General features: G+C 40.1%; 2 protein-coding genes, 2 long non-coding RNA genes and 1 pseudogene across 4 annotated transcripts; 4 read left to right on the top strand and 1 right to left on the bottom strand.

Annotated features, from left to right (window-relative positions):
• On the top strand, positions 20,518-46,364 carry LOC110259445. The gene is made up of 3 exons (XR_002341856.1): positions 20,518-21,274; positions 38,953-39,062; positions 43,473-46,364. It is a non-coding gene; the product is annotated as an uncharacterized LOC110259445 (long non-coding RNA).
• LOC100520778 lies at positions 89,213-91,698 on the bottom strand (annotated as a pseudogene).
• On the top strand, positions 105,463-192,927 carry LOC110259444. Its single transcript, XR_002341855.1, has 3 exons — positions 105,463-105,900; positions 182,184-182,238; positions 192,893-192,927. It is a non-coding gene; the product is annotated as an uncharacterized LOC110259444 (long non-coding RNA).
• On the top strand, positions 192,930-230,331 carry CCDC112 (coiled-coil domain containing 112). The gene is given in 12 exon segments (XM_021084645.1): positions 192,930-192,960; positions 198,928-199,164; positions 210,832-210,953; positions 214,183-214,304; positions 217,247-217,336; positions 219,754-219,829; positions 220,227-220,617; positions 226,371-226,620; positions 226,623-226,783; positions 228,151-228,246; positions 229,287-229,405; positions 229,602-230,331. Coding segments are annotated over 11 exon segments (1,575 nt in total). The 5' UTR covers positions 192,930-192,960; positions 198,928-199,047; the 3' UTR covers positions 229,633-230,331.
• On the top strand, positions 232,901-287,043 carry PGGT1B (protein geranylgeranyltransferase type I subunit beta). Its single transcript, XM_003123848.6, has 9 exons — positions 232,901-233,560; positions 239,834-239,952; positions 251,631-251,698; positions 252,403-252,554; positions 254,089-254,221; positions 265,455-265,500; positions 273,505-273,689; positions 277,935-278,043; positions 282,412-287,043. The coding sequence occupies exons 1-9, from the start codon at positions 233,421-233,423 to the stop codon at positions 282,591-282,593; spliced, it is 1,134 nt and encodes a 377-aa protein (XP_003123896.3). The 5' UTR covers positions 232,901-233,420; the 3' UTR covers positions 282,594-287,043.

Raw genomic sequence — 288,358 nt, 5'->3', positions numbered from 1 at the left:
AATGTGACTATTTATTAAAAAAATTCTTTTTCCTTATATTGAACAAAAATCTCCCTCATGAAGCCTGAATAGCTCTCAGCTTCCCTAACATGTAGTAAGAATGCAAAACTGCCACACTGGCTCTGCCAAGGGCGATGTCAGTTCTGGAGTTCCGAAGAGTCTGGAGAGCTTTATCGGTCCTGGAACGTAAGGCTTTTTTTTTCCCTAGGGCACAGACATGCCACGCAGATAGTTGGGTCAGGATGGATTCAAGTATCGTTTATCTGAAACCACTTACCAGCCACTCAAGCCTTACTGCTGAATCTGCCAGGCTGCTTCAAAACGGTGAACTTGATCCCAGAGGCCTCTCTGACCCCACGGGCTGGCTTCTGTCAGAGCCTAAGGCTGTCAGCTCTATCTGTAAAGGTCTGAACCCAACGGTGGACATGCTTTTTTTTTTTTTTTTTTCTCCTCCTCCGTTTAGGTTGCCTGATGTAAATAGATGTGAAGAAGGAGGGGTGTGGTCCAACTCCAGATACCTATGCAAATGTTCCTCCATTCTGGCTGGAGATCCTTTAGTTCAGAGGACCACGCACTGGTTCTGGTTTTGTTCCCTGGTGACACGTTCCTTCCCTTATGGCCAGCAAACGCAGCTTTGCCCTAATATGACTTCGTTTTTATGAAAATGTGAGTAAATTGCAACCTAGACATGTAAATCACATTCCAGAGGCTGCCCAGACCCAGTGATTTCCAGTCTTGATGGAGAAACAGGCCTCAGAACTGTGTAGACACTACTCTGTTGAGGATCTTTGATTGGAAAATTGCCCACCAGCCTAGGAGGAAATAGTCTTGTAATCCAAAGAAAGAGGATTAGTACAGGGTTTGGACCACGCTCTTTAAAGTCCTGCTTGCTCGTTGAATAAATGAAAATATTTGGTTTTTAAAAAGCAGTTGCTGGAGGGGACTTTCTGACATTCAGAGCAGGGCTAGGCAACCTCCTGTCTTTTGAGCCTACTCTTTGCAAGCACTGGGACTTAATGCTAAGGCTGTTTTTGTCCCCCTACATTTATTTGTCGAAATCTAATCCCCAGTGTGAAAGCACTAGGGACTAAGGCCTTTGGGTGGCAGTTAGGTAGTAAGGCAGAGGGAGACCTCAAGAATGGGATTGGCGTCCTTATGAAAGAGACCTCAGAAAGCCCCCTCACCCTCCCACCACGTGAGGGTGCAGTGAGAAGATGGCTGTCAGTCCAGGAGCCAGGACGCAGGTCTTCACTAGACCCTGAATCTGCCAGCGCCTTGACCTTGGATTTTTAGCCAGCAGAACTGTGAGAAATACTTTTCTGTTGTTTATAAGCACTCAGTCCTTGGTACTTTTGTTGAGGCAGCCTAAACAGACTGAGACATACAACATCTTTTGTCCTTGGTCATGCCCCCCCCCTTTTTTTTTTGACATGTGTTTAATCCTAAAGAGGACTTGTTACACAGATATGCATAAATGATTTTTTTGTGTGTGTGTGTTTTTAGGGCTGCACCCGTGGCATATGGAGGTTCCCAGGCTAGGGGTTGAGTCAGAGCTATAGCTGCCGGCCTACACCCCAGCCACAACAATGTGGGATCCAAACCACATCTGCAACCTACACCACAGCTCATGGCAATGCTGGATCCCTAACCCACTGAGCAAGGCCAGAGATTGAACCCGCATCCTCATGGATCCTAGTCAGGTTCGTTAACCCCTGAGCCATGACAGGAACTCCATGAAATATTAGCTATCTGGTCCTGTAACAAAACATTGCCAACTCTGAGTGACCTGAGAGACTCTTTCCATCTGGAAGATTGTGAGAACCTTGTGTACTATCTTTAGGGACAGATCCATTGTTTGTATTCCCAGTAGTCATCAGGGAATTCATTCCTTCAGCACCATTTATTGGGTCTCTGTTAGGTGCCAGGCTTACTTCTAGGTGCTGGGGACCCAGGGATGAATTACAAAGTCAGGTCCTCTAAGCTCATGGAAAGCATGTTCTAAGAAGGGACAGATCTTAAACACGTACGTGAATAAATAAGATTACTTCGTTTAGTGATGAATGTTTTCATGAAAACAGAATAGGTTCTGTAATGATGAAGACTGATCCAAGGGGAGGTGCCTGGGTACTCACTGAGGGTGGGTGCTCAGGAGTAATTACCAGCTTTCCACATCGCTTTCTGCTGAATGGGTTTGACCATAAATGCCCTAGTGGGAAACATGTTAAGCACTTCTGCCTGGGCCAGTGCATAACTGAGCGGGGCAGGAAAAAAGACACAGAACCGTAAACCCAGGGAATGTAGTCACAGGTTACCAGTAATATGCAGTCCTCAATCTGGGAAAAATAGATTAGGTAACAGGAAGCTACAAAACGAGATCCTGTTCTAGGTTGTTTTGTTTTTTGTTAACTGAAGTATAGTTCATTTACAGTGTGGTGTGAGTTTCAGTTGTACAGCAAAACAATTCAATTATACATACATTTACATCTTTTTTTTTCAGATTCTTTTATAGGTTATTACAAAATATTGTGTATAGTTCCCTGTGCTATACGATAGATCCTTGTTGGTTATCAGTTTTATATATAGTAGTATGCGTATGTCAATCCCAAGTTTTTTTGTGTGTTTTTTTGTTTTGGCTTTTTAGGGCCACACCAGTGGCATATGGAAGTTCCCAGGCTGGGGGTCAAATCGGAACTACAGCTGCTGGCCTACACCACAGCCACAGGAACACAGGATCGGAGCTGCATCTGCAACCTACACCACAGCTCATAGCAATGCTGGATCCCTGACCCACCGAGCAAGGCCAGGGATTGAACCTGCAACCTCATGTAGACTAGTCAGATTCTGACTTCTGCTGAGCCATGATGGAACTCCCCAAATTTCTAATTTATTCCTCTCCTCCTTTCCCATAAGATAACAATAAATTTGTTTTCTATTTTTGTGGGTCTGCTTCTGTCCGTATATAAGTTCATTTGTATTTTTTTTTTTTTTAGATTCCACGTATAATGACACGATATGATATTTTTCTGTGTCTGGCTTAACTTCACTTAGTATGATAATTTCTAGGTTTATCCATGTTGCTGCAAATGGCATTACTTCATACTTCTTTATGCTAGCTCTAGGTTTGAGACTTTTATTCTATTTTAGAACACAAAACAAGTTCAAATCAAAATGTTTTACCTTGCAAGGAACATTATGATAGAGTTTTTGGATTGGGAGGGACACATACTTTGGGGGTATTTTTCTATGCTTTGTATATTTTTGTAAAGCCATTGTGCAAAGGTGAGGACCTAGTATGACCACGTTGGAAAACTCTAAAGCAGGAAATTAAAGGTGGTATTAAATTGGCAGACCGTTTTATAGAAACCTTGCTCTTGGGAGAACAATGGTGACGGTACTATAAACTGTTTTATTTCTTTTTCTTTTCTTTCTCGTTATTGAAATAACAAGGCATGCTCTTCTCTCCCTAAATCAATGACACAAAATCAACCAGCTTCATTAGACGCATCTACCCCAGCCTGACCTTCTGGTCAGTCAGGTTTCAAAGCAAAAGACAACAACACAATCATCTCAGCCTGCTCTTCTGAACTTTAACCCTGGGAAAGTATCTTTTCAGGAAGGGGAACATCATTGTCTTCTTTAGAGTTGCCTTCGAGCACATTCCTCCAGTCTCTCCCAGTGCGAAGAAAACACAGCCAATCTGGACTGGAACCCGGCAGCGCTTGGGACTGATGGTGGAAAGTGACTCGAAGTGTCTGATTTTTCGCTTGTTTTGAAACAATAAGCCCCACGTTGTAAAAATGGCAGAGTTCTTACGGTCCCTGGTTGAGCATAGCTAATTCCCGATCCGTGGGAGCATGTTTGTATTACAGCGATCCTAATTTACCCATAAATAAATTATTCTCCTCTGAAGCCCATAATAAATATAGTTTTAATTGCATGCCAACTGTTAGCCCCTAAAATTAGACAGCTTCGGTCCTCCTTTGCCAACAGGAGGAGGTGTTCTGGAACATTTGAGTGGAGATTTTCTGTGGCTCCAGAGGCACTTGGGAAGAGAGAAGAGGCAGGGATATTTTTGATGAATGTCTCAACAGATTTCAGTTGTAGAGGCCTTATTTCTGGGTCAGACAGAGGCCGTGTTCAAATGTTTTTCAGACCCTTTGAAGGGTGGTACCCCAGCCATGCCTTTTATCATCTCGCCTCTTTTGAATCCCCAGGATCCATTTTCATAGAGGAAGCCAAAGAGGGTGAGTCAGAGACAGCCCCCCTCCCCCTCGGCCTGTTCCAGCCTTGAGTCTGCCTTAATTAGCGAAATAGTACCCACTTAGGAAAGATGTTTGTGCCCTTGTGACGAAGGGCTTTCAAACAGAGTCACTCTCTGAAGGAAAATATAGGACAGTCTTACCAATTAATTTGAGCACAAGGGAATACAGGCCACGTGTGAAATTAGGTTGGCCCCACAGAAGGGAGGTTAATTTTGAGCCACCCCACTCCTGGTCAGCACAGCACACACCCTTTCCAGCCCCCACCCAGCAGAGCGGCTGAATGGCTTTGGGCAAGTACTTAACCCACTGATGCCTGTTTCCTCCCTTGAAAGCAAAAATAACATCTGCCTCACTGAGAGGCTATAAGGGTTAAATCATACAGTATTTACCAGGGGGACCCACCCTCCATCTCCGAGTCAGAAAAGGTACTCCTGGCTTCTCCCCATTCTTTTATAGTGAGTTATCTCCTATCCCTGCCTTATCTTTGTTTCCCACTTTTCTCTACACCCACGTTTGCCTTCTGAGCAATGATGAAGGGCAGATGCCTGGTTAAGTTTCTTTTCTTGAGAAGGGGGGCTGTGTACTACTACTAAACCTAAACCTATAGTTCTTGTTTAAAGTGGATAGAAATAGTAGTTGATAGAAATCACAATTAGCCACTCCAGGATCCTGGGGGAGCCTCAGGATCAAATTGCAATGATGCAATCAGGGCATTCTTGTCTACAAGCATTCTTTGTCCCCTCGACTTATTTTGGCACAAAACACTGTGTCCTTTTATTACTCAGTTTTTAACAGTAAGAGCAAATCTTTTGAAACAATCATTCAAGCAGTGTTGGAGGATTCTTGTGTTCTTTCAAATAGCTATCATCTTTTTTGTCTTTTTACTAATTAAAAATTTATTTCCTTGGGGGAGTTCCTGTCATAGCTCCGTGGTAACAAATCTGACTAGTATTTATGAGGACACGGGTTTGATCCCTGGCCTCAGTCAGTGGGTTAAGGATCCGGTGTTGCCGTGAGCCGTGGGATAGTCACAGACATGGCTTGGATCCCACGTTGCTGTGGCTATGGTGTAGGTCACCAGCTACAGCTCTGATTTGATCCTTAGCCTGGGAACCTCCATATGCTGTGGGTGCAGCCCTAAAAAGACAAAAAAAAAAAAAAAAAAAAAAAAAGAAAGAAAGAAAATTGTGTTGCTTGTTCCCATGCTTCCACAATAAAAAGAATAAATAGGGAGGAAGAGAAACAAAAGACATAAATTCTGGTAGCAAATTCCAGGCCTCAAGCATACAGCAAACAGGTAATTCAGGATTTCCCAATGATTTCTTTAGAATGATCCTATTTGCTCCAGACTTTGCTCCTAACAGGGTGTGTTCTCTGAAGGGAGTTGGGTATCCTTGCTAACCCCAACAGTGCAGCTTACTTTCCTGCTATAATTTTGTTTGTTTGTTTCTTAGGACCGCACTTGCAGCATATGGAAGTTCCCAGGCTGGGGTCGAATAGGAGCTATAGCTGCTGGCCTACATCACAGCCAGAGCAATGCGGGACTGAAGCTATGTCTGCGACCTGCACCACAGCTCATGGCAACACCGGATCCTTAATCCCCTGAGGGAGGCCCATTCATGGATCCTAGTTGGGCTCATTAACCGCTAAGCCGAGGAAGGGAGCTCCCTCCTGCTATAATTTTGAATAGATAAACACATACATGTTCTGGATCTATGAGATGATGTTATGTGCAAGGGCATCTCAACTTCTGTTTCCTTTGCTTTGACCTCACTTCCCCTCCATTTCCAGCTCCCCAACCATCAATCCCCACTATCAGTTTCATTAATTTACTTCTATACCTTTCCAAGATATCTAAACATTCAAGTATGATATACATGTAATTCCTCCTTGTTTTTACATAATTGTCACCATACTCATCACGAAGTTCAGCAACTTGCCTTTTTCACGTAATTATATGTGTAACAAATCAGTACATGTAGATTTTTCTGCTTCTAAAGGCGGATTTTTTCCCCTCCGCATGTACATGCACATACATGTGAAGCTTTCATTAAATAATTTATTTTGCACACTAAATGACTAGATATCTCTTTTATAATAGGGGACTACCCATAGAAACTTAAAATGTCTGTCTCTTTTTAAAAAATTTCATTTTATTGAAGTATAGTTGATTTACAATGTTAATTTCCGCTGTACAGCCAAGTGATTCAGTTATACATATATATACATTCTTTTTATATTATTTTCCGTTATGGTTTATCACAGGACATTGATTTAGTTCCCTGTGCTATTTAGTAAGACCTTGTCATTTATCCATTCTCTATATAATAGTTTGCACCTGCAAGTACCGAACTCCCAATCCATCCCTCCCCCCACCCACCCTTGGAAACCACAGGTATGTTCTCTATGTCTGTGAATGTGTTTCTGTTTTTGTAGATATGTTCATTTGTGTCATGTTTTAGATTCCACATATAAGTGATCTTGTATGGTATTTGTCTTTCTCTTTCTGAGTGACTTCAGTTAGTATGATAGTGTCTAGGTCTAGCCATGTTGCTGTGAATGGCTTTATGTCATTCTTTTTTATGGCTGAATTGTATTCCATTGTGTATATATATACATACCACCTCTTCTTTATCCATTCATCTGTCGATGGATGTTTAGGTTGTTTTCATGTCTTGGCTGTTCTAGGTATTGCTTCAGTGAACATTGGACTGCATGTATCTTTTTGAATTATAGTTTTGTCCAAATATATGCCTAGGAGTGAGATTGCTGGATCACATGGCAACTATTTTTTGTTTTTGAGGAAGCTCCATACTGTTCTCCATAGTGGCTATACCAGCTTAATTCCCACCAACGGTATAGAAGGGCTCTTTAAGGTTTCTGACTCTTTAGTGAGGATTCTGTGGTGCTCTAAACTACTTCCCTGATATTTTCCTCCCTGCCTTGAGTCTTGGGCATAAGTCCAGGGTGGTATTTTGTCAGGAGGGAGCCACAGTGAATGTTTCTGTTTCAGGTCCCTTTCTAGCCCAGCCCTGTCCTAGAACTGGGTTTCTCCTTGTTGCTGTATTTGAACGATTCTTGCGTCCATCTGAGGGATTTTTAAATGATAATCTCTGATGCCTTTCTTAGTTCTTTTACTTATTTACATAAATTCCAAGAGAGTGGAGATTTTGGGGATGGGGATTGGGTTGGGGATATGTGGAAAGAGACAGGAAAGTAGATTGCTATGATGCCAGCAATGATTAAATAAAACAAAAAACACCCTTTTGTCCTCTGATCGTTTAGATGGGTGTACTAAAAAAAATTTAGTATTGAATAGAGATTTGTTTTCTTTTTTGGGTGTGATTGGTAATGGGCATGCTTCCAGATCTAGCATGGAGGGAACAGCTGTTATGAGTTGAAAAGTCATACATCTTAAGCGATAGCCATAAGTATTTGTTGCTTTAGGACTATCTGGGCAATTACCTTTGCCCACAGTGCCCTGTTTTTTTTTTTTTTTTTTTTTTAAGATTCCCTCTTCACTTCTGTGCATGGTCTTGGTTGGAAACCCAAGAACTCATGTGGGACCTTTTGCTTGGACTAGCCCTGGGGAGGACAGCTGACACGTTTGACCATTGGATGGTGTCTTCCTAAACCCGGGCCAAAGAACTCCACTTTTATTCCTCTGGCTTCACCTCTCCCCACCCAGAGCCCATATCCTCCTTTCTAGACCATATTTTGGGCATCCTGCCCCCCTGTGCCCCAAGCTTGTGAAGACAGACAGAGCCTTGAGGTTTGTGCTCCTGGTTCAAGGGGCAGCCGAGAGCACGTATTGGAGGGAGAGTGGTATATAGAAAGAGCTAGGTTTAGAGGGCTGTGTGTTCTCACCAGTGTGTAGAGGCCCCTTGTGGTGTGAAATAGGGCTGCTGCTGGAATGAGAAAGTGGGTGAGATGTGGGCACAGCCCTGGGTTCCATTTGTAGGTTTGCCCTGGGCTCTGTGAATGTAGAGTGAGCTTGGCTGTGATTTTCATGCCTCAAACTCTCTGGAGCAGTCTTGATTTCAGCCTGTTTTCAGAGCCTGAACTTCAGCCTCCTGTGGATTCTGTGAGTTCCTAATAACCTTCTAAGTGATTTTGCTTGAGACAGAGTTGGTTTCTGCTGTATCAAGGAAGACAAAGAACACAGACTGAAACAGAAATCTTAAAGGGGGAGCTTCCTTTGTGGCTCAGTGGTTAACAAACCCAACTAGGATCCACAAGGATTTGGGTTCAATCCCTGGTCTTGTTCAGTGGATTAAGGATCCAGCATTGCCATGACCTATGGTGTAGGTCACAGACATGGCTCATATCCCATGTTGCTGGGGCTGTGGCATAGGCCAGCAGCTGTAGCTCCTATTCGACCCCTAGCCCGGCAACTTCTGAATGCCGCAGGTGCCACCATAAAAAGCAAAAAAAAAAAAAAAAAAAAATCCTAAAGGGAATTTTATCCCACTTTCCATCCAGCAAATTCTTTCTCTCCCCAATACCCTGGTCAGCATCACATTTTCTTAGGATTAAACACCCAGGTTAGAGACCACAGTCACCCATCCCATGACTCACATACAACCTCTGCTTCACCCTCAGGCTGGATCAGAAAAGGATAAACAAATGCAGCTGATAAGTACTTCCACTTTTAGTGAGTCATCATCTGGGTTTCATCTCTTCTGGGAAACAATGACATAATCTCAAATATTTACAATATTAAAGGTTGTTAAAGAAAATTCACCTTCTGATGCTTTTTTAGTGACTTCCATTGCAAAGCCTGTGAAATTCATTATTCTTTCTAAAAGGCCTTTATTATTTTAAATATTTATTTGAGAAGTGTTCATATGTGTGATGTTTCTTTATACTATTTTATTTTAGTTGTTTTTTTTTAGGGCTGCACCTGCGGCATAAGGAAGTTCCTAGGCTAGGGGTCTAATTGGGGCTACAGCTGCCAGCCTACACCACAGCCGAACACTAGATCTGGGCTGCATCTGTGACCTACACCACAGCTCATGGCAATGCTGGATCCATGGCCCACTGAATGAGGCCAGGAATGGAACCTGCATCCTCATGGATACTAGTCAGATTCGTTTCCGCTGCACCACAATGGGAACTCCCTGTGTAATGTTTTCTTAGTCACAAGTTTTTCACTCCCAAACTGGAGCAAATCAGCTCTTTGAGGGCAGGAAATGTGTCCGAGTCATCTCAGTAATCTAGTGGACTGCACATAGTAGGACCTCAGCAAATATCTATTGACATCCCATATTTTATTTAGCATTTATAATAAGCACTGCTGTGTCCTTAGTTAGCATTTTGCATATGCTGATTCAGCTCCAGTCCCTGTGGTCTGTGGAAAATAGATTTGGTTGAAAATAAATACAAAGAATACATATATTTGTATTTACCACCACCCTGGAGTAACAAGTTTGAGACACATTTAAAATGTTATTAATATGATTAAGGGATCCATCCAAGGAGAGGATGTTACTATCGTCAACATATATGCCCCAAATATAGGAGCACCCAGATACATACAACAAATATTAACAGACATAAAGGGAGATATTGATGGGAATACAATCATAGTAGGAGACCTTAATACCCCCCTCACATCAATGGACAGATCCTCTAGACAGAAAACCAATAAAGCAACAGAGATCCTAAAGGAAACAATAGAAAAGTTAGACTTAATTGATATCTTCAGGACACTACATCCAAAAAAATCAGAATACACATTCTTCTCAAATGCTCATGGGACATTCTCAAGAATCGACCACATATTGGGACACAAAGCTAACCTCAATAAATTTAGGAGCATAGAAATTATCTCAAGTATCTTCTCTGACCACAATGCCATGAAATTAGAAATCAACCATGGGGTGTTCCCGTCGTGGCGCAGTGGTTGACGAATCCGACTAGGAACCATGAGGTTGTGGGTTCAGTCCCTGCCCTTGCTCAGTGGGTTAACGATCCGGCGTTGCTGTGAGCTGTGGTATAGGTTGCAGACGTGGCTCGGATCCTGCATTGCTGTGGCTCTGGTGTAGGCTGGTGGCTACAGCTCTGATTCGACCCCTAGCCTGGGAACCTCCATATGCCATGGGAGCGGCCCAAGAAATAGCAAAAAAGACAAAAAAGACAAAAAAAAAAAAAAAAAAAAAAAAAAAAAGAAATCAACCATGGGAAAAGAAATGAGAAAAAACCTACTACATGGAGACTAAACAACATGCTACTAAAAAACCAATGGGTCAATGAGGAAATCAGGAAGGAAATTAAAAAATACCTTGAAACAAATGATAATGAAGACACAACCTCTCAAAATCTATGGGATGCTGTGAAAGCAGTGCTCAGAGGGAAATTTATAACAATACAGGCCTTTCTCAAAAAAGAAGAAAGATCCCAAATTGACAACTTAACCCTCCACCTAAACGAATTAGAAAAAGAAGAACAAAGAAGTCCTAAAGTCAGCAGAAGGAAGGAAATTATAAAGATCAAAGAAGAAATCAGTAAAATAGAGACTCAAAAAACAATAGAGAAAATTAATAAAACCAAGAGCTGGTTCTTTGAAAAGGTGAACAAAATTGACAAACCCCTGGCCAGACTCACTAAAAAGAGGAGAGAAAGAACCCAAATAACCAAAATTAGAAATGAAAAAGGAGAAATCACAATGGATACAGCAGAAATACCAAAAACCATAAGAGAATACTATGAACAACTATATGGCAACAAGTTTGACAATCTGGAAGAAATGGACAATTTTCTAGAATCTTACAGCCTGCCAAAACTGAATCAAGAAGAAACAGACCAACTGAACAGACCGAACGTTAGAAATGAAATTGAAGATGTCATAAAAACACTCCCTACAAATAAAAGTCCAGGACCAGATGTCTTCACAGGCGAATTCTATCAAATATTAAGAGGAATTGGTGCCCATTCTCCTTAAACACTTTCAAAAACTTGAAGAAGAAGGAATACTCCCAAAGAAATTCTATGATGCCACCATCACCCTAATTCCAAAAGCAAACAGACATACCACCAAAAAAGAAAACTATCGCCCAATATCATTGATGAATATAGATGCAAAAATTCTCAACAAAATATTAGCCAACCGAATCCAACAACATATCAAAAAGATCATACACCATGACCAGGTGGGGTTCATCCCAGGTTCACAAGGATGGTTCAACATACACAAATCAATCAACATCATACACCACATTAACAAAAAAAAAGTCAAAAACCATATGATCATCTCAATAGATGCAGAAAAAGCATTTGACAAAGTCCAACATCCATTCATGATCAAGACCCTCGCCAAAGTGGGTATAGAGGGAACATTCCTGAATATAATCAAAGCCATTTATGATAAACCCACAGCAAATATAATACTCAATGGGGAAAAACTGAAAGCCTTCTCACTCAAATCTGGAACAAGACAGGGATGCCCACTCTCACCACTGCTCTTCAACGCAGTTTTGGAAGTCCTGGCCACAGCAATTAGACAAACAAAAGAAATAAAAGGCATCCAAATAGGAAGAGAAGAGATAAAACTGTCACTGTATGCAGATGACATGATACTATACATAGAAAACCCTAAGGACTCAACCCAAAAACCACTTGAGCTGATTAATAAATTCAGCAAAGTACCAGGATATAAGATTAACATTCAGAAGTCAGTTGCATTTCTATATACTAGCAATGAAATATTAGAAAAGGAGTATGAAAATATGATACCTTTTAAAATTGCACCTCACAAAATCAAATACCTTGGAATACACCTGACCAAAGAGGTAAAGGACCTATATGCTGAGAACTATAAAACTTTAATCAAAGAAGATGCAAAGAAATGGAAAGATATTCCATGTTCCTGAATTGGGAAAATCAATATTGTAAAAATGGCCATACTACCCAAAGCAATCTATAGATTCAATGCAATCCCTATCAAATTGCCCATGACATTTTTCACAGAACTAGAACAAACAATCCAAACATTTATATGGAACAACAAAAGACCCAGAATCGCCAAAGCAATCCTGAGAAACAAAAACCAAGCAGGAGGCATAACTCTCCCAGACTTCAACAAATACTACAAAGCCACAGTCATCAAAACAGTGTGGTACTGGTATCAAAACAGACAGACAGACCAATGGAACAGAATAGAGAATCCGGAAATAAACCCTGACACCTATGGTCAATTAATCTTTGACAAGGGGAGGCAAGAACATAAAATGGGAAAAGGAAAGTCTATTCAGCAAGCATTGCTGGGAAACCTGGACAGCTGCATGCAAAGCAGTGAAACTAGAACACACCCTCACACCATGCACAAAAATAAACTCAAAATGGCTGAAAGACTTAAATATATGACAGGACACCATCAAACTCCTAGAAGAAAACATAGGCAAAACACTCTCTGACATCAACATCATGAATATCTTCTCAGGTCAAAGCAATAGAAATTAGAGCAAAAATAAACCCATGGGACCTTATCAAACTGAAAAGCTTTTGCACAGCAAAGGAAACCCAAAAGAAAACAAAGACAACTTACAGAATGGGAGAAAACAGTTTCAAATGATGCAACTGACAAGGGCTTAATCTCTAGAATATATAAACAACTTATACAACCCAACAGCAAAAAAGCCAATCAATCAATGGAAAAATGGGCAAAAGACCTGAATAGATATTTCTCCAAAGAAGGTATACAGATGGCCAGCAAACACATGAAAAAATGCTCAACATCACTGATTATAAGAGAAATGCAAATCAAAACTACCATGAGATACCACCTCACACCAGGCAGAATGGCCATCATTAATAAATCCACAAATAACAAGCGCTGGAGGGGTTGTGGAGAAAAGGGAACCCTCCTGCACTGTTGGTGGGAATGTAAACTGGTACAGCCACTATGGAGAACAGTTTGGAGATGCCTTAGAAATCTATCCATAGAACTTCCATATGACCCCACAATCCCACTCTTGGGCATCTATCCGGACAAAACTCTACTTAAAAGAGACACATGCACCTGCAGCACTATTCACAATAGCCAGGACATGGAAACAACCCAAATGTCTATCAAGAGATGATTGGATTTGGAAGAGGTGGTATATATACACAATGGGATACTACTCAGCCATAAAAAAGAATGACATAATGCCATTTGCAGCAACATGGATGGAACTCATGAGAGACTCTCATACTGAGTGAAATGAGCCAGAAAGACTAAAGACAAATACCATATGATATCACTCATAACTGGAATCTAATATCCAGCACAAAAGAACATCTCCTCAGAAAAGAAAATCATGGACTTGGAGAAGAAGACTTGTGGCTGCCTGATGGGAGGGGGAGGGAGTGGGAGGGATCGGGAGTTTGGGCTTATCAGACACAACTTAGAATAGATTTACAAGGAGATCCTGCTGAGTAGCGTTGAGAACTTTGTCTGGATACTCATGTTGCAACAGAAGAAAGGGTGGGGGAAAAATGTAATTGTAATGTATACATGTATGATAACTTGACCCCTTGCTGTACAGTGGGAAAATAAAAAAAATGTTATTAATAACTATGCAGAAAAATTTGGGTAGAAGGGAAGTAGAGATATTGGAGATGGTGCTAAGTAGTGACATAGTAGAGGAAAAAGTTCAAGGCAAGAAGCCAAAGAAGAGTGTGGGTGATAAGAAAGAATAAGACAAAAATTGGAACTGTCAGAAGTATAAATAATATGACATTATATGTTGAGTTTTGGTCTTCAAAGCTTTGTATTTGTCTCCTTTCTAGCAAGATGGATGAGCTGATGACGTTTGTGAAGAAGCACCTGATGTTCAGAGGCCCCGTGGCTGTTAAGGAGCAAGAAATGAAAGCCAAGTTTTTCTCTGGAAAAAAAAAATGACAAGTGAGTTAGAACAGAATAATGACATCTTTATGATGAAAGGAGAAAACCCTCTGAAAAAAGAATATGTATTTATATATGGTATATGGTATATTACATATATAATTGATTTCCTTTGCTGTATACCTCAAACTAACATATTATACATTAACTATACTTCAATTGAAAAAAATGGTTAATTGAAAAAAAAGGAGAAAATCCGATGACAATAGCTGACCCATATTGTCAGTTTACATGGCAGACGTTTATATCAACTTGTTTAATTCCACCATTTAATGGCTATTACTCCATTTTACAGATGAGAAAATTCAGGCACAAGGTGGTTTGGTAATTGTCCCAAGATTACACAGCTCCTAAATGGTGGTGATGGAAGCAGATTGAATCCTGTTTGGTTCCACACGTGCACTCCTGATCTCTTCCCCTCATTCTGAACATACTTCTGCAGCCCCAGAGAAGAAAGAGTCTACTGTGGTAGTGGGTATAGATGAGTGTTTGTATTTGATAGCTTCTGTGATTGTTGGCATTGCAACTGGTTGTCTTCTGTGCTTGTTGCTAAGTCAGAACTAATGATCATTTCCCTTATTTATTAAGCATTTACTCTATGTGGCTTAATTTTACTCTCCAACATCCTTTAGATGTTGACCTTCTAAGCCCTGGAAACAAAGGCATAGAAGGTAAATGATTGCACAGAGTCACACAATTGGATAGTGGCTGAGCCAAGATTTGGGGTAGAACTTTGTGAACCCAAAGATTCTTTCCTTAAGAGCTACACAAAATAGCTAAAGGGTCCTTTTCCCTCTCCCACTTACAGCTCTCTCTCTGTATGTGCCTAGAGTTTTCATCATCATTATTAAGGTGATTGATGTTGACTGCATTCTCAACAGCCATGCCCACCTTCTTCCTTTCTAAGAGAACCATGATGTTCATCTCTTGAGGGCCAGTGATGGGTTTAGGTGTTAGTGTGCATTTGCAATTATGGCTAATGAGCTATGGGGAAAGTCAGCTGGTACAGGATGGTTTCCAAAAAAAGGTTCCTTTCTCTTAAAAAGGAAAGACATGATCTCTTCCACTTTTGGAAATTGTTAGGAGATGGGACGTCTGACATGGTGTCAGACATCTTACAGTCATGAGGTTTAACTAAGTTAGGGAACAACTTTGTTGGGAAACTCATAGAGTGAAACTAGGAAAGATCTTAGATGCTTGGTGACATTTTTGAGCCAGTGAATTACTCATTCTGGAACCTCATGACCTTGGGACCTCTTGACCCTCATGTGTGAGTAATAGCATTTTCTTACAAGTTAAGTCACTTCCGTTTGAGTTTTCTGTCACATACAGTTGCAGGCATCCTGACCTGTACAATTAGTGTTACCAGCATCACCATCATTATCATTAACACCTGTTGAGTGCTTACTGTTGCCAGATGCTATTGAATTTGTGTGTTATCTAATCCCCACTTCAAGCCTGCAAGCTATACGCTTTTATCATTTTATTTTACAAATAAGGAAATTGTAGCTTAAAGAGAGTAAGCACCCATGGTGAGGGAGTGGCAGAACAATAATATGCAGAGCTGGGACTTTACTTCCTTCCTCTTTATTAACGCTTGCAATAAAATACAGGTTTATGATGCTGGTTTTATTGATGAGGAACCTATGGTATAAAGAGATTAAGTTCTTCCCAGCTATTAGGTGAAGATTCAAACTGAGGTCCTTTTTTTTTTTGGGGTTTTCTTCTTGTTTTTTGTTGTTGTTGTTTAGGTTGTACCCCATGATTTTTTAAATGGTGTATGAGGTGATGACTTAACTAGATATACATGTAAAATACATATATCTTGTGAAATGAGTACCACCACTGGGTTAATGAATCCATCACCTCCTATACTTACTACTTTTCATGGGTGATGAGAACACTTTAGATCTTTCTGAGCAAATTTCAAGTATATAGTCCAGTATTATTAGCTCTAGCCACCATGCTATATATTGCGTTCCTAGAGTTTATTCACCGTATAACTGAAAGTTCATACCCCGTGACCAAACTGAGGTCTTTCGGACTCCAAACCTCTGTTTTTATTGCCCTTCCCAGACTGTGAAGGACATTGTGTTCTGGGTCCTTTTTTTAGCTCTTCATCCCCACCTCTTACCTATCCTGTGTGCCAGCCCTCCCGGCCCTTGCTTTCTCCCGAGCGGCAGTGGATCCTAATCCCTGCTTACAAGTCATCTCACTAATTTACTGCATCTCCTAGTAACAGGAAGCCTTAGGTCGGCTAACATGCCCCTGCCTCTTCTCAGTCCTGAAATCTTGATGAAAGGCTGGAACCCAGAGAGTCCCAACAGGTTCATCTATCCAACCAGTGGGGTTTCCTAATGTTGTTGTTGAACCTGGGCTCTATATCTACACTGGCTAGAAGGAAAAAAAAAAGTGTTTCATCCCCAGACAACAACAAAGTCTATAGTTCTTCCTTGTCTTCCGCCCTTTTTCCCTTATTGTGTAGGAAAGCAAGCAGAAGCCCAACATGGAGTCTTGAAAACCTTGGAGTTCCCGTCGTGGCTCAGTGGTTAACGAATCTGACTAGGAACCATGAGGTTGCAGGTTTGATCCCTGCCCTTGCTCAGTGGGTTAAGGACCTGGCATTGCCATGAGCTGTGGGGTGGGTCACAGACACAGCTCGGATCCCATGTTGCTGTGGCTCTGGCATAGGCCAGTGGCTATAGCTCCGATTCAACCCCTAGCCTGGGAACCTCCATATGTCACGGGAGCGGCCCTAGAAAATGGCAAAAAGACAAAAAAAAAGAAAAGAAAAAAGAAAAAGAAAACCTTGACTTTGGACTTGGCCCCAGAACAGTGACTCTGTGCTTAGATGGGACTAAGCCTGGGTCTCCAGGACTTTATACAGCAATACCCTGGGCCCAGTGTGATGCTTATGCTGAAAGGCCTTTTTTTTTTTTTTTTTTAATATGATTTTTTTATTTTCCCACTGTACAGCAAGGGGGTCAGGTTATCCTTACATGTATACATTACAATTACATTTTTCCCCCACCCTTTCTTCTGTTGCAACATGAGTATCCAGACAAAGTTCTCAACGCTACTCAGCAGGATCTCCTTGTAAATCTATTCTAAGTTGTGTCTGATAAGCCCAAACTCCCGATCCCTCCCACTCCCTCCCCCTCCCATCAGGCAGCCACAAGTCTCTTCTCCAAGTCCATGATTTTCTTTTCTGAGGAGATGTTCTTTTGTGCTGGATATTAGATTCCAGTTATGAGTGATATCATATGGTATTTGTCTTTAGTCTTTCTGGCTCATTTCACTCAGTATGAGAGTCTCTCATGAGTTCCATCCATGTTGCTGCAAATGGCATTATGTCATTCTTTTTTATGGCTGAGTAGTATTCCATTGTGTATATATACCACATCTTCCAAATCCAATCATCTGTCGATGGACATTTGGGTTGTTTCCATGTCCTGGCTATTGTGAATAGTGCTGCAATGAAAGGCCTTTGTTTTTGGGAAAACCTGGTGCTAGATCTTTCCTGGAATTTCAGACCCTCTGGATAGACAGGGAATTTGGACATGTTCTGAACTTGGATGTTGTTGAATATACAACAAGGAGGTAGTGTCAGAAAAGGACAGAGAACTTTCAATAGTTTCACTAGTGGTAGGAATTTTTGAAAAAGTTTATGTACTCTAGCAGCATGGCAAGTTTCAGGACTCTCAGTAAAGCAAAAAAGCTGGAGAGGCAAAGCAGAGGCAACATTGTAGATAATGAAGCAATTTTCAACAGGAAAATGTAGCAACTGCAAACAAACCAAAAAACAGAAAAACCAGAACTTACACTTCCTTGGCTGCTCTTACTGTGTGAGTACTTTTTTTTTTTTTTTTTTTTTTTTTTTTTTTTTTTTTTTTTTTGGCGGAACAGAGTCATCAGATTGTTCTCAGGGCTTCCCAAAGCAGCAGGAGAAAACTCTCTGCCTTGATTCCCAGCAGCCCCACTGCTTGGGGCCGGGGCCTTATTCCAGGTATGGCCAGTTGAGCTGTAATCTCCAGGCTTTCCTTCTCCTCTTGGACAAAGGAAGGAGGGCCAGTGGTCTCTGGCTGTGGCTTGAATGAGTGACCCACTGCATGAATGTTTCCTCACTTTGCTTCATGCAGATGCCCAGATTTCAAATGGCAGAGGAGAAGAAGTGACGGTGGCATGGGTTTCTAAGTGAGGCTGGCTGGAGATCACTGTGTCCAGGCTGGGGAAGCTGCAGGTAGAGGCCACTGACATTTTCTTCAACCAGATGACTTGCTGGACAAAAACTCGTCAACTAACCCACTGGTTTGTCATCTTGCAGGCTCCACCTCACCCTGGGGGTCATGTCACTGGTATTTTAATGTAGGGCTTTGTTCTCTGGGACTTTATTTTAATTTTTTAATTTTTTAAGATTTTTATTTTTTCTATTATAGTCTATTTACAATGTTCTGTCTATTTCTGCTGTACAGCAAAGTGACCCAGTCATATATATATATGTGTGTGTGTGTGTGTGTGTGTGTGTGTATACACACACACATTCTTTTTCTCACATTATCCTCCATCATGTTCCATCACAAGCAATTAGATATAGTCCTGTTACACAGCAGGATCTCATTGCTTACCCACTCCAAATGCAGCAGTTTGTATCTGCTAACTGCAAACTCCCAGTCCATCCCACTCCCCCTACCCCTTGGCCTGTCCATGAGTTTGTTTCTTTTCTGTAAATAAGTTCATTTGGGTCTTTTTAATGTGCTTCCCAAGCCTCCCAAATTACTTAAATGTCTTTGAGACTGTAGTTTCTTGCTTTTTCTCTTGTTAACTGTCTTCTTAAAATTATACACAGAATTCATGCTTATTATAAAAACAGATGAAAATTCAAGAAAACGAATTGAAGAAGTACGAATAAGCCCAGAGATCGTCTTCGTTAACATTTGTTACATGTGTTCTTTTCTTTTTGTTTTTGTTTCTTGGCACCCTTTTTTCCCCCCTTTTAACTGAGTCTAATCTAGATATCTTTCTTTGTTAATATATGCACTTTGACACATTTTGAAGGCTGGCTGCACTGTGTTGGTAGAAACTTACCCCCAACTTCTCTTGAGTTTTTTTGGGGTGGTCTAATAATTCAATTTACAGAAGACTAGAGTCCTGTCCTGGCTCAGCAGTTAGCGAACCTGACTAGCATCCATGAGGACTCAGGTTCAATCCCTGGCCTCGCTCAATGGGTTAAGGATCTGGCATTGCTGTGAGCCGTGGTGTAGGTTGTATTCATGGCTTGGATCCCGCGTTGCTGTGGCTCTGGCATAGGCTGGTGGCTATAGTTCCAATTGGACCCCTAGCCTGGGAACCTCCATATGCCATGGGTGCGGCCCAAAAAGACCAAAAAAAAAAAAAAAAGGAAAAAATTTACACAAGACTGATAAAATGGAGATAAAAACAATCTAATTCATATGCATGGAGGTCTTATGGAAATGGAACCCCTAAAATGACAAAAGCAGGCTCTTGATAGATCTTTTTTATTTAGAGCCACACCCACGGCATATGAAAGTTCCAAGGCTAGGGTTCAAATCAGAGCTGTAGCTGCTGGCCTACACCACAGCCACATCCACAGCAACTTGGGATCTGAGCTGTGGCTGCGACCTACACCACAGCTGACAGTAATACTGGATCCTTAACCCACTGAGTGAAGGCAGAAATTGAACCCGAGTCCCCATGGATACCAGTTGGGTTTGTTACTGCTGAGCCACAATGGGAACTCCCATTTTAAGGTTTTTTATGCCCTTTTCCAAATTGCAGGAAGATCATGCCCATTTATGAGTGCCTTACTTGAATGCCAGTTTTCAGGCACTAATGATAATTCCACCCAGGCTGGACGTGGAGGGCAACCAACTGCGCAGACACACTTTCTGTTTCCATCTACCTCCCATGTTCTTTGTGGTTTTATTTCTCAGTATATCCTGGATACAGTAAGAACTTTTGGAAAAGAGGAGCCATCTTGCCCCTCCATACATTGAATGAATATCTGCTTGGTGCCAACCACGTGCTCAGGCTGGGGGCTCAGCAAAGCAGTGAACAGGCCCTAGCCCCTGCCCTAATGCAGCTTGCAGCCAGAATTTCACATGAGGGATAACCAATCTGTGCGCTTTTTTTTTTTTTTTGGTCTTTTTAGGGCTACCCCCGAGGCATATGGAGGTTCCCAGACTAGGGGTCGAATCAGAGCTGTTGCTGCTGGCCTATACCACAGCCATAGCAACAGGGGATCCGAGCAGTATCTGTGACCTACACCACAGCTCGTGGCAAGGCCAGATCCTTAACCCACTGAGCAAGACCAAGGGTCGAAGTTGCAATCTCATGGATGCTAGTCACATTTGTTTCTGCTGAGCCACAACGGGAACTCCCACTTTCATTAGTGCAATTTTAAGGTCCCTCTAGATATATTCTACCTCATTTAAATTGCACTACAATGCTGATATCAGAATTACTATCCCCACGTTACAGATGAAACCATCACTGCAAAAAGATACCAGCTGAAAACTTTTGTGACTAACACACTGCAGCATACTTACCTGCATGTCATGCCACTTTCATTCGATGCCTAAGAAACTTAAGAGAGCAGAGGAGCAGGGATGTACTGAGGACAGTGGAGAGGCCTGTTTGCTTAGGGTTCTCTGTCTCATCATCTTTCTTCTCTGAAAACCCTTCACTGTAAGCCTTACCTCTTGAGACGTAGCTCTTATTAAGAGGTAAAGAGACATAAAGGCCCACGAAAAGTTCATCATGTCGGTAGATTTTCTCTTTCTAGAAGTGGCTAAGAGTGGGGATTGGGTTGCAGAAATGGGAAAGAAGGTGAATGGACTTGATGTTGCCGAACTGCAGACTTTAAAATAGAAGATCAATATATGGCAGGAGATATGAAAAACAACCACTTGGCTGGCAGGTGGAAATCAAAGCACAGAGTAAATTTCTTTATCAGTCACCCATCCAAGTTTAGACACCTGCCCGGCTTCATGTTACCAGAAGCAGCTGCTTTCCTGCCACTCATTTGCAGTATGTGTTCCTTCATCTATGACTCCCTTGGGCCTGACCCACCGAAAGAAGCCAGCAGGTCATGATTTTGGTTTCTGAAGTGAGTATTCTTATGCTTGGGGAGCCTCTGTTGGGAGAAGTGCTGTGTAGACACACTGGCTCCTTACACAGAGTCAGAAGAAAAGTGGCTGGGGCTGAGTCACCAAAGTACTGCTCTGGGAGAGCTGAGACTCCAGGGCTTCAAGATGGACCAGGGACAGGGAGGAGGGCGGCCACAGAGCTGGCCCTGGAGGTTGAGCTGAGAGGGGTGGTCTTCCTCTGCGATGCCATCTCCTGGGGCAGGGGGTGTGTCTGCAGATCCCTCTGTGCCCGAATGTAACATACAGTGTCTGCTGGTGTCCTAGTCCCGAGGGGCTGCCTTGTCTTGCAGGTTGGTTGTTAAGAAGGGTTTACTGTGTGAGATTTTGGAGTGTGATGCCTCAGGGCTGTACTAAAGGTCCTCTGGCCTTGTTTAAAGGAAGCAAAATGAGCCACTTGGGCTGGGGCTTGAGTGAGGGGAGGGCCTGTGGGGCGAGGTCACTTCCTATTCTCCCTGCTTCTTGCCTACCCCTCTACCTCCCACGTCACCCTCAGGCCCAAATGATCTCAGCTAGATCTGAAAGCTCACCAGGGAGCCTCCTGTGAGCACATATTTTATGGGGGCAAAGTCTCTAGAGAACCCTACACAATTTATAATGGGATTAAAGAAGTGAAGAAATCACATTAAAATGACTTATTTTTCTCCCTTCTCTCATTTAATGGTCACTCTGGAACATCATCGTTCATTTCAAATAGGAAGAAAGTTGACAATATGTTTCTAGGATTATTTTTAATAATATCCTTAAAACAAGCTGATTTTCTTTCCTTCCCCCAAAGCAGACAGCTTCGCTTCTCAGGCGTTTCCTTTGCAAATGGGTTTTCTCTCTCTTTTTCAGGGACCGCACAAAGATGGCACAAATGTTGGGAGCAGGGATTCATTTTTAGCAACTAGAAAAAAGTGTCAGGATTTAGAAAGCTGGAAACTCAGCAAAGAGCAATGATGTCAACTATTATACTACAAGTTAAGGAGACTTCTTTGCCCAGTATTATTGTTTTGGAGGATCTATGGCCATATATTCTGATTTCTTGTTACGCACAGTACAGTATGGAAACCAGCAGACTTGGGAATTTTTCACAATAGTTTTGGCTGGTCTAAATTTTACATTAATATGGAAGAGACTGCGTCAACTACTAACATTAAGAGAACCCAAATGTCCTTTTCTTCATCGGTTTATTGGTCCCAGTGAGCTCTCATACCACCAGTAATTCAACTTCACTAGCTCACATTTCCCTGGCAGTGCCTGAGACAGGATTTCAGTTCCTCTTTAAAGTGCCCTTAAGCTTTTCCTGGAATCCTCAGAAGGTCACCACTGGCTTCCTGAGAAGCCAATTCCCTTTCTCCACTGCTGCCTATTGTTTACTGCCTGCTGGGGTGTTCTGAGGGAACCCCAAGTCCTTTGCCAGAGACAGACACACGCAAGGGCTGAGTTTTCTTCAGAATTCACTGCATCTGGATTCCTCTGGGTCATGACCAAAAATGCAGAGTGCCGCCTCCCCTAGTCTCTGACACTGTCTTTGTGTGTGTGTGTGTGTGTTTAAGGGCGTACCCACAGCATATGGATGTTCCCAGACTAGGGGTCTAATCGGAGCTGCAGCTGCCAGCCTACACCACAGCCTCAGCAACATGGGATCTGAGCCGTGTCTGCAACCTACACTGTAGCTCACAACAATGCTGGATCCTTAACCCACTGAGCGAGCCCAGGGATTAAACCTGAGTCCTCATGGATACTACTGTGTCACAATGGAACTTCTCTGACTCTGTCTTATATATACCCTAACATCATTTCCAGCCTGACTCTGCATAGACCTAAGACATCTTGAAGGCCACGATCTTGAGAGACACCTGTATCCGCACTTCCCATTTTCATCCAGGCACTCTGGCACCAAGCCCTCCCACAAGCCATTTCCTCCATGGAAATCACCCCACGCAGAATGAGCGATGCCTGTAGGTCACCATCGGATAATCTAAGTGTATGAATCCCAGTTCAGTCTCAGCTGGAACCACCCCTATGAAAAGCAATAGTATAATATAGATAGTTTAGACAACAAAAACAGCAACTGTATCAGTAGCCAATGTTTGCTTTGGTTTTGTTGCTGTTCAGACCAAAGTAGTTGGAGAAGTGTTCTTCCTAGATCACTGAAGATCCTCTTTGAGCTAACTTCTGAGACCACAGCTATATATATCCTTCTTAGCATTTATAAACTCCCCTTCCACTCGGGTCCCAGATGGCCTGGCGGGAACATGGACAAAGCTCCTAAATGTCTCATCTGAAATTATTTAGGGTCAGGAGACTCAATTTAAGTCCTGGTGCCACCATCATTTACTAATGATGATCAGGACAAGCTGTATGATCTCCTGTAAGTGCCTCCCCTGCCTACCTCATGGCTTATTATGGTAATGGAATGAGATAAAGATCTTATCCACGTGAACGTATCAAAAGGTTAGTGTGGAGCAGAGGAGGAGAGCACTAATGACTTGTGGTGTCTACTTGTGCCAGGTACAATGCCAGATACTCCACATATACAGCGTGTTTCATCTTGATGTCTAACCAACACATGTATCACCTAGTATACTTCCTGGTTAGAGAGGTTGCTCAATATGTTTTAATTTTCTGTCGTTAACTATGCTACCCATTTAGGGATCTAGGATAAATAACATCTCCGTTTCTCCAATGTCTTCAACTGTAATATAGGGGCTTGAACTAAATGGTATTTAACGTTCTATCTAGGCTGAATTGTTTAAGACAGAATTTTGGAGCTTGGTATTTGGAGAAATAAGTTGTGTGATCAGAAAAGTTTGGGACATGCTGGGATCAAAGGTAACAGGGTCTTGTCCAAGGTCATATAACAAATCTGGGGCCAGCTTTGGAGTGATTGGATGTTCTCTGTCTTGATAATGATTTGGGTCACCTAGGTGCACGCCTTTGTCAAACACAGCACCTTTTATCTCACTATTTGTGAATTTCATAGTATGTTAAGTTTACATCAGAAGGAAAGATGTATTAAAAATATTGGGCTATAGTTGATAATGTACTGAAATATTTAGGGGGAAGGGTGTTGAGGTCTGTATGTCATTTTGCAATGCACCAAAATTAACACAGAGAGGGGCGGGATAGAGGGATAGATGGATGGATAGATATGATCAGGAAAGTAGAGTAAGGAGTTCCTGGTGTGACTCAGTGGTAACAAACCTGACTAGTATCCATGAGGTGCAGGTTCAATCCCTGGCTTCGCTCAGTGGGTTAAGGATCTGGCATTGCCGTGAGCTGTGGTGTAGGTCACAGATCTGACGCGGCTGTGGCTGTGGCTGTGGCTGACAGCTGTAGTTCCGATTCAACCCCTAGCCTCAGAATCTCCATATGCCGAGGGTCCAGCCCTAAAAAAAAAAAAAAAAAAAAAGATAGTGAAAGGATCATGACAGAATCCAGGTGGGGTTAGACCAGTGTTCCCTGGAAAGTGCTTTCCACTGTGCTGTATGTTTAAGAATTTTCCTAGTAAAATGTTAGGAAAAAATACCCATGGCTTAGCCCAGCTTCCTGCCCAGAGCTCTATCTCTCCGACCAGCCCAGGGCTCCCAGGAGGAGACCCAGTGCCTATGGGCCTCAGGGCCTTCTCTTGGACCTCTCAGCTGAAAGAGGCACACTGTTTTCTGTGGTGATTCTTTTGAAGGACTCACCCTTTTTCATAACAAGGGAAGCAAAATTCCTTCTAGCTCCGTCCCCGGTCCCCTCCTGTTAAAAGAGCCAAAGTGCCAGTGTCCTGTAAGCCCCAGCGAGCAGTCCTGCCGTCACCCCTCTGCTTCAGCCTCATCATCTCACTTCGCAGCTGCTCCCTTTGCCTCAGCACCTCCACTCCTCCCACAGTCACTCCGTCACCATCCCCAGAGCCCCCACCTCAGTCTCCCTCCTGGCCTGGTCTTCAGGGCCCAGCAAGCCCTGGAACCTTCTGAGCTTCCTCCTTTGCTCTCTGTCTTTCAGTCTCATCTGAGATAAATCCAGGGGTTTAAGCAGATGGTTTTAAGTTTCCAGATCTTAATGGTTTTAGTTTAAGAAATTAATCAGGCACATCAAATCTGCTCCTGCTTGCTCTGAAACTCTGTTATCAGTCCATTTTTGCATAATAATAATTCCTGCTTTTTGCAAATTTTCTTTTTTGGCGTATGCTTTTCTTAATTCTAAGTACCATCTCTCCCTTTAGCTCACTTAAATTTTCACAAGATAGATGGGAAAGTATCATTCAGCTTTCATGGATGGAGACGCTGAGAAAATGCAGACTAGCATTTATTGAGCTCCTACTGCATGCACTCCTTTGCTGCATGTCGCCCTGTGCACTGTCTCCCTGAAAACCCACATCCTCCTTGTGAGATGCTTATTGTATTTGCAGCCCTTTAACAAATGAGGAAACTGAGGCCCTGAGAATAATTTTGAGGTTCAGTAGCCAGACGGCAACTGACACCAGAAGTGCAGTCCCACAGAATGTCAGAGTAGGAAGGGATGCTGGTGGTTTCCTAGGCCAACCACTGTATTTTCCAGTTGAAGATCCTGAGGTCTAGGGAGTAGATCTGAGCTATTTAGAAGAGATGCTGGAATTAGAATTCGGGTCTAAATTTTCTGGCTTAATTTAGAAAATGAGAAAACTCCATATAGATTTAGACATATGGGGAAAGTCGGAGTGTTTCACACCCACGGGGTAGCTGTATGCCACTCTAAGCTGGTGTTACAGTTTTTAAATCTGGCTTGAGCCAAGTGCCAGGTTGTCTTGAAAGCTTAGCCACTCACAGCCTGTGAGACACTTGAGCAGCCCAGACATAATCGATGTTCCTCGTATGACAATCATCTTTTGCGCTAGGAGGCTTTGAAGGCAGGAGCAGGATCAACACTTGCCAAGTAGACATTGAAATGAGTAGTGAATAGACAAAACATGGCCAGTGACCGCAGACCAGCCGGGTCCCTGGGCCTGCTCTTTCATAGCTTCCTCCTATCATGTCCTCATTCCATTTGATTGGGTCTAAGGGCGAATGGCTTGCAAAGGGCCAGTTTCCTCCCCGATCTGATTTGCATCACCTTCATGCAAATAGCATAAGCTCACTGATCCAAGGGAGAGCCTTTGAATTTTTTTTTTTGTCTTTTTAGGGCCATGCTCTTGGCATAAGGGAAGTCCCCAAGCTAGGGGTCGAATCAGAGCTGCAGCTGCCAGCCGATGCCACAGCCTCACCAACGCCAGATCTGAGCCACATTTGTGACCTACACCACAGCTCATGGCAACGCCAGATCCCTGACCCACTGAGCGAAGGCAGGGATCAAACCTGCATCCTCATTGATATTAGTCAGATTTGTTTCTGATGTGCCACAGTGTGAACTCCTTAACCTTTGAATTTTGCCGTTCACACCACGTGATGCTAACTGAAAGAGTCCTACTTTTGAGCTGAAATTTGTCTCCTTCTCTTCAGTCATTAGGTAGATCTGAGGTTCATTTGTATACTTAGTTGCTCATATATCTGCTCAAATTTCCTAGTCCTCTAACACTGGAGGTCCTGGCATTGAAGGTGAACTGCACTGCACCAGGTGAATGATCCTGTAAACGAATGGCTAGTGGGTCTGAGTGGCATGTAACAAGGCTGGACTTGAAACTTCATTTGGACTCCTAATGAGCAGAGCCATCACTTTTCACTGGAAGGGTGACTGGAAAGGGACGGTAGTGATGTTGTCCTAATGCAACCAGGATTGGATGGCTGATGTCCCACACGTGATGTGGAAGACTGAATGAGCCAGATTTTGGTAAACGTATGACTTTCAGATGATTGCAGTCTGTCTGTTGCTGGGTCCTACAGGGCCTGATCATTCCCTCCATGCCAGGGCTGGGATTTCTCAGAAAGGAATGGGTATTCTCACTGCCCATCTTAGAGCAGGTTATTTCTAGGCAAGGTGATGGTGTAACAATGTCCAAACTGGGGCTGTTTGGGGAGCAAGACAGGAGCTGCAAATGATTACACTGAAACAGCAGGTGTGGACCAGGGCTGATGGTTCTCTCTTTCTTTGGGCACTTGGAGGTGAAATGAGGGAATATCTGATCTTCCTGGCTGAGCTGTGGGAGAGGCCTGGAGCACTTTCCTGCCACGGTGGCAGAGGCCGGGCCCTGAGAGGGAGAAGGATGTAAGGGACCCTGGGCTGGGTGGGAGGTCTGAGTCTTGCCACTTATTGGAAGCTATTCCCTCACTTGAACCTGTCCATCATCTCCGATTGTCCTGTGCAGATTCCTTAGATGTTGCTGCCTGGACATTTGTTGTGTGTGGAGAATGGAGGGCAGGGCTGGGCTAGGCATAGGAAACACCAGCAAGAAAGAAGGGACCCCTCCCTTGAGGGCTAAATAGAGGGGGCAACAGAGGGAGTGTGTGCAGGGCATGTGTGTGTGTGTGGGGGGGTGTCTCCAGCAGAGCACAGCTGTGGAGGATCACAGCAGCACCAGGAAGGACAGGGACCAGGGACAGGTGAGGGGGTTGGCCTGAAAATGCTGGTCCTGGTTTTCCGCTAAGGACCTCCGACCCTCTGTGGTCACAGCCTGGCTCTGGCTGTTTACCTTTGTGTCCACCTTCACTCTCTCCTGAGTGACCTTAACAGGGCATTTACTTGGCAGTCACAAGTGAAAATGCTTTTAGAGTGTGTTTCTCTTCTGTCCCTTGGTGTGGCTTCTCTTTGCAGAGACAGTGGATGTTTCTGGGAAGCAGTCTGAGCTCCGGACTCCCTCGCGCTCTGCACACACCTCCAGGCTGGCATTTGAAATCTGAATTGTAATTGCCTGTTGGCTTATCCGTCTCTCCCACTCCCTCTGCTAACAGCAGTTTGAGGTTGTCACATCCCTAGTGTCCAGTGCCTGGCGAAGAGCAGGCACCCAGTTAGTCTTTGAGTAAATGACAGCAAGAGATGGAAGGGACTCCAAGCTGGACTATAGAGGTCACGATACAGACTTCATGCTCCTCAAGATCGCAAATCTCTATCTGGGTTTTCCGAGATAATGTAAAAACTCTGTTCTCGATGTTTTCCCTCTCTTGCTTTCTATTTGATTTTGTTGACCTGCTTTCTACCCTACAGAGAGAGAGAAAAAAGGATCTTACTAATGTGGTTTAAAAAATGATTGAGACAGGGAGTTTCCATTGTGTCTCAGCAGTAAAGAACTCGACTAGTATCCATGAGGACGTGGGTTCGATCCCTGCCCCCGCTCAGTGGGTTAAGGATCCCGCATTACCTGTAAGCCATGGTGCAGGTTGCAGATGAGGTTCGGATCAGGCATTGCTGTGACTGTGGTATATGGGAGTCTGATTTGACCCCTAACTTGGGAACTTCCATATGCTATGGGTGCTTCCCTAAAGAGACAAACAAACAAACAAAAAAACCTGGGGCAAGTAGGATTTATTTTTCATTAGATGCTTCCAGAAAAATTTCTTCCAATGTATCTTTTCCTTTGCAGTTCTTACCACTGATAATATATAGGGATGTTATTATTTTTTTAATCTTCATTTTTTTTTTCAGATCCTTTATAGTACAGGAGTCAATTTAAAAATTGCCGTTATTGGAGTTCCCTTTTGTGGCACAGTGGAAACAAATCTGACTAGTAGCCATGAGGTTGTGGGTTTGATCTCTGGCCCCCTCGGTGGGATAAGAATCCGGCATCGCCATGAACTGTAGTGTAGGTTGCAAATGCAGGTTGGATCCCACATTGTTGTAGCTGTGTTGTAGGCTGGCAGCTGCAGCTCTGATTTGGCCGCTAGCCTGGCAACCTCTATTTGCTGCAGGTGTGGCCCTAGGAAGCAAAATACAAATAAAAAATTAAAAAAATAAAAAGATTAAAAAAAGGAAAAAATTGACATTATTGCCTTGGAATTCTGAAGTTATTTCATATCATAATCTAGATATGAAAATTAAATTGGCTTTTAATTTTCCTTAGAAAACCTGCCATATTTAATCCAGGGTGTTAGGAGAAATTATGTAGTAATAGCTAGTTATATGAACTGCCCATTATAAGCATCCAATAAATGTTACTTAAAGATAATATTTCCTACTTAGAAAGGCTCAATAAAGTTTTTTTCTAAAAGAATTAAAGATCAAAGAAGCTCTAACAGATAATAAATACATACACAGTTTTTATAAATTCTCTGGTATTAGATGAATAGATTTAAAGGTTATGATGAAAACTTTAAAATATTTATACGTTTTTCCTTTTGACATTTTTTTATTTGAAAAGTGAAAAAAGGAGAAAATGAAAGTAATAATCATGTATTATTTTGCCACATTTCTTTCTTTTTAATTTTTTTTTGTCCTTTGTCTTTTTAGGGCCATACCCATGGCATATCGAGGTTCCCAGGCTAGAGGCCGAATCGGAGCTATAACTGCCCGCCTACAACACAGCCACAGCAATGCAGGATCCAAGGCGTCTGTGACCTACACCACAGCTCAGGGCAATGCTGAATCCTTAACCCACTGAGCAAGGCCAGGGATAGAACCAGCATCCTCATGGATACTAGTCGGGTTCATTAACCACCAAACCACGACAAGAACTCCAAATTTTGCCACACTTTTGAGAATATAACCTCGCCCATTATTACTACCATGAAAAACTAGTTAACTGATATTAACAATTTGGTGCATGTTCCAGGCCCTTTTCATTACATACACATGCACACAAACTCACATATATTTTTGCTTAAAAAATAGAACCATACTAATTATACTGTACTACCATTTTCTTTTTTCACCTAAAAATATTTTACAGGCTTATTTCACAGTCACTACATATAATTTTCATTTTCTTTAAAAAAAATTTTTTTTGCATTTAACTTTTTAATCTGTTTGAAATTTATGTCTGTGTAAGGTGTGAGATGGGGATCTAACAGTGATTTTCTAAATGAATTGGCAGGTGTCTTGCCAGGTTATCATATAAACTCCTTCCCTATTGATTTGAAGTGTGCTTTTGTCATGAACTGAATTCCTGTATGATTGTGAATCTGTCTGGACTTTATTCTGTTTCATTAATCTCTTTGTCTATTTATGTGCCAATTACTGTTTAACACATAATTTATCATGTATTTTGATACCTATTTGTCTCTTTCTGCATAATGTAATTACAGATTTTAACTCTCATTTTAATTTTTACCTGGTAAGAAAAAATCCTCTTAATTGCTTCTGTTTTTTGTTTAAAAGTTTTAATCTATTAATTTAATTTAATTTTTTTAATTTTTAATTTTTAATTTTTTTTTGTCTTTTTGCCATTTTTTGGGCCACTCCCACAGCATATGGATTTCCCAGGCTAGGGGTTGAATTGGAGCTGTAGCCGCTGGCCTACACCAGAGCCACAGCAACGTCGGATCCTCAACCCACTGAGCAAGGCCAGGGATCGAACCCACAACCTCATGGTTCCCAGTCGGATTCGTTAACCACTGAGCCACGACAGGAACTCCAATTTTAAATTTTAACAAAATAATGTATGTACATAATTTAAAATCTGAATGAAATGAGAAGGCTTATGATTATGAAATTTGTTATCCTACTCTTGCAACTCTTCATTCCTTGTCCCCAGGGGTAATCCCTTTTACTTCTTTTAGTTGGTATTTCTAACATTAATCTAAATAATATAATTAAACTGCTAATTTTTCTTCTTTCTTTCTTTTTTCTTTTTAGGGCCGCCCCTGCAGCATATGGAAGTTCCCAGGCTAGGAATCAAAACAGAGCTATAGCTTCTGGCCCATGCCATAGCCACAGCAACACCAGATCTGAGCCTTGTCTGCAACCTACATCACAGCTCATGGGCAACACCGGATCCTTAACCCACTGAGTAATGCCAGGGATTGAACCTTCATCCTCATAGATACAAGTCAGTCTCATTACTGCTGAGCCACAACAGGAGCTCCTTGACATCATTTTTAAATATCATTTATTGGCTTTTATTAATAAGTATTCCACTGTTTTACAGCCCACCTTATTTCCTCTTCTGTCCAACAAGATATTTTGGTTAAATCAGTAATTAAGGTTAACATTAAGAATTGGCAAACAGTTTTTTTGTTTTTTGTTTTTGTCTTTCCAGGGCTGCACCTGTGGCATATGGATGTTCCCAGGCCAGGGGTTGAATTGGAGCTGCAGCTGCCAGCCTATGCCATAGACATGGCACCACTGGATCTGAGCTGTGTCTGTGACCTACACCTGCAGCTCAGAGCAATGCTGGATCCTTAACCCACTGAGTGGGGCCATGGAATCGAACCTGTGTCCTCATGGATCCTAGTCAGGTTCATTACCACTAAGCCACAATGGGAACTCCAAGAATGGGTGAACACTTTTTAATTGCAAGATCAACTAGTATACTATGATTGCATTTCCTTCCTTGTATAAATGAAATACTTCCTTTTTTTGAGTTATTCATTGCTTCTGTTTTCACTTGTGTAATTTTCTATAAATCTAAATTAAATTTTTCCAAATATTCATTCAGAGGCACCATGTACTTATTAGCATATTTCCCCCCATGCTCAGAAACATTAGTTTATCAGTTCCTTCCTTTAACCTGGAAACTTTCTTCTCAGAACCTTCTGTCTTCATATTCCAATCTTCTATTTCCTTAATCCCATGTCTTTTTTTATATTTATTTCCTCACTTTGTTGGAGCATGTTTTCCAGTTTCTGTCAACATTAATATATTACATTACATTAATATATTACATTAATATAATATAATCTGTTACATTATATTTTAGCTATGTTACTTTTAAATAGCATATATTTGGGATTGTTTATTAGCTTGTTTTTTGATCTAGATAGGCAATCTTAGTTTTCTTTTTTCCTTAAACTGGAGCAATTAGTTTCTCTGCATTCAATATATTTACTCTACCTTGTGTTTAACTACCTTTTTACTTTGTACTTTCTATCATACCAACTGTTGTTTGTGGTCCCTATCTCTTTCTAAGCCCTCTTTTTTGATTGATTGATTGTCCTAGTTTGAAGTTTCCCCTTCTGCTAGTTTGAAAGTTACATACTTTCTTTTCTCTCCATGGTTGTCCTAGAAGTTAGGATTTGCATCTTTGACTTATTAAATATTAATACCTTTACCTTCCTATGATTACACAAACACTTTATTATTAAATACCAACTTCCCAAGTTCCATGTTATTATTACTGTTTGTTTCAATTCCTTCTGTATTTACACTATCTTAAGGCATAATAGTTATTGTTCTACATAGTCAATATTGATTTAAATTTACTCACATATTTAACATTTTCTTTGCTCTCCTCCCCCTCCCCTGAACTTTACCTTCTCTCTGTGATTGTTTTCCTTATGTCTGAAGTGCATGTTCATTAATATCATCAAGTTCACGTCTACAGAAGGCAAACACTCTACATTTTTACCTTTCCAGTAATGTCTTCATGTTGCCTTCATTTTTGAAGTATATTTTTGCTGAGTACAGAAGTGTAGGTAGGTACTTTTTTTTTTCTTTCAGTGTATTGAAGATAACATTCCCCTGTGTTTTGGCTTTTTATTTTATATATATTTTTTGACACTGAGAAGCCAGCTATCAATCTGTCACTCCTTTGAAAGTAATCTTTTTCTCAAGCTTTTTTTTTTTAAAGATTTTTATCTTTCTTTTTGCTTTTCTTAAAAACCAAAGTGTGGATTTTTTTTATATTTATCCTAAGGATTTATTGGACTCTTGGATTTGTGAATTGCTGCCTTTCATGAATTCTTGAAAATTCTTAGCAATTTTTTCCTTCAGTTACTGCCTTTATTCCTCTCTATTTTCCTCCAAAGTCTAACTGGAGACATAGCATATTTTCAATCTTTTAATTCTGTGTTGTGTTGACAAGCTGTGGCCTCTGAGTCAGTCCCCTATTTTTGTAAATAAAGTTTTGAATATAGTCATGCTTATTTATATACGTTTTTTTTTTTTTAGCTGCAATGGTAGATGTGAATCCTTGCAATAGACACAGTAAGGCCTGCTAGTCTAAAGTATTTACTATCTGACATTTCAAGCAAATGTTTGTCAGTGCCTATTTAATATTTTTAAATCTTCTCTTCTGTTTTCTCTCTCATCCATTTGGTCTTTCTGTGATGCATTCTGGATACTTTATTTTGATTTATATTCCAGTTTAGTCTTTTGTCTGTACCTGATCTGTTTAATTTGTCTATTAAATTCGTAACTATGGATATTGTGTGTTTTATTTCTGGAATTTATACCTGGTTCTTTTTCAAATCAAAGTCATTTCTTAGTTTCTTCTGCCCAGTTGAAATTTTTGTTCTATTTTGTTTTGTTTTTGTCTTTTTAGGTACACACCTATGTCACATGGAGGTTCCCAGGCTAGGGGTCCAGTTGGAGCTGTAACCACTGGCCTACACCACAGCCACGGCAATGCAGGATCTGAGCCACGTCTGCAACCTACACCACAGCTCATGGCAATGCCGGATCCTTAACCCAGTGAGCGAGGCCGGGGATCAAATCGGTGTCCTCCTAGATGCTAGTTGGGTTCATTAGCTGCTGAGCCATGATGGGAATTCCCCCAGCTGAGATTTTCAGTTTTTCTTTTTATATTTTAAGACAAGAATTATGGTTTTGGAGTTTGTGCCCAATACTTTCCCTATTTGAAGTCTCCCTATTTGTGGCTTTGTGTTTGGTGTCTTTTGTCCCCCTCTGGTTCCCAGCTTAGAGAACTTAAGCTTGATATTGCGTTCAAAGTTGTATTTTTACAACTAATTTGAGGCCCAACACACACCTCCCCAGTGAATTCTCATTTGTTCCTGACAATCTGGGACCACCTGAAGTTCCAGACTTGAGCTCCTGAGTCACCCATGTAGAGGCAGAGTTGTTTCCAGTTCACTCTTTCTACCATAGTGGTGGTTCCCAAAATCATCTGCACACTCACATCCCCTGAGAAGCTTCAAATAACACACATGCCAGTGCCCCACCCCTTGATGCAGTGATTTAATTGGTCTTTGATGTGGCCTGTAATTTGGAATTTTTAAAAGCTCTCCAGTGATTCTAATGTGCAGACAAATTTGGGAAGCTCTGCCCTAAGAGTAAAGCCCTTCAGGACCTCAACTTAATGTGTAGGTGTTTATCAGACTCTCCACCTGGCAGGCCCTTTTATCTGTTTTGCCCAGGGAGGCTGCCAAATAACCCAGCTCCATACTGCAGCTGTTTCTTCCTGATCAGGGCAAAACAGCTTTCAGTGCTTGGTATGGCACTCAAATTTTGGTATGATAATTCTTTGTTATCTTATAAGGTCTTTGATACTTTTAAGAAAACTTAAAATATAAATATTGATTATTTATATTTATAAAATATACTTATATATTTAAAATTTTAAAATATATAACATTACACAACACACATATATATTCTATACATTTCTTCCCATACAGTGTTTTTAGTTGACCTGAAATGGGAGGGTTGGTTTAGCTTGTCATTAAGAGAATTGAAAGTCTTCCAGTTGCTTTTTTCTTTTGTAATGATTTTTATTTTTTTCCATTGTAGTTAGTTTACAGTGTTCTGTCAGTTTTATACTGTACAGCAAAGTGATCCAGTCACACACACACACACACACACGTATATACATATATATATTCTTTTTCTCATGTTATCCTCCATCATGCACCATCACAAGTGACTAGATATAGTTCCCAGTGCTATATAGCAGAATCTAATTGCTTATCCATTCCAAATGCAATAGTTTTCATCTATTAACCCCAGATTCTGAGTCCATCCCACTTTCCCCCCAGTTGCTTTTTTAAAAAATGAGCAGGGGGAGTATTTGAGTTTTTAGCCTTCTGAAAATATCTTATTTTATCCAGTCCCTGCCATCATGATGTGACTACCCTTTGAAGTCTAGGCGGATACTTAATTTTCCTTCACTTGTTTGAAGGCACTGTCTTATTGATTTCTAACATTCGCTCATCTCTAACATTCACTGTTTCTGTTGAATAATCCTCATCCTACCTCTTTCCTGTTTCCTTGTTTATGCCTTTTTTCTTCTTCTTCTTCTTTGGGAACCATTAGGACCTTCTCTTTTCCCACAAAAACTTTGATGTCTCAGTTTATGTACTTTGGCATGGGTTTCATTCTATTCATTTTCTTGAGCATGAAAAAGACTCTTTTTGTTTTATTTTACTGTTTTATTTTATTTGTTTTATTTTACTGCTAGGAAATGTTTTTGCCGTATTGCTTTCATGTTTCCCACCTTTTGGTTTTCTCTCTTCTCTTTTTAAAAAAATCATTTTTCTTTGATGATGAGCCCCTTGGATTCATCCTCTACCTTATTTATCTTTTCTTTATTAATTTTCAGTGCTCTGTATTTGGGGGCTAGGTCTTGAAAGGTTTCCTCATCTTTACTCTCCAACCTTTCTATTGAATGTTTTATTTTGATTAAATTTTTATTTCTGGAAGGAAATTTTATTTCTGGTTCTTTGATTTATCCTTTTACACAGCCTCTATTTCTGGGTATAAGGGTATAATATCTTCACTTATTTTCCTGTAGTTGTAGATTTTAAACTGTTATTATCTTCTTCTGATTATTTCCTCTAGACTCCCCCACCCCCTGCCCCTTATTCTTGCATTGGTCTTTCTCTTTCTTTCTTTCTTTCTTTCTTTCTTTCTTTCTTTCTTTCTTTCTTTCTTTCTTTCTTTCTTTCTTTCTTCCTGGCTGCACGCATGGCATGTGGAATTCCTGGGCCAGGGATCAAACTTGCACCACAGCAGTGACCCAGGCTGCAGCAGTGACAACTCCAGGTCCTTAACCCACTGAGCCACCAGGGAACTCCCTGGTCTTTGGTTTTCTTGCTAGAGGTTTTCCTAAACTGTCTGTGGGCCTTGGCACTCAATTCTTATTTAAGAATGAGCATCTAGTGTTTAGGGGCCTTGAGTGAGTGGGCAGGACTTGTGAACCCATGGGCTCCATTTAGGGGTGATTGAAACAGGAAGTTCATGAGAGAGAGAGAGAAAGGAGGAAAGAGAGGGAGGAAGGAAGGAAGGATGGAAGGAAGGAAGGAAGGAAAGGAGAAAGAAAAGAGGGAGGAAAGCTTTTTCTTTAGAGCCATTGAGCTTGTTAAAAAAAAGAATCTTTTGCTGTTCTTTATGTGCCTGTCAGTTTGTGGAGGGCAATTTGGGGAAAGGTGATTCGGTGTAGTTCAGCCATTTCTTCAGCAAACTTCCGTGCCCTCCTCTTTGGTGCCTGCATCTGGGCAATGTGGAGTCTCAGCCTTTCCTATTAAATTATGCAGAAAATAACTCTTTAATTGCCAATTTGAGAAATTAGTACCCTGACTGTGTGAGGTGAGAGAAAGGTATGATTACTCCATAAATAAACTTTTAACAACAGCTGTTTTTAGATCCCCACCTCAACCAAGCCCCTCAGCGTACCTGCTGTCTCCAAAGCTGACATCTCAGGTTTTCCACTGGGATGATTGGCCATTTACCTGTGGTCATTGTGCTCCAGGTGACAGATCATTGCTTCCTCTGCTGGGATAGATCACTCACCTTTCCCCTATCTGGTTCTGTCTTCCAACATTGCATTGAATTCTCTTGTCTCTTTCTGTCTTCTTTATTCTCCTTGTCTTTTATAGGTTTCTACTTTGTTTTTGTTGTTATAGTTCCTTTACTATCAATCTAGCGGAGTCCCAAGCAGGAAGAGAGTTAAAAAAATCTTTATTCTTAAAACATATTCCAATTAACTTTAGATGGCTTATCTATTAAAAACAGTTCTCCTGGGGTTTTGCTAAAATTGTTTAGGATTTATAGGTTAATTTGAGAATTGTCAGTTCTGTACTACTGTGCCTTCCTGTTTAAGGACGTGGTAAATCTCTCCATTTATTTTGATCACTATTACCTTTTGCCAGGTTTCACAGTTTTCTTCATGTTAGCTTTATTACTAAAATATTCCTCTGACGAAGAGCACAAGTGACACAAATAAAAAGCACATTTGTGAGCTTGAAGATTCACCTGAAAAACTGACCCATAGCATAGTGCATGAAAAAAGACAAAGAGAAGAAATATGAGGAAAGGGTTAAAAAGTTGGAAAACAGGAGTTCCCGTCGTGGCGCAGTGGTTAACGAATCCGACTAGGAACCATGAGGTTGCGGGTTCGGTCCCTGCCCTTGCTCAGTGGGTTAAGGATCCGGCGTTGCCGTGAGCTGTGGTGTAGGTTGCAGACGCGGCTCGGATCACGTGTTGCTGTGGCTCTGGCGTAGGCCGGTGGCTACAGCTCCGATTCAACCCCTAGCCTGGGAACCTCCATATGCCGCGGGAGCGGCCCAAGAAATAGCAACAACAACAACAAAAGACAAAAGACAAAAAAAAAAAAAAAAAAAAAAAAAAGTTGGAAAACAGATCAAGCAATTCCAATAGTCTTCTCATAAGAGTTTCCCAAGGAAAGAACAGAGAGTATGGAGGCTAGAAGCCATCAAAGACGTGAAAGCATAAAATTTTCAAAGTGGCAGAGTGAGGCAAACACAGACACACACCCTCCTACATGTGGTGTGCAACATTTCAGAAAGATAGGAAATTCTAAAGGATTCAAGGGAGTGAAGGTAAGTTCCATTAATTTATACCCTGAGGAATTTCTCTGCTTATCACAGACAGATTAGAATCACCGATGATAGAGCTAGCCAATAAAAGCTGCCAATATTTGTCTCTTGGGAACAAGCATCATCTGTCACCAGCACCAGGAGGCCCTGCAGAAGTCACGTGAGCATCCAGTCCTATGTCTGTCACTGTACTTGCCCACTATCGAGGGACCACCCATTAACATCAAAGAGCACAGGGCCCATCTGTCTTCCAGGCTGTTGTGATGCCTCCAGTCTCCCCAGCCCTTCATCAGACAGGCTCCACTTGGAGAAACACCTTCTTCTCTCATTCTTCCAGTGTCTCAGAACTCCGAAAAACCCTTTGGAACAGAGCAGGACTTGAACACGTATAACTGAAATCTCCATTGCATTGCCATGGAAAAGGAACATCCTTGACATGAAGGGAAAGCCCAGTGCAAGGCCCGAGGCTGCTCAGTTCCCAACCTCCTATTTCCCTGCCTTCCTTTCGAAGGTCCAAGAAGAAAAGATGTTCAACGACCCTCTTGAGATGTGTTAGTGCTCTTTTAGATATGTCATTAATGAAGTGTGTGATAGGTGTATGTATGTATGTGTCTGTGTATATGTATGTATGTATTCGCACACACATATGCATATGCCAGTATGTTTTAATGGCAACTTGAGAGGTATAGGTGGATGGCCTCACTTTCATTAGGGTTATGGAGAAGGGAAATTTTTATGCTGATTATGCCTATGAGATACCTAATCTATTCAAATACAAACTTTTTAAAAATACTGAAGTGTAGCTGATTTGCAGTGTGTTAATTTCAGCTGTACAGCAAGGTGATTCAGATGTACATTCACATACATTCTCTTTCATATTCTTTTTCATTATGGTTTATCACCAAGTATTGAATATAGTTCCCTGTGCTCTACAGTAGGACCTTGTGGTTTATCCATTCTTTATTTAATAGCTTGCCTCAAACCCCAAACTCCTACTCTATCCCTCTCTCACTCTCTGCCCCCTTGACAACCACAAATCTGTTCTTGTGTTTATAACACAAACTTTTGAAACCTTTTCCTCTTGCTTCCTTTAGATGCCTCTAATTACTGCCCAGCTGCATGTTTGGAACTCCATCAAACATAAGCATCAGAGCCATTAGCCTGAGAACGTGGACTAGCCTGGGGACATGAGCCTATGTTTGAGGTATAGTCTGTTTTGTCATTCAGTTGCTCAATAAACATGAACTTTAGTGCCTTCAGAAGGTAAAGATAAACATGGCCTTGTCTTTAAGGGCCTCAGATTTCAAGCATGTCACCTATTGGCCAGGTGGGCTCAAGTGAGTCATTTAAGCTCCTTGATCCTTCAGCTCCTCCTCTTTAAATAGGATGCTGGCTTTGCCTACCTGACTCAGGATTTTTGTGTAGATGTGGTCAGGTAACATACATAAAAGTGGTTATGGGAAAGCCTGTAGGACATTGTTATCATTTTCCCTATGATGTCCTGTCCTCATTAATCTCAGTTTCTAAGTAAACTTTAAATTTAAGTGATGTTTCCATTTCCCACCAAAACAAGCGATGTCTCCTTCTTGGCGTGTGGTGGTTGTATCTCCTCCCTTTTCATCTCCTGTCATCTCTTTTCTGCTAGAATCTGCAGGTCATGAGTGAGTTACTTCTGCTCTTGTGAAGTACCTGGCAGAAAGGATGCAAAGCCACTGGTTCCCTGAGCTCCCCCGCGTGGTGGCATCCACTGTCCTTGAGCTTCCCAAAGGGTGTCCTGGCTGTCATGCTGGTGCTGCTCAAGAAGCAGTGTTCCAAGGGAGTTCCCGCTGTGGTGCCGTGGGTTAAGGATCTGGCATTGCTGTGGCATAGGTCACAGCTCAGATTCAGTCCCTGGCTCAGAACTTCCACATACTGCGGGGGTGCTTAAAAAAAAAAAAAAAAAAAGCAAGGTTCCAATGTCAAGGTTCTGATTTCTGTCCATAGGTCTCATATCAGGCCACACCACCTATCTTAAATCAAGTTAATGGTAGTTAACACTGTAGTGTTCTAAGAACTTATTTAGTTCTCACAGCAACTCTGCATTATCCCATGTCATAGAAGAGATAACTGAGACTATCTAAGAAACTTGCTCATGGTCACAAAGCTGGTGAATAGAAGCACAAGAGTTTGATCCCAGGAAATCTCTTCCCTGAGTCTAGGCTCCTAACCACATTGTTACCCTAGCTCTTCAATTAGATTTGCTTAACTAATTGAGAGTCAGGAAAAGCTCCCAGCATTGAAAACATCTAGGAGGGTGCTGGCATGTCTTGGTTCTTTGATGATACAAGTAAAATCCACTTCTTAGGTGCCACCTCTTCAAGAGGTACTCGGTACTCCGCTCAATTGGACACTGATCTCCTGGCTACCTGAGTAGCAAGCTAATGCAGAGTTGAACCCTCCTATGAAATTGTCAATAATTGGCCATTGTGACCTATAACAGTAGCAATTGCCTATGATTCCGCCTAATGTTGGCTGAGTTGCTACCTGGATGCAGGACTAATTCCAGGCACTCTTCTTATGTTTCTCACTCAGCAATACTTCAGTGTTTTCAACCTTCATTTTTCATGTAAGGAAACAGGTTCAGACTAACCAGCTGGAGATCCTGCTCCAGGTTGGGTTCTCTTTCATTGCACACTGTCTGCAGGCTGAGCCCTGGGAGCTGAGTGCAGCTGGTGCTCCTGGAGGCAAAAAGGAAGGGTCATGGTCAAGTGGCAGCCTGGAGTTATACTAGTTTTGGAGTGAACCATGAGTCAAAAAGGAAAATGATATGACCCCTGCAAAGCCGGCAAATATGACTCAACCAGCAGTAAAAGTCAGCTTTGGAAAACTGAACCAGACCTGTTTGATTTGATTCAGTATTATTATCACAGCCACTGGCATTCATAAGCTCGTGGGTGTGCTTGCTGCACCTTTAAAGAGAATTTGGGGATTGAGAGGTGGTTTGCCTCATTGGAGAATACTGCTGGGGGTGGGTGGGCAGGGAGAGCCAGGTGGAGGGCACCTGCAAGGACTGGAGGCTCTTGGGATTCTGAGTTGAGATAAATACAACTAGAGACCTGAGGGGTAGTAGAGCGAGGTGTGGGAACGAGAGGTGGGATGGGGAGATCTTCCCTGTACAGCGAGGAGCTTGGGCATCCAGTTTTGCCCCTTGGAAACCTTTTGGAAAGACTCTAGGCTGTAAGGTAGGAGACCTGGGCTGGGAAGGGCGGAGGGAATGTTAAATGGGCACGAACACATGGAGGTGTGTTCTATGTAAGTGGAACATTAGTCAGGGATGGATGCAGAAATAGTTGAAGCAGTTCATAGGTGTTCGTTTTAATTCTTTGGTTTTCCTCTGTGGGAAACTGCTTCCCTCTGGTTCTTTTCAATATGAATTGAGTCATATTCTCGATTTGACACAAGCATATATTTGCCAGAAGTATTTTAAAGCATTGAACAATTGCTGCCTCATTCTTAGGGCTTTGATTGAACCACTCTAGCTGAGCCTCTGTCTCGCCGAACATAGGAATTTGAGATGAATTCCCAGCCATTAGAACAAAAACTACCAAAAGAAAGTAGGAGTGAGTGTTCTTGATCAATATGGATCTTTGTTTTAACTTTTTTTTTCTGGGCAATTGGCCAGGTATTGGGAGTATAAAGGCTTGCAGGCTGCTTTCTAAGAGTTTCTTATAAACTATTTGAGAGAAATAGGACATATACACAGAACGGAAGACCATGTTTTATCAATTTGAGCTAGTCCTTCAAGAATGAGTATTTAAGGGTAAAGGGGAGTGAGAGGAGGTCATTACAGGCAGAGGGAATTGTACATACACACACGTGTGCATACACATACACACAACACACAAGTCCAGGGGTGGGAGAACCCATATTTGCTAGAACCTAAGTACTAACCAGTTTGGGCAGACAGAAACATTTGTTGGGGAAATTATTCGAATGCCCCCCTCCTTTTCTCTATACACATGTTCCCTTTAGTGAATCCATTTAGTCTTTCACAGTTAAATAATGTTCAAAGGCTGACTCCTGGATTTCTAACTCCAGAACAGACGTTTCTTCTATATTCCAGACTTGTTCCTCCACCCACCTACTCAACATCTCCAATGGATAATCCCACAGGAATCTCAACTTGAGAACAACCACAGTGGAACTCTTGGTTTTACCCTCCTGATTTGTCCCTGTCTTCCCACGTCCCATGTCTTTGCCCTCTTGGTGAATGGCACATGATTCACCCAGGTGATCCAGCCAAACGTTGGGAATCACGCTTGACTTCTTTCACTTCTCCCCCACCTGTGTCCCATCAACAACAGATGCCAGCTCTTCTATAGGAGGATCTCAGATCTGTCCACATTTTTCTCACCCTGATTGCTATCACCCAAGTACCCAAGTTTAAGGCACTAAACTCCCCTGCCTGTCATTGTGTAATGCCCCCGATTTCAGTCCTTCCAAGCTTATCAACTGGCAATCCTTTCTCTGCCAACATAAATTTTTTGTTATCAGATCAAATGCCAGCAAATCCCTCCCTTGCTGAAAATCTTCCAATGGCTTCCTAAGGCTCTTAGCATAAAATCTCAGTTCCTTACCATGGTTGGTTGATATAGCCCTGCTTTGTGGGTCTCTCCCCCGCCCCCCATGCCTACTTAGCATCCATGCATCTTCTCCTTACAGCTGTTTCTCCATTTCTCTTTGAAGAATACTGATTTTTCCAAAGAGTATTTGACCTTTTTCCCTGATTTTGTGTGTTTGTGTGTGTGTGTGTGTGTGTCTTTACATCTGTGTAGTGTGTAGTCGTTTGATGTGGGACGGATCTCAGTCCCCAACCAGGAATTGAACCCAAGGCCACAGCAATGAAAGCATCATGTCTTGACCATTAGGCCACCAGGGAACTCCCACTCCTTCCCTGATTTTTACCCTGAGTGGTCTGGGCCGGCTGATCCCACTTTACACCCTGTGTCCAGGGTCAGTCTATAACCCTAGCATGGACAGTCAGCATATTCTTGCCTTATGTCACAGTGATGAGTGCATATTCTTGCCTTATGTCACAGTGATGAGCACATCTGAGTTGACCCATTAAGACTGAAGTCCAGGTCTTTTGCTAGAACAGTGGGGACTGCTGGCTGTAAAGAAGATGTGTACCTGGAAATACAGAACCCCAACCCTTGGAAGAGGCTTCCTGAGCTAAAGCCAACTCAGAACAAAGGGGACTGAGAGATGGAGAAAGACCAAATCCTGTTGACTCTGAGGCCAGCTCAGAATCCCATGTAATGTCTCTACTTTTCAGTTGAGCCATTACATTCCCTTTTCAGTTCAGATTTGAGTTGGCTTTCCAGGCTGTTTGTCCTGTAGGATCTGAACACTGCCTAGACTTGAACCTCACTGCGACCCTTTCTCCTCTCTATCTCAGTGACTGGTATACAGTAGGTGCTTAATAAGCATTTGTTAAATGTGTGGATGAGTGCATACAGGCATGCATACTCAATTTCGTAGATTCAACTTGATGGGAATGAAGAAAGAATAGGAGATATTTGCTATAAAAGACAATAGACACAGTTGGAAAACACCGTTTTCCTTTTTCTTGAAGGCTTTGCTTGGAAGCCATGAGAGAGTGTCCTGCAGAGGGGGTGTCCCCAGCCAGATGAGCTCCACACAAGCCTGGGGTGAGTCAGGCCAGCAGGTGGGTGAATCAGCTAGTGTTCTGTGCTGGCCCCAGGCCAGGAGGACACACTCTCCCTTATGTACAAGTCACGTTTGAGAGCCGCATCCGGTCATGTGCAGAAGGAGTGTCAGGTCAAGGTTATGTCTTCCTCTTTCTGACATGAACTGGCCATTTCTTTGAAGGGTTGTGGAGGTAGGTAGGCAGTCACCTTAAAAGGTTCTGCTTCCGCCGTCTTTCCATCGCTGCTTTTGAATGTACTGCTACTAATAAAGTGATAGTGTGGACAGCAATGTATATAAAACAAGGCTCACTTCATGCTGGGACTATTTTAAGTGTTTTACGTGTATCAACACATTTATTTCCCATAGCCATTGAGGTAGATGAATCATGGCCATAAATTCTTTGATAGCTTTTCCCAGTTAGAATCGGGGTCTATGCCCCTCCCCTTGAATCTGGATGGGCCCCCTGACTGCTTTGACCCCTAGAACATGGCATAAGTGCGGATGTGCCAGTTCTGAGATGTCCTGTAGGACGCTTGCTCTTGGACACTCACTCTAGGAGAAGCCAGATGCCACATATTAGGTTTGCCCACTCTGCTGGAGAAACCATGGGGGGGCCCCTGGGACCACGAGGAGAGGGAAAGGGGCCAGCTGAGCTGAGCCTGGAGCAGCTCCTGACAAGAACCCTGACCTGAGAGTGAAAAAGCCGTCTCAGATTCCCGCCACCCCTCCTGACACCACGTTGATCCCAGAACCACCCAGCTGAGCCTGCTTGAGTTCCTGACCCATCTTTTTTTTTTTTTTTAATTAAAAATAATTGAAGTATAGTTGATTTACCAACCCACAATCTTGTGAGCAAACAGAAGTGACTTTTAAGTCACTACATCTGGGTAGTTTGTATTCAGCAATAAATAACTAGAACCACCTCCCTGCCTCCTAAGTGCAGTCATTATCCTTATTTTACTGGTGAGAGAACTAAAACTCAGAGTGGTTCGGTGACTGGCTCAAAGTTGCATAGAAGGAGGCAGCCATGGAATTCAAGCCCAAGCATTCTGGCTCCAGGGCCTGAACTACTCATCCTGAGGCCAACAGCGAGGCCCTCCTGCCTTGGGCTTCTTAGATTCAAAATCTCTTAGCATCTTGGTCTTCTTGTCTGGACAATGACGAGTTGGCCTCGGTTGCAAATGTAAAGCAGAGTTTCTCAACCTGCTTTGTAGCTGGAAGATTAGGCCACTTAATTCTTCACTGTGGGCTCTGCTGTGCACTGTGGGATGCTTAGCAGGATCCCTAGTCTTTGGGGTCTACTTCCTCTCACTCTGATGAGCAAAAATATCCCCAGACAGTCCCCAAATTGCCTCCAGCCAAGAGCTAACCCAGTTGTCTTCCAGCCCCACCTTTGCTGTTTGGTCCCCTTTGCAGTGCTGCGCCTTCCTTCCCCCTTAGCTACAATTGAGTGGGTATCATTGCCCACAGGACTCCTCCTGTGGCCTCTCTGCCCCTGGGACACATGAGGTGACCCTGTTATGCTCTGTCATGCCTGGGCGTCTTTCTTTGGTACTGTACGGGGTGGTGATGTGGCTGTGTCCTTGCTGACCTGTGGGTTCCCTAAGGGCAGAGACTACGTCTTTCTTGCCTTTGTACCTTCCGCATTTAGCATAAGTCCTGGCTGGTTCAGTGCTGATGCTCAGCACATTCTTAGTAAAACAAGGAATGAATGAGGCAGTACCTTGTAGAGTGTGGGCTTTGAGTCAGGCTGAAGGCAGTTTGAATCCTGGCTCTGCTGTTTACCGGCAGCTTAGAGTTGGGCAAGTTACATAATCTCCTCCACATTCCTCTCTGGAAGAGAGACAGTGAACTCTCTACCTCACAGGGCAAGAAGAAAGGAGAAAGAGTAAGGAGAAAAGGAGATGATGCCTATTCCTTGCTTAGTCCAGTTTGACAGGGCGTAAATGCTCAGTAAATGGTATCTTTTATAAAACAAAAGAATGTTATCATTTCCTGTCTCCTCCCCCTCCACATGCCTTATTCCAGCCCTGCAAAACTGCAAGCTGAGTTTGTGGGCACAGGCACTATTAGAAATTCTCTTATTTCTCTTTTCCTGGAGACCACCTCACTGTTAGTGGGCACTTTCCTCCTTTCAGTCCTGGATTCAAATTCATATGGTTTTCTTAACATTGTCACCAGGTTCTACCCCACCTCTATGTCCTCTGAAGGGCAGGTCATCTGAAGTCCTAGTGAGGTCTCGTGACTTGAGCCTGGAGAGAAGTCAGACTCAGATGATTTGATGAGCTCCTATCCCCAGGGGCTGAGGACTGGACTGGGAACCAGGGAAAGGGAGCTGGCAGGCAGTGCACCACAGGGGACAGAGACTCTGGCTGACTGTGGATGGCACGTGTACTTAATTCCCCCACCTCCTCTTCTGGGGGACATTGCCATGGATGGCCATCTCTGCAGTGAGCATAGGGGCATTTCATGCACAAACACTGGCAGTGAGATGAAATAAGGCTGGGACAGTAAGGGGATTTATGATCTTGCTTAGTTAAAAATCTGGCAGAAAGGCAGCTCCAGGATTGGTTAATTTAGTTATTAAACTGCATCATCAAAGACCCTGGTTCTTTTTGACTTCAATGTGTTTGCTTATCTGCCTCCCCTGGTCTCAAGAGGCCTGCCAGAGCTCCAGGCTTCACATGTAGTCAGTGTTTACAGATGTACAGAGGCAGAAAAAAGGGGGAACTCTTGCAAATTCATGCTCTCACTCTCTCTCATCTCTCACTCTCTCTCTCTCTCTCTCTCTTTTTTTTTTTCTTTTTCTTTTTAGAGCGGCACCCTTGGTGTATGGAAGTTCCCAGGCTAGAGGTCGAATTGGAGCTACCAGCTGCCAGCCTATGCCACAGCCACAGCCACGCCAGATCTGAGCTGCATCTGAGACCTGTATCACTGCTCACGGCGGTGCTAGATCCTTAACCCACTGAGTGAGGCCAGGGCTCAAACCTACATCCTCATGGATGCTAGTCAGTTTCGTTACTGCTGAGCCCCAACGGGAACCCCTCAATATATGTTTGTTGAATGAAGATGAGTATAGGAATGAATGAACAGGGATCATGAAACTCTTTGCTAAAGCGGGCAAACAGTGCAGGGGAGCATGACAAGATGGCAAGGTGTACCATTCATTTTTCATGGGAGGTACCCACCAGCAGTTCAATGACTGCAGAATGAAGCATCCCTGTGCAGGGAGAGCACTGTTGGGAAGTCTTCCCAGAAGGCAGGAGGGTCTGAGATGATCTGTCTAGGGTAGGTGGGGGCTGAGGAAGGAGACAGGGAAGGGGGGCATTTTCAGGTAGAGGTCCATCGTCCTCAGACTTGATGTCTCAAAAAAATAGGAGCATTGAGGATGTTTCCTGGGGGAGCTGGCACTGAGTTTGGTTTTGAGACCTGTGGCTTAGTTCTTAAGGGCCCAGTCCAATCCCAGACCCTGCTTTCTTCCTCCTGGAAAGTGGGAGGCTGCTGCAATGCCAAGCCCACACATCTGCAGAAACATTTACTCTGCAAACCCGCTCTCTATGACAACCATTGCATGTGTTCTGGGGTAGAGGCCAGCTGACTCAGGGATTAATCAAACCCTTTTATGCCAGTTCTCATCAGCTTTCAAAGGGTCTTTACACAGAACACTCCGAGATGAGTGGTGGATGAATATTCATAGATCTGTTTTCCCTGCCACCGATCTGGAAGGATGCTGCTCTCAGGTCTGCTTGCTGTCTCTGGGTGGAGTGACTGCTTGGCCTTTGTGCTTATTGCAGAGGAGCAGGAGATGAGTCAGCCTCTGACCCTGAAGTAACAGAATGTCCTCCTGTCCCTGATAAAGTTGTCAGAGGCCAAGCAGTGCTGAGGCAGGAGTCAGACAGTTTCTAGCCAGAGCCTTTGCCTGTAGAGCGGGCTGGCTCGTGTATCCTCCGCAGCTGCCCTAGGTTACACCCTAGGGACCCATGAGAACCTACTTCTCATTCACTTGTGGGCCCCCCCCCATCCACAATCCTCATGTTCTGATTGGACACTACCTTTCAGCTAGAGTAATCCCCACATAGAAGAGCACTTTACAGTTTGTGAGGAGCTTCCGTGAACCTTATCCAGTTCCCCAGACCACTCTCCTACGATGGCTTGTGAGGGACTCACATGCCACCTGCATGGAAGGCAATAGTATTGTATCCATAAAAATTGCAAATGCACTGACTCTTGGATCCAGACATCTCACTTCTGAGAGTTTCCGTACACACAGATTTGCATATATAGAATGAGATATTTGTACAAGACTTTCCATTACAGCCCTGTTTTGTGATAGCAAAGATTGAACACCATCTAATGGACCATCTAAAGAGCACCAGTCAAATGAACTGTGGTGGGACTACATAAACACTCCACAGCTACAAATGAGTGAGGAAGTTCTCAGTAAACTGAGAGAGAATGATTGCCAATAAAATGCAAAACTTGTGTATGTAGTTGGCTGCATTTTGTGTAAGGGCTGGGGAATGAGTGTTTTTTCCTCTTTGTTTGTATTCGTATAAAGGAACACTGGAAGGATACTGAGGAACTAGTAATCAGTTATTTTAGGGGTTGGAGAATGGGATGGATGGGGTGGTGATGGGGAAGAGGAAGTTAGATTTTTCACTGGACATGTTTAATATCATTTTGAGTTTCGAAGCACATTAATGGATTGTCTAATCACATAATTAAATTCAACAAACTTGGCTAGCCACAGCAATCAGACAAACAAAAGAAATAAAGGCTGTCCAAATTGGAAGAGAAGAGGTAAAATTGTCACTATATGCAGATGACATGATACTATATATAGAAAACCCTAAGGACTCAACCCAAAAACTATTTGAACTGATCAGCAAATTCAGCAAAGTAGCAGGATATACGATTAACATTCAGAAATCAGTTGCATTTCTGTATACTAATAATGAAATATTAGAAAAGGAATACAAAAATACAATACCTTTTAAAATTACACCCCCAAAAATCCAATGCCTGGGAATAAACCTGACCAAGGAGGTGAAAGACTTACATGCTGAGAACTATAAAACATTAATCAAGGAAACTAAAAAGGATTCAAAGAAATGGAAAGACATTCCATGCTCCTGGGTTGGAAAAATTAATATTGTAAAAATGGCCATACTACCAAAAGCAATCTACAGATTCAATGCAATCCCTATCAAATTACCGTTGAGACATTTTTCACAGAACTAGCACAAACAATCAAGAAATTTATATGGAACCACAAAAGACCTAGAATTGCCAAAGCAATCCTGAGGAACAAAAGCCAAGCAGGAGGCATAACTCTCCCAGACTTCAGATGATGCTACAAAGCCACAGTCATCAAGACAATGTGGTACTGGTCGAAACAGACATACAGACCAATGGAACAAAATAGAGAACCCAGAAATAAACCCTGACACCTACGGTCAATTAATCTTTGACAAAGGAGGCGAGAATAAAAGACAGTCTTTCCAGCAAGTGGTGCTGGGAAAACTGGACAGCCACATGTAAGTCAGCGAAACTGGAACACACCCTTACACCATGCACAAAAATAAATTCAAAATGGCTTAAAGACTTAAATGTAAGACAAGACACCATCAAACTCCTGGAAGAGAACATAGGCAAAACATTCTCTGACATCAACCTTACAAATGTTTTTCTCAGGTCAGTCTCCCAAAGCAACAGAAATAAAAGCAAAAATAAACCAACGGGACCTAATCAAACTGACAAAGGAAACCATTAAAAAAAAAAGAAAGAAAGAAAGAAAAGACAACTTACAGAATGAGAGAAAATAGTTTCAAACCATATAACTGACAAGGGCTTAATCTCTAAAATATACAAACAACTTATACAACTCAACAGCAAAAAAGCCAACAACCCAATTGAAAAATGGGCAAAAGACCTGAATAGACATTTCTCCAAAGAAGATATACAGATGGCCAACAAGCACATGAAAAAAATGTTCACCATCACTGATTATTAGAGAAATGCAAATCAAAACTACTGTGAGGTACCACCTGACACTAGTCAGAACGCTATCATTAGTAAGTCCACAAATAATAAATGCTGGAGAGGGTGTGGAGAAAAGAGAACCCTCCTGCCCTGTTGGTGGAAATGTAAATTGGTACAACCACTGTGGAAAGCAGTGTGGAGATACCTTAGAAAACTATACATAGAACTACCATGTGATGCAGAAATCCCACCCTTGGGCGTGTATCCAGACAAAACTTGCCTTGAAAAAGATACATGCACCTGTATGTTCATTGCAGCTCTATTCACAATAGCCAAGACATGGAAACAACCTAAATGTCCATTGACTGATGAGTGGATTAAGAAGATGTGGAAATCCTGTGAAATTGGATTGTGATGATCGGTACACAACTACAGATGTGATAAATTCATTTGAGTAATAAAAAAAAAAAAGATGTGGTACATATACACAGTGGAGTACCACTCAGCCGTAAAAAAGAACAAAATAACGCCATTTGTAGCAACATGGATGGAACTAGAAACTCTCATACTGAGTGAAGTAAGTCAAAAAGAGACAAATACCATATGATATCACTTCTATCTGAAATTTAATATACAGCACAAATGAAATTTTCCACAAAAAAGAAAATCATGGACTTGGAGAACAGACTTGTGGTTGCCAAGGGGGAGGGGGAGGGAGTGGTATGGACTGGGAATTTGGGGTTAATAGATATAAACTATTGCCTTTAAAATGGATAAGCAATGAGATCCTGCTGTATAGCACTGGAAGCTATATCTAATCATTTGCGATGGAGCATCATAATGTGAGAAAAAGAAGGTATATATGTATGTGTGACTGGGTCACCTTGCCATGTAGTAGAAAATTGACAGAACACTATAAGCCAGCTATAATGGGGAAAAAATCATTAAAATGAAACAAACAAACTTGGGAGTTCCTGTTGTGGCTCCGCAGGTTAAGAACCCAAATATAGGAGTTCCCATCATGGTGCAGTGGAAATGAATCGGACTAGGAACCATGAGGTTGCAGGTTCGATCCCTGGCCTTGCTCAGTGGGTTAAGGATCCGGCGTTGCTGTGAGCTGTGGTGTAGGTTGCATACGTGGCTCAGATCTGGCTTTTCTGTGGCTCTGGTGTAGGCTGGCAGCAACAGCTCCAATTAGACCCCTAGCCTGGGAACCTCCATGTGCTGTGGGTGTGGCCCTAATAAGACAAACATAAAAATAAATAAAAATTAAAAAAAAAAGAACCCAACATAGTATGATGAAAATGCAGGGATGATCCCTGGCCTCCCTCAGTGCATTAAGGAACTGGTATTGCTCCAAACTGTGGCATAGGTTGAGGAGCAGCTTGGATCCACTGTTGCCATGGCTGTGGTGTAGGCCTGCAGCTGCAGGTCCAATTTGACCCCTGGCCTGGGAACTTCCACATGACGTAGGTGCAGCCATTAAAAGAAAAGAAAAAAGAAATTCAACAAATTTTCCCCCTACCAGCCAGTCAGAGTCTTCCTAGAAATATGTGCACGTGAACAGAATCCAAATCCTTAATCCCCAAGCTGTCACCCAGAAATCTCATCAAGTCATTGGAACAATCTGTATCCCACAGGAGCCCACTGGGAGAGAATGTGTCACCCCAAATGCCTATGTGATAAAAAGGAAGGTGTGTCCTAAGCTGGGCAGTAATAGACTGATTGCGTGGAGGATTGAGAAGCTGCCTAAGGTTGTTGTAAAGGCTATGGGATTTTGTGGAATTCAGAGCTTCACTGTTTGGAATCCCCAGGTCATCTTCCTGCTATGCTCTGGCTTGACTGAGTCCTGTGGCACTGAGATAATGCCACTCAAAGAATTCGTGGACATTCTGATGACAGCTCTGCTGCTGGTCCTGGCCTTGCCTGGAATGAAGCCTGGCTTGACCTGGCTTCTGAGAGTGAGGTCTTGGCACCAGTCACTCAGTTCTACTATCCAGATGATGTTGGAGACATCAAAGCACCCCAGGGCATGGAGTTTTCCCACTCTGCAGCCAATAAGTTGCCTGACTGCTCTGGCCCTTCCCAGGGGAGATTAACTAATTCAACTGCACCTTAACTCCCCACGTTCCTCACACAGAATCTGCCCTCCCCTCTTGCCATTGGTACAGATTCAGATCAAGAAACCTCCTGTGTCTTCATTTTACTTGACAAAATTAAAATGAGTCCACCCTTGACCACCCAAGCTGGCAGGAAGCCCTGAAGATTATCACTGGTTCTCTTGCCCCACCACCACTTCACTGAAGGGAGGGGACAGGTGTGGGAGTAACGTAGTCATTCTTACAATTTTTCTAGAGCAGTGAAAATAAGGTGGAAATAGCAGATTTCTCCTACAAGGCAAAATAGGCTTACAGTTCCCCGTTGAAAAGTCTCCAAATTGGCTTACTTTTTGAACTATGAGCTTAGCACACACTAAACACCTGTGACACCTGGTAAGTGCTGGGGGCGGAGTGAGTCCCACAGGAACCTCTGGACTCTTCCCACAGGTGTGACAGATGCACACAAGGAGAGTGGGGGTTGCTGAGCAAAGTGGCTTAATTTGGACAGTCTGTTCCACTCTTCATTTACCTCTACCATGAATGACACAAAGGGAAGTTTTCATCAGTTTTTCTTTTCTCCCTTTACCCAGATAGAAGGAATACTTCTTTCGTCTTTTGCTTCTTCCAGCCTTAATAGAGCTCTTAGATCCAGGCCCCACCCACACATGATCTGTGGGTGATTTCATCATAGTCTGTGGGCCTCAGTATCTCATCTGAGGAATGGGTGAGTGAATCTCCTTTGTATGTTGCAAAGGACATTATGAAAGAAGATGAGCTCGTTCTTTTTAAAATTTTATTTTTTGTTTATCCATTCTATATTTAATAGCCTGCATCTGCTAACCCCAAACTCCTAATCCATCCCTCCCCCATTCCTCCTTGCCCTTGGCAATGACAGGTCTGTTCTTTTTGTCTGTGAGTCTGTTTCTGATTTATAGACGGGTTCATTTGTGCCGTATTTTATATTCTACATGTAAGTGATATCATATGGTGTTTGTCTTTCTCTTTCTAACTGACAATTTAGTATGATAATCTCTAGTTGCATCCATGATGCTGCAAATGACTTAGTCTTTATTATTGCTGAGTAGTATCCCATTGTGTATATGTACCACATATTTATCCATTCCTCTGTTGATGGACTTTTTTTCTTTTTCTTTTGTCTTTTTGCCATTTCTTGGGCTGCTTCCGTGGCATATGGAGGTTCCCAGGCTAGGCGTCTAATCGGAGCTATAGCTGCCAGCCTACGCCAGAGCCACAGCAACATGGGATCTGAGCCGCGTCTGCAACCTACACCACAGCTCACGGCAACGCCGGATCCTTAACCCACTGAGCAAGGCCAGGGACCGAACCTGCAACCTCTTGGTTCCTAGTCGGATTCGTTAACCACTACGCCACGATGGGAACTCCTGTTGATGGACATTTAAGTTGCTTCCACATCTTGGCTATTGTGAATAGTGCTGCAATGAACATAGGAGTGCATGTATATTTTCGAATTAGAGTTTTCTCCAGATATATGCTTAGGAGTGAGATTGATGGATCACATGGCAACTCTATTGTTAGTTTTTTTGAGAAACCCTCTTACTTTTTTTTTTTTCACAGTGGCTGCCTCAATTTATAACCCCATCAACAATGTAGGAGGGTTCTGTTTCCTCCACACCCTCTCTAGCATTGCTATTTCTAGACTTTTTAATGACGGCCATTCTACCCGGTATGAGATGGTATCTTATTGTGGTTTTGATGGGTAAGAAATGAACTGGTTCTTCATTTCTGTTTCCCTGTCTCTAACTGTCATCCTGCCCACGCATCTTCTCCCTGGTACTACCATAACCCTTAAAAAATACCCTGTGTGAAAATTCCTGAAGTCCATGTCTTCATGGAGCTCACTGTTCCCAACAGGAAGGAGGCACAGCACATACAAAAAAAGACTATGAGGAAACAGACACTGTACAAGAATAAGGTCACGTGGTAGGACAGTGGTAGAGGAGCCCTTGGGAAAGAGCCCAGAGTGATGGCTAGAAGGTGTAGAGTCCGGACCTCAGGGCCAGGTATTGAAGGGGTGGGGATGGGGTCCTGTGCTCGCCTTCCAAGAAGACAGGAACGAGTGAAGAGGGGAGCCAAGAGTTGAGGGTTGGGGGGGGAACACTCCCCCCAGGGGCATGACGAGTGGCTGAGCACATAACAGTGAACCAACACAGCACTTCTGGGATGAACGTACCATTCCCACAGGCGAGGTCCAGCCCCTTGGCTGCCAGCTGTGGGTGAAAAAGATTACAGTAAAATTTGAGGAATTTAATTTGATGACACATTACTTCACCACACACTTGCAGTGGGAGACTTGCTGTGTTTCAGTTTTCATCTTCACTGGTGCCCCACCCAGAAATTACTTTCCATATTCTGGTGCCCCACCTAGAATTTACTTTCCAAATCACTAGGATTTCTGCTACAATAAAGGGTCAAAGGAGTTCAATCTGTTCACAGACTGTACCGTCTTATGCAGTTATGGAGGCTGAGTCTGCCGTCACTGAGGTAACTGGATGGAGAGAGGTGAATTTAATTAAACATCTGGAGGATTCCTGGGAGTCCCTACACATCTGCTTTCTAAATGAAATATCCGGAGGGCTTCTAGAACTTTGACGTTTATATCGAAAAACATTTTTGGAAGCCCTAGAGTTGAATCTTTGCTCAACTTCGGAAATTCCCTTCATTTCTCCATGAAGCCTGGGGCCTCTGGGCCATGTAAAACTGCTACTAGTGTTTGTTCTGGGGAGGTACTTGCACTTGAGATGGGTTGGCAGTCATTTCTCTACTTTGTTCTTTAAGGAGAGTGAGGATGAAAGCTTGTTTTTGTTTAGGGTCTTGGCTTGCTTTCATTTGAGACACAGGAGAAGAAAGGCCGAAGGAAGTGGAATGAGGTCAGAGCAGTAATTGGTGTAAGGAATGGCTCCTCCAGCCCTCTGAAATGGGCCTTCGCAGGTCAGCCTGGAGATGGAGGGCAGCACGAAATCTGGAAGACTCCTTGGCATGTTTGCATGCAGGAAGAGCCTGACTGGTGAATGGGCTGCAAAATGAAGCGATGGTCCAGAATGACTAAGGTCAGGTGTTCCAAAATCCTGTGTATATTGGGATCAGGCCTGAACTCTTTTTTAAAAAATTATTGAGGTATCATTTATTTATTTGTTTGTTTGTTTATTCATTCTTTTATGGCTACACTTGAGACATAGGGAAGTTCCCAGGTTCAGGGTCAAATCAGAGCTGCAGCTGAGGCTTGTACCACAACTGTTGCAATGCTGCATCCTTAACCCATTGAGCGATGCCAGGGATTGAACCTGCATCCTCATGGAAACAATGTCGGGTCCTTAACCCATCGAGCCACAATGGGAACTCCCGAAGTACAGCTGATTTACAATGTTGTATTTAATTTCTGCTGTACAGCACAGTGATTCAGTAATACGTATTCTTTTTCATATTCTTTTTCATAATGGTTTATCACCGAATATGGAGTCTCATTCCCTGAGCTATACTGTAGGACTTTGTTTTTTATCTGTCAGGCTGGTACTTTAAATAGGGTAAGAAGGAAGTGTGGCAAATTGGAAAGTCTAGGCTTTGTCCTAAGGTGGGGCCTTGAATCAGCCCCAGCCAAGTGCCGTCCAGTGAGAACAGAGGTCCAATATTGCTAAATGTCACTGTTTTTTAAGAGAAACTGGAAATCCTGCTTTTGAACGCAAACTTCTGATTTATTGAATGTTAAGCAACTTATTTAAAAAATGAAACCTTACAAGGGTCATCAAAGTATGTGCCGGGCCACAGTTTGCTATCTCTAGTTGAGATAGTTTCCTGGCTCAAAGGCAGGGTGGTTTTCTCCAGGTCTTTATAATCCACGAGTCCCTCAAGTAACAGAGTTTTTTTTAAGATGTATGTGACGAACACTATCCAGGGCTTGGGATGGACGTGGGAATAGATGAATATAAGGCAAAGTCCTCATCTTTAGGTTAAATTCCTGAGAGGGAAACAAAATGAACACACGTTTCTTTTTCCTACAAGTATCTTTGAAGCACCTTCTATGAACAACACCTGACATACTGGTGCATGTAGCTTATTTGCCCTTTCAGATTATAAACCCTTTTCCTCTACAGGGGCTTACAAGATAAATTAAGGTCATAATGAAAAATCAGAGGTGCAGAAATTGTGGCAAGACAATATGGTAAAAATGCCAAAATGGCAAAGCAAAGTCTATGGGTTTGTGGGTAACTTGCTGAAAGGGGCTTGCAGAGGAAATGACCTGAGCGAAAGTGTGGTGAGTGAGCAAGTAGGTGTGTTTAGGAATGTTAAGGAGACTCCTTTGCTGGTGGAGTGAGGTGGCTCCTGGAGGAGGAGATGAGTGATGAGGAGGCCTTCCAGGCTGATGGCAAGGAGAACATGTAGGGAAGGAACAGTGTGAAAGACTCAAGACAGATTGTGGTAGAGTAAATAGTGCTAGGAAACGAGGTGGATGTGCGGGCCAGAGAAAGACAATGGTTAGGAAATACTCCTAGAGTTGAAACCTGAGTACTTGGTAAATAGGGTACATTCATACAGAGTCTGTACCAGGAGTACACACATACACAGACACGCAGACACACAGACACACATACACACACACACAGTTTTTTGGCAAAGAAATAAACAGTGACTTAAAAAATTTTTACTTTATTGAAGTATAGTTAATTTACAGTATTGTGTTAGCTTTGGGTGTACAGCAAAGTCATTCTGTTTTATATATAAATATATATTTATATTTCAGATTATTTTCTTTTATAGGTTGTTACAAGACATTGAATTTTGTTCCCTGTGTTATACAGTAAATCCTTGTTGCTTATCTATTTTTTGTATAGCAGTTTATATCTGATCATCCCATTTTCCTAATTTACCCCTCTTCTACCCCTGTTCCACCTTGGTAATTTGGTTTTCTATGTCAGTGAGTCTCTTTCTGTTTTGAATATAAATTCATTTGTATTATTTTTAGATTCCACATATAAATGATATTATATAATATTTGTCTTTTTCTTTCTGACTTCTTTACTTAGTATGAGAATCTCTAGGTCTATCCATGTAGCTACAAATGGCAACATTTCATTCTTTTTTATGGCTGAGTAGTTTTCCATAGTGTGTGTGTGTGTGTCTTCTTAAACCAGTCATCTGTTAATGAGCATTTAGGCTGCTTCCCTGTCTTGGGTATTGTAAATAGTACTGCTTAAACATTGAGATACATGTTTCTTTTTGAATTAGGCTTTTCATCTTTTCTGGGTATGTGCCAGGAGTGTGATTGATGGATCATATGGTAGCTCTATTTTTAGTTTTTTAAGGAACCTCCATACTGTTTTCTATAGTGGCTGCACCAATTTACATTCCCACCAACAATGCTGGCGGGTTCCCTTTTCTCCACACCCTCTCCATCATTTATTACTTTCAGACTTTTTGATGCTATTCATTATGACCTGTGATATGATATTCATTCTGAGGTGATATGTCATTATAGTTTTGATTTGCATTTCTCTAATAATTAGCAATGATGAACATCTTTTCATGTGCCTGTTGGCCAGCTGTATGTCCCCTTTGGAGAAATGTCTACTTAGGTCTTCTGCCTTTTTTCTTTTCTTTCTTTCTTTTTTTTTTTTTTTTTTTTTGTTAGCACCCATGGCATACGGAAGTTCCCAGGCCAGGGATCAGATCCATGCCACAGCAGTGACAATGCTGGATCCTTAACCCACTGAGCCACCAGGGAGTTCCTTTCTGCCCATTTTTTAACTAGGTTGTTTGTTGTTGTTGTTATTGAGCTATACGAGCTATTTGTATGTTTTGGAAATTAATCCTTTGTCAATTGAATCATTTGCACCTATTTTCTCCAATTCTGTGAGTAGTCTTTTTGCTTTGTTCATGGTTTGCTTTGCTGTGCAAAAGTTTATAAGTTTGATTATTTCCTGTTTTTCTATTTTTTGCTTTTATTTCTTTTGCCTTGGGAGACTGATTTAAGAAAACATTGCTGTGATTTATGTCCAAAAATGTTTTGCCTGTGTCCTCTTCTAGGAGTTTTATGGTGTCATGTCTTATATTTAAATCTTTAAGCCATTTTTAAGTTTATTTTGTATATGGTGTGAGAGAGTGTTCTCATTTCGTTGATTTACATGAAGCCATCCAGGTTTCTCAGCATCACTTGCTGAGGAGACTGTCATTTCTCTGTTGTATATTCTTGCCTCCTTTGTAGGAGATTAATTGACTATAGATGTGTGGGTTTATTTCTGGGCTCTCTCTTCTGTTGTGTTGATCTGTATGTGTCTGTTTTTATGCCAATTCCATGCTGTTTTGATTAGTATAGCTATGTAGGATTGTCTGAAGTCTAGGAGGCAATGCCTCTAACTTTGTTCTTTTTATCAGGATAGCTTTAACAATGCTGGGTCTTTTGTTGTTCCATATACATTTTTGGATTCTTTGTTCTAGTTCTGTTAAAAATACCATGGGTAATTTGATAGGGATTGCATTAAAACTGTTGATTACTTTGAGTAGTATAACCATTTTAATAATTCTTACAATTGAAGAACATGCGCTATCTTGTTTGTTGCATCACCTTCAGTTTCCTTTATCAGTGTTTTATAGTTTTCAATAAGTCTTTCACCTCCTTGGTTAGGTTTATTCCTAGTTATTTTATTTTTCAGATGCAATTTTCAATGGGATTGGTTTTTGTACTTTCTGATGTTTCATTGTTATTATAAAGAAAAGCAACAGATTTCTGTATAATAATCTTATATTCTGCTGCCTTGCTAAATTCATTTATTAGTTTTAATAGTTTTTGTGTGGAATCTTAGGGTTTTCTACATAGTGTATCACATTGTCTGCAGGTAATGACAGTTTTACCTCTTCCCTTCCAATCTGGATAACTTTCATTTCTTTTTCTTTCCCGATTGCTGTGGCTAGGATTTCCGATACTATGTTGAATGTAAGTGGTGATAGTGGGCATTCTTGTCTTGTTCCAGAACTTTTTTTTTCTCTTTAGGGTCACACCTGTGGCATATGGAAGTTCCTAGGCTAGGTAGCGGTTGAATCAGGGCTTCAGCTGCTGGCCTATGCCACAGCAACGAAGGATGTGAACCGCAACTGCAACCTACACCACAGCTCATGGACTGCCAGATCCTTAACCCACTAAATGAGGCCAGAGATCAAACCCACGTCTTCATGGATACTGGTTGGGTTCACAACCTGCTGAGCCACAACAGGAGCTCCTTGCTCCAGATTTTAAAGGGAGGGCTTTCACCTTTCCATTGTTGAGTATCATGTTGGCTGTAGGTTTGTCATAAATGGCTTTTATCATGTTGAGATATGTACCTTCTATACACACTTTGGTGAGAATTTTTATCATGAATGGATGTTGAATTTTATCAAATGCTTTTTCTGCATCTGAGGAGATGATAATGTGGTTTTTGTCTTCCCTCGTTAATGTGGTGTATCACATTGTTTGATTTGTATATGTTGAACCATCCTTGCAACCCTAGAATGAGCCCAGTTGATCGTGGTATATGATTCTTTTTATGTATTTTTGGTTTAGATTTTCTAGTGTTTTGTTGAGGAATTTTGCGTCTATATTAATCAAAGATATTGGCCTATAATTACCTTTTTGGCAGTGTCTTTGTCTGGTTTTAGTTTTGGGGTGATGGTGGCTTCATAGAATAGCTTTGGGAGCATTCTCTCCCTTTCAGTCTTTCGGAATAGTTTGAGAAGGATAGGAATAAGTTTTCCTTTGTATTTTTAGTAGAATTCCCCAAGAAGGTTGTCTGGTCCTAGGCTTTTGTTTGTAGGGTCTTTTTAAAATTACAAATTCTATTTCATTTCCAGTATAATCTTGGTCTGTTCAAATTAGTTATTTCTTCTTGACTCAGTTTTGACAGGCTATGTGTTTCTGGAGACTTGTACATTTCTTCTAGAAGGTCCAATTTGTTGACACATAACTGTTACATAGCATTTTCTTAAGATTTTTGTTTGTTTGTTTTTTGGGGGTATCAGTTACATCCATTTATGTCCTCTTTCTTATCTTCTTGGTAAGACTGCCTAAAGATTTGTTGATTTTTTTTTTTTTTTTGTCTTTTTATGGCCATACCTGCAGCATATGGAGGTTTCCAAGCTAGGTGTCTAATTGGAGCTATAGCTGACAGCCTATGCCACAGCTACAGCAATGCCAGATCTGAGCTGTGTCTGCAACCTACACCACAGCTCATGGCAACACCAGATCCTTAGCCCACTGAGCAAGGCCAGAGATCGAACCCACAACCTAATGGTTCCTAGTCGAATTTGTTTCTGTTGAGCCATGACAGGAACTCCTGTTGTTTTTTTTTTTAAAAATAAAAAAATCAGTTCTTTGTTTTATTGATCCTTTGTATTGGTTTTTTAATCTCTATTTTATTTATTTTCTCTCTGATCTTTATTAAGTTCTTCCTCTGCTGACTTTGAATTTTCTTTGTTCTTCTTTTTCTAATTTTTTAATGTGGTAGGTTAGGTTATTTATTTGAGATTTTCCTTATTTCTTGAGGAAGGCCTACATTGCTAGGAACTTCCCTCTTAGAACTGTTTTTGCTGCATCCCATAGATTTTGTAAGGTTGCATTTTCATTGTTGTTTGTCTTGAGGTATTTTCTGAATTCCTCTTTAATTGTTGACCCGTTGGTGTTTTTTTTAGTAGTATGTTTTTTAGTTACTATGCGATCATTTTTTTCCTGCATTTTTTCTTTCTGTGGTTATTTCTAGCTTCATACCATTGTGGTCAATGAAGATGCTTGAAATAATTTCTAGCCTCTTAACTTCATTAAGGGTTGTTTTGCATCCCAGTATATGATCTATCCTAGAGAATGTCCCGTGTGCACTTTAAAAAAATATATATATTCTGCTTTTTTTAGACGTGGCACCCTGTGGGTATCGGTTAAGTCTAATTGTTCTATTTTGAATTTAGGATCTCTGTTGCCTTATTGATTTTCTGTTTGGGAGATCTATTCATTGCTGTCAGTGAGGTGTTAAAGTCTCCTACTCTGATTGTATTCCTGTCACTTTCTCTCTTTGTCTCTTAGTATTTGTTTTGTTTTTTATATTTAGGGTCTCCTATTTTGTGTGCATATGTCTTAATGAGTGTGATGGTGTCTTCTTGTATTGATCCCTTTATTATTATATAATGTCCCTTCTTTGTCTTTATGGACTTTGTTTTAAAGTCTATGTTGTCTGATATGAGTATTGCTACCCCTGCTTTCTCATCGTTTCCATTTGCATAAAATATCTTTTTCCATTCCCTCACTTTCAATCTATGTGTATCTTTCTCATGTAGACAGCATTTTATAGGATCTTCTTTTTTCCCCAAACAATGACTTTTTGATATCTTGAGATTTATAAGTACCAGAGGGACAGCTGAGTAGAGGGGTCCTGAATAAACTGAGAGCTTATGAGAAAAGTTGGAACTAGAGAGACATATTTTGGAGTCTTTTTTATCACAATAATGAAGTTTGGGGTAGGTAGGATTGTTAAAGAGTCGGTGGAGAGAAGAGAGCCCAGCTGATGGAAAACTTTGGAGAGTACTGCACTTAGGATGTCAGATAAGGCATATAGAGGATAAGAAAAAAAGCCAAAAAAGGAAGGTATAGTAACAGCCCCAAATGCAATTGAGGGCTAAAGCAGGGTGGACCCAAGAAAATCTAGCAACTAATGAGTCTTCAAGAACTCTCCAATGAGTGGTTTCAGTTAGGTTGGGGTGAACAGCAGAAGTCAGGGTGCAAAAACATTTAAGAATGAGTGAGTGATGAAGAATTAGCAATAAGCCATAAAGGAAACTTTCTTTAATTTGGACAGGAAAGGAAAAAAGAGGGCACTTTTGAAACAGCACTGATGAACACTCATGGACTGTAATGGGAACAGGTGATAGTCTGGAATATTACTTGAGGATGTGGCTTTCCCTTATATGCTTGTACCCTAGACCTTTCCCTGACTCAGGTAGCTCAGCCCTGTAGTATGCATAGCTTCAGTGAGGGGTTGCTGCAGCAGACAAAAAAATTCTTAATATATCATCAATAACTTTGGGTGAACTTGAGGATCTCTGGTTTTAGGACTAGATAAAGGCCCCTCTGGTTAAGGAAGGAGGAGGGTTGAGGTGAAGTGAGAAGTGCATTAATACTGTATCTCTGAGAAAGGGACCCTGCTCTCTGCAGCTCTGTGATGGTTAATTTTACATTTTCAATTTGGCTAGGCTATGGTGCCCAAGAATTTGTCAAGCACCTGTCTGGATGTTGATGTGAAGGCATTTTTTTAAAGATGTGGTTAATATTTATAATCAGTAGAGTTTAAGTGGAGCAGATTACCCTTTGTAGTGTGGATGGGCTTCATCCAATCAGTTGAAGGCCTTAAAGAGTGTGGACTGAGGTTTTCCAAAGAAGGAAATATACTTCCAGACTCAGCATAAAAACCTTGCCTGAGTTTCCATGTTTTGTACTCAAGACTGCAAGATCAACTCTTATCTTAATTTCTAGCCTGCCAGCCTGCCTACAAATTTTGGGCTTTACAGTCCCCACAATCACATGCACCAATTCCTTAAAACTGGTCATTATATCTCTCTATCTCTGGCGGGGGTGTGTGTGTGTGTGTGTGTGTGTGTGTGTGTGTGTGTGTGTGTGTGTGTAGAGACATAGGGGTATCTATCTGTATCTTAATCTGTCTCAAGGGCTTACTAATACAAGCTTTTTAAAACTTTCGAATGGATTCAGAGATCCTGAGCTAATTGGAGACTTTCCTAAGTGTAAGACCCCAAAGGAAAAAATGGTAACTGAAAGGGGTGAAGTAGGAGTGACAAAGACAATGGTGAATTAGGAACCCAAGCTCCTTCTAAAAGGAGTGACGTCCCCTCAACTCCAGGCAAGGGTTGCCATGTAGGAGTGCAGTCTGGTGTTATCACATGATATGATTAATTCAGGGAAGCCAAAATTCAAATTATTATGAGAAATCACTCTAGAAAGGGTTTCATAGAAGTAGATTTTGAGCACTCCTATAGAAGTGCAAGCTACGCAGAAGTGTAGGAATTACTGGATTTGAAGCCATTTAAAAGAAACATGAGCCCCGTTTTTCCACAGGGACCTCCCTCCCCAAAGAGGAAAATGGGTCCCGTGAGTTTGAGTCTCTCTGAGGAAAATAAACAAAGCTAGCTTTGGTCAACTGAGGCATTTGTTTTTATTTAATCACTAAAACGTTTCCTTTTTTAAAAGGAAGGAGTGAAGAGAGCTCACCTTCTCACTGATTTATGTCATAATCCTGTCAGATATATTTTTAGAAGTCTTTAAAGAAATATAGAGTTTCTTGAAGACAAGGTAACTTCCTGGAACTTCAACCAAAGTTATTTCTGACTTGCTACTTTCAAAGGATATCAGAGCTCACAAAGCAGAGAGGAGCAGGAACAAACAACAAAGGTGAAAATCAAGCCCTTGCACGTAGGAGGCAGGCTTGCTTGGAACATGCGATTATGTGGCAGGAGGTATGGATGTGAATCACAAAATTGTATAGCAGTTTTTTCCTTAGGAAAAAAGGTTCAGTGAAACAGACCAACCTGTCATTGAAAGTGACATGAATGCTGGTTAGTATTATTGAACCAAAGAAAGCTCAACTGATTATGATTTTTTTTTTCTTTTAAAAAGCAGCTAATTGCCAAGGATGTATTTCCCTTGCTTCTCAATGCATTTTGATGTTGGAGTGAATTTGATGATTCATGTAATTGAACAAAAACATGTGTTATTACATAAGAGGAGGAAAATGATTAAACTATCACTTGGGTGTCTCTTATTTCCTAGTTCCTTATGCAACATGTGAAGTACCTTGAAATGCTCTATTCTTTTAAGAGTGAAAAATATCCTTTGACCGAAATGGTTTTAGGTAGACTCTTTGTACTCAGAATTCAGCACCTCAAATAACAATTCCTTAATTCTGAAAACTTGCCCTGGAAAATGCTGAGTGCCAGATGACACGAGGCTTGTCAATAAAGACAATAATTACTAATGCAGTGAGTGAAATGCTTATGGTAGATGTCACTAGTTTCAGGGCCACATGACTATAGATGGGGTCTCTGGGAACTGTGGATCTCATTTTTCTCCCTATTCATCCTGTTCTTCTAGAAGATTGCAGAATGAAATAGGATAGTGGTTCTCAACCTTGGCTGCACATCACCTGGAATCACCTGGTGGAAATTTAGAGTATATGTTAACACCTGATTCTATCATCAGAAATTTATATTTAAATTTATATTTAATTGGTCTGAGTTGTGGCCTAGGAATCAGGGTTGTTTCTTAAAGATGTTAAACTATTTCTAACGTGCAGCCAAGGTTGGGAGCTACTGCCCTGTTACAGAGTTCAGTAAATTGTGAATTATAGAGTGTCAGAGCTTCCTTGTTATAAAGATGCAGCTGATGCTCAGAGAGACCCAGTGCTTTGGTCAAAATCACACATCTTTATTAAAAGCTGTGTGGTGTCTAGAACCCACCCCAGCGTTTTTTCTGTCACACTCTACTGCGCAGGCTTTGGTTGATTGGCTGGTGAGAAAGTCAGGACTTAAAAGTGCTTGTGAGTAGTCGAAATACTGTGTAAGGAGCTAGTTAGTCCTCCTATATATAGGACCCGCCACAAGTTCACCACTCAAAAGTGTTGTTCTGGGGTGTTGATTATCTAGTCTAGATGGAATCAGGTCTCCTAGCCTGTTTGGACTTCGTATTTGAGGTTAAAATGCTCTCCAAGGGAGGCAGGTGTCTACAGATACTCATTAATAACCGCTGTGACTAAGTTCAGCCCTTTGGTAAGGTCCTTTGTTCTTGCAGACTGCCATGCCTGGCCTTTGCTCAAAGCAACCCCTAAGGTATTTTTGTTGTTGTGGTTGTTATTCTGCTGGCGTCAATCACTTCGTCTTCAACAAATGGAGTTGAACTCCTGCCTGAGCTGAGGGTCTTTGCCAGCTGCTTTGAGCAGGAAGAAGATGCAGGACATAGTGGCTGCTTTCAATCAGCATACAGTATAAATGAGAGATAAGTATCATAGTAAACATATTTTCTTTCTTGGCCAGCATTCTCTGGCAGAATCACCCCTTCTCATTCTCAGTTCATATGTTAAGTGAGCAGCCCCACCTCCAGATTTATGGCTGGGAGTAACCCCAGCCTTGGCCAAAATAGCCTGAGACTAAGGGGTGGGCAAATGACTCGAGTTCAACCACTCAGGGACAGCCCCACAATTACAGAGGCCCTGGAGAGGTTCCGGTCTTTGGAATGACTCCAGTGTTCCAGGAAAGGCAGAGCTGAGGTTGGAGAGACAGGAGCTCTGGTCCAATACACCCTTCGAGCCCTTGAATTCAGCCTTGCCCAAAGTTCCCTGACTTTCCACTTCCTTTTTCTTTTTTTTTTCTTCTTGAGCTACTTTGAATTGGGTTTTTCTCTTTGTCAACTAAAAGAGTCCTAAGACATGGATTGAATTGTTTGCACAGTTAGCTCTCATTCATCTCTTGGACGTCAAACCCAGCTGAGGTTTTTGGCCAGAATGAGTGCTGATAAATTGGCTGGGCAGCCAGACCTGTCTAGTGACTATTTTAAGGTCAGTTTCTTTTTAGCAGCTGGTAGGAAAACCTGAGGGCATTCGTTTAGTGATATGAAGATGAATTTGATTTTTACTGTTAACACCCTCCTCTGATGGGACTTTGGCATCGAGGTAGCCATCCTTGGTGAGCTCCTATAAGATAAATTTACCACCTTTCTGAATATCAACAGGAGGGCCAAATTTGAAGCATCTTTTGATTCTTTAGCTATTATGTATATGGGGTGCAGTTGAATATGTGACTTGAAACTTTTTAGTTCATAATTCTCTGCTGCAAAATGCTCCACAGTCTTGGTTGTGTCACTAATGGGGTTACTGATAGGCAAACTCAGCCTCTGATTAGGGTATTGGAAAAAAATATTTTTGAAATATATTTGCTATTTCAAAAAAGCATCAAAATATTCACAATAGGAAATGTCAGAACTGTGTTGTTTTTCTGCTACCCATTGTGTGATTTAGAATTGTGTTGCCTTTCAGTTATGTATGGGAATGGGGCATGTATTATAGTTTAGCCTCTAGAGATTTTTATCTGTCTCTATAGACTAAGTAGCAGAAAAGCAAGAACTGAAGAAGAAAACGGTTTACCTTTTTCCTGAAGAGGAAAAGGGAAGGGTATAGATTCTTTAATCATTGGGTTACAAAACACCTCTTAGTAGAGATTTTTCTGGAAATATGCAAAAGGTTTGCATTATTTTATATAGAAAGAGGGTCTTACTTCTTTTGTAAACAGTTTGAGGTTTCAAAGAGTCTTGCTTTCTAACTTACTTAAAATGTTCATTGCTTTGTGAACTGGCCTCAAGCACTCCTAAGTAAATTATTTATGTGGTACTTGACTGCTGCTTCAGGTTTAGATCAAGCCACAGCTGCATAAACAAAGACTCTTAACCTATCGGTTGGATTTAGCAGGCACTTTGGTCTGCTTAAATCCACTGAAATTTCAGATTACTGTTTCTCTGGGTATCTTTGCAGAACAACCACTAAAGTCACAGTGGCTATTTCTAAATAGTCCTAAAGAGAAACAATATGTGTGTTCTAAAGAATGGCCACTAAGAAGTGGGGACTAGTGTTTTGGTGACACTAAAATCATGGAGACAAATTTCAAAGGGCTGGAAGGCACTCAAGATGGCTCAGAAATGAAGGAGATTTGAGACAGTCCTTTTGTTAGTGATGCAAATGCTTGCATTTTCCACATGGAGTGAATGACTAATAGCAGTAGTTTATTGTTCCATTGTGAAATATTGGGATTTGCCCTTCTATATCCTTTTTAGGTAAGCTTTTCGATGACTGCTTTTGTTGGGCTCCCCTCAAGCAGACCTGGAGACAAGGCTGAGGTTAGCTAGTTACTTGAGAGTGAATTTTAGAAAGCATCTCTGAAAGGGGAGGAGGTAGTAAAACAGAGGTGGAAAGCCTGTATTAAGTGTGTTACCACTGCTGGCAACTGCAGCTCAATCCTTCCAAGAACTGTTAATTGAGTAGAATGAGCTTCAGAACTTTCCCAGGGAGGGTTAAGAAAGTGGGGGTGGGGTGGGGGCAGTGGTGATTATCCATCAACTCTGCCCTCCTTAGTTGAGAATTGCCTGGTTTGCACCCTGAAGAAAACCTCCAGGCAGAGAAGGGGAGAGGCTTAGCACTTTAGATGAGAAGCTGGCAGAGGTCAGGGAGGGCGTCTAACATCCTGTAGGTGAACAAGTCAAGGGAACTGTGGGGTGGGGCATCAACAGGGTTGGCCATACTGGCCATCTTTGTAGGGCTAGAAGATATAGGTTTGTTATGAGGAATTGTAGTTACTGTCTCTAACAGGCGGAAGGTCTATTTATCTATCTCCTAAAAAGGCATTCAATGGAATGATTCAGGACAGGTTTCCAGGTCCCACCCTCCAGCAACAGTAACATGACATGTAAGCAGAACAGTAATAGAAGCATGGCTAAATTAGCAGGGTAACTCTGTGATAGGAAGTATTATGAAGGCATTAACAGCATGCTTTTTTTTTTTTTTTGCGTTTTAGGGCCACACCTGCAGCATATGGAAGTTCCCTGACTAGGGGTTGAATCAGAGTTGCAGCTGCCAGCCTGCACCACAGCCACAGCAATGCAGGATCTGAGCTGCATCTGCAACCTGCACCACTGCTCATGGCAATGCCAGATCCTTAGCCCACTAAGCAAGGCCAGGAAATGAGCCTGCATCCTCATGGATACTAGTCAGGTTTATTACCACTGAGCGGTATTCCTGGGATTTTTTTTTTTTTTTTTTTTTTTTTTTTTTTGTCTTTTAAGAGCCACACCTGAGGCATATGGAGGTCCCCAGGCTAGGGGTCAAATCACAGCTACAGCTGCCAGCCATAGCCACACCAGATCTGAGCTGCGTCTGCTACCTATACCATAGTTAACAGCAACACTGGATCCTTAACCCACTGAGAGAGGCCAGGGATCAAATCTGCATTCTGTGGATGCTAGTCAGTTTTTTTCCTCTGAGCCATGACAGGTACTCCAATTCCTGGAATTTTTAGTGCATGAAAAGTGCTAAGTGAAATGCTATGTGAAAAAAAAAAGGTAACAAACCTACCATTTCAGTTACATGAGAAAAATACTTTTGTACAGAAGAAAAAAGACTAGAAAGAAATATACCAACATATTGGAGTTCCCCTTGTGGCTCAGTGGTTAACAAATCTGACTAGGAACCATCAAGTTGCAGGTTCGATCCCTGGCCTTGCTCAGCGGATTGAGGATCTGGAGTTGCCCTGAGCTGTGGTGTAGGTTGCAGACGCAGCTCAGATCCTGTGCTGCTGTGGCTGTGGCATAGGCTGGTGGCTACAGCTCCAATTAGATCCCTAGCCTGGGAAACTCCATATGCCATGGGTGCAGCCCTAGAAAAGACAAAAAAAAAGGAAAAGAAATGTACCAACATATTAATGGTGTTTATCGCTGGGTGATGAGATAATGGATAATTTTATCAGTTCGTATTCTTTTCTTCATTTCCCAAATATTCTTTGGTGAACTTTTTAACTTTTTTTTTTAATGTCAGTATGTTTTTGGTTTTCTCTATGATCAGGTTAAATGGAAAGCTTGTTGGCTAGACAGGTGGGTTTACTCTTAGGCTTGTTGGTTTGAACATGGGAGGCAGGCTGCTACAGCTCTGTCTTTGTTTACCTAGCTCCCCAGGGCATACTGACAGTCTCATTTCAGCCTCCATTTCATGGTTTGTTGTGAGACTTCTGCATGAGCTTAAGAGATGAAGAGGGCAGTTCACAGATGGTATTGGCAAAGGCTGTAGGGAGGCAATAGCTGTTATCACTTGGGTCAGAGAGACCATCAGGGAGGTGGTACCTGGAAGGGGTCATCTGTGTGTCCTTTTTGGGTTAAGCTGAGAAACACATCCTGGTTCACTTTTATATCAATTCATTGTTCTCAGCAGCCATCCAGGCTACTGATGGTCACAGACTGTGCCTTCTCAGCCCCATCTTGGAATCAGCATGCTGATGGGAGTGGCAGAGGAGTAGAAACAAGAGTAGCCTTAAGGTGGTGATATTCCACAGGTAGGTACTGTGATCCGTTGAAAATGATTGATGATGTAAAGAGAATATGATTAAAGGCCAGCAAAACACACAAATGAGATGTATGTTAGGAGTTTGGGAAGTGGTTGGGGAGGAGTGCTTTAGGAGTCACAGTGAACTGGGGTGGTTGAGAAAGGTTTTCTAGAGAAAGAATTATTTGAATAATGGTTAAGTCCTAAAATGATGCAAATTCACCTACTACTGTCTCAGGGCACATATAGCCCTGAGTATCTAGAGGTCTGATTATGGTTCTGCCTCAGATTCCCTGTGTAACACCGGGAGTACGTTTCCTGGCCCATGAAATGCAGGTGCTCACAACCCCTGCCCCACAGGAGTGTTATGATAAGTAACTGATGGTAAACATCCAGAGAGATTTGGTGGTGCTGTTGCTAAAGTTTAAAAATGTCAGATGAGATGGAAACAACCTAAATGTCCATCGAAAGATGAATGGATTAAGAAGATGTGGTATATACACACAATGGAATTCTACTCAGCCATATAAAAGAGGATGAAATAATGCCATTCATAGCAATGTGGATGGAACTGAAGGCTCTCATACTGAGTGAATTAAGTCAGAAAGAGAAAGACAAATACCATATGACATCACTTATATCCAGAATCTAATATATACAGCACAAATGAACCTTGCCACAGAAAAGAAACTCATGGACTTGGAGAACAGGCTCTTGGTTCCCAAGGAGGAGGGGGAGGGAGTGGGTTGGACTGGGAGTTAGGGGTCAATAGATGTAAACTATTGCATTTGGAGTGGATAAGCAGTGAGGTCCTACTGTATAGTGCAGGGAACTATATCCAGTCACTTGTGTTGGAACATGATGGAGGATAATGTGAGAAAAAGAATACATATATATGTATGACAGGGTCACTTTGCTGTACAGTAGAAATGGACAGAACATTTTAAACCAACTATAATGGAAAAAATAAAAATCATAAAAGATTAGAATAGGAAAAAAAATAAAAATAAAAATGTCAGATGAGGAGTTCCCTTTGTGGCTCAGTGGTAATGATCCCTACTATTATCCATGAGGATGTGGGTTCGATCCCTGGCCCCACACAGTGGGTTAAGGATCCAGCATTGCCATGAGCTGTGATACAGGTTGCAGACGTGGCTTGGATTTAATGTTGCTGTGGCTACTGTGTAGGCCAGCAGCTACAGCTCTGATTTCAACCCCTAGCCTGGGAACTTCCATATGCAGCCCTAAAAAGACAAAAAAAAAAAAAAAAAAGGTGATTATAGAGAGGGATATCAGTGGATTCTAGAGACAAAATACAACAGTAGTGATAGAAAGCTCAAGAAGCTTCAAGTTGTGTCCAGAATTAGCAAATTGTTTCGGATGGCATTTCTCTTCTTGGGTTTTCTAGTTACAAGCGGAATACAGAGAGGTGAAATCAGTTGAAGATTCTTCATTTCCTCATGTGTGCTTAGCACTAGGCTGGGTACATTAGGGGAATTTAAAACGTCCTGAGCAAGAGTGTTGTTTCAGGGACTTTAGGGCACAACAGACCCTAAAGTCTGAAAGCTATAATCCTCAGGAGCACAGACACTCAGCTAGGTTTTTATTTATTTATTTGTTTGTTTTTTGTTTTGTTTTGTTTTTTGTCTTTTGTCTTTTGTTGTTGTTGTTGTTTCTATTTCTTGGGCCGCTCCCGCGGCATATGGAGGTTCCCAGGCTAGGGGTCGAATCGGAGCTGTAGCCACCGGCCTATGCAAGAGCCACAGCAACGCGGGATCCGAGCCGCGTCTGCAACCTACACCACAGCTCACGGCAACGCCGGATCGTTAACCCACTGAGCAAGGGCAGGGACCGAACCCGCAACCTCATGGTTCCTAGTCGGATTCGTTAACCACTGCGCCACGACGGGAACTCCTGTTTGTTTGTTTTTAGGGCACCTGCGTTATATGGAATTTCCTAGGCTAGGGGTCAAATTGGAGCTGCAGCTGCCAGCCTACGTTACAGGTCACAGCAACACTGGATCCTTAACCCACTGAATGGGGCCAGGGATTGAACCTGCATCCTCATGGATACTAGTTGGATTCACTACCGCCGAGCCACCATGGGAACTCCTCAGCTAGATTTGTATCACGGGGTATACAAAGCCCCCTTGGGAAGAACCCTAACAGAGGCTCACTCTTCCCCAAAGATCTGATCCATCACTGAAGCTTATTCATCACATCTTTGAACATAAGAAACCCTTATGCCCTTGCTTGTTCCATTCATGTAAAATGGAGCTGAGTGATCAGGAAGCTGTGTGCCAAGAACAAACAAACAGAAATGATAGAGAACTGACCCTAGTTCACACGGAGGGTATACTTTTTTTTTTTATATTGGACTGTTTACAGTATGGCTGGATCGTCCCTGCACAAAAGCTGCATGAATACCCGCAGCCAGCTCTTCTGCCCTTTGGGATTGGGGCAGTCCTGCTGACTAAGGGATTGAGGAGAGGTCATGGTTTACTTGGTCGGGTCTGGCTTTCACGAGGGGCTGTGTGGCTGTTTTTACCCAGCAGTGTACCATTCTACCCCAAGCTGCAAACCACCTGCTAAGAGACCTTGTAGTGGATCTGGACTAGAAAAACAATAAGCAGACAATCAAAGCAAGGCCCCAGGAACACATTAACAACATTTCCTAGAGGTGATATTTGCAGCACTTTTGCGAATATTGAGTCACAAAGTGTGAGGGTGAAACACGAACCTGGCTTAGAGCTGGGCCAGCCGTGTAAGGTCCTAGGTACTCCCTTGGGGAGTTTTTCCCTGGCTTGAGGATCAGGTCCAAAAATGAGCACTGCTTTTACATGCAACCTGTAGTATCTTCTGTGTCCCATCTAAATTCAAAGAGAGCTTTCTCTTCTGGCTTTTTCCAGCTTTTCTCCCACTAATTAGAGACAGGAGGAGGCAAGACCAGCTGCATGTGATGACATGTGGGCTTATAGAAACAATCATTTTGCTTTAACATGGAAATGTACCGTTTTCTTTCTCCTCTCTTCCCGCCCCTTTATTTTTGATGGATGCAGCTGAGGCATATGGAAGTCCCTGGGCCAGGGATTGAATCCAAGCTGCAGCTGCTACCTACACCATAGCTGTGACAATGCAGGACCCTTTAACCCACTGTACGTGGCTGGGGATCAAACCTGCACCTCCACAGCAACCCAAGCTGCTGCAGTCAGATTCTTGACCCACTGCGCCACAGTGGAAACTCCTGCACTGAAGGAGTTTTTTGTCTGCACTGAAAGGACCTAAGGAAAGTCCCCTCTCTTGTTGGGAGTGTTTGCTGACCAGGGCCTTCTATACCATGGAAAGACACACTAGCATTTGGCCTGTGTATCATCGAACTCTGGGTAGAGCAGGCAAAAACAGTTATTGTAAAAGAATAAGAAGAAGAAGAGGCTTGTCCCCTAGAGGAAGCTCTTTGGTGAAGAGGAGGTTCTCTTGTGGCAGAAGAGGAAAGAGCTCAGTGAGTTTCTGGAGTTGGGAAAGTGCCTGTCGTTTTGTTCAGAAGCCCAGGGAAGTGGCTCGTCCTCAAGGGAGATGGTTGAATCATGTGCTTAAAGGGATGGGGACACATGCTCTGGGTTCTCCTTCTTGGCAGCAGTTCCTGTGCCTCAGGTCTGGACAGATGGGGCAGCCATCCTCGCAGGTGTGTGTGTGTGTGTGTGTGTGTGTTTGTGTGTGTGTGTGTGTGTTCATGCATGCGTGTGAATATGTGTGCAGCAGCCCAGTAGAGTGGGACTTCCAGGCAGAAATCAGGGTGAGTCACGGAAAATAGAGAGGTGTGGTCCTTCTTGCACACCCAAGTGGAAGAGGCAACGCTGAGCATTTCCATCCAGGACTCAAGTCAGATGCCTGCACATGTAACTCTGTTAAGGAGTCTCTACCTGGCACATGCATGGACTCACCCAGATTTTGTGGAGCTGAATACTTAATCTGGAGAAGGTGGCTGCTTTAAGAAAAAGTAAACAAATTTATAAGCATCAAATTTGCTAACAAGCCTTAGAAGGAGCCTGTGCAGTTGAGAGCATCTGAGCTTATGCATTATTGGTTGTATGATAAAGCCTCCTCTTCATTTTTGTCTTGGTTGAGGTTGTAGGAAAAGAGCCCCTGAAGGGCTTCCCCCCTCACCATCAATGGACATTTCTATTTCTCTTCTCCTTCTATTTCACACTCTCTGTTTTCTCCAGCTTTCCATACCTTCCCAACCAAGGGAAGATCTGAAAATCATGTAAAAAATTTGTATATGTGAAGGCTTACTTCCTCCCTTAACTAGGTGACTCAACCTTGAATTAAAAAAATCTTTTATTGCAAAATGAAAGGCTTCACTCTTTGGATAATCTCTCTCCCTGGCAGGTCTCAGCCTTATCCTTCTACATGCCAACCATTTTTAAAAGAAAACTGGCATCAGCAAGCAGTCTAGAAGATTGGTAGGAGGGAGCAGAGGGGACTTGGTACCAAACTTTACTAAAACTATTTATCTGGTCTTGAAGGGAGACTGATTTTCTCCCTGGATCCTGAAAGCAAGCAGAGCTGAGACCCCACCTGAATCACAACAGATTTTCTAAGCTGGTTCACAGTCTCACAGCTGGCACATACTCAGGTTCACATAAATGGTCAACATTCTCTGAATCACCAGTGGAGAGACGAAGACACACAACGGAGTCTCTTTTTGTTGGCCTTTGCTAGAAAAGGTGCTGAGTCCAATGTCACTGAGACAGAGAATCATTTTCCTGAAGACAGGCCAAGACTGTGCCATCCATTCTAGAGAAAATTCCAGAAGAAGAATTCCAAGACATTCAGAGCATGTGTTTATGCCACTCATTCAGACATTCAGTCTCATTTGAACAAGGAAATCTCATTGTTTCAGAATTAGATTTTACATCTATTTAAAGAAATATACCACTGAATGTTGAAAGCAGTAGTGCCTTATGTATAAAATGTTGTTTACCTTAGGTGACATTTTCTAGTCTTCCTTGCAGTGACATAATGAGGGAAGGAACAGCAGCGTCTTGTATCTGTTTTCCACATTTGGGTTTATGACCTTGCCTCCTTTTTTTTTTTTCCTCCCCCAATGCCTTCTTTAAAAACAACTGAAAATCCCAAGTCTTCAGAAGAGGTTTAGAAGGACAAGAAACAGCAGCATCAAGGGAGTCAGGAGACCTGGGGTCTAAGTCCCCTTTAGCCACTGACCAACCATTGCAGTGACTTGATCCCTGTCCCTTGAGCTCTCGGCCTTGATTTGCTCATCAGTGCCACGAGAGGCTGGGCCAGCTCATCCCTCACGTCCTTCCCAGCTCTAGTGTTTGTGTTAATGATTTTCCTCTGAGAATTCCAGAGCCTTTACGTAACTCACAAGGCTAAGAGTCCACTTAGAGAAGCACAGGGGCCTCAGCTGTGCTCTTGTCACATAGAATGAGTCCAGCTGAGGAAGGTAGTGTGGGAACAGTGTGTTCACACAGTGTGGGGAGAGCTCAGAGAATGCATCATCCTAACGGCACAGGCTTTGGGATGGGGCTGCCGTCCACCTTGGGTCTGGATAGAGAAACCTGGCTTTTGGTCAGAATCCTAGTGAAATAAATAAGTGTGGAGATAGAGCTAAAAACAAGGGTGGGCCAGCTCCGCCACACTGTCTACCCTTTGGCCAAGTTACTTGCTTCCCTGGGACACTATTTCTTTATTGGTGCAAAATGAGGGTAGTAAAATTAGTCCTGCAAAAAATTGATCAGCAGCTTTTGATAAGGTCGAAGTACATATGGAAGTAAAGGAGTTTGAAAACTGTAAGTGACACATATAAAGAAGGAATGTGAGCAGCTTTGAAAGGTGTTTCTAGGAGTTTCCGTTGTGGCTCAGCAGAAGTGAATCTGACTAGCATCCATGAGGATGTGGGTTCAATCCCTGGCCCTGCTCAGTGGGTAAGGATCCAGTGTTGCCGTGAGCTGTGGTGTAGTCACAGACATGGCTCAACTCCCACATTACTGTGGCTGTGGCTGGCAGCTGCAGCTCTGATTTGACCTCCAGCCTGGAAACTTCCATATACCCCTGTGCCTGGCCTAGGCAGGAATGGGGGATGGTGAATTTCAACACAGCAATGAAGGGATGAAGGGGGAAGGGCCTGGGCCAAGGGAGGATAGGCAAGATCAGGGAAAGAGCAGGACTGGAGGACACCTGAATCCAGGGAAAGGCTGCTACCCAGCAGCCAACTTCAGCCTGGGGTGGATGGCAGCTCCAAGCCTACTGTGTCCACTTCCATAGGCCCTCTGTTTAGTGACAGTGTGGTCTAACTTCTGGAAATGTGGGTGGTACTTTTTCTTCTAAACAGCAAATGCCTGGCTCAGAGATGCCTGCAGAGGCTGATACCCTGATGCCCCATCCTAGGGCTCTCTTGCCTTGTGAGACTCTCAAGAGCTCTGTTGGATGACTCCCGGCATAGTGCACAAGAGGCCAGTACCCTGATCACCTCTCAGGAGAGGTCTCCCTGGTCTAGTGAGGCAGTGACAGGACTGAGAGAGAAACCAGGCCAAGTAATAGCAATAATGATAATCATAGTTACTATTTATGGAACACCATGTGCCCGATGCTGAGCTAAATGTTCTACATACATTTGCCTTTTTAACCTTCACAGCTCCCTAATAAGCCAGTTGCGGTATTATTTTTCTCTAGTTAGAGAGGTTAGGAAAGGTCATAGGATCTTAAATCTCCTAGCTCATTTTCATGATAGAATTGACTTGAGCCCACTTTGTTGGGACTCTGAATCCTAATTATTATTCTATTCTTTTTGAGTTCACAGATTCTTATCAAGTCAGCCCAATGCTGTCTGTGCTTCAGCGGAACCCCAAAGATTAAGTTAGTTCTGAACAGTGAAGAGACCGAGATACAACAGTGATCCAAAGAAGGCCCAGTTTGCTCCTTTTGCAGGGAGCAAAGATAAAGTAGACAAAAACAGTAGTTCTGCACTGGTCTAGGAAAAGTAAGATGCCCCGGAAAGGACAGAATTGATTTGTTGATGGCCATGCCAGTTAGTGCCCTCCTGATGCCGCCTTGCACTGGCTCATATCTGGCTTCACTAGACAATTGTGCACATCTCTTCCCAACTCCACACTCAGTCAAGTTAGATGAGTAGCTTGCGCTTGTCCAAGGTGGGAGTTTTAACACCATGCAAACACTGCAAATCAGTTTATTTCCCTGTAGAGCCAGTTGTTAAACATATACCTGCCCTGATTCTAGCCTTGTCATTTTTTTTTCAATGAATTGTTGACTCCCATAAAGAATTGTTTCTGAAATGTGGTGTCTAAAAGGAAGTCTTAATTCTACATATACAGATATTACACATAGATTAAAGGAGCCCTTCTAACATGTGCAGATAAAGACATGCTTTGAAAGTATGCTCAGTAACTAAACATGCTCAAGACAACTGAGTAAGAGTGACAGGCCCTTACTGCCAGTTCCAGAAGAATATGCTGCTCTCAGAACTGCCATCTGTACCTGCAGGGGAAGGGATCTGTGGTCAGGGTTTCCTTTGGCAAAGTCTGGTGGCTCAGATTGTGGCAGCGAGACTGCATGTCTGTGTGAATGACCTTTTCCTTTTGTGCATTTAAAAATAACCTACCAAAGATAGCATGGATAAGTGAAGCATGGAGCTAAGCGGTTTCATTAGAGATAAATATTTTGTCAGATTGCCTAACTTTCAATTACATCTGGTTTCACCAGATATGGCACTTATAATGTTATCTGTAGAATCACCTCTTCTGATTTTCTGTGCAAATGGGAACTAGGAATAGAATGGAGAAGTAGAACTCCAGGTAATCCCCACATCTCAGTTTTTCTATTACTTCCAGAGTCTCTCATATTAAGCCTTTTGTCTGAATTGGAGTGGTGACATGCATTTTGGACCATTTCCCAGCTCCTTCCTCCCTCCCTCCATATAAGGATTCCTGGCGAGATAGAAATATCTATTGGACACTTACCCTGAACCTCTTTAACTACAGTTGTGAGAGAGTAGCACCAGGTAGTCTCTCTCACTAAGGGTCCCTCTGGTTCACAGTTTCTATGTCTACATAACCATCATCCATGAGGTCCAAAGCACAACCAATCCCCTGAAATGTACAGTTCCAACAACTCGAGGTTGGGGTTCGGGGCAGGGGTTCAGTCCTAGTTCTCTGGCTAGTTCAAGACCTCTGTTCTTTTGAAGAGTACTGCTTTCTTGATCTGGACTTAGCAGGTAGAAGGATACCTTCCCTCAGATTCCCTAGTAAAGTAGCAGCCAGAGCTGGTGTAAAAATACCAGGAGATAAAATTAGTTACCCTGAGCTGCCAGCAGCTGGCATGGCGGGGTCGGGCCAGCTGGGAGGCCCTGCCTGGCATGGTTCTGCTTCTGCTGGGCTCTGCGCCTCACAGGAGGGTCTTACATAAGACTTGTCACAGCAGCCTGCCCCTCCCTGCTGGGACAGTTCACAGGACACAGGATTAGCTAGCTAGAGCCAAGCTCTATTTCTGGAAGGCAGAAAGTTCAGCCCAAGTGTATTCACTGAGAAGATACTCATTTACTCCATTGAAGGGAGCAGAGACAGAGACTTCCAAGGGGAGAATTATTTTAGGAGATCATTTGTACAGAAAAGTGAAGAACATTAGGGATCAGAGTAGGGGACAAAAGCAGAGCAAGAACAAGCTTGAAAAGTAACTCTGTTCCTCCTGTTGTCATCTCTCCTTTGGCTACTGTACTTACTGACTCACCCCCAGAAGTTTAGAAAAAAAGTTAACTTTTCCAGTAAGCCTGCTGAAACAGGACTGTATGATTTCATCTTTGACACCAAGCTAATCTTACATGTTATGCTCATTATGCATAATACATTATATAGTAAATTCTGATTATTCAACATCCTGAAAATCTCTGCTAGCCAAATAAATATCAGATCCCCACATTAGGCTGGAATTTTGTTATTATATTAGGTTATGGGGAGGGACATTGCTGTCATGCACACATTTATGTTTCACTGCCTCACCAGACAAATAATTCCTTCAAGACAGAAGGATAGGGAGTTCCCATTGTGGTGCAGTGGTTAATGAATCCAACTAAGAACCATGAGGTTGTGGGTTCGATCCCTGCTCCTTGCTCAGTGGATTAAGGATCTGGTGTTGCCGTAAGCTGTGGTGTAGGTTGCAGACATGGCTGAGATCCCACGTTGCTGTGGCTCTGGCGTAGACTGGCGGCCACAGCTCCAATTCGACCCCTAGCCTGGGAAACTCCATGTGCCGCGGGAGCAGCCCTAGAAAAGACAAAAAGACAACAACAACAACAAAAAAGACAGAAGGATATAGCAGGTATGATGATATGATGATAATGTGGCTAATTAAGGAGAAATTATTTGAACTTATGTCCTTGGTGCTGATGGTTGTGTGTGTGTTGATGGAATGGGTGTATGGAGTCTATTGGAAATGACAATTTTGTTTTTTTTTTAAAAAAACAATTATTATAGGTGATTTACAATGTTCTGTTAATTTCTGCTGTACAGAAAAGTGACCCAGTTATACATGTACACATTCTTTTTCTCACATTATCCTCCATCATGTTCCATCACAAGTTATTGGATATAGTACCTTGTGCTCTAGCAGGATCTCATTGTTTATCCATTCTAAATGCAATAGTTTGCATCAACTAACACTCAAATGCCAGTGCTTCCCACTCCCTCCCCCGCCTCCATATCCATGAGTTTGTTTCTTTTTTTTTTTTTTTTTTTTTTGTTGTTGTTGTTGTTTTGTTGCTATTTTTGGCGCTCCGGCATATGGAGGTTCCAGCTAGGGTTGATCGAGCTGGAGCACTGCCTACGCCGGAGCCACAACGCGGATCGACCGCCCTCACCTACACCAGCTCACGCAACCGGATCGTTAACCCTGAGCAAGGCAGGACGAACCGCAACTCATGGTTTATCGATTCGTTACCACTGCGCCACGGGAATCTGTTTCTTTTTTTGATAATTCATATGTTATATTAGATTCAGATACAAAGATATCATATGTTATTTGTCTTTCTTTTTTTTTTTTTTTTTTTTTTTTTTTGGCTTTTTGCCTTTTCTATGGCTGCTCCTGCAGCACGTGGAGGTTCCCAGGCTAGGGGTCAAATTGGAGCTGAAGCCGCCAGCCTATGCCAGAGCCATAGCAACACGGGATCTGAGCCGAGTCTGCAACCTACACCACAGCTTATGGCAACACCAGATCCTTAACCCACTGAGCAGGCCAGGGATTGAACCCACAACCTCGTAGTTCTTAGTCGGATTCGTTAACCACTGATCCACAATGGGAACTCCTGTTTTTCGCTTTCTGACTTACTTCACTTAGCATAGGAATCTCTAATTCCATCCATGTTGCTGCAAATGGTATTATTTTGTTCTTTTTTAGGGCTGAGTAGTATTCCATTATGTATATGTACTATATCTTCATAATCCACTTATCTTTTGATGGACGTGTAGGTTGTTTCCATGTCTTGGCTACTGTGGATAGTGCTGCAGTGAACATAGGAGTGAATATATCTTTTTCAATGAAAGTGTTGTGCAGATATGTGTCCAGGAGTGTGATTTCTGGGTCATATGGTAGTTCTATATTTAGTTTTCTGAGGCACCTTTATACTCTTTTCCAGAGTGGTTGTACAAATTTACATCACCACCAACAGCATTTGTTATTTGTAGACTTAGTAGTGATGGTAATTCTGACTGGTGAGAGGTGGTACTTCATTGTAGTTTTAATTTGCATTTCTCTAATAATTAGTGATGTTGAGCATTTTTTCATGTGCCTGTTGGCCATCTGTATGTCTTCTTTGGAGAAATGTCTTTTCAGCTCTTCTGCACATTTTTTAATTGGATTGATTGGTTTTGCTGTTGAGTTGTATGAATTGTTTGTGCATTTTGCAGATTAAGCCTTTGACAGTTGCATCATTTGAAACTATTTTGTTCCATTCCATAGTTTGTCTTTTTGTTTTATTTATGGTTTCCTTTGCTGTGCGAAAGCTTGTAAGTTTGACTAGGTCCCATTGGTTTACTTTTGCTTTTCTATTGCCTTGGGAGACTGACCTAAGAAAACATGTGTACAGTTGCTATCAGAGAATGTTTTGCCTATGTTCTCTTCTAGGAGTTTGATGGTGTCTTATCTTACATTTAAGTCTTTAAGATGTCTTGTGTTTTTTTTTGTACATGGTGTGAGGGTGTGTTTTAATTTCATTGATTTATATTGATTTGTCCAATTTTGCTAGGACCACTTGCTGAAGAGACTATCTCTTTCCCATTTCATATTCTTGCCTCTTTTGTCAAAGAGTAATTGATCATAAGTGTCTGGGTTTTTTTCTGGGTTCTCTATTCTGTTCCATTGGTCTGTATGTCTGTTTTTGTACCAGTACTACACTGTCTTGATTACTGTGGCTTTGTCATATTGTCTGAGGTCTGGGAGAGTTATGCCTCCTGCTTGATTTTTTGTTTTTCCCCTTGGGATTGCTTGGCAATTCTGGGTCTTTTGTGGTTCCATGTAAATTTTTGGATTTTTTGTTCTAGTTCTGTGTAAAACGTTGATGGTAATTTGATAGGGATTGCATTGAATCTGTAGATTCCTTTCAGTAGTATGGCCATTTTAGCAATATTAATTCTTCCAATCCAGGAGCATGGAATATCTTTCCATTTCTTTGAATCCTTTTTAATTTCCTTGATTAATGTTTTATGGTTCTCAGCATGTAAATCTTTCACCTCCTTGGTCAGGTTTATTCATAGGTATTTAATTTTGGGGGGTATGATTTTAAAAGGTATTATATTTTTGTATTCCTTTTCTAATATTTCATTTTCAGTATACAGAAATGTAACCCAATTTTGAGTGTTAATCGTACATCCTTCTACTTTGTTGAATTCGTTGGTCAGTTCAAGTGGTTTCTGTGTGGAGTCCTTAGGGTTTTATATATCTTCATAGAGTGACAGTTTTACTCTTCTCTTCCAATTTGGATACATTTTATTCCTTTTGTTAGTCTGATTTCTTTGGCTAGGACTTCCAAAACTATGCTGAATAAAAGTGATGAGAATGGGCATCTTTGTTTTGTTCCAGATTTTAGTGGGGAAGCTTTCAGCTTTTCTCCATTGAATATTATATTTGCTGTGGATTTGTCATAAATGTCTTTTATTATGTTAAGGAATGTTCCCTCTATAGCCACTTTGGTAAGAGTTTTTTTTAATTATGATTGGATATAGGATTTTGTCAAATGCTTTTTCTGCATCTATTGAGATGATCATGTGGTTTTTGACTTTTCTTTTGTTAACATGTTGTAGGATGATGATTGATTTGCATATGTTGAACCATCTTTGTGAACTTGAGATGAATCACACTTGGTTGTGGAGTACAATATATTTATATGTTGTTGGATTCAGTTGGCTCATGTTTTGTTGAGAATTGTATCTGTATTCATTGAAGCTATTGGTCTATGATTTTCTTTTTCTTTTTTTATTATCTTCATATGGTTTTGGTATTAGGGTGATGGTGGCTTCATAGAATATCTTTGGGAGTATTATTTCTTCTTCAACTTTTTGGAAAAATTTAAGAAGGATAGATATAAGTTCTTTTTTGTATGTTTGGTATACAATTATATGTTTGGTATAATTCGCCTGTGATGCGCTCTGGTCATGGACTTTTGTTTGTAAAGAGTGTTTTTATTACATATTCAATTTCATCTCTAGTGATTGATCTGTTCAGTTCATCTATTTCTTCTTGATTCAGTTTTGGTGGGTATATGCCTCTAGAAAGTTGTCCATTTCTTCTACGTTGTCAAATTTTTTGGCATGTAATTGTTCATAGTAGTCTCTTAGGTTTTTTCGTATTTATGCAGTATCTGTTGTGATTTCTCCTTTTTAATTTCTTGTTTTGTTTGAGTTCTTTCTCTGCTCTTCTTGATGAGTATGGTTAGAGGTTTGTCAATTTTGTTTACCCTTCCCGAAGAACCAGCTCTTAGCTTTATTGATTTTTCTATTGTTTTTTGAATTTCTATTTTAATGATTTCTTCTCTGATCTTTATGATTTCCTTCCTTCTGATGACTTTAGGTTTTGTTTGTTCTTGTTTTTCTAATTCTTTTAGGTGGTAGGTTAAGTTGTAGATTTGAGATATTTCTTTTTTGAGGAAGTCCTGTATCACTATGTTCTTCTCTCTAAGAACTGCTTTTGTGGCTTCCCATAGATTTTGAATAGTTCTGTTTTCATTATCATTTGTCTGGAGGTATTTTTAAATTTTTCTTTTGATTTCCTTGTTGACCCACTGTTTTTTTTTTAGTAGCATGCTGTTTAGTCTCCATATTGTCAGTTTTTTCTCATTTCTTTTCCTGTGGTTGATTTCTAGTTTCATGCCCCTGAGGTCAGAGAAGATACTTGAAATAATTTCTATACTCTTAAATTTGTTGAGGTTAGTTTTCTGCCCCAGTATGTGGTCAGTACTTGAGAATGTTCCATATGCACTTGAAAGAATGTATATTCTGATTTTTTTGGATGCAATGTCCTGAAATTTTCCATTAGGTCTGAGTTTTCTATTGTGTCATTTAGGATCTCTGTTGCCTTTATTGATTTTTTTATCTAGAGGATCTGTGCACTGATGTAAGTGAGGTGTTAAAGCCTCCTATTTTTATTGTATTCCCACCAGTTTCTCCTTTCATGTCTGTTAGTATTTCTTGTATGTATTTGTGTACTCCTATATTAGGGCCATATATATTGACCAGCATAATACATTCTTCTTGAATTGATCCTTTTATCATTAAATAGTGTCCTTCTTTGTCTTTCTTTATGGCTTTGTTTTAAAGTCTATTTTGCCTGATATGACTATTGCAACTCCTGCTTTCTTGTCTTTTCCATTCTCATGAAATATCTTTTTCTTCACCTCACTTTCAATTTATATGTGTTGTTTGCCCTAAGGTGAGCCTCTTGTAGGCAGCAGATTGTAGGCTCTTTTTTTTTTTTTTTTTTTTATCCAGTCTGCCACTCAATTACGTCTTTTGATTGAACATTCAGTCCATTGACATTTGAGGTAATTATCGTTAAATATGTATTTATAGCCATTTAAAAACTTGTTTTCTAATTGAGTCTATGTTTCTCCTTTGTTCATTTTTTTTTTTTTTTTGTCTTTTCTTAGGGCCACACCTGTGGCATATGGCAGTTGCCAGGCTAGCGGTTGAATCAGAGCTGTAGCCATTGGCCTACACCACAACCACAATAATGTCAGATCCAAGCTGTGTCTGCAACCTACACCACAGCCCATGGCAATGCCAGGTCCTTAACCTACTGAGCAAGGCCAGGAGTTAAACCTGTGTTCTCATGGATGCTAGTCAGATTCATTCTGCCAGGACAGGAACGCCCTTTGTTCCTTTCTTTTTGTGGTTGGAAGTTTCCCTTTTATTTTATGCTTGTGTCCTCTTCTTTTTAGTTTTTGTGGATGTAGTTTGATTTTGATTTGTGGTTGCCCTGTTTTTCAAGTATATTAAGCTTCCTGTATTTGCTTGCTTTAGCCTGATAATCTTATAGGCTCAAACACATTCTTTATAAAAGAGTCTAGATTTTCTTACTTTTCTTCCCCACATTTTAAGATTTTCAGGTCCTTTTTTAAACATCTTCATGTTTATCCTTTTTCTGTTCCTTGTGTTTGTTATTGCTTTTACAATAGGTTTCTTTCTTTCTTTTTTTTTTTTTCTTTTAAATCTGTATACTGGCGTATTTAAGTTATTACTTTTCAGTTGTGGTTTCCTCCATCCTATTTCTTCTTACCTCTTTTTTATTTAGAGGCGACCTTTCAGTATTTCTTTTAGAATGGGTTTAGTATTGCTGTACTCTTTTAGTTTTTATTTGTTGGAGACATTTTATTGCTCCTTCTCTTTTAAATGATATTCTTGCTGGGTAGAGTACTCTAGGCTGCAAGTTTTTCCCTGTTAGAACTTTGAATATGTCTTGCCACTCTCTTCTGGCCTGTACTGTTTCTGTAGAGAAATAAGCTGATAGCCTTGTAGGGGTTTCCTTATAATTAATTTTTTGTTTTTCTCTTGTTGCCTTTAGAATCCTTTCTTTATCTTAAACTCTTGCCATTTTTATTATAATATTTCTTGGTGTGGACCTATTTGGGTTCAACCTGTCTGGGGCCTTCTGTGCTTCCTGTATCTTGATATTTGTTTCCTTTAGATTTGGAATTTTTCAGCCATAATTTCTACAAATATATTTTGAATGCCCTTTTCTTTTTCGTTTCCTTCTGGAATCCCTACTATGCCTAGATTGGCCCATTTTATATTACCCCATGTATCTCTTATATTGCTTTCATGTTTTTTCATTTGGATTTCTTTCTGCTGTCGTGACTGGGTGATTTCCATTATTCTCCCTTCTAAGTCACTAATTCCTTCCTCTGCATTATCCATTCTGCTGTTCAGTGCCTTGAACTTAGCTTGCATCTCTGCAAATGAATTTTCTATTTTTTCTTGGCTCCTCCTTATATTTGCTAGGTCGTTTCTAAAGTAATCTGCATTACTATTCATATCCACTCTTAATGCCTTCATATTCACTCTTAATTCCTTCAGTATTTTCACTACCTCCTTTTTGAATCTGATGTCTGTTAGACTGCAGAGGTCTATTTCATTGTTTGCTCCTTCAGGAGAATTCTCCTGTTCTTTTAACTTGGAATGGTTCCTGAACTTCTTCATTTTGCTTATATTTTTCTTACTCTGTGAGTTTAGGGAAAACAATTACTGTAGCCTTGAAGGGCTATTTATTTGTGTCAGTACTCCTGCGTATTTAGTGAGGGCTTATTATTATTGTTTGTTATGAGGATTGCTTTTGGTTTGGATGCTTGCTGTATCCTTCCTCACTGTGTGCAGGCTGTTATCCCTATGCTGGTGTATGGCCTGTGGTTGCTTCCAGAGAGATAAAGGCAGTGGGCAGGGCTAGTAGCCAGTGCCTGGTTGCTGGGCACTTGGCAGTGGCAAAGACATGCGGGGAGATGGTGCAGGCTGCTCCTGTTTGCTGGACCCTGGAAAGTGGCAGTGACCTTCAGTCAGGTGTAGGTGGTGGCCAGAGCATTTGGCAGTGGTAGCAGCAAGCATGTGTGTTCCCAGGGAAATGAGAGCAACAACAGATGGTACTCAGTTATAGTGCCCTCATCTGTGCTATCCTCTGAGGTGACGGGGGCTGTAGGTGGTGCCTGTTTGGGGACCCCTAGTGTTGATGGGCCACACCTACCTCTGGAGTCTGAGATGGCTGTAGTGGTTTGCCCCCACTGAACTTAGCCTGTGTAGAAGGCACCCAGCTGCCTGTAGCCTGCCCAAGAGGAGCCCAGCCACCCATAGCCTGTGTAAGAGGTGCCCGGCTGCCTGAGAGCCTGCACATGCACAGAGAAAGATATTCCTATGGCTCTCTGCCCCTCCTCCCCTGGCCCTCCCAGCAATGGTGCCTTGCTTCTCCTGCAGGCCGTAGCCTCCTCCCACACTCCCTTGGCTGTGGCTTACTATTCCCTAGCCCCTCAGGCTGTCTCCACACAGCCAACCCTAGTCCTTTCCCTGGAACTGACTTCCAGAGCCCAAGTCTCAGTGCCCAGCCACCTTCTAAACATGTCAGGCTGTGGTGTCCAGGGATGGTGGTACCGATGGTTTGTGTGGCTCTCTGCTTTGCCCTCACCAGTCCAGTTTCTGTGCTTTTCTCCAACGCTCTGAGGTCACACCATCTGGGCTGATCTCCCCATAAGTTAGGTGGCTTCCCATGGTATGGAGTCCTTTCCTTTTTCACTGCTTCCTCTCAGGATTGCTGGTCCCATCCTGATTCCTTTTTTTTTTTTTTTCCTTCTATTTATTTTTTCCCTCTTTTTGCTCTACCCAATTATGTGGAGGGTTTCTTGCCCTTTTTGGAGGTTTAAAGTCTTCTACCAGCATTAAGTAGATGTTTGTTCTACATGTAGATGGGTTTTTTTTTTTTTAAATGTGTTCATGGGAGAAGGTTAGCGCCTTATCTTACTCCTCTGCCATCTTGATCCTGCCTCTCAAGTTCTCAGAAATGTCAATTTTGAAACAGGGTAGTTTCCAAGCTGGGAAGGAGAGAGCCAAGCTGGGAATCTAGGAATGGAGGTAAAACTAGTTGAAGGTTTTCCTTAAGGCAGGTTGAAAGCAGGGACACTGAGGTAGATAGGCAGGGAAATATCCAGAAGGCAGAAACCAAATCAGGAAAGGCTGTCCTATAGCAGGAAAGGATGGAGAATGTGAAGCAGGAAACTGGGCTTCAGTAAGACCCAGAACATTCCTGAAGTCCCAAGGCAGGAAAGAGAGTACGTGTACCAGGACCCAGACCCATTCCATCTGAGATCTAGGTAGGGGATTCTGTCACCCAGGTATTTCAATGCACCACTTAATATCTGATATTATATGTATTCAGGTAAGCACCCAACATTTTTGGAGGACACATTCTGGAAATTTCTTTCAGATAGAAGTTTTTGAACAATGCAAGAAAATAAATCTGAAGTTCCCACTGTGGTGCAATGGGACTGGTGGCATCTTGGGAGCCCTGGGATGCAGGTTTGATCCCTAGTTCAGCACAGTGGGTTAAGGATCTGGTGTTGCCACAGGTGCAGCTTAGGTCACAACTGCAGCTCAGATTTGATCCCTGGCCTGGGAACTCCATATGTCGTGGGGTAGCCAAAATAAATGAATAAGTAAAAGAAAATAAATCTCATAAATTCCTTGTCAATGATTTTATTATTGAACTCTTTAAGCAAAGGGGTGCTGCAAAGCAAATTTGTGCTGGGGGAAGATGGATGGGTGCCTGAGAATGCTCTTGGGAAGCCATTGCAGTGGTCCATGAAGAAGTGATGGTGACCCAGACCAGGGTGGGTGGCTGGGGTGGGATATAGAGGTTGCAGGTGCAGAAAAGGGGACAGATTTGAATACTCCTTAGACCACTGGCTGCTAATTGAAATGCATACAGGCTTTTATATTTAAAATTTCCATAATAAAGTTATTTTAATTGTAAGAAAACAAGAGATGGAGAACTCCAGTAATTATGTTGGAAACCTCCAAGTTAAAAGAGATTTAAACATAACTACTGATTGCAGTGCAGGGACCTTATTTGGATTCTTTGTTCAAGCCAATCGTTAAGAAGTTTATGGGACTTGGAAAGTTGAACACTGACTTTATGTATTTAGGAGTTGTTATTTTTACATGTGATAATGGCATTGTGGTAATTTTTTTATAAAGAGTCTATCTTTTAGAGATATATACTAAGATATTTGTAGATGAAATCATATGACTGGAGTTTTCTCCAAAAAATATGGAGGAGTGGGCAGGAGTTAGATGAAACAAGATTGTCTCTGAGTTTGTTAGAGCTATATGCTGGATGCATGGGTGCTCATTCTACAAGGAGCCAAGGCATCCCTTGTTATGACAGCTGCTAAAGTCACGTGCCAGAAACTTTTCAGAGCTCCATATCTGCTCTCATCTATGCACGTTCCTATTGCTCCAGGATGAAGACATCCAAATGCCCACTTTAATAGAGATGCAACAGAGCCACAAGGAGGTGGGAGTTGTAGTGGAGCTTTTCTGTTTGTTTTAAATGTATGCATCTAGCTCTTCCTGCTAAAATTGAAGAGAAGAAGCATTTTGGAATTCATCAAGATGAGTAATGCTGTGTGGGATGAGCTAGTTGCCCCTCTTCTCTTTTCCTTCCTTAGAAGTGGAACTCTAATTGTTTGGCAGGCTTCAGTACTGCCCGAACATTTCTCAACCTCCTTATTATGAGGTGTGGCGATGTGATTTAGTTCTGGCCAACAAGATGTAAGCTAAAATGTTATATGGGACTTTTTGGAAGGCTCCTTAAAGGAAGGTGACTCATCTAGGAGGTGCGTCCCTCTTTTCTTCCCTCTCTGATTCCTGCTACCTGGAATGCAGGTGTGAACTCTAGAGCTCAGTCACCAGACTGGACCACTGAGGATGGAAGTCACATGCCTTGTGAGCTAGAGCAGGAAGAAAAAAGGAGTCTAGGTCTCTGATGACTCTGAACTGCCTGTCTCTGGACTTATTTCAAAAGTGAAAATAAACCTTTATGTGGTTAAGCCAGAATTACGCTAGGTTTTTAATTAGATGCAAAGAGCCTAAATGCTAATTAATACAGGTGTCTGATTGTTTATTGTTAATAAATAAAGCACTAATAAAAAATAAAAGTGTATAGAGTCATAGACTCAGCAGTTCCAGTCAGGATTTCACCCTGTAGATGTTCACCAAGAAATAGTATTATTTGCAAGACCTAACACTACAAGAAGCCTAGGCATTCATGCATGGGGACTTGCGGCATATATAAGCCCTCATCGGAATATCAGAAAGCCTGTTGAACAATGAGACCTCTTTGTGTTGTCATGAAAGAGCCTCGTGTGAAGGCTTATCATTCAGTGGAGATGAGTAAGTTATGAAAAAAGCGCATCTGGGAGTTCCCATCATGGCGCAGCAGAAATGCATCCAACTAGTGAACCATGAGGTTGCGGGTTCAATCCCTGGCCTCTCTCAGTGGGTTAAGGATCTGGCATTGCCATGAGCTGTGGTGTAGGGCACAGACGTGGCTTGGATCTGGCATTGCTGTGGCTGTGGTGTAGGCCAGCAGCTGTAGCTCTGATTAAACCCCTAGCCTGGGAACCTCCATATGCCACGGGTGCAACCCTAGAAAGACCCCCCCAAAAAAAGCACGTCTAGTTTGATCTCTTTTGTAGAAATTATGCCATGTAAGTATAAATTGTATATAATATACTGTGTATTATGTTTATATTTTTATACCATGTATGTACCATTTATTATATATAATTATATATACATGTTATTATGTATGTTTATTCTATTCTATTCTACAATCTATATGGATTATATATGTAAATTTAATTGAAAAATGAATTATATACTATTTATAATTTTTATGTATGATATATACATAAAAATACACAGACACATACATATATATGTCCGTCCCCCCCCAGGGGGGAATAGAAATGTGCTAACCGAAGAGAAAGCCAGGGAGTTGGTGTGAAGACCGGTTCTGATTTTTCACTCTCTATAGTTTTGTACAGATTGGATTTTCTCTCTGCAATTTTTTTTGTGTGTGTATCTATTTAGGGCCACACCCATGGCATATGTAAGTTCCCTGGCTAGGGTCAAATCGGAGTTGTAGCTGCCAGCCTACACCACAGCCACAGCAATGCAGGATCTGAGCTGCACCTGTGACCTACATCGCAGCTCATGGCAACGCTTGATCCTTAACCCACTGAGGCAGGCCAGGGATTGACCCCACATCCTCACGGATGCTGATCAGGTTTGTTACCACTGGGCCACAATGGGAACTCCTCTCCACAATTTTATATTAAGAAAAGAATTACTTCCAATAGCATAATTCTCTCCAAGCCTAATTTTATAAATTAATAGCACAAAGAGTTTACACTCGTTAAATTTTCTTCAGTATCATTATCTTAATATTTAAGGTACATACTGATTTCGGTCTAATTTAAGTGGTTACAGTAAAGGTATTGTCCCCCTCCCATCTTCCTGTCACTGTCCTCCTCTCCCTCTTTCTCCCCCTCTCTTTCACTCTCCCTCCTTGTCCTTTTCTCCTTCCCCTACCCTCTTCCTTCCATAAATACGTAATGTTACTGACTCTCTAAGGACCTAGTCTTCCCGGGGCCCCTGTAGGGGGTCAGGGGAGACCAGCATAAAGGAAAGCATCTCCCCAGGAATGGACCAGCTGACTAGGGATGCGATCTCCCAGTGCTGGGGTAGAAACTGATCCTCTGTGCCAACACAGAGTCCTGGGAGCACTCAGTGGCCTCCAGGTGGTTTTCACCGCATTGTTTTTTGCAGGTCAGTGAGGACACATGTACACCAACAGGAGTTGGCATATGTCCAGGAGTGTATTTCCTTAGGCTTCAGATGAACACAAAGGTTTATTTTGACTCTTTCCCGCACATTAGATCTCCACTTATGAGAGCATGATGGGAACACAGCAGGAAGATAGATAGCAGCCAGATAGCTGTGCGCCATGAGGCAGATGGCAGGAGAGGTGACATTGGTCTCCAGAGGATCTCAAGGCCCTGTGAAGCCCACAAGAGCAGCTCAATTGGTGTTTCAATTTTAGGACAGTTATTTATATGGGAAATAACCTTAGTTCTTGACCATATCCTTTAGTGATAACATCTGAACCTTGGCAACCCTGTGAACCAGAAAGGCTTACTGTAGGATGATCTAGAAAACTCATGACTGGCAGGTTGCAGGGTTGCTTCCGGGATGGATTCTCACATAGATTAATACCAGTTGATAAAAATCTGAGAGACGAAGGGAAGAACATGTAGGAAATAAGGAATATAGGAATCTGTCTCTGGACTGATGTGTGGGTCCCCACCATTTTGGTTTTGAAATATATGCCCAACTTAAACTGACTTAAGGAAAAATCGAGGTTCACTGGTCCATGTAACTGGAAAGTTTGGTCAGTGATTTCAGGCACAGTCAGACCCAGGGCTTTAGACGGTGTATGAAGGACCTTGTCACTGCCTCTCTCCTTTCAGCCCTGCATTCCTCTGTGTTAGTTTCATTCATAGTCAGGCGTTCCCTACAAGGTGGTACAAAAGGTGACCAAGGGGTCCAGCTACAAATTTAGCAATCCCACGGCAGACACTTTTTTTCTCTCTAATTCCAGTGATGTCAGGGCTGATTTTCACTGGCCTAGTGTGGGGCACATGTCCATCTTTGAACCATTGTCGTCCCTTGTGATCTTCCAGACCCAGACCTGGTACCCAGGCCTGGAGCCAGAGTCACATCAGACTGGGGAGTGGAAGGGGTGAGGTACAAGGGGAATTTCAAAGGAAAATTAGTGTGTTGATATCACAGGCAGGGAGACACAGTCAGACGACAATGAAATATCCACTACGCCTTTGTAGCCTTCCATGCTTGAAGTTTTTTTGTTTATTTTTCGAATTTTAGATTATTTATTAATCAGTGTAACACCCAACACAATATACCAACATGATTTTGTGCATTTAGAGGGGAAATATTTCCTGGTTAAGTGGAAAATTGTGCAGATGGCTTCTGGAAGACCTTCATTCCAAGCAGCTCTATAGGGAAACATTTCATTTAGAAGTCCAGATCTTCTTTCTTCAGTTTGCTGTAATCTCCATGCACTGCTAAGAACTTGTATTGATCACTGGGACCCAGTTTATTCTAGGGTTCTGGGTTATTCTTCCTGTCCCAACTGATATCTGGATTGAACAGTGCTAGGCCCATGACATACAGTGCTGCTGCAGTACCTCCTGCACCAATAAATATGAAGAGGGGGATCAAGCTAGGATGCTTCTTAGCCTGACTGATGATCTGGTGGAGTATGGTAGCAACAGAGGCCTTGAGCCCAGACTGAAAAGAAGATTAATGTACAAGGCCTTGGACTAAGCAGTGTCTGCCCAAACTGTTTTTAGTGGTAAATGAAAGGGGGAAGGGGGACTACCAATATACCCCAATGTATGATCCTTCTTTGAAATATTAGTCACTAGAGGCTCCAAACTACAGCTCTGGACTTGAGACTTACTCTAAAGTTTTTGGGTTTCTTGTGGTTATCCCAAGTATTGAGGCTGAAAACAGATTGGGACTAGAAAATATATACATGCTCTTAGAAGTATCTCCAGGCCTAGATGGATTCCTGGTTTAGGATTTCCCTCAGACAGGTAAAATAATTCACGACTTTTCCTAGGGGTTTTATAATTCCTCCTCCAAACCTAAGGACCCAGCTTATTTTATTTTTTCGTTCATTATTACCTTTATTTTCAGAGCAATGAGTACATGGAGAGCTAGACTCAGAACACTTGGGAGTTTTGCCCCCAAATCAGGGGGCCCTTCTTCGCTCTGCTGTGGGTGCATAGAAATAGCAGTAAAGACCAATGGGGCCACCTTCCAGAAATGGGGTGTTTGAAAATAATTTTTTTAATTTTAATTGTTAAGTTTTTGAAGTTTTATTGACGTATAGTTGATTTACAAAGTTGTGACAAATTCAAAGTGATTTAGTTATACATGTATACACATCCATTCTCATTTAGATTTTTTTCCCATGTAGATTATTGGAGATGAAAATAAGTCTTTGTTAAGACTGAGAAATACATAGATAATACTTCATAATACATAGATTGAATGGATTCTGTGGAAAGTTGGAAGACGCTGGATCAGAATGCAAATGATGTGGTCAGACAAGCAGAGGAAAATCAGCACTGCCAGCCCTTAACACCATTTCTGAACATGAAGACCATAAACTCATCTCTGAAACCGACAACTTCTAATTTTTTTTCTTACTGAGAAGAGAATATTCTGGAATTCTTCCTACAGGTGGGCCATCAAGCATAGACCTATTTCCAAACAAACATCATTAGTAAAGAGAAGTGGTATAATTTGGTGAAGTAAAAAAAAAAAAAAAAAAAGTCAATCTTGGCCATAGAAAAAGCTCAGGTGATGGCTCATATTCATCTCTCTTCTCAAAAATGGACTGAAAATTAACCTCTGGAGAAGCACCAGCCGCTGTCCTGTCAGAGTTAGAATCCACCCCTAAGTGTGCTGAAGGTTTTCACTGTTCACCACTCATTCCTTTTACTGAGGAAAATTCAGAAAGTTCAGTTTAGACGAATCCTCTGCTTCCCTCTCAGTTCAATAGCATCATCCAAAGAGGAAACAAAATCTGGAAGTGTCAACAAAGGTTACTCAGTTTACCTACTTCCTTACCTACAACTTCTGGAAAGGGCCATCCTACCTACCATGTGACTAGATCAGGAATGGCCCCTTACCAAGCCGGGAACCAACTAAATTACTCTTTCTGAACTTGAAGACATAGACTTGCCAACATGATTGAGGACAGGAGGAAATAGATATGTGGAAAGTAAGCTCAGGTGTCAGGACAACCATCTGCTGCACTCTGGACCCTGAGCCTGAGTGACAAGCACCTTTTTGTTTTTGACCCACTGTTTCAGGTTTGTAAACCCCCATAGGCCTTGAAGTCTATGACCTCTGCACTGATGGAGCTCAGCTCTGAAGGGCTTCTGAGGGATCCCAGTTCTTGCCCCTACTGAAGTCTAATTTGCTAGTCATTCTGAATTCCCAAGACTTTTTCTTTTCTTTTCTTTTTCTTTCTAGGGCTGCCCCTACAGCACATGGAGGTTCCCAGGCTAGTGGTTGAATCAGAGCTGCAGCCGTAAGCCTACACCACAGCCGCAGCAACTTGGGATCTGAGCCTTGCTTGCAACCTACGCCACAGCTCACGGCAGTGCTGAATCCTTAACTCACAGAGAGAGGCCACTTTAGACATTGTGAGTTCTTAACCCTCTTAGCCACAATGGGTACCCCACCAAGATCTTTTCATACCTAGAATCAATGCTCTTCCTTCTCTGTGCTACCTTCTGCTCCTCTTCCCCCCTCCCCCGCCACCACAACACACAACTCTTGAGCACATCTGAGTGGTTTAAGACCTGGATGCCAAAACAAGCTTTCAGTAAAACAACTTCTGAGGGTTAACCTAGCAAAGGAACAATGCCACAGAAAAGAGAACTTGACTGCATACTATTTCATTCCCATGCCATTACCTGGAGCCACTGGCCCCTCTACAAAGGACTTCCATGCACCTCCTTGGCAGCCTCAGAACCCCGTTAACTTGGATTCTTTCAAGCTTCATCCCACCCACAGCATCTGGGCATAACTAACTATATCATAGAAGACGTCAAGCTGTAGATGACTTTTTTTTTTTTTGCCCCCACATTCTTGCTCCAGTTGTCAACATGCATGTTTGGGAGGTATTTTTAAATGTTTGCTTGCATTTTGCTGAATTTTGGTGACCTCACTCATTGGGTCTGTTCACAGATGCCAGGAGAGGAGAGGGTCCACACTTTTGGCACCCAGAGACCTGGGTGTTTTCGGGCTCTTGTCCAAGGGAGTGGGTGTGTAACAAGTTTGAGAGCCTTCATGCAGTGCTTTGCTCTTTTCCCATGAGTCAGAGTCATGTGCTGTCTAAAATAGGTGGCGAGTGTGGGCAGGGCAGTCCAAACACAACTCACTGAGTTTATCCCCAGGGAGCATGTGACCCCTCATGCAAAGCCTCAGTGAGGCTCCTTTTGCCTGTCATTAGGGTCAGATTGAGCATGCAAACCTGCTGAGTTGACTGGTTTGGGTTGGCCCTGGTAATCCGTACATACAGCTGAGTGCTCTGTCTTTAGGGAGGTGGGTACAAGTGGGTATTACTAGATGCCTGGCCATGAGGCAGACACATACAGGTGGCTAGGCTTTGCTTCTTTCCTTTTTCTTTCTTTCTTTCTTTCTTTCTTTCTTTCTTTCTTTCTTTCTTTCTTTCTTTCTTTCTTTCTTTCTTTCTTCTTCCTTCCTTCCTTCCTTCCTTCCTTCCTTCCTTCCTTCCCTTCCTTTCCTCCCTTCCTCCCTTCCTCCCTCCCTTCCTTCCTTCCTTTGTGTTTTTTGTTTGTTTTTAGGGCTGCAACCGAGGCATATGGAGATTCCCAGGCTAGGCGTCAAATCAGAGCTGCCGCTGCCAGCCTATGCCACAGCCACAACAATACAAGATTGAGGCCGTGTCTGTGACCTACACCACAGCTCATGGCAACGCCAGATCCTTTAACCCAATGAGCAAGACCAGGGATCGAACCTGCATCCTCATGGATACTAGGGGGTTTGTTACCGCTGAGCCACAATGGGAACTCCCTGACTGGTCTTTTCTCGTGAACTGTACCGAGTGTGTGCTTCTCTCAGAAGGCACAAGCTCACTGAGGTAGCTCAAGGCTGAGGCACTTGAGGGATTTTCACCCTTCTAGAAAATGTGTTTGGAGGTGAGCGACCCCCTGCTGCCCCCCCACACTTGTATGAACATGTTCTTGTGATGGTCACATGGACGTTTACTTAGCAGCTCATGCTGATCTAGGACAAATGGCTAAGTACTAACTCTACCCTTGATGCTCCGCTGGTTGTTCAGTTTTAGGTCATTGGAATGAACGGCATGTGACAATCAGCCTTTGAAACCTGAGGGAGGGCGCCTTCTGACTTGAAAATGCCCTGTGGTGATGAGCAGACTGCAGGCAATCAGCAGGTATAATGCATCAGAGCACAAAATGGACGGCTTTACTGCAGCACAAGGAAGCAAAGTAGTTATTTAGAAAAGTTGCACCATACTGGTACAAGAAAAGCTAGGCCTTTTCCAGGGATTACCTAGGGGAAGTGCCTGCTGTATCAGAGAAAACTTTTAGAGATCTCTGTAGGGGGCAGGGAGGAAGGTTTGCTGACTAACAAATACTTAACACCCAGCCTTGCCTTAGGCAGATATGCAGCAGGTCATCCCTCTGTACCTTCCCTTTCTGACCATTTTCTTGACTTCCTTTCTGGCTTTCATATCCCACCTCACCACCATCCGTGCTACAGGTAAGCATCACTCTCTCTGCCCTCTCATATCCCTGACTTTTATTCTAGGAGTGTTGGTTGCTGTGTTGTCTGCTGAAGCGATTCTAAGCATTACTGTTAACTGTGAAATAGAAAAATGTGTCCCCTTTTTAGTGACCATCATCAGAAGAGGAAGGGCCTATGGGAAAAGGGAGAGCTTTTGGACTTTCTTAAAACCACAACTCATGGTTTAAAGCAAGCTCTGCTTAAGGCAAAGGAAATAGCATATCCAACAGCAGACCATGAAGCCTAAAGTCATCTGAAGGGAAGGACAGTGTCTCTGAAGGAGACTCAAATTGTTCTTTTGTGTTGCTCCTTTTTTGGTTGTTAGTTTGGGGTTTGTTTTGTTTTGGTTGTTGTTTTATTTTTATTATCATTATTTTTAAGAACTTGACATCTCCCCTCTTCTGGTGTCTACAACAGAAGCAGCATTGGGTGGCACATGGGATCTCTTTGAGACTCAGGAGTCACTTCAGCTTCCAGGTAAGATTTCAGCCCCTGACAGTCCCTGCCTCCTGCATTTTGGGAAGAGATTTTAAGTGACAAGAGAGTTACTAAGAAACTACAATTTAGTTGAAAACTTCACTGTCAGACTGTAGTTGTTATAGCCTGAATCTTACCTTGTCATCACTTGTAGAGCCCAAGCTCCAAATACATAGAGAAATGTCATCTGGTTGCCTTATTGCTTCAATTTATTAACTTTTGAGAGCAATGCGGGAACCAAGAAAAGGAAGATTCTATGATTGTTAAACTTGCTAAAGATCACATTCGCACTGTTTCTACCTCTTAGAGCCCCTTGAAATGGTCATTCTCCATGATGATGACCCCAGGAAGTGAGGCATATTCTTCCTAGATGAAAATCCCATTAAGACTTCATTTGCTTCAAAGTTAATTATCTAGACCTTACCTGTACCTTTTGACTTACTTGAATTAATCATTTGCATCAATGTCCCAGTGCTCAGGGTCTATAGTAGGCATTCTTTTTTCTTTTTCTTTTTTTTTTTAATATGGAGAAATAAAAATATTGAAAAGGCAGAATTAGAGCTCATTTCCTGTGAGTGTGGGTCTGTTCCTTTCTGTCTTATCACAATTCTATCAATCTCTTGCCAATATTTTCTAATTTCTTGCTTAGTTCTAAAGACTTTCTTCTAATGTATTCCACCCTCAAATCCAATGTCCTGCCAAGTAGCCAATTCCCCGTTCTCCTCCCACAATCTTTCCAGTCAGCATCTAACCCTTACTTCCTCCTCGTTTCTTTAGTCTCATGACTTCTTCCTTTACCCATAATCATAACTGAGTGGGCGATGGCCATCCATGCAACAGTGGATCAGTGGGCTATCTGATAATTTCCCAGAGACTTGCGGTTTGACTGTAGCCAAATTCCGTATGGATGTGGCTGGACCTCCTCTTCACTAAACACACATTCTGAGTCCCTAGAAATAATCCTATCACTTTGGAGTCCTCCTCCACCGCCCACCAGTTTTGAGTATTTTTTCCAATCTCCTGACATTATGCAAAATTTCTCAGCTTCCTGAGAGTAGTGCTCCTGTGTCATGATATTCAAAGCTCTCTTACACGCATCCCCAATCTTTTTCCTTCTTCCCAACACCTCCTCCCTGAGACAGAATATTAACTCAGGTGGTCAGTGTAGGTACATGGGCTCCTTACACATTCTTTTGATATGGATATTGATTAACAGTTGTGGCTTAAGGGCTCCAGGGGGTAACACCTCCACAGGCCTTCTTTTATTATAGGAAATGCTCATTCCCCACAGACTTTGTTTGCTATAGGAAATGCGAATCTCTAGCCCACTCCTCAACTGATAGAAAAGGAATGTGAGGAGTGGTAACTTAATCTAAGGAAAAAAAAAGGGCAAAGAAACCATAAAACCCCTATTGGACAAGGACTGATAAAGGTAATTGAGCAAGGCCAATGGGAGAAAACCACATCTTTCTGGATCCCACACTGGTACCCTCCCCACCTTTAAGAGATAAAAAAATCCCTATAGGACAATAAAGAAGGGGGCTCTTCTCCCCTTTCCCAGCAGCCATGGGAGCTATCTGCTTTCCTTTAGTAAAGACTTTGCTTGCTTTCTGCCTGTGTGTTCACGGAGTTCATTCTTCGACTGCTGTGAACAAGAACCTGGATTCCGGCATCATCTTTCCGGTATCATCCCCACCTACAGTCTCTTCAAACTCATTTTCTTTCCACATACTTGGTGTTTTCCTACCCCTTGCTGGAAAGGCACCATGGTAAAGCTGTCGAGATGGTCACCCACCAAAAGTCTGTAAGGACCTCACAAAACCATTATCACGTGCCTAATTGGAGAATAAGGATATCCCACAATTGCATGCAGACATGTTCCCATTTCAGTTTGTATAAGTTTATGTCAGTGACTAATAGAAAATTCAGCTGCTTGTCTGGAGAAATGCATTGTGTTTTGGGTTACTTTATCTTCAGAATCCATTTATTTGGCTCCCCACCCCCCCAGATTTTTAGTTAGAACTAAAGCTATTGTGGACTGGAAAACATCAAACAAATATATCATGGTTTCTTTGCAAGTTCATTTCACAACCTGCATACTTGAAAATGTGCATCGTTAGCTGAATTTAAATACAATAGCGACAACAGAGAGCTTGACCAACTGGCCACACAGGAAAAGGTATTTATTTAAGCAAGCTTTCAAAAATCAGTAACTAGGGTAACAGTTGATGTGACATTTGATAAGCAACACACATAAAATGAAAAGTGTTAATTATCCATGGCAATGACTAATGATAAAATAATGATAAATTATCCGTTGCTTAAATATCTCTATGTGTGGGAGAAAATAGTATGACTCCAAGGGCAGAACTTTTCGCGATGAACGTTCTGGCTTATAAGTCTGCCAGGGGGTTCTGAGGCTCTGATGAAAACTGTTTGCAAAGCTGGCCCTCTCAGAGGAAGGAAGTCAGCTCTGCTGCTTTAAGGTAGTGGTTTACAAAAGCAAGGAGGTTTTAAAATACAACAAATATAGCAGTGACCATGGCCCCTACCTGTGATAACTAAAACAAAATACCCAGGGGGGTCAGGGTTCTCTCTTCAAGCTTCCAGCTGATTCTAACATGTGGCCAGAGTTGAAAGCCGTAGCTCTAGACTTGATGACTTATGTTTTGTAAGAGTGGACAAGGAAATCAGGTTCCATTTTGGGGTGGTGGCTTAAGTATATCCTCTAGCTTCTTCATGCCTGCAGCAAGGGCCTTCACTGATGATCCTAAATAAGAAGTGAAACTTGCAGTGAACCAGAAACCGGGATAAATCCTCAAGTCTGGATTGATACAAAAACAGAAAGCCCAGCCTAAAATCGCACAGACGACTTGTGCCAAAGAGGCAGAGGAGCACCAGACAGACTGCTCTGTCTCCAAAGATGGCAGACCCCAGAAGCAGGAAGCTATCAAGGACCATCCACCTGTCAGTCCTTGGGGTCCCGCTGCTGCAGGAGGCAACAGTGATTCATCCTGCACTGATGCCCTTCCATCTGTGCTTGAGCCAAACAACAGTAACACAGTGTCAGCCTCCACGTAGGAATCAAGGCCAGAGAGCCCAAGTTAGACAGGTATGTCATGAGGAGGGGAACAGGTGCTAGACATGAACACCCCAGAGAAATCTCCCCTAGTGGCTTTTCCTTCTTCACTCTCCCTGAGAATAGATCAGAGGAAAATGAAGACCAGCAATCTCCCCCTGAAGATGACACTCATTGACAGAGACTACAATCTAATGGAGACCGTCAACCCTATAGAAGATTCCAGAGTCAAGATTAGTACACAGATGAGGAAGACCAACACTCCAAAAGATAGCGAACTCAATCAAGTCAAGCAAAGCAGGAATTAAGAATATGCATAAGTAGATTTTTCCAATAGATGGGTGGGGATAGAGCAGTCACAAACCAACCAACTAGATGTCATGGAGATTTAAACTTGGTCCTTGTAATAAAAAACTGAATAAGCAGATGAAACAGATTTTTTTCTGAAATTTAATTTTACTGTAACAAAGACTAATGTATGCCTTATAACCTAGGGACTAGTGATTGTTCATAAGTTTAGTAGTTCACTTTTTTTGGAAAGCACATAACAATATTCACATAAGACATTATAGAAAGTATTTTGAAGAATGAAAAGTTTTCCATAATCCTTTTCAAAAGGCTTGGTCTATTTTGAAAAATTGATAATGGAAAGCAAAATTGAAAGAAAGAAAAATGTTTTTACCCCTGAATACATAAGAAACACTTGCCGCTATTTGTATTTTAAGTATCTAGAGCAAAATGGGCCGAATTGTTTAAAGGCAGCCAGTAATAGTTTGTATAAGGACTTGCTTTATTTAATTTAGCACCATCTCAAATTAGAGTAATAGATTTAGTCTGGTTTCTCCCAGCCTCTCATATCGCCCCACTCCTACCAAGCCACAGCATATAAGCACACATCTTCCTAATCCTACCTAAGGAATCTAAAATGATTATTTAAAAATGGCTGCTCGCATTATTCACACTGGCAAGATTTTTTTCCCCTTAAGCTAGAATGTGGATGATGGCTGATAGGTAGGAGCTTCTTTGATCAGGAATAAAGAACATCATCTTTAGCAAACTCAATTTCCTGGTCCTTGCTAACCTGTTATACAGGTTTATTGCTACATCCGTTTAGTAATTATGACTACTATTTTTGTCAAGGAGATTTCCCACTAGGCCTGACTGATCTATTTCTAAATCCTAATGGCAAAGAATATGTATTTTATGTAGTGTCATAAGTTTTCTGTTTTACTTATTCTTCTTATTGTGATACTTTGTTACTCATCAAAACATAGTGATCAACAAGAGAACTGGCAGGTAGATCCTAAAGCATACATTTCTTAACCTGAATAACATCTGCAAACATAAGACATCAACTATGTTTTCCATGAAAGAAAATGCATTCAGGTTTGGTGCTTATACAAGAATTTATATTCCAATGTGATTTCTAACAAATCATAACTCTTGTGAACATGTCTTTTCAGAAGAAAATACGTCCTATGAAAGTAATATTTTCCTAAACGTTGATACATTTTTTTATAGTGAATGGAAAATTTTGAGTAAACTGAAGTTATGTTTAACAACAAAATTAACATAGCCTGACTGGTTTCTTCATTTAAAGGCAGAGGTACATTTGCATTCTTCAGTGGATCTGTAAATTCAGTTATTTTTTTCTGGAATTTTATACAGATAGATAGCATCTCACACAACCATGTCCCCTGTGTTAAAAATGTCTTTTTTGTCATTGGGTTATGCAGAAGTTTCTGATGTGACACTTTCTCCAAATTGTTATAATGTAATTTTTTACTTTTCCAGAAAACTGTGAAACCTTAGCAGTCACTTATTCTTACTAAACAAAAGTTAGATTACTACTAATTGCTCTTTTTACTTTTGGTCTCAAAGAATTTTTTAAAGTTTAGACATCTCTGATGTTTTTGAATTGCACACCCATAGAAGACAACTAGAGAAAACACACTAGACAATTTCAAAAGAGAATTCTTTTTTTTTTTTTTTTTTATTTTCCCACTGTACAGCAAGGGGGTCAGGTTATCCTTACATGTATGCATTACAATTGTATTTTTTCCCCCACCCTTTCTTCTGTTGCATCGTGAGTATCTAGACAAAGTTCTCAATGCTACTCAGCAGGATCTCCTTGTAAATCTATTCTAAGTTGTGTCTGATAAGCCCAAGCTCCCGATCCCTCCCACTCCCTCCCCCTCCCATCAGGCAACCACAAGTCTCTTCTCCAAGTCCATGATTTTCTTTTCTGAGGAGATGTTCATTTGTGCTGGATATTAGATTCCAGTTATAAGTGATATCATATGGTATTTGTCTTTGTCTTTCTGGCTCATTTCACTCAGGATGAGATTCCCTAGTTCCATCCATGTTGCTGCAAATGGCATTATGTCATTCTTTTTTATGGCTGAGTAGTATTCCATTGTGTATATATACCACCTCTTCCGAATCCAATCATCTGTCGATGGACATTTGGGTTGTTTCCATGTCCTGGCTATTGTGAATAGTGTTGCAATGAACATGTGGGTGCATGTGTCTCTTTTAAGTAGAGTTTTGTCCGGATAGATGCCCAAGAGTGGGATTGTGGGGTCATATGGAAGTTCTATGGATAGATTTCTAAGGCATCTCCAAACTGTTCTCCATAGTGGCTGTACCAGTTTACATTCCCACCAACAGTGCAGGAGGGTTCCCTTTTCTCCACAACCCCTCCAGCGCTTGTTATTTGTGGATTTATTAATGATGGCCATTCTGACTGGTGTGAAGTGGTACCTCATGGTAGTTTTGATTTGCATTTCTCTTATAATCAGCGATGTTGAGCATTTTTCATGTGTTTGCTGGCCATCTGTATACCTTCTTTGGAGAAATATCTATTCAGGTCTTTTGCCCATTTTTCCATTGATTGATTGGCTTTTTTGCTGTTGGGTTGTATAAGTTGTTTATATATTCTAGAGATTAAGCCCTTGTCTGCTGCATCATTTGAAACTGTTTTCTCCCATTCTGTAAGTTGTCTTTGTTTTCTTTTGGGTTTCCTTTGCTGTGCAAAAGCTTTTCAGTTTGATGAGGTCCCATGGGTTTATTTTTGCTCTAATTTCTATTGCTTTGGGAGACTGACCTGAGAAGATATTCATGATGTTGATGTCAGAGAGTGTTTTGCCTATGTTTTCTTCTAGGAGTTTGATGGTGTCCTGTCGTATATTTAAGTCTTTCAGCCATTTGGAGTTTATTTTTGTGCATGTATGAGGGTATGTTCTAGTTTCATTGCTTTGCATGCAGCTGTACAGGTTTCCCAGCAATGCTTGCTGAATAGACTTTCTTTTTCCCATTTGATGTTCCTGCCTCCCTTGTCAAAGATTAATTGACCATAGGTGTCAGGGTTTATTTCTGGATTCTCTATTCTGTTCCATTGGTCTGTCTGTCTGTTTTGGTACCAGTACCACACTGTTTTGATGACTGTGGCTTTGTAGTATTTCTTGAAGTCTGGGAGAGTTATGCCTCCTGCTTGGTTTTTGTTTCTCAGGATTGCTTTGGCGATTCTGGGTCTTTTGTGGTTCCATATAAATGTTTGGATTGTTTGTTCTAGTTCTGTGAAAAATGTCATGGGTAATTTGATAGGGATTGCATTGAACCTGTAGATTGCTTTGGGTAGTATGGCCATTTTTACAATATTGATTTTCCCAATCCAGGAACATGGAATATCTTTCCATTTCTTTACATCTTCCTTGATTTCTTTGATTAAAGTTTTATAGTTCTTGGCATATAGGTCCTTTACCTCCTTGGTCAGGTGTATTCCGAGGTATTTGATTTTGTGAGGTGCAATTTTAAAAGGTATCGTGTTTTTGTATTCCTTTTCTGATCAGATCAGAGTAGTGGTATTTCACCAGCGGCCCACAACGCGGTGGACCCCCGCCCCGCGCCGCCCCTCGCGGGGAGACCACTGGACGGGATACAGGGGGCCTCCCACTTATTCTATACCTCTCATGTCTCTTCACCGTGCCAGACTAGAGTCAAGCTCAACAGGGTCTTATTTCCCGCTGATTCCGCCAAGCCCGTTCCCTTGGCTGTGGTTTTGCTGGATAGTAGATAGGGACAGTGGGAATCTCGTTCATCCATTCATGCGCATCACTAATTAGATGATGAGGCACTTGGCTACCTTAAGAGAGTCATAGTTACTCCTGCCGTTTACCCGCGCTTCATTGAATTTCTTCACTTTGACACTCAGAGCACTGGGCAGAAATCACATCGCGTCAACACCTGCCGCGGGCCTTCGCGATCAAAAGAGAATTCTTAGTATCAGACATCCTTAATGTCCAGAATAAAATCCATAAAAATGTAACTAATATAATTTTCAAAAAATTGATGATACATGGTGGATTCTTAGAACAAGGACTTCCTAAATGAACGAAGGAAGAGTTTTGCTCATCTTGCTCATCACATGCATTTTTCCTAATGGTGTGCTTGACTTTTGTGGTGTATCTGTGGCAATTTTGTTTCCAGGAGAGCACATATATAGGGCCAGATCTTTTTGGTGTCTGTTCCAGAAAATGTTTCTAATGCTCCCTTTTTCTGGTAATAATCCAGGACCGGTTTTGTTTGGTCTTCGTAGGCCTTCAATCTTTTGATAAGTGTCTCTGGTTTATCATCCACATGCTTAATGAAAGGCTCTCCTGTCACATTGTTCACACCAGTCGTTTTGGGAGGGTTAAATTCCAGGTTGTAGAAGCGGCCACTGGCTTGATGAATCCAGCGAGCAGTGAGGCATTGCTAGATGACCTCAGAGGGCACGTTCGGGTTCATCACCAGGTGTATCTGATAAACTCTATCCAGAGCTTCAGCCTGTGGAAGCATCCTGGGGAAACCACACAACAGCCAGCTGTACTAGGTGAAAATTTTCAGCTCTTGGAGGAGCAACTGAATTATGAGGTCAGCGGGGATGATCTTCCCCTGGTCCATGAAAACTTTGGTCAGCACACCAATTTCTGTATCCCTCAGCATGTTGTCTCGGAGCAGTTCCCTGCTGGAGAACTTCTTCAGCTGGAAATTTTTGATGATGCGCAATGCCAGGGTGCACTTGCCTGAACCAGGGGCGCCTAAGATCACAGAGCGCAGGAGCCCTGACGCCAGAGCCCTGACGCCGCCCTGACTGCTCAGCGGGGCAAAGGCTGCGGGTCCGGTGGGCTCGATTGGCCCCCCTCTGCGCTTGCGCGCTTGCTCTTGGTGCTCGCAGGGAGCAGGCGCCAAGGGGGCGGAACGAGGGAAGAAAAGGATGGACGCTGTGGAGGCGCACACGAGTGAGCTGAAATAATGAGCCAAGGAATATGCGGTATAAAGGGTGGAAGAGATGGTAAGTGTGAAGGGGAACTTAAGAAATAAGGTGTAGATTTACAAGTTACACCATCACAGGAGGAAAAAGGAGAGAATGTAGGAATGCAATATTCAGAGAAACGTTTTCCAGTGTTAAAGAGTGATACCAGTCTCAGGAATCAACGTGGAACTGTCTAGAACACCTAGAAGCAAATATTGGCAAAAGTGTAAGTAAGGTCTCTCACGATCTGCTGGTGGGGTGGCCCCTAGTTTGGAAGTCAACGTGGCAGTGGTTGTTGTTGCCAAAATTTGGCCTCTTTCTACCTGTGCTGAATTGAAACGCAGAGACAGAGTTTGGGGTAAAAGAGAAACAGGTAGCTTTTGTTGCTTTGCCAGGCAAGGGGGGTTAGGCTAAAGCCTTAAAGACTGTGCCCTCCATTGGAAAGAATTTCGAAAAATTTTATAGTTAAAAGGAGAAAGACAGATTTTCAGATAGGAATCAGGATTGGGACAAACATGCATTCTTCTTTCTTTGGGGGAATCTTAGTCATCAAACCTGGAGTCACTTGATCTCCACATCATGATGATGGTCTTCTGGGTTATTTCCTAGAATAACAATACTTGGGAAAGGGCATATTGATCAGAGATTAGAACAAACTAGGAAATTTTCTGAAAAACATCGCTGTGCTCAGGGTGCCTGGCTTTAGCTTACAGGTGATTGTATTTAGGGTACGATTAAGCCAGGGAGGAGGACAAGGAAGAACTCTAAGCTGTTTAGTTTTAAAGTATTCATTTCTAAAAGAAGCTTAGGGAATATAACTTTTCTCTGAGGTGCATAAGATGCCTGTGTTGTTATGTGTATCCCTTGAGAAGGAACCAGGATCCTGCGAAGACTGTACTATTGTTTCATGACTGTTCCTCCCTTATCTTTGCATCCCCTTCCTTCCCTGATCAGCCACTGTTTGAACCTAGTTCCTGTCGGTAGGAACTCAGGGAAGATCATGGAGGTTGAATGATGCCCATTTCCTCAAAACAAGAAATGGACACACAAAGGCTTTTGTGCCCAGGAGTCCTACAGGGCCCTGCTCGGTTTCACTATTATTATTATTTTATGTCTTTTGTCTTTTTAGGGCTGCACCCAAAGCATATAGAGGTTCCCAGGCTCGGGGTCGAATCAGAGCCACAGCTGCCAGCTATGCCACAGCCACAGCAATGCAGATCCGAGCGGTGTCTGCGACGTACGCCATAGCTCATGGCAACGCCGGATCCTTAACCTACTGAGCAAGGCCAGAGATCGAACCCGAGTCCTCATGGATACTGGTCGGGTTCGTTAACCACTGAGCCACAATGGGAACTCCTTATTTTTTTAAAAATAACTTCTCAATATTTTCCTTAGACAAACACTCTCACATGACAAGAAGTCACGTATAGGATGTTCATTTCAGCCTTATTTATAAGAGCAAAACATTATTAATCTAACTGTTCATTAATGAGAGAATAGCTAAGTGAACCTTAGGGATATCATGTAGAAACTAAAAGGGCAGATCTCTATGGCTAGCATGAAAAGATTTCTAAGACAGTGTAAATGCAAAAGGTTGCTGCGTGATATAATTAAGGTTAAAGTATGATATAGTTTACATTTACACATATGTAATATTGGTTATGTGAACTGAGAATCTGGGTTTCAAGCAGTGGATGAATGTGGCTTTATTTTGTTTTTAGATGATGGCTCTGTCTGCAAGAATGGAAGCAAGGAGAGCCGTTAGAAGACTATTCCATTAAATAAAGAGGTGAGAAAGTAGTAGTTTAATTTTTTCAATATAATTGATATTGAGCATCTTTTTTCCCCCACTATATGTTATTATAAGATATTGAATACTGTTCCCTGTACCACTACAGTAGTAGGTCCTTGTTGATTATCTATTTTATATATAGTAGTACGTATGTGTTAATCCCATACTCCTAATTTATTCCCTCCCCACTCTTTCCCCTTTGGTAACCATAGTTTGTTATGGTTACCAGAGAAACCAAAGTCTTTCTCTGACTTTACTTAGTGTAATGTTATTTAGGTCCATCCATGTCACTGCAAATGGAATTATTTCATTCTTTTTTATGGCTGAGTAATAAACCATTTTTTTGTGTGTGTGTCTAATATTCTTTATCCATTCATCTGTCGATGAACATTTATGTTGCTTCCATGTCTCTTGGCTGTTGTAGATAGTGCTACTATGAACAATGAGGTGCATGTATCTTTTCAAATTAGAGTTTTTGTCTTTTCTAGATATATGCCCAGGAGTGGGGTTGCTGGATCATATAATAACTCTATTTTAAAAAAAAATTTTTGTTTGCTTTTTTTAGGGCTGCACCCACAGCATATGAAAGTTCCCAGGCTAGGTATTGAATCAGAGTTACAGCTTCTGGCCTATGCCACTGCCACAGCAATGCAGGATCCAAGCCACATCTATGACCTACAGCACAGCTCGTGGCAGTGCCAGATCCCTGACCCACTGAGTGAGGCCCGGGATTGAACTTGTATCCTCATGGATACTAGTCGGATTCATTTCTGCTGCACCACAATGGGAACTCCCTATTTTAAAAACTTTAAGGAATCTTCATGGTGTTCTCCATAGCAGCCATCTCAGTTTACATTCCCACCAATAGTTTAGGAGGGTTCTCTTCACACTCTTTCCAGCATTTATTATTTGTAGACTTTTTGATGATGGCCATTCTGACTGGTTTGAGATGATACATCATTGTAGTTTTTTAAAATTAAAGTGTGGATGATTTACAGTGTTACACCTACCTGATTGTAGTTCTGATTTGCATTTCTCTAACAATTACTAATATTGAGCATATTTTCATGTTCCTGTTGAGCATTCTGTATGTCTTATTTGGAGACATATCTATTTAGTTCTTCTGCCCATTTTTTGATTGGATTGGGGTTTTTTTTGTTGTTGTTGTTATTGAGCTATATGAGCTGTTTGTATGTTTTGAAAATTAATCCCTTATCAGTGACATTGTTGGCAAATATTTTCTCCTATTCTTTATGTTGTATTTTTGTTTTGTTTATGGTTTCCTTTGCTGTGCAAAGCTTATAAGTTTAATTAGGTCCCATTTGTTTACTTTTGCTTTTATTTGTTTTGCCTTGGGAGACTGATCCACGAAAACATTGCTGTAATTTGTGACAGAGAATGTTTTTGCCTACATTCTCTTCTAAGAGTGTTATGGTGTCATGTCTTATGTTTAAGTCTTTAAGCCATTTAAAGTTTATTTTTGTATATGGTGTGAAGGAATGTTCTAACTTCATTGATTTACATGCAGCTGTCCAACTTTCCAAACACCACTTGTTGAAGAGACTCTCTTTTCTCTATTGTATGTTCTTGTCTCCTTTGTGGAAAATTAACTGACTGTAGGTGTGTGGGTTTATTTCTGGACTGTCTATTCTTTTGCACTGGTCTGTATGTCTTTTGTGTGTGTGTGTGTGTGTGTGTGTGTGTGTATGTGCCAATTCCATGCTGTTTTGATTAGTGTAGCTATGTGGGGTTGTCTGAAGTCTAGGAGGGTTATGCCTCCAGCTTCATTCTTTTTCCTTAGGGTAGCTTTGGCAATTCTGGGTCTTTTGTCATTCCATATAAATTTTTGGATTCTTTGTTCTAGTTCTGTGCAAACTATCATGGGTAACTTTGCATTTACCTGTGGGATTGCATTAACTCTGTAGATTACTTTGGGTAGTGTGGCCATTTTAACGATTCTTTCAATCCAAGAGCATGGGATAAGATTGAGATCTTTTCATTTGTTTATGGTCTCCTTGCACTTTACTTCCATGTAGAATTTTTAAACTGACAATTACCTACTGATCACTTCCTTGGAAAAATACTTTAGGTTTAGTTTACACTATGAGCCATGAAACAGATCCTCAGCTTTGTCTCAGATGGTCCAAATGCACTGGCTTCATTGTATCAGCCTGTGCATTGGATGGAACCACTGTTGATTGGAAGCTGCTGAGTCACCCGCCCTGCATCCGCTTCAATTTTTAACCATTCTTGAGCCACTTCATTTCTGAAAAAGATCCATAAAAATGATGTGATGACTTGTTCTCATTCTATAAGCAAGAGAGAAAGCTATTTCCAGAAAAAAAGATTTTCAGAGTAGAAACCTGATTTCTGTATCTTTTATCACAGCAGAGTAGAACTGCTGCTCTAATTTCTCAGACTTTTAAAAAATTGTTTCTGCTATTTTGAGTCCCTAGGTTAGTCATATAAGCTCTTTTATTGTTGCTATATTCAAAAGAATTATCCATAAGATGATTCAAAAGGTATATGAATGTTTAATAGAAATTTAGTCCATATTCCTTAGCAAAGGAAAAAAATCATGTTATAAGTTGAAACTGTATTTTGCATAATACTAATTGCTTTGCATAATAAAGCAGCATACTGTGACTGTCTTTTAGGGTAACTAATTATATACACAAAAAGGGATCCTGCCAAGGTCTTTCTATCCTACTGGATAGATTTAGACTTACAGTATATTCACCCTTTAATTGAGATAGCTAATTTGGTCTCTGATTCTGATCCCAGAATATCCCAGAGAGAGTATCTGCCAAGAGTGGGTAGGGCTCACCTGGCTGTAGGCATGAGTGGGAGGATCTAATTGAAGCTACAGCTGCCAGCCTATGCCAGAGCCACAGCAATGCAGGATCCAAGCTGCATCTGCTACCTGCATCACAGCTCGCAGCAATGCCATATCCTTAACCCACTGAATGAGGCCAGGGATTGAACCTGCAACCTCGTTGTTCCTAGTTGGATTCGTTTCCACTGCACCATGACAAGAATTCGTAATAATGCCTTTTAATTTTAATGAAGAGTATGTTTCCTTTACCGTGTATAAGAAAAAAAATATAGCTAACACATCAAACCTAATACCTCACAGTATTCTTGTTTAGGATTAAACTAAACTATAAATTTATTTGAAAACTGCTCCACAGATATGGAAAAGTTCAGTAAGGGAGAACACATGAGTGACTCAAAGTTTATGAACTGTTGTTAGAGGCAACAAGAGATCAAGAAGAGATAGTTGGCACGGCTCTTCATCTACCCACCCTCTGGGAGGGTAGGATGTTTAGAAGTGATACCTTCTTCTATAGGAAATGCTTAGCACCATGCATGGCATTTAATAAACCCCACAAAGTAGAAGCTGATAATGTGTTTGGGAAGCATCTTTGAGTCCAGGGAACTAATACTGTCTAACATTGATTAAGTACTTCCTCTGTACAGATACTATGGTGGGGGATTTACCTCTGTTGTTTCAGTTCCTCTTCACAGCCATCATGAGTAGATGTTATGACCCCCAGTTTTGGAATTAAAAATTGAGACTCAGGAAAATGAAGGAACTTAAGGTCACAAAGGTATCAAGTGGAGGAGCTAGGACTTGAATCGAAAAACCTGTCTTCCTCCAAAGTCCATCATGGTTTTTCACCCAGCTCCCAGGACAGCCAGGGCCCATGTCCCTGACCACTGGGAAGCAGCTCGGGAAAGGACTAGACGTGTGGAATTTGGAGGCCTAATGTAAACCTGACTCTTCCATTTGCTAACATTGTGACCTTGAACATTTCACTTGACTTTTTTCTGACCCTCTGTTTCTTATGTGTATGATGGGGACAATAAAATTTGACACAGCAGGCACTAAATACTGGTTTCACAGGCCATTAACAGGTGTGTGATCTTGAGCAAACCCTTCCCTCTCTGGGTCTTGACATCCTCAGCTGTAAGATGATGGGGTGGGCCCTTCAAGTCCTGCTAGGAATAATTGTTCCACGATTGTATTCTGATTGAACTACAAGAAACATTACTGACTAAAGTCGGTGGAAGTAACTAGGTCACCTTCCATTTGGTGTGATTTTATTTATAAGTATTTATAATTTATAAGTCTGGATTCCTTAGAAAGCAGAGCCAGACAATGATATGTTGCTGCTTATTTGTGAGGGAGTGTAATACCAAGGAGCAGGAGAGAAGGGCACAAGAGTCTTGCATGTGAAGCAGGGGAGGAGGGAGAGAAATTGGAGCAGACATAACTGAGCTGATGCCACCAAGTGCTCCTGGTTGCTCTGTCTTATAGAACCAGCCTCTGAAAAGCTGTATCTTAGGACGGTCTGTCTGGAGTTTAAAAAAAGAGAGAGAGGATGAATTTACCTACCAGTTTCTATCTTCCATTTAGCAATGAGATATTAATTCCTCTGCAGCTATAGCTTGTGCAGTTCTGGGCTCTGGAGCCAGATCTCTTGTGTCCCACATCTTAGTATGACAGGGAGGCCCAGGATGGGAGATGTGAGTATGTAGCCTGGAGGTGAGGCTGGGCTCTGGCAGGTGCACCTGCAAGTAGTCCGAGCTGGTTGCCATGGCAGCAGTTGGAACAGGAGCCAAGGGAGGCTGAGAGCATTTGACAGTGGTGTAGGTATGTGATACAATACCTTATGCCCCATTGACTCTTAAATAGAATCTCAGGGACTTACTCATAAAGGATGATCATGAAAAGAAAATAATTCATAGAAATAAAAAAAGAAAGAAGTGACCTCAGTTAGTTTCCTGAAAAGGGAGGATAATAATAGCACTTATCCATAGGGTTGTTGCAGCATTAGAATGAATTCAAGAATCCAATATTTGTAAAGCATTTCAAATATGTGCATCATAGAAAACCACTACATAGACGTTTGTTTAAAGAAAGAAGACATTACCCACCCGGGCTGTGATGGTTTCTGCAACTGAGCATTTCATTTACCCTTAAGCTTTCTAGCAGTTAAGAAAAAAGGCAAATATGGTAGGTTTCATAATTGATATTATCTGGTCAAAAGGAGCTTGCTAATTCTGATAGAGAGCCAAGAATCTACCTGACATGAAAACCTAAAGGTAATTGATCTCAAGGGACATTAAAAAGCAGAATAAATAATGTTTTCATAATAGTTTAAGAAAGATGTGCTGAAGAGTTTCTCAATGGCTAATTCTTTCACTGATATTTTACCCGATACCGCTATTTCTTCTGAAAGCTAAGAAAACGAGGTTCAGGTTTGTAGCCTGCTGATGAGTTACCCTGAATCTGTGGTTCTCGATCAGGGCATTTCTGTCCCCCCAGGGGACATTTGACGATGTCTGCTCTGGGGTGGGGGTGGAGGGTGATAATGCTACTGTAACTGGTGGATAGAGGCCAGGGATGCTTTTAATATTGCATGGGATGTATGTATAATAAAAAAATTGGCTGTTCTTCTGAAACTCAAATTTAACTGGGAACACTGTATTTAAATTTACTAATGCCAGCAGCTGCATTTCCTACAATGCATAGGACCGCCGTCCACAGCAAAGGATTCTCAGGCCCCGAATGTGAATAGTACTGAAGTGGAGGAACTTTGCCTTAGATGAGTATAAATCTTTGCATACCTTCCTAGAAGAGACAGAGTTTGGATGTTAAAATACCTTTTCCTTAGTCATACTTTTGTTTAAAGTTAGTTAGCTCACAGCTTCAAGTCAGCCCTGGCCTCAGCCTAGCTTATTGAGACCCATGATGCTCACAGAAGCTCAAGGCCTGTCTCCAGCAAACAAGTCTCAAAGTGGACATTGCATAGGAATCTTCTTGAACACACCACTGCTCTTTAAATATCTCCCCTTCCTACCAATAATTTAGCACTTACCTCCTACTGCTTCATCTGGTTATTTGGAGAGAGTTGATTGCATAAGCACTCAGCTAATCCACAAATGTTTTTCCAGACTGATGGTGAGCACAGTGATTTGGACAATGAAAACGAGGCAGGACCTGGAGTCTGCAGTATTCTAGGGCTTACATTCTAGCTACAGAGATCACTTAAGGGAAAGATACTCTAGGAAGGCAATGGCAATCCTGTCTTCCTATATGAATGAGCAAAGGTCCGGGGGATGACTGAATGATGAGTGGGAACAGAGGGCTGGGACAGGCCATTTTCTAGAGCAGGGGCCCATCTCGTGACTGGGCTGTGACAGTGAGTCACAGGTGGGCTCTAGGGAGACATGGTCTCTCCATAGAGAAAGCGCAGGCAGGCATAGGGCCTTGGAAACAGATAGTAGAAAAGACTTGGTGGGAAGACAGAATGTTAAGCCCCCTCCTCTACTTCTCTGGTGACCTCTCACCAAGGCTCACATCATACTGCTTTCTTTGGTTTTATTAGAAACTTCTTTATGTAATAGAAGCCCGATAATGTCCCCATGGTATACATCGCAAAGAAAACATTCACTAAGTAGAGCTATAAAAGGTCACAACTGAAATTCCCTCATGAAAATATCACTAGGTTTACCCCTCACCTCCGCCTGCTTCCCCAACCTGGAATGAGATAGGTAGGGATTATTGGTGTCTTCCCTTGTCCAGAGGATACACTTTGCATTCAAGCAAACTATAGAGGTTACATTACCAAGCGTGAAATGGGACAGAAAAATGGGAAAAAATCAGCTGCCAGATGCTCTCCAGCTAAACTGCTTAAGAGGTGGATGATGCTCTCTGCTCAGTGCCAGCTCACCTATAGCTACACACACACCTGTCGTGTTCTTCATCCACGCCCATCATTTTTGACCTCTCCTTAGTCATTTCTTAGCTGTAGACAGATGGCTTCTGCATTTCCAACTCCATGACTCAGCAAAGAAAACACAAGGCAGGACCGTGCTTGGTATGACGTAATGTAATAACATATTCACACTGGTAACCCTGTTTAACCCAGAAAGGATTCAGTTACAGCAAGTGTTCTCTGCTCAGAAGGCAGGGAACTTTATTGTTTACTTTCGAAGGCTTGCCATCAAAAAATGGCTGATCATAACCCTTTGTGACTGAAGGGTTAGTTTCAGTTTTTGGAAAAATTGACTTCCATGATATACTTACTTCTCCACTTGGGCTGGGAAATAAGGTCCTGCTGTACTTTCATAATGTACCGTGATTCCCAAAGGCACAGGTGATTTCTCACGGGCTTCATTTTGAGTTGGAGGGTTCTCAATGACATACAGTCTTTTAAAAAGAATCTTTTTCAGATGGAAAAATGTTATATTTACAGAAAAGCTGCCTAAGTAGTACAGAGTTTTCACATGCCTCATCATCCAGTTTCCCCTGTTGTTAACGACTTGCTTAAGCAGGATATGTTTGTCTCAACTAAGAAACTAATATTGGTACATTGTATAAACTCCAAGACTTTTGCGTTTCACCCCATTTTGCATCAGTGTCCTCTTTCTGTTCCAGATGCCAATCCAGGCAACCACATTACATTTGGTTGTCATATCGCCTAAGTCTTTTCTGGTTTATGACAGTTAAACAGTCTTTTTTTTTTTTTTTTTTTTTTTGTGACTTTGACAGTCATGAGGAATACTGGCCAGATATCCTGTAGAAGGGTCTGTCTGTTGTTTTTCACATGATGAACTGGGGTTTTACATTTTTGGCAAGGATGCCCAAGAGGTAAAATGCCCTTCTTGTCACATCGTATCAAGGGTACATGATACTACTGACATCTTTGGTGACTTTAACCCTTATCTCTTGATGAAGATGGTGTTGGCCAGGTTTCTCTAGAGTACAGTTACCGTTTATTTCTTTCCTTCCTCCTTCTAATCTTTGGAATTGGGTCACTAGATCTGGCCCACTAGATCTGAAGGAGGAGTGTCTGCTTATATTACTTGGAATTCCTATGTAGGAAAAAATTCATACAGCCATTTTAATGAGAGATTTTAATAAATATATATGCCAAACTCCCAGACTTAGCAAATGTTAATATTTTGCAAAACATGCTGCTGATTTTTATTTTATTTATTTATTATTTATTTTTTGTATTTTTGCCATTTCTAGGGCTGCTTCCCACGGCATATGGAGGTTCCCAGGCTAGGGGTCTAATTGGAGCTGTAGCCACTGGCCTATGCCAGAGCCACAGCAACACGGGATCTGAGCTGCGTCTGCAACCTACACCAGAGCTCACAGCAACACCAGATTCCCTAACCCACTGAGCAAGGCCAGGGATCAAACCCATAACCTCATCGTTCCTAGTTGGATTCGTTAACCACTGCACCACAATGGGAACTCCCTGCTGATTTTTATTTTAAATAGATTTTTAAAAATTGTTATAGGTCTGGTTGAAGTCTCCTTTATACTTCTTTGTTATCCCATGCCTCTCCCTCTTACCTTTTAGGTAACATTAACCATGTTTTTACATATATTTGTATATTCATAAAAGGATTTTCCATATTTATATTTCATTGTGCAACTTGCTTTTTGCTTTCACCTTTGTTTCTGAAGTCATCCAGGTTGAAACATGTATATGGAAAGGCATCTTAATCTTAGCCAGTAAATTGCCTCCAAATCACTTTGTAATTGGGGTATTAGTGGGAAAGTTTCCTGTAGACTATTAATCCTCCCCATGGTGTGTGAATTTGTGGAAAGTGAAAGATGCCTCCTGACCTTGTTCTTAGAAGTTGGACTGGGGGCATTCCAGAAAGACCAGAGAGAAAAGAGGAGCTAAATGTCCTTTCTGATGCTTCCTACTAGCCATCCCTCTCCTTATTCTTTCTGTCCTGGCTGCCCCTTCTCCACCACCTGTCTTCTGACTGCCCACCTTCCCTGGTGTCGGTGAGTCTTCAGAGCAAGTATCTGACATCAGCGAGGGTGGCTGGAGAGGCAGCGCAAGGCGCTATAGTGATGCCAGAAAGATGTTACTGGAACCCGGGTTCTTATTCATGGAGCGAGAATGAACTTCAAGAACACACAGGCAACAAGTAAGCAAAGTCTTTATTACAGGAAAGTAAACAGCTCCTAGGACAGCTGGGAGGGGGAAGAAGAGCCCCCCCCCTCTATTGTCCTACATGGGTTTTTACCCCTTAAAGATGGAGGGTACCAAGATGTGGTTTTCTCCCATTGGCTTTGTCTGATTACCTATATCAGTCCTTGTCCAATAGGGGTTTCAGAGGTGGAAATGTTCCATAAGTCTCATGGTTTCTTTGCCTTCCTCTTCCTGTACTGAGTCACAGTGGGTTGGAGATTAATGTCCATCTGGGCATAGGTACACTCCCTCTAGTAAACCAGGCCTGTGGGAATGTTACTCCCTGGAGCCCTTAAGTCGCAAATGTTATTCAATAGCCATATCAAAGAATGCATCGAAGCCCATGTCCTACACTGACTACCCGAGTTATTATTCTCCCTCAATCGAACTGAGGATAATAACTCCTGAGCTCCAAACTCAGGTCTCTTACAACTCAAACTCAATATGTTTCAAAACTACCCTTCCCCCACAAGCTGTTCCTAACTTCAATATCCATCCACTTGCCAAAGTCCAAAACCTGAGAGTTGTTCTGACTCCTGCTTTTCTCTCTCCAGGCACTGAATCATGCCCCAGAGTCCTACTAGTCCTGTTTCCTCTGTATCTTAATTCTTTTCTTTCTTGCTGCATGCCATCACCCTCATCCAAGTTACATGAACTTACATCCAAATTACTGCAGCACATGCCCAGCTGGACCCCCTGCCTCCAGTCTGCCCCCCCCTTCCACTCTGCAGCCTGGAGAAATCAAATCTTATGACTCTTCCAGCTAAACCTTCTCCATTGGCCTTAGAACAAAATCCCAGCTAAACCTTCCCCACTGGCCTACCCAGATTTACAAAACCCCTAGATCTCACTTCCTGCCCTCTCTGCATCGACTTTATGGACCAGTCATAGCCAGTTTCTTTTACTTTCCCAAATGCATGGTACTGCTTCCCCACCTGTGAGGTCTTCACACATGTTCTTCTCTCTCCTTAGAATACACCCTAATTCAACTTGGGTCAGCTTTCAATTTGCAGCTGAAATATTCCTGTCTGTATAAGAACTCTGACAAAGACTTTTTTCTCAACCAAACTTTAGGCAGTTTCCTCGGGGCCTTCTTTTTGGTTAGCCTTGTCCTTGGGCCTGTTTTAGCAAGAATCCTGCTAAATGGGTCTAGCGAGAATGCCCCCCCGGCCCCCCGATGTCTGACCGCTTTGACATCCCATCAGATTCCTCATCCCCTGCCTCTTGATGTCTCAGTCCCTTGCCTACCTGTAGCAACCATTTTATTAGGCCATTTTAGCAAGAATCCCTAACCCTTGACGTGTCCTCTTAGTAATTTTCCATCCACTGATACCCTCACCCCTTGCTTGTTGGCTGTGAATCCCTAGCCCTCTCTGCTGTATTTGGAGTTGAGCTCAGTTGTATATTGAAGTCTCTTTTCCCTACTGAAGTATTCACAGAATAAAATCTGCCTTTGCTATCTTTAACTGGTATCTGACTTTGTTTCTCTTTAACCAGCCCCTGACCCCTAGACTAGGTTAGAATCCTACCATATGCCTCTTCTACTTCCCCTGTCTCATTATCAACTCTTTCTATAATTGTGTGTTTTTTCTTAGTAAGCTCTAAGAGTCTTGGAGCAAGGATCAGGTCTTGTTTGCCATCGTATCCCCAGCACAGCCCAAAGCTGCTATGTGTAGGACACAGTCATTGTGTGTGTGGAATAATGGAATAGATTTTCAGGGTTTCTCACTTGCTTATATGGAACGGTCCACACCACAGGCAGTTTTAAATAACATAGATATGTTCCAGGGCTAGTGTGGTGGGCTTTCCCCAGGTATAGAAGGAATCTGTATCTCCTTTTATACAATTTAGAAGCTCTTAAAGTCCTCCCTAGAGCAGAAACATGGAGCTCTCTTTGTTTTTCTTTTTTTTTTTTTTTTTTTTGTGTGTGTCTTTTTAGAGCCACATCCATGGCATATGGAGATTCCCAGGCTAGGGGTTGAATCGGAGCTGCAGCTGCCAGCTTACAGCATAGCCATAGCAACGCAGGATCTGAACTGCATCTGCAACCTACACCACAGCTGACTACAACACCGGATCTTTAAACCACTGAACAAGGCCAGGGATAAACCCAAACCCTCATGGATACGAGTCAGGTTCATTACCACTGAGCCATGATGGGAACTCCCGGATCTGACTTTCTCTAGCAATGGCTCCAGATGGAACTGGCAGCTGCCTAACTCCTTTGTTCACTCAGGCAGACTCTCAGCTCAAGCGCCCCAAACCCATGATTGCGCTTTCTATGTTTACTTACCTTACTTTGTATTTTCTGCCAACCACAAAAGATAGACAAGACCTAAATTAATCATGTTTAATGCTCAGGTGCAAAAGATGATTAAGTTCTTCATTTAATGTAACCATTCCTCATTTTACCCGTCTCTCTGCTTATTTATTTCAGAGATGCTTGTAAGTCATTGGCTGGTTTTGATACATTTTGAACACTGATAAAGAGTATCAGATATATTTTATGTTTGACTGGGGCTTTCTGCTATCTTGAACAGAGATTTGGTTGATAATTTTCAAATGGAAATATCTTCATTTTGTAATGTATGTAAAGTTTGGAGTGTGAGCAGAGCAAACAAGACAGTGATGACATAAAGTAAAAATGATCTCTTATTAAGCAAATAGGGTAAAAGCAGAAGACTGTCATCAATATTGTTATGAAAAGGAGTTCCCTTCATGTCTCAGCATTTAATGAACCTGACTAGGATCCTTGAGGAATCACATTTGATCCCTGGCCTTGCTCAGTAGGATAAGGATCCTGCATTGCCGTGAGCTGTGGTGGAGATCACAGACGTGGCTCGGATCCCCCATTGTGTGTAGGTGGTGGCTGTAGCACCGATTCGACCTCTAGCCTGGGAACTTCCATGTGCTGCAGGGGCAGCCCTAAAAAGCAAAAAAAAAAGAAAAAAAATTGTTATTAAGAAACCAAAGGGACCACCTGTGAGTTCTTCACAAACCAATGGTATTACCCTCTGAAGGAGGATATGGCTTCATTGAAACTCCTCCTACTCATGAGCCTGTGTCATGGTTTCAGAAGGTTCGTGGAGGAGAGAATTTTATAACCTCTCTGGCAAACCCTTCTGGTGTAGAAATGATGACTCTTGCAAACCTGAGCCTGAGCCAAAATTTCCCTTAAATTCTTCTCACTGCAAGTAAAACGTAATTCCATTTATCTTTTTGCAATGTAGGAGGTGATAGAAGCAGAAAGACGTTAAATGACTTGCCCATCATCTCACCTGATTAGTGGTAGACTTAGATTTGAACCTAGGCCTGTCGGACTCTAAAGTACCCCTCTTTTGTTCTTAGCCAGTGGACCGCCTTGCCTACTTATTGAGATGGCTCAATAAATAAGACCATTCTTTTTTTTTTATGCTTTTTGTTTTGTTTTGTTTTAGGGCCATACCTGTGGTATATGGAGGTTTCCAGGCTAGGGGTTGAATCAGAGCTGCAGCTGCTGGCCTACAACACAGCCACAGCAACGCAGGATCTTAGCCACATCATTGACCTACACAACAGCTCACAGCAACACTGATCCTTAGCGCACTGAGCGAGGCCAGGGATTGAACCCACGACCTCATGGTTACTAGTCGGATTTGTCTCCGCTGTGCCACGATGGGAACTCCAAGATCATTCAGTTCTTTAGCAAGCTTGGATTAAAGATAATGCCCACTACTGGCCATAAACCCGTATGACTCTAGCTCTGTGTCCAGGGCTCCAGGTCACTGTGAGGCAGCTCACAGGCTGCCTTTGGAAATAGTGGAGATGGAAATAGAAGACTGTCATGCCTCATGGCCCAGTGGGTTTGGGGAATAAGCCAGAAAGCTCTGACATTGAGGATCCCAGGCCTTTGGTGCAGTTTTACACTTTATATTATCCCATGAAGCTCTGACTTTGAAAAGTGGTTAAAGCTAATCTAAGTTTGAGACTGATAACTGTTTGGATCCTTTGTCTGTAAAATCAGGATAATAATAATTCTAGTAGGATCAATGACATAATTACATGTAAAGAGGTTGGAATAGGGTCTAGCCAATAGTAAGCTTTCAATTAAGCTTAGGTATGAAAAATTTAAGTTGTTACTATTGTTTTTGTTATTATTATTGTAATAACATGAGAACAAAATATTTAAACACAACCACAGTGAATTAAATAGTGACTAGGCCCTCTGCACTGGGCTTCCTGAGTGGCCAGTGACTAAGCCAGTTGAAGGTGGTAACTCCAGCAGCTCCTACAATGCATATGCTTAAACAGGGGCTTAGACAGCTAACATTCAGTTTAGCTTTCCTCAGAATTACATCCACTGTTTTAGAAAATGTTAGTGTTTACTAATAAAATATTTTTGTATTTAACTCTTGTCTCCAAAGCCTTAACTTGCATTATTTCTATTTATACCATATAGTTCTTGGGTTTTTTTCTTTTTCATTTCATCGAGGTATTTTTTTATTAGTCTTGTATATATTTATTTATTTATCTTTTTTTTGTCTTTTTAGGGCCACACATATGGCACGTTGAGGTTCCCAGGCTAGGGGTCTAATCAGAGCTACAGCTGCTGACCTACGCCACAGCCACAGCAACACCAGATCCAAACCACATCTGTGACCTACACCACAGCTCATGGCATGCCAAATCCTTAACCCATGAGGAAGGCCAAGGATTGAACCCGCAACCTCATGTTTCCTAGTTGAATTCATTTCCACTGCGCCACGATGGGAACTCCCTTACATTTATTCCTCGCAATTTTTAACCATTCATTTTTACTTAATTTTACTTCTACATTCTCCTTGCTGAATTCTTCTTACTTTCCTCTTTTGATTTGTATAGTTTTGCTTCATACTCTCTTTGACTTTTTCTCTAATTTTGCAGTAATAGTTTTTGCATATAGCTCAGCTGTTTTTCATACTTGTTAAAACTTAGAACCTTTGTTTAATACCTAAATGCTCAATCTGCACAGGATTTTTTTTTTTTTTACTATAAAACACTCCAAAATGCAGAGAGTTTTTATAAGCAAGGTCCATACTTTGGTGGCTTCAAAATAGTGAACAGCTGTTTGAAAGTTATAATTGTAGAAGCTCTGTCCTAAAATATGTAACAAACAAAGCTCAGAAATGCATATTATTATTATGAAGTATCCCCTGACATTGTCAGCAGTCATTAATTAACAGGCATGGTCTTATGAACTTACTAGATGCTTGCACATTCATGAACAGGAGGGGCCTCAGGAAGAACTCTATCAGATGAGTCAGGAAGACTCATGTCTGCGTTTTCTGTTTGTTGTTGATGTTGTTAATGGCTGCATTTGCAGTAGATGGAAGTTCCCAGGCCAGGGATTGAATCTGAGCCATAGCTACATCTTAGGCTGCAGCTGTGGCAATGCCAGATCCTTAACCCACTGCGCCAGGCCAGGGATTGAACCCATGCCTCCATAGTGACCTGAACCACTGCAATCAGATTCTTAACCCATTGTGCCACAGCGGGAACTCCCTGCATTCTCTGTTGTCACCTTAGCCCACAGGTAAAGCCTATGAGGTTCCCCTTCTGTCTTGTACACAAACACAAACATACCCACATACCTTGGACTACCCCGAAGCTTCTCCTTGAGGACTACCCTTGATGTTCATCTTGATCAAATTTTATCTTTGCATAGAGAAGGAAGAATGTGTCACGGGAGTGCCTAAATGCACCCACGCGTGTCCCTAGGCCACCCTCACCCCAACCTTGGCATCCCTGTATTTGTGAGTGAGTGTGCTTGCTTGGACTGAGTGGGGTAGGAAATACCTTTATGGAGTTTAAGAAGAAAAATGATGTTTCAGTCTTCTTCGCCTTCTACATGCTGGCAAATGTACAACTACTGTCATCCATGTCTTTATCTTTCTCTAAGCAAAATCCCTATTGTAAAAATGACATTGTGACTGTGCAGATGAACTTACGCAAACATAAAGAGGTTATGGAGAGGTCAGGGCCCTAATTTAGGAAGAGTTAATGGGACCTGCTCACAGGTCCTTCTGGGTACCTTGCTAGTGCCTACACGGTAATTATGTACAGCTGCCCACGTGAAAGGTTCTGAGTGTCCCCATGATGAGTCAACAGGTGGCTGCCACCTCCCAGGCATTTAAATACTCTACCCCTTTCAGCTTCTTCTGGCTGCTGGTAGCAGGAAGTAGCCACATTAAGACAGATGCGTCCTAAGTGTCTGGGTGGGAAGAATAAGAAGTATCAGAAAGAAAGTCAAAGTTTAAAGTTCTTGTATGAACTGATGTGGAATTTGTAGGAGATTTTGCTTTGGGGATTGAGGTGAAGAGAGTCTGATTTCTGAAGTCTAACTGAGATTCAGCAAACCACTGCAGGCACTAGAGAGCAGTGCAGTGCACCCTTCACTCTGTGTCACAGCAACCACTGGAAACAGCTGCTCTGTGCAAATTTATCTGGATGATCATAGCAGCAGAAGGGGTACCAGATTTATGTGAGGACCTGGGCCAGAGACCAGTGAGATCTTTTTTCTAGGCATTGGCTGCAGTGCCAGCCAACTTTGTTCTAGATAGAGAAACAGTATAATATCAAGCTCTGAAATATTTTTTTAAAGCTATAAAACTGTTATTCTGTTATGGAAAAATATAGCTATTCTTTCTTTCTTTCTTTACTTGCTGTAATCCATAGCAGGCAAAGGAGGCTGCTGGGTTCCTAGAGTTTCCCTATGGGAGTCTAATTCCCCAAGTTTGTGTCTGTAAGACAGAGAAACATTACATAGCAGGCCGCACAAGGGCTTTCAGAATCACGGTTCTGAAACTTCCAACCTAACTACAAACCTCTTTCTCTACAGTTGTTTGGACGTTCATTTCTTAGACTCTGCAGTCTTTTCTTGAGCCATTTTTAAAGTGAAGCTTTAACTGCACATAGAGTTTTTCTGTATTTCTTTTCATCTGCTCAATATGATAGACTCAGATCCTTGCCTTGGAAGAAGGTTAAAGGGAGATGGGAGTGGAAAACAGTGATATCGATTGTTAGGTTTTTTAAGAAGTGGACCAATATGCCTAAAAGTTCCCTTTTCCAGAAGTAATCTTGGAGATAACCATTAGTTACTCTATCAGATAGCTTTTGCTGCAAAACAAACTGACCCCCACCCCCACCCCCAGAGTTGTGGGTTAAAACAGTAGCTGTTTATATGCCTAACAATTTTGTGAATCAGCAATTTGGGCTGAGCGTTGCTGGGCAGTTCTTGTGGTCTTGGGAGGTGCTGGATTGGCTGGGAACAGTAGGGTAGTCTTAGCTTGGTCAGCGTGATGCTGTTTTCCAAAGTCACCTCCTTCTAGCAGGCTAACCCAGGCTTTTTCACACAGTATCTGGGGAAGGATCTGAGAGAGCAGAATTCTCAAGGCCACTTCAAGGCCTCCCTTGGAACGGCACACCATCACCTCCACCCATTCTTTTAGCCAAAGCGGGTCACAAGGGCACCAGGGATGCAAGGGTTAGTCTGCCTTTTGATGGGGGAAGGGTTGCGAAATCGCATTCTTTTTTTTTTTTTTTTTTGGTCATTTTTGTCTTTTTAGGGCCATACTTGCAGCATATGGAGGTACCCAGGCTAGGGGTCTAATCGGAGCTACAGCTGCTGGCCTACACTACAGCCACAGCAAGGCCAGATCCAAGCCATGTCTGTGATCTACACTATAGCTCACGGCAATGCTTGATCCTTAACCCACTGAGCGAGGCCAGGGATTGAACCCACAACCTCATGGTTCCTAGTTGGATTCTTTTCCGCTGCACCATAACAGGAACTCCTGAAATCTCATTCTTAAAGACACATGTACAGGGAGGGGAAGAATTGTCAGTTTTGGAATCTATTATATCTACTAAGTAAAAGGAAAGTGGATCCAAATAATTTTATCATAGATAAGTTTCACATAGAAGAAAAATGGGCTGATAAATAAATTGTTTTGGTTTGTACCTTATTCGAAATAGTGAGTGATCATTCTTGCTAATATTGACACCATCAAAAATGGAAACACAAATTCTTAGTTAACTTTAGTCCGGCTTCCTCGATTTTATACCCAGTAAATGTGAGGCCCTTCCACTTAGTACAGTAACTTTTGTTTCACAAGTTTGCATAGATGTTGTGTTGCAAGCTGGGTTCTTTGGGAGGTAGACTTGGAGTGTAGTGTGAAGGATGTTTATGAGGTCCCATCCCCAGGATCAGCACCTGTGGGAGAGGGTAGGTGGCACAAAGGGAGAGGTTGAGTGGCCGTGCAGGTGCACAGCCTCAATCAGCCCTTGGAGTGACTGTGGATCGAAGCATCCTGTCAGAGTTGTGCCAGATTGGGCTGGTGTGGCTGGGCCTTTGTGCTCAACCCGTCTCTATTAGGGACTGGATATTGGTCTCCTCTGGGAAGGTCGTGACCTTGGGCAAAGTGGCTTTCTGCAGCGGAGGCATCTCTGATGGTGCCAGTGGGTGAAGAGGATCTGCTGACAGTGGTTCTGGGGCTAAAGGCCCTTCCTTCCAGATCCAGCACGATACTGATGGGATCATGGTGAGATTCGAGCGCCACACCACTGCTTTAATCTGCAGGAGAAGCAGCATGGGCACATAACATGATAGTATTTATTGACTTCTTGTTTTCTCCAGAGGATTTCAGATAGCTTCCTGAGGGGTGTCTGACTCACAGCACTGCTGAATTCATTTTGCTGCTGGAGCTCTGCAATAAGTAGTGGGCTAACAGGAATTAATCAGCCATTGTGCAAGTCTGCTTTCACGCATGTTTCAGGCTTCCTCCTTCTCGTCCACCCCTACCACCCCACAAAGGAGCACTGACCTCTGCCACACTACCTTCGGCCCGCTGATGTGGTTTTCTCTCTCTTCTGTCTGGATCATGAGTTACCCGCATTGTCAGCAGGGAGTGAACTGGATTACAGGGAAGTCAGGGGCCAGCAGTTGAACCCAACTCCAAGGTAGTCATATATATATAAATGAAAGCTTACCAAACAGATGTTGGAACTGACTATGTTATAATCACATTTTTATTCTCTTTGTGAAGGAATGAAGCAAGCTTCCCTGGTGAATCTAGAATTGATTTTCAAAAATTTGATTTGTATATAACCTTTCAATCATCGGTTACACTTATGGCTGGATCAGGAAAGCCTACGTGTGCTTCCTGTCTGAAGGTGGGTTTACTGTAGTAAGGGGCTTACAGTAGTCTTTGTAAGAGTTTGACCAGCTGCATCGGTGGCAGGATTGCCTGGTGGTGAAGAGTCCAGGTTCTGGAGCCCACCGGTTCTAACTCTGACGCTTTCTAGATGTGTGTTCTTGGACAGGTCAGTTTCTCAAAGCCTCAGTTTCCTCTTCTCCACAATGCAGAATCTAACAGCTGTTCCCTCCAGGAACAACTATAAGGATTCAGTGAGGTGATGGCCCCAAAGAGCCTGGCATTGGCCCTGGTACCAGAAGTGTTGGTATCTCAAGCAAAGTCAGTCAGACAGTGAGACACCAACATCATATGCTGTCACTTACATGTGGAATCTTAAAAAAAAAAAGACACAATAAACTTTGCAGAACAGATACTAACTCACAGACTGAATAACTTATGGTTTCCAAATGAGACAGGTTTGAGGATGGGGATATGGGTTGGGGGTTTGGGATGGAAATGCTATAAAATTGGGTTGTGATGACTGTTGTACAACCATAAATGTAATAAAATTCATTGAGCAATAAAAAAAGAAATGAAGTGTTAGCATCTCTTCTTCAGGAGGAGGATGATGGTAGTGGTGGTGATGACAATGATAAGGCATTTGCTCTTTGTCCTCGGCCACATCCCCCAAAATACTCCTCTTCATGACCTACTTAGTCTGCTAATTCTTAATTTTTCTGCTGCAGGGCATCTAAAGCAATAGGTCGTGGGTAGATGGAAAAGAACACAGAGGAAAGAAATGTATTTTTAAAAATCATCTAAAGTACAGATGCACATTCAAAATAATAAGGTAGCATAACATGAATTAAATCTAGAATTACACAAAAATGAAAAGCTATGGCCCCTCCAGTGATCCCCGAGAGCAGATACCCAGGAGAATAGAGGGAGACATGTATTCATAGGGTGGTCACCTCTGGGGGCTTGGGTTTCAGCAACAGTGGGAATCAGAAAGCAGAGCCCAGGGCCCATGGTTAGCAGGCATGTGGGAAGGACATGAAGCCACAGGCTTCTCACTGTCGGGCCTACCAGTGTCTAGCCAGTGATGGATGAGGGGGTGACAATGTACCAGGCAAACTGAGAAAGGTTTCTAAATATAAAGACTTTAGTCTTTGAAATCTCAGCTGTTCTATAATAAGCTTTAACCTTTGTCCACTGGAGCAAGAGTTCACAAGAGGGTGGTTTCCTCTTGCTTGGCCTCGTTCACAACACTTTGTTACAGAGAGGGGGCACTGCTGAAGTTATACACCAGAAATGTAAAGATCATTATTTTTAAAGTGTGGGTTAGCTATGAGCTTAATATCCTGCAGGGGAAAAGAAGATCTCTGTCCTTGGCGGTGGTGATTTATTAGTGTATATCTAGATTTGGTAAACTCTTATGTCGTTGGCCTGGTAGGGACCTGGTGTGTTCTGGCGAATCACCCTGCCTGAGTTGTCATAGTTGTACTCAAGTTACAAACTTTCAAAGAACTGGAATTCAACAAAATGCATTTACACTGAAGCAGTTAAAATTGGTGTACCCTTTGGTTGGCAGTTTAGAAAGCTGTAGGAACCTTGAGGACCTCATTGCTCTTGTTGTCGCTCTATCGTCCTACAGATTAGGAGATGGGCCGAGCCTGTGCCCTGAAATTGTCTTGTGACTCTGTCCCTAGTATCTGATTCTGGACCACAGCTACTTTTTTTGTCAAAGGGCATGTTTAAGGACCTACGTCTGGTTACTCGAGTCCTCTACTCTTCTGGGTTCTGAGTCAATGGGATTATTCTGTTGCAGTAGCCCTCAAATTTATACCATACCTGGGACATGCTAAAACGGAGCCTCAGGTAGAACACCTCTGGAGGAAAAAGGTTGGTGGGAAGTACTTTGCCTGGGAATCCCAGACCCTCTGCTCTTTCCAGGCTTGGTGACAGGTTTGAATATGGCCTGCCTGATGGCTCAATCTCATGCTGATAGCCCAGTAATGAAAGTAGCCTGAAGGACTTCTTAAGTCATCACAGACAATGTAAATCACTGTTCAGCTAGCTAGTTCAGGGCCACAATCAGACATGACCTATAACTTCTGAGGGCCTTGTATCAAAGTGTTTTTGTTTCTGTTCCAGTTGTTTTAATCGTCTTTAAAAGGAGGGAAAAGCTCTGACTGAATTCTTGATCCTACAGTATGTATAGTTCAATTCTACACAAGGAGACCAGTTTTCTTGGATAATTGTTAAATAGACCAGTTTCAAGTGGAAGTCCTAGGAGGGTTTTGAACAACACACCGAGTGTTCAGCTCTCCTTTTCACTTATTGTTTTTATCACTCACTAATTTTATTACATTTATAGTTGTATAGCCATCATCACAACCAAATTTTATAGCATTTCCATCCCAAACCCTCAGTGCATTGCCCCACCCTCCAACCTGTCTCATTTGGAAACATAAGTTTTTCAAAGTCTGTGAATCAGTATCTGTTCTGCAAAGAAATTCATTGTGTCCTTTTTCTTAGATTCCACATGTCAGTGATAGCATTTGATGTTGGTATCTCACCATCTGACTGATTTCACTTAGCATGATAATTTCTAGGTCCATACATGTTGCTGCAGATAGCGTTTTTTCTTTCCTTTTAATGGCTGAGTAGTATTCCATTGTATGTATGTACCACATCTTCTTTATTCTCTCCTCTGTCAGTGGACATTTAGGTTGTTTCCATGTCTTGATTGTTGTAAATAGTGCTTCAATTAACATTGGAGTACATGTATCTTTTCAAGTTATGGCTTTCTCTGAATAGATGCCCAGGAGTGGGATTACTGGATCAAATGGTAATGCTATTTTTGGTTTTCTGAGGAATCTCCACACTGTTTCCCACAGTGGTTACACCAATTTACATCCCCACCAAAAGTGTAATAGGGTTCCCTTTTCTCCATACCCTCTCCAGAACTTATGGTTTGTAGGCTTTTTGATGATGGCCACTCTGGCCAGTGTAAGGTAGTACCTCATAGTGGTTTGGATTTGTATTTCTCTAATAATGAGTGATGTTGAACATCTTTTCATATGTTTTTTGGCCATCTGTATGTCTTCTTTGGAGAATTGTTTAGATTTTCTGCCCATTTTTTGATGGGGTTGGTTTTTTTTGGTATCGAGATACAGAAGATGTTTATAAATGTTGGAGATTAATCCCTTGTCAGTCACTTCATTTGCAGACATTTTATCCAATTCAGTGGGTTGTCTTTTCATTTTGTTTAGGGTTTCCTTTGCTGTGCAGAAACTTTTGAGTTTAATTGTCTCATTTGTTTATTTTTATATTTATTGTCATTACTCTAGGAGGTGGATCTGAGAAGAGTTGCCATGGTTTACGTCAGAGAGTGTTTGGCCTGTGTTTTCCTCTAAGAGTTTTATAGTATCTGGTCTTATATTTAGGTCTTTGATCCATTTTGAGTTTATTTTATGTAGGGTGTTAGGGAGTGTTCTAATTTCATTCTTTTCCATGTGGCTGTCCAGTTTTCCCAGCACCACTTATTGAACAGGCTGTCTTTTCTCCATTGTATATTCTTGCCTCCTTTGTCATAGATTAGTTGACTGTAGGTGCTTGGGTTTAATTCTGGGCTTTCTATCCTATTCCACTGATCTATATTTCTGTCTCAGGGCAAGTACCATATGGTTTTGATGACTGTAGCTTTGTAGTATAGTCTGAAGTCAGGGAGTCTGAGTCCTCCAGCTCCATCTTTCTTTCTCAGGGTGCCTTTGGCTATTCTGGGTCTTTTGTGCTTCCAAACTTTAAAATACTTTGTTTGAGTTCTGTGAAAAATGTCCTTTATAGCAATACAAGCCTACCTCAGGAAACACACACTGATGAATATTCCTGAGAGCTTTGCCTCCAGTGTCCCTCACCCATGACGAGCCACAGTTACCCCCTGTTTTCCCAAGAGATCCTTCAAGAACTGCAGTCAGATCTGACCCAGATTCCTGTGGAGTCTTTGCTTTGCCTTGGGACCCAGTGTACTTGAAATCCTGTGTGAGCCTTTCAAGAATGGGGTCTCTGTTTCCCCCAGTCCTGTGGAGCTCCTGCACAGAAGCCCCACTGGCCTTCAATGCCAGATCCCCAGTTGTGGGGACCCAACATGGGCCTTAGAATTCTCACTCCTGTAGGTGAGTCTCTGATACAGTTACTTTCCAGTCTGTGGGCTTCCCACATGGGAGGTATGGGGTTACTTATATTGCATAATCGCCCCTCCTACCATCTTGATGTGGTCTCCTCTGTCTTCTGGAGTAGGTTATCTTTTTGAAAGTTTTCAATCCATTTGATCAAAGGTTGTTCAGCATTTGGTTATAATTTTGTTTTTATGAGAGAAGGTGAGCTCCAGTCCTATTCTGCCATCTTAATCCCATCTCCTCAGCTCTTCCTTTTAAAATGTGGGGTTTGCTGGGACACTGGCGTTACAGTGCTTCACCACCAAACGCTTGGCCTGGCACTCTTGGGTGAGCTGGCCAAACTCTTCCCCAGTCAGACAGCCACAAGAATGCAGTCCTCAGTGCCCTTGCTGATTCTCATCCTGTCTCCTGAGCACTTATCTTACCTCATCTGACCTTCTTGGCATCTTAGCTTTTGCCTTGCCTCTCTTTGGCCACACACTTGCTCTTTAGTCCCAGTGCCTGGTGACCAGCCCTCGCTGTCTCCCCTGTGCTCTGGTTTGCACTCACACCTCGAATTCCCTCTGCTCCCTGCTGCTCTTGGCAGTGGGTCCCCCCAGTCCCTCCAGACCCTCAGCCCTTGCCCCAGGCTAGTGCACATGTGTCTGTGGGCCTACTCTTGCCTCAAGAAAAAGTACTAACAAACTTGTTTTATTTTTTTTTATTTTTTTATTTTTTTGTCTTTCTGCCGTTTCTTGGGCCGCTCCCGCGGCACATGGAGGTTCCGGGGCTAGAGGTCGAATCGGAGCTGTAGCTGCCAGCCTACGCCAGAGCCACATCAACGCAGGATCCGAGCTGCGTCTGTGACCTACACCACAGCTCACAGCAACGCCGGAACCTTGACCCACTGAGCAAGGGCAGGGATCGAACCCGCAACCTCATGGTTCCTAGTCGGATTCGTTAACCACTGCGCCACGACGGGAACTCCACAAACTTGTTTTAAAACAGACAGTTTTTAATTGGTTCTAAACAGCTTTTACCCATTCTATGACATGTTGATTCTGTAATTCTCTAGGTTCAATATTTGTAGTTATTGATCAATTGGTAAACATATCTTGAGACTAGACTCGATATTCCGTGCTAGGTTTGGCTTGGAGAAGTTACCTAGCTACCTTCACCTGAAGAGAGCACACGGGTGATCTGGCTGTGAGGTCTGTCTTCCCATACTTAGAGGAGTTGACTATGCTTATCTCCAGTTGGAAGAGACCACTTTCCCTCCTAGTCCGTCCACATGGGCATCTCCATGCTTAGAGGAGTTGACTGTCCTTATCTTCAGGTTCAGACCACTTTCCCTCCTAGTCCTTCCACATGGGCATCTCCTGAAACTGTCAGAAGAGAGACATCGTTCCCAGATGGACCATTCTTCACAAAGTGCATGCCCATTGTCAAGTGCAGAAACAAGAAGTGGAATTTGTTGTCCAGGGTACTTATGTCAGTTGAAGTAGCTAGGGAGAAACTCAATATATACTAGCTCTGGAATAACATGCCAGACAATGCTAACATAGGATGCCTCTGAGATGGGGACCAGGCAGCTGGGGAGTCAGGGAAAGAAAGGACAGTTTTTACTGTATATGCTTTTATAACTTTTGAATTTTAAACCATTTGAATATTACAGCTACTAAAAACAAAACAAACAAACAAACAAAAAAACAGGTAAAATGTTTTAAAATGTTAAGTCCTCCAAAAGGAAGTGGGGGAGTTTTAGAATGAGAGGAGCCTGCAGCCCTTGCTACAACCTGGAATCTTGAGTGAACTGATGAGAAAGGTACATGAGTGTAGGTACAGAATGGAAATCATGGAAGAAGAAGCTTTACAGGATTAAGTATGGTTGTTATTTTTTCCTGAAAAATATATCAAGATACTTCTCATGGATGTGCATGTGCTGGCCTCCTTTGGCCCATGGCTGGGAAGGAGACAGGCAGCCAGGTTGTCAGGCTAGAGGGAAGCAGTAAATCTGAGTGGATTATCCAGCAGAGATTGCAGCTGCATTAATTCTGCCAATATGCAAGTGTGGATTTCCAGTTATGACTTTGAAAACTCACAAAGTCTTTAATTTTATGAGGCTCATTTGAGTTTTAGGCGGCAAGGCATTGGGTTTTGATGATGCCTTGCCACAGGATCTTCCTTAATGAACGTCTCTTCTCTTCAGAACAGAATAAATTTGTGTTCCCTGGCGTAAACAATAAATAATATACGCAGAAAGTGCTTTGCAATATTGGTTAAGGCTGTGTCTACAATCTGCTGTTTACGTCCCCATCGCTTTTTCTTGGTGACAGATGAGCTTAATACAGTAAAGAGGCTGCAACAGAACCTTGTGCAGCCCACAGAGGGGCAGTCACAATTCACCAGGCACCAAGCTGGGTTATCAAATTTGCAAATCAACCACACCAGGCCACCAGCACTAAAACTCTTCAAAGCGATTCACAAGTATTAAAAATCAGAATTTACTTATTAAGCATACTGAATGAGGTATTGTTATAGCTTATTCAAACAATCTTTAAATCATGGGGTCTTGGGGAGTTTTTTGTTTTTTGTTTTTTGTTTTTTTTTTTTTTAGAAAAGCAAAACATGCACAAGATTTATTCTTTGAGTCAGAGTTGATGGACATTTAAAAGTTCGTACCCAAATAGTCTTATCGCAACTCTAAACCATGGGTTGAGGATCCGGCATTGCCGTGAGCTGTGGTGTAGGTCGCAGACGCGGCTCGGATCCTGCGTTGCTGTGGCGCTAGTGTAGGCCGGTGACTGCAGCTCCGATTAGACCCCTAGCCTGGGAACCTCCATATGCCATGGGAACGGCCCTAGAAAAGGCAAAAAGACCAAAAAAAAAAAAAAAAAAAGAAATAAAAGTTCATACCCAAATAGTCTTATCACAATTCTAAACCATGGGAATTTGGAACAAAGGCAAACCCCTGAGGTGGGCAGAACTCTCTGCTGAACTAGAATCAAATGAGCCACCCACTCTGAGATCACAAAGCAGGACCAGAGTCCTTAATTTTGTTTCCATCCTTATAGTCAGGTTGAAAATGTTCGGCTGCCAACTCCTTAGTTTCACAGATTAAGCAACAAATGTGGGTTACTTCATGAAATCTTCACAAGTACCAGTTGGGCTATAATTACTCTCTTTTATGGATGAAGAAGCTGGGACACAGAAATGCCAAGTCATTTGCCTAAAATCACATATCGAGTCAGTGGTCAAACCTCTGTAGCGTGACTCCAAAACCTGCATTCTAAGCACCAGATTGAAGAAAAATACTTTTAGTCAGTGGGGTCATTTTATATATACTGAGTTTAATGGAAAAGTATTAACCTTAACTAAACTTGAATATTAGAAGAAAACTGTGGTAAACTTGGGTGTCCATGGGAGTTCCCGTCATGGCACAGTGGTTAACGAATGCGACTAGGAACCATGAGGTTGTGGGTTCAATCCCTGGGTTAAGCATCCGGCCTTGCTGTGGCTCTGGTGTAGGCTGGTGGCTAAAGCTCCGATTCGACCCCTAGCCTGGGAACCTCCATGTGCCATGAGAGCTGCCCAAGAAATGGCAAAAAGACAAAAAAATAAAAATAAAAAATAAGCTTGGGTGTCCATGTACAGTTGTGCAGGTGAGTACTGTACAACTGTAGGGGGCCATCTATGTTACACCTCCTGTAAAGGGCACCTTTTAGCATTGTGCAGTGCACAGCATATACAGGCATGTGCCATGACCCCGACGACCTGAAGGATTGATGAACTTTGGGTAACTTTCTTTCCCAGGAGCAATACTGGTTCCTAAATGATCCCTGTAAAGTGAGGAAAGTTGATTATAGAAAAAGAAAAGCAGGGGAGGGGAAGAATTATGTAAACCATTAAGAGACTGGCAAATTTATTTTTTAACTACATGCTTCAAATCTGACAGACTGAATGAGCTCACTTTGCTGTGAGAAACTTGGTTATTCAAATTATCATTATCCTCCCACATCTCTTCCCACTATCTTGTGAATTTTGTTTTTTGCATCATTACTTTTAACATGTCAAGAGTTACAATATTTACAATATGCTAGGGATCATAATTCCCACAGTTGCTTAATCTCACATCTAAATGGACCACCAGACCTTATTTCATGGCCTTGCCCTTATTCATATTGATTAATTTCTTAATTGGCCCCCAAATTATCACTGGGTACCCATAATTTTGTGGTTTCGTTGAAGTATTCCTGTGGAATGGATTCTAAGAAGTTGGAATTCTTGGGTAACAGGACAAGCATTTAAAATTTTCATTGGCATTGTCAAATTGGCCTCTCAAAAGGCTGGATCATGTTACACAATCACCAGCAGTCTCTGAGAAGATTTTTTTTCCCCCCACTCTCTAGGGCCGCACCTGTGGTATATGGAAGTTCCCAGGCTAGGGGTTGAATGGAAGCTGCAACTGCCAGCCTGTGCGACAGCCACAGCAACGAGGGATCCGAGCCACATCTGCAGCCTACACCACAGCTCATGGCCACACTGGTCCTTAACCCACTGAGTGAGGCCAGGGATCAAACCTGCATCCTCATTGTTCCTAGTCGGGTTCGTGAACCACTGAGCTATGAAGGGAAATCCTCTGGAAGATCTTTATACTTGTGTCCTCACTAACCCTGAATATTAACACTTAAAAATTCTTTTGATTATTTGAAGGATTGAGAGGAGTATCCTACCTGAGAACCTAAGTTAGAGATGATGACTATTAATAATTTCTTGTGTATTTCCCACAACATTTTGCTGATATACAACTATAAAATGTACACAGTGTCCTTTTTAACATAAGAGGGCACATACTATACAAACTGTTCTCTATCTTGCTTTTTTTCTCCTTTAATGATCTTATAGAAAATTTCACATCACAAATCTAGCTGATTGATTTTTTTTTTTTTTTTTTTTTTTTTTTTTTTGTCTTTTTGCTATTTCTTGGGCTGCTCCCGCAGCATATGGAGGTTCCCAGGCTAGGGGTCAGATCGGAGCTGTAGCCTCCGGCCTACGCTAGAGCCACAGCAACGTGAGATCCGAGCCGCGTCTGCAACCTACACCACAGCCCACGGCAACGCCGGATCATTAACCCACTGAGCAAGGGCAGGGACCGAACCCGCAACCTCATGGTTCCTAGTCGGATTTGTCAACCACTGCGCCACGACGGGAACTCCTGATTTTTTTTCATGTGTATCTTCTTAGGGCCACACCCATGGCATATGTTAGTTTCCAGACTAGGGATCTAATCGGAGCTGTACCTGCCAGCCTACATCAGTCAGAGCAACACCAGATCCGAGCCACATCTGTGACCTACACCATAGCTAGATCCTCAACCCAATAAGTAAGGCCAGGGATTGAACCTGCATCCTCATGGATCCTAGTTAGGTTCATTATAGCTGAGCCACAATGGGAACTCCAAATCTAGCTGATTTTTAGGAGCTGTTGCAATATGTAGGTATCCCAATATATAGATTACCATTATGTAGATTTTCCAGTATTAATTTAATGTTCTATTAATGATCTCTTAGATTGTTCCAGACTTTGACTTCAAAAAAAAAAAAAAAGCTACAGTTAATACCTTTTATCTACATCTTTGAGCACATGTATGAATATGTCTGTTGACTAGATTCCCAGAAGTGAAATTTCTGTATGGAAAAGTCTCTGCGTTTAATATTTTTATCAATATTGCTGGAATGGCGTCTAAAGGGAGTGCACCATTTGCAACCCCACCAGCAGTGCCTGTTGAGCAGTGAAATTGCCTGTTACAACCACAGACTTTGCAGAACAGTGTTAGCCTTTTGGAACATTGCCAGTGTAGGAAGTGAAAAATTATATCTGTTTAATTTAAATGTCTACTTAACTCATGAGTGACAATTGAAAAACTTTTCAGTATGTCTAACAGGCATTTATCTGTCTTTTGGTGTGTCTTTTTCTATGACCTCCCTTTTTTTGTCCTTTGCCCATTTTTCTATTGGTTTATGCTAACTGCTATTGCTTTTTGATAAGTTTTTGATCAACTTATTTATATATTGAGTGAACTAGCCTTAGCCCTATTTTGTTAGTATTAGTTCCCATTTATAGTTTGTCTTTTGTCTTTCCTTGAAGTATTCTTAACCATGAAGAATTTTTTTTTTACTTTTATGTCAACAAATTTATAAACAATTTATATTTTTAGGTTTTGAGTCTTCCTTAGAAAGACCTCATTTATTCCAATATTGAATTTAATTATTTAAATAGGTATTAAATATTCCAATTTTCAATTTGTCTTATTTCTTCCAGTGTTTTCATGGTTTCACTTTTTAAAATTTTTTTTACATGTAGGTTTCACTTTTTAATATTTAAATATTTGACTTATCTGCTCCTTATTTTGGAGTAAGGTAAACATTCATTTTCCTTTTTCTCTCATTCTTGGCCTATTGAATATTGAATCATCCTTCTTCCCACCACTTAAGAAATGCTGTTCTCAAGAAAATTATTGAGTTTCCAGTGGAAAGGTTCTTGAAGAGGCATCTAGCTTTGTGGTTCACTCATATTGGTTGGCAGATAGGCGCTCTCTGGACACTTCAGGATCTCATGAGGGGCTCACCAAAAATCCATTTCCCTGTCCCAGGGGGTGCATGTTCTAAAGGTCTCAGGTGGGGTTCACATTACTGTATTTCTTTCTCTGTTTATTTATTTAAAAAATTATTATAGTTGATTTACAATGTTCTGTCAATTTCTACTGTATAGCAAAGTGACCCAGTTACCCAGTTATACATACATATATACATATATATATATATGTATATATATTCTTTCCTCATATTGTCTTCTATCATGTTCTACCACAGGTGATTGGATATAGTTCCCTGTGTTGTACAGCAGAACCTGATTGCTTATCCATTCAAAATTTAATAGTTTGCATCTACTAACCCCCAACTCCCCATCCATCTCACTCTCCCCCCCGCCCTTGGCAACCACGAATCTGTTCTTCATGTCTGTGCATCTGTTTCTTTTCTGTAGATAGGTTCATCTGTGCCATACTGTTTGTTTTAAAATTTTTAACCTGATATAAACTCTTCATGAACAGGTCAGTAAACAGCTATATACACTTTATCCACAGTCACCGTTCCCACATTTATATCTCTTCCTTTCTATATATATTTATATAGCCATGCACAGTTTATTATTTGAACACGTTGAGAATAGGTTTCAAATGTAATTTTTCTTCACCTTTATATGTTTACACATTTTTTTAAGAATAAAGACACTCACCTGCATAGCTACAATATAATGATCATACTCTAGAGATTTAACATTGTTACAGTAGTATTATGTAAGAGTCCACAAACTTTCCCAATTGTTCTAATATTGTCCTTTATAGTTATTTTTTATTAAAGTATAGTTGATTTATAGTATTGTGCCAATTTCTGCTGTACACCATAGTGATCCAGTCACACGTACTAAATGTATTCTTTTTCTCATGTTATCTTCTATCAGTTTCTATACCAAGAGATTGGATATAGTTCCCTGTTGTACAGTAGGACCTCATTGCTTATCCGTTCTAAATGTAATAGTTGACATCTACCAACCCCAAACTATAGTTATTTTTTAAACACAAGATCCGTTCAAGAATTCTCAATATATTTGGTTTTCATGTGCCTTCATTCTTCTCTAACTTAGGACAGTGTCTGTTTCTTCTCTTTCTTTTTCTTTAGTGACCTCTTCATTTTTGTTTTGCAGAGTGTCTCAGAATTCTTCATGATTAGATTCAGTTTGAGCATTTTTGGCAGAAATGCTACATGGACGATATGCATCTGTCTCATCATTCATTATGTTAGGTTTAATCACTTGGTTAGTATGGTATCTACCAGATTTCTGGGCATCTTTAATTTGTAGATGCTATCCATGCGATTCTGATGTAGAGTCAGGTTTGGGAATCACTAATTAGTCAAATATACTACTCAGAGATGGGAATCTCTTTTAGGGGTCCTTGGAGATTGGGTATTTACAAGAGTTTTATTAGATCCAGTAAAGGGGGGACTTACAGTCTTCAAGAGCAGGCAGGTCCTTTACCTAGCTTAGTTCATTAAAAATGTATATATATTTTTAATACCTAAAAGAACGGAATTAAAAGCAGGGTCTCTAAGCAGATACTTGAACATTCAGGTTCACAGGAGTGTATCCACATTTGCCAGAAGGTGGAAACCATCTGTATGTCCCTGGACAAAGGAATGGATAAACAAGATATGATGTGTACATAGGATGGAATATTATTCAGCCTTTAAAAAGAAGGAAATGCTGGCACATGCTACAACATTATTGAACCTTGAAAACGTCATGCTATTTAATGTTCCCAGGTGAAAAAAGCCAGGCACAAAAAGGTATATACCATAAGATTCCACTCATATAAGGTACCTAGAAAAGTCAAATTCAGAGAGACAAAAAGTAGAATGGTGGTTGCCAGGGGCTGAAAGGAAGGGGAATGGGGAGTTAGTGTTTAGTGAGTGTTGAGTTTCAGTTTGTAAAGATGAAAGATTTCTGAAGTTAGGTAGTGGTGATGGCCGTACAACAATGTGAATGTACTTAATGCCACTGAATTGTGCACTTGAAAATGGGTAAAATGGCAAGTTTTATGTTATGTATATTTTACCACATTAAAAAAACCTTTAAAAATTTTTGTTTATACTGGAGTTCCCTTTGTGGCGCTGCGGAAACAAATCCGACTAGGCACCATGAGGCTGCGGGTTCAATTCCTAGCTTCACTTAGTGGGTTAAGGATCTGGTGTTGCCGTGAGCTATAGTGTAGGTTACAGATGCAGCTCGGATCCCGCGTTGCTGTGGCTCTGGCGTAGGCTGGCGGCTACAGCTCCGATTAGACCCCTAGCCTGGGAACCTCCATATGCCACAGGTGCGGCCCTGAAAAGGCAAAAAGACAAACAAAAAAAAAATTTTTTTTTGTTTATGTAAGATAAAATGTTCCCCTCTGTAACTTTCTCTCCTTGGTTTTGGCTTTTGGAATGACACTAAAGGCACCTTTCTCTGTGCATATAATACCCTTTTAGCTGGTTTCCTGCCATACATACACTGCCCTTCCCTGTCTTCCATCTTCCCAGCCGTGGTGGGAGCTGTATGAGTCAAGTTGATGTTTTTACTCCTTATTAATTGGGTATTTTTAACAGTCTAGGACAGGCTTTTTTTTTTTTTTTTTTTTTCTTTGAGAAAATTAAAGTTGAACATCCCTCCAGTAGAAGAGTCCACCCATTTCAGACCTGGGGCAACATCTGTGGCTCTTGCTCAGAGCTCTCCTCCTCCTCTTGTTTTTTTGTTTGTTTGTTTGTTTTTAAGGGCCGCGCCCACGGCATATGGAGGTTCCCAGGCTAGGGGTCTAATCAGAGCTGTGGCTGCCGGCCTACACCAGAGCCATATCAACACCAGATCCGAGCTGCATCTGCGACGTACACTGCAGTTCACAGCAACGCCAGATCCTGAACCCACTGAGCGAGGCCAGGGATCAAACCCGCAACCTCATGGTTCCTAGTCAGATTCATTTCTGCTGCGCCATGATGGGAACTCCTCTCCTCCTCTTCTTCTTCTTCTTCTTCTTCTTCTTCTTTTTTTTTTTTTTTTTTAGGGCCACACACATGGCATGTGGAAGTTCCCAGGCTAGGAGTTGAATCAGAGATTCAGCTGCGATCCTACACCACAGCCATAGCCACAGCCACAGCAACATTGGATCCAAGGTGAGTCTGCAATCTACACCATGGCTCACAGCACCACCGGATCCCCCACCCACTGACCCCGTCCCACAGGAATTAAACCTGCATCCTCTCTCCTCCTCTTCTTTTTGGAGCCTGCATTCCAGTCCTATGCCTCCAGAGCCTCTCACAGCTGCAGCAGTTGCTTGAAAGCAGATTGTGTGTGAAGTTTTATATTACGCAAGCTGCAGAGAACACTGGGGTCTTTTTATTTTATCTTCTGGAAATTTGGGGACAATGGATAACTTGATCAACTGGAAATAGCTTGATGTTTCTTGATAGACTCACATAACAATCCATAGGTAAATAAAAAAACTGTTCATCTTTGCCATAGCAACAAATCCATCTCCTCCAGTGAGGTGGGCCCTGGCAAGGTTATTAGCTTGCTCTCACAGCTCAGCGTGTACTTGGCCTCCAAGTTGCAGGCTCTGTGTGAGCTACCCATGCAACTCCAAATTCAGGCACAATGAGCTCCTCAGTGTCAGTTGGATTCCAGGCTGGTCAGATGGTCCCAGGACCTAGTCCTATCCTAAAGAAGTCACTGAGTAGGCAGTTCTCCCCCCTGCTCCTCAAGGGGGGATGTAGGAGAAGGTTGCAACAGTCTTGATGCATCAGTGCTCCTTGGAGATTTGTGTCTTTCCATGGAACAGACAAGGACAGAAATAATCAAAAGCAGGAAAGAGAGGCATCCAGAGCAAGTAGAAGAGAAGGAGAAGATTTTTTTTCTTTCTTTCCTTTTTCTTTTCTTTTTTTTTTTTTTTTTTTTTTTTTTTAGGGACTTGCATCTAGGGCCTCCATGGGACCCAGTCTCTCTGCTTCTCTAGAGCATGACCCCCTCTCTGCCCAGTACCCTGCAGAATGAGTTGAGGCCAGGGAAATAAGCCTCACCATCTGCAGTCTGACCCCAGACTCCCAGTCCCTTCTCTAGGGCCTTGAGCTCATGCTCTCCATCCTCCCCCAGCAGTAATGCAGCCCCTTGGATTTTGAATAAAAAGATGGCTGCCATTGCTGAGGAGAAAGAGCAACCAGAAAGGTCCAAGGATGCAGGAAAGAAGAAGGGGTGGGCCTACCGTGTTCTTTGGGCCCAGCCTAATCCTACCAAGGCCTGGGGTCACAGTCCAGTTCCAATTGGAGGTCAGACCGTCAAGAAGAGCCTGGGGCAGGAGGTTACAGAGAAGGGGGCAAGATCCTGAAAAGAAGGCCTCCTCTTCCACCGTACCCCACCATCTTCTCCCACCATCATACTCAGCTGAGACTATGCCTGACTGAGTCAGAAAGTTAAGATTCTTAGCAGAGCTCCTGCTGCGGCACAACAGGATTGGCAGCATCGTGGGAGCCTTGGGATGTGGGTTCGATCCCAGGCCTGGCACAGTGGCTTAAGGATCCGGCGTTGCTGCAGCTGTGGCTTAGTTTGAGGCTGTGGCTCAGATCTGATCTGAAGCCTGGGAGCTCTATATGCTATGGAGTGGCCAAAAAAAAAAAAAAAAGGATTCTTTGCAAGGCGGGGGCGGGCGGGGGCAGGGAGAAACACTGAGCAGCGAAGGAATTGAGATAACTACCACCCTGGGCCCTGGAAACATTCTCCTTCAGTCCATCTACAGTGACAGAAGCTTTCCTTCTTCATTCTCTGCTCGTGGATTGACTTCTGCCCCAGCAGATAGTATTTTCCTTCTTGTGACAAGCCTCCTACGTATCACTCATTCCCTTCCAGGCAACCAACCCACTCATTTGGGGGAGGCTATTTTTGTGCCTCGTTTGCTTGTTGGAAACTACTGTGCTTCAGTGTGTGCAGTGCAGATGGAAAGAAAAACAAGAAAAAACATCTAGTTCTCCACGTTGGTGAGGCCAGTGAGACTTAAAGAAGCAGTGCATGCAGCTAACTAGCATTGAGAAGTGAGGGGGGAGGTGGGGGAGGAAGGGTAGAGGGCCAAAGGTCATGGCCAAGATATGTTTCTTCTACTCAGTACATAGTCTAGGCCTGGCCGTCTTTCTATATACCCATTCTGTCCTCCAGGAACAGGCATCCTACATCCTGGAGAGAACTCAAGAAAGGACAGTTTATAGGAAGTAACCAGGTAGAGGAACAAAGTTAAATGATCCTATCAGGAACCAAACGGTCAAAGGCAGATCATAGAATGTTCTATAAGACAGTTGGCCTTGTTTTTTTTCCACACATCATTGGGATTAAAAAGTAAGAGAGACGGAAATGGAGAAAAAGATGGAAAAGAAGAATCTACTCTATCGTAAATGATACTTAGGGAACCTAATATCCGAATGTAACGTCTGTATCTTATTTGGATCCTGTTTGTAACACACCACGGGGAGAAAATGTGAGGAAATCAGGGAAACATGAATTAGACTGCCATTGAATAGCAAGAATTATCATTAATTCTGTTGTTTATATTATTACAGTACCAATATAAGAAATATATATTGGAGGAGTTCCCGTCGTGGTGCAGTGGTTAACGAATCCGACTAGGAACCATGAGGTTGCGGGTTCAGTCCCTGCCCTTGCTCAGTGGGTTAACGATCCGGCGTTGCCGTGAGCTATGGTGTGGGTTGCAGACGCAGCTCGAATCCCGCGTTGCTGTGGCTGTGGCGTAGGCGGGGCTGCAGCTCCGATTAGACCCCTAGCCTGATAACCTCCATATGCCGCAGAAGCGGCCCAAAGAAATAGCAAAAAGACAACAAAAAAAAAGAAATATATATTAGTATTGCAGTACCAATATAAGAAATATATATTGGTATTGCAGTACCAATATAAGAAAATATCCGTAGTTTTAAAAGCTATTTGCTCCCAAGTTTGTAAGGATGAAATGGTAAGGTGGATGATACCTGCTTTAAAATACTTTAGGAAAAAAAGGATAGATGAGACAAGAGTATGGTTTAGAATTCTTACAGTATGCTTTTATTAATGATTATATGTGTGTGAATATAGAATTGCACTAGTAAAGTAAAATTGCTGTTAGAAACACACACACACACACACACACACACACACGCAATGGAAAACAGTAGCTAGCACTCAGTCAAGCAGGAAAAGTGTTTTTCTGAGTCAGGGGAAATAGGTCTGTTTTTTTCTCTGTGCTTCAAAATAATCGAAACCATTCACTTCTTCAGGACAGAATGGAAAGAAATATGGATGACTTCTTAAAAATATGATTTCTTTGGAAATCTACTGATTTCTAAGAAACTTAAGGAATGTTAACCTCAGGTTTGTCCCTTGGAACCCAAATGGGGCTGGACTGTCTGGTGCCAGGCTGGACTGTCTGGCGCCAGCCTTTCTCTAGGACAGAAGTCTTCAAAGTATCACCCTGGATTTACCCAGACCAACAGAATCTGAAGCTTTTGGAGATGAAGTGGAAATCTTGTTTGAACAAGCCCCACAGGTGATTCTCTGCACCCTGATGATAAGAACCAGTGTTCAAAGGACACTGAGTTAAGTGTTAAGAAGGTCCATCAATTCGGGGAATCTGTGAGAGGATGTTTACTACAATGCAGAAGCGATGCCCTAAATGATTCATGGCTCTTATTTGCTAGGTGGTGGGGTTTATCTAGTCATAGGAGCCCACATCCCCTCTTATGAATGTAACTCAGCTCTATAGCTGTTGTCCAGAAGTGTGGGTTAACAGTTCAAAGTCCAGGCCTGACCAGGAGGTTAACGTTCTCAAGGGATTTTGAATCTGGTTGCCAGTTCTGTTCATTGAATATCTCAGTCTTCATGCACAACTCAGCCCCTGATTTGATGTATCTCATCCTTGAAGTGGTATATGCTTCAGAATATTCGGGAGAGTCCTTCAGCCTCTCTCATTTCTTGGCAGGTCCCCCCTCAGGCATTTTCATATTTATTCAGCTAGAAACGGAGATAGATACATGTGCTTACACTGGAAACATGTTCTCTGCCTTCTCTGTGAAAAGTGAGAAATCTTTCTACAAGAAAAATATCTTATTGTTCAAAGAAATGAGAAACTCTCCTTGGAAAATTTAGTTGTACTTCTGAAATGATTGTCTGAATGCTAACTCTCAAGTGAAAGCAGGAAAATGGAAAGTCACTGGAACAGGCTGAGGCCCTATTGCTGGAGGGGCCAAAGAACTAAGTCTCCACCTTGGAGAAAAATCACCTGGAACCAATCCTTAGTTGGAAAGTCAGTGCTGACTGTGCCAGTCCAATCTCACCAAGGTCATGATTGCTTACCATCTTAGAGATGAGGTCTAAATTTCTCAAAATAGAAGCTGATTTCCTAGTAAATGAAAAGACAGAGTGAAAAATGAGAGTTGATCTTAAAATCTGAAAGTGCAAGCTTCAAATCTCGGCTTAACATCATTTGAACTAAGTCAGATTTTTATTTATTTATTTATTTTTATGTATTTATTTATTTTGTCTTTTTGCTATTTCTTGGGCCGCTCCTGCGGCATATGGAGGTTCCCAGGCTAGGGGTCGAATCGGAGCTGTAGCCACCGGCCCACACCAGAGCCACAGCAACGTGGGATCCGAGCCGCGTCTGCAACCTACACCGCAGCTCACGGCAACGCCGGATCGTTAACCCACTGAGCAAGGGCAGGGACCGAACCCGCAACCTCATGGTTCCTAGTTGGATTCGTTAACTGCTGCGCCACGACGGGAACTCCTAAGTCAGATGTTTAATTCTGAGCCTCCACTTTCTCATTTATGACTTGAGAATAATACCTAGCTTGCAAAGATTATATGAACACACTCTTTCTCTCTCTCACACGCACACGTGCATGCATGTGCACACGCGCACACACTCAGACACACACACACCCATTCTGTTCTGCTACCACCAGGCTCTTGAATGCATAAATGAATTCATGCATTGGTACATAGTGGAGTGATGGTGGTCTAACATGGAAGTACTGATGAACTTTACCAGCGTGCTAATGTTTTCCTCCATGGATACCAGCAGCTGATCACAGCGTAGAGCTCTACAGCTGAACATGGCAAGTGTGAGGACTGCAGTATTGTTCATGATGTCTAGTTAATACTCACTGTTTTGGCTCAGTTCAATCTACCTGTTTGTCCAGAAAGAGTTTATTGCATGTCTTTCATAGTCTTTGGGCACGTTGCTCTTGATGCTCTTAACTCAGCAGCCTCATACTCCCTTATACCCCTTCCATCAAGGTGCATTCCCGTTTTGATTTTTTTAAGTGAAAATTAGATCTTTTTGTAGTGTTTGCTTAACAGGAATTTAACTTTGGTGTACTAATATTTTTATTGGGATTGTTATTATTTATATTTTTGTCGATACCCTGGTTACAAGTTTATATAAAGATACATGCTCCTAATATTACCTCTTAGTTTTGGTATGAATGCTAATTTTAGTATTAATTTTGTAGAATGGCAGGTTTATCAGGAAGACAAATATTGTGATAATCAGAAATTGCATTATGCAAACATACACAGATAAATATATACACACCTGTTTTGATCCCTGGTAGCAGTGATGAACCGTTGTCACTCTTTTTTTTTTTAAAGTATAGTTCATTTACAATGTTCCGTTAGTTTTAGATGTATAGAACAGTGATTCGTATATATATGTGTGTGTGTGTGTGTGTGTATGTCTACACACACACATACACACATATATGTATGTATATATATATTCTTTTCAGATTCTTTTTGCTTATAAGTTATTAAAAATACCGAGTATATTTCCCTGTGCTATATGGTAGGTCCTTGTTGTTTGTTTGTTTTATGTAATGTGTATATGTTAGTCCCAGACTCTTAATTTATTCCTCCCTTCTTCCTCCTTTGGCAACCATAAGTTTGTTTTCTGTGTCTGTGTGTGTATTTCTCTTTTGTAAATAAGCTCATGTGTATGATTTTTTGGATTCCACATACACATGATACCATATGATATTTGTCTTTCTCTGTCTGACCTACTTCACTTAGTATGGTAATCTCTCGGTCCATCCATGTTGCTGCAAATGGCATTATTTTATTCTTTTTTATGGCTGAGTAGTATTCCATTGTGTATATGTACCACATGGTTTTTATCCATTCATCTTTCGATGGACATTTAGGTTGCTCCGTGTCTTAGTTATTGTAAATAGTGCTGCTATGAACATAGAGGTGCATGTATCTTTTTTTGAGTTGGAGTTTTCTCCAGATATATGCCCAGCAATGGGATTGAAGGATTATGTGATAGCTGTATTTTTAGTTTTTTAAGGAACCTCCATACTCTTCTCCATAGTGGCTGCACCAATTTACATTACCACCAACAGTGTAGGAAGGTTCCCTTTTCTCCACACTATCTTCACCATTTATTATTTGTAGACTTTTTAGTGATGGCCATTCTGACCAGTGTGAGGTGATATCTCATTATAGTTTTGATTTGTTTTCTCTAATGATTATTGATGCAAAACATCTTTTCATGTGCTTGTTGGCCATTTGTATGTCTTCCTTGGGGATATATCTTTTAGTTTCTGCCCATTTTTTGATTGAGTAGGTTTTTTTTTTTTAGGGCCACACCAGAGGCATATGGAAGTTCCCAGGCTAGGGTCGAATCAGAGCTACATCTGCCAGGCTGTGCCACAGCCACAGCAATGTGGGATCCAAGCCACATCTGTGATCTACACTACAGCTCACCGCAACACTGGATCCTTAGCCCACTGAGCAAGGCCAGGGATCAAACGTGCATCCTCATGGATCCTAGTCAGGTTCGTTAACCACTGAGCCACAGAGGGAACTCTGGGTAGTATGTTTTTTTATATTGAGCTTTATGAGCTGTTTGTTATTGGCACAGTGGTTTTTAAAAAACAAAGTGACCATTCTTAAAGATTAAGATTGACTGTCCATGGAACAATACACAAAATATACAATAGTGGGATTTTTAGAGAAAAATATTAACTTCTCAGTGGAGAGACCCCCCCGCCACCAACCCACTTCACACAAGGTCCTAATTTCTATTTTGTGGCAAATAATGCAATGCAATTTGGAGACCTTTTAGAGTTTTAGAATTCAGGAGAAAAATCCTCCTTCAGTTATGATTTTTTTTCATTACTTGGGAAACTATACCAAGTGAAGAAATTGAAAAACAGTCTCTTAGCTAGCAAAGCTTTGGAATTGAGTGTTTAAAGATAATGAGTGAGTAAAAAAAATAATAAATCAACTGCTGAGCTCCTGGCCTTTCCCCGAGGTACATGATACACGAGTGTGCTGTTAAGGAAGAGAGCCAGCACTTCTGAATTTCATTTTAGTGTCTAGAAACTGAGGATGTGTCTGAACACAACTTGATTTAACATAGTGGCTGCCCAAATGATAGTCTATTTACCTTCACCCTGTGCAATCTTTCCTTGTGGCTCTACTTCAGGGATGCAAGAAAGTGTGCTTTGTCTCAGACCTCTAATACCTCTGACTCTTAAAGATCTTCTTATTTATCATTTTGACATTATTGCTTAGGGCAATATGCACTTAGTAGCAAGAACCTGACAGAAATACCTCTGTTGGTTGCTTAAAGCTTCTGAATCTAGCTTTCAAAAGAAAAGTCTCTTCATCTGGGGCTCCTCCAAGCTTGGTGGGGAAAGTGGCCAGCTCTTCTGGAATGTGAGGGGTTTGGTGTCTGGCATATGGTTTTTGTTTCATGTACCTCATTGGGGCCAGGGTTCATTTTATTTGATTAACAGAATGAGCCAAAAGTTCTAGATGATATTTCCCTGGATCTTCGTTCACTAGTTGCTGCTTTGCTTGTGTCAAGACAAGGTTCTATAAAATCTACAGAGTCTTACTGTCTAGTATTCTTTTCACCTTCACATAAATTTTCATGGGCTTCTCCCTGCTCTCTTTGCATTATCATTATTATCAATATTATCATTTGTATGAGTTAGTTCTTTCTTGATTTCAAGTAACATAAAACCAAACTCAAGTTGGCTTATAAAAAAAAGTACATTTATTGGGATAGGAAGCTGAAAGCCCGGTGGCAGGGCTGGCTTCAGACAAGGTTGGATTTAGCGCTTAGACCATGTCATCAGGACTCAAGTTCCCTCTGTCTCTTTGCTTTGCTGCCTAGTGTTCTGACTTCATTCTGAGTCTCCACTCAGCTCCAGCTCGAGGCTGCCCCTTCATAGTGACAAGACTGCTGGGGTAGCTCTAGCCTTATATTTTCTCAGGTGAAAGTTCAGCTCGAAAGAGAAGGTCTTTTCTGGTAGCCACATAGCAAATCTTGTGATTTATTCTGATTGGACCAGTACAAGTCACATGCACATTTCTGAGCCAGTCATTGTGGACAGAAGAATATGCATTACATTCAGCAGCTTCCTGGTGAGTCATGTATTCTGTCCTTAGAACCAGGGGAAGGGATCTCACTGGACAAGGGGCCACTCGGCAGTGGGCGTCAGGAGCTATTGTCGGAGGAGGGAAAATGAATTCTTGGGAGGCAAACAACTACTATTAGCATTCTTTTACTATCATAATTATTTTAAAGCTACCATTATTTATACAGTTCCACTTAGTCTGTAGTACCTGGCACAGTAGCTGCATAATACATGTTGAAGGAATAAGCTTTGTTCTAGTCATAAACATCAGTGCAGTCCCCTAAACCACCAGTCAGCCAGGACTGCTGAGAGTCAGATACATAAAATGAAGAAAACATGATTCCCTTGAAGCATAAATAATGTATCACACTTTAAAGCAGTTCTTGAAATCTTTGTTATTAGCTTGTTTTGATTACATAGGCACATTTGCACATGTTATAAAGCGAAGTACATCTTATGTTGCTTTGTAAATGGGTGGTTTTGAATCTCCCCAAGTAAGTGAATCTGACACACTTCGCTTTCAACCGAATTGGGATCCTTCCAAAACGCACTTTCAGATGTTGCAGATGCACCTCATTCTGGTGCCTCAACTGTCTGAGCAAATGCCTTCCCACCCCCTGGGCGGGGGAGGGAGGGGAACTGCCAAGTCAGCTTCAGCAGTGCAGAGGGGTGTGTTTTTTCTTTTGCCTCTTTCCACTCCTACTGTGTACTTTTTCTACCCTCTAGGAAGGGAAAGACAGGATCAAAACTTCTGGTAGAGAATAAGACACAGAAAATTATGTAACTATTTCTAGAGTCTCCCAAGGATAGTACTAAGAATGAAATATAACTAGTATCATCCTGTATTCATAGAGATAGGCTAATTCATAATTAGCATCGTATATGTGGAACAGAGTTAGTTCCTTAGTATAATGCATGTCTTAGAGTCGTAGGGAATAATTCTGTCAAATAACTCTATGTGAGAAAGCTGAATTAGTTCTTAGTGCATTATCATCTTGTTTTATTTGACTACCCTACTGTCTGTTGAAGAAAAGAAGAAGAATTATTTCTCTGACCATGAATAGGAATGCAAATCAAGGTTTGCCACGTACACACATATACACTCATGCATACACACATGTGCGTATATGTGCATATATAACATGTTTGTACAATACATATTTTGTTTGATATGTATTTAAAGTCCAATACATATTATATCTTTTAACATATATTTGTATATATATGTGTGTGTGTGGGAGTGCATACACATACAAACTCAATTCTTTTTAACTTTAGGTAGATGGGGGCCGTGTAGCCTCCTGAATGTGAAGGAGAGAAAATCCTTCCTCAGTACCCATTGCCTCCCTAAGGAGATGGGAAATTGGTGCTGAGGAGCTTCCCTCCAGCCCAGTATGAGCAGAAAAGGGTAGTATCATCATTGTTAGCCCTGGCCCTGCCCCTATCATTGGACTCTGTAGGTCTTCTCTGAGAAGGGCAGGTATCTTCCTCCTTGACAGCATCGTGTGAGCGCCTGTGCTTTGGTGGCTCTGGTAGGTTCTCTGCACCTAGGGAGGAGAGCCAGATAATCCCTTACCTCCCGCCTCCTTCTTGTCCATGATGGCAGCCTTTCCAGCAGAAAGAGGCTCCCTCCATTCTGTATGAGGCTAAGATGCATCACTATCTTGCCCTTTGGCCAACGGAAAAGATTCCTTCTCTTTATCTATCTTCAATTTCAATGCCTGGAACGAGAGCTCTGGAGAAGTGTATATGGAACCATGAGTCTTCTGACAAAGTTACAGGAGGTGTCAGAACTATGGGGCCGAGACAGATGGTGCCTTCTGTGCAATTGGCTCTGGCTCCAAGCAGCAGAGAGCCCAGAGACCGTGTAAAAGAGTGTCCATAACCCAAGTGGGATATGAAGAAGGATCTTTTTCTTTTTTCTGTGAAGCTCAGAGAATAACCCTCCTTCATCCCTCTGCACAGAACAGAGATGAGTTAGACATCTTGAGTTTGCATAATGCGTTTCATCTACGTACTGCAAACAATTCCTTGGAGAGAATTTCTGAAGAGTCAGAGATGGGAAGAAAATCAAAGCTTGATCGTTACAGCCCTATTCTGATTTTATAACACACCAAGCAGAAGTCGTCTGTCATGTCAGTTAATATTTGTGTGCATTTTTTCCTCGTCTCTCCACTGACTGCTTCCCAAGGGTAACTTAGTGAAATCCAGCCAAGGACTTCATCAATCAGGGCTATATTACGAAATTTTGACTCACCGAAGGCAATTTGGTGAGCAATTTTTCAAAGCTGATTTTTCATTAGAAGGAAAATGGGAAGTTAGGAATTAAGTGGGAACAAAACAAACTGGCAAGGATATGTATTACAACTGCTAAATCAAACAATGAGTCATCTGGTTGTAGCACAGCCCTTCTCTGCAGAAACTGCCCTGCCTGGGGACTTTGCTGCCTTTTTTTATTTGTCAACTGCAAATAGGTTTTAAAACATTATTTTGATAAAAGCTGCCTTCACTTTATTCTTGTTCCCTAAGGTCTGACCTAAGGATTGAACTTAGAAGTGGATTTTATTAATAAAAACTGTTCAAACATTTCATGATTTAAATATTTATTTAATCCTTCATTTTAAATTAAAACTAAACTGTCCTATTTCACATAGCACTAGCCTAGTAAAAGGTAAAGTTTACCTTTTATTCTGGTGGTATTAGCGTGAAATGTTTTCTTCATCACCAAATAAACTGAGAGGGCAATTTGAAATCAGGTCAAATAGAATTAACCGTCAGATTTTTTGTCTGCCTTCTTGCCTTTTCTAGGGCCGCACCCACGGCATGTGGAGGTTCCCAGGCTAGGGGTCCAGTTGGAGCAATAGCTGCCGGCCTGTGCCAAAGCCACAGCAACGCTGGATCCTCAACCCACCGAGTGAAGCCAGGAATCGAACCCGCAACCTCATGGTTCCTAGTCAGATTCGCTAACCACTGAGCCACGATGGGAACTCCAACAGTCAGTTTTGATCTCAGTCTTTTCTTCTGCTTCTATTCCTGCGGCCTTCAATTTTCCATAAGGGAAAAAAGGGAACAACAGAGAAAAAGAACAAAAAAGGAAAATAGCAAGAAAACAAAATACCGTGAAAATATGGAAAACTTTACACAACTAAACTGCTGCTGGTGACAAGTGTATCTGTATGGAAAATACTGCATTTATGCCTTCTTTAATTTGTTAAATATTTATAAAGTACCCAGTATGTAACTGCCATAGAAAAAACTCAAATGGCTCTAGGTCCTAAGTAGGAAACACAAAATGAGTGAGTGTGACTGAAGCAGCGGGGGTGATCGAGGAAACAGCAGAGTGCCTGTTCTGTCTAAAACATTCACGCTGAATTTAAAGATTACTTGGGATCTGCTGTGGAGCTTCCAGTTTTCCATCCCTGGTACATGGAGGAGAAAGTCAACTCTTATAGAAAAGCTTTCATTTATATTGAACCTTGCAGAATGAATAAAATTACAAAAGAGAAAGGGAGAAAAAGCAGGAAAGGACATTCTACCCTGAAATTTTTCACGAACAAATCCTAGGTGGCAGTGGAAGAAGATCCTGTGAGAGTAGGATGAATGAGGTCTTGAATGCCAGTGTGAGGAGGTTAAATTTTATGTAGTATGTCCATCCAGAATAGAATTCTAGATCCCCTGCAAACTGTTCTTTTCCCAGGCTCAGAAATGTTGCTGCCATTCGATCTGTCACTCTGTCCAAAACAGAAGAACCATCATTTTTTACTTTTTTTCCTCTCAGATCCCAAAGACAGAGTCAGGTTTTGTGGAAATGAATCTCATAAATTGGTGGGGAGGGAGAGTCTCTTTAAGAAAGAGGCTGTAGGAGTTCCCGTTGTGGTGCAGTGGTTAACAAATCCGACTAGGAACCATGAGGTTGCGGGTTCGGTCCCTGGCCTTGCTCAGTGGGTTAACGATCCGGCGTTGCGGTGAGCTGTGGTGTAGATTGCAGACGCGGCTCGGATCCCGCGTTGCTGTGGCTCTGGTGTAGGCTGGCAGCTACAGCTCCGATTCGACCCCTAGCCTGGGAACCTCCATATGCCGCAGGAGCGGCCCAAAAAAATAGCAAAAACACAAAAAAAAAAAAAAAAAAAAAAAAAGAAAGAGGCTGTAAAGCTAGGTGCAAAAATGAGTATTTACTTTGGATGGGCTGTGCAAGTGGCAAGAAACCCACCTCTGCAGAACGTATATCGAAGCCATCATTGGAATCTGCTGCCTTTACCTTTTAAAACATGCTCCTAATCCACCTGCTTCTCCTGACATTCACCGCTGGGTCTCCAGGCCAAGTCACTGTTGGCAATGGTCTAGATCCCTACAGTCCTGCCCCCCTAACTGGTCTCCCTACTGACACACTTGCCCTGCTACAGTCTATTCCAGATGCATCAGACAGAAGTATCCTTTTAAAATCTAAATCAGATAACATCCGCTTTTTCTTCAAACTCCTTTAGCAGCTATCACACACAGAATAAAATTCAAAAGTCCTTCCTCTGGGTTCCTGGATCTGAGTATATAGCATCTGCTTACTCTTCAGGCAACATTTTCTGACCTTCTCCCCACTGATCACTCCACTCTAGCCACACTGGCTTCCTTGCTATTCTTTTAATCAGTCAAGCACTCCACTGCTTTAGGCCCCTTGTATTTGTTTTCCTCTCTGCCTGGAACACCCTTTCCATAAATATTTTCTTGTCTCTCCCCATCTCTTTATTCAACCTTAACTAAAATATCACTTTCTGATCACCCTGTCTAAATGTACCACCCTTTAACTCTATCTCTTGATTTACTTTATATCTTTATCACTGCTTACTCTGTTATTATTTTTTCATTTCTTATCTGTTGTCCCCAGTGCATCTAAGCTTAATGAAGGCAGAGATTTTATCTATTATATTCAATTCTGTTTCCCCAAAGCTTAGCAAAGTACTGCCACAGAGATTAGTGCAAATCCTTTTGAGGTATATAGCATTCTCCAAAGCTTTGCTAATTTTTCAGACCCAATCTCCAGCATTTACTTAAAAAAAATTCCAGGCATACCAAGGAGCAGGATCAAGAGAAAAGAAGTAGACAATAGAAAGAGACCCACAGATGACTTAATTATTGAGATTATTGGGCACAAACTGTATATTAATTATATTAAACCTGAGACATTATGATGATACAGATGCAATATGATAAGATCTAACCTGGGTGCATTTGAGATCCTAAGGAAAAAGAGAGGAAATAGGCTATATGCAGTATTTGGAGAGATAATGGCTAAGAATTTTTCAGAAGTGATTTAAAAAAAAAAAAGATACAACCACACATTCAATCACCTCTCCAAACCCCAAAAGAGATAGATACAAAGAAAACCACAGCTAGGCACATCACTGTAACACTGATGAAAGTGACAAAGAGAACACCCTGAAGAAGGACAAGGGAAAGAAGAGGAAAAAGAGGAGAAGGAGGTAAGGAGGGAGAAGAAAAGGGAGGTAGAAAAATAAGGTACTACCTTCACAAGACTAACAAGACTAACAACAAGACTAACAAATTAGTTCACATTGGAAGATGTGTTGGAAGAGATGTGTTGGAAGAGATTTTTTGGAAGCCAGTAGGCAGTGTAATGGCATCTACAACAAGACTAACAAATTAGTTCACATTGGAAGATGTATTGGAAGAGATTTGTTGGAAACCAGAAGGCAGTGTAATGGCATCTACAAAGTGCTGAAAAAAGAAACAATTGCCAATCTAGAAAGATAAACCAAGAAACGTATTCTTCAAAGATGAAGCAATAAACCAAGATGAAATAGAAAAGATGAATGGACCCATCACAAGAACTGAAATTGAAACTGTGATTAGAAAACTTCCAACAAACAAAAGTCCAGGACCAGATGGCTTCACAGGCGAATTCTATCAGACATTTAGAGAAGAGCTAACACCTCTCCTTCTGAAACTATTTCAAAAAATTGCAGAGGAAGGGACACTCCCAAACTCATTCTCTGAGGCCACCATCACCCTGGTACCAAAACCAAAGATACCACAAAAAAAGAAAACTACAGGCCAATTTCACTGATGAACCTCAATGCAAAAATCCTCAACAAAATACTAGCAAACTGCATCCAACAATGCATTAAAAGGATTGCACATCATGATCAAGTGGGATTTATCCCAGGGATGCAAGGGTTCTTCAGTATCTGCAAATCCATCAGTGTGATACAGCACATTAACAAACTGAAGAATAAAAACCACATAATCCTCTCAATAGATGCAGAAAAAGCCTTTGACAAAATCCAACTCCTATTTCTGATAAAAAAACCTTCAGAAAGGGGGCATAGCGGAACCTCCCTCAACATGACAAAGGCCATATATGACAAACCCACAGCAAACATCATTCTCAGTGGTGAAAAGCTGAAAGAATTCCCACTGAGATCAGGAACAAGACAAGGATATCTGCTCTTGCCACTACTCTTCAATATAGTTTTGTAAGTCCTAGCCACAGCAATCAGAGAAGTAAAAGAAATAAAAGGAATCCAAATTGGAAAGGAAGAAGTAAAACTATCCCTATTTGGAGATGACATGATACTATACCTAGAGAATCCTAAAGACTCTGCCAGAAAACTGTTAGAGCTCATCCACAAATTTGGCAAAGTCGCAGGATACAAAATCAATACACAGAAATCAACGGCATTTCTATACATTAACAATGAAAGAGCAGAAAAAGAAATTAGGGAAGTAATCCCATTTACCATCACATCCAAAAGAATAAAATACCTAGGAGTAAACCTACCTAAAAAGACAAAAGACCTGTACTCTGAAAACTATAAGACACTGATGAAAGAAATCAAAGATGAGACAAATAGATGAAAAGATATACCATGCTCAGGAAGTGGAAGAGTTAATATTATCAAAATGACTATACTACCCAAGGCATTCTACAGATTCAATGCAATTCCTATCAGATTACCAAGGACATTTTTCACAGAACTCAAACAAAATCTTTTAAAGTTTGTTTGGAAGCACAACACACCCAGAATAGCCAAAGACATCCTGAAAAAGAAAAATGGAGCTGGAGGAATCAGGCTCCCAGACTTCAGACTATACTACAAAGCAACAGTCGTCAAAACCGTATGGTACTGGCACAAAGTCAGAAATATAGATCAATGGAACAGGATAGAAAGCCCAGAATTAAACCCACGCACTTACAGCCAACTAGTCTATGTCAAAAGAGGCAAGAATATACAATGGAGAAAGGACAGCTTGTTCAATAAGTGGTGCTGGGAAAACTGGACAGCCACATGGAAAAGAATGAAATTAGAACACTCCCTAACACCATACACAAAAATAAACTCCAAATGGATTAAAGACCTAGATATAAGCCCAGACGCTATAAAACTCCTAAAGGAAAACATAGGCCAAACACTCTCTGACATAAACGACAGCAACATCTTCTCAGATCCACCTATCAGGGTATTGACAATAAAAACAAAAATAAAAAAATGGACCTAATCAAACTTAAAAGTTTCTGCACAGCAAAGGAAACCCTAAACAAAACGAAAAGACAACCCACTGAATGGGAGAAGATCTTTGCAAGTGAATCGACTGACAAGGATTAATCTCCAGAATTTATAAACACCTTCTGCAGCTCCATACCAAAAAAAACAAACAACCCCATCAAAAAATGGGCAGAAGATCTAAATAGACAGTTCTCCAAAGAATAGAGACAGATGGCCAAAAAGCACATGAAAAAGATGTTCAACATCACTCATCATTGAGAAATGCAAATCAAAACCTCTCTGAGGTACCACCTTACACCAGCCAGAATGGCCATCATCAAAAAGTCTACAAACAATAAGTTTGTAGAGGGTGTGGAGAAAAAGGAACCCTATTACACTGTTGGTGGGATTGTAAATTGGTGTGACCACTGTGGAAAGCAGTATGGAGATTCCTCAGAAAACTAAACATAGAACTACCATTTGATCCAGCAATCCCACCCCTGCGCATCTATCCAGAGAAAACCATGACTTGCAAAGACACATGTACTCCAGTGTTCATTGCAGCACTATTTACAATAGCCAAAACATGGAAACAACCTAAATGTCCATTGACAGAGGAGTGGATGAAGAAGAAGTGGTACATATACACAATGCAATATTACTCAGCCATTCAAAAGAACAAAATATGGCATTTTTAGCAACATGGATGGACCTAGAAATTATCATGCTAAGTGAAGTCAGCCATACAATGAGACACCAACATCAAATGCTTTCACTGACATGTGGAATCTGAAAAAAGGACAGACTGAACTTCTTTGCAGAACAGATGCTGACTCACAGACATTGAAAAACTTATGGTCTCTGGAGGAGACACTTTGGGGGGTAGGGGGATGTGCTTGGGCTGTGGGATGGAAATCCTGTGAAATCAGATTGTTATGATCATTATACAAAAAAAAGTGTCTGCTTTTAAGATTAAAAAAAAAAAAAAAAGATGAAGGCAAAGCAGTAATTTCCAGGCAAATAAACTGAGCGAATCTGTTGTCAACAGAGACTGCACTGAAAAAAATACTAAAAGTTTTTCAGGCAAAGGAAAAAATTTCAGACAGATGTTTAGAAATGGAAATGATAACCTCCCTGTGATGCTCTCCACATGGAAACCAGCACCTCCAAAGCCTCCCACCCACACCGAAACCCTGACTTCCTCTGCAGGCCCCCACCATCTCACCTTGGGACTTCTGCTCCCTCCACGCACCCTTGCTTCCAGTCACTGATTCCCTAACCCTCCCTGCACTCCAAAGGGTTGTTTCTTGCTTGCCCATTGACTTCACACTAGCTCCAGTCTGAGCCAACCAGTGAATCTCTCTACTCTCCAGTGGTCCAAATGACATCCTCTCCAGCCAGGTCTGAACTCCTTCCATGTTTGTCTTGTTTTGAGTACTCTCTCAGAAGTCAGATACCATATAGCATTTCCTTATACTTTGTAGTCACTCTTATCAGGGGGGAATAATTCTTCATTAAGTCTTTAAACTTTCTAAAACTTCTGCTTTTTAACCAATCAATTGGACTCAGATTAATACAGAGGACTATATCGGAATCATAAAGGGTCATTCCACCAAAGAAATAGAACAAATTCTAAATTTTAATTCAGATAATAATACAAATTTAAATTATACAAAGCCAAAATGGACATAATTTTAAAAAGAAGTGAATTAATCTATTAATCTATTAATCATAGTGGAAAATTGAATCTTCCTCTTAATAGTTGATAGAAGAAGCAAAGGTAGTTTCATTAGCTTCAGAAAATCCAAACAACATAAAGAACACACTTGATCTAATTGACATACGTAGTATATTCCACTTAAAGACAACAGAATGTATATTCTTTTCAAGGGTACATGGAACATTTACCAAAACTGACTGTATGTTAGGCCCTAAATGAACAATTCATTCAACAAATTTTAAGGTATTGAAGTCATTTAGAGTATGTTCCCTGACAGAGGTGGAATTGAACAAGAACTAAATGATGAAAAGTTAGAAAATCTCCAAATATTTTGAAAATCAGCAGTATATATCAATTAAGTGTAACCTTGTGAGGTTTTGGACTTACTCTAAATAATGTTGTCTTTGTTTAGTTTAACAGCACTTCCTTAACTGAGCTTTGGATTACCATCCAAACTCATAGACTCATTACTCTTATTTTATAACATCACATGTTACAACTTGATCTATGTCCCACTCCCTGTCTCTTATTCATGATATTTCACACTGAGTGATGTTTGCATATTTCAAAAGAAATCAAAGACCCATTGGAAGGAGGATGGCTCGCTAAGATCAAGGATATTATTTAAGTGGCATGCCTTCACCACTTAGCTTCTCTATGCCACAGTGTTCTTACGTATAAAAGAAGAACATTTTTTTTTTATTTTCCCACTGTACAGCAAGAGGGTCAGGTTATCCTTACATGTATACATTGCAGTTACAGTTTTTTCCCCCACCCTTTGTTCTGTTGCAACATGAGTATCTAGACATAGTTCTCAATGCTATTCAGCAGGATCTCCTTGTAAATCTATTCTAAGTTGTGTCTGATAAGCCCAAGCTCCCGATCCCTCCCACTCCCTCCACCTCCCATCAGGCAGCCACAAGTCTCTTCTCCAAGTCCATGATTTTCTTTTCTGAGGAGATGTTCATTTGTGCTGGATATTAGATTCCAGTTATAAGTGATATCATATGGTATTTGTCTTTGTCTTTTAAATTGGAAGCTCTCTGACTATTCCCATTTTATGAAAAAGTGAGCTCTGAATAATTATAAATACTCTACTTTAAGAAATATACGTATTAGATTACCATAAAACACTGTCAAAGACCATTAATTAAACTAGGCGCAAATGTATAGTCTTCACTTACATTGATTCTTGATTGAGCAAAGAAACATGAATAGTCCAAGTCATTTTTTTCCCCTAGAGCAGTGGTTAATTCTTGGACTTCAGGGTGGCTGTGAACATAAAAAAATAAATTCTCCCTATATAGGCATAATGCGAACATACTAATGACTGTTTAAAATATCCAGGGATGAATCTAGAACTTGTTCATGTATGTTCTCAAGGTGATGTTAATGTGAGAGGCCTCTCCTGGAACAGGTTTTTGGTCATGTAGTCTGACTTCAGCTGTCAGACCTACCACCAGTAAATAATCTGAACGATAGATACCTGTTACTGTATTTTTCTTTCTTTATATTAATACTATTATTAGGCTGTATTGGTATGTTTCCTAGTAGGAGTGTGGAGAGCTCTCAGTGATATATAGAAAGGTAGCACTGATATTTCCTTTGCACTTTTCATGGAATTCTTTGTAACTAAAATTTAAATTCAGCCTTTGCGGTGTGCATGTAATTTTTTTCTGTTTATCTGCTACTTGGGAGCATCATAGTATGCCAGAAAAAGCGGGGACATTCAAGCCAGACAGACATGATTTTCAGTTTTAATGTGGCTATTTACTTGCTCTGAGATCTCCAACTATTTACTTAATGCTTCAGTGGATGGTTTTGGGGTTTTTTTTGTTTTTGTTTTTGTTTTTTGCTTTTTAGGGTGGCACCTGTACCATATGGAAGTTGCTGGGCTAGGGGTCGAATCAGAGCTACAGCTGTAAGCCACAGCCACAGCAACGCGAGATCCAAGCCACATCTGTGACCTACACTGCAGTTTGAGACAGTGCCAGATCTTTAAGCCACTGAGCGAGGGCAGAGATCAAACCCCCATCCTTGTAGATACTAGTCGGGTTCATAACCTGCTGAGCCACAATGGGAACTCTTCAGTGGATGCTTTTGACTGCAGGTACCTGAAATCCAGACTGAAACTAGCTTAAGTGCAAAAGAATTTGTAGTCTATTAATTGAAAAAGCCTAGAGAAGGCAGCTGTCAGGGCCATCTCAATCCAGGGGCTTTCTTGCCATCTCTTGTGATTGTTTTGGCTGAGCCCTCTCTGTGTGTGAGCTTCTTCCTCTCACTAGTAGGGGATGGATATAGCAGTTCCAGGCATCATACCTGCACATCTTAGAATAACTTTACCAGTTATTAATGTATTAAAGTACTTTGGTACCTCTTGATAAGTAACCATTTTTCTGAACCTAAGTGCCTCTAACATTCAGCTATTACAGCACCCTGCCCTAGGAATTCCCCACAGTCCAGCACCTAATGGGGTAATATATGGAAAGTAGGGAACTCCTGCTTCAGTATTATGTCCAGCATTCATTTTTTTTCCTTTTTAGGGCCACCGCTGTGGTGTACGGAAATTCCTGGGCTGGGGGTTGAATCTGAGCTGCATCCACGACCTACACCACAGCTGTGGCAACACCAGATCCTTAACCCACTGAGCAAGGCCAAAGTTTGAACCCACATTCTCAGAGAGACAACATTGGACTCTTAACCTGCTGAGCCACAATGGGAACTCCTCAGCATTCATTCGGATTAATGCGTGTCAATTAAATATCTCTCTCACTCTGCCAGCACATATGAAAGTTTGGAGGAGGAGAGTCTATGGTTTTGTGTAAAAGCAAGAAAACTTCTTTCCCAGAAGTCTCCAGTTCACTATTCCCCAATTCCTTTTGCCCAAACTGGATAATGTGTTCATCTCCTGACCAGTTTCTATGGCTAGAGGAATGTCATGCCCTTATTAGCTTAAAATAAAGTTCAAAAACTGAGCATCTGCAAAGGGGATATGCCTACCCCAAAGTTAGAGGAAGGGATGATTTTCCTTGCTGGGTGCAAAAGGGGTGGATATCAGAACAAAAGTCAGAATATAATTAAGAAGCAGGAAATGGCTAGTATAAAGGCAACCATCAGAGTCCTCTTGTGTGCAGCAAGTTCAGAGTCTGGTGTTGTCACTACAGTGGCTCGGGTTCAGGCCTTAGCCCAGGAACTTCCACATGCCACAGATATGGGAAAGGAAGCAAGGAAAGAAGGAAGGGAGGGGGAGGGAGGGAGGAAGGAAGAAAGAAAGGGAGAAATGCAACCATCAGTGCCTTCTCTTTTAGTCTCAGTATCACCAGCTATCAATGGCCTCAGTGTTATCTACTTCACAATAGCATGGTAGGGATTAAGTGAGGTCATGTGGTACATTACTTAGAACCAAGTTTGGCTCCTTGATTCACATTACGTGCCCAATAAGGAGTTTCCATAACAATAAGAAGAAAAAGAATTTGCTTTTGTCAAGAACTCTCCAGGATCTGAGATTTCACACCATTTTCAAGCTTAACAAGTTTGCCTGCCATAGATTAATGGATCTTAGACGAAGATACCATACCTCTAGGTCAGAGATAAAGAAGTTTATCACTCTTAGCCTTAGCAGCAGCTAGAGTATCAGTATTTTCTAGCACCAGTTCCTTGAGTCCCATTTCCCTCAAGGTGATTCTAAAGCCAGGTGATAACCTCTAAATTCAGTGAGTTACATCATAAGGGAGAAACTCTGGGCTTAGGGGAGCCCAATATTTTATAAAGGGCAGTAAACTTGTTCTTTGCTCCAGAGGGAGATATAATCTCTGTCTTCCAAAGCTGCTCTCTGTATAGACATCTTTGAAAAGATATATCAGAAAAAAAGGCGTCTGTGCCTCTACTCATAAGACATGCAGAAATTCGAGAGATCCCATGCAAAATTATCTCCCAATGTTTGTTTGGTGGTGAATGGGTAAAAAAGTTTATTAGCAGTCAAGTTTAATTTTTCTTCTTTGAAGCATTTTTTCAAATATTCATTTTCATTATGTTTATCCCAGGATAGTGACTATAGTTCCCTGTGCCATATAGTAGGACCTTGTTGTTTATTCTATATATAATAATTTGCATCTACTAACCCCAAACTCCTATTCAGTCCCTCTGCCACCTCCCTCCCCCCCTTGGCAACCACAGGTCTGTTCTCTATGTCTGTAAATCTGGTTTTGTTTCATAGATAGGTTTATTTGTGTCATATTTTAGATTCCAGATATAAGTGATATCATATGGTATTTGCCTTTTTCTTCACTTAGTATGATAATCTCTAGTTGCATTCATGTTATGGCATCATTTCATTCTTTTTATGGCTGAGTAGTATTCCATCATAAGTGTGTATTTGTGTACACTTAATTTATACACACACACGTATGTGTATGTATAATGCACATCTCTTCTTCATCCATTCGTCTGTTGATGGACATTTAGATTGTTTCCATGTCTTGGCTATTGTGAATAGTGTTGCTATGAACATGGGGGTGAATGTAGGTTTTTGAATCATACTTTTTTCTGGATATATGCCTAGGAGTGGGATTGCTAGATCATATGGTAATTCTGTTTTTAGTTTTCTAAGGAACCTACTTACTATTTTCCATAGGGCCTGCACCAATTTATACTCCCACCAACAGTGTAGGAGGGTTCCCTTTTCTCCATATTCTCTCCAGCATTTGCTATTTGTAGGTGTCTTAATGATGGCCATTCTGACTGGTATGAGGTGATACTTCATTATAGTTTTGATCTGCATTTCTCTAATAATTAGTGATTACTTGAAGCATTTGACTAATCCTCTTTGTGTAAGATTTGCAATCTGTATAATATGTTGGTGGGGAACCAAATGTCCCTGGCCCTTATATGAGAAGTCTTAATAGATGAAATGAAGCTTATTTTGTATATCATTACTCATGTCCACTCACAGTTCAGTGTTCACTGATAACTGAGGCATCTCTAACTGGAGTGCCCTGAAAATAACACAGGGTAGTAGAAATTCTATCATATCCATGTAAAACTCAGCACGACTCTCATCTGCAACAATACAATGTCTCCTCACCTTAAATTAAGAGGACATTAAAGGTCTTAGAAGAATTTGGCAAAAGGGGATTGGGGATGTCTGGGAAAAGAGAGACAGGCAAAGAATGTACTACAGGAAGAGCTCCATGGCTATTCAGTTCTATTCTCTAACTATACACAAAGAGATATAAACCTTTCTCTCAATGTACAGCAGCCCTGAATCCCTAAGCTGATTTGTTTCATCAATTCCAATGTGTGGGCCTCCAGTGGACTTCAGAGTCAAACAGATGTTGCAGCCTCTACTGCTGACTAGCTTTGTGAGTTTGTGCAAGTTTCAGGTTTTTGTTTCTTAACTAGAAAGAAGAGATAATAATAGCACCTACCTCACAGGCCATTACAAAGGGTAAATTCTGAAGAGTACTTAGTTTAGAGTCCAGTATATGTTGTCAGTAAATGGTACCTGATACCTTGAAGAAACTTCAGTGGTGATAGTCCTAGTGATGTGTGGGAAAAACTGTGTCCTGTCCTCCATCCATATTTACCATACACGTGGGACCAAAGTCGTTCTATACACTACCTTCACGTGGCGAGTTTAGACTGGTCATCAAAATGATGAGGTGTCCCAGAGGCTCATTACTACTGCCAGGTCACTATAAGGTCTCTCTGGGTGATGTTCATCTGTCCTTTTTCTGGACTCTCTGCAGCCATAGAGCCAACTTCCAGCTCCAGGAGATGGGTTTAAGGCGTAGTAATTAAACTATAGAATTTCAATATGCATCCTAGTTCTACTTCTTTTTTGACTTAGCATTGATATACCATATTGCGTAAGTTTCAGGTGTACAACATAGTGACTCACAATTTTTAAAGTTTATACTCCACTTATAATTATTATTATAAAATATTGGCTGTATTCCCAGGCTGTACCATATATTCTTGTAGCTTATTTATGTTATACCTAGTTGTATATACCTTTTAATCCTTACTTCTTTCTTTCCCCCTGCCCCCTTCCCTCTCCCCACTGGTAGTCACTAGTTTGTTCTCTTATCTGTTTCTTTTTTTAAATATTTATTGGTTTGTTTTATTTTTTAGACTCTCCATATAAGTGATATCATACAGTGTTTGTGTTTCTCTGATTTATTTCACTAAGCATAATACCCTCCAAGTCTGCCCATGTTGCTGCAAATGGCATTACTTCCTTGTTTTTATGGCTGAATAGTATTCCTTTGTATATATGTACCATATCTTCTTTAGCCATTCACCTGTTGATGGACACTTAGGATTCCTCTAGATCTTGACAACTGTAAATAATTCTGCTATGAACATTGGGGTGTAGGTATCTCAAATTAATGTTTTGGGAATTTTTTTATATATACCCAGGAGTGGAATGGTTACACATTTTTTTTTTTACTGCAAACTGATCAACACTTCCACAAAGAGTTGTAATATTTCAATAAATCATGTTTATAAATTTCTAACTGGCAGTTTCTGGCACATTTTACATATCCAGTAATTCTTTATTCGTTTCATCCTATTGTTCTAAGGTGGAACAGGTGTTTTCTCAAGTGGTTGTCAAGTTGCCACTTGTGGGGTCTAGAAGGAGCAACTCTTTCAGCAAGTCTTAAACTCCTTAAGTTTTAGTGAGCATCTAGAATACTTGGGGAGCTTGTCAAAAATGCAGAAATCCCAGTCTCCATTCACAAACTTTTGAATAAATGGATCTGAGTTGGTGCCCAGTAATCTGCATTTTTAACAGACTCTCCAGGTGATTCTTCCAGTGTTGGTGACCCTTGGACCACACTTTGAGAAATGCTGCCTCAAGTGTACCAAACTGTTTTGGGCTTAGTTATCTATGTAATATTACTTATTTCTGTTTCTCTTTTACCGTATGACACCATAAAGATTTTGTTTTCAGAGTGAGACGTAGAACAACGGTAGAGAGCATCCACCAGGGAGGGGAGGGCAACTCTTCTGTCTCCGTCTCAGAATCCTTATGTGGTTATCAGGGTCTAGAGTGGACACCACAAATAAAAGGAGAATTTTCCAGTGGTTAGGAAAGTCTGTCTTGGTTTGAGAAAAGAGAGGAATTTGCTAACTTAAAGGGCACAGAAGCACATGAAAGAAAAAGATTGTTAAAGAATAATGAAAAGGATGTTTGCCAACTAAAAAGAACACAGTCCTTTAAAGTGGTTGGTCAGTGAGGATTCAGGTTATTATACAGATAAATTCAGAAATAGTGCTTATGTGTTTTCGATAAAGAAAATAGACTTTCTGGTTCTAATTAACGTCTCCTGTACTTAAGAAAAATCATACACAGATACAACTGATGGTAAACACTCTGCCGTCTTCCATTTAGGGGATGGGTGTCTGTTCTTCCCTACAACACAGGCCTGGGGACAGGTCGGGCATTGTGTCCTGTTCCCAACTAGGTATTTCTAAGAAATGAAGTATTTCTGTGACACACCCTCTGTGTTCCTAAAGGAACGTCCCTGTTCATTATTCACGTCCATACAAATCCCTAGAACAGGTTCAGTAGCCGAAGTTCCTTTGCTTCAGGACAGTGAAGTATAAATAATTTTGTAAGATTGAAAGCCTAGATCATCTCATAATACTGAGAACATTGGAATGGAGCTGTGAATCAGGTTTCAAGTATCATTTCTTGAAAAAAAAAAAACAACAACAACTTCTTTAATTTATCTCTCAAAGGTCTAATGAATTTGATTGCTTCTATTTTGAGCTCGGCTTCAACAGTACACCCAATTAACCTGGCTATGTTTAAAGGAGGGGAAAAGAAACATGAAGTAAAATAAAAAGACAACACTCAGAGATACAAAACAAAAAACAGTGTTACTCTTTATCCAGTCATTTTTTGAAGTAGGTGAGTGACCTGGAGGCCTGAAATCTCCAGGCAATCCTAAATTTGGAGGTGAACATGGACACAGTGATATGGAATGATTGGCTTCCTTCACCAGGAGTTCGAAGCTGATCTACAGCCCAGAGAGGGGAGACGGACCTTTCTTCTCAGTTTCTGATATAGACAGTATCACTGCCCCCATTGCCTTCCTAAGAGAGAAAAGCCCTCCTCTACACCTTTCCAGATTCTGTCACAGAGGATGTCATAGAGGCTGTGAGAGATCCTGATTGACAGGCTTTCCTACAATATCTTTAAATGTAACAGGACACACTTTTCCAATCATATCCGTATTGTAAGACAACTGTGACTTGCTGTATATACCTCTTTTCCCTTGCTCTTCCCTAGATAGAGCTGTCCAGCCATCTGTCCATCTCTTTCCTCTACTCTCAGACTCATTATTCAGAGAAGATCATTTTCCCAACCATTTCCATCATGGTCACTTACTTGTCTAATGTCGTATTCCCTCCTCCAGAATTCATCAAAGGAGAGTACTTAGAAAGCTGTGCGTAACTGCATCTTCAATTTCTCTGTGCGTTTGTGAAAAGCAGTGGGTTTGGGAAAACAGGCAACAATAACTGGCTGATACTTTAGGAGTGTTTATTATGTGCCTGGCCTTATTCCAACTGACCTAATCCTCATGTCAGGGCCTGTGTTTATTGTATCTATTTTACAAAGTAGTAAATTGAGGAGAAGAAAGGAGAAGCGACTTGCCCAAGGTCACAGTTCACAAGGCTTGGAGCCAGGATTGGAGTGCAGGCAGTGTGGCTGTAGTCGCTGTGCCTTTAGCCATTAACTAAATAAGAAAAGTATCCAGTAGTGTGTGCGCTCAACCCCCTTCTCCTGGGCAGACTATAAGTGGACCATGTGACTTGAATAAAAATGGGGAATAGGAGGCACTGCTAGAGCCACTCAGAATCAAGTCACGAGCTCTGGCCTCAGCACCACCTGAGAAACCTCAGAGGAAGCTGACAAAAGGTTCCATGAGTACCCTCAGACCTGGGCTCTGGAAAACAGGCCTCCGTCTTTCCTGAAGCCATAGGATGCTGAAGATCAATTGACTTTGTGCCAAGCAGACTTAGTTCCCTCTGATATATGATAGGACCTTATTGTTTGTCCCTAAGAAAAGGGAAAGGTTTCATTTCCTTTTTGGCGGTCCAGACCCCCATCACACGCGTTGGTGGGGAGAGAGGCCATGGCTTTCTGTCTGGCTCCATGGTCTGGTGTCTGCTCAGCCTTATTCCCTAAAGCAGAGATGTCAGGCATTGGGCAGAAGTTCTGAGCTGTGAGGATTTGATGCAGATGGAGGGATTTTCTCCCCTAAGCAAAAAGACCCTCAGGGCCCCAGGTGTGACAATGGAAGGTGCTCACCAGAGAGAAGACACAACTGCTGTGTAGACCTGATCTAGCGTGGCTCCTGGATGCTCACACAGCACCACTCATGATCATCTTTCCTGCAGTCCACTCACTGGGCACCCCCTTCCGTACTATATCCCAGGATCAGACTCCAAGTGCCTAAGAGTATGTAAACTGTATCTGTTTTCATCACTACATATATCTATATATATTCAGAAAAAATGCGAGTTGTTGTCTTCCTTCTTTTTCGTTTCTCTTCTCCTCTGCTTTTCTCCCACACAGTGAAAGTGCAGAGTATCTTCTGCCATTAGTGACAGCAATTCTCTTTGCATTTCTCCCCTCCACAGTGTTTTAATAATAGTGCTTCCAGTAATTTCTAAACTTCAGTGCAATGCAAAGCCTGCTTATCTTTGACAGGTAGAACACAGTTTTTGTAGAAACAAAACCAAACAAACATTGTGTGTTTGCAATAACATGGAAAAAATAGATGAAAAGGGTACACTCCAGGTTATGAATGTCTGTTATCTCAGGAAGGAAATAATAATGGGGGGAGGGGGTTACAGAGGCAGAGTTTATGTTATTAAAGGTTATTTTTTTATTGTTTCCCTTTTAGAGTAAATTTTGTAAATTAAAGCAAAATAGAGAAAAATTTATTTTTTGCTTAAAAATTTATTTTATTGAGTTGCTTTACATTGTTGTATTAATTTCTGCTGTACAGAATGAACAGCTGAAGTGATTCAACTATACATATAGATATATTCTTTTTCATTATGGTTTAGTATAAGATATTGAATATAGTTCCCTCTGATATATGATAGGACCTTATTGTTTGTCCATTCTTTATATGAGTTCCCAGGCCAGGGATCAGATCCCAGCTGCAGCTGTGACCTTTGCTGCAGCTGTAGCACCTCAGGATCCTTTAACCCACTCTGCTGGGCCAGGAATCGAACCGGCCTCCTGGCAATGCAAAGACATCACCAATCTTGTTGCTCCAAAGCAGGAACCCCTGTAGACTTTTTAATGATGGCCATTCTTACCAGTGTGAGATGTTACGTCATCATAGTTTTGATTTGCATTTCAAAATAGAGAATATCTTAAAAGGAAAAAGTGGACTTCCACTTCTAGAAAGATGGAGTAGACACAATTTATTCCTGAGAATTCTGGGCATTATATATAAAACAAAAAGAAAAATACTCTGAAAGGTGGAGAGACAAGACAGACTGTCCATGGACAGAGAAACACACAGGACACCTTGGTGTTTAATCCTCTAGGTTTCCTGTCTGCCTCCTTTATCCCTCCTTGGAAGCCAGCCACCCAGAAAAGCCAGTGGATGCAGACACAACAAGGCCCAACAAACCCGCTCTCTCTAACCAAAGGACCCAGAGAAGGGCCGTCTAGTAAGACAGAAAACAGATAAAAACCACTCTCGTCCAGCTAAACCCCCAGCAAGGCTTAAGTGAGGAGCCTAGACTTCCACCCTCAGCAGGTTGTAGAGAGGTGGTGTCGGAAAAGGCCAGGTTGGAAATAATCCCTGCCAGACAGTAATAGGCCCCTCCCTTCATGGTGTCAGGTGAGAGAGTGGAGGGGGTGCCTGGCATCCCAGTAACAGGCACTCCTCCTCCTCCCCCTGGGGACGTGTCAGGGAGTCAGGCAGCACCACCACCCAGGGGTGATGAGATCCCACCCCCACCCCCAGTGAGGATCCGCGGAGCACTAACAAGGGACTTCCAGCCTCTCCCAGCCTGGTAGGTGCCCACAGAGGCCTGGTGGGGAGCCAGTGGTCCATTCCCTGCCTAGCAGTAACTTCAGTCATTCAATTGCTTAAAAGCTGTGAGACTCAGAATAAGCACAGTGCGAAACGTGTACTTGACTCTACTCATTAGCAGTTCATTAAATCTAGTGCCTTGAATGTTTGAAATATCTAATTTCTTCTCTGTTCTAAAAATATTAATGTTTAAAAAACTATCATGATACATGAATATATTCTAATTTGTTTGAATATATTCGAAAGTGCAAACTGCGTGGAAGTTTATAGAAGAAACAGTCATGGCTAGCGATTTAATATATATCCTTGCAGACCATTTTATACCCATTTATATAAATACACGCATATGTATTTATAGATCGACAGAATAAGAGCCATTGAAAATTTTAAGTGGAATTCAGTTTTAGGGATTGTTTTACTACTTTTAAAAACTTTTTAAAAATTTAATATTATGGAGACCTTTACATGCTACTATATGATATTTACTTATCAGTACAGTTCTTTTCTCCACGGATGTGAATATATCGCATACATGCATGCTAATTCCATCATTATCATAGTGATTATCTTTGTATTCTTTGGGTATATATGTATTTTTCTAAGGAAAATACCTAGAAATTCAATTTCTGGTTTGACAATCGGACATTTCAAATGTTGATCCCATGGAGTTCCTGTCATGGCTCAGTGGTTAACAAACCTGACTAGCATCCATGAGGATGCAGGTTCAATCCCTGGCCTCTCTCAGTGGGTTAAGGATCTGGCATTGATGTGAGCTGTGGTGTAGGTCACAGAAGTGGCTCAGATCCAGCATTGCTGTGGCTGTGGTGTAGGCCAGCAGCTACAGCTCTGATTCGACCCCTAGCCTGGAACCTCCATATGCTGTGGGTGCAGCCCTAAAAAAAAAGACAAAAACAAAATAAATAAGTAAACAAATAAAATGTTGACCCCAGAGTTCCTGTTGAGGCTCAGTGGGTTAAGAACCCGATTAATATCTGTGAGGACGCAAGTTCAATCCCTGGCCTCGTTCAGTAGGTTAAGGATCTAGAGTGGCCACGAGCTGCGGTGTAGGTCACAGATGCGCTTCAGATCTGACGTTGCTTGTGGCTGTGGCACAGGCTGCCAGCTGCAGCTCTGCTTCAACCCTAGCCTGAGAACTTCCATATGCTGCAGGTACGGCCCTATAAAGTAAAAATAAATAAATAAATGGATAAATAAATATAAATAAAATGTTGACCTCTTCCACCACACTGTCATCAGTAGAGTGGGTATCAATACATACTCCCAACAGTCGGGAGCCTCCGCGGCCACATCTGGAACCCAGGATCTCTGGTCTGGGAGCACTGGCCAGAACATCTCCCAGCCTTGCAGTAGCCCTCTCCACAGTGTCCCCTGTCCACCCAGTCCTGCCTTCTTGCAGTCTTTCAAGGACTTTTCAAAAGGCTTAGTCCATTAGTGGCAGTTATCCTTGTATTCTAGCATTCCTTTTATTATTTAGTCTTTAAAATGTCCCTGTTCCTTGAAAGGGTTTGGAGAGGAAGGCATCTGTGCTCAGTCTGACATCTTGTTCTGATCTTCCAGCTCTGCACAAAGGGAAGATGAGTGGTTCAGAATTGTCACAAAACAAAGGCTTGCTCAGAATCTTTACATAGAAACTCTCTAGGAAATGTTCCTCTTTCGGAAATCTCTGACCCTGAAATCTGCCAGTGGGCTCTGTGAAACATCATCTGTCATGCTAGTTTTTTTTTTTTTTTTTTTTGATTGAATGCCTCTAGCTGTGGGTCGTGGGGGCAGAGGACAGAGATTTTTATATCATCCTAATGGATTAATGGCTCGAAATCAAATCCTGGCAGAGTATCAAAGGCTCACATGAGAAATGTAAGGGTGAAAGGTTCTTCTCTTGAAAATGTAGAATTTGAGACTTGTTTTTAAAATGTTGAATATGTTTATCACGTTGTTTTAATCTAAGAAATCAAAAGAAAACCACATGGTATTAAAGTACAGAAGAGTGCCTCCAAAGAATACAGAATAATTTTTGGAAGCAATAAAATCTACTTTAAAAGATTTGCTTGTTTTGAAGAGCAGCAAAATGATCTCATGTTTCATATCACATTCTCAAATATGGACGTATGCATTCTGTTACCTATTTAAAGTCCTTTGCAGGAGTCTGGGCAAATGCTTTGTCCAGCTGGTTTGTGCTTTGAGCTGCCTCTGCTCTGACTGGATTCACCTGCTTGACTCGGCAGGAAAATTTCTGGCCACAGACTACCCGCTCTGGGCAACACTGTGAAATGAAGAGACTTTTTTAGCCCCTGGCTTCCCAATTTGAGCAATCTTTTTTTTTTTTTTTTTCTTCTGCATTTTCTTCTACCTCCTAGCTGTTAAAAAACGGTTGTTTATTAGATTTAGGTGCAAATAAATGATGATAGCTTAAACTTTGACCCCTTTAAAAGTACCTACATTTGATCCTTGATGCTGTAACTGTGGAATCCTGGTGTCAGCCGGAAATGAGGGTCAGGGGAGGCGAGACTCTGTGGGCACCAGGGCCTTCCAAGTCCCACCTAGGTGAAGGGTACCCTCTCATCTGCTCACCTGGCCACCATTTCTCTTCTCCCTAGGACACTCATCTCACTATGGCCAACAGCATAATATCTTTGTGCCTCTTCTGTTCAAAGAGCTTCAGGTAGTAACTGCTTCGGTAGGAGCCCCCCAGGAGCCGCCACGAGAGGGGAAAGTCGTGAGAGCAGGTGGGATTCAGGCCCCTCTCCCAACATGTTCTGCAACCAAAGTAATTCTTGTTTTTTTCCTCTTTTTTTTTTTCCAATGTAAAATATTTGAAAAAAGGAGTTCTGTGCCTAAAAAACATATAAAACAATGTGAAGAAGACCTCTCTAGAACAGAAATGATCTGGGCTCTTTCTCCTGCTTTCTGTTGCTCAGGTGAGTTCCATCTGGGGTGGCCTGATGTCAGCGACTCCCAGTGCCGCATGGAGCCAGAGGAGCTTGTGCCTTGCAACTGCCTCCCGCTCAGGCCACACGTTGTACAGATTAGACTGCTTATTCCATCCTTTGGGTAGGAAAGATGATGTACATGAGAGAGAGATTTTCAGTGAATGTGGGAAACCATACTGTTACAAATGACATGCGATATATTTTTTTTTTTGTCTTTTTTTTTTTTTGGCATTTCTTGGGCCGCTCCTGCGGCATATGGAGGTTCTCAGGCTAGGGGTCGAATCGGAGCTGTAGCCACCAGCCTATGCCAGAGGCACAGCAACGCAGGATCCGAGCCATGTCTGCAACCTACATCACAGCTCACAGCAATGCCGGATCTTTAACCCACTGAGCAAGGCCAGGGATCGAACCCACAACCTCATGGTTCCTAGTCGATTCGTTAACCACTGCCCACGATGGGAACTCCACATATGACATGCGATATTTTAACTAACTCCCCAAGCCTCAGTGTCCTCATCTATAAAGTGGGAACAATGGCCAGTGACCTCTAGGGTTGTGGTGAGGATTGAGTACCAGGTAACTCATGCAAAGCTCTCTGCCCAGTACTTGGCCCACAATCAATGTAAGTGCCAGAGCTGCTTAATGGCATTATACTTCTTATATTTTTCAACTCCCATGTCTCCACAATACCTAGTGCAATGTCTGGCGTATTGTGGGTTCTCACCAAAAACTTGTTGGCTGAGTCATAAATATTACAGCTGAGACCATGGACTCTTTTTTGCTTCTTTAGTCCCTAAAATTGTGTCGCCTCCACTGCCCTCCTTTCTTTTTACTCTTTATATATAGAATGCAAGCACTTACTTCAAGCACTTTTTGATTTTTTTTTTTTTTTTTAGAAAATGAAGTTTCTCCTATTTGATTTTTTGTTTGTTTTGTTTTTTAGGGCTGGACCCATGGCATACGAAAGTTCCCAGGCTAGGGGTCACATCAGAGCTGCAGCTGCCAGCCTACATCACAGCCTCAGCAACATGGGATTCATGGCAGTGCCTGATTCTTAACCCACTGAGCAAGGCCAGGGATCAAACCCAAGTCTTTATGGATACTAGTCAGATTTGTTTCCACTGTGCTACAACGGAACTCTCTCCTATTTGATATTTTAGTCTACCTGTATGAAAAGTAAAGGAAAAAAAGGGATAAAAAATCAAGTTTTCTGTTTTTTTTTTAAATTTACTTTTGAGTCAATTCAATGAGAGCAAATATTTTCTGCTTTTAAACTATTGAATCTTGGAAGCATTTCTTATTTCACTTTGCTTTATACATTCCTCTTGCAAAAAGAGGATAAAAACATGCTTTTGAGGGCGGTGGAGACTGTCCTGTTTTTATAAGATTAGAAAGGAAAGCATCAATAAAGATTAACTGCATAAAGTGTAGGTAGTAGTAGGGGCATGAAGAGGATTATATTCTCTTCCACTGTTGGGTGCATTTTAAGTTAAAAATAAATTTAATATAAGATTAAGTTTGTAATTTATGAGGTGGCAAAATAAATGACTTGATTAAGTTGTTAAACTATACATAATAAATAGTGCAGTTAATACTGAATAGCAAAGGAGTTTCCTTACTTAACTTTAAAACTTTAAAAAGTAATAGGAATGGAGCTCCATTGTGGAGACGTGGAAACAATCCACTAGGAACCATGAGGTTGCAGATTTGATCGCTGGCCTTGCTCAGTGGGTTAAGGATCCCACATTGCCGTGAGCTGTGGTGTAGGTCACAGATGTGGCTCAGATCTGGTGTTGCTGTGGCTGTGGCATAGGCCAGCAGCTGTAGCTCTGATTCGACCCCTAGCCTGGGAACCTCCACATGCCACAAGTGCAACCCTAAAAAGCAAAAAAAAAAAAAAAAAAAAAAAAAAAAAAAAAGGCAATAGGAATAAAATGGTATGGTTACTCCAGAATACAGTTTGGTAGTTTCTTTAAACATGCCTTTACCACACGACCCAGCAATTGCACTTTGGGACATTTATCCCAGAAAAATGAAAACTTACGTTTACACAAAACTTGTGCATGAATATTCACTGCAGCTTTATTCATAATAACCCAAAGCTATAAACAACTCATTCATTGGCTACATGGATAAACAAACTGTGGTCCATCCATATGCAGCAGTAGAAAGACAAACAGTTGATATGCACAATAGGAACTCTGCTGAGTAAAAAAGCCAGTCTCAAAATATACGATAATTGTATATCATATGATGCAATTTGTGTAACATTCTTGATTCAACAAATTCAGTGATGGAGGACTGATTAGTGGTGGCCAGGGGTAAGGAGGGAGGACACAGCCATAAGATGGTAGCCCAAGGCAGCTGTTGTGTTGATGAAACAGTTCTATGTCTTGGTTGTGGTGTGGTTACATTCATCTGCACTTGTGATAAAATTGCATAGATCTGTGAACACATGCATGCATGCGCTTGCACACACCGGCACAAAATGAAGGCATGTAAAGCTGGCGAAACTGAATAAGCTCTGTATATTTTACCGGTGTCAATCTCCTGGTTTTGGTATTGAGCTATAGCTATGCAGATGATGCAGTCAGAGTACATTGAGTAAAGTATATTTGAGACCTCCGTCTGTCTGTCTCTCTTGCAACTTCTTGTGAATATATAATTATTTCAAAATAAAAATTAAAAAAAATCCAATAAAGTTCTACACAAAATAAATTTCCACTGCACACATTAGTTTACTTTATATATTAAGTAAACTTATATATAAGTTTATATATTACATATATAAGTAATAATAGTTTATATATATAAAAAGGAGCCCTGTAGCACTGCAAATGATATACAGAGATTGAGCTTTGGGGTTTGGAGAAGCATGCAACAGATTTTCTCTTTGACTTGGCTTGTTAACACAGATGGAGTAGATTTTATCATAAAATTTTTCCTCCCAATTAATAAACTAACTCCTAGTATGTTTATTAGTCTCTTAAAAATCCAGGAGAGTTCTCTAGTATCGCCGTGTAAGAGCATACATACCTAGCCATATTTTTAGAGAAATAAAATGAAGTATAAAATGTTTTACTGTATGTTTAGTATATACTACTGAATTTCTCTTATTCCAGAAATTCTTTATTCTCCACTGTTCTCTGTACTTCTTTCCCTTTCTTTTGATCTTCATAATAATCACATGGAATACGTAGGGGAAAGAAGACAAACAGAAATAGAAAAATCTTGGCTGCTAATATTACAGTTCTTCTGTGAACTGCCAAGATGATCACACCTACCCAGGCACAGGGTCCTCAGTAACCGAGATACCCCACCTATCCCTCACATTTTATATCAGAAGAACATAAGAATGCAGAGTGATCTGACCGTTCCTCCAGAGCACTGTGCTGATTCAGGCATTGTACTGTTTGGTTCATTCCATTCCCTAGTCCTCAATCCTATGACACAGGCGTTTTATAAAGAACCTAGGTAACTCATAAACTGGTCAGTGAAGTCCATAGATGACTAAGCATCTATTCAGGGCTAGTCCTGGCCATGCCACACTCACGGTGACTCTGTGCTTGGCACTGAGAGCCACGCTGTGTGGCTGTGAACTTCAGCTCTACAAGTATGAGCTATGCTGGCCAGGCCAGGTATACATGACCTCTCTGTGCCACAGTTCCTCATCTATAAATTAAAGGGTATAATCAGAGTGTTTTGAAAATCAAGTAAGTTAATACATGTAAGTATTTTAAACCAGGGGTCCTCAGTAAGTCATTTAGCCCAGGAGTCATCAAGCTGTGTCCAGCCCCACAACCTTTTAGGGAAAATGAAATTTTGCTGGAGCAAAGCCACACTCTTTCCTTACCTGTGGCTGCTTTCTCACTACAGCTGCACAGTTGAGCACCACTTGCAGTAAGACCAGATGGCCCACAAACTGAAAACATTCACTGTCTGGTCTTTTGCAGATGAAGTTTGCCAACACCAGCGTTGGATGAATTCTTGGTGAAAACTGAGTGCTCAGAAAGTGGTGCCTATTGTTGTCACTGTAATTGTCAAAGCTCACACTGAAGTCGTGGAGAACAGCCTTGCCCCGTCCATTGAGGGCTCAATACACTTCGTAGTTCAAGCAGTTTACTCTTCCGTTGTAATGCTGAAGTCTCTAATTAAGACATCCTTTACAATCAGCCATATTTTAGGCCTGTGTCAGGAGGGCAGTAACCTGATAGAACTGGTTTCTACTCTCGGAGAAAACTAGAGAGTCACTCCAATTAATCAAGTATAGCTGACCTGTCAGAAATCCTTGGTGGCTGGCAGAGTTGCAGCCCGGCTTTTCCAGGTCAGACCAACAAATGTGTTTGCTAGGAAAGCAGAAGGCAATGGACTGATTTTCTCTCCATATTAGGTCATGATGGACTTGTGCTGTGGGGATAGGAAAGGTCATCATCAGAAGCCCTGCTGTTTTTAGAGATCAAGTCTAAAGATAAGAAAGAATAAGGAGAAAGATCAGACACTAATCTGGATTTGCAAAAAAAAAGAAAGAAAGAAAAGGAAAAACAACAACAGCAACAACCAAAACCGAAGAAACAGAAAATAAAATAAAAAGAGCAATCTTTTCCCTGACCCTAATAGAATGCCTGGTTTAATTGGTATCAGCCTAAATTACAAAGCTGAACTAGATCTATTTGTCACACAGTGTGCAGCTCAATCTTTGAAAACACAGATCAGATCAGGTCCCTCCCTTGATGAAAGTCTTCCACCAACTTCTCATTTTAGCAGAAAATCCAAACTCTGCTATCCTGTGCTGTCTACTCCGTCTGGCACCATCGTCCCCTTGCTCACTTGGACCCATCACGTAAGCTTCTTTTCTTCCCAGCACATGTCAGGATGCTCCTGCCTGAGCTGATTGCACCTGCCTGCCTCTCCCTTCTTTCTGCCTAGAACACTACGTCCCAGCACCTCCACCAGGCTGGTGCCTTCTCATGTGTAGGGTCTCAGTTCAAACGGCACTTCCGCAACCAGTTTCTCTTAGGTTCACCCGCTTGTATTCTCCATTACATCTTTCTGTTCTGTTCACGGCCCTCATCCCGAATCGAAATTATGTTTTTGCTTCCTTGATAACCATCTGTCTTCAGTCATTAGTACATAAGCTCTGTGACCAGCTGGAATTTCACTTGTACATCATCGGTATTTAATAAATAGTTTTTCATTGAATGAATGAATGGGCCAGCAAGGTTTTTACCTCACAACTTCAAAAGACTGAAGTAAAAAATAAGAACTCTTGAGGAAAAATTAATTTAGGTCACGAAGCAGGGTGCAGTTGCAGTGCTGTAAAGAGGCAGAGACTGTCAAACAGAGCTCTTTGGAATGTGCTTTTGAAATGCGTTCCTCTGATACATGTGTCCTGTCGCCTATGTAGGCAGGACTTTCCTGCTTCTATGGAAGTGTGTTCTAAGTAGCAGCTACATTCCTCCTTGTTAATCTTCTTCAGACTGCCTTTAAGGCCAGCAGACAAATGGAATTTCCCTGAGTGCTGAGTTCACATAAATGCCTGAAGGTAATTTTTCCTTTCATTGTCTCTGGCATGGTAGTCACAAAGGTCAAGGCCGCCTTCTAGAAGAGAACGAAAATCATTTATAAACACTCTTTGAACTTTTTGTTTCCACTTACAGTTTTTTTTAAAAAATATGAGAAATTATTAACATATGAAAGCCTATTAAGGAAAATAACTTTGAGAGTAGTTCTCCAGTGTTTTCACGAAAGCTAAAAACAAACTTGTCTTATGGAAGAAATGATGTCATTAACCCTTGGAAAGACCTCTAACCGCAGTTCTTTTGTACTGGCATTAAATTAGACAAACATCCCACACAGAATGAGAGATCTAAATGGCCCTTTACAGTATCTATTCTGACAAACTAAGGCTGCCAGGAAAGCCAGCAACCATACTTCAGGAATCTCCCCAGGACCAAGCATGTCTCGTTCATTTGTCAATAGCACATGCATATTACCACCGAAAATGTATTTAAATCTGCGTACAAGGTAAAAGGTACACCGTTCATTCATGTGAAAGGTTGTAGATTAACTTTAGCAGTGAGAAAAAGGGATAGTTAAAAATAATTGAATTGGAATTCCCATTGTGGTAATAATTGAATTGGAGTTCTCGCAGTGGAAACGAACCTGACTAGTAACCACAAGGATGCAGGCTTGATCCCTGGCCTCACTCAGTGGGTTAAGGATCCAGTGTTGCCGTGAGCTGTGGTCTAGGTTGCAGACACGGCTTGGATGCCACGTGGCTGTGGCTGTGGTGTAGGCTGGCAACTGTAGCTCCAATTTGACCACTAGCCTGGGAACTTCCACGCTTTTTAGGTGTGCCCCTAAAAAGCAACAACAACAACAAAAAAAAAAAAATTAAGAGAAAAACTGCCTGTAATACTCAGTGCCTTCATGTGATGGGAAGCTTAGCCTAGTACAAATCTTATTTTCTAGCCTAGGCAGTATTTTTTCAGTTGTATCGTGAAAAGCTTGCTGGTTCATTCACCTTTCATTCATTTATTCAACAGTAGACTTGTTAAGTTCCTGTTATATACCAAGGAAATTCTAGGGTCTCACAGGATTTATATACTGGTGCAGGGAGACAGACAGCAAAGAAGCAAGTGAATTTAATTCCAGTTTTAAATCTGGAAATTTTAAATATCAAACAAACGATCTGAAAGAGTTATCGCCTCGACCAAGCCTTAATATTCTTCACGTGAGTGATTGAACATCGATCTGGGCAGACCTAGGAAATATTAACTCTAACAAGAGTTCAGAATTTCACATAGACACAGATTTGAGTGAGAATTTCAAAATGGGACAGAGGAGAAGTGTGTCTTCCAGTAGGATTTTATTTTTATTATTGAACTGAAGGAGGATTGGGCCCAGATTTTACTGAAGCAAATTAAATATTGGACATTTTGCTTTGTTTAATGTAACAAAATGCATTCTCTAAATGGAGTGTGTAAAACAGAAAAGCTTTTCATCTCTTCAGGGGACCAGAAAGATGAGTCTTTCAGGGAGGGATGCATTTTGTTGTTCCCCATGGCATGCTCCTCTGAGATGGGTCTCTGAGGGGTGCACATGTGTGCAGGAAAACTTGGGCCCTTACCTGATTCTGGGCTCTCTGGCCATGCAGAGGGATCCACAGCCTTCATCTCATTTAAACCTCCCAAACAACCTGGCAGGACAGGTAAGGAGATGGACAGAAACAGAGAGTTAAGTGATTTTTGTGCAAGGTTTGCACAGACAGTATGTCATGAGAGACTCTAGATTAAGTTTAGGTCTGACTCAAGAGTCCATAAGCCCTCAGCCATTCCTCTGAGTGGAGGAATATCTGGTGAGCTTGAATCTGAATCAAGGAAGTATTGTGGGCCATCTCACTGTTTCCCTCAAGTGAAGTGTTCAGATCCACGGACAAATGGCAGGCATGTGACAAGCTCATTTTTTTGTTTTGTCTTTTTGTCTTTTTTATTTTAGGGCCACACCTGTAGCATATGGAGGTTCTCAGACTAGGGGTCAAATCAGAGATGCAGCCACGGCCTACACCACAGCCACAGCAATGCCAGATCCAAGCCTACACCACAGCTCACGGCAATGACAGATCCTTAACCCACTGAGCAAGGCCAGAGATGGAATCTGCATCCTCATGGATCCTAGGCAGATTCGTTTCCACTGAGCCACGATGGGAACTCCTTGACAGGCTCATTTTGATCTACCTGACAAAGCTATTTGGTCCCAGTGCTTTTGTTTTTTACTATGAATTTTAATTTGATTCAAGTACCACCTTTAAAGATTGCTTTCTGTATCACAGGAGAACATTTGAGCAGAGCTGTGAGGCATTTATACTAAGGATTCTTCTAAGTTAAAGTTTTAATTATGAACTATTTCAAATACACAAATAATACAGCATTTAATACTACAGACACCTGTGTAACTGTCTCCAGAATTTAGGACACACCAACTGTGGGGGAGGGGGAGTGGTACATTTTTATCCTCTCCTGAGATGTCCTTCTCCATGAAGGGAGCTGGGCTGGTGAGACACCCTGGTGTCTTGCTAATGTCTCACTCCTGCTCCTGGATGGTGGAGTCTGCCCTCACTGGCAGGTTTGGAAATGGAAACTACTCATGCTTAGGGCTGTCCTCTGCTATCCTCTTCCTCTTGAGCGCATGCTTGCCCACCCAGAACCTAAGGTTTGACCGCCTTCTGCCATGTAAGGAGCTAAGATTTAAAGGCACCTGTAGGGTCATTGATGGTAGGTCCAGCCCTGTGGGTAAATGAATCATTACTCTTGTCTATTCCTGGGGTCCATCATTTAGAATTTCATATCTGAGCCACATCCTCATCATCTAATAAATGTGAACTTTTGTTGTCAGGCTGTCTGAATCGTTGATTTTCTTTTATTTGGTTTGGCACTTAGGTGGGAAAGGGGGTGCTATTTTGAGGGAGCCCTCAGATCCCAACTTTAAAAAGGAACCAAGGTAGGAGACCGCCTCATAATGAATAAAGCTACAATTATAGTTAAAGCATCCCTCTCCCCTCCCCCCACAATATTTTCTTCTCCTTCCTTTCCTAGTGCGGATCACTAACCTGAATGTATTTTCTCCATACACATTTTGGCACTTTTACTGTATAGGTATATGACTATCAACAGTATTATATCATTTTATGTGTTTTTAAATTGTATGGAAGATTATCCTGTGCACATCTCTTAGTAACTGGCCTTTTCCATTCAAGACTGTTTTTGAGATTTTTTTTCTCCATATTGATATATGTAGACCTACTCACTTTTAACTACTGTGTAGTAGTTCACAGATGAATAAGCTAAGTTGTTCTTTCCATTTTTTTGCTCAGAGTGAACCGTGCTATAATTGATGTTCATGTATACGTTTTCTTGCAAAGACATTTCCTATGGTAAATATCTATATATGTTAACAAGTGCTAGCTGTTGAAGCCCTGGGCTCAGATAAACATGGAAACCTCAGTGGCTTAACGTAATGACAGTTTATTTCTTGTTTATGTAAAACCAAGTAGATGTGTAAGGGGGGGGGTGAGGAAGGGAGGAGACAGCCCTGTTCCAGGTAACCATTTAGATACCCAGGCTGGAGGAGATTCTGCCTCCTGTGAAGATCCGCCTCTCTGTCAACATCCAGCCAGAAGATGGAGAAAGAGGAAGAGTAGAGAAGGTATGCCAGTTTTTTAACCTCTTGAGTCCAGAAATCACACAGGTTACTTCCACTCACTTTCCCCTAGTGAGAACCAGTGCACCTAAATAAATGCAAGCTGGCTAGGAAAAATTAACCCTGGTTGGGCAATTACTCCCCCAACTGCTCTCCCTTCAGAAGGAAGGGAACATAAATTTTTGGAGGACAGCTGACCACCTGTGGCCATAACACCAGAAAGTGATGTTGCTACTTCTTTCAAAGAAAGGTTGTTCACCCTAAGGTGTTTGTCCTCTGGACTTTTCTTTACACTAAGGATGATGTTACAGGCTTGTGAGTCTTGGTAGCAGCGGAAATATGTGGAATTACTAGGAGCTTCTTTCTCTTGCCATTGTATTTGGTGGGATGATGAAAGAGAACCATTGTTGGTTGTAAATTGTTAATGGTGGTGAGGGGAGGGCAACACAGTGGGTTTTTTTTTTTTTTTTTCCTTCACTGTCACTTTCCTGGGCTTTGAGACTTTGGTAGAGCCCTTGGTTATGGTGATGTCCAGTGACCCCATCAGGAGAAAGTTCAGAGTTCCTTAGCAACTCTAAAGGAATGGACCAGAAGATCAGATTGGTTGCATCCAAATATATGCCAGCAGAAATTCCAAGGGCAGGTTTTCTGAGGTCAAGACAGCTAGAGAACTCCTTGGGGCAGGACAGAGATGCCTATCCATCCCTATCCTTCAGAATTTCTGGGCTACTCTCAGTGTCCTCTGGTCACCTCACCCTAACTGAAAATAGGAAATGAATTTTATCATTACCACGTGGGAATAATAAAATCAATCCTATGCATATTTAGTATCAGTACGTAAGGGACTAGTGCCGAGATAAACTATTTGAGAGAAATAAGATTTAAAGTTTTTCTGTTAAAAACAGGCTTTAAAAACAGGAAAAAAGGAGTTCCCATCATGGTGCAGCAGAAACGAATCCAACTAGGAACCATGAGGTTGTCAGTTCGATCCCTGGCCTTACTCAGTGGATTAAGGATCTGGTTTTGCTGTGAGCTGTGATGTAGGTCACAGACTCAGCTCAGATCCTGCATTGCTGTGGCTGTGGTGTAGGCCAGCAGCTCTAGCTCTAATTTACCCCTAGCCTGGGAACCTCCATATGCCTGGGGTGTGGCCCTAAAAAGAAAAACAAAACAAAACAAAAACAAAAAAAAATGTTTATGGCAAAATACCCTCCAATCCATTTAGTACCTAAATGGAAATGCCATTTAGGTGATTGGAGGGTAAAACTCTGTGGCTAATATCAAATGCTGCTGTGTTCTTTCTTTAATTTAGAGTTGACAGGATAGGAGATGAGGGGAAAAGAGAGTAATTAGAGTTTACTAGAGAAATTATCATGTTCTCTGTTACAGTTAAATGTTCTGCAGCCATCAAAAAGAATAGGGCTGTGTGCTAATACAGAATTATCTCTATTTGTTAATAAAAAATGTGTGTATAAACAATGTATGAGCATATGTTTGTGTGTAACAGGAGAATATATATATACATGCATACCCCACATACTTACTCATGTAGGAAAGAATATCTCTGAGATTATAAACAAGAAACAGGTTAATGATAGTTGCTTCCTCAGAGGGGAATGAGGGATCAGGGAAATGGGCATCAGGCGTGGGAGGTGGACTAAGTGGTCACCATATGCTCTTTCGTGGGTTTTGTTCTTGTTTTTCTCTTGCTTTTAGGGACACACCTGCCTCATATGGAAATTCCCAGGCTAGGGGTCACATTGGAGCTGCAGCTGCCAGCCTACACCACAGCCACAGCAACACCAAATCCCCAACCCTCTGAACAAGGCCAGGGATCAAACCTGCATCCTCATAGCTACTAGTCGGATTCATTTCTGCTGCACCACAAGGGGAACTCCCTGCTCTTTGTGTCTGAATCTGCTATAGGTTTGTGTGTATGTTTGTGTTCAAGTGTGAGAAAGAGAAAGGTACAGTGGTCTGTCCGGCTGCCTGCTGAGCATGGTATTTCAAGTTAAAGTGAAAGGAGGCAGTAATTGTCACTTGAAATTAAGGGAAAAAAGAAACCAGCTATGACAAGATCTATCCTTGGGGGAGGCGGGGGCGTGGTTCATTTTTTAGGAGAGGGGTTGTTTGTTTGTTTTTAATGGCTGCACCCACAGCATAAAGGCCAGGAGTTGAATTCAAGCCGCAGCTGCCACTTCCACCACATGTACTACAACGCTGGATCCTTTAACTCACTGCATTAGGTCAAGAATCAAACCTGCTGCCTCACAACAACCTGAGCCCCTGCGGTCAGGTTCTTAACCCACTGTGCCACAGCAGGAACTCCTGTCCTCTGTTTTTTTCCTAAGGTAATGGTTCTCCATCTGGTTTTGGCTCAGCACACTGAGGATGTGATGCACCCCACTAAAGAACCCCAACTCCTCCTGGAGGTGAATCTCAGTTGGGGCCACATACCATGGGGAACCAGGACAAGTGGCCTTGAATATGTTCAAGGGACTACAGGCAGAGAGGAATGGAGAAACAACAGGAGGCTAATGGTCTCAGAAATATAGTCACAAAATGGTTTACTTTAGAGAAATATCTCTTTGTAAAACTGTAAGATATGTTTTTACAACTGTGATTGGCTTTTATCCCCTTTTGTGACCAGGGTAGATTTTTTTTTTAACTTTGGGGCAGAGTTCTCTGGACTGGATAAGGTGAAATTGCCAGCTAATGCATTTTGCATTAAAGTGTTTCTGATCAGCCAGCCCAGAGCTCTGTTTCTTTGCCATCCTAACCAAAGGAGGCCTGTGACAACCGAGAGGAGGAGAGTGGCCATAGCACCCTTCAGTAATTCTGATACCCACCCCAGCCTAACAGCCACCCTCACTCACTCAGCCGTCCTTGGGGGATAAATAGTTCTAGTTGGAGGTCATTCTTGTGGTCCTTTGGTGATTATAACCTTGCACTGAAGAGGGAAGTCAAATCAAAAGAAAGTTTTACCATATTCTTTTTTAATGTACTAAGGAAGAAAATTATCATAACTGTTCTAACAATTTGTGATCCTAGCGTAATTCAGCTACAACATACCTGGGGTATAGGTGGATCCTTTAAGGGGAGACACCTTCCAAAAATTCCTGTGGGTTTTGCCATATACTTTTGTTTCTCCTATACATGTATTAATAAACCTTATCAAAAGGAAATTCGTAACTAACTAAATGCCAAGAGATCAGGTGAACAAAGTTAGGGCTGGAGTAAGTGACCTGGTTTCACTAGATATTACAGAAAAATGACTGATTTATAGGTCACTGGCTTTTTTTTTCCCTACCACAAGTGTCTGACTAAATTAGGTTACAGCCTGCAGGCCCTTCACCTGTTTCCCACATTTAAAAAAAACTTCCTGAGAGTGCCCTCCCAGCCCTACTCACAGGATGGCTGGCACAAAGACATTTCAGCTCATATAAATTATCTTTTGTTGCTGTTTATTTCAGGAGAAGCTTGGTTCCCTCACATGGGTGTGGTGTGAAGATTTGCTCAAAGCCAAAAGTAAGTGATAAAATAGTCTCTAAAAGGATCCTTTTATGTCTAAGACTCTAGAATTCTGTGATTATAGGATATGGAATAGAAATTAATGCAGTATGTTTCACATAAATGAGCAGATCTAGGATTAGAAGTATGTCATAATTTGAAGACAACCCCGAATTTATTTTTAGGCTACATGAATCTTTCAAGGTCTCTGATTTTTTAAACAACCCACTCTAGCTAGTTTAAGAAAAAAAACTCCCCCAAAGCCTTTATTAAGTAAAGGTTTTAATAGTTCTCAGAATCTTAGTGAAGGCCAGAGAGTCAGCCACTGCTGCTCTGAGACCAGGAGCTACCTGCAAGTTACATAGCAGGAGGACTCTGGGGGACACTCCGCTGTCCCTAGGACCAGACAGCTCTTCCTACACCCCCAGGGGTGGCCTAGTGCTAGGACCTCTCTGGCCATGGTCTCTGGAAGGTGCTGCTTCTCCCTCCATCTGCCAGAGTGGATTCTGTGAGGTGCCTCATTCACTTTCCCAGTCATGTGGGTCTGGTTGGCAGAACCTAGACCCTGCGTCCTCACATCTAAGGCGTCTGAAGAATTTATGCTTTCTTTGGAGAGCACACTCTTAAACGAGGACCTTCGCCAAATGTAAAATGGGTCCAAAGGTAATAGGTAGCTGAAGTACATGGTAGATGCCTGCTAAGCTCAGCTTCCCTCTGGTGCCTGGGGAGACCAAGCCATGCCTTTGCAGGGTAGTCAGTGCCCCATGGGGCAGACTCATGACCAGTGGGAGATGGGGCATGGGAAAGACCTGGAAGATAGATCCCTTTCCCTTCCCTTCTCCTGACGGGCTGCCTTGAGATGCATTCATTTACGTGAACTACTGAACACATCCGTGAGATGGAACATTAACCAGGCTTTTAACCAACCGTGGGCTGACTCTTGCCTCACTCACATTGCCTCTGCCTCATTCTCTTTTCCCCCACTCGTGCTTCCCTGAGATTGTACCTCCCCAGAAAATGGCAGCTCATTAGCTTTCTCCTTGGGCTCTGGTGTCTGGTATCCAGGCTACTAGAGCATCTCTTACAGATGCAACAGCGTAGTCTCACCAAAGTCTTTGCCTGATCTCTTCCACCAGCTTCAGTGATTTCCCCTAGAAAACCCATAATAAAAGCTCATGCTAATTTGTAAACCTGCATTTGCCATAGCTGTCACTCACGTTGAAAACGTCTTCCCTTCGCTGGGATTGGGTTGTGAGAGTGGGAGTGGAGGAATTACTTGTCATTGCGAGTCTCCCAGCTTCTAGTTGAAAGGGCTTCACCCTTTCATTATAGCAGGCTGACTCTGTTCTAGATTACAGCAGGCTGACTCTGTTCTAGATTACAGCAGGCTGACTCTGTTCTATATTACAGCAAGCTGACTCTCTTCTAGATTACACCCTTCATTAGAGCAGGCTGACTCTCTTCGCTACACAAGCCACTGTGTCTCATTTCTCTGAGCCCCCTCTCACCTTATTTTCTCTTCTAAAAGTCTGTTTATTCTTTTCTTTTCTTTTTTTGGCACTGTATCTGCGGCATATGGAAGTTCCCAGGCTAGGGGTTGAATCGAAGCTACAGCTGCCAGCCTATGCCACAGCCACAGCAATGCCAGATCCAAGCCACATCTGTGACGTACACCACAGCTTATGGCAATGCCAGATCCTTCGCCCAGAGATCAAACTCACATCCTCATGGATACTAGTCAGGTTCATTACCCCTGAGCCACAGTGGGAACTTCCTGTTTCCCCTTTTTTTATTTCTGCAGTTAAATGCTTCTTGTCCTTGAAAACTAAGCTCGGGTGTCTCCTCTTTAAGGAAATTCTCTTGAGGTCCCCCAACCCCAACTCTAATTTACATTGAACTGTGTATTGCTGTGATACCTCGCACATTGTATTTGTGTGTGGACCATGCTGGACTTCAGCTGTTGATCTATGAGCCTGTCTTCCCTAAAAGATGGTAGGCTTCTTGAGGGCAAGGCCCATGTCTCATTTGGCTCTGTAGCCCCAGCTTAAAGCAATGTAACTGGCACATAATGATATATAAATGATTAATACTTGTGGAATAATGGGTTGAATAATTCCATTCAGGATTCCTGTGCCATGCTGTGGCACTTCCTGAAAAAATCCCCCATCCAGGCCCTTTCCTGGGTGGAAGAGTTGTGGCGACCCTTGCATCCACCTACGAGAGGGAGTCAATAACTGCACTACATCATCCTACTTGAAAAATCTCAGTTAAGTCCCCCAGGATGAAAGGATTCAGTGTCATATTTTTGGCTGGTTCCTAAGTGAGTGAATAAGGGGTATAAGAAACAAAATTGCTGCTAAAAATAATAAGGAAAGTATACTTTCACCTTGGTGTTGCCTCAGATGACCGACGTTTTTGTCATCCACATACCACTTTACCAGTGGACAAAAATAGTTGCTTAAAAAAAAGACTTGTAATTGCTCCCAAATTTGGCAACTCTGTCTAAAGCTAATCCTCATTCTGCACATGTGTCCAAATATCTTCTAATGTTTTGTTTAGAGAATATTTACTCATTAATTTATGCATGTATCCATTTAACAAATACTTATTGATGCCTGCAGTGGGCTTGTGTTGGGCCAGGAATGCAACAGTGAATGAAACAAAGCTCTTTCCTCATGGAACTTGCATCCTAGTAGGGAAGGTGTACAAACATTGTAATCTGTATTCCAGAATCCTTTCTTGGCCTTCCCATTGTGGTTCAGTGGAAATTAATCTAACTAGTATCCATGAGAATGCAGGATCAACCCCTGGCCTCACTCAGTGAGTTAAGGATCCGGCATTGCTGTGAGCTGTGGTATAGGTTGCAGACGAGGCTTGGATCTGGTGTTGCTGTGACTGTGGCTTAGGTCAGTGCCTACGGCTCCGATTTGACCCCTAGATTGGGAACCTCCATATGCCACAGGTGCTGCCCTAAAAGACAAAAAAAATTTTTTAAATAAGAAAAATTAAAAATTTTTAAAATTAAATTAAAAATTATTATTATTATTATTATTATTTTTTTTTTTTTTTTTTTTTGTTGTTTTGTGCTATTTCTTGGCCGCTCCGGCATATGAGTTCCAGCTATTGAATCGAGCTGTAGCACGGCCTACGCCAGAGCCACAGCAACGCGGATCCGAGCCGAGTCTGCAACCTACACACAGCTCACGCAACGCCGGATCGTTAACCACTGACAAGGCAGGACGAACCGCAACTCATGTTCCTAGTCGGATTCGTTAACCACTGCGCACGACGGAATCAAATTATTTCTTTAGGTTCCCCAACGGGGAGCCAAAAAAAAAAATTCTTTCTTTAAGTAAATAATTATGAAACATTATTTATTTACAAATAAATACAAATAAAAATATTTCTTTATTAAGCACTACTGATGACTAGATGGCATAGAATAGGGGTGTCCCATGGAGGCTGCTCTCTAGATCAGATCAAATGGTGACACCTCTTTGATGGGAAAAACAGATGACAAGAGATCCAAACCCAATGAGGGTGGAGATGGCCAGAGAAGGCTTCCTTCGGAACTGACATTCAAACTGTGTCCAGAAGGGTCATGGCTAAAGAGACGGTTAAGGATTCGCTCCAGATTCCGCTGCTCACATAGGCAAAGGAGCACCGGCACATTTGGAGAACTGAAGAAGCCCAGGGTAGCTGGAGAACCAGGAAGGAAAGAGAAGGAAACAGGAAAGGTGGTCAGGCCCAGATCATGCAGGGCTTGTAGGTCATTTAAGGAGCCTGGTCACACACAATAGGGGATAATAGATTATCAAAGACTGAAAGAGGTAGTTGGTAAAAATTAGTTCATGAACTTCACAGTTTTACTAGTCTTTCTTCTTTTGGTTTACATTCTGGTATAAATAGTTGAGTTTCTTTTAAACTGCTTATATCATATAGAAATCAGTAGTGTTGAAAACTATGCTTGGAGTTCCTGTTGTGCGCAGTGGAAATGAATCCCACTAGTAACCATGAGGTTGTGGGTCCCATCCCTGGCCTCGCTCAGGGGGTTAAGAATCCGGCGTTGCTGCGAGCTGTGGTGTAGGTTGCAGATGTGGCTTGGATCGGGCATTGATGTGGCTGTGGCATAGGCTACAACCCCTCGCCTGGGAACCTCCATATGCCGAAGGTGCAGCCCTAAAAAAGGAAAACAAACAAACAAACAAAAACCCACCCTATTCTAATAATCTTCACTAAAAAGAGCTCTTAGATTTAGTATAAAATTTGGGAAACTGAATCTATTTAAGAGACAAAGTCAGTTGACTATATTTGAGAATCTGAATATGAGAGTAAATGTTTTTATTTTTCTGCCAAGGTTTTAACTAGTATGTGCCTTCCTACCCATACTGCTCATCGGTCTTAACAAGAACATTCTAATTTTCATGCATAAAGCATGGAAATATATTTCTTTTGCAAAGAATCGAATATAGACTCTCTACGGTTGTTTGTTGTTTCTTGGATGACATCTGGTGGACAAAAACTGAAATGCAGTTTCTGTAGTTTTGGAAAGGGGAGGTTCTCAAATTTCATTGGTAGGAAATCATTAAAGAATGTGAGCTGAATTAGTTGAAGATAAATTTTGCTTACATTTTTTGGCATTTTATTTTCCACAGTAAGTAGTCATTAGGGTATCAGATATAATGGGAAGAACATTCCAGTGCTGTGCTGGACTTGGCAGGCTTTAAGTTCTACCCAAACCTCTGACAGTAAATTGCAAAGTGATTTGCTTTTGTTTTTGTTTCTTAAAGAGCTTCCAAATTAAGGAAACAGATTAGCTAGAGATGGATAACAGTCAGATGGTTATTGGACTTAGTGGCAGTATTAGGTAGAAGAGACAATAGAACAATGTCTTCATTGTTCTGAGGAAAACTTTCTATCTAAAGTTTTCTACTGAGCCAGATTCTCCTTCAGATATGAGCAAAATAACTTTTTTCAGACACACATGGGTATGAGGGTTAACCTATTGTATAAGTCCCCTCTGAAAGAGTTACTAAATTTTTTTTTTTTTGTCTTTGTTTTTTTGCTATTTCTTGGGCTGCACCCGCAGCATATGGAGGTTCCCAGGCTAGGGGTCGAATCGGAGCTGTAGCCGCCTGCCTACGCCAGAGCCACAGCGACGCGGGATCCGAGCCGCGTCTGCAACCTACACCACAGCTCACGGCAACGCCGGATCATTAACCCACTGAGCAAGCGCAGGGACCAAACCCACAACCTCATGGTTCCTAGTCGGATTCGTTAATCACTGCGCCACAATGGGAACTCCAGAGTTACTAATTTAAAATGCCATCTTTGAGAGTTCCCATTGTGGCTCAGCGGGTTAAGAACCTATCCTACTAGTATCCATGAGGATGCAGGCTCAATCCCTGGCCTCACTCAGTAGGTTAAGGATATGGCATTGCTGTGAGCTGTGGTGTAGGTTGCAGACATGACTCAGACCTGGCGTTGCTATGGCTGTGGCATAGGCCTGTAGCTGTAGCTCTGATTCAACCCCTAGCCTGGGAACTTCCATATGCCACAAGAGTGGCCTGAAAAAAGAAAAAAGAAAATAAAAGAAAATGTCATCTTTGTTAAGCAGGAAGTGTCCTTTTATTTTTGGGGTATTTTCTTTTTTGCTATTGCAATTTGGGTCTTTATTTTCATTATGTCTTTTTTTTCTTTTTCAAAATTGAGATGAGTTGAAATATGCATTATGTTTTCTAACTGGTTGTTTGTATGGATGAAGGCAGTTGATTTTTGCACACTAACTTAGTACCCATCCATCTCATAAGTTCTCATGTTGTTTGCAACAGACTTGTAATTGAGTTTTTTGGGTTTTCCAAGTATACAATTATCTGTAAATAGTAATTAATGTAGCTTTTTTCCAGTGTTTCCTCCTGTATCTTTCTCTTGTCTAATTTCATTGGTTAAACCTCTAGAGCTATGCTACATAATAATGGTGACTATAGGTATAATTGTCTTACTTTTGATTTTAATGGGAATACTTCTGGTCGTCCTCATTAAACCTAGTGCTAGTTTTTAAGAAATATCGATCTTTGCTGTTTTATGAAAATTATGAAAAATAAATTAGAGATGTTGAAATTTATCAAATGCTTTCCCAGCATATATAGAGAAAATTGTACCTTTTTTTCTCTTTTAATCTATTTTATTAACCAGAGTTCACTTGCGTGAATCAGAGAGGGATTTAATACAAGTGATGAGCTGCTTATAAATCAATGGGGAGCTGCAGGTGCAAGCTCTCTGGGAGTAACTCCCAAAGCCATACTGTAGAACTGGCCCACCAACAGACCTGCTCCCTCTACCGTAGTGAGGAAGTCACGCTCCTCCTTTTAGCTCCAGAAGGTCACTGCCTTAATGTGATCTGGGGACAAGAAGTTGCCACCAGAATTCTTAGCTCCAGCAACAAGCCTTCTTCTCTGTCACCTCTGAATTAGAAAACTGATGCTGAAACTCTCAGCAGCAGAGTTTCTCTGTGTCTGCTATAATGCGTCCCAGCAAAATGTGTGCCTTGCTATGGTGTCTTTCTCTATTTGAGTTCTGAAATCAAATTTCACACAGAGGCCTCTGATTAGCAAAACATAATTTACATTGAGGAGCCTGGGAAATGAGGGTTCTGAGCTTTCCAGTCTCTACAGTACAGATGGCACACTAAGAAGAGACTGAAATAGATGCTAAGTCAAACGACTGTACCCAACCACTCCCTAACATAGTGAATAATACTGAATCATTCTCATGATCTTGAGGGGAGAGTTGCTGCTGGATTCAGTTTGCTACAAGGTGATAAACATTTTTTGCATCAATACTCAAAATTATCTTTATCAGTAGTTTTCTTTTTTGTGCTTTTGCTGTCAGCTTTTGGTATCAATATATGACTTATGAAAATTTGGACGTTTTCCTCTTTTTGTCTCTGCTCTGGAACAACTTAAAAATCATTAGAGAGGAGTTCCCGTGGTGGCGCAGTGGTTAACGAATCTGACTAGGAGCCATGAGGTTGCAGGTTTGATCCCTGCCCTTGCTCAGTGGGTTAACGATCCGGCATTGCCGTGAGCTGTGGTGTAGGTTGCAGACGCGGCTCGGATCCTGCGCTGCTGTGGCTCTGGCGTAGGCAGGCGGCTACAGCTCTGATTCGACCCTTAGCCTGGGAACCTCCATATGCCGCGGGAGCGGCCCAAGAAATGGCAAAAGGACAAAATAAATAAATAAATATTTTAAAAAATAATCATTAGAGGCTATTTATTCTGTAAGATTTCACAAAATTAGAGGCTTTATGAAACCCTCTGGGCCTGGTACTCTTTGGGAGCCTACCATTTTAACAACTTTTTCCTTTTTCTTAGGCTTTGTAATGTTTAATATCTAGATTTTTGATTTAACAATTTTAGTAAACAGTATTTTTTTAGAGAAATGATTGATTCATCTGGATTTTCATATTTATTTGCAGTCAAGCAAAATAGTCTTCTGTGATTCTTTTATTTTCCTTTGTTTCCTTTCCTTTTTATTAAGTATATTTGTGCTTTCTTAATTTTAATTCTTAGGTTAGCTAGAGGTTTATCTATCTTTTTTTTTTTTTTTTCCTTTTTAAGACTACACCTGCAGCATATGGAAGTTTCCGGCCTAGGGGTCAAATTGGAGCTGCAGCTGCCAGCTTACACCATGGCCACAGCAACACCAGATCCGAGTTGCACCTGTGATCTATGCTGCAGCTCACGGCGATGCCAGATCCTTAGTTCACTGAGCGAGTCCGGATATCAAACCCATATACTACAGAGACAACATCAGGACCTTAACCCACTGAGCCACAGTGGGAACTCCTGGTTTATCTATCTTAACTGGTTAAATTTATTCATTAGGATTATCATTTCTGGTTTTTATTTTATTATTTTTTTCTTTGACTTTTCTTAATTCATTTTTTTCTGTTTTCCTTTTTTTGGTTGTTGAGTTTTCCCTGATCCTCTTGAGCAGGGTGTTTAGTTCATTTATTTTTTTTCTTTCTTGTTTATGAATATAACTACTGAAACTGCTAATTTTCTTCTGATGATTGTATTCTAGGGATATTTATATGTAGTGTTACCAATGTTTTCTAATCAAATTGCAATTTTAATTTTGATAGCTCCTTTGACTCTAGAGCTTTAAGAGAGTTGTAAAATTTTATGTACCAGGGTCTTTCTGTCTTCTCACTTGAATTATATCTGTATTATTTCTGCAGAATTACCTAATGAACTAAGTCATCTAGTCTACTCTGTGTTGAAGGCTCCCTCTCTGTGCCCTTCTCCAGGTGGTCTCCCATGGCAGCCTTAAGGAAGGAGAGCAGTTCTGCCATAGGTGGCTGACATCTACGGTTCCCAAGCTCTGCCAAGAAAGTTCTTGCCTCCCAAGCTAGGACCCAGTCCTCATAGAAATATCAATATGCAGGGGAAACACATCTGCAGGAATGAGTTATTATGTCTTATTCATTTATACTGACCAACGGGCCAAGTCAGGTGCACACTCGGCTTTACATACTTGTGCAAAACCAAAACCTTTCCTTTTTTCTTTCTCTTTGATTCCATTAAGGTTTCCAGCAGGTACTTCCTGCAAGCAGATCTGTAATACCCTCTGAGCAGTCTCTCAATGCTGCCCACTTTCATGCCCGGTTCAGGGTAGGATGTCCACTTCCTGGTATTTCCCTCTCCTCAGAAGCCCTGTTTGGTAGCTGTAGTCTTTCCTTGATAACAGCCCTAAACTAATACTTGATTTTCCTTCCAGTGTGAGCAAGCCATACGGTGTCTCTGTGCTGCAAATTATGCCCATCACTAGACATTTACTTTTTGTAAACACCAACTAATATTAAAATGTTAGGATTCTCTCAGCCTGTATATAACAAAAATTCAAAAAGTACTGGTTTTAAAAATAGTTGTTTTCTCACATAAAAAAAAAAGGCTGGAGGTAGTCAGTATAGCTGCTCAAATTAATAGATAATTGCAAAAAATCTCAAACATCACAGAAGTCCTAACCATTTGTTAATATTTTCTTTATATTTTCATGATGTACAGTTTCTTACCTTCCACATTTATATAGAGAGACCTGTTTTGATTTAAAATTCTCAAGCAAAAGTAAAACACTCAATTGAAAAGTTATTTTGTTCCTATGAGCTAGAAGTTCTTAAAATTTTGCAGTAAATCCAAGGGCATATATAGGTGATTTATGAGTTTAATTTTCTATCTAGCTGTAGAAGAATGAGCCTATGATGCCTCTTTCTGAAATCAATTTTTTAAATGATAAGTTCATGTTCATCACATTGGTTTGAATTTTCAAGCAGAAATGCTCTACTGGGGCCAAGTGGTATAGTCGTAAAACTGTCAACCATACTGAAGATTTTTCATTTCCCTGAGGCAAATCTGAAAAATAAAACCCTGGGACTACCCGCAAAAGAATCGTCAACATCCATTCGAACACAAGTGATTATCTTCTTTATTTTCTACTAGCCTCTGGGAAAAAATTATTTTTCAAAACAAGAAAAATAAGCTCTGATGTTTTTAGGCATTGGGAAAATAAATATTGACTATAAAGTCAGATCCAGGCTTGATGCTTGGCTGTGCCATGTTCTAGCTATATTATCTTAGAAAGTGTATTAACTAAGATGCTTAAAATTGATTTATTTACACCAAAGCATAGTTATGTGTGTTGAGAAGAGTGTTTAGCACACAGTAGGCCATAAAAAGTAAGGATTATTATTTTTAAAATAAATATTCACATTTTTTTCCTTTTTATACAAACCTACCTTTAAATTGTCTTTAACAGCTACTTTTGAGGCAGATTGACTGTTGTTTCTCTGGCTGTTGTTATTGTTCAACAACAGATATTTGGGGCCCATCCTCTGGCAAATGACAGTCTGTTGGAGACTACCTGGTTAGGGAACATTAATATTTCTGAAGGACTGCAAAGTACAGGCAGAAAGGCTGGGAACTCTTTAAATCACTTTCTCTTTTTAGTTTCCAGGAATAATATAGTTAAGTTTAAACAAGTGAATATTTTGTATGAGAGCAGTAATTTCAAGGTCAGCCAAAAGGAGTTCAAATTTTTTTTTTTTTTTTTTTTTTGGCTGTACCCATGGCATGTGGACATTCCCAGGTCAGAGATCAAACCTGCACTACAGCAGCAACAAAGCCATAGCAGTGACAACACAAGATCCTTAACCTTCTGCACCACAAGGGAACTCTTAACTTTTTTTTTTTTTTAACGTGAAAACCGTAGAGGAAATTATCTCTCCTTATGTAAGCAATATTGGTTACCTTTTATTCTGATTTCAGAAGTCAATATGAACCAACTTTATTCCAGCTCTGTCACTTTATACTAGTGGATTCCGTAGGTGAACTATAAAATTATACACTTACTTAGAGTGTTTAGGAGAGTAATACAGATATTTTGTTAATAATTAAGCCTTATGTAAAAAGAATCCAGTGCCTAGGCATAAGAATATATTTGATTTTGCCTAACTCTCTGGGGCAGTTCTATACATTTTGAGTATATTATTCTCTGACTTTGGGATGAATCATAACTGTTTCACAATTGTTCAATTTGTAGTAAAAATCGCTGCATAATTATTAAAACAAAACATTTGGCCCTTCTGCATCTTAATTTTATGATCTGATTTCAGGGGAACCCAGTTGACAGCTTTCTTCCTTCTTCCTGTCTGGAATAAGTTTGAGAATTGGAAAGAAAGAGGTAACATGATCTCTGTTTGCAATAGATAATGTAACAATGTAAAAGGAAACCCTAAAAGAATCATTCTAAAAACTAAAATTAAGAGACTTGATTAAGTAGCAATGTAAAAAAAATTAAATAAAAATCAGTAGTCTTTTGTATACCCAAAGAGTAACCAACTAGGTGATATTGAGGAAAGGGAAATCACAGCTGTAGTTGTAATAAAAAAGATTTTTAAAACTTAGGAATAAACTTAAAATATTTACTCTTGAAAGATGCAAAAGTAGACTTGAAAAAATGTAAAAGCATACCTTGTTCATGAATTGGACAACTCTACATCACACATATGTTAATTCTTCTCAAGTTAGTAAAAAAATATATATATGTATAATGTGATTCCATTAAAAATATTGAGATTTTTTTCTCCTAAAATAGACTCTTGATTCTAAAGTTATTTTGGGAAATGAACAAGCAAAGAAAGGTAAGAAAACCCCAAAAAGAAGAGAGGAACTAGCTCTGTAAGTTGTTAAAACATTTTATAAAGCCCTTATAAATAAAGAAGTATGTTCACGGATACATAACTAGATATAGAGAATTATAGAATAGAATAAGAAATTCAAAGTAGAGCAATTATATGTGAAAAGTGGCACCTAAAATCACTGGTGAAAATGTACTATTTTTAATAAATGTTTTTGGCATAACTGGATAGCCATTTGGGAAAAAGTAAAATTGAATCCATGGCTCAGGCTGGATATGAGAATGAAATCCAAATAATCCAAATATCTAAATGTAAAAAGTAAAACTACACAAGAAAACAAGGATTTGTTTTTTTATAAACTGAGCCTTTCCAATTATAACTACAAATCCAGAAGCATCAAAGAATGTCCTAAAACATTGACAAACTTGACTACATAAAAACAAAAAAACTTTTTCAAAGCAAATGCCACTAAACAATTTAAAAACCTAGAAGGAAATATTTGTAATTTACATCACTAAATTATATTATAATCGCCTAATTGATGAAGCGCTCTTAAAATCTGGAAAGAGAAAAGCCAAATCCCACTGGGGAAAGATGTGAACAGAGTTTTAAAGAAAAAACCAATGTCTTGGTGGCAGTCATGGTGGTGGTGGATGTGGTGGCAGTGGGGATGGCTATAATGGATTTGGTAATGATGGAAGCAGTTTTGGAGGTGGTGGAAGCGACAATGATTTTGGCACTTACAACAATCAATCTTCAAATTTTGGACCCATGAAAGGAGGAAACTTTGGAGGCAGAAGTTCTGGCCCCTGTGGTGGTAGAGGCCAATACTTTGCTGAACCATGAAACTAAGATGGCCATGGCAGTTCCAGCAGCAGCAGTAGCTATGGCAGTGGCGGAAGGTTTTAATTATTACTGCCAAGGAGGAGTCTGCTACTACAGGCTTGTCAGCTCTTAAAAAACCAGAAGCTCATCAGTCCAAGCTCATGGCTAAAAGGAACATCTTTAAGAGGACCTTTATCTGAGCCACTCACTGCTCACATTGTTTTAACTGCCATGCAGTAATCATTAGCTGCTATGCAGCTGAAATTAATCAATTCAGTTTTGTGAATGGACTTTGGAAAATAAAAATGCATTTAACTTGGAAGTAAAAAAAAAAAAAGAAAAGAAAAAGCCAATGTCCTTCAACATCTGAAAAAAGGCTGACCTTCATTCATAACACGAGAAAGGCATATTAAAATCACTAGGAGATAACATTTTTCATCTATTCAGATTGTCCAAAATACAAAAATTGATGAAATACTGTGATGGCAAATAATAAACAGGTACCCTCAGGCATTGCTAGTGGGACTGTAAAATGGTACAACTTAGCCAGGGAAAGGAATTTAGCAATATCTAGCTATGTTGTCTTTGCATTTATCATGTGACTCAGCAGTTTCACTGAAGATACACTTCCCCAAATATGAAATACTGATGAATTGTTACTTGCAGTGGGGTTCGGGGCAGGCCACCTGCAAATATGCCACTTTGGCCCATTGTTCTGAATTCAAGTTACCTGAGAAACAGCTAGTGCAAGAAGGACACTCTGACCCTCTCCTCTTTACCCCTGAAAGCAGAAGATAAATCTCCCATGTGAAAGACAACTTCCCTGCACCAGAAAGTAGAGACATTTTTCTTGTTAGGAATGGGGAATTCAGGCTGGAGAAGCTATATGAATAAATTCTGCTCAGTTTCTTTACTAACTAGTACCCAAGCCCAAGTTCCTTTGTCTTGTCAGTTCTTCACAAATTGATTGTTTCTTTGTCTAAAAAGTATAAAATCTGCCTGCCTTGGTAATTTCTTTGAGTCTCATTCATATTTTTATGAATTCTTTTTTGTATAAGATTAAAATTTGATTTTCTCCTGTTAATCTTTCTCATGTCAATTTAATTATTAAGCTACAAGAAGGACCTAGAAGGGTAGAAGAAAAAAATTTTTCCCCATAATTTAGCAAAAGATTAGAAATACACCAAACATTAATAAATGACTGTTTAAATAAAATACTATGTGTCCTTTGAAAAAACGAGGAAGGCGTTCCCATTGTGGCTCAGTGGAAAGGAACCCAACTACTATTTGTGAAGATGCAGTTCAATCCCTGGCCTTGCTCAATGGGTTAAGGATCTGGCGTTGCCATGAGCTGTAGTGTAGGTCACAGATGCTGTGATCTGGCATAGCTGTGGCTGGGGTTTAGGCTGGCAGCCGTAGCTCCAATTTGACCCCTAGCCTGGGAACTTCCATATGCCTCACTCATAGCCCTAAAAAAAATTTTTTTTAAATGAGGAAGATGTCTGTGAATTTATATCAAGTGAGTTACAAAATATATAAGGTGTAGAATATTATGTATTGTGTTATGGGTTGAATTGTATCCTTTAAAAAGATATGCTGAAGTCTTCATGCCCAGTACTTGTGAATGTGTCCTCACTTGGAAACAGGGTCTTTGTTGATGGAATCAAGTTACAGTAAAGTCATACTGGATTAGGGAGAACCCTAATCCAATGGTTGGTGTCCTTATAAGAAGAAGGAAATTTGAACACAGAAACACAGACACACAGGGGAGAAGGACATACAAAGACAGAGGCAAAGACTGGAGTACCACTTCCACAAGCCAAGGAATGCCACAGGGAGCTGGTGACCACAGAAGGAGAGAGGCCTGGAACAGTACTTCCTCTAAACCCCCAAGAAGGAACCAACTCTGCTCCACCATGATTTTAAACTCTGGCCTCCTGAACTGTGAGAACACATTGCCATTGTTATAAACCACCCAGTTTGTGATACTTTGTTATGGCCACCCTAGGAAACTAATGCCATATGCTACATGTTTTCATAAGAAAAAAGGAAAAAATAAGAATACATATATACTCATTTTTTGCAAAAAAATACCAAAGAACATGCCATAAATTAATAAAAATGATTATATTGAAGATCAGTTGAAAAGGCATGCAGAGGATGTCTTTGGAAGCAAGACTTCTTTATTATATATATTATATCATGTCATATCATTTTGATGGTACATATATTACACACGTTTTACGTATTTTTAAAAAGTAAGCTGAAAACAGAAGAGGAAACAGTGAAATGGAACACATACACAATCAACAGAATCCAAGTACTTAAAAACGGATCCCATTACTGCACAGAAAAGACAGATTTCAGAAAACTCTTGAACACAACACTCTATCTGGATACCCCAGGTAGGACATATTCTAAGGACAAAAAGAACTGCAAAATCATCTTAAGCTTTGCTCAGTTTGCTGTTAATGGTAATATTCAGAGTTGTAATTTGAAACTGCATCATTGTTGCAAGACCAAGTAAATAAATAAGTTAATATTCTAAGGAACTAATATTTTCAGTGTTTAAGAGAAAAGAAATACAAATATAAAAGAAGTTAAGGAAGGGAAAATCTCTGATGTTAAGTTAGAATTGGTACAAAATATAAGACATGAAATTATACAATGAAAATATATTTTGTAGCTCTGGCTATAGAAAGGGCCCACAAATGATGATGCAGGCAGCTGCCTAATCTGCATATTGCAAAGGCCTGTTCTAATTTTCTGTTTATGAAATTCTTACTACTTTTTACAATTTTCTATCCTAATAAAACATTAAAAATCATAAACAAAGCATCGTGCATATAGTTACTATAGTCTCTTATAGTATCTAGCCCAGTGTTGTCTCTGGCAGAGACCACTCAGTTCAAGTTACTGATTGACTATTTTGTCTTGAGGGTACCAGGTTATTCTAGACAGTTACAAGAACTCAGGCAGTGCTGTGGCAACAGACCTCATTTGGGGTGAAAGGTCAGTACATAAATTAGAGGGATTTTACCTTCTCAATACCCCTAGCTACCTTCCTCCTAGTGCACGTGGAAGGGAAAGAAGCACATCTTCTCTCTCCAAATCTACCAACTGACTTGTGGGCAACCCTCCAGTCTGAACGAGTGGATGCCCTTCTCAAAGACCAGACTTCCCATTTGTGTCCTGTACTCCAGGGCATACATGCTCTCCATCAGTCCCCAACTTGAAACAACACACAGGCACCAGAGACCACACATCTTCTTTAATCACACATCTTTAGCCTACCACCTCATTTCACTGATCACTTGCATCACAAAACTATCAAAATTAGTTGTCTAAAGACATCATTTCTTCTCCTTACCTTCATTATCTCTCCAACCCCCTCACAGGGTTTGGTCTTGCCACCCCATGGACACTGCTCTTGTCAGGGTGTCCGGTGGTCTCCCCATTGTCAAATGTGGCTATCAAGTCTCTCTTTTCAAGTCTCTCATCCAAAGAGTTGATCATTCTCTCCTTCTTGAAACACTTTCTTCCACTTCTCTGTCACCTGTGTTGGAGGGCTCTAACTAAGACTCACTTCTCAGATTTCAACTTATACTCTCCCTCGGTGAGCTCATTCAGTGTTTTAAGATATTTTCTACATGCAGAGGAAGACCAAAATTCATATCTTTAGCGCCAGTCTTTTCCTAGGCCTCAGAAGCATTTATCTGTCTGTTTAACATGCTTACAAGGAAGATCTCTGGAGTTAGGCCCCCAGGCTTGTATCCCAGTTCCTAGCTGTATGGTCTTGTGTTACTTAACTTGATCTGTAAAATGAAGCTAATTAGTATTTATTTCACTAGATTATTTAGAATAGTGCTGGCACAAAGTTAAGTATTGGATAAATACCCTATTTGTTTACTTGTTTGAATTCTCTACCAGAAGTTTGGAGAGAAGAAACCTTGTGTGTATCTTATTCAACAGTGAATTCCTAAGAGCTGACATAGAGTAGCAGCTGGATATTGATCAATGAATGGCTTTATCCATTCCTTTAAAGGAAGAAAATGCAGTGCATCCAAAAAACGAGCTGAAATGTGACACGTTGCCCATGTCTTGGCTGGAGGAGTCATCTCTGGCTTTTTGCAACTTCCCAGCACTGTTTCTTTGGTATCTCTTTTCTCAGTGGCCAAGTCCTAGAAGTGCAACTGTGAAAGTCTTGCGTTTGATATCTGATGGTGTGGGACATGCTCTGTTTTGTTTCTTTGAAAATGTGAAATTTATTTATTGTTCAAGCTCATCAATAAGGTTTTTCTCATTTCGATTCAGTTTCACCAGCACTTAGTAGAAACCTAGAAAGAAGTTCTATTATGTAAAGTCTATATATGGATATATAGATATATATGGATATATAGATATTCTATATATATATACCTTATGTCTATATTTGACACGAAAAAATTTAGGTATAACAGTGAAAAGCAATGAATTTTCTTGGTGGTTAGGGGACAGGGGAAGAAAGATTTTGCCAAAGAAGAGGTGGTAAGTGCACTGTAATACAAGCCACCACCCCACCAGCACGCCGGCCCCCCTCCGGCCCCGCCCTGATCCCGACCCCGCCCCCCCTGTACCGGGGCCCAGCTCCGCCCTGCCCTCAGCCCCGCCCGCCCCGCCCTCAGCCCCGCCCCGCATCTCGGCAGGGCTGTGTATCCCCGAGGTCTCGCCGCCCTGGGAACCGTGCACGGAGCCAGCGTCTCCCCTCGCCCGAACCCACTCAGACCTGGGGGGCCGCACGGGACCGGGCGGCTCGGCGTGGAAAGATGGCCGCCTTGACGACGGTGGTGGTGGCGGCGGCGGCCACAGCCGTAGCCGGGGCTGTGGCGGGGGCGGGAGCAGCCGCAGGGACCGGCGTGGGAGCCGCCTCGGTGCCGCAACAGGTAAATCGGGGAGGCGGGCGTGGGCCCCAGGGGCCCAGAGGCCCCGGAGGCGGGACAGGGCCCCGGGCTAAACAGGTGTTTTCTGCAGCGCGGCCCCGGAGACGGGGAGGCACGGTGTTAGCCTCCCTTTGCTCAGGGCCTGGCACCCGCCACCGTTGCGCTTTGTTCGCTTGTGCATTTAACTGCTTTAACGGAGCCATCTCCCTTGTGGTTTTGGAGTGGAAGAAGACTTGGGCGGAAACCCTGGCTCTGCTGCTGCTTAGCCTGTGATAAGAACATACTTATCCTCTCCAGTGATTCAATTTCTTCTCTAAACATTGAATCTGATAATATGCATCTTCCTGAGCTAGGGACATTATGTCTAGGAAGCCCCTCGTACCGTGCTTGTTTGAAGGGAGATTTGATGCCCAGTGGTGGCTGCTCAGTTATTGTAACAGCGCCGAGAACACATGGAGGAATCAAATATGGGGTGGTCTGAGGCAAGTGTATTACCAAAGATCTTCTTAGGACCCCTTTTCCGCAGGGAGGACCTGAAGATCCTTCATGAAGAATTGTTGGATCAGGCTGCTCAGGTCAAAGATCTTGCCTCCTCTCATTTTCCCACAGTCCACACCCAAACCCCAGCAATTCCTATCTGTTCTGCCTTAAGAATAAGTCTAGAATCCCACTCTTCTCATGACCTCAAGTACTACAACTCTTGTTCACGCTATCATTTCTCCCCTAGCAGAAACACTTTCCTAGTTGATTTCTCTTCTTCCTCTCTTATGTCAGTCCAGTAATGACACTTGTCTGGGTCCATTAGAGTAAAGCAGACATTTTTACTATGGTCTACAGAGTCAGGAAGCTGCCCCCACCACCTATCACCTCCCCAGTCCTCTGCTCTGAGTCACCTCTAGCCATACTCACCTCCTCGTGGTCCCTCAGACATGCCAAACACTCTCTTATCTCATGAGCTTTGCAGTTGCTATGCCCTCTGTTTGGAATGCTCTTTCCTCATGGTCGCATGGCCAGCACCATCACTGCCTTCAGATATATTTGTTCAAATGCCATCAGCTCATTGATTCTTTCCATGACCTCCCCAAATGAAATCCCCTTACCTGGCACACCCTGTTGTCTTTTCTGGTTTTGTTTTGCTCCATGGCACTTATTACCATGTGATATATTACATATTTTATACCTATTGGAAAAATCTTTTTCCACCCTATCTGGGAATATAAATGCTGCCTTCTTTGAAGGAAAAAAACTTCTCGAAATTTTATTCACTTTTGTATTCTCACCACCAAGACTGTGCCTATTTAGTTCAGAAATACAGTAGATGCTCACTAAATATTTGTATCCTAGTGCAAACCTGACGGCAGGCTGTTGTGAGCTGAGGATGACAGGTTCCATCTTTTTCTTCCTCTAAGGAAATACAGTCTTTATGTATATAAATTCAAGAAATTCCACCTCAGACAAATTCTCGCACACACCTATAATTCTTTTTGTTATTCTAACTCAAGCCCACATGTTTCAGGAAAACTATAAAATATGGAAAATATGTAATAGGAGTTCCCGTCGTGGTTCAGTGATTAACAAACTGGACTAGTATCCATGAGAATGCGGGTTTGATTCCTGGCCTTGCTCAGTGGGTTAAGGATCCGGTGTTGCAGTGAGCTGTGGTGTAAGTCACAGATGAGGCTTGGATCCCATGTTGCTGTGGCTGTGGTGTAGCTACAGCTCCAATTCGACCCCTAGCCTGGGGACTTCCATATGCCACAGGTGCAGCCCTAAAAAAAGACAAAAAGGCAAAAAAAAAAAAAAAGAAAAATACATGATATATAAAACATTTTTTAAATGTTTTAAATATATTTTTTTTAAATACATGACCCTAGTGTTTTAGCCTTCTTGCTGGCTTTCTCCATGAAACCTTCCTGGCTTATGTTAGTTGAAAATCACTTATTCCCTAAATTCTTATAACCATGTTTTACCTCCTGGTTTGCATTACTCACAAGTTGCCTTATGTTGTTGATACACCCTCTTATTCATTACAGTGATTCTCAGAGGTTTGCCTTCCTTGGTGTTGGATGAGAATAACCTGTGGAGCTGTTTTAACTGTTGTATCAGTTCCTAACATTTAGCAATGTCTGGAGACAGTTTTGGTTGTCCCAGATGCAGCAGGGCTGTGGGAAAGGTTGTGTGTGCTGCTAGCATCTAGTGGGTACCGGCCAAAAGACAGCCCCCAACAACAAAAAATTATCTGGTCCAAAGTATCAGTAATGGTAAGGTTGAGATACTTGGCTTTATACCCTGCCACCAGTTTAGGGAAAGCAGACTCTCATCCTTGCAACAATAATGAGGTAGGGGAAAAAAAAAAAAAAAAGGAGTTCCTATCATGGCTTAGCAGAAATGAACCTGACTGGCATCCATAAGGACATAGGTTTGATCCCTGGCCTTGCTCAGCAGGTTAAGAATCCAGCTTTGCCGTGAGCTGTGGTGTAGGTCTCAGACACGGCTCTGATCTATTGTGGCTGTGGCATAGGCCAGCAGCTTCTGCTCCAATTCAGCCCCTAGCCTGGGAACCTCCATGTGCTGTGGGTGCAGCCTTAAAAAGACAAATAATAATAATAATAATGAGGTAGAATTTCTCAAGGGTGTTTGGGTTTTACAAAAAGGAATTAGAATCTCTGCTGTACCATATTGTGATTTTTGAGGACTTTGTAAGTTATCCATCTTGGTACTCCCCACAACATAATACACACACACACACACACACACACACACACACACTATAATAAATTCTACAGCCTAGCACTGATCTTGAATATTTGTCCTAGGATTTCATGAATGAGTACTCCTATTGATTCTTAACAGTAAAACCAATTAATGTTTTCCTGAGAAGAGATAATTTTCCTCATGACAACCTCTTGATATTAGAGATGCCTGCCAAAATATCTAAAGTTCCTGTATTAGCCCTTAGGTCTTCCATAACAAACCACTACAGACTGGGTTACTTAAACAACAGAATTTTTTTGTTACACTTTTGGAGGCTCGAAAGTAAGTCCAAGGTCAAAGTACTGTCAGGGTTGGTTTATGGCTTGTAGACAGCCACCTTCTTGCTGTGTCCTCACATGGCCTTTTATCTGTGCACATGCGGAGAGAGAGAGTTCTCATTGTGTCTCTTCCACTTAAAAGGACATCAGTCCTATTGCATTAGGATGCTTTCCTTATAATGTCATTTAACTTTAATTCTCTAACACCCCCCTGCATGCACACACACACCAAATCTAGTCATGGAGAAGGTCAGGGGCACAACATGAATTTTGAGGGAAATAATTCAAACCATAGCAGTTACATATATTATTTTGGAATAATTATCTTTGAAGTTCTATAACTTTTATATTGTATTTTATTTTACAACCTCCATAGGGTGCAGAATATGATAAATTTCTTACTCATTAAAAAGTAATCATGTCCTTATCTGTACATTTTAGTGTTTATATATTATTCGTTCATAATTCCCCTCATTTGTGTATTATTTGTTCATAATTCCCCTTCAAGGCCAAAGACTACAAATCTATAGATTCTCCTCACATGTGATTTCCCTCTGATCATTTCAGCAGTTGAATTATGCTCTTCTTGAAGTATCTCTAGCAGTATCACACTAGCTTATGTCCTGATTTTGTACCAGAACAGGGTCGTATCTTCTGTTTGTTTTGTTTCTAGTGGCCTTCCTGTGATGACTTATATTTTATGTCATTTGGCTGCCTGGAGTGGTCCTTCAGTAATAACCACATTCTTTTTCTGACTTTAAATTATTACTCAAAATGTATTTCTTCTAGCAGATCACACATATGAATAGGGCTGTGTGTATGTCCAAGTGTGGTAGAGTGAAGAATTCCCCTCCCCACAAGAGTAGTCACATCCTGATCCCCAACACCTGTGATTATGTGGTGGTTCATGATAGAAGGAACTTCACAGATGTGATTAAAATTGAGGATCTTGAGATGGGGAGCATATGCTGGATTATCTGGGTGGGCCAGTATATTCACAGAGGTCCTTGTAAGAGGGAAGTGGGAAGATTGGAACCTGTAGTAGGAGATGTAATAATGGAAGCAAGAAGAAGACATGATTTGAGGAAGGGGCCCTGAGCTATGGAATAAAGGTAGCCTCTAAAACCTGAACAGTGGTTAAAAAAAAAAGTTCTCCTCTGAACCTCCAGAAAGAACACAATCTTGTCAACATCTTAATTTTAGACCTGACCTCCAGAACTGTAAGAGAATAATTGAGTTGTTTAAACCTTTAAGTTTGTGGTAAACTGGTTTTTGGTAAATTTGTTACAGTAGCAATAGGAAACAAATGCATCATAGAAGGCCTAGGAAAGCCTGAGGTCTCACATTTGGCTGAGCTTCAATCTCTATCCAAGCAGGAAGTGAAGGCTAAGGTAGAGTTGTACACTTGCCCAAGTACTGATGACATTCTCAGCATGCATACAGACCTCCTCAGCAAAGTCTGGAAGACTTACTGGTTTAAGACATCTGAGAAAATCTCTGACCAACAAATCATTCACTGGCAGCTAAGCTAAAAAAGCAAGAGATTTCAGTGGCACACAAACAAATAATATAGACTTAAACAAATTAATTCAGAAAAATAACTATATAGCAACAACTACAAATCTTGGGGAGGGTAAAGAATCTCATTTTCAGAGTTGCCACATTATATTATTTCAAGTGTTGAGTTTTGACAAACAAATTATGAATTATCCAAAGAAAGTATGGTCCACACACAGAAGAATTTTTTTTTTTTAAAGAGCAGTACAGAGAAACTTTCCCTTAGGATTACCAGATGTTGGACATAATAGACAAAGACATGAAATTATCTACTTTAAATAGGTTCAAAAGGCTAAAGGAAACCATCTTTAAAGAAAGTATGAGAATAATGTCTCACAAAAAGTAGAAAATACCTGTAAAAAGAAAAATTATAATGAATCAAGTAGAAATTCTGGAGTTAAAAATATAAGAACTCAATGAAAAATTGACTAGAAGGACTCAACACTGGATATGAACTGGCTGAAGAAAGAATCACCAAAGTGAAGATAAGTCAGTTCAGAACAAAAAGAAAAAAAGAATGAAAAAAAAAATGAACAGAGCCTTAGAGACCTATGAGACACCATCAAGTATCACACCTAATTAGAGTCCCAGAAGGAGAGGAGAGAGAAAAAGGGGGAAAGAAACAATGGCTGAAATATTAATCTGCATGTTGTTGAAACTCAGTAAACTCCAAGTAGAATAAACTCGAAAAGATCCATATCTAGACATGTCAGATTGAAAAAGAAAAAACTAAGACAAAAAATCTTTTAAGGTTTTTAATCAGATTACCAGCTGATTTCTCAACAGAAACCTTGGATTCCAAAGGCATGGGACAACATAGTAAAATGTTGAAAGAAAAGGACTGTCAACCAGAAATTCTGTGGCGAGCAAAATGATTATCTAAAAATGAAGAAAATTACATCAAACCAAAAAGCTACAGCACAGCAAAGGAAACATCAACAAAATGAAAAGACAACCTAATGAATGGGGAAAAAAATATATGTAAATCATGTATATGATAGGAGTTAATATCCAAAATGCAGTCTTATACAACTCAGTAGCCAAAAAAACAAAGCAAAACAAAACAAAAAAAAACCCCATCAGATTAAACCATTCAGATTGAAAATGGGCAAAGGAACTGAGTAGACAGTTTTCCCAAGAAGACACACAGATGACCAACAGGTACATGAAAAGATGCATATCATCATTAATTATCAGGGAAATGCAAATCAAATCCGTGATATGACTTCACACTTTTTAGAATGCCTATTACCAAAGAGACAAGAAATAAGTGTTGATAAGACTGGAGAAAAGTGAACCCTTGTGCACTCTTGGTAGGAATATAAATTGGTTCAGCCTCTGTGGAAAATAGTAGGGGAGTTCCTTAGAAAATTTAAAAATGAAACTGTCATAGGATCCAGCAATTCCACTTCTGAGTATTTATCTGAAGGAAATGAAAACACTTACTTGAAATGGTATATGCGCCCCCATATTCATTATACCAGTGTTTATGATAGCCAAAATATGGGAGCAATCTAAGTGTCCACTGATGATTAATGGATAAAGAAAATGTGATACATACACAGATACACACACACACACACACACACCACACAACACTGAAATACTATTCAGGTGTAAAAGGAAGGAAATCTTGCCATTTATGAAAACATGGATGGACCTTGAGGGCATTATGCTAAGTGAAATAAATCAGACAAAGAAAGACAAAAACCATATGATCTCACTTAAATGTGGAATCTTAAAAATTAAACTAGGTACGGAGACTAGGTTAGTGGTTGTCAGAGGCAGGGGCTAGGGTGGGCAAAATGGGTAAAGGTAGTAAAAGGTACACACAGTTATAAAATAAGTTAAGTCCTGGGGATATAATGTATAACGTGGTGACTGTAGTTAATAGTAGTTGCTTACAGAATAGGTCTTAAAAGTTCTGATCTCAAGAAAAACAATTTGTAACTCTGGTAATGGATGCTAACTAAACTTACTGTGGTGTGCATTTTACAATGTGCACAAATATTGACTCATTACATTGTATATCTGAAACTAATATAATGCTGTATGTCAATTGTATCTCTTTTTTTAATTAATTCAATTAATTTTACTATATTTATATTTGTACAACTATCATCTCAACCTAAATTTAGAACATTTCCATCCCTAAACCTGAGCCCACCCATCCTTCCCATCCCTTCCCCAGTTGTCCCCTTTGGTAACCATAAGTCTTTGAAAGTCTGTGAGTCTGTTTCTGTTCTGCAAATAAGTTCATTTGTATCCTTTAATTAGATTCCACATGTAAGTGATAGCATGATGTTTGTCTGTCACTGTCTAGATCCATCCATGTTGCTGCAAATGCCATGGTTTCATTCTTTTTTATGGCTAATATCCCATTGTATATATGCACCACATCTTGTTTATCCACTCCTCTGTTAATGGACATTTAGGTTGCTTCCATATCTTGGGTATTGTATATAGTGCTGCAGTGAACATTGGGGTACATGTATCTTTCTGAGTCATGGTTTTCTCTGGATAGATGCCCAGGAGTGGGATTGCTGGATCATATGGTACTTCTATTTTTAATTTTTTGAGGAATCTACATACTGTTTTCCATAGTGGCTGTACCAATTTACATTCCCACCAACACTGTAGGAGGGTTCCCTTTTTTCCACACATTCTCCAGTATTTATTGTTTATAGACCTTTTGATGATGGCCATTCTGGCTAGCGTAAGGCAGTACCTCATAGTAATTTTGATTTGCACTTCTCTGATAATTAGTGATGTTGAATACCTTTTCATGTGTATTTTGGCCATCTGTATGTCTTCTTTGAAGAAATGTCTGTTTAGATCTTCTGCCCATTTTTCGATGGGGTTGTTTGTTTTTTTGATATTGAGCTGCAGGAGGTATTTATAAATTTTGGAGATTAATCCCTTTTCAGTCATTTCATTTGCAAATGTTTTCTCCCATTCTTTGGTTTGTCTTTTTGTTTTGTTTGTGGCTTCCTTTCCTGTGTAAAAATTTTTAAATTTAATTAAATTAAAATTAAAATTTAATTTAATTTTTGTTTGTATTGCCATTACTCTAGGAGGTAGATCTGAGAAGATATTGCTGCCATTTATGTCAGAGAGTGTTCAGCTTATGTTTTCCTCTAAGAGTTTTATAGTGTCCAGTTTTATATTTAGGTCCTTAATCCATTTTGAGTTTATTTTTGTGCATGGTGTTAGAGAGTGTTCTAATTTCATTCTTTTACATGCAGCAGTCCAGTTTTCCCAATACTACTTATTGAAGAGATGGTCTTTTCTCCACTGTATATTCTTGCCTCCTTTGTCATAGAGCAGTTGACCATAGTTTCATGGAATTATTTATGGCTTTCTGTCCTGTTCCATTGATCTATATTTCTGTTTTTGTGCAGTACTGTACTGTTTTGATGACTGTAGCTTTGTAGTATATGCCTCAAATTTAAAAATCTAAGGACTTTGAATTTGATGGGAGCTTGGAATTATCTACTACAATATTTTTATTCTAAAAGTAAAGTTGAGACTTAAAAGTATTAAATAATTTGCTCCAATTACTGTTATTGATTTTCAACAAGGGTGTTAATATACTTTGATAAGGAAAGAATAGTCTTTTCAACAGATGATGTTGGGACAACTGGATGTCCACTTTCAAAAGCATGAAGATGGATTTCTACCACACTCCATATATAAAAATTAACTCAAAATGGATTAGAGACCTAAATTTAAGAGACAAAACTATAAAGCTCTTAGAAGAAAACTTAGATGTTAATCTCCATGACCTTTGATTCGGTAATAGTTTTTTCTGTATGACACCTAATGCAGAGGCAACCAAAGATTAAATAGATAAATTAGCCTCCATTCAAATTTAAAGCTCTTTTGCTTCAAAGGATGTTATCAGGAAGGTGAAAAAAACAGAAAATGGAAGAAAATATTTTCAAGTCATATACTGATAATATATCTAAAATTATGTAAATAACTCTTATAACTAAATTTTTTTTTAGAAAACTAATTTTAAAAGTAGGATATAAGTAAACATTCCTCCAAAGAAGTGGCCAACAAGTACATGAATTGATGCTTAGCATCATTAATCATTATGGACTCATCAAAACCACTGTGAGATACCACTTCACACCCATTAGGATGACTGTAATAAAAAAAGACAGACAATCTCAAGTGTTGGGGAGGATGTGAGGAAACTGAAACCCCTGTACAATGCTGGTAGGAAAATAAAATGATGTAGCTACTGTGGGAAACACTTTGGCAGTTCTTTAAAAAGTTCAAAACTTTTGTGCTTCAAAGGACATTATCAGGAAAGTGAAAAGACAACTCAGATTTGGGGAAAATATTTGCAAATCATCTATCTGATAAAGGATTTATAAGAATGTTTCCAGGAGTTCCCGTCATGGTGCAGTAGTTAACGAATCTGACTAGAAACCATGAGGTTGCGGGTTCGATCCCTGCCCTTGCTCAGTAGGTTAACGATCCGGCGTTGCCATGAGCTGTGGTGTAGGTTGCAGACATGGCTCGGATCCCGCATTGCTGTTGCTCTGGCGTAGGCCGGGGGCTACAGCTCCGATTAGACCCCTAGCCTGGGAACCTCCATAGGCTGCAGGAGTGGCCCAACAAATGGCAAAAGACAAAAAAAAAAAGAATGTTTCCAGCTTAACAATAAAGACAAAATTTTTTAATGGGAAAGTAAAAAGGAGTTAGCTTATGATCCAGAAATGGTGCTGCTGGGTGTATACTCAAGAAAATTGGAAACATGTATTCATACTAAAACTTGTACATGAATTTCTTAGTAGCATTATTCATATTGACCAAATAGTGAAAGGAACCTAATTATCCATCAACTGATGAGTGATTAAGCAAAGTGTGGTACATCCATGTTGTGGAATATTTCTTGACCATAAAAAGCTGTGGACAGATTCATGATACAACATGGATGAATCTTAAAAACATTATACTAAGTGAAAGAAGCCGGATAAAAAGAGATGCATATTGTTTGATCCCATTTATATTAATTGTCCAGAACAGGCAAATCCGTGGAGTCAAATTAGTGGTTGCCAGGGGCTGAGGGGTGGGAGAGGGATCGGGAAGCAGCTGCTTAATGAGTTTGGGGTTTCTTTTTGGTATGCTGAAAGTATTCTGGAACTAGATAGTGTTGATGGCTGCATGACTTTGTAAGTATGCTATAAACTATTGAATTATAAACTTTATGTATACATTTCATGTTACGTGAATTATATCTCACATATTCCCAAAATATTCCCTAAATTCTTTACTTAATTCTTGCTTCCTCTTTTCTTCATCTCCTACATCCAGGCTGTCAGCAATTCCTCTTGGTTATGTCTCCAAGATACATTTACTTTTTTTTTTTTTTTTTTTTTTTTTTTTTTGTCTTTTGCTATTTCTTGGACTGCTCCTGCGGCATATGGAGGTTCCCAGGCTAGGGGTCTAATCGGAGCTGTAGCCCCTGGCCTACGCCAGAGCCACAGCAACGCGGGATCCGAGCCGCGTCTGCAACCTACACCACAGCTCACGGCAACGCCGGATTGTCAACCCACTGAACAAGGGCAGGGACCGAACCCGCAACCTCATGGTTTCTAGTCGGATTCGTTAACCACTGCGCCACGACGGGAACTCCTACTCTTCTTACTTTTAATCTCCACCATGACCCCAGTAGTCCTGAGTCCCGTTGTTCCTTGTCTGTGTCGCTGCATCACCTGCCACATTGATTTTCCTGCTTCCAGTCTTGCCTTACTTCGTCTCCCACCTCCCACTAATTTATTCTCCAAAAAATAGCTGGAAAGATTTTCTTTGGTGTATGGTGGCATTGTCCTGCTCATAACCCTTCAGTAAAATCCAGATGCCCCCAGTAACTTGAAATGCTGGTGTGATACGCCATGTGCCTACCTTTCTACTCTCATCTCCTGCCAAGCTCAGCACTTTACTAATCTCATATCACAGTTGTCCTGTCTCTGCTTGAACTAGCCAAGGTTTTTCCTGCTGTACATTTCAATCTTTCTGCCTGGCACACCTTTCCCTACAGCTTTTGGCATGGCCAGCGTATTCTTCCTTAAACGTCATCGCCTCAAATAGACCTTCCAGGGCCATTCTAACTGAAAAAACAACCCTTTGCCCTCTTACTTTCATCACAGCACTGTTTCTTTCTTCCTTTCTTCCTTCCTCCCCTCCCCTCCTGTCCCCTCCCTTCTTCTTTCTCTCTTTCTCTCTCTCTCTCTTTCTCTTCTTTTTCTTCCTTCCTTCCTTCCTTCCTTTCTTTCTTTCTTTCTTTCTTTCTTTCTTTCTTTCTTTCTTTCTTTCTTTCTTTCTTCCTCTCCCTTCCTTCCTTCCCTTCCCTTCCCTTTCTTTTCTTTCTTTTCTTTTCTTTCACTTTTGATGGCCGAAGCCGAGGCATATGGAGGTTCCCAGGCTAGGGGTCAAATCGGACCTGCAGCTGCTGGCCTACACCACAGCCACAGCAATACTGGATCCAAGCTGTGTCTGCGACCTACTCTTCAGCTTACATCAATGCCGGATCCTTAGCCTGCTGAGCGAGGCCAGGGATCGAACCCTCATCCTCATGGATCCTAGTTGGGCTCGTTAACCACTGAGCAATGAAGGGAGCTCCAGCACTGTTTGTTTCTTTAATGGCACTTAATGTAGTTGGGTTTTTAAAATGTATTCCTTATTTACTCTTTCTTTTTTTTAGTCTGTTTCCCTCACTGGAATATATCAGGGGCCATATTACCATGGGCCATCATTGTTTCCCTAGTGTCTGTTCCTTCACTGGTCACATCACAAGTGTTCAATACATATTGCTAAACGACTGACTGAATGAAAGATTTAGATCTTTTTCTAAAAACCCTGAAAACTTCACATTTCTTACTAATTTAGCATTTCATGATAGATATCCCTCCTTCCACAAACTGTGTTCTTAAAAATTAAAAAAGATTGGCCCCAAAATTATCCTTCGAGGATCTCCATTATTGAGGTTTTATCTCTGAAAAAATTTCACTTTTATCTCTGGCCATTACTATTATTGAGGGTAAATTTATTTTTATTTTCTATTTAGCATGATAGCAATTTTGGTACTTCAGCTGGAATTCGACCTTTTCATCTTCAGAACTGGAAGCAGAAAGTTAGTCGGACTAAGAAAGCAGAATTCATACGCACAGCAGAAAGACTTAAAAATCAGTAAGTATAAGAACATTACCTTCACGTAACATTACTAGCCATTTTAACGAGCAATATAAAGTTACTTCCAAGCCACCCTATCCAGTCCCACAATAAGTTAAGAAATTCTAGTCACTAGTCTTCTAAATGTAAAACAAGAGAAAGGACGTGTGAAATAGACAAATACAATAAACTGTTGAACATAAAGTTCATTTTAAGTAGAGTTTTTTAAATTTCATTTATTTACTTTTCACCATTTTGTATCAGTATATTTCAAGGAAAACAAAAAGTTATTTTTTAGATTACGTACATCAAGTAACCGATGAAATATATTTTCACTTACCAAAGTAAGCACTTGCTAACTATTTTTGAGTGAATGAAAAACTTTAATCTGTCCTCTACCCTTGAGTTATTTTTTAATGGGCTTTTAATTGGTTTCCCTTCCTTGATATATCTGCCCCTTTCAGATTCATCTTCCGCATTATGACTAGAATAATCAAGAAGTTGGCATTTAAGTTTTAGTGTATATGTTCTTTTCTTTAAATAGCCTGTGATAGTTACTCAATGTTCAGCATTGTCAGTAGCACTCTATGATATGATAAATATCATGAGTAATGATAAAATAATTAGAAGTCAGAGCACCCAACCCTACCCTATTGTTGGAGGCTTTAGAAAAAACACTGCTTTGAATTTGTACAGCATCAGTTTTTTAAAGAACCAAGTGAAGAGGAGCCATTTGCAAGAAATGGTCTCTGTGCCAGAATTAGTTCCAGTTATCTGTTTAGAAATTCCACCAATAAAACCGTGTACTGTTTGAATTTTTTAGAGATAGACCATGCTGTAGCTTTGTGAGACTGAATTCTCAGTACATTTGTTTGTCTTATATTTTTAATACTCAGAATTTGATAAAGTACACATTTTTTTTAATTTCCAAAATACATGACCTGAATAGAGTTATATCCTTGGTCAGGAATTTTGGTTTATGTGTCTTTCTAGATAGGGTAATCCACCAAGCAGTTGTTGTCCATATATATAGCAAACCAGGAGATTATGCCAGTACAGATAGCTTGTCTACCAGTATGTGTTGGTTTTATAGCTCTGGTTAGGCTTTCTTCATCTGTTATAATGCTTTTGAAAAACTTATTGAAAGCGTGTTAGAAGAATTCATTGAAACTGAATCCAACAATTCCCATTGAATACAAAGGGAAAAAACATCATTTGTAATATAAATGTTTTATTTTCAGAATAGGTTATACATTCACATGATTTAAAAAATCAGTTCATATCAAAGGGTCCTCAGTGGAAGGTCTTTGTTTCACCCATGACCCCAGGTACCCACTTACTCTCCCCTCAGGCAACCACTATTTTTAGTTTCTTGTGCATCCTTCCACAGATATTTTATGTGTTTATAAGGAAATAAAAATACATACTCACGGAGTTCCCGTCGTGGCGCAGTGGTTAACGAATCCGACTAGGAACCATGAGGTTGCGGGTTCGATCCTTGGCCTTGCTCAGTGGGTTAACGATCCGGCATTGCCGTGAGCTGTGGTGTAGGTCGCAGACATGGCTCGGATCCCGCTTTGCTGTTGCTCTGGCGTAGGCCGGTGGCTACGGCTCCGATTCGACCCTAGCCTGGGAACCTCCATATGCCATGGGAGCGGCCCAAGAAATGGCAAAAAGACAAAAAAAAAAAAAATACATACTTCCCTTTTTACATAAATGGTAGCGTACTCTACACACTGTTCTGCGTCTTGATTTGTTTTGTTTTGTTTTTACCTTAAGAGTATATATTAGATACCAAGGAATTAGTGATTTTGTCAGTCATGATAATGGTATTATAATTCTATAAGTCAAGTATCCATAATCTATAGAGATGCACACTGAAGTATGTTAGGATGAAATAACATAATGTAGTGGACTTACTTTAGAATACTTCAGCAAAAAGAAGAAAAGGTAGATGAACCAAGAAAGGAAAAAAAAGAGCTAGAATTGTTGAATCAGTGATATGAGGTATGTATCATATGAAGCTATATTGGGGAGCTTCCCACTAAGCCATGATGGGAACTCCTGACATGTTTCTGTATGATCATAGTAACTTCCCCCACCCCAGCTATAGCCTGGATGGGCCTCCAGGTCCTCAGTGCAGGACTCCAGTAGCCATCCTCAAGCCATTAGCGTTGACCTGAAGACTGAAATCTATTTGATGTCTCTGTCCTACCGCTGCTTCCTCTCCCAAACATACATACAGCTTTGGGGGCAGCCAGTTAGGGCCTGTGGTATGCTCATCTCTTTACCCCCATATGCCTTATAAACATTAATTTCTTCTCTATGTGTGGCAAGAGAAAAAAATTGGGAAACTCTACCTTAAATAGTTGCCCCTCAGGTTGTATGAACATAAGTCAGTGGCCAGAGACACTCCACCATTCATTAAATTCAGGATTACTGAAGCAGTCATATTAATTTCCACTTTCTGGGAGAAAGAATGTAGGTGTTGAGAAAACAAATTCCTAGCCACAGATGTTTCCTAATGGGAGTTTTTGTTTTTTTTTTTACCCAAGGGTTCAACTTAACTTTTGAACTCCTTACTAGTAGATGGACTAAAGTCAAGGAGTAAGGATGAAATGAAGGACGCTTTGGAGTAAATATAGACAGTACCCCTTAAATGTATTAAAATCCCTGTTTTCATAGATCGTTTGCCTTCTGAAGTTTTAGTTTTATTAATATTAATAATGTATATTTCCATAGTCCATTTTAATGTATTGTGATCCCTCATCTATATTCTCTCATATAATGTTTATCACAGCTCTATTGGGTAGTGGAGAGCTCTTATTATTCACATTTTAGTGATGGGGAGGTTCACACCTGGAAAGGTTAAATGTCTTGGCTCAGGTTACAAAGTTAACAGTATCTGCTCTTGAAAACAGCCATCCGCAGTGGTGACCATTTTCAGCCCACAGTGAGATTGAGTTGGAATCAGTAGCCAAAGGTTTATGTATTTTCAAAGAAGTCTGATTCCATTTTTCTTAAATTAACATTTTATAATTTAAGGAACAACAAATTACTTGTGATGTTAGTTGAACTTAATACTTCCTACTGTTTTGACTCCTTAGCCTTACTGATCCAAATAATCATATTTTATGTCCTTAGATGAATTGATACAAATAAAAAGTACTAATTGGAAATGTCTTCATATTTTAAACAATTAAAAATATATTTAATCATATTTATGCTATTTGTTTCTTCTCTAAAGAGTTATTAACATAGAAAAAGATAAACGCAGTCATTTCTACAACCAAAAAAGTGACTTCAGAATTGAACATAGTATGCTGGAAGAATTGGAAAATAAATTGATTAACAGCAGGAAGACAGAAAGTAAGTTGAGTTCATGATGAACCAAACCTGTTGAGTGATATAAAATTATAGTTTTGCCTGGTGCTTAGTCTTTGTGCATTGACTATGTTGTATGCTCAATCAAGATGCTTTCTGGTTGGTGATGAGTTTGTCTTTTGGGTTATGTATTTATTTTGGGGGGGTCACTATTTAGTCATTCTAACTGGATTGTTTTCTGTGTATGTTTCTTTCACTTTAATAGCACAAAGAGGGTTTTGTTTTCTGGTTGACAAATCAATGCTGTTAAAATTTTTTACAGTAAAGAGAATTTGATTCCTAGGCTGTCTAATTTTAGCTCATCACCGTCATCTTATTAACTGAGACCTGGACTGAGTAAGCGTCAGCAGACTCAGTAGTATGCAGTAGTCAAATCACATAATCACTTAAACCTGAGTTTACTTGTCTGTAATATAAAACCTACCATTTCTACCACAGGAGAGCTGTTTGTACATCTGATGAGAGAATATGTATAAGAAAATGTCTTATAGATTGTACAGGGAACATGTTCTGTTGTTTGATATGAACGTTAGTCATTGTTAACAGTATACTAAATGTTGACCTTAAAGACTTCTGCAAGAATACCTTGCTGCTTTGTAAAGATTTTGTATGTTGCAAAGCCCTTATGTTACAATTAAAAAAAAAAAATTCTTAGCTTTGATTAAAAGAAATAATGATTATCAACAATAAGCATTGTAAAATATTAAGACTTATTCTATAAAGATTATACTGCCCATGGGACTCCCTCACATCCAAAAAAAGAAATTCTTAGTAAGTTTTTTCTTTCAGAGTATAAGATCACTTGGGAGTTCCTGTCATGGCACAGTGGTTAACGAATCCCACTAGGAACCATGAGGTTGTGGGTTCGATCCCTGGCCTGGTTCAGTGGGTTAAGGATCCAGCGTTGCCATGAGCTGTGGTGTAGGTCGAAGATGCGGCTCGAATCTGGCGTAGGCCAGCAGCCACATCTCCGATTAGACCCCTAGCCTGGGAACCTCCATATGCCGAGGGAACGGCCCTAGGAAAGGCAAAAAAAGACCAAAAAAAAAAAAAAAAGAATATAAGATTACGCTATTTTTAAAAGTCATCTTTTGTCTAATAGTGCCAAGACTCATTCTCCCTCTTCTGTTGGAATGACAACAGGATGTGCTATAAATACCAAATTTTCAGTTCTCCTCTTTGATTCCTAGAGGAATCTAAACATCCTTTGTTTAATATTTCTTAATGTCCCTCAATTCTTTATAGACAATTCAACACTGATCTTTCTCTCAGTCATGCCATTAAGTTCAGTGTCTCTATTCCATGCATTTTAAGTCACTTGATTTCCCCCTTTTTAAGGCGACTTTATTTTTATCTTTTTATTTCCCTTTGTTCTACAGTTTTGCATGTCTTCATTCACACTTTGTGTTTATCTGATCTAGGAGAAGAAGGAGTGTTAGTATAAGGATATAGAAATTTCCTCTTCACATATACTTAGAGATACTAAATACCTATTCCTTACCTCAAATGTCATGCTGTAGTTTTAGGCATTTATGTAATATTGTACTTAAATGGTCTGCCTGCGGTATACAATGTCAGTTCCAAATGAATAAATGAAAAATTGCCCTATAATGGTATCACTGTAGCTCATCAAACTATGGCAAACATAAAACAACAAGAAAAACCCACTTTTCTGATTACTAGGGAAGTTTCTTGACCTAAAGTCCAACAATGAGTAATACCCTATAAAATTCATTGAAGTTTCTACTTTTATGGTACTCATGAATTTTAATAAAAAATAGAAAAAGCCAGAGTCACATGTACTATATTTGAGGTTTGTTTTGATTATTAATACTGTCTTCAGGACTAGAGGTAAACTTTTTTTAAAAAAATAATTGCTTTTAAGGATATTTCAGGAGAAAATTTTGGTGTTTCATGTTCATTTGTGGAAAAGTTGCATAAAAATAAGGAGGGTGCATAAATGAAATACCAAAGATGATAAAGTAATATTACTATTATATGAGTGTGAATATTTGACATTAGCGTAATACTTTAAGTGAATACTAAAGTAAGATTATTACTGGAGTTCCCTGATGGCTCAGAAGGTTAAGGATCTGGCATTGTCACTGCTATGACTTGGGTTGCTGCTGTGATGTGGATTTGATCCCTGGCCTGGGAACTTCTGTATGCCATGGGTGTGGCCACAAAAATGTAAGATTATTACTTCAGAAATAAAATATGAAAGAAAAATTCAATTTTCCTGCTGCTGATACAGAACATCTGAAAATGTCTTTGAGACCCTCCTCTGTTCTTCAGGCTCTTGTTATGGGCGTAACAGTTTACTTCAGATGGGTCCTTTGGTTGAGCTTGGCAGCCTGCAGCATAGATACCTGTAAATGACACCTGAGACATCCCTTCTAGACCATGACTATGACAGTGAATATCACCAGCCCTCTATTAGAGGATGTGATTAGTTAAAATTAACTCTCTCTAGGAATTTTGCCAGTATTCACAGAATAAATATCGGTTAGACAATTTTAATATTCCAACAAAAGTTGAGATAAAATCCTGTGTCCATAAATTGTAACAAATTAAAAAAGAAAAAAACTGTTAAAGAACAAATGCCTGTGCCACTGATCCATGTATTTAAGTGTCCAATAAGTCAGCCTCTAGAGTTTGAAAAAAAAATGTCTCCAAGGACATTTCTTTGCACAGATTACAGTAGAATTTAACCTATTGTGCTTTGAAATATTGCAGCAAATTGAGATATGCTTTGTTAGAGCAAGAGTTTGTTCAGGCTGTTTGACACTCATAAATAACCATCTTCTGTTCATTAATTGCTCTTTACTATGATTTACTAAGTGATGGTGATCACTCCTATGTGAATACTGCTGAATTGATAACTGCATTTGTCATAGAATTATTTTAAAGTACATACTTCTGTACAGGAGCAAAAATCCAGCAACAGTTGGCCAAAATACACAACAATGTAAAGAAACTTCAACATCAGTTAAAAGATGTGAAGCCTACACCTGATTGTGAGTAAATTTAGATTTTAATATTGTTCTTATGTATTCATATTATTTTTTTGTTCGTTAGAAAAACATACTTTTCTTCTAAGAAAATGTTCTGTTTGGCATTAATGGAGATTCTAAGCCCTACTCTATGGTTTGGGATTAATAAGGATTCATTGGAAAACTATAATATCTGGTGTTTATGTATTTTTTTAATCTTTAAAATGCCATCAAATCCTTACACATTATTATACAGTAGAATAGATATTAGTGTCACATATGGGATGAAGAATATGTGGTATGGAAAGATTCAGATTCAGCCAATAAAGAGGAAAAAAGACTGATTTCTTGATTCTTAGCCTAGTGTTTTCTAATCATTTGCTTTTTGAAGTTATTGCCTTTCAGAGGCATTTCAGTCACCTAGGGGAATGGCTTAGTGATATCGGGGAAATTTTTAGTCATTTGTATAAAAAAAGATCAAAGCACTACTGTCAAATGCTCAAGGTGTATGGACTCATCAAACAGTTGTTGGGTCAAATCCTTCAGCTGTGTTAATTGATTTTAGGCAGGTTCCTTGCTCTGTTTGAGCTTTTATTTCCTTAGCTCTAAAATGGAGATAATCATAGGAACTAACTCAGAGTTGTTAGGGAAGTGAAGTGAGACAGTGCACATAAAGCATGTGTGCATTGCTTATAACATAGTAAGCGCTAGAAAATAGTGTGAGTATTTAATTCTTATATATCTACTTAGTATGTGAAACCATCAGAGTTCCTGTCGTGGCGCAGTGGTTAATGAATCCGACTAGGAACCATGAAGTTGTGAGTTCAATCCCAGGCCTTGCTTATTGGGTTAAGGATCCGGCATTGCCATGAGCTGTGGTGTAAGTCACAGATGCGGCTTGGATCCCGCATTGCTGTGGCTCTGGCGTGGGCCAGCAGCTACAGCTCCGATTAGACCCCTAGCCTGGGAACCTCCATGTGCTGTGAGAACGGCCCTAGAAATGGCAAAAAGACAAAAAAAAAAAAAAAAAAAAAAAAGAAAAAAAAAGTGAAACCATAAAAAGATTAGAAGAGAACATATGTTAACATTTTTATAATTATATTATAATTTATAAGAATGACAAAAATCAGGAATTCCCATTGTGGCTCAGCAGTAACAAACCCGACTAGTATCCATTAGGACGCAGGTTCAGTCCTTGGCCTTGCTTAGTGGATTAGGGATCTGGCGTTGCTGTGAGTCGTGGTGTAGATCACAGACACAGCTTAGATCTGGCATTGCTGTGGCTGTGGCGTAGGCCAGCAGCTGTAGCTCCGATTCGACCCCTAGCTTGGATCTTCCATATGCCACAGGCGTGGCCCTAAAAAGACAAAAAAAGGAAAAAAAAGAATGACAAAAATCAGAACCATAAAGAAAAAGTAGATGTAATTTATTACTTTAAAAAACTCAAATCATGAGCAAAGTTGAAATACAAATTAGGAAAATATTAGTAATATATACATAACTTAAAATGTAATATCCGTGATATATGAGTGCCTACATATTAGAGCAACAAATATAGTCTAATAGAAAAATGGGCAAAGATTATAAGGTGCATATTATTGCAAAAGAAGCACAAAATATGGGAAAAAAGAATACATATATGTTTGTGTATATATATATATATATATAAATGATTCTCTTTGCTGTAAACCTAAAGCTAATACAATATTGTAAATCAGCTATACAATAAAATAAAATAATAAAAAAGAAACATAAAACACATGTGAAAAAGTATACAGGTTTATTAAATATTACAAAAATGTCAGCTAAATTAATGATGATAAACATTTGATTATTTTGGAAATGGTTAGAAGTACCAGGGAAGGAGCACTCTCAGAAACTGTGAGTTGGTAGAGCCACTTTGAAAAACTGTGTGATAGTACCTAGCCTACTGTGAAATGGGAATACTTTTTTAATTTAGCATTTCAGATTATCATTTATCCTCTAAAAATATTTAGTTGAGCACACAAAAGTATGTATGCAAAGATACTACTGCATTGCTTCTATTTAAAGGTTTATCAATTTGAAAATTAATTAAATGATTAGGGTAGCATTAGATAATAGAAATACCATGTAACCATAAAAAGAATGAAGTAGCCATATGTATTTTGATATGGAAAGATAACTACAATACTACATTTTGTTAAAGAAAAAGAACAAGTCACAAATATGTAGTGTAAATCATTTTTTGGGAAAAATAATTAAGGTATGTGTGCATGAGAAAAATATGTAATCAAGAAAATCGCAGTCATAAAATTCACTTTTTAAATGCCTATTTTCTTCTTATTCTTTAGGTTAAGAAATGTTTTTAAATTAAGAGAACACTCCAATTTTTTCCTAATATTTAATTCTTAGTCATAATGAAATATGACATGACATAATTTTTCCATTTTTTTTAACAGTTGTTGAAAAGCTCAGAGAAATGATGGAAGAAATTGAAAATGCAATTAACACTTTTAAGGAAGAGCAGAGATTGATGTATGTTTTAAATGCATTTTGATATAAAATTATTTACCATTATTTTTCAATAACTCCACTCAGTTGTTGTATATAAACTATTTTTTGTTATGTATGTAATACTAGTCTTATACAAAGGCAATATAATACCTGTCTTGTTTTAGATTTTAGACTGCTTTTCATGTTTAGAGTGAATTTTTATTTATGTTTTGACATATAAAATCCCAATGAGAATTTGAAAGATTGTTTTTTTCTCTGAGGAAACTCTTTTAAGGCTTAGATTTATGAATGTTAATAAGGTTAACTGGAGAACATGACATGCAAAGGGTCAGGAATAATAAAATATGAGGAAAAAAATGAGAGGTTAATAGGGATTTGTTTGTATCTTATTATTCAAACTTTATTTTTAAATTTTTAGATATGAAGAGCTTATTAAAGAAGAGAAAACAACTAATAATGAGTTGAGTGCCATATCAAGAAAAATTGACACATGGGCTTTGGGTAATTCAGAAACCGAGAAAGCTTTCAGAGCAATGTCAAGCAAAGTTCCCATAGACAGAGGAACACCAAGTACTCTTCCAGAAGAAGTGCTCGATTTTGAAAAATTCCTTCAGCAAACGGGAGGGCGACAAGGGGGCTGGGATGACTATGATCACCAGCATTTTATGAAGGTGAGAAACAAGCATAAAGGGAAGCCAACATTTGTGGGAGAAGTTCTAGAACACCTTCCTGGAAGAACACAGGATGAAGTTCAGCAGCATGAGAAATGGTATCAAAAATTTCTGGCCCTAGAAGAAAGAAAAAAGGAGGTAATAATTATAATAGCTATTACTTGTTGTTTATTTCTGTATTCTAGGACTGCTAAACTTTTTTAACACGCATCGTTAACTTTACAACAATCCCATGAGGAATGTTACAGTTTTTCCAGCATCTTGAGAGTGAAACAGGTATTGAGAAGTTAAGGAGTTTTAGTGGAACTACAGTTGGGCATCCTCAAGACCAAACATATCTACTCCAAGAAATAAGCCAGTTTTCTGACCCTCTATATCCACTGGAAATGTGGGAAATTCAGATTTACCCAGGCTTTTGATAAAAGTCATCTTACCAGGAAAGGGCACATTGTTTTCAATAGAAAATAAAGAGGCAGTTAGGAAAAAAAACTCTTTTGACTTAAAAGTTTCTTTGAGTTTTGTAACTTCAGCCTCATTTCTTATTTTCGAAGACTCAAAATTTTGGCAACCCCATGGTAAAGAGTAACTCTTAACTGTAGCAAATATGTAATGTTCCATTTTCACAAAAATATACTGGCACTGGGTTAGATCAGGATTTCTCAGCATTGGCCCTGTTGCCTATTTGGGCTGGATAATTCTTTGCTGTGGGGGTTGTCCTGTGCATTGTAGGATGGTTAGCAGCATTCGTGGCCTCCACCCACTAGATGCTGGCTGCACCGTCTTAATTGTAATTATCAGAAGTATTTCCAGACCTTGCCAGATGTCCCCTGGAGGGCAAAAATTGTCTGAGTTGTTTTTTATAGATAGTCTTTAGATAGTCTAAGTCTGAGTCACTTTTTTATAGACTTCTATCAGCTTAACTCAGTTGGTTTAACAAGAAAGTATGACAGTTCAACAACATACCTAAGGAGCATTAAAGAAATAGTTGATGTATAGTCTATAAAGTTTTAGAGGAAATGGCTGACATTTGTTGTTGCTGTTGTTTCTCTCCAAAATAAGTTGAATGTTTGGAAGGTTGACATTTGAAACTTTAAGAAAAAAAAATTGAAATAAAAGTTATTTTTAAAGTCTCAGAGAAAGAAGCTTTTAAGGATCATTTGGGCTTTTTTCCCAGGATTCTGAAAACATGGGGTCCATGGACCAACAAAGTGGTCTGTGGACCAGCAGAAAAAACCAGCATCATCTGGTACTTGTTAGAATTTAGCAAGCCCCAACCCCAGACCTAACATGAACTCTGAGGGTGGGACCCCGAAATCTGTGTATAAACGAGTCCTCTAGGTTATTCTGTTAGCAAACTAAAGTTTGAGAACCACCTCTCTAGGGAAAAAGAACGGACTCAGTGCTTCTTGTAATAAAAGTAAACCACCTGAATTCGGCTTTCTTTTCCTGTTCCCAACCACTGTATTTCCTAATATCTGATGATCCATGACATGTAGGGGTGAGATAGGAGGGGGTATGAAAGTGCAGGTGCCATTTACTGAGGTAGGATATGTTGGAGGAGAATAGGGAAATTTGGGGGCAAAGCATCAGGAATACAGTTTTATTTTTTTAACTCAGTGATTTTTACTACATTTGTAGTTGTACAATGATCATCACAATTCAGTTTTGTTTTATTTATTTATTTATTTATTTATTTATTTATTTTTTGGTCATTTCTTGGGCCGCTTCTGCAGCATATGGAGGTTCCCAGGCTAGGGGTCGAATCGGAGCCATAGCCACCAGCCTACACCACAGCCACAGCAACACCAGATCCGAGCCGCGTCTGCAACCTACACCACAGCTCACGGCAACGCCAGATCCTTAACCCACTGAGCAGGGCCAGGGATCGAACCCGCAACCTCATGGTTCCTGGTCGGATTCGTTAACCACTGAGCCACAACGGGAACTCCGACAATTCAGTTTTATAGCATTTCCATCCCAAACCCCCAGCCCACCTCCTCACCCCCCAATCTGTCTCCTTTGGAAACCATAAGTTTTTCAAAGTCTGTGAGTCCATATCTGTTCTGCAAGGAAGTTCATTCTGTCCTTTTTTTCAGATTCCACATGTCAGTGATAGCATATGATGTTGTTGTCTCACTGACTGACCCGACTTAGCATGATAATTTCTAGGTCCATCTATGTTGCTGCAAATGCCATTATTTCTTTCCTTTTTATGGTTGAGTACTATTCCATTGTGTATATGTACCATATCTTCTTTATCCACTCCTCTATCAATGGACATTTAGGTTGTTTCCATGTCTTCACTATTATATAGAGTGCCACATTGAAACATTGGATTACATGTATCTCTTCGAGTCATGTTTTTCTCAGGAGTGGAATTGCTGGATGAAATAGTAATTCCATTTTTAGTTTTCTGAGGAATATCCATACAGTTTTCCATAGTGGTTGCACCAATTTACATTCCCACCAACAGTGTAATAGGGTTCCCTTTTCTCCACACCCTCTCCAGTATTTATTGTTTGTAGACCTTTTTATGAAGGCCATTCTGGCTGATATAAGATGATACCTTATAGTGGTTTTGATTTGCAATTCTCTAATAATGAGTAATGTTGAACATCTTTTCATATGTTTTTTGGCTATCTGTATGCTTCTTTGGAGAATTGTCTGTTTAGATCTTCTGCCCATTTTTTGATGGTGGTGTTTTTTTGGTATTGAGCTGCAGGAGGTATTCATAAATTTTGGAGATTAGTCCCTTGTCAGTTGCTTCATTTGCAAAAATTTTTCTGCCATCCTGTGGGTTGTCTTTCCATTATGTTTAGGTTTTCCTTTGCTGTGCATGAACTTTTAGGAATGCAGTTTTAAATCTGTTAAGTTTAAAATGTCAAGTAGGAAATTTACCATTTTTAATCTCCCACTTCTTTTACTATAACCTATATTTTGCTTAAATGAAGATGCTTATTTTCAGACAGTCTATGAAATTTCTGGCCCAAGTACCCTTGCTTATCTTATTTTCACTTTCTGGAACCTCCATTCTTTCTTTCCCTCCACTGCCAGCCTACCTAAATCTGCTCAGATCAGTTACTACTTCCTTTTCACCCACTCAAACATAAATAATCCACTCAGGATTGCACGAAAACTTTGTTTATACATTTTATGTGATGCGGATGGCACATTCTGTATTCTAGTATTTATGCACATATTTTATCTCACCTAGAACAGTGCTGTTCAAACTTGGTCCATGGACTGGATGTTAGTTTGCAAACAAATAGTTTGGTCTTCAGTGAGATAATGTGATTGCACCAGAATCAGCACCCAGTAGGCACACTATTTAGTTTAGCTGACTCTTTTTTTCATAGAAAACTTTCTCATTGAAAGAAGCAGTATATTGATTTCCATTTTGGCCTGAATTCTTGATACTGTTGTGGGCAGGTATTTTGAGTAACACTATACCAAATGGCATTTGGTATTGTTTTAATCATCTTTGGTCCATATCACATTGTTTGCATATAGAACACATTCTATAAGTATTTATTCAGTGAAAATGTGTGATATACCATGAGGAAAGATGAGGAAATTATTTCCCAACTTGAGGGGAAAGTAAGTCAATGGATGTGTCTTTTATGGGCATAGAGAAGACTGCTAGAATTTTAAATAATCTGCACATATCCATATATAAAGACATGAAGCTATTTATCCTTTTTTTTTCTTTTTGGTCTTTTTGCCATTTCTTGGGCTGCTCCCGCGGCATATGGAGGTTCCCAGGCTAGGGGTCTAATAGGAGCTGTAGCTGCCAGCCTATGCCAGAGCCACAGCAACACGGGATCCGAGCCACATCTGCAACCTACAGCACAGCTCACTGCAACGTGGGATCCTTAACCCACTGAGCAAGGGCAGGGATCGAACCTGCAACCTCATGGTTGCTAGTCGGATTTGTTACCCACTGTGCCACGACGGGAACTCCTATTTATCCTTTTTTGTGCTTATGTGGTACTGTGTGCCAGGCACTGATTTATTTAATCTTCACAACAGCCCTATTTGAGAAGTGCTATCTGTCACTTACACATGAGCAAAATGGGGACAGAAACATTCAGTGACTCATCCAGAGACACACCTAGTGAATGGCAAAGCCAGGATTTGATCCCAAATACCTGGCTTTAAAGCACATACTCTCAACTATGCCACTTTAATTCCTCTTCTGATATTTGACTAGATAGGGCACTCAGAAAAGATTCTAAGCCTAGAAAGAAGATTTGGAAGCAGAAGTGAAACGATCAGAGGAAAGGGACGTTCCCCCTAACCATTAGGGGAGGTAAAGGGAGGGAAGATTTTTCACGAAGTGCAGTCTTTGCATACCTGGGTCTAAGAAAGGAAGAAAGGAGTTCCCATCGTGGCGAAGCAGAAATGAATCCGACTAGGAACCATGAGGTTGTGGGTTCAATCCCTGGCCTTGCTCAGTGTGTTAAGGCTCCGGTGTTGCTGTGAGCTGTGGTGTAGGTCGCAGATGTGGCTCGGATCTGGTGTTGCTATGGCTGTGGCATAGGCCAGCAGCTGTAGGTCTGATTAGACTCCTAGCCTGGGAACCTCCATATGCCGTAGGTGCAGCCCTGAAAATACAAAAGACAAAAGAAAAAGTAGAAAAAAGAAAGGAAGAGAAAGGCCAAAGATATAAGCCATCATTTAGTGTTTTAAAAGCTACATTAAGGGGATTCTGCTGTGGCATACAGTGGGTTAAGAATCCAGCTGCAGGAGTTCCCGTCGTAGCTCAGTGGAAATAAATCTGACGAGTATCCATGAGGATGCAGGTTCGATCCCTGGTCTTGCTCAGTGGGTTAAGGATTCGGCATTGCCATGAGCTGTGGTGTAGGTCGCAGATGCGGCTTGGATCTGGTGGTGGTGTGGCTGTGGTGCAGACCAGCAGCTGTAGCTCCAATTCAACCCCTAGCCTGGGAACCTCCACATGCTGCAGGTGAGGCCCTAAAAAGACCAAAAAAAAAAAAAAAAAAAGACAGACTCCAACTGCAGTTGCTTGGGTCACTGGAGGTGTGGGTTCAATCCTTGGCCTGGTGCAATGGATTAAAGGATCTGGCATTGCCACACCTGTGGTGCAGATCCCAGATGTGGCTGGGATTCACTCCCCTGGCCCAGGAACTTATAAATGCCACAGGTGCGGCTATGAAAAAAAATATATATATTAAATTTTTTACAAACAAAGGTAGAAAAAATGCATTGTCTAAAAAAAGACATTTTGGGGAGTTCCTGTCGTGGCTCAGTGGTTAACGAATCCGACTAGGAACCATGAGGTTGCGGGTTCAATCCCTGGCCTCGCTCAGTGGGTTAAGGATCCAGCGTTGCTGTGAGCTTCAATGTAGGTCACAGACACGGCTTGGATCCTGCGTTGCTGTGGCTCTGGCATAGGCTGGCAGCAACAGCTCCAATTAGACCCCTAGCTTGAGAACCTCCACGTGCTGTGGGTCGGGCCTAGAAAAGACAAAAAGACTAAATAAATAAAGACATTTTTGGAGTTCCCATTGTGGCTCAGTGGAATTGAACCTGACTAGTATCCATGAGGATGCAGGTTCAATCCCTGGCCTTGCTCAGTGGATTAAGGATCCAGTGTTGCCGTGAGCAGTGATGTAGATCACAGACACAGCTCAGATCCCACATTTCTGTGGCTGTGGCATAGGCCAGCAGCTATAGCTCCAATTCAGTCCCTAGCCTGGGAACTTCCAAATGTCAGGGGTGCAGCCCTAAAAAGAAAAAAAAAATTATAAAACTCAGTAGCCAACATTCTGCAATCACTGTTCTTTCTAGAAAGATGGATTTGAGGTTGTATTTAAATGTTTTTGGTTATTACAAGTATTTCCTCTTGCTGTCTCTTTTTAACCATTTAGTCTATTCAGAATTGGAAAGCTAAAAAGCAGCAAAAAAAGGAGGACATTTTTAAGTTGAAGGAAAAGGCAGAGAATATACCTGTGCTTTTTCATAACAAACAGGAAGATAATCAAAAGCAAAAAGAAGCACAAAGAAAGAAACAGAAATTGGCCATTGAAGCTTGGAAAAAACAAAAAAGTGTAGAAATGTCAATGAAATGTGCTTCCCAGTTGAAAGAAGAGGAAGAGAAAGAGAAAAAGCAGCAGAAAGAGCGCAACGTCAGTGTAAACTAAAACTGCTGCTAGAAACATATACCCAGCAGAAGAAAGAACAGGAAGAATTTCTGAAACTTGAAAAGGAGATAAGGGAAAAGACAGAAAAGGCAGAAAAAAGGAAAACTGCTGCCGATGAAATTTCCAGGTTTCAAGAAAGAGTGAGTAAATACATTTCCTAAATAATTTTTCAGTACTAACTCATGGAGGTATTACTTTCAGGTTCCATTCCGCAAAAATTAATCCAGTGCTTCTTATATATCAGGCCTGGACCTACTAAAATAAGTAGGCTGTACTCTGATTTCTAGTAGATTATGGTCTAGTGGGAAAGACTTGTGTGTAAATAGGGACTTCAGTATAATGTGGTAAATAAACACTGTGAAGACTGAGGTGTGGACAGAGAACTTTCGAAGGTGGATATGCAAGGAGGAAGCTTGAGTTCCGAGTGTGACAGAGAAGGTGATACCTGGGTTGAGTCTTGGAAGAGAAGAAAGAGGGAAGAAAGGGGAGCACTTTCTTAGCAGCAGGAACAGCATGACAGAGTGGTTTGTAGAGGACGGTTCAGTACTCTTCGGCATCAGGTGGGAGATGGGAACCCGTGGGAAACAAGGCTGGAAAGGTAGCCATAGGCCAGGCCATGAATGTCTTGTCTTCTTTACCGAACCGACTGGCTTTTCCCTATAGGTGATTTGCTTACTTGTTCACTGTCCATCTCCCTCCCATAAAGTAAGCTCCATGAAAGCACAGGTTTTGTCCTTTTTGAGTCATAATCTACCCTAGGGTCTAGTAAATTGTAGATACTCAGTGTATACTTAAAGGAATCAAGGTTAGTGGTGAGAGAATTATAGGTGATTTTAAACAAATGTATACAAGAAAAACCCTAATCAAAGAAGGAAGCTACAATCTTATCAAAGTGGAATTCAGTCAAATGTATTTTAAAAAAAAGACAAGGAAGGGTACTTGAAGATGAAAAAGAGTTCAAATGAGAGGTAACTTATCAATTGTTAAATGCATCAGAATACATAGAAGCCATACTCATAAAGCAAAAACTTAAGGGAAGTATAAAAAAAAAAAAGCAAAAAAAATTTACTAGTCAGATTTCTTTTAGTTCACACATAAACATTTCCCTAAATAACAAAAGATTCCCCCCCTAAAAAGGCAAGCAGTTTACATAAAAGACTTAGAAAATAAAAACTGTGAGACAGAAAATATAATTTGAGAGATCTAAAACCAGGCATATCTGTATTGATAGCGAAAATAGGCTAAATCACCTATCAAAAGACAAGTTTTAGATTGAACCATTAAAAAACAATAAACATCGAAAAGAAAGTGATTCAGAAAAGATGTGCTTTTAACATTTATATTCAGAGAAAATAAACTTCTTACCTTTTGTTGGAAGAGTTGATATTAGAGGAATATTGATAGTTAAGGTAATTTAATTTTACTTACAAGCAACTAAACTTTGAAACAAATTCTAGCTAATTTTACTTTCTTAATGTTATCTTAGTTGTTGGTATATGTCTTTTAGGATTTACATAAACTTGAAATGAAAATTCTAGACAGACAATCAAAAGAAGATGAAAAGGCAGAAAAACAAAGAAAACTGGCAAAATTAAAAGAAAAGGTATTTTGTACTGAGATTAATTTATTTTCATTGTTATTATCCTAATTCATTGATTTGTAAGGATACAAAATAAAATCCATTTTCTTTATATCTCCTTTATTTAATATTTATTTACATACTTAAAAATAACTTGGTACCATTTAAGCAACTATTTTTTTAATTCTGCTATTTCACAATATAAGCACCTCCTCTGCTTTTACCCTAAATTCCTTCTCTCTTCCTCCTCTTCATTCTTTTCTTCATTCTTCCTATATGAGCCTATATTTTAGACCTATGGCAGCAATAAGCACTGTTTAATTTCACCGGTGAAAAAGGTACTGGTGAGGCTCATGGATAAAACAAAGAACTTTCTGGTGGTTATTTATCTTAAATTTATTGTCTCATACTTTGCTGCATTACATTTCCTTCATGATAGAAGTAGGAAAAAACAGAACAATAGTATAAGTAGGATTAAATAATTGAACTAGAAAAAATATATTAACAGTTTATTAATAGATTGATGCAATCCAAATTTTATTTTAGCTATATAAGAATAATTGGAAGTTTACTTAAGTGGTTATTAACAGTTTTATTATTTAGCTAATATCAAATATTTTTTTTTAAAGTTTTATTGGCGTATACCTGACTTACAATGTCAAGTATTTTTCTTTTTTTTTTTTGTCTTTTTGCCATTCTTGGCCACTCCCATGGCATATGGAGGTTCCCAGGCTAGGGGTCGAATCGGAGCTGTAGCCACTGGCCTACGCCAGAGCCACAGCAACGCGGGGTCCGAGCCATATCTGCAACCTACACCATAGTTCACGGCAATGCCAGATCGTTAACCCACTGAGCAAGGGCAGGGACCAAACCCACAACCTCATGGTTCCTAGTCAGGTTCGTTAACCACTGCGCCACGACGGGATCTCCTTTTTTTTTTTTTTTTTTTTTTTTTTTTTTTTAAGTATTTTTCTTAAAACTTCTTGCTATTACGAAGGATCTTACAAGTACAAACTTTAATAGTTCATATAAATTAACTGCATTCATTTTACTTCTGATTACAGGTTGAAAACAATGTCAGTAGAGATCCTTCTAGGCTTTACAAACCTACCAAAGGTTGGGAAGAACGGACCAAAAAGATAGGACCAACAGGCTCTGGGCCACTTCTGCATCTCCCACATAGGTACAAAGGAGTTAGAATGGGTATTCACTCTATAAGAATTTAATAAGCTGAATTTTTATATTTTATTGCAATTTGTGTATGTATATTATATTTTATAATAAAAAGCAAATCTATATACTTTTTAAATGTTAACATTTAATTGGTACTTTAAAAAATTCCTATGTATTTATACTTGCTCTTCTCTTCTTCTCCTTAGGGCTATTCCAACCTGGAGACAAGGATTTTAGAAAAGAACATAGGATAATGAAATTGGCGTTCAGTTGATGAGAATATTAGCATATTCAGTAATAGGAAGAGAGAGTGACTAACCGTGTTCTTTAAATATCACTAGCCTAGTCAGATTGATTATTGTGTTGTCTGTGAATTGGCGAGTATTAAGTTCCATGTGGCATTACCATTAGTATTTCCTGTTTATACTAAGAGGGTATTTAATGTAAAAGTTGGCCTGTTATTGTAAAAGTTCTTTGAATAAGTTTATGTTAGAAACACTATTTCCTTTAAATACTTTTACTTAAAAAACATTTCAAAGATTCTTTGTTTTTGTCATGGCACAGCAAAATAATTTGAGACAATCAGAGTGACATTTTTAAACCAAAATTTTGTAACATTTATAAATGGAGCTAAATGAGCTTGAGTAACAAGAATCTCAAGAGTTTTTTTTTAAGTTATGAAATAAGTTAGTGCTTTTTCTAAGTTTAAGAGATTGGTAGTTTGTCGAAACATTTTTGTGTAACAAACATTTTGTATTGTTTGAAGCATGCTTTGTTTTATATAGAGAATATTTATTTTAAAACTATGCCTCTTAACTCGTATATACCCTATTATTTGTATTATTGATATCTTTTTGGTTTCCTTCAGCTATTCCAGATTTCCTTTCAGCCTTTCTGGACTTGACATATTTATAAAATCTTTGTGTCTTTCACATATTCCTGGCTGATGCAGTTTTCCTTTCTGATTTTTTTGTCTCAAAATACCAAGACGTTTTAAAACGTCATCTGAAATAAGCTGGCTTTAGAGTACTGTGATTTCTCTTGGTGGTATTTAAAATGTTTTAAAATTGCTGAACTGGAGTTTCCGTCGGGCACAGTGGTTAACGAATCCACTAGGAACCGTGAGGTTGCAGGTTGGATCCCTGGCCTTGCTATGTGGGTTAAGGATCTGGCGTTGCTGTGAGCTGTGGTGTAGGTTGCAGATGCAGCTTGGATCCGGAGTTGCTGTGGCTCTGTTATAGGCCGGTGGCTACAGCTCCAATTAGACCCCTAGCCTGGGAACCTCCATGTGCTGCGGGAAGCGGCCCTAGAAAAGGCAAAAAGACAAAAAAAAAAAAAAAAAAAAAAAAATTGCTAAACTAATATATATAGTCAAAGGATTAATTTTAAAGTTTCCAAACTTTTGTAAATGAAAACACAGTTTAACATAATTTGACTCAGTTTTTCATATTAAAAATAATCTTGGTTCCCAATGGTATCATATACATAATAAATATAAAAAACTCATTTCTTATAACTTTTAAGAGTATCTCTAGTTGTAATTTGATACCTTTAGGTTAGATCACTCAGAAATTTAGTATGAGTACTGAGCAAAACCTTTTCTTATTTCACAATTAATTCAAAGTAGATGGCTTCCAAATTTTAGAAGCTAAATTCTGATTATAAAATTATTGGTGCAAAATAAGAGAATTAACATAAAACATCATTAATCAGAAATGCCCATTTTATTTGTTGTACTTGTTCTCCTTAACTTTTTTAAATGCTTTGAGGAAGTTTAGAAATAAAATACAGAACAAGTCAAGGAAATTTAAAAGCAGAATTCACGAGTTCCTCTCTGGCTCAGTGGGTTAAGGAGTTGGCATTGTCACTGCTGTGGCTCAAGTCACTACTGTGGCATGAGTTGGATCCCTGGCCCAGGAATTTCCATATGCCATGGGCATGTTCAAAAAGATGAAAAATAAAAATAAATAGAATTCAACAGCAACAAGATACAGAAAAGGAAAGGTTTCTCAGGCATTGCTTTCTAACATGTTTTTTGTTATACACAAATACAGCTTTACGGAAAGCCTTGGGGGGGGGGTGATGTGATTCTTAAGGCTTTTTATTTTTTTATTTTTTTAAATAAAGTATGAAAGTATTTTGAAGAAGGTAGTCCTTCTAACTGAATCTAAAATAAATGAGGAATTTATGAGTCTTTTATATAGACGATACAGAATAAACACAATAATGTCTTCAGTTGCCAGCTCACAGAAGGTATGTAAATAAACATTTCTTATACTGGATTAAGAAGTGTATTAATAAGAAATTTAGAAAAAACACTAAAGGAAAAATGTTATAAAGCACCCATAATTCCACTACCCTAAGGTAACTTTTTCAAAAAACATACCTACCTGTTTTTAAACAGCTAGTCTCAGAGTACATTTTAGATACTATAATTGCTTAACATTACATCACATATATTTTTTTCTTTCTATATAATTCAAACATTATCACTTAATGGCTAAATAATATTCAATTTTATAGATACTCTATCATTCCTATACTTTGAAGCCTTGTACTTCTTGGCCAATAATGTACAGTGACATTTTATGTGGGGGTTAGGTTCTGTCACATGATGTCAAAAATCCCATTTAATCAAAATCACCCAGGAAAAGGTGGATGGTTAATTACCTAGACAGTATATCATGTCTCAATGAGTTCACCACAGAAGTATTTCCACAAGATTTGGATCAGATTGCTGAGAATGAGGTGAACTATTTGGCTTCCCTTAAAGGGCTAGGTTAATAGGATTGTCTTTCTGAGCTTATATAGAGTGAGCATAGTGGATTCTAGTAAGTTCAGCGTGTGTAATGTGACTTCACCTTGAACATTTTCAAACACTTAGTGATGGATAAGTTTTAAGTGAAAGCCAGATCTTCATTGTAATCATGCAGTGAAAACTCCTCTAGACTGGGCATACCTACAAGGCAAAGACTGCCCCCATATTTGGAGGGAAGCACCAAGGACAGCCCTTTGCCCTTACTTGGCAGTTTGTTAATGCAATATTTGTTACATGCAGGAATACCTGTGAATAGTTACTAGTACCTGTTATACTAGATGCTTTATACAAGATGCTTTGGATTGGTGAAATAGGATAACTCCAGTCCACGTGGTAGTTTTTTAAGAGAAACATTTTCTAAGAAAGCTAGCATTTAAATTATACCTAAACTATTACTTGATTACAAAAAGCCAATTCAGGCCTGATCCTTAGGGCAGATTCACCCCCCACCCCAAGACTGCCTTGTGAACTTTTAAAGGCAATAGTATATGGCTGAAGCAACTTAAATCCCTCTTTTTGAAAAAAATAGCTAGAAGCACATGTTTCTTTTCATTTTTTAGCATATGCGTAGTTGGAGAACACGTTGAGCATATTTGCTATTGCAAATTTATGCTGCATTGATCCTGGATGATCCTGACTCAAAGAGTAAAATTTTTAAGACTCGTAAAAGAAAATGATACTAGGAAGTCTTAACTTTCATCGCGTTGGTAATTATTTAATAAGCATTTGTCTATCTCTAATTGATTTGTAGGTTTAATTTCGCTCTCCGTTCAGCTTAAAACTGTGGCTTCCGAAAATGAGTCTGTTGACAAATTTATACTGACTCATCCCCGTTTTCATATATACCATCTTCGTGTTCTTTAGGGCCGTGATTTTTCTCAAAGTGAACTTGAAGCTACTGACCTTACACTTCCCCCCACGATAAAAGTTCTGCAAAGATTTGTGGATCTTGGGCTGCATTTTACAAGGCCTGCAAGGTGTTTCCAAACCTTTGGGGCTTAGAGTAGAAAAGGCTGGTTGTGCGCTACGGAGGGAGAACGCGCCTCATGAGGCATTGTGTTGACAGCGTGTAGTCTCCATTACCGGGAAGAACAGGGGCAGGCGCACGCCCCCTCCTCACCTGCCACGCGGTGGCCGCCCTTCGGGTTTCCTTCGCGCCGCGCGCCAACTGCTTCCGGGTCGCAGTGGACGTCGTTTCCGTAGCAGCATGGCGGCCACGGAGGACGAGCGGCCGGCTGGGAGCGGTGACGGAGAGCGGCTGGATTTCCTGCGGGACCGGCACGTGCGGTTCTTCCAGCGCTGCCTCCAAGTCTTGCCGGAGCGCTACTCTTCGCTTGAGACCAGCAGGTAACTGGGGGTCAGCGGGACCAGCACGGGGCCCGGCTCCAGGAGCATGGAGGAAGACGGCTAAGTGGGTGGCCGCAGGGGGCTGCGGCGCCGCCCACCCTTCACTGCCTCCCCTCTCCGGCCGGCCTGCGGTCACCCTCACTCCCGAGCTACGGCGGTAGGAATGAAGGGAGCTGCGAGTCGAGGGCTTTTGGAATCTCCAGTTTCCGCCCTTTTCACTTCCATTTTTTTTTCCTGTCAACTGGGAGCTTCCTTTTTTATCCCTTCTCTCAGCCTATATGAGTCACTTTGACCTCACTTCCGATAAAAAAGGAAAAAAAGTGTTTGTCATCGTATTTTATGTAGATAATCTTCGCTGTGCTTTTCTTTCCTCTATAAAGCCGTTGAGTCTTAATTGAGTGCCTGTATGGTGTTCAGCGTATAGGAGCGGCAGCAAACCTCTAAGGTTTGCGTAGATATGAACTTTTCAGGAATTGTACATCTCATGATAGGATTGATGAAAGAGGTGCGGTGTTGCTTATAAGCAGCCTGTTAAAGTTTATTTGGAAGAGCCTTGTGAGTTGGAGTAGGCTAAGAAACTGTGAATTAGTCATTCAGAGTAAAAGTCTGGCAATGAGAATAATGAAAGGAGGAGGCGATCTTTGCTCTGCATTGCTGTGTTTTGAAGTGAGATTCCAAAGCTGCATGAGACTGGTTTGGAAGAGAGAGCAAATTGGTTTTGCTCTAATCTCTTTCCGTATTTTCTTAACTGAGTCTCTGGTATATTTTGAGCGCTGCATGACCGGGTCAGTTTGGGAAGTTTTATAGATTATTTCTTCATAACATGGTCAAGAGGTATTTGTTACGGCGGGTGCTGGAGGACAGCTGAACCAGACAAGCAAGCAGTTTCAATAGGGTAGGTTCCTAGCCCAGATTTCCCTAGAGGGGCCTTCCCTAATCACCCTTTCCAAAAGAGACCACTTCCAGTCACCACTTGAAAGTATATATTTACTGACTTATTTGTTGAATATCTTTCACACTGGATTGTAAACTTCATGGAGGCAAGATTTTTGTCTCCCTTGTTTACCTCCTTAACACCAGGGTTGCCCCATCCAGTTTGGTAGCCACTAGCCACATTAGGCTATTTAAATTTGAATTAGTTAAAATCAAATCAAGTTAAAAATTCACTTCCTCTGTTTGCAGTAATACTACATTTCAAGTGCTCAATCACCACATTGGCCAGTGGCTTTTGTTTCTTTTTCAACATTTCCAGCATCTCAGAAAGTCCTACTGAACGAACAGCTTTGCACTAGGACTTTGAAATATATCTGGCGTAAGAGAAAGCAGTAACTACGTGTTTATTGAATAATGTGAGCAGAGCCCTGAAGGATGAACAGACTTTTGCTGAAGAAAAAGTGAAACATCATTTATATTCCTTTCTCCACCCATAAGTATTGATTGACTAGCAGAGAACGTACTAGACCAAAATTAACATTTCCAAAACTCAGAGTATGTTGACTGTAATAATACAGGATGTTTAGAAATATATCGATATATCACATATTTTATGGGGATTAATTTTATGTAGATTTAGAGCATTTGAATTTAAAAAAATCATCCTATTTTGATCATTAACAATTGAACTTTGCTTGTAGTTATCATTGGTCTCAGGTTGCATTTTCAAAATGCCAGTGTGTTTGGTCTGTTCTTTAAAATTCAGCCAGGACAAAACTATATAGACTAATGCATGTTGACAGTAAACTGTAATCCTGCTTATAGCATGAGTAAAGTAGCAAAAATTTTCTGATTAAACAATTAATTTAACAATGATTTAATAACTTTATTATAATCTTAGATCTTTACCAAGTATTGTGTATTAGATGAGAGATATATAATATCACAGTGCACTATTTAGGAGATGTTAGTTATATCTTTTTTATGCCTCATGTTTGTCCCTTAAATATGCTTTATCATTTTGGAGGGTTTTTTTAATGGCTCAGTTAATAACTCCATTTGGGACAATCTGTACATAAATACACCAATTTTTATAGTGATTTTTTAAAGTTACTCAGTTTTTCTCTTTCCTGATTCACAGTCTTTACTTTTCTTAGTTCAATATTAAGTCCTCTTGGGGTGATGTGATTCACAATTGACTTTAAAATGCTTGTAAAGAAGTTCCAACTTTTTAAGCAAAGGTAACTGGTCACAAAATTTTTATTAACAGTGGGGTTTTAAAACAATATGTTACCTAAGTCATAATATTTTTTTAAGACCACACCTGTGGCATGGGAAAATTCCCAGGCTAGGATTCGAATTGGAGCTGCAGCTGCCGCACAGCCACAGCAATGCCAGATGCAAGCCACTTCTGCAACCTATACCACAGCTCATGGAAACACCAGTTCCTTAACCCACTGAGCAAGGCTAGGGCTCAAATCCACATTCTCATGGATACTAGTTGTTTCGTACATCTGCTGAGCCACAATGGGAACTCCTAAGTCATAATTCTTATCTAGTATTATAGTTCAATTCCACAAGCATTTATTGAGGGCCTTCCGTGTATCTGGGTATGGGGATATGGTATTAAAGCAATAAATCAGTTATTCCTGTATTCACTTCTTTTTACTGATAGATATGAAACAGCTGACTCTTAGGAAAGCTAACATTGAACCAGACATTAAGACACTTACTTTCTGGCCCACCGTTTTGGCAAAACTCTATTTCCCTGTTTCTTTTAACCTGACCAATAAAAAGACATTTTTATTTTTCTAGTATCAGTGGCCTTTTTTTTTTTAATTGCCGCATCCGTGGCATATGAAAGTTCTTGAGCCAGGGATTGAATCTGAGCCACAGCAACACCAGATCCTTTAATCCACATTGTAAGGTTGATATCGAACTGTGCCTCCGCAGTGACCCAAACTGCTGCAGTCAGATTCTTACCCACTGTACCACTGTGGGAACTCCTTATAGCAGTGGCTTTATGAATGTTTAAAGGTATATTTTTCGTTGTTTCACTTCTGCTTTTTCTTTTATGTTGAGTTCTGGAAAGGGACAGCTACTAGTTAACTCAAGTGAATAGAGACTTTAGATTGTGAGCTTTGTCAAGTGTTCTCCCTCACCCCCACCTTGGCCACACCCACAGCATACGGAAGGTCCCAGGCCAGGGATTGAACCTGCACCACAGCAGCAACCCAAGCCACTGCAGGGACAATGACATTGTTTCTGTGAGGATGCAGGTTCAATCTGAGGTCTTGCTCAGTGGGTTAAGAATCTGGTGTTGCCACAAGCTGCAGCATAGGTCACAGATGCAGCTTGGATCTGCCTTTACTGTAGCTGTGGTGTAGGCCAGCAGCTGCAGCTCTGATTCAGCTTCTAGCCTGGGAACTTCCATATGTTGCAGATGTGGCTGTAAGAGAGAAAAAAAAAAAAGGAAGAAGATAATATCTGTACTAGTACCTCCATATAGCTCCTTAGTCATTTTTCCCCCCTAGTTTAACTTGCTTAAGTTTAGGAGGTTTGTTTATTTATTTTTGTCATGACATCCAGTTTAGTGGATGTTCAGTAAACATTTCTTTTTAAAAATTATTTTGCATGTTGTGTAATTCCAAAAATGTGTGACTGTACTTGAAGTTATTTGTAGGATGAATCAGCTATTTCAAAATATTGCAAGTAAAAGGTAGACTTAAGATTCTAGAAGTAATGAGTCTTTCCTTCATTCATTCCAAAGTACTTATTGGAGGCTCTATGGCTATGTATTTTAACTTCATGATTCTTTTCAATGTATCCTATAAGGCTCTCTCTTCATTTCTAATATTACCAGTTTTATTCAGCATCTGTGTTTCTATTTCTTTTTTTTGGTCTTTTTGCTATTTCTTTGGGCCGCTCCCACGGCATATGGAGGTTCCCAGGCTAGGGGTCGAATCGGAACTGCAGCCACCGCCTACGCCAGAGCCACAGCAACGCGAGATCCGAGCTGCGTCTGCAACCTACACCACAGCTCACGGCAACGCCAGATCGTTAACCCACTGAGCAAGGGCAGGGACCGAACTCGCAACCTCATGGTTCCTAGTCGGATTTGTTAACCACTGCACTGCGACGGGAACTCCTGTGTTCTTATTTCTTAATGTACAGTATGATTTGGCTATAGGCCCACCTTAGATCTAGGCAGGACGTTTAAAAAGACACTTGTAGATGTCAGTAAAGAGATTTGAACAAAAACGGGCAGGGCAAGTAATCCAAAGTTTGGGAATCTAGTAAACTCCCATAAACCAGTGTTTCTAATATACTCCCAAATGGTCAGTCACCTACTCTGGCCCGATGGTACAATAGTCATTTAGTGGCTTAGAAAAACCTTATTACAGTTGACCCCTTGAATGGTTTGAGGGCTAGGGGCACTGAGGTGCACGGTAGAAAATCCCAGGTGAGACCCTCTGAAATTCTGAAATTCTGCAACTGAAATACGTATTTACTGAGAAAAAAAAAAAATCATGCACAGTTTAAACTCATAATCAAGGATCAGACTGTAGTATGGCTCTATTCTTTTTTCCACTGCACAAACTATTTTTCCTTTTTTTGTTTCTATTTAATTCTTGTTTCTTTTGTGCCATTCTCTTAAGTCTGAACAAAAATTGTCCTTAAGCCTGAAAAACTAGAGTTCTTCTGGAAACATCATTTAGTTTACCCCTTCTACCTGCAGAGTGACCCACTAGTTAAACTACTTGATTTGGGAAGGGCAAGGGGATGTTACTTCTTCATCCATGTAAGATAAACATCTTGTATATACTTTCCAGAGTAGGAGAAGGGACAGGAAGACATATCTTACTTCAGTTTTTCAGGCTACAGACTCAGAGTTCAGTTCCAGGAAAAGAAGAAAGCAAGAGACCAGGTAGATGTACTTCAAAGAAGTAGTAATAACCTGACTGACCTGGTTTTGGGTGCACATGTTAGCCAGATCACCCCCTCTGGATGCCTGCACCAGTTCAAGTTGCCTGGCAGTCTCTACCCCAAGCAGAAGTCATCTACGCACCATAACACCCTACTTTGTTATTATCCTTTGGTAGAAGGGGGCTGGATGTTTGCTTCAAATTAACTTCTTGGTTCTGTCTGTCAGCCACTGCTGGGTGCTGAACTTGGTAAATAAGCTTTTCACTGTAGTTGTGCTAATCCTGTAAACCTTAGTTTCAGCTGCTACGGGTTGAAAATGCTGGACTTTGAAAAAAAGCCTTTAATAATTAAGTATACAAGTTTTTTTTCTTTTTAGGGTCACACCTGCAGCATATGGAAGTTTCCAGTCTAGGGGTTGATTCGTAGCTACAGCTGCCGGCCTACACCACAGCCACAGCAACGCAGGATCCGAGCCACATCTGCAACCTAGACCACAGCTCATGGCAACGCCAGATCCTTAACCCACTGAGCGGAGCCAGGACCTGAACTCCCATCCTCATGGATACTACTCAGGTTTGTTACCACTGAGCCACAATGGGAACTCCAGTATTTGAGATTTTTAAGTAGTTTTTTTTTTGCTTTTTTTTTTTTTTTTTTTTTTTTTTTTTTTTTTTCTAGGACTGCAGCTAGCATATGGAATTTCCTAGGCTAGGGGTCAAATTGGAGCTGCACCTGCTGGCCTTCGCCACAGCTCACAACAACTCAAATTCTTAATCCACTGAGCAGGGCCAGGGATCAAACCCGCATCCTTATGGCTACCAATCAGATTCTTAAAGCACTGAGCCACTACAGGAACTCCCGAATTCTCTTTTTCAAATCTGCTTTTAGTCTTCAGGTTGTTCATAAACTGACTTCAGTGAATTCATGTATACTTCAGTTGAGTAGGATTGGTTTCTTAACCCTTAAATGTCTCTTTATTCAAAATTAACACAGGGAGTACCCGTTGTAATGCAGCAGAAATGAATCTGACTAGGAACCATGAGGCTTCAGGTTTGATCCCTGGCCTCACTCAGTGGGTTAAGGATATGGCGTTGCCGTGAACTGTGGTGTAGGTTGCAGACATGGCTTGGATCCTGCTTTGCTGTGGCTATTGCAGACTGGCAGCTCTAGCTCAGATTGGACCCTTAGCCTGGGAACCTCCATGTGCCATGGGTCTGGCCTAAAAAGACAAAAAAAACCCACAAAACTTTGATTGATATTATTAAATTATAAGAATAAGTTGGATTTTCTGGCTTCTGCAAGTTGAGGCTATTTAAATTATTGTAAAATTAGAATGAGTTTATTATTCTTCTGAATCAAACAGACTTCACTGTTTGATAGTTAAGATGGAATTTTCTATTTTTTGTCTTTTAGGTTGACTATCGCGTTTTTTGCGCTCTCTGGGCTGGACATGTTGGACTCCTTAGATGTGGTCAACAAAGATGATATAATAGAGTGGATTTACTCCCTGCAGGTCCTTCCCACAGAAGACAGTGAGTGAGTTTTTAGCATTTTATTTTTAGTGTGACTAGTTTTACCTGGCATACCATGTGTTGGACTTGGAAATCTTAGTATTTTTAATCAACTGTTAACATATTTTATTCATATGTGTTTTGTTTGTAATGCAGTATTCCCTTTCTATTCAGACACAATGCCAACCAAGTCTAATCGTTAATCTCTGGAGAGAACAATTTAGGGATGTCTAGGGTTAGGCGGAGATTCACAGTTGTGCACCATGCTAAGCGGTGGACCTCCATGTTGACAACTGCGTGTTGATTACTTGTATTCCATATTTATGTTTGCTTGGTTTTGTAGCATTCACTCTATTTTTCTTTCCTAACCATTCTTTTTGTCACTTGACTGAAAAGCTCTTGATCATCAAAAAGTTTCATTTCAGTCTCTTGGCTGATTTCCCTCTAATGTTCCACTAGCATTTCTTTAAGGGTTTCTTAAAGCTCTTACTTATACTTCAATCATTTTTATACTTCTTCAAACTTTATACATTCTGATCAACTAAGTAAATTATCAAAATTCATAAATTACTGATCAGTTAAAAAGAATACATTTTATAGACTCTGTTGGTCACTCCATTAAATGTAAAATACCTATGATTGATTTAACTTATAAATATTAGAAATTCTAACCTTGAATTGAATTAGATCAAGCAAATAAACTCCCAGAAAATCATACAGTTTTTATCTGTCACCACTTACCTTTCTTTTAAGAGTTGCATTTATAAATTAACGGTGTGGTTCATTGTTGGAGTAATCATGTATAATCTCGCCCAGATGAACTTCAAGGAAATAATAAGCTAAAGCTTTATTTAGAAAGAAAAACAGCTTTGATCTCAGCAGATGCTGTTAAATGTAGTTTGTGGCTTCCTACTTGATTGTTCTTGAGGTTTGTGATCTTTGTTTCTATATCATTTTTACAAATTTGTTACAGATTTTGTATAATTTTTGTTTACTGAAAATACATGTCCTGATCAAGTTATGCAGTGTAGTTTCTTAAACATATATTTATCATACTACAAATAGAAGTTTATACATTGTGGTGCGTGGGAAAACTATAAGTTTTTGCTAAAATATATTTTATGTTATTTTTAGAAGATATTTATGAGACTCATTTCTTTAGAATAAAATAATTGTTATCTTTCTAGAAATATAGTGACCGTAGCATTTTAGTGAAAGAACTCATGCTATTGGTTACAATTACCAGGACACGAATCACTTATTCGCTGTATTTCCTACTTTCTGCCTTTTTTAATATTTTTGTCCACTTTTAAGAACTATTCGTTGACTTCATGATAGAGCTAATTAATAACCATATTCTTTTCAAAGATTTCTTACTTTTTCCATTATTTGATCTTTTGTTGTAAGAGCTTTGCTGACTATTATCTGAACTTTCATATTTTCCCTAATAGTGTTTGCAGCATACTCACTGGAATGGCCAAAACGAAAAAGCTGGAAAATGGCAAATGTTGATGAAAATGCCATACAACTACAACTACTATTTTACAGCTATTATTTGGCAATATTTACTAAAACTGAACATATATGTATTCTTTGAGCTAGCAATTCTACTCCCTAGTACATAACGAACAAAAAAGATAAAAAAGTGTTCACCAAAAGATATGTAGTAGAATGTTCATAGCAGTATTTTTCACAGGAACCAGAAGTAGGAGTATACAAGCTATCCGTCATTGCTGTAATAGGTAAATGATGTATTAGCATTCGCACAAGGGAATAGTATCCAGTAAAGGGAAAGAACATTCTAGACCTATATGCCAAAATTTGAATGAATGTCACAAACACAGTTTGAGATAAAGATGTATATGGTGTATTACTCTATTTATTAAAAAAAAAAAGAAGAAGAAGTAGGTGAAACCAATTGGAGCAACAGGACAGTGGCAAGAAGGAAACAGTGCTCCTGGGATGCTAGTTATGTACCTTTTCTTGAGCTGAGTGCTGGTCATACAGGTGAGTTTACTTTGCAAATGTTCATTGAGCTGTTTGTTGTACTTGGATGAAAGTTTGGAAAATTTTTTGAATTAGGTTTGATACTCGCCATCTCTTCTGAGATCCATCAGAATTCTCTTTCTCTTTATACTTTCAGCTCCATGGACTTGATTGAATTGAAGCCTATTGCTAATTTCTTATTTTTTTCAGTCACTGCTGCTCTACTATTGCTTAAAATATTTTTGCTTACATCTGAATTGTAAACATCCAGTAGGTAGGAGATGCATCTCTCTTACATTTCTTTTCCATTTTGGTACCTAGAGCACCAAAATTTGCTTGGACTGCTAAATTACCTGAACCTTTTCCTACTTTACTGTTCCTCCTTTCTGTATTTTCATGTTTAGCCTAGTGTGTCCGCTGGCTTCTCAGACATATTCTCATTTATAAGGCATTTGCTGACTGAATAGAATGTGCTTTCTGTAACTCATTATTCTTTCACTGTAAGTGAAAATTACTGCAACTTCTGGAAGAGCATTTTAGCAGTATAATATTTTACCCTCACATATTCTCATGTATGCTGTAGTTAGTTGAGTAATGGTGCCCAAAAGGTATATCCACCAGAACCTCAGAATGTGACCAGGTTTGGAATCAGGGTCTCTGCATGTATAATTAAGTAAGGATCTCAAGGTCAGTGACTGCTGTCCTTAAAGGAGAGAGGAGAGGGAGATCGGAGACACAGGGAAAGGCCACGTAAAGACAGAGGCAGAGATTGGAGGCTCAGCATGGTAAGGAGCATCAGGACTGCCCTAAGCCACCAGAAACTAAGAGAGGGGCATCAAGTGGATTTTCCGTCAGAGCCTCCACAGGGAACCAACCCTGCTAACAACTTGATTTTAGACTTCTGGGCTCTAGAACTAAGAGAGAATAAATTTCTGTTCTTTAAGGCCACTAGGTTTATGATAAGTTGTTGATAACCTCCAGAAACTAATACATGTGTACAAAAATCTGTGTAGAAGAATGTTTCTTTTGGCATTGTTTGATGCAGTGGTAAATTAGAAACAAAATAAATATCCACCAAAATGAAAAAGTTAAATAAATTATGGTCTAATAAAAAGAACTGTGCAATAATAAAGTGCTTGAGATAGATCTGTATGTACTGACATGAAACTGTTTATCTTATATGGTTAAATGATAAATAACATTGACAGGAGTGCTTTGTTTTAAAAACCTGTGAACATCCATGTGTAGAAAAAAACTCTAAAAGCCTTCATCATCTTTGTAGAAGAGGAAGTAGATGGGAACAGAGGTAGGAAATGGCAGGATATGGTATTTTAGTTTTAGTCTAAATATCTGCATTGTTTAAATGCTTACAGTAAATATGTTTCTATATGTAAAAATTCAAGTTAAAAAAATCCTTAGCTCTCTTCAGAACACAACAAAAATAAAAACTAAACCAATTTATATGGCTATAACGAAAATACTGATATTTTGCTAATGGCAGAAATAGTACTGTGCATTATTTAAATACTTTATAATTTTCAAAGCACTATCAGGCACATCATCAAATTTGTTCTTTCTCTAATCTGCCTTCCCCAGAAATGGAAAGTGAGAGGCAGAGTGATTAAGAGACCTGCCTAAGGCCACACACAGATGTTAAGTAATAGAGTCAGAGTAAAATCCTTGGCTTCTGACTCCAAGTCCCAGTGCTGCTTTACAGTTGAAGTTACATAGGTCCCTAGTGGAGACTCTCATGTATGGCACTTAAGTACATTGTGAATATTTAATCGTAATTAACCCTGACCTTCCACTTAATTCCACGGTTGTAAAGACCCTAGTGGTATTCTAGTAATAAGTATGTGGTCAGACCTTTGGAGGGTTGGGGCCCTGCTCATCAGCATCAGCAAATATTTAGGAAACACAGGGATCGGGCTGGGAATTGTATCTTGCCTTTTCTAATCAGGGGCACAACCAGAGAATTTTGGAGCTAGAATCAAACAAGGAATGTTATATAATCCATCATTTTACAAATAAAGATATTAGGATCCCAGGAGAATAATAATTTGTCCACAGTATTATAGCTAGTTAATACTAAAGGTATAATTAGAATACGATTTTCTGTTCCTAATTTTCAATTTTTCTAATACGGATCCAGTGCAATAGGTGCTATGTTTATCACATAGGCTTTTCTGTGAGATAGGGATCTTTTTTTTTTTTTTAATGAGAATTCTGAAATTGTCTTATGGCTACAAAGGAAAATAAATCTATTATCTGTCCCATAGCAGAGCTTATAAAACATTTGGGTTAAGTGTTTAGAAATATAGATAAGGTGGTTTAATATTAAAAGGTAAAATGTTTAATGATTTAATATTTTTAGTAGACTTTCGGTCAGACTGCTACCTTTTTAAAATAACATGCTAAAAATATAAGTATAGTTTCATGTGGCTGAATTGAACATGTTACACATTTTAGAAGTTACAGAGCATTTATTTGGGAAGCATTGTAGATGAAGAATTTTTTGCAAAGATAATCTCATAGTGGTTGGTTGGTTTCTGTCCCCAGCTGCATGTACCTAGTCACATATCTGTAGGCTCTACAACAGATTTTTGCAGTCTTCCTGCATTTCCAAATTCTTAATTTACTATTTTGTTGGGTGAAACACTATTACACTTCTAATCTCTATGAAAGAAAGTCTCCCACCCACCTTCTGTTTAACTGACCTAGATCCTACTGTGACATTTAGAAAATAGATATTAAAAAAAATTTTTTTAAGCTACAGAATGTTTTATTTACTTTGGGTCTCTTTTGACATCCTGAAACAAGGTGTTGTGCACGGTGTCCTTTTATTAGGAAACCTTGTGTTCCTTGATACCTGTGAGGAATTATTTCTATAGCTGTAAAATATAAATGTCCATTTTTACAGTATAAAATTGCCAAATTCCTCATTTGAATTCTGTTCGCTTAGTGCAGAAACCTAACTTTCAAAATGAGGATTAGAAAGTTATGAAAATGACCAAATCAAGTTTTGGATTCTTTTCAGGCAGCATGACCGCAATTAATAGTGTGGTGATATTTTAACCCAAGAGTTGTCTTTTAATTTTTTATGTATTTTTACTTTATCTTTCACAATAAAATTTTCTCTTGAAGGGAAGTACATTACTTTCTTCTTATGAAAAGTAAATGTAACTCTGCTGATTAAAATAAATCGTGTAAAACTCTCTTTTTTTGGCCATGCCCATGACATGTAAAAGAATCGAACCTAGGCCAGGGATCGAACCCATGTCACAGCCAATAACCAAAGCCACGGCAATGACAATGCCAGCTCCTTAATCCACCAAGCCACGAAGGAACTCCTAAAGTTCTCATTAAAGTTTTGCATTGTACTGGTTTATAACCATTTTCTTTGTTTTTTAGAGAATGTCTAAATGCACTGTTTTTATGGTGCTTGACATACAGTTGGTGTTTATTGTGAGCTTAATAGTAGAATCCTAGGAGTTCCTGTCGTGGCGTAGTGGTTAACGAATCTGACTAGGAACCATGAGGTTGCAGGTTCGATCCCTGCCCCTGCTCAGTGGGTTAAGGATCCGGCGTTGCCATGAACTGTGGTGTAGGTCGCAGACTCAGCTCGGATCCCGCGTTGCTGTGGCTCTGGCGTAGGCCGGTGGCTACAGCTCCAATTAGACCCCTAGCCTGGGAACCTCCATATGCCGCAGAAGCGGCCCAAGAAATGGCAAAAAGACAAAAAAAAAAAAAGGTAGAATCCTAAATTGTAAAGTGAAATGGGACCCAGTCATCAGGCAGAAGTCCGCTTTATAACTTAATAATTATCTTTCATGTACAGGCATGTGATCAAGGGATTATTTTTCCTTATAGTTGATAGCTGAACACATTATATTCTCTAATAACCCATCCCTCTACATACTCACATATAAATACACATATGTGCATTATACACATAATAGCCATGTACATGTTCCTGCTTTTGCTGCTTCTCCTTTTCTTTCCATCTACTCAACTTCTTTTTTTTTGTTTGTTTGTTTTTTGTTTTCTGTGGTTTTTTTTGCTATTTCTTTGGGCCGCTCCCACGGCATATGGAGGTTCCCAGGCTAGGGGTCGAATTGTAGCTGTAGCCACTGGCCTACGCCAGAGCCACAGCAAGGCAGGATCCGAGCCACGTCTGCGACCTACACCACAGCTCACGGCAATGCCGGATCGTTAACCCACTGAGCAAGGGCAGGGACCAAACCCGCAACCTCATGGTTCCTAGTCGGATTCATTAACCACTGTGCCACGACGGGAACTTCTCAACTTCATTTTTTAAAGTAACCTGGGTTTTTATGATATACAACTGTCTAAAGTATTTTCATAGAACGAGGTAAACTAGTTCGATTTCATAGATGCATTCATTCACCAAATAAGTGGTTCTCAATTCTGACTGCATATCAAACAGGGATTGTTTTTCTTTCTTGTAGATGATTGTCTAGGACCTACTCTGAGGGTTTTGATGTGGCCCGGGGTTAGGACCTAGAAGCAGCTGTATATTTTAGAACTATACTTGATTCTCTTGATCAGCCAAACCATACTTTGTTTGCTTGGTTACTGCTGAATAGAAACACTAGATGGGGGAGTTCCCGTCGTGGTGCAGTGGTTAACGAATCCGACTAGGAACCATGAGGTTGTGGGTTTGGTCCCTGCCCTTGCTCAGTGGGTTAACGATCCGGCGTTGCTGTGAGCTGTGGTGCCGGTTGCAAATGCGGCTCGGATCCCGTGTTGCTGTGGCTCTGGTGTAGGCCAGCAGCTACAGCTCCAATTGGACCCCTAGCCTGGGAACCTCCATATGCCACGGAAGCGGCCCAAAGAAATAGCAAAAAGACAAAAAATAAATAAATAAATAAATAAACATCACTTTAAAAAAAAAAAAGAAACACTAGATGGTGCTATCTAATAACCTCCAAAGAAGTTTAAGCTTTACCCTGCCTCTAGTTGTAAATTTGGAATAAATTGCATGTTTATACTGTAATAATTATCATGAATAGGTTACCTTACTACAATTACAAAGGAATACACAATAGCAGACAAATCTTGACAGTAACCACAAGGACTTGCCCAATGAATTTTTTTAAGGTGACAATATGTACTCTCTTTTGAAAAGAGAAGAAAAGGCCTTTTTTTTTTTTTTTTTAAAGAAAACAGCCCTTGTTAAATTATAACAAGAGCTGTTAATTTCCTCATATTTCATTTCTGATAAAATCTAACTCATTTTTTTTTCTTTTTTCTTTTTTCTTTTTTCTTTTTTTCTCTTTAGAGCTGTACCTGTGGCATATAGAAGTTCCCAGGCTAGGAGTCAAATCGAAGCTGTAGCCGCTGGCCAATGCCATAGCCACAGGCACAGCAACATGGGAAACAGGCCACATCTGCGAGCTACACCACAGCTCACAGCAATGCTGGATCTTTAACCCGCTGAGCAAGACCAGGGATCGAACCTGCATCCTCATGGATCCTAGTCGGGTTTGTTTCTACTGCACTACAATGGGAATTCCTGTAACTGGTTACTATTTATTGCGCCTTAGTCACTGTGCTAAACACAATCTAAACATACCCTTTAATCTTTAGAGGAACCCCGCTAGATACTGCTTGAAGTCTGTCACTGTTCCTAGTTCAGAAATGGAGGGAACCAGCTCACAGAGGTTGTTACTTGCTTCTAGAACACAGTGCTGATAATAAAAAGAGGATCTTGTGTTTGATGCCAGGTGTCCACGGCACAGTCTCCTAACCTTGTGTGGTATTTTTGAGCATCAGTATTTTGGTTGCTTTTCAGAAAAGTTATTAATTGAGCAAATAGAACTGCTATTCATTTATTTCTAAGAAAATAATTCCATTCAGAAGCATAGTTATTTAACTCTTAATATATGTCAGCCTCTGTTTAAAGGCCTGGCAGAAATCTCTAACTTAGGGGGGGGTTCCAGAAATGCTTCCCAAGGGAAGTAATAGACTCAGACTGGAAACATGGGATCAGAGATTTCTTCTATTAAAAATAGAAATAGGACTGGATTTTCGTAGAGGACCATCAGCAGTCAGTAGCTAAAAAGCGTTAACTTTTAAAAAGGCAGTCCCTAAGGGGGGAAAACTGATTTCAAAATTTTAAGTCATAATATGGAAACATTTTAGGCATCAGATAAAATACTGGGTCTGGGAAATACCTTTTGACATTATCACTCCCCTAATTAAGAGGAATTAAAACACTTAATGGTAGAAGGATAAAGGCATCCATGACTTGGTAAGGAAGGGATGATTTATTTTTAGATTTTAAAAGTACAGTATTATATCCAGTATGAAATATGGAAGAAGTATTAGACACAATTCTAAAGATGTTCCCCCCAGCCCCCACCAAAGTTCCTGTTCCCTGGTTATTCAGTCAAACACTAAGTATTACAGATTTTGCAGATGAAGTTAAGGTTACTGATTAGCGGACTTTAAAATATGGAGCTTATTTTTGGGTGTTTTATATATACGGCCTCAGTGTGATCACCTGACCCCTTAATAGAGAAGAAGGCGGAAGAGTCAAGAGAAATGCAATGAAAAGGGGCTGAGAAGTGCAGAAAGGGATGCCAGAGAGAATAAGCATAAGAAAGAGTAGAGCGTCTTTGCTAATTCTGAGATACGAGGGCCCAGATGCAAAAATGGCATGAGTGGCTGCCAGGAGCTAAGGGGACCCCCGGCCAGCAATTAGCAAAGGAATGGAGACTGTTGGCCCACAACTGCAAGGAACTTGGTTCTGCTGAACAACCTGATTGAACTTGTAGGCAAATTGTTCCCCAGAGCCTCCAATAAGAAATGTAGCCTTAGCAACATTTTCATTTTAGCCTGATGAGACCTGCCCTGGACTTCTGACCTTATAGAACTGTGAGATAATAAATGAACATTGTTTAAAGTCATTAAGTTGTGGTAATTTGTAATGACAACAATGACTGACACAGAGAACAAAATTCACCTTTATGCATATCATCCCACAAAATATTACTTTATTCCCTTCCGAACTTTGATAATAAACACACTTTGCTTAATTATAATACACATATTTTTGTATCCTGCTTTTTCTCTTAACTTGATCATATGCAGTTCTCCATGTTGCTACATGGTTTTTCCTCAGCATTACTTTTAATAGAGGTACAATGTTCCTTTTGGTAGATTTAGTATAATTAATCTCTTGGACTTCTGTGACACTTCACAGTTTTTAACCATCATAATACTGTAGCAAGTGTTTCTGTGCATATATCACTATCTCACATTTGAAGTTTACTGGAGTAGATTCTCAAGTGCATCATTACCAAGTCAAAGGGTATGAGCCTTTTTTTTGTCTTTTTAGGGCCACACCCATGGCATATGGAGGTTCCCAGGCTAGGGGTTGAATCAGAGCTGTAGCCACTGGCCTATGCCACAGCCACAGCAACACTGGATCCTTAACCCAGTGAGCGAGGCCAGGGATTGAACCTGCGTCCACATGGATACTAGTCAGATTCGTTTCTGCTGAGCCACGATGGGAACTCTGGGTATAAGCCTTTTTATGACTCATTATATATTAAATGGCTTACCAATTGGAAAGTTTTTAGGAAAGATAAGAACTATGTTCATCAAAATAATTATCACCTGAGGGGTAGGGGGATGCACTGGGGGTTTGGGATGGAAACACTGTAAAATTTGGTTTTGATGGTCAGTGTACAACTGTAAGTGTAATAAAATTCATTGAGTAATAAATCATTATCACCATTAAATAAAATATTATTGTTTGTTAAATAATTCCTTTTGTTAATGGGGGAAGATGCTTGGTGGAGATCTTTAAATTTAGGGGTAAAGTTTCCTAAATTACTCAAAGAATTAATGTATAAGCTACTATTCTAAGTATTTCAAGGGATATAAAGCTGAATAGCATACAGTACCTACTTGAAGAAAAACAAGAGTGAAAACCAGTTATTGTGATTAGTCATGTACCAGTCATAAGAGATACAAAGCTGATTCTTCATATTGGAGCCTATTTTTAAGTCAACTTGATTTTTTTTTTTTATTAGCAGTGCATGTACAGTCTGTTGATACTACATTCCTACCTTCTACATCTATTATGCTAATTTTATAATAGTTCTTAAAACCATAATTAATTTCTTATTTTTCATTTCTATTACATTTCTTTTTTTCCAGCTTTATTGAGATGTAAGTTTAAGATGTACAGCATGATTATTTGAAACAAGTGTATGTTGTAAGAGAGTTATACAGTAAGGTTAGTTAACACTTCCATTCCCCTCACATAATTCCTTCTTGTATGTGTGTGGTGATAACATTTAAGGTCTATGGTCTGAAAAATTTCCAAGTATATAGTAAGTATTGTTAACTGTAATCATCATGCTGTACATGCATTAGATCCTCACAACTTACTCATCTGAGAATTAAAAGTTTGTACCTTTTGGCCAGCATCTCCCCATCACGCCCCCGGTCAGCCATGACAACTTCTATTCTACTCTCTGTTTCTGTGAGTTCAGCTTTTTTAGATTACGAATATAGGTAAGAACATACAGTATATGTCTTTCTCTGTGTGGCTTATTTTACTTAGCACAATGCCCTCAAGGTTCATACATATTGTTATGAAAGGGAGGGCTTCCTTCTTTTTGATGGCTGGATAATAATTCCCGTGTGTGTGTGTGTGTGTGTGTGTGTGAGACATTTTATATGTATATAAAGTATATCTCACATATGCTCTATCCATTTGTCTATTTGACACTTAGGTTGTTTCCATGTCTTGGCTGTTGTGAATAATGCTGCAGTGAACATAAGAGTACAGATATCTATTTGAGATAATGATGGTATTTTCTTTGGATATATATGCCCAGAAGTGGAATTGCTAGATCATATGTAGTCATATTTTTAATTTTTTGAAGAATGTCCATACTGTTTTCCATAGTGGCTGTAACAACAGTGCACAAGGGTTCCCTTTTCATGGATAAAACTATTTTCTTTCTTAAGTTCCCAGTTATGTTCTATTGATATCTTGAAAAATAAAAATTATTAGGTAGGAAAAATATTTGCACAAGTAAATATACTTTGAATAGAGACTAAGTGCCACTTATGGCATTCTTTTGTACTTCAAAGCAAAGTGGGTTTTTAGACTCAGAATTAAAGTCTTTCTAATTCTGAAATACAAAGTACATGTATTTTCTGTGACTATAGAGCAGTTATGCCTTTAGGTCTCTCCCCTGTAAAGAAGCAGTGAATTAAAGTAAAAAGACATTGTATGGGATATTAGGACTCTAGATCCTTTTGTATTGCTAACCAGCTGTTACCTTGACATGCCGCTTGGTATCTTGGCCTCTCCTTTCTGTTTTATAGAATAAGGAATTGAAATGTTGATCACAAGAAAAATGGTCCTTTAAGAAAAGTATGAAAGCATTTTGTATGTGGTGAGGTAGGCTTAAACAAAAGGTATATGGTCGAAAATCATTATTTTGGTTCGGACTGGTTTGGAAATTAAATGAGGAAATTCCTGTAAATCTCCTAGAGCAGACCAGGCACGTAGTAAGCATTCAGCATTAGCTAGCATGAAAAGGGAGACAGTGAGAAAGCTTTGGTACTAAAATAGTCTTGTTTCTGAAAGGTTGTATAATTGCACTGCTTTAGAATCTGTACAAAAAAAGATACACTTTAAATAAGTACATATTTTTGTTTTCTAGGATCAAACCTAAATCGTTGTGGTTTCCGAGGCTCTTCATACCTGGGTATTCCATTCAATCCATCAAAGGTTGGTTCTATTCGAGTTGGGAAGAAGGCCGAAGAGGGTGGAGAAATTTTAGTGAGAAAGAAAACTGTGAAAGTATATGGAAAAAACCAAGGTTCCAAGTTTCAGTGTAGCTGAGGACTGTCTAATGATGTATATTCTGAACTGGAACTTGCGAAATTTTATCTCTAGAGAATTTTTCAATATTATTATCTTGATGAGCTCTTTGCATTTTTAAAAATTTGCTATTCTGAGTACCAGTATTAGTAGAGACTCAAATAATTGACCCATATATGAGAGCAGAATAAGATTTTTCTATTTTATAGTGTTGTAGTATTTTTAAATGGTGATTACTACTGTGGTGTTTAATTTGAATTTGTACAGCATAAAAGAATGATTTCTACATGCTTCTCTGGCTTTATAATGCTTAAATTATTAGTGATATGCTGGTCAGATATGAAGTTGAAATAATTTGATTTGAATATCAGATGTACTTCCATAAAAGTTTGAAGATAAATTTTAAAATTATGTGGCCTGGAAAGTATATAATCATACTTATGTTGAGACAAATGTAAAGTTGAGTTTTGTTTTTCTCTATCAGGTGTCTATACAAGCAGTACAAGCAATATTTAATTTTATTATTTACTGAAACCTCGTGTCAAATTACATAATGAAGTAAAATTTCACTTCATTTTTTCTAATTAACATTATATTAATTTTGAATCTAGAATCCTGGAACAGCTCATCCTTATGATAGTGGCCACATAGCAATGACCTACACTGGCCTTTCATGCCTAGTTATTCTTGGAGATGACCTAAGCCGAGTAAATAAAGAAGCTTGCTTAGCAGGCTTGAGAGCCCTTCAACTAGAAGACGGGAGGTATGGGTCATTCTTTGTTACTTGCCCCCCCTTTTTTCTTTCTAAGAAAAATTTTTTGAAACTAAAAATGGATATAATACTGTATTAGAACTATAGAGTTTATTATAATAAATTCTTATTAGAATCACCTAAAGGTCTCTGTATACATATGGTTTGAGTGCCTTAGCAATCAAATATTTTTTATGTGGATGAAAATAAAAGTAATCGCAATAGCAAAACTTTTCTATTCCTATTGTCATTTCATTGTTTTTAAGAAAGGAGATAATATATCCATAAATAAATGATTAAATAGCTTCGGGATTAGGATATACTTTAATTTACTTTCTGGGTAAAAAGTATTTTGAAGCAGACATCATTTTATGCTTTAAGACATAGTGAGGTAGAGGAAGAAAGGGATGAACATTGAATATTATATTGTATTCTAGTGTAGGTAGTTTCCATGACACTTTTAAAGGACAGAAAAAGAAATTAATGAGTTCATTAATATTTGATGGTTTGAGTGTTGTGTTTAATGAAAAAAGAATCTTCCTAGAGTTTTAAAAGGAGACTTTTTTTGGAGTTCCTCTCGTGGCTCAGTGGGAACAAATCTGACTAGCATCCATGAGGACACAGATTTGATCCCTGGCTTTGCTTGGTGGGTTAGGATCTGGCATTGCTGTGTGCTGTGGTGTAGGGTGCAGATGCGGTTCGGATTCCATGTTGCTGTGGCTCTGGTCTAGGCCAACAGATAGAGCTCCAATTTGACCCCTAGCCTTGGCACCCTCCTTATGCAGCCCTAGAAAGACAAAAAAAATAAAATGAAACATTTTTTAAGTCCAGGAAGTGATAAAGCAATGATGATTCTGTCTAAAGGAAAGACTTTGCAAACAAATCCTGCTATGTTGTTATAGCTGTACTCTATCAATTACTGTTGTCTCTATTTTCCTATAAGTATTTTAAAAATATGGCTCTCGATGCAGGGAAAAATTAATTGAAATATGTAAGATGAATTGACTTTAGTTGGAAATAACTGTTAAACTAAATATTTACCTCAGCCAGTACATGCGACTAATATTTCAGTATTTCATTATAGTTTTTGGTTACTACCATCTTATTCTTGTTTATAAATAAAAGAATAAATATGAAACAAACTGTTATGCTCTTTTCTAAAACTAATTAAATAGATGAAAATCAAATTAAAACAATGTAATCAATTAATTAATGGTTATCTATATTTACATCGAGAAGAAATTTCACATAAGCAAAACTTTGGGTTTGAGCATTTCTTACTAACCAGTAGGAGCCAGGTTTTACCTGGTAATTTTTCTGCCATTAACTTTCTGCCATTAATAACCCACTGAGCCACAACGGGAACTCCCAATAGATCTATTCTTTATTGATTAATGGAAGTAGTAAATTGTTTTTGAATCCATACATAGTGATAGACTTTTTTTCTAGTGAGTGAAGATATGAATTAGGTGATTATAATCAAACTGACTACAAAAAAAAATTATAGTACAGTGTTAATAGTAAATCACATGGTTATTATTTTCAGTTTTTGTGCAGTACCAGAAGGCAGTGAAAATGATATGCGATTCGTATACTGTGCTTCTTGTATTTGCTATATGCTCAACAACTGGTCTGGCATGGATATGAAAAAAGCTATCAGCTATATTAGAAGGAGTATGGTGAGTTATGATGATAAATTGACTCTTTGTTTTACATTGTTATTGCTGATATATGGGCGCTGAAGCATGCTTCATCTCTTCCAGCAAGAATTTGGGTAGTAAGATTGCTTTCTGGGTACATTATATATCAGAATAGCCACATAAAAATAATCTTCTAAGACAGATTGACTTTTTAGCCATTAAATTATAATTGTAATCCTATTGTATCCAAAGAAACAATGTCTTTATCAGAAAGACATAGGTCAGCCTTAGAATAAAAAAATAGTAAAATCTTGGAGTTCCCATCATAGCTCAGTGGTTAACGAATCCGACTAAGAACCATGAGGTTGTGGGTTTGATCCCTGGCCTTGCTCAGTGGGTTAAGAATCCGGCGTTGCCGTGAGCTGTGGTGTAGGTTGCAGACACGGCTCTGATCCCGCGTTGCTGTGGCTCTGGCATAGGCCGGTGGCTGCAGCTCCGATTAGACCCTTAGCCTGGGAACCTCCGTATGCCGCAGGTGCGGCCCAAGAAAATACAAAAAAAAGACAAAAAAAGAAAAATAGTAGAATCTTAAAGGTAAAGTTGATGGCCTGTCCTACTAAGGGGTCACTGGGGAGTCACAGCCAAACATAAGGGAAAATTATGGTTCCCTTGATGAGTTTATTCCTATATTGAGTGTGAGGTATGAGTTACTTAAGCCATTTTGACTAGCAGAATTGACTAGACTGACAATAGATTTTTGGATCACTTGATTTCTTAATACTTTTATGTGGTTTTTTTTAACCTAGGATTTATTTTAAAGAGAATATCAAGTGGAAGTGTTATTCTTTCACACAATACAATGTAATCTTTTTATCAACAGGTTTATCAAGTAAGGAAAACTTAGTCTCCAAGACTTAAACTCTCCTAGAATGATCCTTTACTCTACTTTTTATTTATTTTTTTTTACTTACTCAATGATTTTATTATATTTATAGTTGTACAGTAATCATCACAACCAAATTTTGTATTATTTCCTTCCCAAATGCCCAGTGCATCCCCCAGGCAAGCTGTCTCATTTGGAAGCCATAAATTTTTCAAAGTTTGTGAGTCAGTATCTTTTCTGCAAAGAAGTTCAGTCTGTCCTTTTTTTGGATTCCACGTGTAAGTAATAGCATATGATGTTGGTGTCTCACTGACTGACCTCACTTGGCATGATAATTTCTAGGTCCATCCATGTTCCTGAAAATGCCGTTATTTTTTTTAATGGCTGAGTAATATTCCATTGTGTACATGTTCCACAGCTTCTGTATCCACTCCTCTGTCAGTAAACATTCAGATTGTTTCCATGTCTTGGCTGTTGTAAATAGTGCTGCAATGAACATTGGAGTTACGTGTATCTTTTTGAGTCATGGTTTTTTTCCCTGGATAGATGCTCAGGAGTAGGATTGCTGGATCAAATGGTAGTTCTATTTTTAGTTTTCTGAGGAATCTCCATACTGTTTTCCACAGTGTTTGCACTAATTTACATTCCCACCAATAGTGTAATAGGGTTCCTTTTTCTCCACACCATCTCCAGCACTTACTGTTTGTAGACTTTTGGATGATGGCCATTCTGGCTGGTGTAAGGTGGTACCTCAGAGTGGTTTTGATTTGCATTTCTCTAATGATGAGTGATGTTGGACATTGTTTCATGTCATTTTTGGCCATCTCTATGTCTTCTTTGGAGAATTGTCTGTTTAGATTTTCTGCCCATTTTTTGATGGGATTGTTTGCTTTTTTGGTATTGAGCTACAGAAGGTGTTTATAAATTTTGAGATTATTGGCAAGAGTTGGTGTTCCAGTTGGGGGTAGTGTATGTGCCCTGAACGAGGGTCTACTTTTCAGGTCGACTCTACCTCTTGGGTCTAAATTAATGTACATAATAGTAAGGACTTTGTGGTGTCCTTCCCATCTGAGAGTCGCTTTCCAAAACCTCAGGTAGACTAAAGTCCAGATGATTGGACAGGCTCTGAAGAGTTCTGACTGCCTTTGGATTCTGCAGAGGCTGACGTCTTAGCCCAAAGGCAAGGGATTGAATACTGGGCTTGCAGTGATTTTGCAGATCACACTTGGATGGTGTTTGGCCTCTGGAGAGCTGAGCAGGTAGTTGTGAATAGAGAGTGCAACCAAGTGGTTCCCTCTGTGCCCACTTTGTGAAGGGTTTTTATCAGAAATGGGGGTTGGATTTTGTCAAAGGCTTTTTCTGTGTCTATTGAAAGGATCATATGGTTTTTATTCTTCAGTTTGTTAACATGGTGTATCACATTGATTGATATGTGACTATTGAAGAATCCTTGCATCCCAGGAATAAATCCCATTTGATCATGATCTACAATCCTTTTAATGTATTGTTGGATTTGGTTTGCTAGTATTTTGTTGAGGATTTTTGCCTCTGTGTTCATCAGTGAAATTGGCCTATAATTTTATTTTTTTGTGACACCTCTGTCTGGTTTTAGTATCAGGGTAATGGTGGCTTCATAGAATGAGTTTGGAAGTGTTCCTTCCTCTGCAGTTTTTTGGAATAGTTTCAGAAGGATAGGAGTTAGCTCTTCTCTAAATGTTTGAAGAATTCACCTCTGAAGCCATCCGATCCTGGACTTTTGTTTGTTGGAAGTTTTTTAATCACAGTTTCAATTTCAGTTCTTGTGATGGGTCCATTCATCTTTTCTATTTCATCTTGGTTTAGTCTTGGAAGATTGTACTTTCCAAACAATGTGTCCATTTCTTCTAGGTTTTCCATTTTATTGGCATATAGTTGCATATAGTAGTCTCTTAGGATCCTTTGTATTTGTGTGATGTCCATTGTTACTTCTCCTTTTTCATTTCTAATTTTATTGATTTGAGTCTTCTCTCTTTTTTGCTTGATAAGTCTGGCTAAGGGTTTTTCAATATTGTTGATCTTTACAGAGAACCAGCTTTTAGTTTCATTGATCTTTTCTAGGTTTTCTTTGTTTCTATTTCATTGATTTCTGCTCTGATCTTTATGATTTCTTTCCTTCTGCTAACTTGAGGTCTTTTCTGTTTTTCTTTCTGTAGCTGCTTTAGATGTAAAATAGCCTTTTTATTTGAGCTTTTTCTTGTTTCCTCAGGTGGGTTTGTATTGCTATAAACTTTCTTCTTAGAATGGCTTTTGCTGCATCCCATAGGTTTTGGAGTGTTGTATCTTTGTTGTCATTTGTTTCTAGGTATTTTTTAATTCCTCTTTGATTTCTTCGGTGATCCATTGGTTGTTTAGTAGCATGTTGTTTAGTCTCCACGTGTTTGTGGGTTTTTTTCCCAGTTTTTTTCTTGTTGTTGATTCCCAGTCACATAGCATTGTGGTTTGAAAAGATGCTTGATATGATTTCAAGTTTCTGAAAGTTGCTGAGGCTTGATTTGTGGCCCAGAATGTGATCAATCCTAGAGAATGTTCCACGTGCACTTGAGAAGAATGTATACTCTGCTGCTTTTGGATGGAATGTCCTATATATATCTATTAAGTCCATCTGGTCTAATGCTTCATTTAGGGCCTATGTTTCCTTGTTGATTTTCTGTCTGGATCATCTGTCCATTGCTTTAAGTGGGGTGTTAAATTCCCTACTATTACTGTGTTATTGTCAGTTTCTCCTTTTTTTTTTTTATTTTCCCACTGTACAGCAAGGGGGTCAGGTTATCCTTACATGTATACATTACAATTACATTTTTTCCCCCACCCTTTGTTCTGTTGCAACATGAGTATCTAGACATAGTTCTCAATGCTATTCAGCAGGATCTCCTTGTAAATCTATTCTAAGTTGTGTCTGATAAGCCCAAGCTCCCGATCCCTCCCACTCCCTCCCCCTCCCATCAGGCAGCCACAAGTCTCTTCTCCAAGTCCATGATTTTCTTTTCTGAGGAGATGTTCATTTGTGCTGGATATTAGATTCCAGTTATAAGTGATATCATATGGTATTTGTCTTGGTCTTTCTGGCTCATTTCACTGAGTATGAGATTCTCTAGTTCCATCCATGTTGCTGCAAATGGCATTATGTCATTCTTTTTTATGGCTGAGTAGTATTCCATTGTGTATATATACCACATCTTCCTAATCCAATCATCTCTTGATGGAAGTTTCTCCTTTTAAGGGTGTTAGTAGTTGCTTTATATATTGAGGTGATCCTATGTTGGATGCATATATGTTTACAGTTGTTATACCTTCTTTTTGGGTTGATCCTTTGATCATCATGTAATGTCCTTCTTTGTCTCTTATAATATTGTTTATTTTAAGGTCTGTTTTATCTGAGTATTGCTACTCCACCATTCTTTTGCATGGAATATTTTCTTGTATCCTCTCACTTTTGATTTGTATGTGTCCCTAGAAGTAAAGTGGGTTTCTTGAGGACAGCATATATATGGATCTGGTTTTTGTATCCATTCAGCCAGCCTATGTCTTTTGGTTGGGGCATTTAGTCCATTAACATTTAAGGTAATTATTGATAATTTACAGCAAACATTGAGCAAAGATATACAAGATGTAAAACTTAAGCAAGCAGGCATGCAAAATACAGTAACTGAAATGAAAAATTCATTAGAAGCAACCAACAGCAGAATACAGAAGGCAGAAGAATGAATAAGTAAGGTGGATGACAGACTAGTGGAAATCACTGATGTGGAACAGAATGGAGAAAAAAGATTGAAAAGAAATAAAAACAATCTCAGAGAACTCTGAGTCATGTTAAATGCACCAACATCCATATTATAGGGGTGCCAGAAGGAGAAGAGAGAGAGAAAGGGACAGAAAAAACATTTGAAAAGATAATAGCTGAAAACTTCCCTGACATGGGAGAGGAACCACTCGTTCAAATCCAGGAGGCACCATGAGTACCATATAAAATAAACCCAAGAAGGAACACCCAGAGACACATATTAATCAAACTGTCCAAAATTAAAGAGAAAATACTGAAAGCTGGTAGGGAAAAGAAACAAATAACGTACAGGAGAACCCTGATAAGGTTATCAGCAGATATTTTAGCAGAAACTCTGCAGGCCTGAAGGGAGTGGCACAACATACTTAAAGTGATGAAAGGAAAAAACCTCCAGCCAAGATTACTTTACCCAGCAAGGCACTCATTCAGATTTGAAGAAGAAATCAAAAGCTTTACAGACAAGCAAAAGCTAGTAGAATTCAGCACCACTAAACCAGCTTTACAGCAAATACTAAAGAAACTTCTCTAGGCAGAAAAGAAAAGGCCACAACTAGAAACAAAAATCCCACAAATGACAAGGCTGGCCAGTAAAGGCACATATACACTAAAGGTAGGAAATCACCCATGCACAAATATGCCACCAAAATCAGAAATCATGAGGAGGGTACAAATGCAGGACACTGGAGATGCACTTGCAATTAAGAGACCAACAACTTAATCTTGTATATATAGAGATTCCTGTATCAAAACTTCATGGTAACTGCAAACCAAAAAATCTACAGTTGATGAACATACAAATAAGAAAAATCAACTCAAATACAATGCTAAAGATAGCCATCTTGGGAGTTCCTGTCATGGTGCAGTGGTTAATGAATCTGACTAGGAACCATGAGGTTGTGGGTTCGATCACTGGCCTTGCTCAGTGGGTTAAGGATCCAGCGTTGCTGTGAGCTGTGGTGTAGGTTGCAGACGTGGCTTGGATCCCATGTTGCTGTAGCTGTGGTGTTGGCTGGCAGATGTATCTCTGATTAGATCCCTAGCCTGGGAACCTCCATGCGCCACGGTCGAGGCCCAAGAAAAGGCAAAAAGACAAAAAAAAAAAAAAAGGATAGTCATCAAACCATGAGAGGAGAGAACGAGAGAGGAAGGGGGAAAAAAGAGCAACAAAAACAAATCCAAAACAGTTAATAAAATGGCAATAAGAACATACAGTAATTACCTTAAATGCTCAATAATTACCTTAAATAATAATATAGTCCTAATAATATAAATATTAATAATAAATATAACAATAAAATTAGTAATAGATTTTATAATAAGAATTAATAAATATAATAATAAAATAATAATAAAATGCTTCAATAATTATCTTAAATGCTCTACTTTTTAATCTCTCATGTAAAACCAGAGAAATAGAAGTGCCGCTTCCCAGGTTTATTTTATTTACTCTGTAAATATGAAATGTTCATGTTTATAGATTAGGATATTAATTCAGCTTCCACTAGCCCTTATTTGAAAACAAAAATTAAGTTGTTAAAGAAATTGAATTTTTGATTGAATGTTGTGAATGTGTATCAGATTTGTAGAATCTATTATAGCACAAAATTTTCAAAATCTGTGAAGGCAGAAAGACCAGACCTTTAAAGGAATTCTAAGAGGAAAGGAAATTTATGTTATAGGCAAAGGAATACTACAGAAATAATACTGTGTTCGTCTCAGTGCATTGTATTTGGAGGTACAACACATTTGTTTGCCCTGTTATTGGTGATCTTAATTCTGAGTACTTGATTATGTTGATGTATGACAGATTTTTCCCTTTGTAATTGTTTAGTATCTTGTGGTGAGATTTTTAGAGACTGTGTAAATATCCTGTCCCTCATCAAAGTTTTATATACTGGTATTAATATGCATTGATGATTCTCCAGCTCTATCATTCATTCCATAGTTATCAATTAAAATTCTTCTGTTAGAGGAGTTCCCATGGTGGCGCAGTGGTTGATGAATCCGACTAGGAACCATGAGGTTGCAGGTTCGATCCCTGGCCTCGCTCAGTGGGTTAAGGATCCGGCATTGCCGTGAGCTGTGCTGTAGGTTGCAGACACAGCTCGGATCCTGAGTTGCTGTGGCTCTAGTGTAGGCTGGTGACTACGGTCCCGATTGGACCCCTAGCCTGGGAACCTCCATATGCCACGGGAGCGGCTCTAGAAAAGGCAAAAAGACCAAAAAAAAAAAAAAAAAAATTCTTCTGTTAGAAAAAAACTGTTCCTTCGCCTTTACTTATTTAATTTCAATATGGACTTTAAATTCTTGTTTTATTCAGTGGATTATTATCTGTGGCTGTTATTTATTTTGATGATGTCCCAGATTGAGCCACTGACAACCCCTGCATTCAGGCTCTTGTGCCCTTTTGCTGTGTCCCCTTCATTCTTTGAGCACGTCCTTGCTTTTTGGCACAGGATATTCCACGAGATATTCATATTTTAGTTTCCCAGCTCTAGCTCTGAAATCAGTCATTTCTTCAAGGAGTTCTGGTTCTTCTTATTGGAAGGTGGTGTTTGAAAATGATTTGGGCATAGGATGTGCTTATTGGTACTGGGATATCATTGCTTCTAGCCCCTCTCTCAGCTGACAGAGCTAGGAAATGTATTTATGTATATACAGACATCCTCCTTATACACATACACAACTCTATATCTATTTCCCTATCTATTTATCAAAAATGTGAGTACCTCACATTTTAATCTAACACCACAAGGTTCATTTTAATTTTCCTCTTTTCATTTATGATTCCCTTCTCTGACAGTGACAGACCTGGCTCCTGTTAACCAGAATTCATTGGTTCTTTTGTTTAGAGCCTGAGGGAATATAGTCAAAATGTTAAATTTAAAAAACACTTGGGTTTCTTTTATTCCCTCCATGACCACCCTCATCCCCCCACCTTTAGTATATTTGTTATTTATGTGAAGTAAAGTTGTTTATTTCTCTTTGGATTCCCTTTTCAGACCCCCCCCCCAACTTTGTTGATTTTATTTATTACTTAATATATGAAATATTAACTTATTTCTAAAAGTCACAACAATACAAAAAATTGTATTTAGAGATGTGTAACTCACAGGGCTTCTTCTTCCTTCTATCTCCACACCCTTCCCAACTCCCATGTTTACTGCCTATTCCTGTTCACTCTGTAGGTAAATGCTCTCAGTGGTTTTTGGTTAGTCCTTCCTATACTTCTTTTTCATGAACAGATTTGTATATTTTTATTTTTCCTTTCTTATGCAAAATAGTACTTTTTTGCAGTTTGCTTTTTTCACTTAACAATAAAGCTTCAAAACCATTCTATATTATGTATTAAGTCATAGAGATTTTCCTCATTCTTTTTTTTTTTTACAATTTTGTAGTACTCCATTGTGTGCACATGTCATAGTTTTTCAGCTATTCTGTATATGGGGTTATTTTCCAAACATGAATGGTGTTGAAATAAATAACCTTCTGCATATGTACTTATGTCTTGTTGGGAATATATCTTCAGAATTAATTCCTAGCTGTAGAATTGCTTGAACAGAATGTAAATGCATAGATAATTTTATTAGTGTCCATCTTCTCTCCAGAAAGTATGGACCAGTTTGTATTCCCACCAGTGTATGAGAGTGCCTGTGTTGACATGGTCTCACCTATAGAATGTACTGTAACATTATTTTTATTTTTATCAATCTGGTAGGTGAAAAATGATATCTCAGGGTGTTTTTAATTTGCATTTATTTTATTAGGAGTGAGAGTGACCATTTTCTTTAGGACTAGACAAAACAAGGCCACCAGCCAAATTTAGCCAGCAATCCCTGGTTTGCTGATTCCTACTTGTAGTCCATTATTTTGCCTTTTTCTTTGGGTATTCTAGTTTTGCATATTTTCTTTCTTTGCTTAGCTTTCATTTCGTTCACTTTCTCTTGACTCTTGTTACCTCTTTGTCTCATATTTATTATCTTGGTGGTTTTTAGCCTTTCTTCATTGTCCCATGTTGTCTTTTCCTGAAATCATTTAACTCTCCTTCTTTCTTCCTACTGTTAATCCTTTTAATTTTTTAATTTTTGATTTCGTTTTCATATTCTCAAATGCTTATTTGAGGGTATGTAATTGAATTTAGGGTGCTGTATTCCAGTTTTTCTTTATCATCATTTTTTGGAGGTGAAGACAGATTCTCATATACTGGGATGTTTTCATTCAGATTGCTGTGTTTTCACCTCAGAGTCACTTTGTATAAATTTGTCTTTTTCTGTTTAGTCGTTAGTGGATCTTTTTTTTTTTCCTTACAGGAATTCCTAGTTTAGGTGTGCCCTCTTTTCAGTGCAGGGAAATAAAGTGTGATCTCTTTAATGAGTGTCTTTTTGTTTGTTTATTTAGTGATGGGGGAAGGATTGTGAGTTGTATGATTTTCTGGTAGAAGAAAGGTTCTTTTTTGGTTCCTGGGTCTTTAAATTTTGCTCTTTTTATTTTCCCTTATTATCTGAACTTCAGAGGACCTTTCTCCCTTCCTTTTTAACTGTCTGCACAGAGTTAGGCCCTTTGGATGCTGCCACCTTGACTTGGACACTCTCATAAGTCCCTTCCTCAGTACAGGCAGTCCTTGCTTTGCATGGTAGCTCCAGACTCTAATGATGGTCATGCAGGCTGAAATGATGCAAAGTGATCTTAATCATCAGTGGGAAAAATTACCATTGTTCTGTGACCTTTATAATTATTTTCCAAAACATTAAAAACTTACTGTTAGTTATAAATATATAGAGAAGTTTTAATGGTAAAACCAATACTTATTAGTATACTGTCATTTAAAACATCAGCATTATTGGAGTTCCTGTCATTGCTCAGTGGTTAACAAACCCTACTAGCATCCATGAGTTCAATCCCTGACCTCACACAGTGGGCTAAGGATCCGGCATTGCCATGAGCTGTGGTGTAGGTCACAGACATCGTTCGGATTCCATGTTGCTGGGGCTCTGGCGTAGGCCGGCGGCTACAGCTCCGATTGGACCCCTAGCCTGGGAACCTCCATAGGCTGCAGGTGCAGCCCTAAAAAAAAAGACAAAAACAAAATAAATAAGTAAACAAATAAAATGTTGACCCCAGAGTTCCTGTAAAATAAAAATAAAATAAAACATTTGCATTATTGAAAATTAATAAATTTTTCTTTGTAAAAAATTTTTCAAGGGTAGTTTGAAAATGCTCTTTGCCTTCTTAGTGGTAACTTATGATATGGACCAAGCATGTTTTCTGTCTTGGTAAATGATACTACTCCTCAGAGTCAGTTTTTGCCAGCATCACTTGTCTATTACATCTTCATCCTTTTCATCACAACCACTTTCCTCATTCATGTAGATATTTTGCCTTTACTTAATTTTTCTTAGTTCATATCTAGTCTCAGACAGCCAACACTGTCATGATAGCTGTTTTTTCTATTATTCTCTTTAATTTTACTTGCAGTGTTACTCCTTTTCATTTCTTTACTGCACTTTCATCTTTGGTATTCCTTTTTTGTGTATCCCTTTTTATAAAACATCATCTCAGTTTACCACTAAAAGACAAAGAGACAGCACAACCACACACCTTGATATCTGTGTGTGACTGAATAACATGTGCAGTGACCAGTTAGTAACTAACTTCGAAAAAAAAGGTGATGTGATTGGTCACTGTGATACTCACCTGTTATTTATGCAGTAGTTAGTGGACTGAGGAGCTAGCAACAAGTTTGTACTTTGTGCAATTGCTCACAGTTAATATACTGTTATTACGAAAATTTGAATCATTGTGTTACTTAAGTAAGCCATGATACCTGGACTTTGTGTATATTGGAGCTGTGCAAAGGAAAGAGTGCCTGTATTTTACACTTGGGGTGGACTTTTCCTTTGAGCCAATAACTTTAGATAATTTCAGACCTGCCATTAGCTCCCCTCCTCTCTCTTCCTCATGATTTTTCATAGATTGCCCTTGCTCTCTGCAAAAGTGTATGAAGAGTGTGAGAGACGGCTTGCTGGGATTTGCTGTTTCTTTTTCTTTAGACAGGTAATTTGAAGCTTGAGCATGTCTTCTAGGCTCCAGTTTTGTATTGATCTTATCCTGTTTTGATGTCATGGGACATGTGGGGAGATTCAAATTGAGGCAGGCACTATTATTCTCAGCTACCCAAAAGCCTCACAGTAGATTTGTGTTGTGTTCATGTTTTTATCAGTATAATATCCTTACATTTTCCTTAAACTCATATATTCTTGCAACTATGAAAGGAATATGGGTTGGGGCTTTTTATTGGGTAGAAATTAAATATGTAGATGTCATTCTTTGAACAGTGTATTCTCAGCATGTGCCTAGTCTGTATATTACTAGGCATACTGATTTGGCTTGATGAAGAAAGCAAGATCAGATACTTGAAAACACCTAGATTGACTTCATTGTGAAAAGAGTACATATTTTGAAAGATATAAAGGAGAAATAAAATTAGATTGAGACAAAAATTAGCATAATTACAACTTATTATTTATTATTATTTCCCTATTAAACTGAGTTATCTTTTTCTCTTTCAGTCCTATGACAATGGGTTGGCACAGGGAGCTGGACTTGAATCTCATGGTAAGGCATCTTAAAGTAAATGGCCATGTAGTTTGTTTTGTTCCTTTAAATTAATATCATGGTGTCTTCACCACGTAGGACCTCAGAAGTTTGTCTCAACCCTTGACGCAGCCTGATTATCTTCTTCCCACTTCTCTGTTGATACTGTTGTGCTACCCTGAGCCTCTGCTAGGTTGGTAATCATTTAGAAATTATCCAGACCAGAATGTTCAAACACTATTTTTTAGTAATCTTTTCAGATGTTAGATGCATGAAAATGTCTTGGGATGATTTAAGGTATTGTTAGGAAACAAGTTTTCTTCTTTGGATAATACTAAAAAGCTAAATATGGAATATTAAACATGAATCCCATGAAGAAAAACATTTTTTATCTTCTTTAGTTACCAAACATTTTTCGGCATAGCATATGTTCACTACATACATTGGTACAATTTCTCCTTTCACATTTTTCCTCACTTTTGGCAGAACCAGAAGAGTGATAGTTACTTGGTTTGTCAGCACATCAATAGCCAGAACTATTTCAGATGAAATATTTTCATGTAGAAGTAAATAAACTTCCATGCCCCTCTTTTAAAAAGAAAGAGTCCGGGACAGGAAGGCCCTCTGAGTGAACTCTTTGTCTCCTCTTCATCACAGCAGTATCTTTGTGCATCCCTGTTGTGCCCAGACCTCTGCTAACAGTGGAAAGAAAACATGAGTAATCAGCCACACGAGCTGTGTGACTTAGGCTCCTCACTTAATCTCTCTGAGGCTTTGCTTATCAATAGATTAGAAATAATTATATCTTTCATTAAGATCATTGTTAGGATTATGAGATATGAGGGAAAGTGGTTTGAAAACTATGAAACATATATACATTTTTTAAAAATGTATCTTGCTTGTACTTCCCCTAGGGCCTGTCCTATCAAGTTTCTCCTTCCTCGCTTACATTTTCACTCACTCCTTCAGTGATACTTGTAGAGTGTCTGTGTCACTAAGGGGTGTATAGAAGACTGTCTTGGATTTTGTCTTAAGCCATGCTATGATTATTAGGACATCATAATTCTTGAGTGTGCCTGAGTCTGTATGAAATTGGAGGTGGCAGTAGCAATTATGTCACTGGTTGTCACCACTTGGTAAGGAGGGATATACTTGGAGTTGCACAAAGAGGAAATCTGGCCTCTATAAGAATTTCTGAGAAGACAGGGCCTGGTGTGCACTATTATAAAGATGTTAATGGGCACTCTGGCTGAGGAGATACTTGGCAGTGCAAGAGACCTTTGAAACAGACATTACTGTCCCCAGAAAATAGGATTATGTTCTCTGGGATACAGAACAGAGAGGGCCGCTCAAACATGACATTCTGTTGGGAAAAAGTCTTGCTGAGTCAACAAGTAGTGATTTTGAGTCAGTATGATTGAGTAGGATTGTACTATCAAGATTATCATTGATGGATTGTGGTTCATGCCAGAAAGCTTACATCTTCCTTTTACCTCTCTTTTTGACTTGGTAGGTTTAAGGTCTAAAGCTCCAGAGAAGGGCTTCCTCCTCAGGTGCATAGTGCAAGGTGTGCTGCAGGTGATTTAAAAAGTAATCCTGTGGTTTGAGCGCTCCGTGAAGTCATTGTGTTCTCTTTCTCCTCTTACTGTTCATCCTTTTTTTGTGTCTTTTTTTTTTTTTTTTTTTTTGTCATTTTAGGGCCACACCCACAGCATATGGAGATTCCCAGGCTAGGAGTTGAATCAGAGCTAGAGTTGCCAGCCTACGCCAGAGCAACATGAGATCCAAGCCACATCTTCGACCTACACCATAGCTCACGGCAATGCCGGATCCTTAATCTACTGAGCAAGGCCATAGATCAGTCCTCATGGATACTAGTTGAGTTTGTTACCACTGAGCCGTAACGGGAACTCCATTGTTCATCTTTTTAGAATAGTGGTTTAGGTATACTCCTCATTTACTCTTCTCCAACGGTGACTTGTTCTTTAATTTTTCTGTGTAAGCTTCAGCAACTTAAGTGAAATTTCTCTTAAAGTCATGAATAATCTCATTTCAAATTCAGTGTCTTTTTCTCATTCCTCATCTTCTATTTATTGAACATTTGAAACTGTCAGCCTCTCCCCCTTCTTGAAACATCACATTCCTTTTGTCCTGTTTCTTGACAAGTTGTTTCTGGCTCTTTTACCATTTTTGTTTCTTCCTCTCACCTCTTTACTTTAGTCCAACTTTCTTCTTTTCTTTGGATCATTCATCTTTCTAAATATCAGGAATCTTGTACTTGCTATTTATTCTATGTAGAATCCTCCACCCCCATCCCAAGCATATACCTGGCTTCATTTTCAGGTATTGATTTAAATGGTATTTTTGGATAAGCCTCCTATTTAAAATTGCAAACTACCCACATACATATACTGCATTCCTTATCCTCCTTTCTGGCTTTATTTTTCTCCATATCACTTAAATTTTTTTTATTGTCTCTCTCCACATAGTATATGCCTTCTGTGAACAGAGCTTTTGGCCTGTTTTATTCACTGTTGTATTTCCCTTCCTGCCCCCCCCCCCACCTGACTTGTAACATGTGTCACATAGTTGAATGAACTAACAGATGGTTCTCTATCCACCCTCCTGGGGTGATGGCACCCAAACTTTGTTTCCAAATCTATATTGTTACTTCTGAGCTACATACCACCTTTCCATTTGCTGGTGGGGCATATCTGCTTTGATATCACTGCAACCTCTCGAGCTTCAGTTGTTAAAACCATCATTCTCCTCTTTTCTTCCTCCTAAGCCTGCTTTTGTTATTCAGGAATGTGGAACCATTAATTTCAGAAAAGCCAGAAATCCAGAATTTGGGGTTTTATAATCGCCTGGGGCATTGTCTTTAACTTACTAGGCACACCAGTCTTCCATAGGTCACCAGATTATCGTCTTCTACAGACTAAAAGGAACATAATTTATTTACTAAGCAGCTGCTCTGTGCCACCTACCATTTAGTCTCATTTCATCCCCACACCAGCCCTCTGAGAGTGAATATCTTTGTATTAGTCACATTCACTCAGAAGCAAAATCACTGTGTATATTGACTAGGAATATATATATAGGACTAAGATTTTACATGGTTGTGGAAGAAGATGGAGAAATAAGGGCCTGAAAGGGATAGTTGGTTGGTCAGGGAAAAGCCACTGACAAGCCCTCCTGAGGCACCCTCACAGGTGGATGAGTAAGACCTTGCAGGGGAGTCTGGAAAGCCAGGCACGTCCAGCCCCCAGAATGTGACTGAAGGGCTATAGCTCCTGCATCCTCTGTGGGTCTGGGGTTACTAGAGCAGGAAGTAAACAGAGCTTGGATTCCAAGTATCTGGAGAATAAGAACAAGCAGGACCCTCCCAGCACCTCTGCCCTTATTACTTCATCTGTTCACAGCCAGGCCAGTGGCTGCTACCTCACTTCCACTTTACAGATCTCACACAGGTTTCTCTTATTTCAGGCCATGTAAGGAAGGGAGTTCTGGGAAACAATTCTAGCTTAGCCAGCTTAACACAGTAGAAAACCATCACAGCAATTATTGTCAGAGAAGTTGAGTAACTTACCTAGCAGGCTCACAGATCAGGTAAGCATCATAACTTTCCTGAAACCCTGCCTTGTTTAGCAATACTATTCTGGACACATTTAAATCCCTTAGTTTAGTTCTCCATGAGCCCGTGTCAGCCTAGCTTTGTAGACGCACACGTGAGAGATCCTTTCTGTGTACTCCAGGCTGCAGAGAAAATACCTTTTCAACACTGGACTTTTCTAATATTCTTTTTCCTTTACCTGAACTGATTCCCCTTCACTGGCTTCTCTTTATTTACCTTTTCTTTTCTTTTTTTGGCTCTTTAGGGCTGAACCTGTGTCATATGGAAGTTCCCAGACTAGGGATCAAATTGGAGCTGTAGCTGCTGGCCTACACCACAGCTCACAGCAACACCACATCCTACTGAGCAAAGCCAGGGATCGAACCTACGTCCTCATAGATAGATCCTAGTCGGGTTTGCTACCTCTGAGCCACAACGGGAACACCTTTTTTGCTTTTTTTGCTTTTTAGGGCTGTACCCATGGTATATGGAAGTTCTCAGGCTAGGGTCCAATTGGAGTTACAGCGGCCAGCCTATGCCCCAGTCAAAGCAGTGCAGGATCTGAGTCGTATCTGCGACCTACACCACAGTTCACAGCAATGCCAGATCCTTAACCCACTGAGCGAGGCCAGGGATCAGACCTGCATCCGTATGGATCCTAGTCGGGATCGTTACCACTGAACCACAATGGGAACTCCCTCATTTACCTTTTCTTAATCTTCAGATTTTACCCATCTTTCTATGCCTGGTTCCACTGTCACGTTCTTTGTAAAATCTCTCATCATCTCCTACCCCCACTAGCCCTAAGTAGTTTCTTCCTTTTCTATATTCCCGTAATACTTGGTTCATGCCGTTTACCTCTGTTTACTGTGTCTTCTATGCTAGGTAGTAAGCTGATCATATCTGACTTAGGTCTTAGTACATATGCCTTTAACATTGTAGTTTTTCAGTAAATATTCAGTCAATCAGTTATCCTATGTTCCAGTCTGCATCCTGAAGCTGGGAAGGCTGAATTTGGAATGTGTACTTCTGCTACAGGTTGATATTAATCAAGTTTCTTCCTGTGCTTTTTATCTAATTCTGCAGTCTAAATACTCTTTAATATACTGTTTTCTTTTTCTTTTTAATTCAGTTGCGCTTCTGCGATACCTGGTTAGCCTGGAGCCCATTTGTCATGAAAATTAAATAACCACATTATACTCTTCTAGCCCATGATCATCAAATGTTAGATTCTGTTTATCCTAGTGATTCTCTTATTATACTACAGTTTTAGGGTAAAGTGTTCAGGTGTTTTGCAAGAATTAGATTTTCCTACTTTGCCAGTATTGAAACTACTTTTTCTCTGTAGATTCATAATGTAAAAAAGTTCGGGTAAATTAGATTCCAAAATTCTTTTAAAATATCTCTACTCCTTTAGTTCCCTCGTGACTCAGCAGGTTAAGGATCCAGCATTGTCACTGCTGTGGCTCTGGTGGCAGCTGTGGTGTGAGTTTGATCCCTGACCTGGAAACTTCTACATGGCACAGGTGTGGCCAAAAAGTAAATACACACACACACTTATTAAATCAGAAGAGAAATGTTAAACTTTATTTGGCCTAATTTCATCTAAGTATTCAACTCCCTTGAATTTACCTCATTTTACCTTTGTCATGTGGTGTTTAAGAGTAAAATGGTGTACTTATTAGCTTTCTCCTTAAGCTATGTGTGTTGATTATCTTAAACTCTTCATGGGAGCAATAAGTTAAAATACAAGTAAATCCTATCATTTAGAACTTTATCCTGCTTCTGGAAGAACTGGAGTAGATTGTAAAGAGAGAACCAGTCCCTTCCAGTTGTGATTTTTATGATTGAGGTATTCTGTGTACATTAATTGTCCCTATAACTGAAGCTTAACACTTTACGTGGCAAAACAATTTCACATAGACATCTTTCTCTTATTTGTATGTACCTTAATATTCTCTTACTGTTTTATGCCTTCAGTAAAGAAGGTTATTTTCATACTTTCTTCAGCCAGGGCATAATGAACACAATTTAACATTTTCAGATCATTATTATCAGAAGCAATTCTTAAATTGTGCTTTAATATAATGATGTGATATTCTTGAAGTGTTTTGAAGCTTATGGGAATCATTGGCCTAATCCTGTTGAGCCCCAAAAGGGTATTCTAGTTGAGTTCTTGTGCCTGCTATTTAATAATGTCTCTTAATTATTGTCAAGATATTACTTATCTTGCTGTTTTTGTCTGCCTCTAACACTCTTCTAACATCGTACATTTAATTCAGGTTTTCAGAACTGGTGTTTCAGAACTTTTTAGACAGGAACCTCTCAAGGGTAAATGGTGATAAATCAATTTTGACTTAAATCATAAACTTTGTAATGACTGTGTTTGGCTCCTCAGAGCTGAAATTAACATCAGAAGTTGTCACTTTCAAAATCTGGTCATTTTGGCAAAGTAAAGAGTTTTTTATTTTGAACTGTACTGGTTTGCTTTATAAAATCCTATCAGTTATTTTGGAGAGTAACAAACACTCCTTTATTTCTTGGCAGTTAGTTGTAAATATTATATACTGTCTATTAGAGCTTTATATTTAATGATGTAATAATACATGAAGTTGCGGCCAGCTTATAATGAAAGAGAAATTGAAATAGTAGGTCATTAAAGGGGAAAAAATGATAGTTGCTTAATAGAAATTATTCTAAAAGGTTATGATAAATTGTTTTACTTGTACTTTAATTCACTCATGACTAACATAGATATTTCTCTTTTTTTTCTGTCGGGAAAAATTCTGAAGACCAAAGATTCTTACAGCCACCTGTTTTTGACAGTGATTTTTTTATTTTTTTCTTTCCTTTTTTGGCCACCCCTTGGCATATGGAGTTCCTACGCCAGGGATCAGATCTGAGCCACAGTTGTGAACCTAAGCCACAGCTGCAGCAACACTGATCCTTAACCCTCTGTGCTGGGCCGGAGATCAAACCTGCATACCATCGCTCCTCAGACACCTCCCATCCCAGTGTGCCAAAGCAGGAACTCCTCACAGTGACTCTTTTAATGTGATAGCTCCTTTATATTTTCTAGAGAGGATGCTCACTTTTCTTTGCCAGAAAATACAGCCCAGATATGTAACACCGAAAGGAAAATTACAGGATGGGATATTAGAAACAATCTATTTAAAGAGTTGGAATTAATATACATCACTAGGTGAAGCTGTAATAAATTGGAAATAGAAGTATTTTCAAATCGTTTGTTGTTGACAGCAGATAATGCCAATGGAAAGTCTTATTTTTGTTTTTGTTTTTCCTTTATGGAAAAAATACTGATCTTTCATTTCCCAAGGAAAGGAATTTCCTTTGTAATTATATTGGTTCTATTAATGCTGTAACATTTTTATTAAACTTGTGGGCTGTAAAACAACACAAATTTATTCTCTTATAGTTCCGGGGGCCAGAAGTCTGAATTGCATCTTACAGTTCAAGATGGCAGCAGGGCAGTTTCCTTCTGGAGGCTCCAGGGGAGAATCTCTTCCTTTGCCTCTTTCAGCTTCTGGTGGCTGTGGACATTCTTTGACTTGTCATAACATCACTTCAGTCTCTGCTTCCGCTGTCACATTGCCCCCTCTTTGATTGTAGTTAAATCTCCCTCTCCCCCACTCTATAGGGACACACGTGGTTACATTTAGGGCACACCCCATCCTGGATAGTTTCTCCATCTCAGGATCCTTAACATCCATCACATTTGCAGAGGCCCTTTTGCCAGATAAGGTAACATGCCCATGTTCCAGTGATGAGGACCTGGATATCATAGTGGGACATTATTCAGTCTTCCATAGTGAGCGTGGGTACATATCATGCCTCTACTTCCAGATACAGTTTTCTTCTCCACCTTCCCCCTCCCCTACCAATACACACATACTCTCCCTCCCGCTTTGCTGAAACTTTTTTTCCTTACATTTCTTAGCCTGACTGCATGTGAGCTTCTAGTTTATATGTGAAGGTTGGTCTGTAGTTTTAAGCAGCTGGATTCTCAATTCATAAGGAATACATTGTCTTTAAGGGAATTAAAACAGACTCAGGTGATAGAGTAGTAGACAGGGAGTAGCAGTCCCACATTTTAGTTTCAACTCTCCCATGAACCATAATTTTGAACTAGTTTCTTAATTTTCCCAAATCTTACTTTTTTACATTAAGAAAATGGTTCTTATAGCTTTATATGTAATTTTTTTCTGTTTAATCAAATTCTTATCGAAGACTTCATTGCTTAGTGGTTATTTTAAAATTACAATTAAAGTATTTTAATGTTACTTTTATTTCATTATTTTCTAGAATTATTTAACCCTTTTTTCTTCAATCAGTTTGTATTATGTTCCTAGACATCTAATAAATTTAAAGTATTGTGTGATTTTAATTAACAGGAGGATCAACTTTTTGTGGCATTGCATCACTGTGCCTCATGGGTAAACTAGAAGAAGTTTTTTCAGAAAAAGAATTGAACAGGATAAAGAGGTGGTGTATAATGAGGCAACAAAATGGTTATCATGGAAGACCTAATAAGCCTGTTGACACTTGTTATTCATTTTGGGTGGGAGCAACTCTAAAGGTAAGAGAAATAATAAAAAATGAGAAACCTTTATTTGTTATAAAAATAAAGCAAGTTATAAAAATAAAATTGTGCTTAAAGGGTTTGGTCTTTTTAATGTTCATTAAATATTGTTAGGTTTAGGCTACAAAGTTTTTCCTGTTGCTCTGCCAAAGCTAGTCTCTGTATGGTTTTTGCATAGAATTCAGTTATCTGCTATACTGTCTCTCTGTCTGTCATTGAAAATTTCTATTCTTATAGAACTCTAGTGTCCCAGAACTTATGTAAGAAAAGTAGGTATAGTGTCATATGAAACTTGTAACTAAGACTGATCAGTAGTCCATCTAGAGCAGATATCTGTCGGAACAGTCCAGTAAAAGATTTATGGTAAGATACTAATCTTAAAAGATAAACCATGGGTCATTCCTTTAAAACCATTTAATGTTTTCAGTTTTTCATTAATTTATTTATGTAAACCTTCTGAAATGTATTAATATGTTCATATATTTTTCCCCATCTCTGCTACCTAATAGACCTAATTCCACAAGGTTATTAGCCACTGAGTATCCATAAGTTTTCTCTATCTTAAAATTGCCCCTTTACCTCTAAAAAATATCACCTAGGTCTTATATTCTGTATTCTAACAAAAGTCTTTGTTATCTATGTAATATCCTAATTTTTTCTCTTAAAATTCATACTGTGGTTGATATTAATTGGGAAAATAGACTGATTTAAAATGAAGGTAGCAGCCTCTGTCTCTCTTCTCACTTCTAGTGCCATTCATTCCTCAGGTGCACCATTTAAATTTTTTTTAATTATGAAAAATTTCAAACGTACTCAAAAGAGAGGAGTGTATACTTATATATTCATTAACCAGTCTCAACAGGTTTCATCCCAAAAGCCAGTCTTCATTCATCCATACACCTACCTACTCCTCTCCCCCTTGCTGTATTATTTTAAGGCAAATCCCAGATAAAATTCTTTATATTATCTGGGAATTCTTCAGTATAATCACTAAACAAAAATAGCTTTTTAAAAATGGTACTATAGAAGTTCGTGTTGTGGCGCAGCGGAATCAAATCCTGCTAGGAACCATGAGGTTGCGGGTTCAGTCCCTGGCCTCACTCAGGATCTGGTGTTTCCATGAGCTGTGGTGTAGGCTAGCAGCTGTACCTGCGATTAGACCCCTAGCCTGGGAACCTCCATATGCCACAGTGCTGCCCTAAAAAGCAAATAAATAAATAAATAAAAATGGTACTGTAATGTCATTATAACATCTAAAAAATCAGCCGTAATTCCATATTGTCATTAAATATTGAGTCAGAGTGATGTGTATTTCCTGTTGCATCACATCAAGAGGCATATAATCTCTGATTGTCTCTCCTGATCAGAGGGCTCCAGAGTTGTCAAAACTGATGTATCCATTATAAAGTTCCCCATCAGTTTTTTTTTTCACATTTTTTATGTTGGTAAAATATACATAATGTAATATTTATCAGTTTAACTATTTGTAAATTACAATTGCCAGTGCTATATAACCATTACCACTATCTATACCCCAAATGTTTTCATCATCCCTAACATAAACTCTTTTTACTAAATAGTTATTCCCCATTCACCCATCCCTCCAGGCCCTGGTAACCTCTCTTCTACTTTATGTCTTCATGAATTTGCCTATTCTAGGTGCCACATATAAGTAGAATCATATAATGTGTATCCTTCTCTTTCTGACTTATTTCACTTAGCATAATTTTTTATGTCATGTTGTCATATATATCAGAATTTAATTCCTTTTTATGGTTGAGTAATATTCTGTAATATTCCATGTATATACCACATTTACTGTTGATGGACACTTAGATTGTGTCCACCTTTTGGCTATAAATACATTCTTTTTCTCTTGCTATCTTCCATCATGTTCTGTCCCAAGTGACCGATATAGTTCCCTGTGCTGCTGTACAGTAGGACCTCGTTGCTTATCCATTCTAAATGTAACAGTTTGCATCTACCAATGCCAAACTCGTCATCCATCCCACTCCTTCCCCCCTTCCTCTTGGCTATTATAAATGGAATTGTTTGCTTAATTTCCTTTTGGATTGTTTGTGCTGGTGCATTAAAAATCTCATTATCTTTTTACAGAATTGGTTTTAGCATCCATTGAGGATCATTACTTAGATCCATTATGTAACTGGGGATTGCTAAATGGTGATATTTTATCATTCCCTCTAACTTTATTAACTAGGATTCTTTTATAAAGAAGAATTTCACTTTGACGTGAGGTGTGGTTGTACAGAGAAAGGCAGATGATTCTCTCTCTTAATTTTAATGATGTTTATTCAGTACAGTGTGTTGATTCCCTAGCATCCTCTAAAGTTTACCAGTAAGGTAATTGGGTTTTAGAGGATTTTTGGGGGGTTGTTTTTTTTTCACCCTTTGAGTATCATTGTGAGATTTTAACATTTTATCCATTCTAATCCATTACATTGTTCTTTTTTTTTTTTTTTTTTTTTTTTTTTTTCATTTTTGGCTGCCCAGGGATCATATCCGAGCCACAGTTATGACCTACACCACAGCTGCAGCAACACCAGATCCTTTTAAGCCACTGTGCCTGGTGAGGATCAAACTTGCGTCCTGGTGCTGCAGATTTGCCTCTGATCCCATTGCACCACAGCATGAACTCCTACATTCTTCTTTTTAAATAATATGCTGATTCCTAAACACCTTTAGACATTATCTTTGATTCACAGCTATGAAAAATGAAAATTTGGCCTCTCTTTTTTCCAGCAAATTGTTGTTTTTTTCTTTTTTTTTTTTTTTTAGATCTGAACCTTTTCCCCTTTCTAATTCTGTCAGTTTACCTTTTACTTTTATAGTGTCATGTTAGGTAACATCCATATTTCATTCAATAACAATAATTAAATATTTAATATTTTGCCTGTAGGTTGATTCTAAAATTTGAAAACCAGTAATCACTTATTATTGTGTAAATATTATTTATTGCTAAACCAAGTGCAGTGTTAAGATTATAGTTTCTTCTTTCTATGTAATGATCCATGCACACTTTATGAAAAACGCACATCAGGGATTCTAAAAAAGATTCTCTTTCCTTATGTTCTATTAATTAAATAAAAATAAGTGAATACATTTTTTTCTTATTTGTACTATAACTTTCTTACTAGTTTTGTTTCTTTTTTTGAGAAATTATGCTTCTTCATTAATCATTAATACCTTTTGTGGCTCTGGAATTTAGTAACACACTTTCAATTGCTCTGTGTCTTACAGACATTGCTTGAACTCTCTAATCTACTGCTCACCACCACCCCCTAAACTCCTTCCTCTTCACAATTTGACTTTTCCTCTTCACAATTTGACTTGTCCTTTTTTTTTTTATCCTATTTAATGGGTTCTTGAGAAAAAAGGACTAATACATGTCCTAAATCTTTAAGCTGTATAATTTTTTTATGGTAAAATTGTGTATGTCTCACCTTGTATCTCTCCCAACTAAAAGCACTTTAATTATTTATCATTCTCAAACAAAACTGTCTGTAGCACCTAGTTGCTCTTTTTTGAAATATTTTTAGTTCTCGTTACTAGCAATTTGTAATTAATAATTTGAAAGCCTTTATCATATGAGTTAAAATATGGGCAGATAAAATTGCACTTTTTAAAGTAAATAATGAAGTTGAACACATTGGGAAGTGGTGCTTTGAATGTAGCAAAATGTGATGCAAAGAAATTAACTGGTTATGGGTCAAAGAAGGAAGTAGTGGGTCAAGAGAAGGAGAGTAGGAATTCCCGTTGTGGTTCAGTGGTTAAGGAATCCGACTAGGAACCATAAGGTTGTGGGTTTGGTCCCTGCCCTTGCTCAGTGGGTTGATGATCCTGCGTTGCTGTGAGCTGTGGTGTAGGTCGCAAACGCAGCTTGGATTCTGAGTTGCTGTGGCTCTGGCGTAGGCCAGGGGCTACAGCTCCGATTCGACCCCTAGCCTGGGAACCTCCATATGCCGAGGGAGCGGCCCAAGAAATAGCAAAAAGACCAAAAAAAAAAAAAAAAAAGAAAGAAAGAAAGAAAAGGAGAGTAAATTTGATAAGGTGATTAAAAAAAGGTAATGTGATGATAATTTTAAATGTTCAAGTCCCCTAGGCTTGCTCTGAGAGCGTTACCTAACTCAAGGAAAGCATATTTAAATGATAAATATATGAAAATTGAGCCAAAGATCAGTATGAAAGTTTGTCAGTAAATTTGTGTTTGTCATGTCATTTCAGCTCCTGAAAATTTTCCAATACACTAACTTTGAGAAAAATAGAAATTACATTTTATCAACTCAAGATCGTCTTGTAGGGGGGTTTGCCAAGTGGCCAGATAGTCATCCAGGTAATTTATTTTTTGTACAAATATGGAGCAGCTTTTCTTTTATTTATTGAGTTGTAAACTAACTTTAAATAATGTTTTTTAAAAGGTAAATTGTTTAAATTTAGGGTAGATTTGGGGTAGTGAGGGATATAAAGGAAGGGTTTGATTATCAGGATGTATTGGTATAGTTTGCCTTTTTTTTCCCCCCAGATATTTCACTTAGCAATGTTTTATTTTATTTAAGGCAATAAGGCAAATGGTGTGAATGGTGCCTGTCCAGAATAGAATCATTTGGTTCATCTGTTAGCTCTAGGATTATTAGCTATCAGTTGGGCTGTGTTGAATAAATTACTCTTAAATCCAAAAGGACACTAGTTCCTAATCTTTTCACAAGTCATTAAATCAAAAATTTAGATCCCAAATACAAGTGTCCCTCATTGCCCATACTCTTATTCTCTGAGTTTGGGCAGATTCAGGTTATTTTTCTAGATGAATATTTTGCTATCTGAACTCTTAACCGTTCACTCTCTAAAATTCAGGAACCAAATAGATTCAGACAGTACAATATTCCATGCCTTCCCAACTCGGGAATGGCATAGATGTGAAGAACAAAGAATTCTTGTATTTCGTAAGTACTTTTAAATGAGTTCTTCGGAAATTATCAAAAATCTTTATTAGTAGTGGCATTTTTTCAGAATATGTGGATAATTCTGCTATTTTCCAAAACTAGACAGGCCTTATTCCAAAATGCATGCTATCTTCTAATAAGGTCAGTGATCCACATGCCCCTCAGACCTAGCCTGCCAACCCAGCTCATTATTTCCGTGCTCCACCCTGCCCAGATCTTCAGTGGCACTGGGCCCAAGCTCAGGCCTAGGGTTTTGCAAAGGTCTTGTCAGTCTTCTTTCCTCTAGTCTAGTGCCCCTCCTATTGATACTCTGTGAGTATGTGTGTGTGTACATTCACTTAAATGAGAGGAGAGGGGCCAGAGCTCTTTTCAGGCTCTCAAAGGAATGCAAAAATGGCTGAGAACCTCTAATCTAAACTTTTCTATTAAATCTATTAAAATCATTCAAAGACTCTCTTAGCTCTCAGAGTCAGTTGGCATGGCACACAGGGTCCTCCCAAGATTTGGCTCCTCTCCTACCTCTTAACATCATTCTCCAAGCTACTTGCCCTGCACTTAAGGTTTTCATCTACAGCAAAATGAATTAACAGTTTCCAAAAAAAGTCAATTCAGGAGTTTATTAAAAAATAAGTCAGAACACTGTCACTTTTGATAAACAAATAGAAAATATTAGCTATAAATAAATGCAGCTAGATTCAAGGAATGGTTTTGGCAACATTGCAGTAGAATCGTGGTTTTCATTATTAGTCTAGAACCTTTTTAGCTCATCTCTTGTCATAGAACTGCTATGGTCAGAATATGTACCTGAATCAATACAACTAGAAGGTTCGTGGAATCATATTTTTTGTATCTGAATTGAGCAGGAGTATTTCCTCGTATCCACATTTACTTGTATTTTCATGCAAAATATGCTTCTTTTTTAAAAATATACAGTACTTTTCATTTCTAAAGTAAAATAATATTTTAAAATTTTTGGTGTCTATAACAGCCATAACTATGTTTGAAAAGTGCCTCGTGGAGTTCACATTGTGCCACAATGGTTAACGAGTCTGACTAGGAACCATGAGGTTGTGGGTTCAATCCCTGGCCTTGCTCAGTGAATTAAGGACCCGGCTTTGGCCGTGAGCTGTGGTGTAGGTTGCAAACACGGCTCAGATCCTGCATTGCTGTGGCTCTGGCGTAGGCCAGCGGCTATGGCTCCGATTTAGACCCCTAGCCTGGGAACCTCCATATGCCGTGGGAGCAGCCCTAGAAAAGGCAGAAAGACAGGAAAAAAAAAAAAAAAAGTGCCTCAAGAGACCAGTTATTTTGGCATTGATTCCATTTCTTTTAATCAGTGCATGGTACTATTTTAAAAAATAATGTACTTTTTTGTTTTGCTTTTTAAGGCCTCATCCGCTGCATATGGAGGTTCCCAGGCTAGGGGTCGAATCAGAGCTATAGCTGTTGGCCTACAGCACAGCCACAGCAACACCAGATTCAAGCTGCATCTGTGACCTACACCACAGCTCATAGCAAGACCAAATCCTTAACCCACTGAGCAAGGCCAGGAATCAAAACCGTGACCTCATGGTTCCTAGTCAGATTTGTGTTTCTTCCACTGTGCCATGACAGGATCTCCAGTAATGTACTGCTTTAACAAGTAAAGGGAGTAGGGAGATGACAGTCTCTAGAAAAGTGTTTCTTATATAAACATATTGAAATAAATTTTCAGTGTTTACAATAATAGCTTTTCAGTTTTTTTAATTAATTTATTTATTTTATATGGCCACACCCTCAGCATATGGAATTTCCCAGGCCAGGGATTGAATCTGAGCCACAGCTTTGGCAACATGGGATCCTTTAACCCACTACGCCAGCTGTGGATCACACCTACGCTTCTGCAGCCACCTGAGCTGCTACAGTTGGATTCTTAATGCACTGCACCCCAGGGGGAACTCCTATAGCAGCTTTTTTAAAAGAAAATTCTTGGAGCCTTTTTCTAGAGAGATCAGTTGCTAACTTTAACCTTTGTATAAATACTTGGATGTAATTTTTTAATAGATATGTTACAATGTCTTCAGATACTATACATATAGACTACAGAAAGTCTTTGATAAATTGAATTTATGTGGAAAAGATCTACTCCCAGAGCTGTTATGAAAATCATTTTAACAGAAGTTTTTAAAATTAGCTTATTCTTGGTTCTAATAAATTAGCCTAGTAGCAGACTCAACATAAAGAGATTTTATATACATTTATAGGAAAAAACTTATGAAAAGAATAAAGTTTTATTATGAAGAAAAAATCTATTAAAGTGCTTGAATACATCACCACCTACAGATAAGGAGGTTTTTTTTAATTTATCTTTGAGGTTTGAAACATATAAGAAGGTATTTTTACATTACCTGGAAAGTGTTAAGATCCTGTTTTATGTTATTCTGAGTGTATTTTCTCTTTCCATTGCATTTTTTTCCTAGAAAAGTTTCCTCATTTCTAGGCAATAAAATTTATTGTTGCTTTGTACCTTTTGTAATTTTAGAATAACTTCAAGAAAAATATAGTGGTGGAGGGAACATCAAATTCCTTTTTTCAGGTCCGAAAATTAGAGGAAAATGAGCCAGAAGAAGTCTAAGCAATCTCTGAAAAAGACATAAAAGGGGATTAACATGGGTGAAATAAGCTTTTCACAAATAACATTGAGTAAGCACATCTATCTGTCATTTCTGTTTGGAAAAGTAAATGACACTTGTATAAGTAAAACTTTTGTCTTTAATTCTTTTGGCAAAGTTTGACTCAGTAAGATGTTTTGAACTTTAATAGCTCACGAGGCCATAAACGATGACCAGTTCAAAAATAGAAACAAATTTTGACTGCTGCAAAATCTGTTTTCTCTAGTGTTTCCATAACCGCAGAGCTCTGAGCTCTTCACAAGTCCATATAAGGCTCTCAGGCAAGCAACAGCCATGTAATTTCAGTGGCCATTTTAATGGAGGAAGGTTGCTACCCTCTGAAAGACCGGAAACTGTAGCGAGGCCAGTATAGAAAAGTTGTTATGGTATGAACACACACTTGTAACCAAATAGAATGTTTGAGTTTGTTTTCATTGTCATGTCAGATATTTTTAGAATGAGTGACGTTACCCAAAATAGGAAAATTAAATATGGTACAACATTCCAGAATGGATTATTTTGCTTAAGCTTCTTTTAGTTATGATGTCCAAAATATGGGCATCATATATGGTTTAGGAACTGTTAGAGGTAAAATTTGGCAGGGATTTAATGTTACTTAGATTCAGAGGTTTGTTTATTTTGATTTTTAGGAAAAAATTTTACTTTTTTAAGTAATTTAATGTTACTTAGATTCAGAGGTTTGTTTATTTTGATTTTTAGGGAAAAAAATTCCTTATTAATAGCATAGTTCATTGTAAGCAAAAGGGACAACCCTTTAGAGTGAGAAGTTTTTTTATATTACTGCTACCCTTCCTTTTTTTTTTTTTTTTTTTTTTAATCACATAGGATGTTGGGAATGTCACTTCTTTAGCTAGGAACTATTTTCCTATGTTAGTGTTATTTTCTTAAATAATCTGTCATCTGATTTTGATCATCTGACTTTTAAATTTTTGCGTTTGAGACTTTGAGAAAGCAAACATTTAAAAAACTATATTTAGTATTTCTCTAAATTTATTTTTAATGTAGTAATAGGCTGAAAAGTAGCTAAAATATTTTAGAGCATATACAAATAAGAATGTCTGTTGTGATAAAAAATGCCTCTATTTTCAGATGCTTTGCATGCATACTTTGGGATTTGTGGCCTGTCACTAATGGAGGAAAGTGGCATTTGTAAAGTTCATCCTGCCCTGAATGTAAGCACACGGACTTCTGAACGCCTTCGAGATCTCCATCAGAGCTGGAAAACCAAGGACTCTAAACCTTGCTCAGAGAATGTACATATCTCCACATGACTGACTTTAAGATTGGGGGGAGGGGGGATTTGTAGCATAACTGTAGCTCAAGGTTAAAAGCCATGTATAACCAAGTGTGCTCTTTTTTCTAAGAGGTAGAGTCTTACAATCGAATCTTGTGCTGATGTCACTTTGGAATATGGCCTTGAGCCAGTAACCTTTGTACTAGGTTTCAGGAAAATCTTTGCTGAAATTTGAGCCTCAGTGGACTCTGCTGTGGTTCTTAAATGTTTATACTATATTTCTAAGTTCTTTGGGGCAGATTAACTATATGTAGGTAGATCATCTTTTTAAAAACTCTTCAATACAAAATTGTATCATATAAAATGGACCCAAATCTTCAAAAGAAGTTTACAGTTCATATAGCATTGATAATCTTCGGGTGAACACTTAGTGATCATTTAAAGAGTTTGCTGATGGTAGAACATTGCTTTAATGAATTAAGTATCTGGGATTATTCTTTGAAAACATGATCCCATAATTTTTAGAAAGAAGGATGACTTATTTTGTCTTATTCTTAAGTAAAATGTGCCAATTAAACTTTTGTGGACTATACACATGAAATTAACTTCATAGCAAGAATGACTAGGCTTAACTAACACAATAATTTTTTAAAGAGAGATTGTTTTAAAAAGACTATTATGTAACTGAGGGAGAAGTAATTTAATTATGTAACTGTGAATGGGAAAGTTTTGTGCTGTGCAGGTCATTTATTTTAGGTGTTGCTGGGGCAAATAACAGTTATGTTTGATTACAATCTCAAATAATTAGTTGTTTTTGTTTTTTGTTGTTGTTGTTGTTGTTGTTTTCCTTTATGCAGAGAAAACAGTCTTACCGGAAAGGAAAGACATTTAGTGGTTTTGCTTTTTTTTCTGAGATATACTGTAAATTATACTTTCATAACTGAGTTATTTTTAGCCGTTTGTGGGGGGGGTTTTTTTAGTTTGTTGCCCCCAAGGTGTTAGTGTGTTAGCTGCTTTAATTTCAAACTGATGATTTTCTAATCTTTTCAAATTAAATAAGTGAACATTTAAGAAAAAAAAAACTAGCACCATTCAAGTAAGTTTAATGGTGTAGCTCCATACATGGTCATTCATATTTTTATATTTTCAGGTAAGTGGGAGAGAAATGTATCATTTAGAAGTTAAGGACTGTGGTTTAGGTTTTGCTTGTCTTTATTTTGTTTTCTTCATTCTATGACCTAGCTGACTGTTAAGGGGTTAGTGTAAAAACTCATCTTAATTAGGAGTTCCCTGGTGGCCTAGTGGTTAAGGATTCAGTGTTGTCACTGCTGTGGCTTGGGTTTGATCCCTGCCCAGGGACTTCTACACATGCCATGGACATAAAAAAGAACTCTTCTTTACTAATAATCAATTTTTTTATTTTTTGTCTTTTTGTCTTTTCTAGGGCCACTTCCCGCGGCATATGGAGGTTCCCAGGCTAGGGGTCTAATTGGAGCTGTAGCCACTGGCCTATGCCACAGCCACAGCAATGCGGGATCTGAGCCACATCTGTGACCTACACCACAGCAACGCCGGATCCTTAACCCACATAGCAAGGCCAGGGATCGAACCCGCAACCTCATGGTTCCCAGTCGGATGCGTTAACCTCTGTGCCACAACGGGAACTCCCTAATAATCAATTTATTAATAAATTACATCCATCTCTGTTGCTTAATGACATTCAAAATTATTAAGGTATTGCTAAAATGGAGAAGGAAATCTTTTCACTAAAAGATCTAGGTTTAAGTTAAAGTCGTGATGATAATAAATGTTGGTATAAAAAACTAAGTTACTAGTATCACTGTTTTAGGTATTGTAATATTTAACTCTTTATTTTAATTTCCTTCCTCGAATGGAAACAAAACCCCCTTAAATAATGGTACTTTCCAAGGGAAATCTAGTAAATACTTTGAAAAATTATTGATTTATTATTGGCGTGCCTAATTTTTAATCTCAATTTGCCAGAGTCAACTTTTTTTAATTAAATATAAAATTAGTTTTCTGATGGTGGGGAAAAAATAAGCTTAACAACATATATCATCCCTCCATGAGTTATTCCAGTTGTACCTGTTTGAATCCTGACAAATTAAGACATCTATGTCTCAAACTAGGTCATCTCTTAGACTTCTGGAATTAAGATGGCATATATGTAATGACTTTAGAACTATATAAAAAGCCCAGATTGTTTTTCCTGAATTGCCCTTGGTGGATGGAAGCTTAAAAAGTTAGTAGTATAACAGTATTCATAAATGGAGGCGAATTCCAAGGTCAAAGTATTTCATAAAACTATTAAGAAATATTTCTAACTCCTTATATTATTTTAATAGCATAAGATTTATATATGACAGTATGATTCTAATTGATATACTCATGCGAGGCCTTCTTGTGAAACTTTATGGACCTGGGAATGTTCACATTCCACAGCAGCTTACTGACCAAAATACCAGGCCATTGTGAGTTATGGAGAAACTACCCCTAACTTTTTCTAATTATTTATTTTAAAAAGGTATTAATAAAATAAATTATAAGCAATATTTCATGTATGTACTTGGTTCTTTAGCAGTGGAGATGGAATGAGAAGGGGAATATGAAGTCTCACTTAACTGTTCCCTTTGTTCTCTCCCCAGTCCCAGTATGGTATATTTTGGAAGATAATAGGAGAAACTTTTTTTTGAGCATCTGCATAAAGACAAGGTTCATTAGGTTGTAAACATAGTTCAACGTATTTATCATCTACAGTGCTTTTAGATTTGACTAGTGTATATATTTTATTAGACCTTTAAATAATTATTTATAAATATTCAAATTCAAATAGAAATTTTGCCAACAGTGGCATATAGTTTGAAACTGTTGGACCTGATAATATTTGAGAGTCACTTGAGTAAGGAGGTGCCCTGGAGTCAGATGACTTGGATTGAAACTCCAGATCTGCCAGTTCACCAGTGTAATCTTGGACACTAACCTGCCTTTCGGTAAAATGAGGGGGAAGGAATTTAACTCCCAAGGTTTTTTTGAGGATTAAGTAATACACATAAAGTACTTAGCATAGTACTTGAGATACATAAGTTCCTAATTATAATTTCTGTCATAACCATCAAAAATTGTTATTAAAACCTCTTTTCTATAATAGAAATCTCACAGAGTTTAAACTTGAAAATGGTGGCAGCAGTGTATTTTTGAATCTCCCCATATGAATACAGTGTAACTAGGATAGCCACAGACCTATTCTATAAAACTAGATGACACAGTGTTCCCATGAACTGAAAACACAATTTTATAAGGACAAACCACTGACCAACATAGTTTCAGCATCTGTGTGGGAGGAAGTGAGAGGCAGGCAGCTGGTTTCTGACAGCCTTGAGAATGGAGCTGTAACACTGCCCACAGTTTCTCACTAGAAAGTGCAGTGGGCCAGTCTGAGAACAGAAGCTGAAACTGGGAGGAGTTCTACAGGTCCCCATTTGCAGGTAAGTGTCAGAGCAATATAATATGGTCTGATGATTGTGCTAGAGCAGTCTGGGCCCTGTCTTTATACATCTTAAGACTAATGAGACAAAGCCTAGCTAGAATTAGTATCTAAATCGCATAGGACACGTTGGGCAAAGAGAGAGTTCAGATAAATATCAGGAAAGAAGGCCAATATACATGGGCATTATGTGAAGACATACATAATCTTTTAAATCACTTTGCGAAAATAAAACAGGAGCTTTAAGGCCATAGAACAAAGAAAAGTCATCCTGGAGCACCCCTCCCTCTTAAAAGTACAGAAAAACTCATTTTACCAAAAAACAAATCAAAACTGAGAAGGATTACAGTCAAATCTCTTTCAAAGTTGTTGTAAGAAATAAGAGAATAAGACCAGTGTCCCCACAGACAATGAAGGCACACTAGAAGGTCACAACCACAAGACTGATGAAAACTTAATATTTTTTTAAAAATCCATTGTGGCAGGAAATGTATAGTTTTAGAACTATATCATTAGAAATGGGAAAAGCTAAAAATTAAAGTCAAGTCTTGAAAACTTGATGAAAAAGCAAACCAGAAGAAAGTAGAAGGAATGGATTAACAAAACGGGGAAGGAGGGAAAGCAAGATAGACAAACCATCAGCCAGCCTATTCAAGAAGAAAAGGGAAGAAGCAAAAATAAAAATTTAAATGACAAGAGAGAAATAACCATAAAACAGGGAAATTTTCAAAATTATAACACTACTTTGAATAATTTTATATAATAAATTAGAAAATAACTTTTTTTAGAAAAGTACAAATTGTTGCAACGGCCCATAGTAGGTACAGAAATTCAAAGCAAATGGACTCTTTTTCCAAAAACAGCATCAGACCCAAGTGTTTCAAGTGTATTATTTCTACCAAACCTTCACAAATAATCCCAATATTGTTAAATGGTTCCAGGGTCTGTAAGAAGAATCTTGAACCTCACAGGGCAAAAAAAACCAAAAAAAGCCTTGCAAATTCATTTTGTTAAGTGACTATGATAGCATTGTTTCTAAAACCTGACAAAGATTGTACCAAAGAAAATAGAAACTACTCTCACTTATGAATATATCAGTACAAAAAATGTTAATATATTAGCAAACAATTCAACGATATGAAAGGTAAGTCGTGAGTAAGTTGGGTTTATTATAGGAATGCAAGAATAATATTAGTCCATTAATATCTTATTAAAAGAGTTAAGGAGAAAAATCATATGACTGTCTCCATCTTTGCAGAAAAGACATTTGAGAAAATTGAGCACTCATTTTTTAAATATACTCAGTAAGTAGAAAATGATGGTTAATTCAGTGACGTTGTACCTCTGCCCAAAAGCCAGCATCTTGAGTTCCCCGCAGGGCTCTTTGGAAACAAATCTGACTTTCAGTCCATGAGGACGCAGGTTCAATCCCTGGCCTCGCTAAGTGGGTTAAGGACCTGGTGTTGCCGTGAGCTGTGATGTAGGTCGAAAATGCAGCTCAGATCCTGCGTGGCTGTGGCTGTGGTATAGGCCAGCAGTTCCAGCTCCAAGTCAACCCCTATCCTGGGAACTTCCATATGCCTCTGGTGTGGCTCTAAAAAAACCAAAAAAAAAAAAGCAAAAAAAAAAAAAAAAAAAGCCAGCGTCTTAATGTCGAGGCTTTCTGACTAAAGTCAAAAACAAGGCCCACCATCTCCTGGGCTACTTAACTTTCTGTTGAAGGATTTAGCCAGTGAAATTAGACAAGAAAAACAGATATGTGAATTGGAAAGGAAGAGGAAACGTTGCAGATACGGTTTTATATCTGGGAAACCCAAAGGAATTTGTTGAAAAAACGTTAAGAGAACTTAAAGTAACAACCGCATGCAATTAACGTACAAATGTCAGTAGCTTTCACCAGACAAAAAGAGTGAATACTCTGATTCCATTTAGATGAAGTTAAAAGGGGGCAAAATTACATTGGTGTCAGAAATCAGCACCCCATTTCAGTCACGACCTTCTTCCTCAGAGGTAAGCACTGTCATGACTTGAGTCACCATCAGTTTTGCCAGTTTTTGGACTTTACAGAAGTGGAATCGTAATTACACATTTTTCAACTAGCATCTTTTGCTCTGCAAGGACTGAAGAGTTCAAGGCAGCTTCTGTGGTGCTGGCAGTGTTCTGTTTCATGATCTGGGTGCTGTTACATAGGTGCATTCACTTTATGAATATTTATCAAGCTGTACACTTATGATTTGTGCACTTTTCTGTATGTATAATTGTAGTTCAATAAAAATGTTTCCTAAAAAGAATAAAAG

Source organism: Sus scrofa, chromosome 2 (assembly GCF_000003025.6).
Source record: "Sus scrofa isolate TJ Tabasco breed Duroc chromosome 2, Sscrofa11.1, whole genome shotgun sequence".
In the NCBI taxonomy this organism is placed as follows: Eukaryota; Metazoa; Chordata; class Mammalia; order Artiodactyla; family Suidae; genus Sus; species Sus scrofa.
Note: the sequence above shows the minus strand (reverse complement) of the source record. Positions and strands in the feature narration are given on the sequence as shown.

Coding starts and splice junctions, on each gene's coding strand:
- PGGT1B (XM_003123848.6), top strand. CDS start 233,421: ATGGCGGCCACGGAGGACGAGCGGCCGGCTGGGAGCGGTGACGGAGAG. Junction 239,953..251,630: donor GGTCCTTCCCACAGAAGACA/GTGAGTGAGTTT, acceptor TTTGTTTTCTAG/GATCAAACCTAAATCGTTGT. Junction 278,044..282,411: donor GTGGCCAGATAGTCATCCAG/GTAATTTATTTT, acceptor CTCTATTTTCAG/ATGCTTTGCATGCATACTTT.